Source organism: Heloderma suspectum, chromosome 17 (genome assembly GCF_057233095.1).
Source record: "Heloderma suspectum isolate Gila_16-S chromosome 17, 16-S_ref, whole genome shotgun sequence".
NCBI lineage: Eukaryota > Metazoa > Chordata > Lepidosauria > Squamata > Helodermatidae > Heloderma > Heloderma suspectum.
This window is the reverse complement of record NC_139474.1, coordinates 22,497,226-22,772,031: the sequence shown is the minus strand read 5'-3', so window position 1 is coordinate 22,772,031 and position 274,806 is coordinate 22,497,226. Positions and strand designations below refer to the sequence as shown.

The following is a 274,806-nucleotide window of genomic DNA, read 5'->3' as shown; positions in this document are numbered from 1 at the left end:
TGGGCTGGGTCCAGCACAGTCAGCAAAGCCAGGCCAAGGCTCCAGGGGGAGATGGGCTGGCTGGAGGCAAGTCCGCTCCGGAGCACGGGCAGCTGCATGGGGGGGGGGCCGGCCTCAGCACAGCTGCCCCACTGCAGCCACGTGGGTGCCTCAAGGCCAGCGTCTCTGCCTCCTGCTGGGACAAGTGGCAGCAAGGAGGCCGGCCTTTGCCCGCGGGGCCGGCGCCCAGGCTCGGCTCGGCGTGCTGAGCAGCCGTGTCCAACGTCCCCGTGTGGGCATCGCCGGCCCGCCTCTCGGCCCGGCCAAGGCCCTGAGGAGGACGCGGCTCCAGGCCGGCGCGGCCCTGCGCTGAACGGCACGGGAGGCCGTTTTAAACATGGAGGATCTGCCAAGATGGCTCCCCGCTGGGCCCTCCCCTGAGGGCCGGCAAGCCTCGCTCTGGCCACGGCTGTCCTGAAGCCACGGAGGAGCCCTTCCGGCTCAGATGGGCACCACGCAGCAGACTGGAGCCAGCCGGTGGCGGAGGGGCCAGTCTTTGGGTCCCTCTCCTCCACCATCTGCCAGCAAGATGGGCCGGCCAGGCCTGCTTCCAGTTTCCAGAGACATAAAAGCATTTAACGGCCGGCCATTTATATAACCTGGACTGTAAACCTTCAGGTTTAATTGGCTCCAAATCGAGGCCAGACACAAGAGCGCCCGCCGCGCCCCTGCAGCCTGACTGTCCCCTGCATGCCCCCGCCCTTGGGAAAGAGCCCCGCCCCGCCCCAGACGTTCTCCCTCGGCGGCTCAGCGAAGGCCTGCTTGTGAGCCAGCCAGGAGGGTTTTATGTTACACAAAGGAAGGCCCCGCGGCCCCGCACCTCGCCTCTCGCCCCTCCCGCGGATGGGGAAGGCCGCCCCCCATCGCCAGCCCCACGGGCCGCTCAGGCGCCCCCCCGCCCGGCATGGACCAAGGGAGGCCGCGGAAGAGGGGCGAAGCCGGCGGGGCGGGGGAGGAGGTCGGGGCTGAAGCGGGCCGGGCCGGCCGGGAGAGAGACCCCCGCGCACGGCTCGCCTGGCCCGCGCATGGGGAGCAGGAGGTCTGCCGCGCCGCGCCGCGCGCCCGGAGGAGCGGGGCCGTGCCGCGGCCACGGCAGCGGCTGGCCCGCGTTCTGCCTTGCGCAAGGCGGGGGGACGTTCCCTCCACGACGGCGGCCGGCTTCAGCCACGCCAGCGACCCGCGCCGCGGCGGGCGGGCCGTGCCCTCGACTCCTCCGGCGCCCGCCCCCCTGCTGCCCGCAGACGCCTCGCGCGCGCAGCGGCTCGGCCCAGGCCGCGGCCTCGGCAGGCACCCGGCGGCCCCGCAAAGCGATCCGACGGCCACGCCGAGGCGCGCCGGACCGGCTCTGCTCCTGGGCGAGGCCCTCGCCGTCGCCTCAGCGCGCCCCCGGGGCCGGGCTCCAGCCGCGCCCGGCTCGCAGGCCCCGCCGCCCTCTCCCGCGCCCTCCCTCTCGGCCGCCCGGGCCAGCGTCCCTCGCGCCTCTGGGGGAGGGCGGCCCCGGACCCGCGCTCCTCTGCCAGCCAGGCGGGCGGGGAAAGCCGAGGCCGGGAAGGGCCCGCGGGCGGAGCCGCGAGGCAGCCTCCCCGGCGCGCCGTCCGCGCTCTCCGGCGCCCGCGTCCCGGGCTTTCTGTTGCCGGCCTCGGCCACGTCGAGCGCGGCGAGGAGGCGGCGAAGACCCCCCGGAAACAAACGAAGTGCCGGGGGCTCCCAAAGCGCCGCCGGGCGCCCAGCTCGTCTCTGTCGGCACGGGCGCCCCGCCCCGCCCCGCCCCGCCCCGCCCCATTGCGGGGCCTCCGCAGCCTGGCCGAGGGGTCGAGCCGCGGCGCCTGTGTGGCCTTTCCCAGCCGGGAGGGAGGGCAAGTGCGGGCGGGCGGGCGGGCGGGCGGGCGCTGCATCTCCGCCGGCCCCGGCGGCGGGGCTTCGGGTGCGGAAGCGCCACAGCCGCCGGCCGAACTTCCGAGGAGTCGACTGCAAGGCGGTGCAGCGAGGCCAGCGTGCTGCTGCGGCCAAGGGCGCTCCCGGCCGCCCGGGGCCCCGCTCTTGCAGGGCGGCCCTCCTGCGAGGAGAGGACGGGCGTCTCCAGAGCCCTGCCGGCTGCCTACGGGCAGGCCCGCACTCTCCTCCCCAGACCCGCTCGCCGGGTGGCCTTTGGCCCTGGCAGCCGCCAGCGTTGCTGACGGGGGGCGGGGGGATGAAGCCAGGCCGACAGGCCCTTGGCCCCGCCGCCCCCCGAGTGGGGTCAGCAGCCGAGGGGCCTTTCGCCTCCGCGGCTGAAGAGTGCGGGACAAGCCACGGCAACCCTCAGGATGGTGACGGCAGGGCCGGGGCGTGGGCTGGCTCTGTGCGGCCCCAAAGCTCCACCCCGGGCGGTCCACAGTGGCCTGGAGGTTTCAGAGATCCCGGCCGGGCCCCTGCGCCATGGCCAACGCGGCCGTGCGGCGACAGGCCCCCGATGCCCACCTCGCCCTCCTGCACCGGGCCAGGGAAGACGGGCGGCAGCGCAGCCTTGTGGGCCGGGCCTGCCAGGGAGGCAGGAGGAGGCAGAGTGGCAGCCCGGCCCAGCCGGAGGAGGGTCCCAATGACGGGATCCGTTGCGCGCCTTGCTGCGGGGGGGGGGGTCGCCCGCACCCTGAGGGACTGGCTGAGATGGTCTCCAGGCGGGCTCGTCTGCTGCAGCAGAAACAGCGATGGGCCTCACGGAAAAGCGCAGGGCAGCGCATTCCTTTGGCGGCAGCTTTCGTGGACCGGAGTCCGCAGACACGTGTGCCGCAAGACGCTGCGTAGCGTCGACGCAAGACCAAAGACGAAGACGTTTGCTTGTCGTCAATGGACAGCCGGGTGCGGAATTGACGCGTCCAGCCCGGCGGGCAAGGGCCTCCCGGAGCTTTCAGAGGCTGCAGGTCCAAGTGCATGAAACTCTTGAAAGGCCTCCCCGATACGTTGACAACAACCCTGCAGGGTAGGTGGGTGTTGATGATCAGCCCCCTACTGCAGCTGAAGGCAAAGGGGGGCACCCCATGAGTGCAGGGCCAGCGGACAGCTGTCAACCGGGTAATTCCTGAGGCCACATTTTCAGCCACGAAGCCCCCCGAGATCCCACTCGCCCTCTCCTCCGAGAACCCGTGAGAGCCAGAGGGGCACAGTGGTCTGAGTGGGGAGCCCCAGGTTCTAGTCGCCACTGGGCCAGGAAGTGCACTTTGGGCCGTCACTGACTCTCAGCCTCTCCTCCCTCACAGGGTTGTTGCAATAATGAAATGGAGGGAGGAAGGATCATGTACACTGCCTGGGTCGCTTGGAGGAAAGAAGGCAGGATATAAATGTAACGAAGAGAGAAGCAAACCATAACCCCTGTGAGGTGGCTGCCCCCCCCCCCAGGCAAATCTGCCTCTGCCCCGTTTTCTTAACCCAGCGTTTGTGGTCTCCAAGGCTGGGGTTTTAAAGGCCAGGGCAGCCCCAGGCGATCCTCACCTCCTGGCGAAGACCCCCCCCCCCCCGCCAGCAGGATAGGCATTCTGCCCAGGGCTCCTGAGGGCGTCTGGCTGATAAGCAACCCCCTGACCGGCTCTGACCTGTGGCTGAGCCAGCCCAGGGAGGAACACGCACAGAAGAGATTGTGCTGGCTGACCTCGTTCTGGCTTGCTGAAGGCACTTGGGACAATTCCCAGGAGGTGGAGGAGCGCTACGTGGCCCAGGCCCAGGGCAAGCTTCTGCGTGCCAGGGGTGGAGCAACAGATGCCAGGGAAGGAAAGGACCCTTTGCCCAGATCATTCGGTGGACCCTCCGGGTTCAGAGTCAGTCTACCAGATGCAGGAGACCAAACATGGCAGAGGGCTGCTGCCTTCATGCTCTCCTTGCAGATTTCTTGACCGGCCATGGTCAGAGACAGGATGCAGGGGTGGATCTGGCCCAGTTCTGGGTAAAGGGGCCAGTCGGGGGCTGCCTCTGTCGGCAGATGAGCCCCCAGAAAGCTGATGGGTGGGAGAGTCAGGACAGATCACAGGAAAGCCTCCTCCAGACAGCGCAGCATTAACCCATGGGAAGATGTTGCCAAAGCACCGACCTGGCTGGCTTTGAAGGGGATTAGACAAATTCACAGAGGAGGAGGCCACCAATGGCCACCTGTCCTGAGGGCTCTTGCTCCCTCCAGGATCAGAGGCTGGATGCCTACGTGCACCCCTTGCTGGGAGCACAAGCGGGAGGGTGCTGTGGAATGGTTGCGGGAGCAGGGTATGTTTTGCCTGTAGATCAAGCGGGGATGTCAGAGTGGCCCCCGAATATCTGAAAGGCCGCCACACAGAAGGTGGCGCGGACTAGTCCTCGGTCGCTTCAGAGGGAGGGCGGGAGCCGCCTGCCGGAAACCGCGGGGAAGCCGGTGCAGCAAGCGTCGGGAGAGGCTTCCTGACAAGGAGGGCTGCTCGCAGTGGAACAGGCGGCCTCGGGAGGTGGCGGCTTCTCCTTCACTGGAGGGAGTAAGCAGAGGCTGCAGGGCCTCTGTCGGGGGTGCTGGAGCTGCGTTCCGCATTAAAGAGCCTGCACGGTGCAGGGGGTGGGCTAGATGATCTCCGAGACCCCCCAACTCTATGGTTCTCTGGTGTCCTTTTCTTGTTGCATTTGGCATAATTTTTGTATGTATGTAACTATCTGTGTTTCATATTTGGTAAGAAAAAAAATAAAGTGGGAGGACAAGGCCTTCCTGAGACTCAGGAGTGAAGAAGGAAGAGAGGAGTTAGGGCATCTTTGTCAAAGATCCCAGGCTGCTCCCTGCAGCCTCAGGTGCAGCCTCAGGTGCAGGCAGACAGGCAAGCACACATGCACACACAACGTCGGTGGGGCGTCTGGGCCCCGATGTCCCCACGGCAGCACTCAGCAGCAGAGCACCTGGGACATGGGTGGTTTCTGACTGCGTGAGACGCTATACAGCTTAAACAAAAGGACAGAGGTCCCTGCCCCTAGGAGCCTGCACTCTGCTCATCTTTGTCCACAGTCAGCCTCCCAGGTTGCATCAGAGCAGTCCCTTTGGCTTGCTCTGCAGCACTTTCTGCTCCCCACAAAATGGAGGGATGTGAGGAGTGCAGAGAGAGGGAGAGGGGTGATGGAGAGTGTCTGGATCACAGCAGCACATCTCCCTCTGAAATGGCATCTCCCCCCTCCTCCGCTTCGGCAAAAGATATATTTTGTGGATTTATTAGGTACCAGCGTTCAACAATGTCATCTCCTTTATTGGTTTGGAACAAATGAGGTGCTGCTGAGACGCGCTGAGTCAGCAAAGCGCCTTCCCCGCTCTGCCTTCGCAGGCCATTTTAAACACGCCTTTCCCTCCAACAAAAAGCGGAGGGCTGCACGTGCTCCCCAGCCAGGGCACGCGGAGCGGGGGAGGCTGACCTCGCAGCTGCCGGTGTTGCAGCGGAGGGCACGGCCTGCTCCGGCAGCTGGAGGCAGAGAGCCCACAGCCTGAGGAAACGAGAAAGCAAAATAATGGTGCCTCCTGAGGTCGATTAGAACGGTCAGGAGAAGAGGAAAGGGGCTACTCCCAGCTGGCTCGGTTGCAGACTTGGCGGCCTGCAGGACAGCCGCAGCCAGGCAGGCCACCTGGACTGTTTGGCCCTCTGGCCTCCTCAGCTGGAAGGGTCACACTCGGTGTTGCGGCGTCACAGCAGCAGTCCTGGCCCCACATTCCCCCCACGGCAGCCTCCACCTGAGCAGGGCGGGAAATCTGGCAGAGGCATGAGGGGCGCAGCCCAGCCCAGCCAGCATGTCACCAGAATTACGACAGGCCTGTGTGTCCAGCTTGCCTTATTCCCAAGACCGCCGGAGCACGGCGGACGGCCTAACCCTGGATTGCTCCGTTTGCACCGAGAGACTGGGAGCACAGAGCAAACCTGGAGGCCGAGCCCCCCCTGCTCCGAAGCTGCCGCCCGAAGCTGCCCTGGCTCAGGCGCTTTGGGGCGAGACCCAGGGCGGGGCCGTGTCCCGCAGACATGGGGAGATCAGTATATCCTGCACAGTGGTGGTCCAGATGGAATTGTGCAGGGCACAGCCCCGGCACCAGCATCCGGCGGCCTCCACGCGGATGTGATCTCTTCCTCGCAAGGCAGGAGACGGCGCAGGCCGCTCTGGGCAGGGTTAAGCCGTGCCTGGGTTTCCACAGGAGGCAGCGGCTTCGCGCCACGGATTGCGCAAGGGCTGTCAGTCACGAGGGCGATCGGGGAGCCCCGCCCACCTCCAAAGACCAGTTACTATTTCCAGGCAGGGGCCAAAGACTGGAGAGGCCAGTGGCCTTTGTGGCTGGCTTGGGGACTTTAGCAGAAGGTTGGCCTGGACGGGCCCACCTTGGTGCTCCAGAAAGACCCCTCTTCTGCTCTAACAGCCTGTAGGGTGTACGATTTTGGAACTGTGGAAGGAGCAAAGACGCCTCCTGGTTTGGGTCCACTGGTTTTCAGATCTCAGCGTCCACCAGTCACCCAAACCTCAGGCTCCTCGGCAATGCCGACAAATCAGGCCAGTCTCTGAAGCCACAGGGAGCTGCTCCAAGAGCTGCAGCGGTGCCGGCTCCGGCCCACAGCAGCAGTTCACGGGCAGGGGCGGAAGAGCGCAAAGCTTATTGCCTCCAATCAACAGATGCTGTCGGCCAACAACTGGAAGGCAAAGAGTGGTGCAAAAGCAAACCAAGGGAAGGGCTCTGTGTGGCTGTGACATTACAGACAGCTCAATGGGATAAACCCCAAGGTGGGACAGCCTGGACAAAGCCCTCCTCTGCCGCAAAAGAACATAAGGAGTCACTTTGGGCCCATTTCGGACTGAATCGGATGGCAGCATCACTTGCTAGGCTCTTCCGGTACAAATCAGAACATGGCCAGGTTGCGGACTTCTGGCATTTTCTTGTGACAAATAGGTGTTTTAAATGGGGCAGGGGGCACACAGCGCACTCTGGATTCAGCCCCCAGTGACAGACCATCCATTGCAAAGGCCTGCCACTCCAGTCCCCAGACAAAGGCAACACCTCATGCTCAAAAGGCTTTGGTCTGGCAGCCCGAGGGGCCTGCCTCGCTTTCCCCTCCCACCACCCCACAACAGGAAAAGCTTCTCCAAAGTCCACAGCGCCTCCAGGCACCCATAGGAAGCTATGCTCCCCTTGCACATTTCCAGGCTCCCCACAAAGGTGCTGCTGCATCGGGAGGGAGGGAGGCTCGCGCGCGCACAGCGCACATAGCCAGGGCCCGCACTTCTGCAGGGGAGGCAAGGGGCTTGGTGCACAAGGTGCACAAGGCACCGCCTCATCCTCCCAGGCAGCCCAGCTCTGTGCTCACACCGCCTCTCCCCGTTCCAGAGCGGCCCTCTGGGCGGGGGAGAGATGCTCCGGTGAGCGAGCCCCACTGGTTGGGCGCCGGGACAGCCGCCGGCAATCCAAACCCGGAGACACCAGTTCATCTGCACCAGGCCTGGGGTCAGGACCTCTTGGCCCACCGCCTCAAAGTGCAGGCTGCCAGAGGGAAGCAGAGGCAACACCGGCCTTGGTAGCCCAGCTCGGCCCACCAGCCCAGCCCCACCCAGCTTGCAGGGCTCCCCCCACACACATCTGAGCAGCCCAAGCCTCGTGCAGATGGGGCGGGGGGGCTTGCATTTGAAAAAAGGGACCCGGAGAGCAAAAGCCAAGAGCGCCAAAGGAAGCCCCCTTGGCCCAGGCTGGGCCCACGTCTCCCAGCGTGTCCCCACCTTTCAGTGGGACATGTGTTAGGCTGATTAAAGCTGACAACTCGGAAGCAGCAGCAGCAGAGAGCCCGTCTTTCAACAGCCGGGCAAACAGGCGTCACCGTGGCCGCCACTGTCTATGCGCTGCTGCCGCTGAGCTCCGCCGGGGGGTTGGGCTGGGGTGCCCTCATCACATGGAGGACCACCGCCCCCCCCCATTGTCCTCGCCAGCAGACTCGGCAGGAGCGCCGAAGGGGAGCCTGGGAGCGGCCCTGGGCTGGAGGGCCACCGCATCACGCTCGAGCCGAGGTGCCGGCAGAGGTGCTGCTGGCAGGGGTGTCCCCTGTCCAGGGGGAGGGGCTGCCCCGGGGAGGCACCGCCTGCAGAGGCCCCAGAGGCGCCGCCTCGCACGGAGGCCCAACGCCACTGTGGCAACGCGGGCTTCTCCTTTGCCTCGCTTTCACTGTGTTGCGTTCTGTTACTGTATTTGCTGTCCTGGGAACTCTTAGGAGCTGGAGGTGCAGAATACACACCAATTTCCTTGCAATCCGCAAAGAAGCATGTCGCTGGCACCCGGAGGACACCAGCATGGGGGCCAGGAGAGCGTCCCGCAGGCACCCCAGCTGCCCCCCCCCCCCGGCCTCCGAAGGCAGGGCCAGCTGCAGGGTGGCCGTCAGGCTCAAGCAGGCCGCAGCGGGGGAGAGGGGCCCTTTGGGTTGTGGTGCTGGGGGGAGCGGTCAGGCCAGCTGCTCACGGGGGGAGAATCACATCTTCTGTGGGGTCTCTTGCCTCAGCAAAAGCATCTCTTTGGATCCTGGCCACTGCCTTGCCCAGTGAGGTAAGCAGAGAAAAGAAATGCACCAGAGGCAGCCGATAAGTGAGATATTTTACTTTTTTAAAAAACAAACAATCCCCCGGACAGACGAGAGACAAAGCCGCTCATGGATACCAGTATTGTGACACACACAGGATAAGGCCAAGGCTTGTGGGAAGACCCACAGAACCTCCAGCGCCGGGTAAGAAATCTGTTTCCTGTGTGGCTGCAAATGTGGTTCTTATTACACTGCAGATTCAAGCTCTGGTTGCTTGTTTAAAAACAATGTCCGGTAGGGTTTGAGCATTTTTGCAAGGAGCCCATGCACCTGGGCTCATGGCCCTCCTTCGCCATCCCTCTGCTTCTCCACGAGGCGTCATTAAAATGGCAAAAACTGGAACTACAGAAAAGGAGGGACCGGAGGAGTCTGCCAGACCCCTCGCGGCTGGGGCCAGCGCTGCTCCAAGGCGCAATGCCAGAAAGTGAGGAACGGGCTGGGCGGGGGAGAGAGGAGCTGGCAAAGCTCCCCGTGAGATATTCCCTTGCAGAGCCACGGAACAAACGGTGTTAATGACACATCAGGGATGTTCACAGCTTGGCCTGCTCTCTTTGTGAGAACCTTGAGCTCCAGCTGCTATTTCAAACCTCCCTTTTTGCTCCCTGCTCTACCGAAGGGGCGCTCCCCTGCCCCACTTCCGCCTTATTTGCCAGCTGGCTAAGGCTCTCCTTCAGGCCAGGACCGCCACCGCCAACACGAGTGCCATTTGGAATTATCGCCTGGATTAAACACCCAAGGACGCAGAGTAAGGGGAGCCCCCAGGGTGCAGGAGACAAAAACGCGAGGGCGACGCCTTCTAGCTTCCTGACAGTCTGGCTGAATCAGCCCGCGGAAACCGCGCCAGAGGGAAAGAGGCAGCCGCGGGACTCACTTGTGCGTGCAAAGGCACTTAGAGAGCCATGGGGACTCACTGGGACAGGAGGAGTTGCAGTATTTGCACTATTATAATTTTTTTAATGGTGGCAACAGTGTGCTCCCAAAATGCTTCATCGATCTGCCTAATCTGGTCTGATCGTACGCTTGGGAGGGGGCAGAGTGCTATTCTTAAGGACAGAGAGGACGCCAACCACCGCTGGGGGCTGCGAGCTGGGCATCTCCGTCTCTCCAGGCCTCCCAGCTGTAGCAGAAGGCTACCACCCACTGGCCGGCCGGCCTCCCCGCCACAGCTCCTTCCCAGATGCCCCCACACTCTGCAATGCTCACCTCCCGCCCTTGCCCCACTCCTAGTCTGGAGCATCTCTCCTGCCCCACCCTCTGCTCTCGGGCCTCCGAGTCAAGAGAGGCATGGAGGCGGCTGGGGGCGGGGGAGCCCTCCTTGGGCGTGCCACATGCCCAGTCTCTTTGCTCAAGGCTTCCTAAGGCAACGCGGCGCCCCGCTCCTGTGCGGAGAGAAGGCTTTCAGGGATCAGACACGCTCCTGGAGGAGCAGACTGCCAATGGCTACTAGTCACAAGGGCCCCATGCCCCCCGGCGTCCGAGGCAGCCTGCCTTGGCACCCGGCTGCAGGAGCATGGGCGGGAGGCTGCCGTGGCGCTGGTGGGCCTCCCGCTGGGTCGCCCGGCTGGCTGCTCAGGAAGCAGAAGGCTGAAGTGGAAGCCGCCTGGGCCAGATCTGGCGGGGTTCTTTGGATGCTCACATGGGGAGCTCAGCCCACGAGTTCCGAACGCCCACACCTGCCCAAGACGCTGCTGGCCTGCAGCAGCCCCACCCAGGGAGTCTACCTGGCCACGCTGTCAGCCACGGCGGGTGTCCCGAGAGGCCCCCACCCCTTCCCCAGTGCTTCCGCAGGCCCAGCCTCAAACGACTGCAGTGCTGGCGAGGGGGATGTGTGGGGGCCCCAAGAGGGATGCGCAGCAGCCTCCCTCACAAGCCGCCTCCTCCTGGGCGTCCACATGTTCCTCCTCATGGCAAGCAGGGCGCCAGCCCCAGGCCAGGCGCCAGCCTTCCTCCCAACCATGCCTCTGTAGAGGACAGCCGGCCGGGAATGTTCAGGATCTGGGGCAATCTCCAGCCCAGCAACAGAGTGGGAACCCGCTCAGCCTCTGCACCGCTGGAGTGGCCAGAGGATCAAACAGCAAGCTCCCCACCTCCCCTTTCCGGGGGGGGGCGGGCTCCTGGGCCACAGTGAAGTTCCAAGGCCACGACAGGGAGGGGCAGGGTCCTGGAGACACCATTTTAGGACAAGACCTGCAGGCTGCTCCCCGCCCACCCCATGTCTCTGCCACAGAGTTCGCAATGGGCGTCCCGCAGGGCAGAGGAGGCCGCCAGCACCAGTCACACCCACCGCACCCGCCTGATCTGCGAGGGGCCCCCTGCAGGGAGCGCAGCTCCCTTCCCCCTTCTGCGCCAGGCTTCGCCCTGTTCCTGGTTGCTGCCCCTCCTGTGCAGCCTGGAGGGGCCGGCTTGCCAGGGAGGCTGCAGGGAGGCTCCCTGCAGGCCCACAGAGGCCCACGGTGGCCCTACTGCCAGAGGCCCCCAGCCCTCTGACCCCGCCCCCCAGGCAAGGGCAGCAGCCTCCCAAGCCAGCGAGGAGAGGGCCAGTGGGGACACGAAGCAGCAAAGAAGGCCCCGCGACCTCAGCCACGCTCCTGCTTGGACGGAGCCTGGCCCAGGGCCTGGCCTGAGGAACTGCGCAGCCCCCGTGCCCGGCCCCAGTGCTGATCTGGCAGGCATGAGAGGCCCAGTAAGTAATGCTCCCTGGAGAAGCCTGGCCTCCAGCCGCTCAGCGGGGCGGAAGACCCCTGCAGCCCATGGCCCCTTGAGCCAAAGAGCCCCCCTGCCCACCCACAGTGCCATCACGAGGGCCACGGGAGAGAGGGGGCAGGAGCCTGGGGTCCCCTGGCCATGGCAGAGGCCAGGCAGCAGGAGGAAGGAACCGGGTAAGGGAAGCAACAGCCATTTGGCTGAGGCAAAGGCAGAGTCCTCGGGCCACTTTGTTCTGGTCCCCCTGCCCCGTCCTGTGCCCCGCTCCCCCCACCTGAGAGAGGGCAGCTGATCCCAGAGCAGGATAGCAGAGGCTTCTGGGTGGGTGAGAGCATCATTGCCACCCCCCTGCCCCCCGGGCAGTGAAGCTTCCAGTCCGTCCTCCCTCAGCCCGGCCTTACACCAAGAGGGAAAGGGCAGCTCACCGCGAGACCCCCAGGAACACATCAGCACCAGCCTCCTCTGGAAACGATGTAATGGACTCCCCAAGGACCCCCCAGTTCCTTTACACACTCCTTCCTTCCCGTGCGCCTGCTGTCCAAAGCGCTGCAGGGGTGCTGGGGACCCTCGCTCCCACGGCCAGCTCACTCTGGGCCAAAGTCCATCCGGCACCCAGCATGGTCAGTCCTGGGTGGGGGAGGCAGCCAGGAGCCCCTCCCACTCGGCCTCGATCACCTTGTACAGCTCCATGGTGGCCCGGGCGTCTTCGACCGAGGAGTGGCCATGCTGGCCCACCTGCAGAGAGTGGGGAGACAGGCTAGGGTGGGATGCACCGGCTGTGCACAGAGCTCTCCTCGCCCCAGCCCCATGCCAAGGGGCGGCGGCCGCCGCAGGCACCTGGGGGGGGGCCGCCGCAGGCACCCGGGGGGACCTCCACACTCCCAGGGCAGGATGCAAAACCCTGCTGGACTGGCCAGCCCCACCTCTTCCAAGGCCTCCTTGCCCGGGGAAGCGCTGCCCCATGCCCAGCCCTCCCCAGGCCCATGATGCACGCCCCAGCCCAGGTGGGCCCCCAGCTGGCAGAAGGCAGCTCAACGGCACCCCTGGACGCCCTCGTGGCCTCCTTGCGAGGAGGCGCCGCTGCTCTCCCTGATGGGCGGGGGGACGGGGACGGGGGGCCTGGAAGATAGGGGGCGGGAGCCGGTCTCAACTCTCTGCCGCTCCAGACAGGGAAGCTGTGGCACGGTGTGGACTGCAGCCGACCCGGAGGGCCAGGGAAGGGGCTGGAAAGAAGCCAGGGCACTGCCGGGCTCTGCCCAGATCCACAGAGGGGGCCCTTCCAACGGCGGCCCTGCAAGGGTGGGCCATCTTCTCACTCCCAAGGGCCGCATGGGGCCCAGCAGCGGGCTGGGCTGGGCTGGGCCCCAGCAGGGGGCTGCCCCCGCCTGCCCCTAGCAGGACAGGGCACCCCCGATAATCAGGTGGCTGCAGCCGCCCTCCTTCCAGGAAAAGTGAAAGCATTCTGGACTTCACAATTCAGAAAAATAAGAAAACGGCAGTCAAGGCAAAAAGGCGTGATAAAACCTAAGCCACTTTTTATAACATTATGCCTGGTTGATGCATAAGCAGCAGAGCGAGCGAGCCGTGCCTCCCACTCTTGTGACCCTCAGAAGAGGGCAAGGGCAGCCAAGCACGGCCAGACGCCGCCCACTCCTTCGCGCAGCATGAAGTCAACACGGGGGCGGCTTCAGCAGCCTTCGCAGGGGGCGAGTTGTGTTCCCAGAGGAGGGCGGGGGGCGGCCCTCCCGCCCTGCTCGCTGGTGCCGCCTGGAGGCCTCTGGCCAGCTGCTGGGGAACAGCATGCCAGCGCGAGGCCCCTTGGCCAGAGCCCCAGCAGAGACGCCGCGCCCACCGCATTACCTGGATGTCCCTGTGGAGGAGCTGCTTGGTGAGGCGTTTCAGGGAGGCTGACTCGCTCTCGGGGAAGCCGGCCCTGCGGTTGAGCAGAGGGATCTTGGAAGTATCTCTGGTCAAGGCCTTGGGGTGGAAGTACTTGAGGGCCTTGAAGTCATTGTGGATGGCATGGCCAACGACTATCTTCCCACAGAGGAGCTTAAGGATCTAAAAGGCGGGGGGGGGGGGCAGAGACAGGGATCCTCAGCCAAGACCAAAAAGCTCAAGGGAATGTGGGCGGGGGGAGCTAGGAGAGAGAGAAGCCCAGCTTCACCCCAGTGGCCAGCCAAACCCACACACCCCTCCAGGAACATCCACAGAACGCCTCTCTCAAAGGCAGGCACGAGAAGGTCACAGGCGGCCTCCTGCCCATGGGGCTTATTCACGCCACAGCTGAGGTTTTGCTCAGAGCAACACACACACACCCCCCGCCCTTGCAGCACAAGAGGCCTGCGCAGGACTCTGTGCCTGGCAGGCTGCTTGGAAGGCAGGCCTGGCTCTCTGCGCGCCTCCCTCGCCCCCTGCAGCACCGCGCCAAGAGAGAGGCAACTGGGCCATTGCACAAGAGGAAGCCACGAGGCCCCTGCGGCCCATTGGAAAGCAGGGAAGGGGGTCGTCCCAGGCGCAGAGTTCCTACCAAGGAAGCCAGAGGCAGGCAGGCAACGTCGGCAGGGGAGGGGCAGCGTCGAGCAAAGACGCTCCAGAAACGTACCCGCCTTCGTTCTGTGTGTGCAGGAGAGGAGCGGTCTCTCGCTTCCATCCGGGGGGAGGGAGAGAATTGTGTCCCAGTATCAAATGTGTGGGGGGAACATCTCTGTAAAGGCCTCCCAGAGTTGCAGGCAGCAAAGGAGACCTACTGACCCCGCAAACATCCCTGCAGCCTCCAGCAGGGACAAGCCCACATGCAGAGTAGTCACCACTGCGTCAAGAGGATTTATCAGGAGCACGGCGCACGCTGTGGAATCGGGAGCCATTAGAGTGACGCCTGCCACTCTGGAAGGCCTCTGCTCATACCTTGCCTTCCAACCAACCCAATGCGGGAGGGGGGGGGGCCTAGAAGCAGCGGCCACCCACAGGGCCCCTCACCTCTTTTTGGGCTGCCGTGAAAGGGACCGCGTTCTTCATATGATGCCTCCGGATGCCGCTCCACCGGGTCCGGTAATTGGTGATGGGGCTGAGGGGCCGGATATACTTGTCGTAGATCACGTCGCCGTAATAGCCGACCACGCTGCAGCGAGCCAGGTCGCTGCTCCGCCCGCCGGGCCCCGTGCCCACCATCTCACAGTCGATGGCCACCACCTTGCCAGGCTTGAGGGGTGCCGGGGTGGAGGGAACGCCGCCCTCGCAGTCACGCAGCAAGCTGACCCTGGGAACGTCCCCCCTGCTGCTGCAGTTTGCCTGGGCCCCATTATGCACCACCGAGCCACTCCCCGCTTTGCTCGACGCTGCTGGGGGGGCCCCGCCAGGGGGGCTGGCCTGAGAACACGGGCCTCGGCAGCAGCTAGAGTTCTCCTTGGGAAGCGCTTTGGGCCGGCGAGCTGAGCCATCCTCCCTCAGAGGAACACCGCCGGCCCGGCTGCCGGGAGCCACGTGCCTGCCCACCTTCTGCCTCTTCTTGCCCTCCTCCATCCCTGGGCGCCCGCAAGAGGCATCCCGCTTGGGCAGGGGAGGCTTTGCTGGCAGCTGCTTCTGCTTCAAGAAGCCCTTCCTCTCCAGGAAATGGCGGCGCTGGACAAAACGCTGGTGCTTCTTGTTGCCCTCAGAGCCCTTTCTGGCGCAGGGCTGAAGGCCTGCCATCTCCAGGTTTATCAAGAGATCCGACATGGTGCCCTCTGGCCACGACCCTTACCGCGAGGGACCAGTGGCAAGCAGGCTGCTCTCTAAGGGGACCAGGCAGGGGCGCACGGTCCTGGACATGTTAAACTGGAAAAAGAAGGGGGGGGAGGGTTAATTCCCATAATTTCTTGGAAGATCCTGCATTTCTCCAAGCAAACACAATGTTAAAAACACACAGTTTCCAAGGAAGCTCTTTCTCATGTTGAGTTCTCTTCCAGATACTCACTCCTGAGGTTACTAGGGATCAAACTACTCAAGGAAAAAGGGCAGCTGCTCAGTGGGGGAGCCCCCTGCTTCACATGCCAAAGGTCCCAGGATCAGCTCCTGGGATCCACCAGGAGGGTGGGAAAGGATCCCCACCCCAAACCCTAGAGCTCCGCCACCATCAGTGCCAATAATTCGGAGCTAGATTAACCAACAGTCTGGTGCAGGATAAGGTGCTTCCTGGGAGCCTGGCCTGCTAGAAGTTGAACATCGGCCCCTCCTCCCACAAGCGCAGCCAGTTCTGTCCCAATGAACAATTAAATTAGCCATTACAGGAAAAACACTTCTCCACTTCCACATTAAAATGGGGGAGGTTCCCAGCTCACTTTCAGTGTGCTGGAGGAGGGACGAACAGTAATGCTGAGAGTGCATTACTCCCCGCTAACAGGCAACCCATGCAACTTTGACTCCAGGTAAAATGAGGAAGAGGCGGCAGCAACACCTGATGCCCAGGGCACCTGATGCCTAGCTGCTCTCCCAGTTTTCCCAGCTAAGTTTTCTTAGTTTTCCCAGCTAAGAAATGAGTGCTGAAGATTAGTGCGCACTGGCCCCACCACAAGAGCAGGGATGACGCAATGTTCCATCCTCTCCCTCTTCCCGGTTCGTTCCACAGACTTACTCTAGAGACCCGGTCCCAGCCTCCCCCTGGATACAACTCGCAGGCCTGGCAAGATGGGATTGTGACACACGCTGAGCTCATGTCGTATGTCATCCTAGCGAGAAGCCTAGCGACCGCAGGGGGACATGAGCTGAAGGGCAGTCCCCAGCCAACCCCCTCCTGCACAACACCCCCCCAAGGATAAAAAGCAGCGGGGTAAGCCAGAACAAGCCAGGGTTAACCCCACGTGCTCCAGACCTTTTTATTTCTAATGGGCCTTCTGCGGGGAAATTCAGAATCAAGAAGAGACACTCAAACCCGGAAACTTCTGTATTCTGAACTCCCCCGGTGAAGGGCCGCGCCAAGTAAAACAGCCCGAACTGCGTTGGTCCAAAGCACGCTCGCCCTTGCTTACGGCGCTGCTCGGCCAACATCCCCGGGGCGGGCCAAGCGAGCCGATGCGGGCAGCCTCCATGCTGCGCTCCCGGGGCGGGGCGGGGCGCGATCCCGAGGAAGGCGCGTCCGAGCGGGGCGAAAGGCGGCGCGCGCCTGGGCCGGGCGGAGGCCGCCCCCCTCAGGCAGCCGCCTCGCGGTCCTCCGGCATCTCTGCCGCCTGCGCGGCCCCTCAGAGCCCGCCAGCCTCCCCCGCGCCCGGCGCATCCGCGCCCGGCGCAACAGCCCGCGCGGACGGCGCTCCACCTGCGCGGCTGCCGCGCGCCCCCGCCGCCGGCCCGCCTCACCTGCGGCCCCGCAGCGCAGGGAGCCGCCGCCGCGCCGCCGCCCCGGAAGCGGAAGCGGGCCCGCCGCGCGCAGAGCCGGCCGGAGCGCCCCGCGCGGGCTTCCGGCCCGGGGCGGAAGCGGCCGGCTCGCCCCGCGGAACGCCCCCGCTCGGTCCTCGGCGCGCGCCTCACCGCGGGCGCGCCCGGCCGCTCCCGAGGGGCTCCCGGCGGCAGCCGGCGCCGAGCCGCGGGGCCGGACTCCGCGCGGGGCCGCCGGCCGCGCCCGTGACGTCGCAGAGCGGCCCTCGCGCCCCCGCCCGCCCCGCCATGGCGGCGTCTCCCCTGGAGGAGCAGAAGCGCGCCGCGGCGGACATCGCCCGCGTCCTCTCCCTGTACCGCTTCATCGCGGACTCCTGCATCATAGTGAGCCGGGCTCCGCCGCCAGCCGTGCGGCCCGGGGCCGGGGCCAGTAGCGGGGCCGCCGACTCGGACGGGCTTGCGCGGGGCTGGACCTGCGGGAGGCGGCCACGGGCAGCTAGTCCGGATGGCCGTATCGCTCTGTGTTCCTCCCGGCATCAGAGCCCGCGCCCCCCTGCCGGACAGCGGCTGGGGAACGCGCTCCTGGACCCGTGGCCTGTTTGTGGGCTTCCCCAGACAGCTGGCTGGCCAGCCTGGGAACAGAATGCTGGCCGAGATGCACCTTGGCCTGCTCCAGCTTCGGGGGTCTTCTGTCCTTCCAAGCGCCTGCCCCCTGATCACAGTGGGGGGGGGGGTATGGACGGTCTGCTTTCTGTACAGGGGCCCGGATCTCCCCACCCCCAACTAACTCCATTACCTCCTTGTCACCCTTCCTCCCTGCTAGGAGTTTTTCACAGATAATCTGTGGGGTAGCCTTCCCCTTTCCTGGCAAACAGCCTTAGCTGACCTCTCATCCCCAGAGCTGGCTATCCTCTTGCTGGAGAACGGAGGCGCCACAGAAGTCAGGTAGGGCGACACTGGCTTCTTGGAGCTGGGCCTTTGCAAGGGCGCAGCCTCCTCCTTCACGCTGCCCCCCCCCCCGGAAAAACATCTCTTTGAAAGGCAGTGCTGATGGCAAAGCCCCCAGCGAGGGCTCGTCCCCTGCCACCCTGTGGCACCGGCTGGGCTGGCTCTCAAGAGCCCCTGACCTGGCCACACGCAGCTTCCATAGCTGGGTGGTCTACAGCAGCCTTCCCAACCCGGTGTCCTCCAGGTGCTTCAGACCACAGCTGCAGGATCCCTGCTGCTAGTCGATGTCCAGAACACCTGGCCTGCTCCACCCGGCTGCTCCTGCAACAACCCTGCGCTGTCCCTGTAACTCTCAATCTCCCCCCCCCCAATCTTGTTCAGTTACAGCTCCGTCTGGCCGCTCTCCCTCCTGGCCTTCAAAGCCACCGCTCACTCCTTGGCCTTCCCTAGAAGACCCAGCGGTGGCCAGGCAGGGCCCTCAAGTGGCAGGAGGCCCGAGGAGTTCCAGGCGAACCCGTGGCAGAGCTCCAAACTGCACCCTGTCTTCCGGAAGCACGTGAAGCCCAAGAAGCAGCACGAAATCCAAAAGCTTGGGCAGGTGTGGCTCCCCTTGGGCAAGGGAGATGGGCTGGGGGGCTCAAGCCAGCTGAGACAAGCCATGGGAGGTAGAGGGAAGGCAGAAGCGACCCCACCACTCCTTCCTGGGTCACTAGCTGATTTTATGCGGAGTGGGGTGGGGGAATCATGGTGGAGGCGGACAAAACTACACCTAGTGTAGAGAAAGTGGGGAGACCCTCTTCTTCCTCTCTTACAATAGTAGACCTCAATGGGGTCCCCCCATCAGGCAGATCGGTGGGAGATTCAGGACAGATCAAAGGAAGGTCTCCCTCACACAGCGCAGACTTGAGCTGTGATTCACGTCTACAAGATGAAACAAGAGGCGCCAACTAGGCCAGCTTTAAAAGGGGATTGGACAGATTCATGGAGAAGTCTTATCGACGGCTACTAGTCCAGATGGCTATGTGCCACCTCCAGGATCAGAGGCAGTCTGCCTCTCTACCCCAGTTGCTGGGGAACCTGGGTAGGAGGGTGCTGTTGCCCTCGTGTCCTGCCTGTGGGCTTGCCCGTTGGGCAGCTGGTTGGCCCCATGTGGCTGCATGCTGGGCAAGATGGGCCTTGGTATGACCCCACCTCAGGGCTCTCCCTCCATTCCTCGCCCCAAGGCAGCGCTCAGAGCCCTTGCAGCAAAGGCCGCTGGCCCAGCCCTCCACCCCTCCCAGGGTTCTCCTCCTGCCTGGCCACCAGACTCAACCACCCCCGCCAAGCTCTTATTGTGGCCTTTCCCACACTGACGAAGGCTTGCCAAGCACTTCCTCGGTGCTCCTCCTCTCCTGGGGTGGGCTGGCCGAGGGAAGCCGCCAGCCTCTCTAGCTGCCAGCCCCCTCCGCTCCAGGCCGATGAGCTCCACTGGTCTTGCCTGACTTTGCATTTTCTACAGGTGGTGAAGGCGCTGAGTGACATTACTGGGTGCAGCCATGTCATTGACGTGGGGTCTGGCCAGGTGAGCCTGCAGGGTCCAGACACTGTGATGTGTGGCTGTAGCAGTGTTCTGTGGGCGCCCCCCCCCCCCATGGGGCCCTTGGGAAGGGACCGTGTCCACCCGATGTTCTCAGATGCGGAATGTCCCTGGCAGAGGCCCTCGTAGGAGGCTGCCTCCTGAGAAAGCCAGGCAGGCGAGAGCCCCCTCAGCCTCCCAGCTCTCTCCCCGCACAGGGTCACCTCTCTCGCTTCCTGGCCTTCGGCCTCCATTTGTCAGTCACTGCCGTCGAGGGAGACCCCCGCCTGGTCAGAGAGGCTGCCAGGTTCGACCAAGAACTGGTTCAGGTCCTGAAGAAAGAGCAAGCCAAGCACCCCCTGGTGAGATGACAGCATGCCCCCCCCCCCGGTGGGGGGACACGTTGGATGCTGGCGAGACTGAGAGCCAGCCGGGACAGGCAGGAGAGGGATGCCACAGAGCCTGGACGGGGGGCGGGGGGTCAGGTCAGAGGCAAGTTGATCAGAGCAGGAAAGGGTGGGTGGGAGAGAGGCTTTCCAGTTGGAGATCTCCCTTCACATGTTGTTAAAATATTGCAGGAATCCTGGGTTAGTGAGATCAGTAGCAATTGGCAGGCCCTTTCTCTGTCCTGAACAGCTTCCCTGCTTGTGAATCTGGCTGCAGTGTAATTTCTGCTTCCCCCCCGCCCGCCCAGGTTTGCTCCAGCCTAACGCTGCTGCTCAGCATCCTCTGCTCCACATAGCACTTGACCTCGCCTCCTTTTGCCTCCCTGTAGACCCCCCACGGCATCTCTCTCCAGGGGCCGAGCCACGTGGCAGGCTGGGTCGACCCTGCGGCCCCGTGGCAAGAGTTCTTGCACTTGCTGCAACGCGGGAGGAGCAAGGAGGGCGGTGGCGAGCCGGAGCCCCCTGGAGCAGCTGGAACCCCCCCTTCAAGGCCAGGTTTCCCTGGGGAGGACGAGGAGAGGGCCCTGCCTGGCCAACCCGCTGCGCCCTGTGAGGAAGGAAGAGTAATGGCTGGAGAGGAGGACGCTGGGGGAGAGGAGGCCCCGGCCTCCCTTGGGCACAGGCTGTTAGGAGGGGGGGGCAAGGGCTTGTTCTGGCCTCAGAACCCCCCTGTTGGGAGGCAGCGGGGGCAGCTGCTTCTCACGGGGCTGCATGCCTGTGGGGACCTGAGCGTGGCCCTCCTCCGGCACTTTGTGCGCTGCCCCCACGTGGTGGGCATCACTTCCGTGGCTTGCTGCTACATGAAACTGACCACAGCAGAGGCCCCCATGCCTTCCAACCTGGGCTCCCTCCCGCCGTGCCCGGCCTCCTGCCCTCGGGAGCATGGCTACCCCTTGAGCGCCTGGGTGTCTGGCCTGCCTGGCCACCGGCTCTCCTACAAGGCCCGGGAAGGGGCCTGCCACGCCCTTGAGGACTACGCCCTGCGGCTCCGGCGCGGGAGCGCCACCCTGAGAATGCACGGCTTCCGCGCAGTCCTGGAGATGGTGATACGAGCCGCCGACCCCACCAAGAAACGCCTTGGGGTGCAGGCCATCCGCAAGGCCCACAAGCTGACCTTTGCTGAGTGAGTGAGCGAGCGCCACCGCTGCACCCTGGCCCAGTGCCGCTGGCTGACCACGCTGGCGAGGGGGCGCAGTCCCCCCCAGCGAAGCCTTCCCCAGCCTGGGGCTCTCCAGAGGGGTTGGATTAGATGTCCCAGCACAGCTGCCTGCGGGAGGGCGGGAGTCCCAGTGTGTGGGCCCCTGTGCTGCACTCCCACAGGCACAATGGGCCGGGTCCCTCAGAAAGGGGCCTGGACAGCAAAGGAGCCCACCCATCCCAGTCTGGACACATCTGGCCCTCCAAGCCCAGTCCAAACCTGAGGCCCAGGGTGCCCTGGAGCCCAGCGTCGGCTCAAGGCCCAGCCGGTTCTGAGGCCCCCCGGCCTTCCCTCCCTGCCAGGTATGCCCGCCTGGGGCTGGGGCGCCTCGGGATGAGCCCAGACCTGCTCCTGGAGCCGGCGCGGCTGGCGGCCATGCTGGCCCAGCAGCAGCAGGTGGCAGCCTTCTTCAGCCTGGCCCTCCTGCTGGCTCCCCTGGCAGAGACCCTCATCCTGCTCGACCGGATGATCTACCTGCAGGAGCAAGGTGTGCCCCGGGCCGAGAGCGCGCCGTGTGGGGGGAGGAGCGCAGGGGCAGCCCCGTCCCTCACCTACTGGGGTCAGCCAGCCCTGTGGGGCTTTGGCACAGCTGCCCGCATCCGGATGGGTGTGGAGCGATGGCAACGGAAGAGCAGTGAGCCGCAGCCCAGGGCGGCCTCCCTCTGGGGTCTCCTCCCGCCTAAGAGGTAGCAGGCCCCCGATCACAGAGCCGTGAAGGCGGGCAGCTGTTAATGCAAGACCGAGGCCGTTACTCTACACGTGCTTGGAGGCACTCTTCTCGCTGCTTCACAGGCTCGGGGCCGTGCCTTGGCAAGAAGCTGCAGAGCAGATTCAGATGTGGTAGAGTCCTCCACTCCTGTGACTGTACTGAAAGCCGCGGGAGGGGGGAGTCTGAAACAAGCTTTTGACATGCGGGTCCCAACAACCAGCCCGTGGTGTACGTTCTGAGGTGGTACGGTCAGGGACTGCGCCCCATGTAAGCCCCGCATGTTTGGACTGTCTCTGGCTCTGTCCATGCAGGAGCTGCTTCTGAGTGCCTGGCGTTTTGTGGCTGCCGGCACCCCTGTAGGAGTTACTCCTCTGGTGCTGAGCCCTGCGCCAGGCTCTTCAGGGGCGGAACCCGGGGCCACCCACTCCCACCTGCTTCCTCCCGACAGGGTTCCAGTGCCAGCTCATCCCAGTGTTCGACCCCGCCTTCTCCCCCAGGAATCTTGTGCTGGTGGCGGCAAAGACGGAGCTGAGCTTCGCACTCTTGGGCCTGGCCACGAGAAACGAAGGGGGGGAGCTTTCCTGACGCCAGGGGAGTGCTGAGGCTGCCTGGGCGCCTCCGCAGCGTTTGGACCCAGGGAGGGGGCCGGAGGACAGCGGCGCACAGGGGCAAGGCGGTGGGAATTCGGACAGTTGGACTCTGTGGAGCGGCCGTTGCAGACATAACTGCTCCTCGAAAGGCCAGGGAGGCCGGGGGCAAGTCTGACCCTTGGGATGAACACTGTGTGTGGGTCTTGCAAAATCCTCCATAAATAAGCCCCACCCCTGCCAGTCTGGCTGCACCCCCAGCTTGGAGAAAGCGGCTGGAAGATGGGGTAGGGGAGAAACGTCACAGTGAGAAAGGTCCACTAACCACACGTGCTCCAGAGGGAGACTTGGGAGACCCTTTATAAAGCAGTTGCTCCAGCAGGAGCCCAGCTGAGGGCCGACTACGGAGCCTCGGAAGGGCAGAGTCTTCCATCAGCCGGGCAGCCAGACACGTGGACAGGTGAGAGCCGTTAATACCAGTAGGACTTCCTGAAGCGACGAGTCTCTACGATTCCCTTCAGCTCCATGATTTCCTCTTGGAACGTCTTCAAGGAGGGGACGTAGGTCTTCTCCAGGGCATCCTCCACTGATGTGTCCTTGGGGCCATCTTGGTTGGCATGGGGAGGGAGGCGAGGCAAATGGGGCAGGGGGGAGAACGAATTTGGTAAGCCAGAAGACAGTGTTTATGGTATGGAGCAGATTTTGGAAGCTTTCCCCCCATCGCTCTATTTTTAAGGTTCTAGTCCTCATGGTAGTAGAGGAGAGCTTGAAAACAGGGCACAGTCCAGGTGAAGCAACAGGCCCTCCCCCGCTGTCCATGATGCCCTTTCCCTGTCAGCAGCACGGCATGTGCTCCCTCCTTCCCCCACCAAAGAAAGAGCCGCTCACCTATCCACTGTTCTGGAATAATGCCATCCTCCCTCTGTTCAACTGGCTTAGGGATGATCCTGCCAGTCCTGAGGGAGACGCGCACTCGCTCGCCTTCTTCTGTGTAGCGCCACTCCACCTCTGTGGGCTGCCTAGGATGACACAAAGCAGGCAGCTAAAGGGCCGCGGCGTTTGATGCAGCCCCGGGGAAAGCCAAGAGGAAAGTTTTCCCAAGGGCTGCGAGGTTTAGTTAATCAGTTACAAAATCTTTTTATTGATTCAAGAGGTGTCCCTAATAACTTGGCCACACACACCCAGGGGGCAACAACAAAGAGAAATCCCAGAGGACAGAACCTACTCGAGACCAACGCGAAATGGAAGAGATCCACTTGCAACCCCTTGTGCTCCAGAAGTGAAAGATGCCACAATTATTTTTACTGTCGTCGTTCAATGTCTTGGGCATCTTTAGCGGTGGTCCCCAACAGAGCACATCCTGCTAGGAACATGCGGGGGTCTGGGCCACTTGGGTTCATTCCACCTGTCTCCTGTACCTATTTGGTCCTAGGGAAGAAGGCAAGATGGCTTCAGAAGCAAATGGGGCCCGTTTCCAAATCCTTGAGCCAGTCGCCCGATGGGTGGCACCCTCTCCTGTGGAGCACGTGGGGGGGGGGGCTGCCACCCGCTGCCGTGGGGCAGGGGAACCTTGTCCCCAACCAAGCAGAGGGCACTCCTCTCTTCTGCCGGACCTGTGTCTGTCGCATGCAAGTGCAGGCGGATCAATCGTCCAGCTTGGAGCCCGCTCAGCCGGTGCACAATGCCCCGTCTCTGAGCCGCGATGCCTGAGGGCTGCCCGCTTCCTCACCTGTCGGTCGGGTCAATCAGGGCCACCTGCCCCACCAGCAGTGGGGCTTCGCTGGCTACGTAGGTCCCATGGTAGTTGCTGGTTTTACCCACATAGCGGTAATGCTGCGGGAGAGAAGAGCACGGCTGAGCTGGGCCCCGCCGCAGTTCTCGCGTGCCCCAGGCGCCGGAGGGGCTTCCACAGGAAGCAAGGCCGCCCCAGCCAGCAGAAGCACGCCCAGGCCAACACTGCCCCCAGCGCCCCTCTACAACCTGGTGCCTGCCAGAGGTGTCTGACTACAACCCCCATCAGCCCCAACACAACTGGAGGGCACCAGGTTGGGGAAGGCTGCGAGGGAACACCTGCCTCCAACTGGGGCAGATTCAGCGTCAAATCTCCACTGGGCCATAAAGCCGCCTGGGCAACCCTGGCCTTCCCTTTCAGCCATGCGCCTGCCTCAGGCCTGCTCCGGAGGAAGGGCTGAGTCAAAAAATGCCAGCAGCAACTTTGTGAGCCAGGGCTCCGAGCATTTGCAGATTGCAGAGAAGCTGGGCTCTCTGAGGGTGGGGGAGGCTTTTCGCCAGGGGCCTCCCAGGCCTCCTTACGCACCCCTGGAGCCCTTGCTGCCTCCCATGGCCGTGCCCCTGCTCCGGCTGGCCCCAGGGCGAGAGCTGCAACCGTGGGCGCCGTTCTGACCTGGCAGGACCATCCTCCCACGCTCCAAGCAGGATGCTCCACACCCACAGACCCAGGGCAGCGCTTCCCCCGCCCCCTTACCATGTTCAGGCCCTCCAGGACGACCCAGTTCCGCTCCCTGATGACCTGAGCCACCAGCCCTTGTTTGCCAGTGTCTTTCCTCCCTGTTAGGATCTGGACCTGGAAGAAGAGACGGACGTCGTGCTAGCGACCCAGCCGGAGGGGGGACGGCCCTCCTCGTGCTTGCCAGCCCTGGCTGGTTGGACAAGCCACGGTCCCACGTTCCCACCTGCTGCTGCAAGGAGGTGCTTTGCTAGCTGCCTCTCCTGCACTCAAGGGGGTGGGCACCAATGAATGCAAGCAGAACAAAACATTCAACAAGCTAGCAGAAGCCCTGGAGAAAACAGTGCCATAAACGCTACCAGGTAGCGGCGCCTAAGCAGGCCTTCTCAGTGCCGGATTCCACCCTTTGGAACGCTCTCCCAGATGTGGTTCAAGAGGCAGAAGCAGTGGCCAGTCTTAAGCGCCTCTTCGAAATGCACCGATTCACATGGGCTCTCCCTGACCTACGACAAACTCTGCTACTGCCCTGTCTTATTGTTATGGCGCCATAATGATTTTAATGTTTTATTGTCTTGTCTTTATACTGTTGTATTTTAATGTGGGCTGCTTAGGGCTTTTAATATATCGAATGGTATGAAAGTATTGTAAATAAAAGTAAATGAAACTAGTCAGCTGACCCAACAGAAGAGATGCACCACCCTGGGAAGCCAAGAGAGAGGGGGAATTGCAGCTCAGAGCTGGGTGGAGCACTCCTTCCACTGCTGCGGGGCGACTGCAGTGAAGGCTCTGCTCTTCACCCACAGCTGGCGCTTGTAGCAGGACCTGAGAAGAGCGTGTGGGGAAGAGTGTGCTCCCTGAGCCCCGTGGTCTTCCTAAGCAAGGCCCAGCGCCTTGAATGGAATGCGGGAGGCTACTGGCAGCCAGTGCCAACACGACGGGAGGCCTGGATGTGTGTGCGCAGTCTCGCGTCATTCATAACGCGGGGGGCGTTCGGCCTTGGCAAAGCCTGCAGGTTGTCTTCAAGGGCAGCCCCACGTACGGCACGAGGCAGCAGCCAAGGCTTGGGGGTTGCGAAAGCGGGGGTAACCGTTGCTCCCTGTCCAAGGAGGCGGAGGCCAGCCTTCCCCACCTGGTGCCCTCCAGCGGTGTGGGGCTGCACGGCCGACGGAAGGCGCCCAGTTGGGGCAGCTGAAGGGCCAAGCCAGCACTACGTGCGCGGCTGACAGGCTGGGGCAGAGGGGCCTACCGTGTCGCCCTGGAAGACCTTCCAGTCCTCTGCGCGGATGGGCTCCACAGTCACCTTCTTGCGCCGGACGCCGGGCAAGTTCCTCATCTTGTCGGCCACGGAGCCGGGCCGGTTCATGCCGTGGCGGTAGCCCCGGGGCAGCGCGGCCTTCTCTGCCGCGGCGAGCAGGGCGGACAGCCGCATGGCTCCTGCGAGGGGCGGCCGGGAGCGGGTGGGCTCACTGCCGGGGCGCGCCGCCGCGGCAAAGCCCCGCCCCCGGGGCACTCCGGAGCGCGGCGCTCCGCGACGGCCGGCCTCGGGGCGCCGCGGCGGCTCCGGCGCAGGAGGCCCGCCGCCGGGCCGTCTCCCGCACACGGCCGCCTGCCTCGCGGGTCCGCCCTGCCGCCGGCGCGCGTGGGGCGGCAAGGCCCGTCCTCCCCGGGCTCCGCGGCCGGCGATCGGCGTCCTGCTCCGCTCCGCGCCGCTCCCCGCCGCGCCGCGCCGCTCCTCCCGCCGCCGAACGCTGCGCTCGCGGCCGGGCGTGACGCGAGCTGCGCGCGCCGGGCGCGCGGGGCGCGCCGGGATGCGTAGTGCCGGGGCGCCCGGCCGCGCTCGCGGCGGCGCGGGCCGTGGCCCGGGCGTCCGCCTCGCCGCCGGGGCTCTTGCTCTCCCGCGCGGGGGCGGGGAATCGGCGGGGAGCGCCCGGGCTCCCGCGAGGGGCGGGCGGCCCGGCGCCCGCCGGACTACAGCGCCCGTCAGCTCAGCGCAGCCCGCACGGCCGTGGGCGGCGCTGGGCTCGGCCACGCGTCGGCCCGCGCGCTCCTCCTCGCCGGGCGGGGGGAGGCGCGGCGGGCGCGAGGCGAGGCGAGCGAGGCGGGCAGGCGGGGGGGGCGCGCTGGCCGCTCCTGCCGCGGCCCCCGCGCTCCGCCGGGCAGCTCCGGCCGCCTCCCGGCGGAGGACGCGCGCGCCTTGGCGGAGCGCGGCCCGACACGAGCGGCTCCCCCGCGCCTGGGAGCAGGCCGGGCCCGCCGAGGGGTGCTTCGCGCCGGCGCCGGGCCCGCGCCCGTCCTCCCGCCCCGCAGCGCGGCACTGCCGCTGCTTTCCCCGCCTGGCCGCAGCCCCAGCCCGCCGCTGCCTCCCGCCGGGGCGCGGCCAGTCAGCCCCTCAGCCCGACGCCCTCGCCTGCGGCGCTCCGCCCGTCCCGCGCCCCGCTTGCTCGCGGGCCCCGGCGTGCTCGCGCCGCGTTTCGCTGCAGCGCGCGGCGTCGCCCCGCCGTGCCTTGCTCCTCGCGAGCGAGCTCCCCGTCCCCGGCGCGACCGCCCCGGGCTGCTCCCGAGCGGAGCGCCGCGGGGCTTCGCTTCTCGGCCGGGCCGGGCCGGGCCGGGGGAGCGGGCGAGGAGCGGCGCGAAAGAAGAGAGCCGCCGCCCGGCCTGTCGCGGCCTCCGCCGCAGGCCTTTATTTGCTCCGGCGCTTTCTGCCCTGCGGCTAGCGGGCGCCCTCCGCCGGGGCCGGCGCGCCGGGCCCCTCTTCCGGGGCTCCCGCGGCGGGCCCCGCCCTCTCGTCGTCCGGGTCCAGCTCCTGGGGAGGGGCGCGGAGGCCCAGCTTGGCCTCCACGCGCCAGAGCCTGCTCTTGACGGCCTGCAGGCGCTCGCTCATGGCCTGCAGGGATTGCAGGCACTCCTGGCAGCTGCGGACGTCCTTCTGGCCTGCAACAGAAGCCAGAATTCCACGGCAAGCGGCACTGGGCAGCCAGCAGCCGGGCCGGGGCGCGGCCAAGCAGCCAGCCGCCTGGGCGCAGAGGCCGCCGCGCGGGGTCATGGAATCGTAGACTAGTGGGGCCGGGAGGGGCCTCCGAGGCCCTCGAGTCCACCCCCCGCTCAGTGCGGGAATCCGAGTCACAGCATCCCGGGCGGGCGGAGAGGCGGCCATCCAGCCTCGTCTTGAGGCCTCCCGCGGGGGAGAGCCCCCGCCTCCCTAGGGTCATTCTGCATAATTCAGTCAGTGCTCCTTCCTCTTCTGCTTTTTGCTGCTTTGTGTGATTTTATTCTGGGTTTGTTAAACATGGGGCTGGTGGAGGGCGCCAAAGGCCCCAGCCCCAAGCAAACCTTATCCCCCATCCCCCTCTCTAGCTTCTGACTGAGGCTGGAGCAGGCTCTGTCCAAACCGCTTCCAAGCAGGGGTTTGCAGCCTTCCTAAGGGCTAGGAGCTCACTTCCATTTTAAAGGTGGGACCAGAGGCTCTTGCAAAGGGGAACTCCCTCCCAAAGGTTCTGTTCTGTGCCTTTCCTGTGCTCCTGAGCAGCCCCTCCAACATGACTAAGGTGTTGTCTAACGGGGGGGGGGGGGGAACGGGACACTTTCATACTTACGCTCCCGGCGGTGGTAAGACTGAAACTCCCTCACAGCCTCCAGCTCTTGAACAAGGGCTGTGATCTCTGGGCCAGGGACCAGCGGGGCAAGAGCAGGGAGGGCTTGTGGTTTGGCTGCCGGAGGGACGGCCTTGGAGGTGAGCAGGGCAGGGGGCACAAGAGCTGCGGCCAGGCTTCCTGGACTACCTGCAAGAGGGGAGCAGAAGTTGGACTTGGGAAACAGTGTTTGGTCCAGGGCCTGGCATCGCCCTCCTCTTTCTAGTTACCACTCTCAGCAGCTGTATCTGGCTGGGACTCAGCTGGAGACTGCGGCTGTGGTGGACACCCTGGGAAAAAACAAAACAGCAGGGAAAGGGACACGTCAGGCACACGGGCAGGGCCCCCAGCTTCTGCAAGCAGCACAGTGCCCGGCTCATTCTCTGCCAGGCATCTGGAAGGAGCCGCCCTCTACCCAGCCAAACCCTGGCTCATTCCCGACTGGCAGCCGCTCCCTGGCTCTGAGCTCCCTGACCCCAGAGACCCCTTTTTGGCAGGAGATGCCCAGGACCGACCCGGGAGCTTTGGGGCATGCAAAGCAGGCTGTCTGGCCTGCTGTCTCTGCCCCCTGCCCAGAACCGCCTTCTTCTTTGAGCTGGGGGGGGGGGCTGGTGGTCAGAGGGGGCCACATGGGTTCATTTGCAGTTCGGCTCCTGCAACAAGCCCTCCAGCCAGATGGAGGCACGCAGGCCTGCCTGGAAGCCACACCCAGAGCTGCTGATGGGAGCTGGGGCAGGCAGCTATGGCTCTCTGAGCCGGAGGCAACATCAGGCCACTGGAGGAGCCCCGGCCTCTGAGACAGCGGGCCAAAGCCGCCTGCCTGCTGCCACAGCCCATCTTGTCCCTGGATGGGCGCTCGATGGGCCCGTGGGATGATGGCCACGGGCTCCTCTCCTGGGAGCGCTGGCTGCATCACAGGCAGCATGGAGGGGGCCGGTGAGTCCTTCCTCCACTGGACGGACATGGGATGCCAAGGGAGTGCTGCCTTCTGCCCATCATCCACACGCCCCCCGCCCTTGACCAAGCCAGACATTTCCCCAGAGAGCAAAAGCCTGGGAATGGGGTTTAGTAGCCCTGAAAATCACACACCCTGCACCCCCACTCACCTTCTCCTACAGCTGCCTCTGCCTCCCCACCCTCCTCCTTCTCTGGTCCTCCTTGCTCTCCATTTTCTGATCGGCTGGAAGTAAGAGCACAAACATTTGTGGAATCAAATTGCCAGTGGCCAAAGACAGCTGTCAGACCTGTGGCTGTGGGTCAACTGGGAACATCACAGGGAGACTGGCTCAGTGCTTCTGCCTTGTACTCACACCCACACCAGCCTCCAGCCTTATCTGTCCAGCCTGCCTTCCCTCACTGTGTCTAAGATGTTCCACAGTTGGGGTTCCAGAGGGCCAAATAGTCACCTTGTGCCCTTCTCATAGCTGGTTCTGGAAAAGGAAAAGGAGGAGGGTCAGAGAAGCACTTTGAAAGCATGTTCGCTCTCACATAGGCTCCATGCTGCAAATCTCAAAGGGGGCATTCTGTTCGGGACATGAGGGACACAGAACCTCACTGCCAGCCAACCAGGGAGCCAAGCATCTGGCTGTGAAGTGGAGCAAGTCACATACACACTCGCACTCCCCCCACACACATACAGCACATAATGTTTGCCTCGATGCTACAGATCCCGGTCAAAGGCAGCATGTGCCCAGCGAGGTGCAAAGGGAACTACTTGCACACTGGCTGCATGGTGGGACAGACGCAAGCTGCTGATGTGAGAGGCTGTCTGGCTGGGAGTGAGCACGGTCGCTCTGCCCCAGGAGGTGCTGCAAGGAAGGGACATTAACCGAAGCTGCACTCAGGCTGCAGGAGGCCTCTGACGGCCATGGCTCTTCTCTCCCCCGGACAGACTTACCTGCGACAATGGCGACGGGTGCAAGACAACCAGCCCCTCATTGTGCAACTCAAGAGCCTCGGCCTCTGCTCACGACTGGAAGAATCCTCGCCAGTCTCCAGGGAACCAAGAGTGCTGGATTCCACCACCAGCTGTGAGGTCACCGTGGCCAGTCAGCGGCTAGCCATACAAGCTCCAGTGGGGATCCACACACGAAAGCGGGGAGGATGCCGCTGGAAAGAGGAGTACCCCAGGGCAGCAGATCCACACCTATTTCTTCCCCCGATACGCACACACCCAGCTCCCCCTCATTCCCTCTCCCCCCTCCTCTGCTTTCTGGGGGGATTCCAACTCGGACCTCGCACTGAAGCCCCTGATCTGGCTCTGTCGTGGGTTGTGGGGAGCCCTAATCCTCGAGAGCTACTGTGCCAGGGTTGGCTGACCCGCTCAGGGTGGGGTGTTACAAGTCGCAGTGCAACTGGGACTGCTAAGAGCTGCGCTCAGTCACTTTCTAAAGAGTCGCACGGGAAAGCGAGAGTGATCTATTCTAACCCTGCCTTCGCCAGGGAGGGTCAATCCCTATTAACGCGGGAGACGGCCTAGCCTATCGCAGAGCGAGCACGGGAGATCTCAAGGGAGCTTCGTCCCCTTCCTTGCCCCCCCCCCCCGCGCGAGTTTCAGATCCGCCGGCGAAGCCCCCCTTCGCCTTCTGTCTGCTGGAGACCCGGAAGGAGGAGGAGGAGCCGGTTCGCGGCCGCTGCCCGGGAGCGGCGGGGCGCGCGCGCTCCTGCTGCCGAGAGCGGCTTGCGCGGCGCGCGCTCGCGGCGTTCCAGGAGCCGCTCGTGCAGGGCAGGCAAGGGCGCCCGAGCGCTTCAGGGCAGGCGTGCAGCGGGCCGGACGCGTCGCGCCTGGCCCGCGTGACGGAAGGCCTGCCGCTGCGGACGTTCCCCACGACGCTGCACCGGGCCCGGAGCGCTCCGCCGCTTCTCAGCACGTCGCGATCTGCGGCGCGCAAACGTGAAGACGGGGTGTCTCCTAGGCCCAGGGAAACGCTGCCCCTGGTCATCAAGCCCCGTGAAGCCTGGGCGCGCGGCAGCCGGCCACCGCGCCTGGGCTTGCCTCTTCCCCCCACAGGGAGGAGCTGGCGTTTCACAGCAGCCGCAGCGGGGAGGCGGGCGCGCTCACCGTCCCACAAACGCTGCTTGTGCAGCTCGGCCCCAAGTATGTTTGCGCGGACGCCGCTCCCACTGACTTCTATGGCACTTGCTCCCAAGTAAGCCAAGAGAACAGCAGAAGGGCCCTGCTGGATCAGAGCAGGAGTCCAGCATTCCGTTCACACGGGGGCCAACCAGCTGTCGACCGGGAACCCGCGCGCAGGGCGTGAGCGCAACAGCACCCTCCCGCCCATGTTCCCCAGCAACTGGTGCACATAGGCTCACCGCCTCTGGTACTGGGGGTAGCACACAGCCATCAGGACTAGTAGCCATGGAGAGCCTCTTCCTCCAGGAATTTGTCCACCCCCCTTCTAAAGCCATCCAAATTGGCGGCCATCGCTGCATCCTGGGGTAGTGATAGGCACCAAATTGGCCCCACAGGATTTCAGCCTTAAAACCTATTCTATCTAGGGTGAAACCCTATGCATGTTTAGATAGAAAAAACTCTTACACCTCCCAGCTTTCCCCAGCCAACCATGCTGGGAATGCAGGGAGTTGTAGGATATTTCTTTCTGTCTAAACATGCTTAGGATTGCAGTCTTAAAAGTATTTTTATCCTACTCCTCAGCCAAAACGACTCCCAGGAGTGGCATACAAATAATCAAGTCCCTGCCTGCAGGCTTACAGTCTAAAAAGACACAACACGAAAGGAAAAACGGATGGGGAGGGAAGAGGAAAAAATGAAGTAGTCTTTCAGCAGGGCCCTGCTTCCCCCTCAGCTCAGCCTGCTGGAGTGGCTCTGTAATACTTTCACTTGGACAGAGACAAAGCCTGAAAAAGGCACCATCACAGGCAGAAGCTCAATAGGTGTAGCCCTGTCACAGCTTTTATTTCCATGATGGGGAGGCCCTATCTTCTTAATATCTTTTGTCATGAGGCTTTGAAGCCCTATACTATTTATTCTTTATATACTGCATTTCAAGTGGACCTCGCAAAGCGGGTTATATAAAATTATTAAAACAACTATCAACAAGTTATACAATAAAAGAATAAAAGACTGGCTGAGGGGATCAGGGCGGTGGTGAATGCCTCCCTTGAGGAGGAAGTGATGCCATCAGCCCTCAAGGAGGCAGTGATAAGGCTGCTCTTAAAGAAGCCCTCCTTGGATCAAGTTCTGAACAACTTTCGCCCAGTCTCAAATCTGCCATTTTGGGGCAAGGTGACTGAGCGGGTGGTGGCGATGCAGTTGAAGGCACACTTGGAAGAAACTGATTATCTAGACCCATTTCAGTCGGGCTTCAGGCTTGGGCATGGGACAGAAATGGCCTTGGTCGCCTTGGTAGATGATATGAGGAGGGCTCTGGATAGGGGTGAATGCTCCTTCCTTGTTCTCCTTGACCGCTCAGCTGCTTTGATACCGTTGACCACGGTATCCTCCCGGACTGCCTGGAGGGGTTGGGCATTGGCGACACTGTATTGCGGTGGTTCCGGTCCTTCTTCTCCGGCAGGTACCAGAGGGTAGCACTGGGAGAGGAGGTTTCGGACCCGTGGCCACTCGTGGGGTGCCACAGGGTTCCATCCTCTCCCTGATGCTATTTAACATCTATGTGAAGCTGCTGGGGGCTATCATCAGGAGGTTTGGGGTGCGGTGTCATCAATATGCAGATGACACACAGCTCTACCTCTCATTCAAATCTTCACCAAGGTTGGCCGTAGAATCCCTGTCCAAATGTCTGGAGACGGTGAGTGGCTGGATGGGGAGGAATAAGCTGAAGCTGAACCCTGACAAGACCGAGGTACTTTTGGTGGGAGACAAGAGGAGGCTGGGGGATGTTGACCTGGTGTTGAATGGGGTACGGCTACCCTTGAAAGGCCAGGTCCGCAGCCTGGGGGTCATTTTGGACTCCCAGCTGTCCATGGAGGCTCAGGTGTCAGCTGTGAGCCGGGCTGCGCTGTATCAACTCCATCTGATACAGCAGCTGCGCCCCTTCCTTCCGACCATCTGCTCCCATCAGTAGTACATGCCCTGGTCTCCTCTCGTCTAGACTACTGTAATGCGCTCTACGTGGGGTTACCCTTGAAGACGGTTCGGAAGCTGCAGCTGGTGCAGAATGCGGCAGCTCGCCTGATTACAGGCAGCCGCCGGCGAGATCACATCACTCCAGTGTGAAGGAGTTGCACTGGTTACCAGGTGTTTTCCAGGCCAAATTCAAAGTGTTGGTTTTGACCTTTAAAACCCTATATGGTTCCGGCCCAGCCTATCTTAAGGAGCGCCTCCAGCAACACCAGACAGGCCGCTCAACAAGATCAGCCTCGGATGGCCTTCTCTCTGTCCCATCAGCCAGGACAGCTAGACTGGTGGTGATGAGGGAGAGGGCCTTTTCTGTGGTGGCCCCCACTCTGTGGAACTCCCTCCCTAGGGAACTCCGCCATGCCCCCTCTTTAATGAGCTTCTGTCGTGCATTAAAAACGTGGCTGTTCAGGCAGGCATTTGGGGTGGGTTAGGGTATTTTAGAAAATGTTTTTACTGTAGAATTTTATTGTTTAAACTGTTTTATTGTACGCTGTACATCGCCCAGAGTGGCTGGGTGACCAGCCAGATAGGTGATTAATAAATTTAATAATAAATAAAATAAATAAATAAGCAAACACTCAACGTCCACAAAGGTAGCTGTGTAAGACTATTGTATCAAAAGTCTGCCAGCAATGCCCTTGTGCATTCTACCTGAGGCAAACAGGCCTGTCTTTATGGCAAAGGGTAAATGGACCCAAATCTGACCTCAGAAATGGCAGTATTCATAACCCAGAGAGAGAACTTTTCAGCCTGCCAGGATACTATGTCACTGACCTTAAAGTAGCCATTGTCAACCAAAGGAACTTCAAAGGGAGATTAGACTGAGAGACTGCAGAGTTAGAATTCAGCAACAGGTTCAATCCTATCAGTGGTTTGAATGGGGATAAAGGAATTTTATCACCCTCTGTGCATTAATTGGCTTACCTAGTGCCAGGTTGTTTGTGCTCTCAACAGAAACAGTTCGTGAATGGCTACTGTTAATAATGTGATTGTCACTGTTTGTACTTTCTGTATTTAATTTCCATCTGACCTCACGGTTTACAATCCCCCCCACCCCCACCAGTCATGTGTAGTGTATACATCTCTGAAACTCTCCATAACACTCCATGTATCTGATGGTGTGGGTCCACGAAAGCTTATGCCAAAACAAACAACTGTTTTTCCAGAAGAAGCTGCTCCTGTTTCATCTCCCTTCCTCTTATGGGGAAGTGGTTCTTCAGAAGCCCCTGTGGTGGCAGTTGGGGGAGAGAGGACCACCAGTACATCCTTCCCCATCATACCTGCCCCACCACCAAAAAAGTTGTTCTTAGCCCCATGGAGCTTGCTTTTGGGGGGAGAGGGCACGACACTTGCAAAGCACTACAACTAAAAGGAGCCTTTAAACTCTCTCTCTCTTTCTCTCTCTCTCTCTCTCTCTCTATATATATATATATAACCAAAATGGAACAGAAGGAGAGAGAGATGATAAATGGCAGATTAAAGGAATACATAAAACAGCATCTAAAAGCCCTTGCTGAATAAAAAGTCTTGGCCTGGCACTGAAAAAGACACAAAAAGGCTCAGGGCCAGGCAAGTGCCTCTCTCAGGGAATCATTGAGAGTCAGTGTGGTGTAGTGGTTAGAGTGTTGGACTGGGACTTGGGAGATCTGGGTTCTAGTCCCCACTTGGCCGTGAAGCTCACTGGGTGACTTTGGGCCAGTCACTGGCTCTCAGACTAACCTGCCTCACAGGGTTGCAGTGAGGATAAAATGGAGAGGAGGAGGATCATGTAAACCACCTTGCAAGAGAAAAAAGTGGGATATAACTATGATAATAAATTATTGCAGTCAGGGCACCACAGGTGGAAAGACCCTGTTGTGGGTCCTCAGCTGCCTAACCAGGGGAGGAGGAAATGTTCCCGAAGAAGGGCTTCTGAGAAGAACCTTCATAGTGCCAGGCAGGCTCACATGGGAGGAGGCAGACCTTAAGGGAGAGCAAGTTTGCATTGGGAATAGTTGGGCAGTATAATATGCTGATAATGGCAGCATCCTGTCAGGTGTAGAAGCCTTGCAAAAGATTGCAAAAGCCTTGCAAAAGATCTTCCTTATCACCCGGGGAAGAACTGTATCCCTTGCAAGTTAGAAACCGGTGGAGAACAAAGATTGGGCCAGATGCTTGTGCATTTCAGAGATTCTATCAGAGACAGAACTTCAAAGCTACTTTGCCCAGTTTTGATTTGTTAGACATTTCTAAAGAGCTCAGAACTCTGCAGAAAATAATGCAATTCGAAGTTATCTGCAGAGCCTGTTGGATGCCTCAGCAACTTGCAAGCAGCAAACCAATTTACTTTTAGGTGCGGTGGAGATACAACACATCAGCCATTATCATGATTATGATAATTATTGTAAGGCAGCTTGTGAACATTTGTTGCTTTTTTGAAAAATATCCAAAAATGTTGCAATTAAAAAAAAAAATACAATGCAAACATGGATTATGTCCACGTTTGTTCTGCCTGCTCAGTTGGCCCTCTTGAGTTAATTGTGCCCTAAGAGCCCGGAAGGGGAGTCTGCAGCACCACAACTCCCATCGGCCATTGTCATGGGCCATGCCAGCTGCGGCTGATGAGAGCTGGAGTCCAACAATGCCTGGAAGGCCACATCTTGCCCGCCCATCCCTTCCTCCCTCCCTGGCTACGACCGACGGGGCAGGGCAGGGCAGGGGAGATGGAGGCTCACGTTCCCACTGAGCCCCCGGGATTAACCTTGGGCCGCTCCGTCTCTCTCTCTCTCCCCCCCCCCTCTGCCTGGCCTACCTCGCAGGGTCGTTGTGAGAATAAAGGGGGAAAGTGGGGAGGAAGCATAATAAGCAATATATACATTGGAGTAAAACTTTAAGCAAAAACTTGCGGGGATTTGCCCTTAATGCCCAAAGTGAAGTGCTGCGTTTCACAACTAAATCATGAAAATGATCACTCGAGCAACAACAGTCTCGTTGCGAGCGCATGCCTGCGCCCTCCAACGGAAGGGTTAACGGGCGGACAGGGGCGAGAGGAGGAGAGCGCGCGGCTTCCTTCTTCCTTTCCTCTTCCGGTTTTTCCCGTCCTCGTCCGGAAGTGACGCCAAGCGTAGCGCGCCAGCCGAAGCTCGGCTTGCGCCTGCGCCGTCTCTATAGTGCGCGCGCGTCCGAGGCCTGGGGGCCTCGTTTCCCCTCCCGGAAGTGACGCAGCCCCCTCCCGTCTTCCCCCCCTCTCCTGGCCAGGCCGATACCGCTAGGCCGCTGGCGACGGACAGGCGGGGGAGGGGCAGACATTCTTCCGGAAGTGACGCGACTTCCGTGAGTCCCCGCGTGACTGAAATGCGCCCCTCCTCCTGCTTCTGCCGGAAGTGACGCGCGCGAGGGCCAGTGGGCGACCGACGAGGCGTTTCCGTTTCCGGTGGCTGGAGCGGGGGGTGGGCGAAGGGGCTGAGGGGAGGAAAGCGAGAGAGCGAAAGAGAGCGGGGAAGGCGCGGGGAAGGGACAGCCGCCGCCCGCGCCCAGCAGGCCGGAGGGACGGAGGGACGGACGGACCCCGCCAGCCGGCCAGCCAGCCGCTGCGGCTCAGGTGAGGTGAGGCGAGGCGAGGCCGAGGCCGGGGCCGGGGCGGCGGTGCGCGTCTGTCGGTCCGTTCCTGAGCGGGGGTCTGCTGGGCCAGGCCGCAGGCCTGCGGAGGAGGGGGGGCTGCGCGGGGCGAGCCACCAGGCGCCCCCGCCCCGCGCCTTCTGCCCACGGCAGCTCCAGCCCCCGTCATCTCCGGCCATTGGCCGCGATGGGCGTTGAAGCCCCGCAGCACCTGGAGGGCTCCGGGGTGGGGTGGGGTGGGGTGGGGTGGGGAAGGCTGTTAAGGGGAGCCAGGGCCTCCGTGGGAGGGCAGAGGATGAGGTCACGGGGCTCTGAAGTTACCAGAGCCCTCCGTGTGAGGGGCTGACATGGGAGGGAGCAGGGGCTTAGGCGACCTGGTGCCCTCCATCTGGGGCTGGACCCCAGCCCCCATCATCCCCAAGTATTGGCCACACTGGCTGAGGCTGGTGGAAGTTGGAGTCCCGCAACACCTGCAGGACACCAGGTTGCCCCTTGCCCAGGTATCCTGCGGGGGGGGGGGATGAAGGAGGGAGGGGTATTGCATGTTTGTGTGGAGAAGGCTCACCGTGGCTGCTGCCCTCAATGGCCACATGCCCCCTCCAGAGCAGGTCTGTCCATGCCTATTGTAGGAGAGCGCCATTGCCCTCATGCCCTCCTTGTGGCTTCCCAGTGGGGCATCTGGTTGGCCTCTCAGATCCTGACAGCTGGACTGGGTGGCCCCCTTTCGGCCTGATCTAGCCTCGGGGCTCTTTAGATGCCCATATGCTTCTGTCTGCATATCTTGTGTGTGTGGAAAATATTTATATCCTGCCTCCAAGGCAGCTGATGCCAAGTAAAAATTAACAATAAGCATAAAATTATTTTTTAAAGGCAGTGCTGGCTTACAAATGTCTGGGGGGGGGGAGGAAGATGGTGGGAGATGTCCGTTCCTCTGACCTTGGATGTTTGACTCTGTGTTGCTTAGCAAGCTGTAACCCTCCTCTCAATAATTCCCTAAGGTCAGTCAGTGTTATTATCCCTTGTATTGCAGGGGAGGACTGAGGCTGGGGTGGTGGTTGTTGCTACATGGAGGAGGAACATCATCAGCGCAGCATATTGCTTGCTTAGAGAATTACTTTTCATAAGTTCCTGGAGGAGGAGAGATCTGTCAGTGGCAAGCAGGGAGGGAGGAGCAGTTGCCCTCATGTTCTACTGGTGGGCTTCCCACTGGAGAATCTGGCCAGCAGCGGTGAGAAACAGGGTGTTGGATTAGATACACCTTTGACTTGATCTAGCAGGGCTCTTCTTAGGAGCTGGAAGGAGGCTAGCCTGCCATTGCACACACACCCCCCCCACACTTCTTGGCTTTTCTAGGCAGGAAGGGGTTGAGCAATATAACAGGAGTAGTTAATGATGGTCATAGATTGGACAGTTTGAGGTGCTGTCACAAAGCTCACTGGGCCACCTCAGTGAGCTGGTTACCAACTCTCTGCCTCTGTTTCTTCACGTGGTTGTTGGGAGGGTATGATATGGGGTAAATGAATCAGGGATGCCATCTTGAGTTCTCTTGAGGATAATTGGGTAAAAATATGATAAATTAATGGAAGGAAATGCCTGAGGTTGAGTCTGATTGCTGGGGAGAGGGAGGGATGTTTGCGTGAGAGAGAGAGACGGACACTGTTGGTGATAAACTGTTGACAACCATTCCTGGTGGTCAGTCTGAAGTCTCTCCCATGTAGATCCCCCTCATATGTCGTCCCCCCCACACACACACATTCTTCTTCCAAAGAGCTCTGGGTGTGGCATATGTGGATGTTTCTCCCCCACCCCCACGTTTTTATGAACCACCCTGTGCGGTAGGTTAGGCTGAGAAGCAGCAGCTAGCCTGAGGCTGCCCAGTCAACATCATGGGAGGGTGGAGATTTGAACCCAGGCCTGAATCTAGGGCTGCATTGCCTTTGAGGTGCTGGTTCTCATGAGCAAGCCCTGGAGAGGTTTGATCTTGATCTTTTGTGGTGGAGCTGCTCTTGGGGGTGCTCCCCTCACCCCGGGTAAGGGCTGGCTCTTGTTGTTAAGAACAAAGCTGCCTTCCTTTCAGTGCCGGCAGGCAAAGAGTGTGCTCAGCAGGGAGTTGGGCTGTCTCAAGAGGGAGTGTCTGGTGCTCTGCGGAAAGGCTGTGGAGCATTGTGAGTGCCGGGCCAGGTAATCCCTTTATTGCCCCCTTATCAATTGCCTTCGCAGCAGGGCAGAGGAGTGGTAGAGGAATCTGCAGATTGACTCCTGATTGTTGGGCTCTGGGGGTTTCTCTTGGCTTAAAATAGTCTCCTGGTGACTTCACTGTTTAAACACGGGTGTGGTGGAGGGGAAGGAAACCAGCAAGAAAACTCTCTCTGCCTTTCACACACTGGAGGACTGGCTCACAAATAGGAGGCATCGGGAACTCAGCTAGACAGCTGGCTTTCCAGAGACAGGTGGGCTGTCCCAGGCAGACAGGATCGCGTGTGCTGATAAGGGTTATGTCACAGCACGCCCTCAGACTCTTGCCGCTCCAGCAGTGCTGCTGGAAATGTTTTTCTTGATACCAGCTGCTCTGAGTCCAGCATGCTCTCCCCTTTCCCCTTGTTCTGTAGCAGCTTTGCCACTTCAGAGCAGAGCTGCACAGAGGAAGCTTTGGGGGCACGAATCTGGAAGTGGCTTTCCTTCCAGCCTCCTTTGAGCCGAGCTGAAGTGCCTCCGTCCCAGCTGTCCCCTTGGCTGCTGTGGAAACAGTCTGTGGCACTTCTGCAGCCGGGACTCCTGTTGGTTCCTCTGGTGTGGTTCATAGAAGATATGGTGACCAGGGATTAAACTTCCTCCTCCTGCCACATGTGGGCCAAATGACAAATGCTGGAGCACTTGGAAAAGTTTGCTTGCAGGCATGATGTCATTAGGAGGATCACGTGCATTTTACTCCTAGAAACTCCATCAGAACATGAAAGGCAATGCTTCTGTGTGCTGTGCACAATGTTGGTTCCATCACTATGAAATAATCATAATCAGATGTTCTTTCTTCTTCAAGGGGAAATTGGGGTTGATTCTCTGCCCTGCCCCTCAATTGCTGGGCTAGCAGGCAAGGCCAATCCCCTGTCACCTAAGGGAGCTCTCCCAACCCACAACCAGAAGGATCCTTCTCCCCTCCCTCACTCCCCCCCCCCTTTGGTCAGACCTGGCAATCTTCTTGGCATGGAGTTTGATAGTGTCGAAGATAAAAATGAATATGAAATGGCATGCTTACAATATGTGGTTACAGGCTGGGTGGTGCTTTTGATAAAGTGGTGAAGCCCTGGCTATGGACTTCAGGGGGAGTCACGGGAGATATGGCTTCTTTAGGTAAAGGAGGGTGAGCGACCGGAATACCATCTGCATTCATTGTATGTTGACGTGTAATTGTGGCTCCTCTTCTCTTATTTCCCCCCACTAACGGAACATCCAGCAGGAGCAGGAAAATGAAGGCAGGCTGCCCCATCGTGGAGAAACCTGAAGGAGGAGGAGGTAAGGGAGCGTCCTCTGCAGCCAGACCCTCCAGCTTGGCATTTGGGAAGCTAGAGGTCGTTTTCTTCCTTGTGTGAGAATAAGCCTTTACATGTGCATGGTCGACCCTCCTCTCGTTCCTTGTCGTTACCTTGGCAGATCTGTTTGCTCCAGCACTGATTCAGACAGTAGTCCTGTCCCTTGCTGAGAGTCCTTCTCCAGACAGGGCTGTCAACCAGTAAGGTTGGAAAAACATTTCAGAGTTGCCCTGACGGTGTAGTGGTAACCACACCGGTCCACCAGTCTTAAGATTCCTTGGAGCGATTCTTAATGTCAAGGAAGCCAAAATGCACAGGAGGCCAGAACTGGCAGATGCCTGGTTCCCACAGGGTCTCTAGAGCTGTGTGTGAGGCAGGGAAGATGGCCTCATGGGAGGAGAAGGGCGGTAAGAGAAGGGGGAGCTGCAAGCCTCCTAGCGAGGGGAGTGGGAGATTGGGGGAATGCGTTCCAAAGGCTCCTCTGATTTCTCTCCCTGTGGGAATGCACCCACGTGGGAATGCAGTCTGTCATTTTTCTTACTTTATCATCTTTTCATTTATCTTCGCCACACCCCTGTGGGGTGGTTTGGGCTTCTTGGCTAAGCAGTGGTTTTACATCCAGACACCCCACCTTCAAACCCAGCACCCAATTGACTCTGCAGCCATTGGCCTGGCACTCCGGGGTAATTTTCCATGGCTGAAGATGAATGGGTGCCAGGCCAGGTTATTTGCGTGGCTGTTGCTAAGAGGGATTCCACAAGTTCTTATTTATGAACTTGAATTGCTTTTCCATTAAAAGCAACTTAGAAAAGAGTTATCAGAGGAGGAGTGGGGCTGGGTGACCTGGGGCTTCTGCCACATGGAGACCAGCTGGCTTATCAGCGTGGAGGGCTCTGTTCAACAGAAGCGGGGTTCTAGGCTTGGGCTCTGCTCCTCATGGCTCCCTCTGTGGCCTTTGGCTCTTTAGGCTATCACTTCCCGGACTGGGCCTACAAGACCGAATCCAGCCCGGGCTCCCGCCAGATCCAGCTCTGGCACTTCATTCTGGAGCTGCTGCAGAAGGAGGAATTCCGGCACGTCATCGCCTGGCAGCAGGGCGAGTACGGGGAGTTCGTCATCAAGGACCCCGACGAGGTGGCTCGGCTGTGGGGCAGGAGGAAATGCAAGCCTCAGATGAACTACGACAAGCTGAGCCGGGCCCTCAGGTCAGGAGGGCTCGGGGGTTGGATGAACTGACTGACTTGCAGATTGGAAGTAACCTCCGGGATTAGGCAGATGCCCCACATCCAGAGGAGCCTGTGCCTTGTCCATTGGCAAAGCCATTGTTCCAGTAAGATCTTAATAGGCAGTGGAGAAAAGCCCCTCTCCCTGGATGGTGAGGCAGAAGCCAGCTGCCTGTACGTTGACCCAGCAGTTCTGTTTTCTGTGGCTTGCCAAATTCCACAGTCTGACCTACGTCGGCTGCAGTCCTGTGCAGAAATACCTGACAGTGAACCCCATGGAACACCCTGGGACTGATGTCTGAGTAATCATGCACAGAGGGTCGCACTGTCAGCCTTCTAGGAGGTCTCATTCTGCTCGCTCTCCCATAGCCCTCTTCTGAAAGAACAGTCAGTTTTGTTCACTTCTGGGTTGTAAGGCAGAAAATGCTAATGCTGATGAAAGGTGGTGGGACAGAATGAGGCCCAACAACCAACTGGCTTTCTGTCACTTAATTCTTTGATCATCAGAGCAGTGTTAAGAATAATAATGATAGCGCTGGTTAGCATTCACCGATATCTCGGTCTCCAAGCTGGAAGGCCATGAGGGTCTCAATCGTGGCTTATTCAGCCTTGTAAGCTCCTTGGAGGATGTTCATCCTCCCCATCCCCCAGCTAGACAGCCCTGCACCGCTAGCCATGGATTCTCTCTGGGTTTGAAAGGACTGACACAGCCAAGGCCATGCTGCAGTGGGGGTGGCTGGCTCAGACTCAGCCACATGCGCCCAGGCCACAATCCATCAAGGCGTGTGGCCCAAGGTCGGCCCAGGGCCCTGGCCAATTCATCTTGTGGCTGGGCTGGGCTGCCACTGCCAGGAACCAGCTGTTCTCCATGGCAGGGCCGCCAGCACCCCTGGCCTGTCTTCCTTGGGCCCCCTCGCCGTGGCTGCACTCGCCATTCTGACATAGCAGCTGGAACTCGGCCGGCGCCAACCTGAGTGAGGGCACAGGCGGCACGGTCCGGGACGCGATCCCTTGGCTTTTGTTCCTGGGAAGCTGTGGCTTGGTGAGCACGCCTGGCTGCCGTGTGCCCTCTGATCCCCTCTGGTAGCGCAGGCTAAAATAAACAAGGAAGCACAGGCAGCGTTTGCATAATGGAGCAGGAAGGCAGTCGCCCATTGAAGAATGCCAGCACCGTCATTGATTGACGGAGGGAGCCAAGTCCTTCCCTGGGATCCCTCCAGTATGCTGAAATGGCACAGAGGAGAGAAACCAGTAGAGCTGGCTTGGCTGGCTGACGGGGTGGAGGTGCAGGGAGGGAGCGGCTTCGGCCTTCCTCCCAGCTGCTCTCCCTCTCCTCTAGGCAGCTGCCCCAGGTCCTGCGCCCTCAGCCAGGTTGGCGTTTTATTTCTTGGAAGGGGGCGTGTTCACTTGCGTGTTTTTTTTTGGCAGGTATTACTATAACAAGCGCATCCTCCACAAGACGAAAGGGAAACGGTTCACCTACAAGTTCAACTTCAATAAGCTGGTGATGCCCAATTACCCCTTCATTAACATCCGGCCCACGGGTGAGCAGGAAACGTGTGCTTGTCTCTTCCGATTGCTGTGGTGGTGTGTTGGGGGAACTGGTTTGGTGTGAGCTGCTTTAGGTGCAGCCAAGGGGGCTGTGCATGCTCAGGGGGGTGCTGGTGGGTTGACTTCTTTTTGTTGGATAGCAGCAACATCCAAGTGCCATCGCACAGACATCCATAGAAATGACCCACTCTTCTGGAAATTATTTGCCCGCGTGGCACTGGTGCTGCTGGTCTTTGACGAGTGCTGGTCCAACACCCTCTTTGGATCCGAACTTGTGTTCAGATTTCAGCGCGCGAAATGTTGGTGGATCCTTCTCCTTAGAAACACTGGCAGCTCCTTCCCCTGAATCCGTCTCAGTATTGTTGACCCTGACTGCTTGTGGCTCTCCAGGGCAGCGGTGGCCAACTTGAAGCCTTCCAGATGTTTCGGCCAACAGTTTTTATCAGTCGTAGCCAGTGGTGAGGGATGATGGGAGTTGTAGACCAAAACATTTGGAGGGCCCCAGGTTGCCTACCCCTGCTGTAGGTTCCGGTGGTCTTTTCAGCCCTACCTGGAGATGCTCTGGATTGAAACTGGGAACTTTTGCATGGCAAGCAAGTGCTCTGCCTCTGAGCTTCACTCCTTCCTCTTCAGGTGGCTCCGTGCTCACCTGGGGTGACAGCTGGGATTCCTGTCTTGGCCACCTGCAGTCTTTGGCTTAAGTTGGATGTGTTGCCTCCTGTGATCGGAGGCCTTTACCGAGCTGGCAGAGCCCTGTGTGTACATGTTGCAGGCCCTTGGGTTTTCTGGCTTTCTGTAAATGTGGCCTTCCTTGTTTTAAGGGACCTGGAGGTTACTGGAATGGATCCACATTGCTTCCCTATTTATCAGGCTCTTCCCGGCTTAATGCAGCTTGAGAAAAGCTCAACCTCACAGTGAAGCTAGTTCTTCCGCGGTCAGCAGCTGCTTCTGCAGTGCCCACATATATCCCTGAGCAGCCCACAAAGCACTTGAAGGGAGCGCTTCCCAAAGATGACAGGCTTCTGTTCAGTCCTGAAGCTGAGCCCAGGTGCTTTGGAACTGAGCAGGCAATTCATTTGGCTTGAGCCTCAGGATGGGGTTCAGGTATGGATTAGTTGACAGAGATGTAGCATTTCCAGAAATCTTGAAGCCAAGGAGGGTAAAGTGTGTATTTCTTGGGGGGGGGGGATGAAATATAGGTAGTACTTAGCATATAAAAATGTAATTGGCATGTTTATAAAATTTGCAGAGCAATTGTATGTATATACATAAGACCTGCTCTGTTTACTGGAGTTTACTCCTGAGTAGGTGTGCACAGGATGACATGCTGAAGCATATAAATGCCTTTCATTGCAATCCTAGAGATGTCCATTCAGAAGTAAGCCCCTTGAGTTCAGTGGGACTTACTCCCAGGTAAGCATGTATCAGAGTGCATGCTGTGTTTTGTACAAGCCAAAGGACAGCAGGTGCAGGATACTTGCTTCTGGGATCACCAAACTAGATCAAAGATTGCCAGAAGAAGGCAAGCAGCTGTCCACGAGCAGTGAGGGCCCTGGGTGCTCCTCACCTGAAGTGCATTGTGGGCCTGAGGGTGGTGTGATGCAGGACTTCACCTTCTCTATATTGTGGAGCAGGGACAGACCCTGGACACCTTTCTTGGCACCCACCAAGGCAATCTCTCCCAGTTTCTTTTTTTAGATTAAATTTTTAAATTTTCTCACTGGCAGCTGGGATTGCTTTGGAAGAGGTTTCTGTTGGTGCTGAAAGCTCTGGGTTCAAAGGAGGCATCTAGGGTGTTGGGGCTCAGACCCCCCACTGCTGCCTTGTAGTGGTGTTTGGGGCAGGCTGCTCATCTTTTGCCACCACTCTCATGGGTGGTGGGCAGGACAGTTTCTTAAATTACCAGATGTGCCCACAGCCCAAAAAACGTTGCCTGCCCCTGCTGTAAATTTTCTCACATACAAATCTTCATACCCCACATTTTGAGTGGGCAAAGCCCTTGTCCAAAAGAAAAAGTATTTCATAGCAATTTTTTTCAGTGCTCCCCAAATTTTCAGTTCTTCCACTGGAAAAATTTAAAACCTTGGGAGCACCCATGTGCCCACACCATTTTAAGAACTTTTTATCTTCTCAACTCAAAGCAGCTTACTGGGTTTTTTGTTTAACCTCTATATCATATTGAAAAAACAGTAAAGAATCCAAAAACCAAACCTTAATGCAGCAGAGAATAAATAATAAACAGCAGCCTAAAAAGAGGAGTGCCTTTCAGTCTGGTCTCCCCTGAACGTGTGATGAGGTTGCCAGAAGGCAAGGAGGGCTTCCCAGGGGAGGGAGTCCCTCAGTGCTGGTGCAACAATGGAGAAGGCCCCTGCCAGACCTCAGCTGGCAAGGAAACCCAGAGCAGATCTCTGATGCTGAACCGAGCATGCCAGCCAGAGTGTGTGGAAGAAGGTGTCCCTCCAGGCCCCCTGGGGCCGCACCCGTTGGGCCTTGAAAGGTATGGGCCTACCTGTTGAGTTGAGCCTGCAACCAGCTCTCCTGGATTGGAATCATATGCTCCAGCTTTCCCCAACCAGGTTCCCTCCACATGTTTTGAACTACATCTCCAGCTTTCCTGAGCATTTGCCATGCTGGCTGGGGCTAATGGGAGTTGAAGTCCAAGACAACTGGGGGCACCTAGCTGGGGAAGGCTGCTCCCTTCGGTGGGATCATTCTGAGGTGAGCAGATGAAGGGAGGAGCCTTTGCCTGCTGCAGGGGCCTCCACCCAACTAACGGGATCATCCCACCCTGCTCAATTGAGACTCGGAGTGCAATCCTGTGGTCCCTGGGCAAATGTCCCAGGGACCATAGGTTGGCTCAGGAAACCCCTCCAAAGGTGGAGACCGCACTTCAACCTCGGAAGGGGGAGTTGGAGACCCAGCCCCAGACCCCTCCTCCTCCTCGCAGGCTGCACAAAAGGAACTGTGCCGGCTGCCTCTCTGAGCTCAGAAAGGCGACCTTGGAGGAGGGGGAAAGGGGATGTTCCAGTGGGCGGTGAGGGGAGAAGACTGGAGAGACCAGGATATGAGCTATCCTGAGCCTCTGCCTCAGGAAGCCTCCTTCCCTCCCCCTTTGAAGCGCCATTGCTAGACAAGCTGAAAAGCCCATCTGCCAAAAATGTAGGAGATTGGAGGGTGGGGAGGCAAAGGTCACCTGCCCTGCCGGCTTCAGCCTGCCAGGGCACAGGCATCTCAGAAGGGGCTCATGAGCGGTGAGGGCGCGCTTCATAGGATTGTGCCCTCAGTTGCTCAAGTCACATTTTGTTAACCGCTTCTCTTCGTTGCAGAATACTTTCAATACTTGGCCATTATTTGACCAAGGCATGATCTTAGCAGCTCCAAGTGCAGCAAAAAAATAGATCATCCAGCATCTTAAAAAGAAAAAGCTTCGCCCTGGAGTATGAACTGGTAGCCGCTCCAGGCCTGGATCTAGGGCAGAGGAGCGCTGGTCTTCTTGCGTCGTGCTTTGGGCTGTGCAGGGAGAGGTGGGGACGAACCTCCAGAATGTCATTGGAGCCCAGCCTGCCTGAGGCCAGGAATGACGAGGGACACACCCTCCGTTGCCCAGCAGTGTCAGCCTCGCGGCAGCTTCTTCCTTTATGCAAAGGCATTCCCGGGGAGAAGACCGTCCTGAGCTTCCAGGAGCCATCTTGCTGCTGCGGCTCCTGATCTGTGCGAAGCATTAATAAAAAACAAGATTCCAAATGCCTAACGCTCCCGGAGCACGACTGAAAATCTGGGCCGGTGTGCTGGGGAGGGTGGCCCTGTCAGCTGAGCTGTGTCCAGCCATCAGCTACTGAACAGCTTGGCTGCAGAGGAGTTAAGGACTGCGTGGTTCTGCTCTCCCCTTGAGGGAGTTGTGGGAGGCGCTGCTCTGAGTCCTGCCGCCCTCTGACCTATGGCTGGTGGGCCTGGATGACAGGGCCTTCTCTGCTGTGGTGCCCAGACAGGTGTTCGATCTCTCCCTTCCCTGCTCCTTTTTCAGAAAACTAAGCCCCTATTGTTCCCATGACTGAACTTGTTCCCCCTGATTTGAAGGGTTTGTTTGCTTTTTTTGCTCTGCCCTATAGTGTTGTTTGGGTTTGTTACTCAAATTATTAGTTGTGTATGCCGGTTCTTATTGTGCATGAATGGGGTGAGGGTGGCAGCTTATACGTTCAATCTAAATTGCAATGGGCCAGCTGCAGCATGCAGAAGCCCTGGGCTAAAGTCCAGGTGGCTGAATGCAGAGGAAAGCCAGGCTCCTGCAGTGCTGAGGACTCTGGCAACAAGTCTGGGCAACTGCTGCCTGACTTTGCTGGCCTGGGTTCCTTTCTTCCTCCTCTCTAGCACACCCTGCGCTCCCTCAGGCTGGCATCAAGCAGAAAGAAGGCTACCAGAGTCCCGGAATGCATCTTTGATTGCAGCTTGTTTTCTTTCTTCTCACCTGGGGAGGAAGGGGAGATTTGACGCGTCAAACCTGTTTGGGCGGAGGCCCCGCCGAGTGCCGGAGAGGCGCTTGCTCTTGTGGCGCGTGTGCTGGTGCCACGCAGGGGCCGATGGAGCTGGGCAGTGGAGCGCTGGGCCTGTGTGAGAAAAGAGGGCCCAGGCCAAGCATCGAGGCTGCTTCGCTGGGGGGGGGTGCTGGGGGGGGGAGAGGGGAGGGAGTGATCCAGCAAGAGTAGTGCTTAGGCAGGGCTCTGGGTCACCCTTGGTGTTCCTCAGAAGCTTAATGAGGCCTCCTCCAGATCAGTTGGGATGGAGAAGATTCCCAGAAAGATGGTGTGCCCATTCGCACTTCCCCTTGGCCTCAGGGGCCATGGAGAGTGTTGGGTGTGTTCATGTTGGTCCTGCTCTAGGCCCAGGTAGTCCATGTATCCCCAGGACATGAGCAACTTTTGCTCTGAGAACAAAAGCAGGTTTGCTGAATCCAGTGGGGGCTGAACTTGGCTTTCTTGTTCCAAGCGGGGGCCCCTAGTTCTTCAGTACTCCCAAAGAGGCCCTCTGTAAAGCCCACCAGCAGCATCTTGGCATGCTCCCAGCTTTCACTTGGATCAGGTCTTTATTTGCGGGGTGGGGTGCAGTGAAAGGCACCTCTGTGCGCTTGCCTCTTCAGAGCCTTTGGGAAAGGTTTACTGAGAAGATGGTTTCTGTTCAAGGATGGTTCTTGTCAAAAAGATTGGGCAAATTCCTGGAGGAGGAGATGGGCAGGTTCCGTCAGTGGCCATTTCACCTGGTGATTCAAATGGAGTCCTGGCTACCAGGGGGGCGAGGGCAGAGCTGTTGCCTTCATCCTCAGTTTGCGGGTTTCTGGGGGGCCACAGGAGGCGGGGCTGGATGGCCCCTCCTGGGGCATGCGAGTCTTTGCTGGCTCAGATGGTGCTTGGTTCTGAGCATCTCCTGTCTCCTCCTCAGGTGTCGTTCCCCAGAGTGCTCCTCCTGTCCCGACGGCTTCGTCCCGGTTCCACTTCCCTCCGCTGGACAGCCACTCTCCCACTGAAGACGCTCAGCCCAGCCACTTCTCGGCCCGGTCCCTGGCACCATCTGGCCAAGAGGTGCTGAACAACGGCAGCCTTGGGGAGAAGTCATCCCCTGGGCCGGAGCTGGAGGGTGGCTCTCCAGACTGGCGGCGCGGGGTCGACCTCCTGGCCCCCCGCAGCTCCACTGCTGCCCCCAGCGGGGCCGGCCCCCAGAAGCGCAAGCCGGACCTGGTGCTCCCTCTCTTTGGCAGGTCTGGGATGTACCCCGACCCACACAGTCCATTTGCCGTGTCCCCACTCCCCGCCCGTGGAGGGGTCCTGAATGTCCCCATCTCTCCAGCCCTGTCATTGACACCCACCCTCTTCTCGTACAGCCCCTCCCCGGGCATGAGCCCCTTTGCAGCAGGGGGGAGCAGCTGCTTCTCCTTCAACCCGGAGGAGATGAAGCACTACCTCCACTCACAGGCCTGCTCCGTCTTCAACTACCACCTCAGCCCCAGGACTTTCCCTCGCTACCCAGGCCTCATCATCCCCCACATCCCGTGCCAGGTGCCTCCCGAGGACCAGCCCCAGTTCCCCATTAAGCTGCAGCCCCCGCCTGTGGGACGCAAGAACCGGGAGCGGCTGGACAGTGGCGGAGGAGGGGGGGCCGTGGCTTCTCAGCTGCCTCCAGCGTCCCCCCAGATTAAGACAGAGCCCATCCTGAACCAGGAGCCCAACAGCAGAGATCCTCTGGCTAGAGACCCAGTGGGGCGGGCAGAAGGGGCGAGCGCAGCCGTGCCCCCCAAGAGCCAGGAGCGGGAGAAGCCTCTCTTTGCTAGGCCGGTGGCCCCGTCTTGGCCTGCAGCATCATCGGCACCCGCCCTGACCAACTTCCCAGCGGTCGAAAGGCCTAAGCAAGAGGACGGAGGAGGGGCTGGGGAGAGAGCTGTCCCGGAACCTGTGGGGGAGCCAGGGGCCCCGGAGAAGCGGGAGGATGCCGTGATGCCCCCCAAGCTACGCCTGAAGCGCCGCTGGAATGGTGACCGGCGGGCAGAGACTCCCGAGGAGGGGAGCCAGGGCCAGAAGCCATACTGGGCCAGCAGCCTGGACACCCCACACATTCTCCTGGCCCCGAAGGCTACAGTGGATACCTAGGCCAGGAGAGGCCTGCAGCGGCTGGATCCCTGGATTATAACGTAGCCAGGTTTTCCTGGCTGGGGTGTAGGGCAGGAGGAGGAGCGAGCTAGGATGGTGTGACTAATTCTAGAGGGGGGTTGGCAGGGGGGTTGCTTTGTGTGTGTGTGTGTGTGTGTGAATTGCAGGTGAAGCGCAATTTGTCATGTTTTAAGGGGTGGGTGGGTATTGGGGGGTGGTCACTGGGGCAATGCTTGGCTCGTCTGCGCGTAAAGCCACTTGGCTGTTTTTGCAGTGACTGCCGAAGCAAAAAGACTCATGAATTTCCCTTTTTTTCTATAGCATTTTATAGAAGCAAGAATCTATCTGAATGTATATAGTTCCTTTCTAGGGAGGTGAGTGGTGAAACAGAGGAGGACTTCCTTTCTGTTAAGAACTGGAATGTGTCTTGTGTCAAAATAGGAAGACACTTTACTTGGGATGGGGGTACTGGAACATTGCACTGTCTTTAAATTTTAAAAGCGTGAATTACAGGAAGATGAGACATAATAATGAAGCTGGCTGCAAGCCCGCAGTTGTCCAGGCCGGAAAAGCATGGAGGCTGCCTGACATGACGGCATTGCAACCTGAAGTGTTAGTTTTAGAAGTGGGGGGAGGTTACATTTAAGATAACCTTTTTAAAATATTGAAGAAGCCATGATGAGCAGTTGTAAAATCTTTTCAGGGATGGGAAAGGGATGTGGATGTAAAAAAACAAAAAACCCAAATGCCTTTAAAAAGACCCCTTCGTAGTGTCCCTTCTTGGGTGCTGTGGGTGAGGAGGTGTGTTTGGGAGAATCCAGACAGAGAGACTGGTGAGCTCCCAAAGAAGGACTGAATGTTGGCACATCTCCGTCTCTCTTTCTCGGGCTCCCCTGTCCTTTCTGTCTTGCCTTAACTCTACACATTTTCAAGACCAGCATTGGGGAGGCAGAGAGGCTTGCGCTTGGCTGAAGCAGGGTGGGTGGGTGTCTCCCCGTGACCTTGGTAGGTCTGCCTTTGTGTCTAGAAGTGCAGGACCGGGGGTAGCATGTGAAGAGGGGAAACACTGCTCAGGGTATCAAAGTCGTATCTGGGCCCTTGGGGTTGAAGTGTGTTGCAGCGCCGCCGCTGCTGCAGAACCAGGGAGGGAGGGAGGGAGGTGGATGGAAAGCCAGAGGGGCACAAGGTCAGTCATGCCAGGCTTCCTGTCCGCTGGCTGTTTCCTGGGAGAATGTGGGTTCCCTGGGGGGGAGCGGGGGCCTCCAAGAGTGTGTCTTGTCCCGCCACCTCAAGGCTGACGTTTCTGTGGCTTCCTTGCAAATTGACCTAATTGATGTCCAGGGGGATCGTAGCCTTGCTCGTTTACAGGAAGAGATTAAAGGTTTGGATTTCCCTCAGACGCTGTGGCCCTTCTTGTCTCCAGGAAAGGACAAGACTCCCAGGTCCACTGCAGTTTCATGTGTATGAACCGAAGGAGAGCCATAGCCCTGTAAACTCGCCTGCTGCGCCTCTGTGAATGTCTGTTTGTCTGCCCCCCCCTTCTCTTCCTCTTCCATTCAGCCTGGTTCATTCAGCTGAGCAGGGGGAATGGATCCCTCTTGGCCTCAGCCCTTGGTTGCCTGGAAAATGTTCCCCGAGCGAGCGACCGACCGCTGGCTGGTCTGCTCGGCCAGCCGCTTCTGGGCACGAAAGCGGAGGGGTCGCCTGCTGAAAGGCCAGGAAGCGGAAATCCCCCGGAGGCTTTGAACAAGTGAAATTCTTTATGCATTCTGTGGGGCCTTGGGTTTTGGTAACGTGCTGGGGTCGGGGGAAGAGTCAGACGGGGGTGCCATTTTCCCCAGGTGTGCTGTGTATTGGTTGGCTCTGCTGGGCCTCGCAAGAGCTCGGCATGTGCGCACACCGCCTGTCTTCAGCTTCAGCCGCCAACTTGCCCATTACAGCCTTGCACACCTCGCCCATTACAGCCTTGCACACCTCTTGCGCGGGCGGGCCTTTCCAGAAAAGGAAGAGGGCTGATGGAGGTGGGCTCATAACTCAGGAACTGAACTCCGCGGCCTTTTTCGATCAGGACATGCAAACGGTCAGTCCATTGAACCCAAGTGCCAGAATCAATGTGGGGCAGGGGTGGGGGGCTCATTTCATTTGGAGGAGAGGGAGGTGGGGGTGGGTTGAGAAATCTTAAGATGAACATTAGCATAGCCTTGTGTCTCTATCTAATCACTGCAATTGGCTTGTGGTGGCTTTTTCTCTGCTTCTGTCCTCCCACCCAGCCCCCTCCTCCCTACCTTGATAGCCATTGCATTGCAAAATGGCAACTCCTTGTTCAGGGATAACAGGGCTCAGGTTCTTGGGCGGTGGGCCAGGGAGCACAGCAGGCATCTGCACTGGATGATGTATTCTGCTCGGTGGCCAGGGGGGAGAGGGCGGTGGGGGGTACAGCTCCATTTTGACATGGCTCTCTCTTCCCTTCAGCTGGCTCAGGGAGCCACTGCTGCGACTTGGCAGGCAGGCAGGCAGGCAAGTCCTTCTTGGAGCCTGTTGCATTTGCAAGCGCTTCTTTTGTAGGAGAAACGGCAGCGCACTTAAACAGGAAAGGCTGTTCATTGTGCCAAATATTTAAGCTGGTGAAGTGTGGGTGGTTGAATTCCACCTGTGACTAATCAAGAATGCATTAACATTTTAAAACTCATTTTGATTTTCTAGCTGTAGAAAACACTGGGGGGGGGGACAAACCTTTGAAGCTGCCACCCGCCACTTTGCTTCCTCCCCTTGCCCTCTCCAGGAGGAGGGTGCTTTGCGGGTTGGGGTGGATGAGTATCGCTACTTCTCCTCCACCTAACTCTTGAAGGTTAACAAACGGGCCTGGCTCAGTCATGGTAATTAAGTTAATTTTCTGGTCTCCTCTAAAGGAGCAGGCAAGTAGAATCTTGCATATCTCGGTTAATATGGGGGGGACGTGCTGGGGGGAAGGTCACATGGCCACGGCCTGGGCCCACTGGTCTGATGTGCATCATGTTGGACGCACCTTGGAAGCGGGAGAGCAAGTGAGGTGAAACCTGCTTGGGCTGGGCCATGCTGTCTGAGTCTGTTCCAACTGGCATGCAGGGAAGGTGTCGCTTCCCCCATCCCCATTTGGCTGTCCTGGGATTGCAGTTTCCAGGACAACAACCCCCAGTGGTGGTTCCCCACCCTGGTGATGCAAACATCTATGCTCTTTTCACGAGGAGAAATGGCTAGTTTTTACCTTTGAGAGAGGTTTCTATCTGCTTGGTTACCCCTTTAATTCCATAATTGTTTTGCTTTTAAAAAATGGTAACTTTTTCCTTTGGGTCTTATGGATCCTGGTGGGTTTGAACAAGAGAGACCTTCTTTGGTTTGAAATACTCTTCAGTTAGTTTTTTTAAGTGTTAAAGTGACAAAGTATTTACTGATAACCCTTTTAAAAATCCTTTTCATGAGACATGGTCCTGTCTTTATGATGCTTTGACTCAGCAGGGACTAAACACATATGAGCAGGCAGCTCTTAGCTTGAGGTATTTGTCCATGTAAAGCAGGATTAAAATTGTGTGTTAAAAAAATGTAAGTAGTCCTCATGCTTCTTTTGTGCAGTGCCTTTAGACGTTCCACTTTCTATAAAGTCTTCAAAAAAAGTTTGCATATATATTATATATATGATGTAATGTTATAGAAATATATGTATAATATACATATTTTTTTCCAGGGGTATCTGATAGCTCTGTATTTTGTTATGGAAGTTGATATGAAAAGTATTTTACCTCAAATTTAAAAAGTTAAATAAACCTTTTAATGAAGCCTCCTGGAATTCCTTCTGCATCTTGCTTGTGCAAGCTTGCTGGTCTCCTGATGGGATGGTGGCAAGTTTCGGTGCTGTCCTTTGTGGGAGGATCTGAGGGGAACCAAGCAGTGTTCTGTGAGGGATCGGTGTGCGTGCGCTGATCAGGTTGCGTATCGACATGGGGAGGTGTGTTCATCGTTGCAGGGCAGAGGCCATACTCGGGGCCTGGGACTGTCCCTGCATCCAGGGAGTGAGCACAGGAGTGTATGTGCTGGGCTTCTGCTGCCGAAGCCCAGCACATACACTCCTGCTGCCATCACCTTCTCCATCCCCCAGTCATTCTCCTCCCCTCTCTCTGGCTTTAACTGTCATGTTCTTGGAGGGGGCCCTATCTGACGATGGAGGGAGTGAAGGAGAGAGAGAGGATGACACTATTGATCTGTTAGATTACTCAATTTCGCTTGTATTGATCAGGTAATTGCTTTATCTCGGTTCTCATTTGGACACTGCATTACTTTTTCTCTTCGTCTCTCCCCCGCCCCCTGCACACTGGGTGGCCCAGCTCCCTCTTCTGTGGGGAAAGTGTGGGGAAAGGCAGGTGGTGGAGGAGGATTGGCTGCTTCAAAGAGTGTGGCTGCATCCAAGAGATGGCGAAGAATTGCACCAGAGCATGCAAATGCCCAGGGAGGAGATTCCATTCCAGAGCCTGGCTTTGGGAAGCAGTTCTATGGGGCCATTATCCTATTGTATTAGACCATCCAGCCCTTCCAGAAACTTTCACATTCCACACACGCGCACATGTATATCTCTTCCATCTTGCTTCCTGGGGCCTCGACCAAAGTCAGAATACCTCTCTTCCATGCTACCTTCTCTTTCCGTGAAGGACAGAAGCTGCTCATCCAGGGAAGGAGAGGAGCTGGTCAGGCATAACCTTGAGATGCTGTGCTTATTGATCCAGGAGTGCCCAGTGCCCTGTTGCTTCACTCGTCAGCCAAGCCTGCCAGGTCTAGGGCAGTCTCCCTTCTCCTGGGCATGGACTCCTGTCTGACACCTCCCTGAGGTGGCTGAACCATGTGCATTCCAGGGGACTTGAGGTCACAGCAGAGCATGCCAGCATGAGATGGAAGATTCATTTCCTAAGGATTCTGTAATGAGTTTCAAGGCAAATGAGAGGGTGGAGGCCATCCTCTTGCTTGCAAGGCCTCATTGCATGAGTATACCTACATATCCCTCTGCACTGGGCCCCGGATAATAAAATGTGGCTGCCTCCACCTAGTTTCACAAAGGCCTTCCGGCTCTCACTCCGCCCTCTGAATCACGTCCCTGGAGGAGGCTGTGAGCTTTCCCTCTGGCCCCTATCTTCTGGGAGAGGCAGGTCCAGAGTAAGGCGACTGGCACGTCCACCCCGAAGCTGTGGCGAGGGAGGGCTGCTTCCATGTTCCTTCTGAGGCCAAGGGGTGCGAGGCCTCCAGATCCCATGCCTGGAATCTCACAAGTTAATTGCATCAGGTGGCAGGCAGAGGAATCCCTTTGGCCACAGCCCCAAGAGTGAAGCCAAGGGCAGGCAGATATGTGGTGGCTCCCAACCTGGCCATCCCTCTGTTGTCCTGGTGCATCATCTGCACCCCCATCTATGGAGCCCTAGCACTGGGGATTTACTGCATGAGTGCGGGAGTTCTAGGGCTGTCAACTGATTGGCTTAAGAGCCGCCTTTAATTGACGGTCACTTTAACTGACTACTTGGACGTGTGACGTCAGAGTTTCCATTGCATCCTCCAGGTAGATCTTTCCATTGCTGTCTCCCCACCGCCCTGCTCTGTGCTTCCTGCTATCCTTTCCAATTTCAGAAGACGCACCTCCTGCTGTGCTCTGAAGCATACGGGGGCAGAATTAAGTGCCACTGAAACCCATCCTGCCTAAGAGCAGCAGTCCTGCCTTGAGGCTGACTAATATTCCCATGCTTGTAAAAAAGTGTCTTACTAAGCCGAGGTTTGGTTCGCATAGAATCATAGAATAGTAGGGTTGGAAGGGGCCTACAAGGCCATCAAGTCCAACCCCTGCTCAATGCAGGAATCCAAGTCAGAGCATCCCCGACAGGTGACTGTCCAGCCTCGTCTTGAATGCCCACCACCTCCCTAGGTAATTGGTTCCATTGTCATATTGCTCTAAGAGTCAGGACGTTTTTCCTGATGTTCAGCTGGAATCTGGCTTCCTGTCACCTGAGCCCATGATTCCGTGTCCTGCACTCGGGATGATCAAGAAGAGACCCTGGCCTTTCTCTCTGGGACCACCTTTCAAGGACTTGAAGAGCGCTATCATGTCTCCCCTCCGTCTTCTCTTCTCCAGGCTAAACACGCCCAGTTCTTTCAGTCTCTCCTCAGAGGGCTTTGTTTCCAGTCCCCTGATCATCTTAGTTGCCCTCCTCTGAACCCTCTCCAGTTTGTCTGCATCCTTCTTAAAGTGTGGTGCCCAGAACTGGACACAGTACTCCAGATGAGGCCTAACCAGTGCTGAGTAGAGGGGAACTAGTACTTCTCGGGATTTATCCCATTGATAAGCACTCTTTGAGTCCGATTCTGTAGCCAGCTGTGGATCCACCGGATCGTTGTTTCATCTAGCCCACTTTGAGCTCGTTTGCTCATCAGGATATCATGGGGCACTTTGTCGAAAGCTTTGCTGAAGTTGAGGTATATGATGTCCACAGCATTCCCACAGTCCACAAGGGAGGTTACCCCAATTGGTTCCTTAAAAACATGAAATATGTTTGACTCCAACTTAAAAGCATAAGAAAAAGGATTGTTTTCATAGTACAGGGATCATATCTGGGGTAATGGCTCCCCAGCATTGATTCTTGTGTGGGTTTTGAGATCCCAGTACCTGACTGGGGCACATTTTCCTTGAACTGAAATCCTGCTGCAAGCAGGAAGCTTTATTTTTAAAAAAGCTTTTATCATGACTGCAGCGTCCACATGAAGCAGCAACTGTTAATGGAGTTACCACAGTGGAGTAATTTGGACCCCCTCCCCTCATCCTCCCCAGTTTTTTGGCTCCTGCACTTTTCATTTTTCTCCCAGTCCTTTCACTTTCAGTGGGTCTACCTGACCCCAATACCACTTCAGTGCTACGCTACGCCATGCACACTCGGAGGAACGTGGCTAAAACACCCCAGAACAACTGGCTTTGTAAATTGCAGGACCTGGATGTTGATCCTCAGGCCTGCAGGCCACGTCCAGCCCACCCAGGGGTCCCAGCCCAGCCCTCCAGGGATCCCCAGAGGGCCACGCCCCTGTCCCCTGACTGCCGGTAGTTTGGTGGCTATTGTGCAGTCGTCGTCCCCCATTCTAAAAGGTCAAAAAGCCTATCCTGAGGCTTAACTGCGGGCAGTAAGAGCTTTCAGTTGCAATATGCTTTTTTTGCCCATGCCCCTTTTGGCTTCAGCCCTGCCCAGTACTGGAGTGGCCGTGACTCGGCTTTGCATGCAGAACATCCTGGGTTCAATCCCCGGTCGCATCTCGAGGTAGAGTAGGAAAAAAACCCTTCCTGAAACCCCAGAGAGCCCTTGCAGCCAGTCAGAGTGGACAATCGTGGGCTAGGTGGAGGCAGCTTCCCATGTTCCAGCCCCGAAGAACTTCTCTGAACCTGGATCTGGCCCTGAGGTTGAAAAAGGTTCAACACCCCTGTTGCAGGGGAATACTGTGAAGTGGTTAGGGAGGGGCCTCATACATTTTAATGCATTCGGAACGTCTTAGGTTAAATTCCATGGATCTCCAGTGGGAAGGGTTGTCCTGGGAAAGACCTAGGAACTAGGAAGCTGCCTTGTACCCAGTCAGACCCTTTGGCCCATTTGGCCCAGTACTGCTGACACTGACTGGCAGCAATTTCTCTCCAGGGTTTCAGGCAGGCATTTTTCCTGCCTTACCTGGAGATACTGAGGATCGAACCTGGGACTTCTGCAGGCAAATGCTTCTTTTATTCATCTGTTTTGGAAATGCCCAATGGCTTCCTCCTTTTGGGAGGAAGTTATTATATGGATAATTTTTGTATTGGAAAGCTCTTTAATATTTACTGATATAAATGTTCTTTTAAATTACATACCTGCTTCTTGGAATGTAACACATGGTCAGCGTAAATGGATTTTTCACGCCCTTTTGGTTGCTAAAAGATTGATACTACGATATTGGAAAGATAAAAGCTCACCGCCTATAACGCAATGGACTGAAGACTGAACAACACTAGCAACATTTGAAAGAGTGGTATATAGGCGTAACTTGCAAATGGACTTACATGTGGATATTTGGTCTGCTTTTACTGAAGTTTATGTGTAACCTTCCCCCCGCCCCCGTTTTTTCCTCAAATATTGTAATGTTAGAAACTGAGGATTTTGAATATGTTGTTCTGTTTTTTTTAATTTATTTTTTTTAGGTTTTGTAATGTTTTCAGTTTGGTTTGTACAAATTCACAACAGAAGATTAAAAATTGGAAAAAAAAACATAAATAAACTTTTCAGGGTTCCTTTTTATTTTAAATTAGAGGTTGTAGTCTCCTGATTTGGCTTCTCTGTTTTACAAAATAAATAAATCCCAATTGGGGCTTTGTTTCCATGCGAATCCTATGCTTTCAGTGCCAGGGCCTCTCCCTACCTTCCTGGTGCTGCCTTGCAAGCTTCAGTTGCCAAAGGATCCAAATGAGATCTAAAGCCATCTTACTCTGCAGGCTACATGGCGGGCAGGGGCGGGGGACCACAAATCTTCAGTTGGAAATCAAAGCCTTTCGTATAACTCTTACACGAGGTAATTAAAAACACCTCCAGCCTGATTCTTGCTTCAAGGTTCCCTAATGCTTAGCTGGCATTTGCACTGCACTTCAGGTATAACCTACAGGTCTGGTCTGAACAGCCAGTTCCTCCTGCTTGGTAGGAACAGCAACTGGATGATCAAGGTTTTTTAAAGACTCTCAGCTTGGAATATTGGAAATCCAGGAACACCCGTTTTTCTCCCTCCCTCCCGCTGCACTATGGACTTGAGCACGCTCCGGGAGAGAGCGCAGGACAGGAAGGCCTGGCGTGCTACGGTCCATGGGGCCACAAAGAGTCGGACACGACTGAACAACAACCTGCTGCACTTTCTTAAGTGGTGTCTTCGGACCAGATGTTGGTGATGATTCGAAGAAATGTATAAATCCGTGCGCAGGGACAGGGGCTTTGGAGGACTTGTATTTGGGGTGGGGGGTGCTGCTGCTGGTTATTCAGCTCTATTTGAAGAGCAAGGCTGAAGCCCTTGCTTTGGCTCCAAGCCACAGTGAGTGTGGAATGGTTCCCGGGGCTTCTTAGGAAGACCAGAAAAGCATAGAAGGTTCATTGCGATGAAAGCTGCCGTTACAAAGCCGTGTGCAGACCGGCATTTCTCAGAGGGCGCCTCTAGATGGACGGGTCCTGGCACCACCACTCAGAAGACATGGTTCTGCCTTCTCTCCTTACAGGATTTTCTGCAGTGGCGAAAAAGACAGCAGTGGTGTGAAAACACGGGAGGCTAACCGGTGGAAGATTGTGATGTCTGGAGACTCTGTAAAATTCTGTGAATGAAACCAGGAGAAGGTGTGATAAAAGCCTCATCTGAAAGGCTATTGTAAAATAATTCCTTGGAGGAATCTCGTATATCAAGAGCACCTGTCTCTTGCTCACCCATCATAATTATCATAATTTGTTGATACATGCTTTAATCAGTGGGCATGGTGGTGCTTTGCAAAGTACAAGAGGATAGGTCTCTGCCTGAGAGCTTGCAGTCTAAACAGCCAGCACTGGCGAAAGAAATGGAGGCAGTAGTGCACAGCGGAAGAAGAGGCACTTATTCCAGCTACCTGTACTTTGCCTTGGTTACAAGAGGGTGTAAGTTATGTTGAGTTGGCTTCTGAGAATATTTGAAGGAAGTCAGACCAACAGAACAGCCATGCTGGATCAGACCAAAGCATATCTACTCGGGCCTTCTGTTCCCGCAGTGGCAACCAGCTGCCCATGGAAGCCCACAAACAGGGCACGAGTGCAATAGCACCCTCCTGCCCATGTTCCCCAGCAACTGCTATACAAAAGCATACTGCCTCTGATTCTGGAGGGAGTATCTATAGCCGCCATGACTAACGCCTGATGCAGATGATGGCCTCAGGCCCACCTTGGGGCATGTGGTGAGCTGTAGCAAGTGGGTGCCACCTCAGCCCCAGGAGAGGCAGAGCTGGAGCCAGTGTGGGACAGGGGGCTGAGCAGGACCGGCCCTACCATTAGGCACAGCGAGGTGCCTGCTGCTGCCTCAGATAGGAGATTTGGGGCACCATGAAAGGGGCAGCAAAGTGTTAGTGACTTAATTTGTTGTGTTTTCACTGCCAGGGATGGGAGAGGCCCTTGTGGACTGTTCTGCCTCGTGTGCCAAAATAACCTGCTTGGCTGTGGGTGCTTTGCACCCTGACGTGGGTACGTGTAGAGGGATGGCATTTGCCTCTCTTCCTCAGGAGCAGAATGTCTTGAGCCGCCCTGCGGCTTTGGGGATGTGTGGAGGTGGGTGGGTGGGGGTCAGGAGACACAGAAATGTGAGTGAAATGGGTTTATTACTCAAGGTCTGTTTGCCACGATTGGTATCGACCAGCTCCCGTCACTTTTCATTGCTGCTAATGGGACGTGAGGTGGACTCTGTAACCAGAGTGAGTCCTCCTCCTCCTCTGGCCCTCTCCACACACCCGTCCTCTTCCTCCCCCAGGGCTGTTGTCTCTTCCTTCACTTTCAGCCCCCTTCAGGTTTATTTTTCTCATTTCAGAGCCTGTTTTTCATTCGTTTCCTTCTGGCTGCCTTTCTTTTGTACAATACTCGGAATCTATTCCTCAACCAGGTTACTGTCTTTGGCAAACCATGCCTGAAATTCGGAAGGCTTAAACACTCGTATATATGCATAACTCTGCTTTGCCGTGGTGGGGTAACCCCCTTTGTTGAGGGGGTCACTGTGGCACCCCTAAGGTGCTTTGAGGTGGGGGGGTTCCTGGCGCTATCAGTCCTCATGTGCCTATTCCATCTTTCTCTCCTGAACGGATGTTTTGAGGGAAGAAGCAGCTACCAGTGGAAGATGATGCCATCTGGATCCCCTGCAAAATTCTGTGTATAACTGTTACTCCTCTCCCACAAGGAGCTCAAGCCATTTTCCTCCTGTATGGATATCGAGATATTGATGTGGATATGGAGAGTTGGATCCAGACTTGGAGTCTAAGAATGACCAAGTCTGGATCAAACCCATTTATGTTATTTTGGAGAATCAGATAAATATAAATTTCACCAGAGTGTCTCAAAAAAGTCTCAGTTGTGAAGAGGTCTCGGTTCCTATGAGGAGGTTCCCTCTGAGCTCTCTCCCTCCACAGATCTCCCTCAGCTATAAGTTCTCTAACATCCTATCCCTCTTCTTTCAGTAGAATTCAACACACATTTCACTTTTTCCTTAATTTTCTACAAATACAATCAAAAGTAAAAAAAGGATACAAGCAAGCACAGCAACACCCACCCACCCCAATACACCAAGAAAGAAGCAATAAAACAGTCATAAAAAAGGCCCTTTTTGGGATATAACATAATAAACAAACATTAAAGTAAGTCTAACCAGGCTGTATGTTGGGCTGCTACCTCAAAATAATTCATTATATAAGCTGTCACTGGACTCATTTTAAAACCTTTTAATTTGTATTGTCGCCCTGCTTATTTAACTTCTATGCAGAGTACATCATGAGAAACGCCAGGTTGGATGAATCACAGGTCGGAATTAAGATTGCTGGGAGAATTATCAACAACCTCAGATATGCAGATGATACCACCCTAATGGCAGAAAGCGAAGAGGATCTAAAGAGCCTCTTGTTGAGGGTGAAAGAGGAGAGTGCAAAAGCTGGTTTGAAACTCCACATTAAAAAAACAAAGATCATGGCATCTGGCCCCATCACTTCCTGGCATATAGAAGGGGAAGAAATGGAAGCAGTGACAGATTTTACTTTCTTGGGCTCCAAGATCACCGCAGACGGTGACTGTAGCCATGAAATTAAAAGACGCTTGCTCCTTGGGAGGAAAGCTATGGCAAACCTAGACAGCATAGTAAGAAGCAGAGACATCACCTTGCCGACAAAGGTCCGTCTAATCAAAGCTATGGTTTTCCCAGCAGCAACGTATGGCTGTGAGAGCTGGACTATAAGGAAGGCTGAGCGCCGAAGAATTGATGCTTTCGAACTGTGGTGCTGGAGAAGACTCTTACGAGTCCCCTGGACTGCAAGGAGGTCAAATCAGTCCATCCTAAAGGAAATCAACCCTGAGTGCTCATTGGAAGGACAGATACTGAAGCTGAAGCTCCAGTATTTTGGCCACCTAATGCGAAGAGAAAACTCCCTGGGAAAGACCCTGATGCTGGGAAAGACTGAAGGCAAAAGGAGAAGGGGACGGCAGAGGATGAGATAGCTAGATAGCATCACCGATGCAATGAAGATGGACTTGGGCACGCTCCGGGAGAGAGCGCAGGACAGGAAGGCCTGGCGTGCTATGGTCCATGGGGCCACGAAGAGTCGGACACGACTGAACAACAACAACAAAGATGTCCCTGAATGGTTAAAAACCCTTTTTCTTAGATGAGGACTACTAGGAGAAAGGGTTCCTTAAAGAAGAAGACAGATGATTCTGAGGTGATTGCATCACTTAATATGTGATTTACATAATACCTTGCAGATCTCCTTCTCCTAACCTGTATTTGCCTCATATCCCCGCTTTCGTCCCTTTATGCTCCAGGCACTCAGCTGAAGCTCTGGTTTAGTAGGGCTATTCAAAGCTTGAGAACAGCTCCTCTTCTTGCCGGATATTATACTGCTTGCTTGCAACACTTTAACCGGATCTGATCTCTGCACCAAGATAGGGCAGGACTTGTGCACAGAGGCACATATTTTGTGTGTGCCCCCCCCCGCCCCCGCGCCGTCCTCCTTCCCACAGCAATGGAGAGGGACCCCGACGTCTAAGCAAATCTGCCTTGTGCTATATTTCTGTGTTTTAGAAAGCACAAACTTCTGACAGACATTTTTAACCCTACAGAAATTTAAGCAGAGTGCCACAATAAGCAAGAGGGAGGCCGCCAGTCCCTGTCAGCCACCAGGAACTTGCCATCCCTCAGTTTTGAGAGAGAAGGGAGGCAGAGGCAGAGTCTGCAGGAACGAGGAAGGCGGTGGATTGACTGGGGCCGAGGGTTCAAGGCCTAGTCTAGCCGGGTTCCCACCAGATGCAATTGCCATTGTTCCCATGGCCATGCAGGCTGGGGATGCTGGGAGTGGTAGTCCAACACCTCTGGAGGCTTGGCTAGGCCGAAAATCTGAAGGAAGAGGGAGGGATTTGAAGGGAGCTGGAGGGGGACGTGCACCACGCAGGGGCCCGAGGCGCAAGGGGGCAGCAAGGGCGAAAGGACCAGGTTGAGCAGGAGCCCTTTGGCCTGCTGAGGGGTGGAAGCGGGGCAGCGGGTACAAAGGTCACAGGCAGGGGTCACAGCCAAGGGGTAACCCTTCCAGCCAGATGTGACGATCTGCCCCGGCCTGCTGATGTTTAGCGGACTCCTCTGGGCCAGCTGACGCTCTTTCCCTTGTGCCGCAGCCGCGCCTGCCTCCAGCGCATGGAGTGTGTTCGGCTTTCCAGCGGAGCAGGTGATTTCCCTCATAGACATCTGTCAGTGGAGCTCTCCCCGCTCAGCCTGGACGGTGGAGAGCGGCACCGTTGCTCCCCCTTGTTTATTCTGCCCCCTCCCCAACCGTATCTTATTATTGTTTTAATTTAGGATCTTGCCCAGCAACTGGCGGGGAAATTAACCCATGAGAAATGACATATTGATCCTGGGAGCTGCAGCAGGTGGCGGTGGAGTCCCTCCAGGCCTGGAATGTCTTTGGCACCAAGTGGCTGAGAAATGGGGTGTGTGTGTGGTGAATATGTGCAAAGGCTTTGGGGGGCTCCCCCCCCCCCCGCAACACACCTTACTGACTTTGGGGCTGCAGCTAGTTCCTTTTCTCGTAGCTGCCTACAGAAGTCAGCTTGTCCTACACACGACTGCGGGGATGTTCAGCCGCAGAATTCTGGCCCAAGTGGGACCCCAAGGGCTTAGTTCTCAGTCCCTGATTCTTACCGAGAGCACTTCCAAGTGCTGGAAGGGCTTAATGCGTCTGTCCGAGTCATCTAAGGCATCTAGTCCTGCTGGTGGTCTGAGGCAGCCTCCCCAACCCTGATGCCCACCAGGGCTGTTCTGCTCCAGCCCCAGTGGGGGCTCTGGCGCAGCACATCTGGAGGGCACCGGGCTTAGGGGACAATGATGAATCTTCAAACGTAACTATTGGATATAGGTCCGGTCAAGGTGATGAAAGTTGCGCTTTGCAGATTACGGTCAAGAAAAGGAGCTCTTTCCTCCAGGGGCAAAGGTGCTTCAGCTGAGAATCTCCCGAGGGGCACATGGGGCACCAGAGGGGAGCAGCTGCATCACACCGTACCACCACAACCCCCCAATTTGCATCATAGGCACTTGGGTGTGGTGGTCCTGGGAAACAGATGGTGATCACAAGGAATGTCTGGAGGAGCCGAGCAAAAGGGGCCCTGCAGAAACCTAAACCTTGTGATGGTCCTGTCGACCTGTTCGTTTTTGTGCCAGATTTGAAGTATGGAGTCAGGAACCCGGAATCAGTGTTCTCGCTCTTGTCCAAGTAACATGCCATCTCTCCAGCAGGTGAAGCTCCGTTGCTGACAGAGGAAACTGCCTTACAGCAGGCCAGCCTCTTCGTCTGTCTAGTTCTGAATAGCAGCAGGTCTCTGGAGCTTCCAGCAGAAAGAAGCGGGGCAGTCCTTCCCCTCACCTCCTACCCAACATCCTTTTTTAACTGGAGACACCTGGGATTGAACCTAGGACCTTTTGCATTCAGAGCAGGAGCTGCACCACTGAGCTGGCGAGCATCTCCCTCTAACTATATGAAACACTCATCTATGACCTTGGTCTAAGGGAGGGGCAGGCCTCCTGGTGCCTTCCAGATGTTTTGGACTTCAACTCTCATCAGGCCAAGCCAGCAGGGACAGCTGTCAGGGATTATTGCTTCTTTTATTGTTGTGTTTTTAATGTATTTATTTTTTATAGTACATTTTAATTATGATTTTATTTTTAATCTGTATTTTATTGTTAAACACCTTGAGTGCCATTCTTTTTAACAGAAAGGCAGGATAAAATCTAAATAATTAAAATTCAAAAATGGGAGTTGTAGTCCAAAACATCTGGAGGGCATCCCTGGTTTATGGGGTGGATTAACAATGGGGCCTGCCCCTCCAGACCACTGGTGCTCTACTTAGTCCTCAAAGCACTCCTCAGTTTATATCTGGGGACAGGAAGAGGGGCTCTTTAATGCAAAAACAACAAAGAATCTTGTGGCACCTGGACTGCGAACACATGTATCATGGCCTACGCTTTCGTGGATTACAGGCCGCTTCATCATGTTGCTGAAAAGCAATAATAATTAGGTCAGTAATCTTTTGGTAACCTTTTTGCAATGTAAGAAATGTAGATTTATGGAATCTAAATGGTAGTGTTCCACACGCGTTCATGTGGGGTTGATTTACAATGCAAGCCACCTGTACTACTGTCCTTACATCTAGGGTGTGTGTGTGTGTGTGTGTGTGTGTGAGTGAGAGAGAGAGAGAGACTCTCTCTCTCTCTCTCTCTGTCTCACACACACACACAGCAGCATTCTTTGAGAATTGCGAGCCCACGCCTGGTTAGGCCAACCGGGTGCTTCTGACCCCTTTGGGAATGGTATTTTGAGTGGCGAGAGAATCTCCCCTCTTCTGTACAATGCCCAGATGTGCAGCACTTGGCTCCACATCTGCACCGGGTTGTCCTGCCCCTGCCTATGAGGTGCTGACTGCCTCGCCCCTCCCCAAAACAGCAACTATTCTCAGAAGGGGGTACAGTTGTAGTGCCACCAGCTACAGCTGGTTACCCCCCCCTCCTGAATAGACAGGAGACCCCTAAGCTCCTGTCTCTGACCAGGATGGGAGGGCTGTCTGAGGGGGAGCGGGGCAGCCCCAAGCCATCTTCAGCCTGTCTGGCAAAGGAAAGTTTTATCTGCAAAAGGACAGGGATGAGGGCTGGCAGCCCAGAGACCAGCAAGAGTTAATACGATTGCCTTTATAACCACTGCAGCTCTCCTGGGAATGCAGAGCACTGGGTTTTCATTTTAAGTAACCCCAACACGGCACATGATGGAAAGCACGGTCCTGGTCTGACAGATGGCAAGTGAGAGAGGAAGAGAGACGACTGAGGATGATCCAGGTACCTCTGAAAGGTAAGAAACCAAACAACATGCTTCAGCTTGGTAAACTCTTGCAGGCTTGTTTACTCAGAAATAAGTCCCACTGGGTTCAGTGGGACTTACTCCAAGTAAGTGTGCAAAGGGTTGCATCTTGGGACAAGTAGATAAGAGGATCTTCCAGCCTCCTCCTACTCTTGGGTTTTCCCCTTTGACTGACTTGTTCCTGTATCCTTGATATCTCATGGAAGTCGACTCTGACCAAAAGCTTTAATAAGATGTCCAGGTTCTCCATCTATACAGCCCAAGGACATAATCTTTTATGTGCATTTGGCTGCTTTCAGAACATCGATTCCAAGTTGGTTTCTGCTTTGTAGCTATGCTGTTTTTCTGATAGGTTTCTCTCACCCCGGATCTTGTTAAATTTTAAGACAGAAGGACTGGAGAGGATATGGGCCTTCCAACAATTCTGCAGTGGTGCAGAGACAACATTTTTCTTGTGACGAAACAGTGCCAGGTGTAGCTGTGTGCAGTAGGGCTGAATGGGTTGATTTGCTTGTCCTCCTAAAACTGCGTCCAACCAAAGTTGGAAGCAGCAGGTCTTCTGGGTGAACTAATTTCTGTTAAGTTCTAGGAAGGCAGAAAGGCGATGGAGCCTTCAGGTTTTAACTTTTTCACAATGGCATTCCCTTTCAAAATAAACAGCTGTCTCCCTTGGATGCAGTAAGTTTAGAACCCCTTCCTGAAAATATGTTGGAACAGTGGGGCAGGGAGGTAGATGGAAAGGGGCTGGGGGAAAGGGGCTGTCTTCTCCCCACCACTTCCCCCCGCTCCCACAATCAGAGTTATCTGAATGGCCAATGGAGCATCCAACCCATTTAAATAGCCAGGTAGCTGAAGTGGGTTCTGCAGGACTGCATTGATACTGGAATTCAGGCAGGGATGGGAGGAGAACCACGGCTCCGTTGCAGAGCCCCCGCTTTACATGCAGAAGGTCCCTGAATCAATCCTGGCAGCATCTCCAGGTAGGGCAGGAAAAACTGCCTGAAATGCTGGAGAGCCCTTGCTGCCAGTCAGTGTCGACAGTGCTGGGCTAGATGGAGCAAAGGTCTGACTCAGGTCGAGGCAGCTTCACGCGTTCCTATGAGAAGTGCTTGTCCCTTGGGGTAGAAACCAGCGCGCCCTACAGGTGTGCAGAGGATGAGCCCAGCTGGAGGGATGGTACTCCAGCCTAGCCAGTCCTCCCCTGATGAGAGTCTCCTGGGGACAGGAGGTATGTGGCAATACCCACCCAAAGGCACCTGGTGGCAGCAATGGTTCCTCCTTTCTGGTTTCTCTGCGCGAGTGCTGGCCTGGGGTTGTAAGGAGTTTGCCGAGCCTCCGCCCAGCCGGTTGCCTCTCCCTCGTTCTACGCTTTCATGTTGCCAGCTGTTGCTTCTAGGCAAGATGATTTGACATGGGAATTAATGGTGGATGCTTCTTCACCTTTTGAAGCAGCAAACTCTCCAGGAGCTCACGTGGGTGTTTGCCTGGATCCTGGAGCTCACGTGGGTGTTTGCCTGGATCAGGGCAGAGCTGCCCACTTGGCCCCTTCTTTATTTTCTCCCTGTTCTTATTCCTTGGTGGGCTGCAGAAACCATGATGCAAATAGTGCTGTGGGGAAAGCCCCAGCTTAGCAACTGTTCTAATTTTAGTAGGAAAAACTACCCTTTGCAGCATGGATGCTGGAAAAATGGGGTGGGGATGGGGGAGAGAGACAGTGGTGGAGACAAAGGAGTCCATTGAACACCCCGTGGTGTGCAGTCTCTGTATCCAGTTCTCCTTTACTCCAGGCAGGAAACATATTTTAATTAGACAAACTTCAATCCATAGGAAGCTGCCTTGGTCCATCTAGCTGACTGTCAGGCTTCTGGATGGGGATCTTTCCCAGTCCTGCCTCAAGATGTCCGGGGTTAATCCTGGGACCTTCTGCTTGTACAGCAGGCACTCTCCCACTGTGGGCCTTCCTCTAAAAATAAAGCAAGGTTCAACTCCTCATGCTTCTGAATAAAGGGCTCATGTAAATAGGAATCAGAAGCTGCTGTATACTGAGGCAGGTCCTTGATCCATGTAGCCCAGCGTTGTGGACGCTGACCGGCAGCAAGGGCTCTCCTGAGTTTCAGGCAGGGCTCTCTCTCTCCGGAGATGCCGGGGACTGAAGCTGGGCCCTGCAGCGTGCACAGCAGGTGCTCTCCCACTGAGCTCAGCCATCTCCCACCTCTATCCTCAACAACAGTAGGGCGATGGGGGCGCCTTGGTTTTTCAAGGCCAGCCCTGACCCAGCCAAAGGCATTTGTCCTGGGCCAAAGTGCTGCCCTGCTCTGGTGAAGCCCTTGCTTCCTGCAGTGACAATGCGTGCTTATGCCACATGAGGGTGTTCAGGAGGGTGCAGAGCCTCTTTTATCCCGAGGGCCACATTCTGTTTTGCAGAAGTTCTTGGGGGCCGCACTGTAGTGGTGGGCAGGGCCAAAGGCAAGGGGCGGGACCAGATGACCAAAATTACCAGCACACCTCAGCTTAAGGCTCTCATTGCAAGTAATGAAGCCCCAGGAGAGGCATTTCAGCCTTCTAGAATGGGGGGTGGGGGATGCAACAGCCAGGAAACCAACAAATGACTGGGAGCTGGGGGGAAAGGTTGGGGCCTTCTGGGGAACCCTGGAGGGCCAGACTGGGACCTCAGGTGGGCCAGAGGTCCAGCGCCCTGGGGCACCAGGCGCTTCCCTTACATCGTGTCTGGCAGCCTTGCTGTTGCCCTGTCGGAGAGGCCTGCGTTGCTACCCCCACGGTATAGCTGAGCCAATGAGATGGGGCCGGGATGGCCTTAAGCCGCTTGGCGTGAGTTCATGGAGCGGGCAAGACCCGAACGGGAGACTCTTGGCTCCTGCTCCTAGTCGCTGACCAATGCCAGCGCCCTCCACGGAGCCTCCGGGTCACAGATGCTGGCTGCGGTGGATGGCTGAATCCTCAGGAGCCTGGAGTGGGCAAAGATGAGGCGGAACCATAGCTCAGTGGTGGAGCACGTGCTTTGCATGCGGAAGGTTCCAGGTTCAATCGCTGGTATCTCCATGTAGGGCTGGAAAAGGTCCTGCCTGAATCTCAGGGGAGCCGCTGCCAGTCAGTGTCGACAATACTGGGCTGGATGGACAAAGAGTCCAACACAGTATGGCAGCTTCTTATGTTCCTGTGGGGCTGAGCCAGATGGATGGGAAGCCTCCTGCCCTCTGGCTTGCTGGAAGGGTGGAAGCCTCTGGGGGAGATGCACACCACTGCCCCACTGCGCTGCCATTCCTTGGAAGCATCTCTGGTCCCGTCTGTGTAGCAGCTGTCGGAATCTGTTGACGTTCATCTAGGGAGCCCAGCTGCAGACTCAAGGAACCCACAGAGCGCGCTGAAGGGTGGAGGCTTCCGGATCACTCACCTCATGTGGCAGCTACTTTGCAAATTACACCAACTAGTTCTGTTGGTCTAACAATTTTTAAGAGGTGCATGCGCGCGCGCGCCCACGCGCCCACACAGCACGCACACAGAGGCAGTGCGTTAAGTATTCTCCAGTGCCACCTGCTGGACAAGGACAATTCCTGCATCCTCCTGGGTAAGAGGCTGTTGGTGACCAGCTGGCCTCTTCACAGTAGACCAAAGTGCCAGAAGGAGTGAGGATAATTCAACCCTCGTCAAGCATTTTCGGCAGAGAAATTGGTTTGGGAGTGGAGGCAGAGGAATTCTTGGGCGACGTTCTGCTTTGTGTGGAAAAGCCCACCCCCACCCAAAATGCTGTGCCAAAATAAACTCAAGAAAAGCTCAGCCATCTATATTAGTGTAATACCTTTATTAAGCACATTCAAGTTCACAAAAAATGCGCAAGCTTCTGAGATTTCCAGATCTCATCATGAGGCAAGATGTAACAAAAAGCAGAAGGAGTAGGGAGAGAAGAAGAGGGGGGAAAGGGGTGACCATGAGGTCTGCATGCCTCTACCAAGTGCTGGAATGTTTTCAGGTTGTACCTAGGACTGTCCCTAAGACTGCTGGGCAAAGAAACAAAAACAAAACAAAAAAAATGGGGGGGGGGAATATAAGACCCAACAGCTACTCGGAGCTATCTCCATCCTTCGGTGAAACGCACATCATAGGTAGGAAAGAGAATTAGAGAATAGTTCAACAGTTTTTGAATTAACAAAGATGGAGATAATCTCAGATGGTGTACTAGGTTAAAAAAAAAAGACAATAGAAGCTAAATTGGGTAACTTTACCTAGTAGCTGGAGAGGATGAACCCACAGAGAATGAAGGCCCAGCTTCAGGTGGTATAAATTCTTCCAGTGTAGGAGCCCCATGTAGAAAAACAAAATTTGGTATTCTTCAATTCACGCAAAAAGCAACGGTAGCTATGTTGGCCAAAAGAAAAAGAAAATCCATATAAGGACCATACCTTTATTAAGCCAACTAAAAAACTGTGCAAGCTTTTGAGATCTCCAGATCTCTTCATGAGGCAAGATGTTGAGGGAAGGAGGGGGAAGGAAAAAAGGAGAAAAGAAAGCTAAATTCTATATATGGCATAAATTATGTCAATTAAACATTTGCATGCGTTTCCTAGTTTGCATTATGTATTCTGCTTCCGTGGACATGTGGAGAGTGGTCATGCATCCTACACACACACTGGAAACCCTCCTGGTCCCTAATCTGGTTTAGGGTACTTCAACAGGTGTCAGCATCACACACATAATTTAAGGCTGACCTTTGCAATCCGAGGGCAAGAAACTTGTCTTTAAAAAAGCCATCCAAACCCAACACTGGTATTCACAAGATGCTGAACTTCCCCCCTTGATCAGAATTGCAGAATACACCCAACCCTGATTAACATTCTGCTTAGGTCATGAAAAACTGCGCTTGATTGCGCCTCCAGTGTCTCGGTGGCTTTCTGCCCTGCATGTGCCCTGTAACATCCGCACTGCATGCTGTTGGAATCAGGTCCTGGATCTCTTGCCCCGAGCACTCCCTTGCCCCAGATGGGCCAGTTGAATCCCTGCACTTTCTGACCTTCCAGTGTAACCTTCATTATTTTATTCTCCCCGCAGCACATGCACACTCAAGAGTCGTTTAGGGTTTCTGTTTGCCAGTATTACAGGAGCCTTTTAAATACCACATTCCCTAGAGGCCCAAAGAAGGGAACTGGAGGATTTTGTGGAGGGAAGGGAAGAGAGGAGAAAAAATGAGGATTCAGAGCAGAGAGAAATATTTCCAGCCCAGCGCTCTCCATTTTGCAAGGAACTGCCCGCTTTGCTGTTGGTTTGTGCTTCTCACTTCCTAAAGCAGACATTCTAGGATACAGAGAGCTCTTGCAAGGGGAGTTCGTCTGAAGGGAGAAAGTACTGGTGTTTTTGCGGGATCTTTTCCCTCGACAAAGGCGCAGGTGGAAAGAAAGCAGGCGCATTGGCAAGGCACTACTAACCCCAGTGCAGCATCAGTCCCCCCCACCCACACAAAGTAGCAGCCCGCCAACCTAAAACATATGCTCTTTCCCTCCACTTTTCTGCCCAATTTCACAAGCGTGTCTATTTTCCACCCTCACCTCGTGTTTAATTCACCCCCCCTCCCACAGACACAGACACACGGAGGCAGAAGGCTGGATTCAGGTGGGTGTGGCCTGCATTCCTAGCTGGACTGTTCATTAACTGGTATTCTCTAATTGATCAGGTCAAGCCAAATAGACAGTCTAAATAGCTGGATAGCAGGGCATGTAGCAATATATAGGAAAACTGCCAGCCTTCTGCCTCTGTGTGTCTGTGTCTGTGGGAGGGGGGGTGAATTAAACACGAGGTGAGGGTGGAAAATAGACACGCTTGTGAAATTGGGCAGAAAAGTGGAGGGAAAGCGCATATGTTTTGGGTTAGCTGTTGTTTCTAATCATGCCTTTGGAGGGGACCCTCCGTGCCTGGCCCATTCTTCAATGTCCTGCTTTCATCCCATGCAGGATCGGTGCCTTCGCCCTGCCCTCCCTTGATCGCCTCCTCACCCACCCAAGCCTGCTGACTGTTCCGATGTCCTGTAATCCGCTTGCTGTAATAGCATTAAGGGGTTTTTAAACAAACAGGCCCTTGACCTCTTTGGCCAGTCGATGCTAAGCAGGAGAGCTGCTGAAATGGCCCATCCCAGCTCAGTGGGGCACGGAGGAGCTAAGCAGATTGCTACCAAGGACTTGGCAGAGATAAAGGAGCAGCGAGCCCCCCAGGGGGTTACTCCCCAGCCTCTTGCAAAGGCAAGGCTGGCTCCGCAAAGCCCTCCCACCTTGCCAGCCAAATCAGAATTTCATGTGCAGGTGGAGGGACTGACAGAGAAAGAGAAAGAGAGAGAGGATGCATGCAGAGGCCCCCTTTCAGAGCTGTGGTGTCCAAAGTGAGAGATCTGGAGAAAGTGTGAAATCAGCATTTTGTTCCCATCCTCTAGGACTTCCAGAACTAGTATAAGTCATCCATGTAATCCATTCCTGCAAGCGGTAACCTTTCCGAGTTTGTGAAACTAAATGCTTGCCTTAATCCAGCCTTCCTCAATCTAGCGGTCTCCAGATGTGTTGTACTGCACTATCCTTCTGGGGATGATGGGAATTGTAGTACAATGCACCTGGAGGGCGCCATGTTGGGGAAGGCTGCAAAACCAACTCTGTGTACAATGGAGCACACAGTGGCGCTGATGGGCTTTCTTCCTTCATCAGAGGTTAGGGCTGGTGGGGGGCTTCCCCCTGCCCTCATTTGTTAGTTGCTCTCCATCGGCCACAAATATATGAGGCGCACAAACCACCTTTCCAAAGTTACAGTGCCAGCAACAACCAAGGAGGGTGGGGAAGGGGGCCTTTCTCCATCTGGAAGGGGGCTGTAGTGCAACTCTTGCCTTCCCTCCACTCCTTCCTCCTGTTAATGCCTTAAATTCTTGAAAGCAGGTCCTGGTTGGGGGTGTTTTTGCCTTGACTGATGGGGAATTTACACCACTGGCCAATCTGGCCCTTTCTCTCATTAGTTTTGCAAGTTAGCAGGCTTTTAAAAAACTTGTTGGTTTGCTAAGAAGGACATGAAATGGCAGATTCACTCTTTAGCTGTCAGAATCTTCTCTCCCCCTCCCCAGCCCCCAGCCCTCGTCACCTGGAGGTGAATTTCCCCTTTTTAATAAGAAGGCAAGAAAACCTATTTAAAGCCTAACTGTGACCTTGCTCCTTGCCCATTTATTTATTAGGTCCTTTAAAGCCAAGCTAATTGATTTTTCCCCCCTGAAAGCGATCCCCCCCAGAAGGAAAATCTCCCGCCTGTGAGCCCTTCTCCAACGTAGGCTGGCTTTTTCTCTCCCTGTTTTTCCTCTTCTCACAGGGAGAGGGGTAAGAAGATTTAAAATTAACCCTTTTCCTTTCCTTTATATACTGAGATGGGTCATCCTAAAACCCTCAAATGAGGAGGAGCCCCTGTTCTCTGTTTTTCTCTCTCTCCCTCTCTCTCCCGCTTGTTGGGGTCTGCAGAGGTTTCTGCCTGGAAAGAACTTCCAGGATCTCACAACTTCAGCAGCACGGTAAGTGAGCAGGATCCCAGCTGTGCCAATCTGGATGGTGCCTTTCCATACTTGCAGTCGGGTGCCAGAGCACTTTGGAGCCTTGTTTTTAAGGACGGTTCTTTGCTTCCACTGTGAAAAGTCACCTGTGCAGGCCGGCCAGGACTGCTTTGAGCTGAAGAACCCCATGGCAATGAGGAAGTGCTAAAGCCACTGTCTGGAAGAACCTAGAGAGAGACAGACTGATATTTCTTGCTGTGTTGTTCTCTCTGCCCACCCACGTGTGTCTGTCTGTCCCTCCCTCCCTATGTGCATGTTTCTCTTCGTTCTAAATCAAAGAATCATAGAATCATAGAAGAGTAGGGCTGGAAGGGGCCTACAAGACCATCAAGACCAACCCCCTGCTCAGTGCAGGGATCCAGGTCAGAGCATCCCTGACAGATGGTTGTCCAGCCTCGTCTGGAACGCCTCCAGTATGGGAGAGCCCACCACCTCCCTAGGGAATGGGTTCCACTGTCGTATTGGTCTAACAGTCGGGAGGTTTTCCCTGATGTCCAGCCGGAATCTGGCTTCCTGTCACTTGAGCCCATGATTCCGTGTCCTGCACTCTGGGATGATCAAGAAGAGATCCTGGCCTTCCTCTCTGCGACAACCTTTCAAATGTTCATTCTTTCCAAAGGAAACCGGAGTGGAGCAAGAGTCAGCGTTTGCTCCACTTCTTGGGCACAGAATATTCATGGCTCCGCTCTCTAACTTAGGCTGCGATCCTGTTGGCTCAAGCCACTGGGGTGGGGTAGCCCTGATGTGGAGCTGCTCCACGCAGTCTGCCCAGTGGGGCCATTGTCATCCTGCATGACAGGGCCTGCTTGAGCCACGAGGAAGCTAAGCTTGTCATCCGGAGTGGGAATGCTTTAGGGCACCAGCAAAGCCACCTGCGAGAGGCACACCACAGGATTCCCTAGGCTGGCCCAGAAGGTGCTGGGCTGTTGCTATTGGCCCGTGCAGCGAAGCTGTTGAAGCCGGCACGATGTCATTTGGCCAGCCCACCCCTGCGGGGAGCAGCACTTGCAGTACCCCTGCGGTGTGGGACCAGCACATTGCGCAGCTCGCCCGCACCCCACAGTGCTTCTTCCTCTCCCTGCCATACAAGGCTTGGGGGTGCCAGTGGCACAAGGGGGAGACTTTGAAAGAGATGAGCCCTTTACCCATCTCTGAATCACGGTGATGGGTTTTCACAGCTCCCTACTTCATTTCAGGCATTGATTTGGTGGCAGTTGACCCCCCGCCCCTCCTGCTCACCCTTCCCCAAATCAGCATTTGGACCTTAAAACTTCATAAAGTGTTCACACTGACCTTCCAAAGAAGATCCCCACTTCCTTGCAAAATCTTGTCTGATTTTACCAACAATTCAAATGTTGACAGTAGAAGAACTCCATGTCAGGCATAATTAGAAAAGGGCCTGAGAATAAAACTGCCAACATCATACCGCCCCTATACAAATCTGTGGTGCGACCTCATTTGGAATACTGTGTCGAGTTCTGGTCACCACACCTAAAAAAAAGATATTGTTGACCTGGAAAAGGTGCAGAAAAAGGCAACTAAAATGATCAAGGGACTGGAACATCTCCACTAAGAGGGAAGATTACAGCAGCTGGGATTGTTTAGCTTGGAATAAAGGAGGGTAAGGGGAGACATGATAGAGGTCTACAAAATTATGCATGGTGTGGAGAATGCGGATAGGGAGACATTTTTCTCCCTCTCTCAAAATACTAGAGCCTGGGGTCATCCTATGAAGCTGACTGGTGACAGACCTTTGTCAGGACAGATCAAAGGAAGGGCTTCTTCACACAGCGCAGAGTTAAACTATGGGATTCTCTATCACAGGAAGTAGTGATGGCCACCAGTTTGGATGCCTTTAAAAGAGGGTTGGACAAATTCCTGGAGGAAGAGGCTATCAGTGGCTACTATTCTTGATGGCTATGTGCTACCTTCAGTACCTGAGGCAGTGAGCCTATGTACACCAGTTGCTGGGGAACATGGGTGGGAGGGTGCTGTTGCGCTCATGCCCTGCTTGTGGGTTCCTGGTTGACAGCTGGCTGGCTGCTGTGTGAACAGAATGCTGGACTAGATGGACCCTTTGTGTGATCCAGCATGGCTCTTTTTATGTTCTTAAGAATTTTTTTCCATCAACATCTATAATTCGAAACCATCACAGTTCAGGATTTTAAATTTAGTTGATCCTCCCTCCCTCCAATTAACTGTTCTCTCTCTCTCTCTCTCTCTCACACACACACACACACACACACTCATTCCACTATGGCCTATGGCAGTGTTTCATCCATTTATCACCCTGTCCTCCTGTTTAATTTTCTGTATTTATCATGTTTCCTCTTATATGTGGCGCAACTCACAATGAAAGGGATTAATAATATTTAAAATTTGTTTGTCCCACTTCAAGAACAAACATGGGCCCCTGAAGTGGCTTAAAATGCATATACAATATGCTGTATATTAAATGTTAAGGAATGCACACGAGGCACCTACAGCAGAAGGGAGGGGGAGGATCATGTACTCTGCCATGGGCTCCTTGGAGGAAAGATCGGATATAAATGGACAAAATACATAAAATAAGTAGGGTGCCCCTGTGTCCTATTTTATACCAGACACTCCCTTCTGTTTGAAGGGATGTCCGTTACAAGTCCACTTTATTAAATGAAACAACCCTAAGAAGAGATGGCCTCGTTAGGAAAGTTAAGCAAAGAGCTAAGGGCCATGCGCAACAATGCACTCTACAATTACTTCTACACATGCTAGTGACCAGGGATCTCTTTTGTCAACCAGCACGAGGGCGGGCGAGGGCGGCAGTGGCGGCTTGAAACCTCCTCAATCCCATGTAAGTATTTGGAAAGATAGCTACTTAGTACTTCCTAGTGTGGACCCTTGGGAGTGGGGTTAGCCCTACAGTCTTAAATGTCTATACTGCTGCACACTGGTTATTGTCGAAATGTTATTTCCTGTTACATTTTTATGTTGAATTGTTTGTTAATGCAAATAACAATAACAAAGAACCCCAAGGAGGGAGAGGAGGCTGGCGCTCAGCTGCCGGAGCAGGCAGGCACCCAGGTCACCTGGTCACAGCCTTCAGTGAGAAGTATTGTATTTCTCTTTAAATGATAAGAATTATCTCTACATTTGCATCTGTACATATAAATTAGCATATACAAGGACATGCTAGCAGGAAGATATAAAAACTGCAGTGGAAGAATGAGTCAGCATAAGCCCTAATGGAAAGGGAGGCCTTGCTCAGCCTCCTCGAGACAGGGCTTGCCAGTAAATCCCTCTTCTCTGTCACCACCATCTCCGCCAACCAGGGCCAAATTTTCCCGCTCCAAATGTTGCAATCAGAATAAAGCCTACAAATTAATGTTTTAATTTGTTAAAATTAAAAGCAAAAGTGTAATAGTGAAAGTTAAAAACAAAACCTTGTTTTGTTCTGATGCTGGGTAATGTCGTGCACCTTGGCAGGTCTGTAAGATGCACTGCAGCTGCATCCCTGAAGGGATGCCTTCTTTCCCAAGCTCCTACTGGATATCAGGTGAGGAGGCATGGAGCATGGGATAAACTTTCCTTGCTAGCCCTTAAGGGGCAGGCTTGGGGATCCGAGGCCCCATGGGCCAGCAAAAGTGGCCAGCGGGCCGGAGGGTCCCTATACCTGGGCTAAAGCAACAGGAAGGCTCATTTCTGGGAAGAGGGGGAAGCAGAGCAAGAGGAAACATTGGAAGTGCTGGATATGAGAACTGCCTCTCTCTCCCTCCTTGACATGCAGGCCTGGCCTTCCCGGACTGGGCCTACAAGGCCGAATCCAGCCCGGGCTCCCGCCAGATCCAGCTCTGGCACTTCATTCTGGAGCTGCTGCAGAAGGAGGAGTTCCGGCACGTCATCGCCTGGCAGCAGGGCGAGTACGGGGAGTTCGTCATCAAGGACCCCGACGAGGTGGCTCGGCTGTGGGGCAGGAGGAAATGCAAGCCTCAGATGAACTACGACAAGCTGAGCCGGGCCCTCAGGTCAGGAGGGCTGCGGGCATGGAGCTTGCTTGTGCCCTAAGAACATCTCTGCTGCTCTTGAGTGCTTTATTTTATTTCAAGTATTTGTATGCTGCCCTCTAACCACATTCTCAGGGCAGCTTCCAACAACATAAAAACAAATTAAAAGTACATGCAATAGGGCAGCAAAACTTACAAAAACCGTAGCCCAGGTAAAACAGATTTAAAGCAGGGACAGACTCAGAGACCTGGAAAGATGGAAAGATCCTCACCTGGTTCTGAAATGACCTCAAAGTAGGTGCCAGGTAAGCTCCTCTGGGGCAGGCATTCCATCACCAGGGTGTCACCACTGGAAAGACGCTTTCTCTGGCAGCCACTCTCACACCTGATCCAGCCAGGGCCTTGCAAGAGGCTCTCAAGGGCTGGCAGCTACATGTGGAGATGCCATCCTTCAGGCACTCTGGTCCCAAGTCATGAAAGATTTTAAAGGTTAAAACCAGCACCCTGAATTGTGTCCAGTAACAACAGACTGGGAGCCAGTGGAGATGGTGAAGCACTGGGGTGATGTGCCCATAATGCCTGGTCCCAGTTCGTCATCTTGCACCTCTGTTCTGAACCCATGGTGGTTCTGGACCATCCTCAAAGGCAGCCCTACATGCACCACAGTGTACTAACCCAAATGGGATGCTGCCAGGACATGAGTCACTGAAGCCAGCCATGCACCAGGGAGCAGGCTATGCATTTCGTGCACCCTCCCCACATAGCAAGGTGGTGAAGCCAAGAGAGCGCCATCTGGGAAGAGCACCCTCTGGCTTGTTGCAGGGGGTTCCAAGTTGCGTCTCTGCTGCTTGGAGGGGCAGTGTGTCCTTGGCCAGCTGGCCCTGACAATGGCCCCTCCCAGCACCCACTGGCTGCCTCTCCCTGCCTCCATCTGTGCTACTCGTCTGTCCATCCAGGATTTCTCCCTGTCCTTCTTATGGAGATTGCCTGCCCTTTGGATGGGGCTGCAGCCCTTCTGTGCTCTGTCCAGTCCCCAGCATGCAACTGGGACCTCCCCTGCGCCCACCCTCTTTCCCCCACCATCCACCATGGGGTGGTTTTCTGACTCTTGTACCTCCTCCCCCCCCTTCTGAAAGGCCAAAGTGCCTCTCCTGGGCCTTAGTTCCTGGTAGGAAGAGCTTTTGCCTGAAACATGCTGGCATTTTGACCCCATGCCTTCCATCTTCTGCCCCACCTACCACTGGAATGTGGCCCCTGGGAGCTTCTGTGAAATGGAATTTAGCGTCTAACATCCCTGATATAAATGCTGTGAGAGCTGGACGTACTTTGATGGACCTTTGGGAGCTTCCGCCTTGGATTTTGTTGTGCACAGGTATGGCTGTTGCCAGAAGGTGATGAATCCAAGATGGTGGTGTCCCTTGGTCTACAGCCCCAGCAAGCTGCTTGCTCAGTTGGGAGGGGTTTCAAAGAGTTGTGGGGCGTTCCAAGATCATCAGGTGCAAACTTTTGTTCTGGATTGGTCTCCAGCTCTCTTCTCAGGTTGTTTGTTTTTTCCATGTTCCCTTCTGCCTTGCAGGTACTATTATAACAAACGCATCCTACATAAGACCAAGGGCAAAAGGTTCACCTACAAGTTCAACTTCAGCAAACTGATCTTCATCAACTACCCACTGTGGGGCATCCAGTCCCCTCCCAGGCCACTGCTGATGGGGGCAGCTGGGATGTACCGGCCACACGGAGGGGCTGCCAATGCGCAGACAGAGGTAATCGTAGGAGTGGGGAGTGGCCGCTGGCAGCAGTAGAATCATAGAATCATGGAATAGTAGGGTTGGATGCTTGTGATCTACAACAGTTTCAATATCCTTCTCGCTTGTAATGTGGTTGAGTCACGTATCCCCCATCTTGTAACTGTGCATTTGGTTTCTTTTTCCTAGGTGCAGAACTTGGCATTGATCCCTATTAATTTTCATTCTGTTGTTTTCTGCCCAGAGCTCCAGCCTATCAAGATCACTTTGAATCCTATTTCTGTCTTCCTGGGTATTAGCTGTCCCACCAAATTTTGTGTCATCTGCAAATTTGATCATCTGCACCTCCTCCTCCAAGTCATTAATAAAAATGTGGAAGAGCACTGGGCCCAGGACTGAGCTCTACAGTACCCCACTCGTTACCTCTCCCCAGTTGGAGAAGGTCCCATTGATAAGCACTCTTTGAGTCCGATTCTGTAGCCAACTGTGGATCCACCGGATTGTTGTTTTACCTAGCCCACTTTGAGGTAGTTTGCTCATCAGGATATCGTGGGGCACTTTGTCGAAAGCTTTGCTGAAGTCAAGGTATACTATCTCCAGAGCATTCCCGCAGTCTGCAAGGGGGGTTACCTGATCAAAAACTGAGTTCAGATTCGTCTGGCAGGATTTGTTCTTGGCTTCGCACAATCACTGCATTGTTTTCAAGGTGCTTACAGATGGATTGCTTTATCATCTGCTCCAGAATTTTCCCAGGGATTGATGTCAGACTGACTGGTCTGCAGTTCCCAGGTTCCTCCTTTTTGCCCCTTTTGAAGATAGGGACAACATTAGCCCTCCTTCAGTCATCTGGCACTTCACCCATCCTCCATGTTTTCTCAATGGTGGTTCTGAGAGTTCTTCTGCCAGTTCCTTTATTACTCTAGGATGCAGTTCATCTGGCCCTGGAGATTTAAACTCATTCAAAGTAATTAGGTGTTCCTTGACCATATGCCTATCGATCTCAAGCTGCAATCCTGCCCCTTCAGCCTGTACTTTGCCTTTGCCAGGGGGCTCATAGACCCTCTTTTGGGAGAAGACTGAGCCAAAGTAGGAATGGAGCACTTCTGCCTTTTCCTTGTCATCTGTTATCATTTTGCCATCCTTATTTAATAGTTAAACCACCATTTCTTTCCTCTGTCTTTTACTATGCACATATCTGAAGAAAGCGTTTTTGTTGCTTTTAGCATCCCTCGCTAACCTCAGCTCGTTCTCAGCTTTAGCCTTCCTGACACCATCCCTGCAATTCTGTGCTACCTCTTCCTTTGTTGCTTGGCCTTCTTTCCACTTCCTTTATGTGTCCTTTTTTGTTTTCAGGTCATTTCTAAGCTTTTTCTGAAGACACATTGGCTTCTTCTGTTGTCTTTCACCTTTTTTTCTTGTTGTAATTGTTTGTAATTGTGCCTTTAGAATTTCCTTTTTGAAAAACTCCCACCCATCTTGGACTCCTTTTCTCATTAGAGTCACTTGCCATGGAACCTTACTTATCATTGTTCTGAGTTTATTAAAATTGGCTTTCCTAAAATCCTGGGTATGTGTTTGGCTACACTCAACTTTTGTTTCCTTTAACATGGTCACTTTCTCCCAGAGTTCCCATAACTGCTACTTTATCCATGAAGTCATCTCTGTTGGTTAGATCAAGTCAAGGATAGCTGATCCTCTAGTTCCTTCTACTTTCTGTAGGAGGAAATTATCAAAAACACAAGTCAGGAATCTCATGGAGGGGCCATGTTTTGCAGAATTTGTCTCCCAACAAATATTGGGGAAACTGAAGTCCCCCATTACTATGACATCATGCTTCCTTGAAACATTGGCTATTTGCTTTTCAAAAGTTTCATCCTCGTCTTCTCCTTGATCGGGTGGCCGGTAGTAGACTCTGACCACCATGCTCCTTTTATTCTTTGCTCCATTTATTTTAACCCAGATGATATCGATGGGGCTACCAAGCTCATCCTCCTGTATTTCTGTGCAAAGATATGTATTTTTCACATATACTGCAACTCCACCTCCCTTTCTGTTCCTCCTGTTCTTTTTGAATTAGTTATATCCTTCAATTGCTGTATTCCAGTCATGGGAGTCATCCCACCAAGTTTCACTTGCACCTACCAAGTCATAATTTCCCTCCTGTATTAAGATTTCAAGTTCATTCTGTTTGTTTCCCATACTCTGGGCATTGGTATATAGACATCAAAGACCATGTGCTTTATAGTCTAGCTTTCTTTCTACATGTTTCTGAAGACTATTCTTGGGCGCTATTAGAGCTGTTCTCTCCGTTGCAGTGCATGGGCCTTCATCCATTGTTACCCCCAACTTTACGTCTCCCTTCACCATAGGATTCAGTTTAAAGCCGTCCTGATGAAGTTCTTCATGCTGTGGCCAAACACATTCTTCCCAGCCTATGTGAGGTGCAACCCATTCCTTGCCAACATTCCATCTTCCAGAATGTATAGCCCATGGTCCCAGAATCCAAATCTCTCACGCCGGCACCACTTTCGTAGCTGGTCATTCACCCGGAGTATTTTTCGTTCCCTTTCTATCCCTCTTCTAACTACTGGAAGGATGGATGAGAAAACTATCTGGGCCCCAAAGTTCTTGAGTTTCCTTCCCAAAGCTTCAAAGTCTGACGTGATTTCTTCATAGCTCTGCTTGGCGGTATCATTTGTTCCCACATGGAAAAGGATACCTGTCAGTATGCTTTATGAGTGTAGGCAACCGTTCAGTCACGTCTCTAATCCATCCTCCTGGGAGACAGCATACCTGACGAGTCCACGGGTCTTCGCGACATAGTTGGGTTTCAATCCCATACAGCAAGGAGTCTCCCAGTACTACCACTCTTCTTGTTGTTGTAGGCCTTGGTTTCATCACCTCTGCTTGACTGACCTTCAGCCTCTTGCTCACTCACAAATGTAGGTTCCCCTGTACTTCTTCCTCTGCAGGCTGTCCTCCAGTCTCATCCTCAAGTACCTGGAATCGGTTCCACAGCTTCACTGCTTCCACTGGTGCAGAGTGGCGTCTAGTTTGTCTGCTCCTGTCACCCTTTTCGAAGGAGTATGCTCTACTGCATTTTTCCTCACCTCAGCATTTCCCACTTCTGCCTCAGCTTGCTGTTGCTCTTCAAGCTTCTGTTCTTCACTTTGCTGCTGTAGTTCCACCGTTCTGTCCTCTTCGTGTTCTCTTCTTCCCTGGAGGGTCGACACTCGCCGCTCCAATCCTCTTACTTTTTCTTCCAACAGCATGATCAACTTGCACTTGTTGCATTTGTAGGCCATGTTGATCTCAGGCAAGAAAACAAACATAGCACAGACCGTGCAGGTCACCACCATTGGAGAGTCTTTTCCTTCCATAGCCTCTATTCCCTCCCAGGAATGGGGCAGAGCTCTGAGGAGGGGCAACTGAGAGAGCCACTGTCCCCTCCCACTGCTGGGCAGACCCCTCTGGCGCCCAGCTCCCCTTGTGCTCCACTCCAAAAAGGCACCTGTGCCATAGAAGCAGTTTGATGGACAGAGGGGAGATCGTTTTTGCATCTGGAGCTGAGATTGCCTAAGACCACATCTAAACCTTGCTGGCAGTTTCACTGGTGAAAGAGGAAGCTTGTCTGCCCAAGCGAAAGCCACTTTGAAACCTGGCTGGCCTCTTCTGCACGCTCTCAAGCCTGCATATATCAGACCAGAAGCACTTACGGGAAGATTATGGGAAGATGCCATGAGATGCGGCAATAGCAGCCACGGGCCTAGATGGCTTTAAAAGGGGATTAGACCCATTCATGGAGGGCGGGAGGAAGAGGGGGAGGAAGCGGCCCGTCAATGGTGCTTAGCAGGATGCCAGTCTAACATTTATATACAGCACACAAGCTCTTTCAAAACCACATACATCAGACTAAGAAAGCAGAGCTGAACCTATACAGTGCCAGAGAAATAATATATTTATAATTAACAACCCCCTTCTAAACCTAACCATAGTCTCAGTCGAATGTTTTCAGCAGCTACAGCAAATAGCGCCACCCTGTGCATGATAAATTAGTTGCTGTTGGCAAGCAGGCTGTGAATGATTTCTTCCAGTGGCCCACCACCTCCTGACAGAAGGGGGGACTCCAGGAATGAATCACACTTGATTAAATGCAACCTGCAGGCTCAGGGGGCCGTCTGCCTCTGAGTGCCAGTTGCTGGGGCAGCTGCAGGAGGGCACGTGGCCTTCCCACGGGGGTGGTGGGGGTGTCTGGTTGGTCACTGGGAAACAGGGCGCTGGAGGACAAGATGGTCCTCTAGGACCAGGGCTGCTCTTACATGTTTATGGAGGGGAAATCAATCTCTATTAACCAGGATAGCTTATCTCCAGGTTCAGAAGCCATCTACCTCTGAAAGACACTTACCGGGAAGAGCAAATGTTGAGGCCCTTTGAAAGGCTGTTGCCTTCCAACGCCATCTCGTGGGCTTCCCAGAGGCGGGAAACAGGATGCTAGACTAGTTGGGCCCTCCATAGTCTGATCCGGCAGGGCTTCTCTTGAGCCATTTGGGACATGGGTCACCCAGGGTACAAACTTTCTTTTATCCAGTTTGGGATGGGGCAGGACAGGACCAATTCTACTTAGCAACCCTTCAAACTGTTCCAGGGCCATGTCTCCCCTCCCTCTCCAGCTTTTACAGAGCACGGTGTTTGTCAGAAGGGCGTGTCCTGAGCACCTTGCCTTCCCCAGGGACAACCAGGGCCTGATCAACACAGAGGACCCTTGGGACAAGACAGGGGCAAGCATCAGCAGCTGTAAGTGTGGTGTGCTGGCAAGAAGAGTCTTTGGGTCGGGAGGTTTGTGTGGGGACCTCCCTCAGGTTGGGTGTTTAAATGAAAAAGATAATTGGTCAGTTGGCCTGCAGTTTTAAAAGTATTTATTTAGGAGAACAAAGGCAGAGATGTTCATTCTTCAACAGGGTCAGATTGAACAATTGCTGATTTAAGTATTTAAAAAGTATGGATTTGGGACCAATTAAAGATTAATTTGAAAACGCTGTGGCAAAGTATGACATATTTCAGCAATGTTCATTGGTGTGAATTATACTTTGAAGACGGTACAAGTGGGCTCCTCCTTCACTTTTCTGCGGGACACCCAGGCTCTGCAAAATGGTGATTAACCACTTGGTCAACTGCTTGAAGAAGGTGACCCCCGAGGCTGTTTCTGTCTGCCATCAGCAAAAAGGCCACATCTTGTACTTGTGAGGACAGGTCTGTGGCTCTCCCTCACTGTCTCCTTGCGGCCTCTGGGACGGATGCCAGCCCAACCCCTCCTGCCCACAGGGTTCAAATTCTGGCTCAGCTTACACTTGACCTATAACTAGGCCCATTTCCATGGAATGGAGAGCATTTAAGTTTCTGTTATAGGAGGACTAGGGCTGCTTCCAGACCAATGGCTCCTGGGGCTAATAAATCGTTGCTCTTCTGTTTTAAGCTACAGGCGGAATGGCAGTTGATTTTCCACACTGGGGGGGACATCGCCCTTTTGCTGAGCACATGTCCACTGCATTCCATCCGCACCCGTGCCATTTGTGCTGCTCTTGTACCCCTTTTCAGAGGAACATGGTCTTGCTGTGGGCAACGCCTGATCAGGCCCCTAAACCTACCACAGATCAGCACATCTCGCTTTATCTGTTGCCGTGGGCGCCATTGTTGTCTCCTGTTTATTTTTTTATTGTTCTTTTAAGAAGCAGTAAATACTTTTCCAGTTATATTTTTAAAAGACATTAAAATAATAGTGCCATGCCTCTATAATGCTAATATACTTTCTCTCTAAAGTAGCATTATAGCATTGTTGGGATACAGCACAATAACATCTTAATGCAATAATGCTAATTAAAAAAAAGCCCACATTAATCAAAGATCTTTCCAGTCACTGTCATTAACCACCTTACTAAACTAGCAGTGAATGGAAAGGGCTTCCCCTCCTAGATATGTACCTATCTATCAGTCAAAGTTTATTATACAGTCACTCACCCGTTCATGGAACAAAGACAGACCAAAGACAATCAAGTTTAACATAAGATAAATTACACTGTGTGGACTGAAATAAATAACAAAGTACTTTAAAATCACCAAGATAAAAACATAATATGCTAAATTAAAGTATAGAGACTATGCTATATGTCACAATAGATTAAGATATGTGAACTAAATATATAGGATAGTTAATTAGAATTTAAAAATTAAAACATATGGTATATATATAAGCTAGGGAAAAGACAAGTTGAATTTAAGCAGAGAGAATATATCTAACTATTTTATATCTATCTTGAGTGCCATTTTTTTCTTTTGGTGGAAAGGCGGGCTCTAAATCAAGACACTTTCATTTTAGTAGTATTTTTCTCTTTTAATTTTAATTCCCCACCTCCACCCCATTATAGCCAGAAAATCGTTTCAGCACTAAAAGTTTGATTAAAAATAAGCAAAAAAGAGATAAAGTGGTGCCCACCACAAAGGTTACACTGAGCGTGTGCTGAGCTATGATAGGTTCAGCTGCCCCAGAGGGCACTGCCCATCTCAAAACATGTCTCTTAAACAAAAAAGATTAAAAGATGGGGGAATAGCTCTAAGGGCATGTCCGCCTGTGCCAGATTGCATTACTCTTCTGCCCTCAACAGGGGAGATTTACAAATGGATGTTATTGTGTGGATCTCCTGTAAAATGTGAGTGAAGGAGCTGTTTATACGATGAATGCCTTTGCTGGAAGACAACCAGGTGAAGCAGGATTGCAATTCTGTCTTCAGTCACTGATGTGCTAAGTGGTCTCTGTCATGTCGCTTCCCCCTCACCCCTAAAGTTTGTGGTTCATTTTCTTGCTGCATCAAAAAGTTTTACCCATTGTCGCTCAGAAATATTATTGTAAAATTGTGTGACTTGGAATTTGGTCCTGTGCTTGTAGTTTGTCATGTGCCACTTTGGGAATCTTTTAGACTGGAGAAGCAGAGCAGTGACAGGGCTGCTGCCTGACTTAAAGTTGCAACCCTATGGACATTTAACAGGAGTAAGTCCCAATGGCACTTGCTACTTAGTAAACAAGCTTTATTAATTGATTAATCATTTACATTTGTATATGAAGCAAGAAGCATATGTACATCATCTTGGAAGTGGCATTACCTCCTATGTGAGAGAAAGGGAATATCGTTTAAGACTGTGCTTGCCACCTACAGGTTTCATAAACTGTATGTACTTGTATTAATTTATAAGCAAACCTCCCTGCTTGATTGACTGGGGACACCTTTTTAGTTAATCAGATAGATTAATTGATTAACAAACTTGTATTCATTTTAATGTTACTGTCCTGACAATAATGTTTAAAAACATTCTGGAATCTGTATTTGCTTCTTTTTCTCTCCAGGTCTGGGGTCCATCCCACCTTCCTGCCTCCTCAACTCCTGCTGCTGTTTAAGAGCCCAAGATAGGTTTCACCCTCTGGCTGCTTTCCCATCAGCTCTCCCCCACCCAGGTTTTGCCCCCCATTCTGGCCAGCAGCTCTGCTCACTGCCCCAGTACCCCCTCTCCAATTCGCCCTGCTTCTCTGGCCATGTTTTCCACCGAGGCCAAGCTGTTATGTCCCTGGAAGAAAGCGCGGTGCTACAGAGCCAGTTGGCTATCCCCAAATCTGAACACCTTCTGATGGGCATGAACTCTCCCAATGGGAAGCAAGGAGGGACCTTTCTTGGGCACCCATTGGAGGCACAAGGCCACGTGAGTACACCAAGAAGACTGGAGTTCCTTTCTGACCCACCCCTGTCACCTTGGGAAGAAGATGAGCTTAAGGAGGTTCGACAGGGTGCTAGTCCCTTTGGTGAGGCTTGTCTTGGGGTGAAACCTGAGCCGGTACTGCAGGCCAAGTCCCGCAACAAGGGCAAACTGTTGCTGGGCCCCCATGTGGCAGGAGAAGGTCTGCACTGCTCCCCACAGCTGAGCAGGCTCCAGCCAGCTGCCTCCAACCGTGTCCCCAGTTTTAGGCCAATGGCTGGCTTGAAACCCAATTGGGCCATGCATCCTACCTAAGCTGTACAAAAGCCTTCTTTCTCTCTCAATGGAGCTCCCTTCCTGCCGTGCCAGTTCACCAAAGCAGCTGAACCCCTGCTTAGCAGCCCCCCACCCTGCTCAAAAGCCATCACAGTTATGGATCCGCTCGTGTAATGCCATTGCCCAGTCAATCCCTGTTTAGCTCAGGGGATCCCAACCCCGTCAAAGAGAGGGCATCCGAGTAGATTCTTATGGACAATCCTATTGCATAAAATGGAACACTCCTTTTGAGGGGTGAGAACTGATAGAGCCCAGCCAGCCTCCAAAGGTTGTAATCCCAAAACATGGATGCTGCGTGTTCTACATAGCCCTCAAAGTGCATACCCTTTGCTACGTTGCTTGTATATGTGCATGCATATTAATAAAATACTCTTCTTACCAAGTTGCCAGCTTGATCCTGAGATAATGATATGGCTTCCATTCACTTTGATTGCCATAAGGCACTTTCTGTGTGCTAAACCTACCAATAGCTTTTGAACATGGCTACTTGTGTGTATGACATAGACTATTAAGAAGCCACATGAGCTTAGGTGTATTGAGGGATGCCTCACTGTGTATGTTGCACAATTTCCTGCATTTAGGTATATCTCCTTGTACCAAAGGGTAATGTGTGCTATTGAGGAAGATGGAAGACAATTTTTTAAAACTTAAACCAGCCTTAAGCCTATCTCTGTTTGTTCATTCGCTTATTTAAATAAGTATATTTATACATTTAAATACATTTTATTCTATGCGAGAGAAAGAGAGCTATTTCTGTGTATGGAACTTTGCAGAATTCCAGCAGGAAGGCAGATAGATCACTGCCTCCAGGAACCTGCAGTGTAAAACCTGACAGACCGTAGAAAGAGGAGGCGAGGAGGGTAAATGGGGAAAACGTGTGTTCAGCTTAGTTACACATACTTAGGCCAGCCTTCCCCAGCCTGGCTGGGGATGATGAGAATGGTAGTCTAACACATCTGGAGGGCACCAGCTTGGCAAGGCTGACAGGCCTAGGTGCTCCCAGATGAGGCTTTTATGGCACCCTCACCCTGCCTGATTCAGGGGATTTTATGGGCAGTCCTCCCGTGTTTTCCCACCACTTCTGTTTTTTTTTTTTTTCTTACTGCAGAAAATCCATTAAGAAAGAGAAAAACAATAGTTGCACAATGTCTTCTGACTATTAGTGCTAGGAACCTTCCATCTGGAAGCACCCTTAGTTTCAGTAGCGGGATGCAACATTGCAATGACATAACACTACTAGCAATAAAAAACACTCATTTTCCTCAAATGGTGAAAGTAACCATGTTGGCAAAAGAAACATGCCAAAATTCATGGCTTTAACATCAGCCACTCTCCTCCCCTGCCTTTTTTTGTTGCTTTGTTTATTTATATTTGTTTATTACATTTCTATACCACCCAGTCGCTGAAGCTCTCTTGTTTACCATCTTGCCTGATGAAGAGTTCTGAAGAACACAAAATTTTGTGACCTTTGTGTTGGCTTAATAAAAGTATTGTGCTAATATGAATTTTAGCATTTTTCTTTTGGAGTTTTCCCAAAGGATTTCCCTCCTCCCTTTTGGAACTCTTTGCTAAAGTTCTGCAATACTCTGAGCTGTTTGGGTTTTTCAAGTTAATGATACTGTAAAACCAAGGACTTTATTTTGCTGATCAGTCCCTCCTTGGGGACTGATCTCCCAAAGTTTTAAGTGTGAGGTACTGAGGTGGTTCTGGTTAACCATATTGCAACAACAACAACATTCACACCTGAGATTTTGGTGGAAGGAGATGCTGTAGGACATCAGCATCCCCTGGTGACCATCTGGGATCACTGCAAACATTGTTGCCATGCGGCTTGCAGAGATGACGTCTGCTTGTGGAGAAGCTGTGCACAGCAGACCTGAGGAGCACCCTCTTCTCTTCTCATGATGTAAACTGCCTGCAACCCTAGTCTGATCCATCCCCAACATGCAACCCAGGGCTGATTCAAAGGAGCTTCTTGCACCGATGGCATCTCCAACAATTAATTATTTTATACATGAATGTGGGCTATCAACTCTCGCTGTTCCATGCATGCTATGAAATAATAGGCTGGATAGTAATGCCAATGTAGTGTGCGGTGTATAACTGGTGGACTAGCACAGGCTATTACAACGACTGATTACATAGTATAGCTGAGCAGATACCAATGGTGAAAATTTAATACCATCAACTATTGAATAGTCTTTGAGGGTGAGCACCAGATGGTATATCAAATATTGCCAAACAGCATATACTGGGATGCTGGTATAAATAGATCACACACACACACACACACACACACACACCGGATGTCAAATATTTTGGCTTATCATTGGTATCAAAATCTCACAGACCTGCCTCCTCAAGTGGCTACGGTTTATCACTTCATTAACTTCAGCAGTAAAGTACTTCACTTCTATACTGTTCATACTGGCAGTTCAAGGGGTGTGGGGAGAGACCCACTGAGGTTCCATCTCAGTTATGATAACTTTCCTCTTCCCTCCTACCTACAAAAGCAATCTGTTCCATCCTTCCTTGGGGTCTGCTTATTGTCTAGGGAACTGTGAGGAAAAAAAAACCAGGAACATGCATGTAATTGCTGCCCAAGCCCCTTCCTCACCCACCACTCCCAGTTGCACCTTGCAGAAGAGGGAAAGAGAAGTCAGCAAAATAAGATTCCATTACCGACAGCTCAAAATAAGCCTCGCCAGCATGTGAAATGTCTGGAGGTGCACCACAGAGTACCTTAATGATCATGCACATGCTTTCACATGCATGTACATTAGAGGCAAGGTGTGTCCACACACCCACCTACCCAGAGACTAACTTGCTTGAGATTGTGGCGGGGTTGGAAGAGAGGTGGAGTTGTACCCTGAAAAATTACACCCCTCGCAACTCATGCTAACAAGGTGTAAACCAGGCGTGGGCAACTTTCCCTCCAGATGTTTTGGCCTACAACTCCCATAATCCCTCACCACCGGCTATGCTGGCTAGGGCTGATGGAGAATGGTAGGCCAAAACACCTGGAGGCCCACAACTGGCTCACCCCTGAAAACACTTATGTTTTCCTCAAGGTAAAACATTGGGCGAAGAGAGTGACTGGGGTTTCCCGGGGATAAGTTGGAGCCTACCATAGACCTCCCTCAAGACAGCTCTGAGGAGACGGGGTAACAACCACAATGGGTCTTTTTATAAAGGCCATGGGGCAGTTGTGCTCTGAGTGGGATGTGAGGAATCTCCTTGCAACAACCTGAGAGTATTTTTGAGGGGAAAGTGGGCAACTTTTTCGATAAAACCGCAGTGAGGCAGTCGTGGGGTGAAGGCCGCCCTCCCTTCCTGGAATTCAGCCCTCTCGATACTCATTTTTTGAGGCATGTGTGTGGGAAATAAATTCGTTCTGTTCTTACATTTGTGACAATGTTTACAGCCTGAAGTCTGGATTCTGGCTAGAATCATTATTATGTGTCAATAATGGAGTGTGAAGAAGAAGAGGGAGGGGAATGGTGAGGTGATTTTAATGTCTCATTTCTTAAAAGATTGCTTTACAAGATCCAGAGCTGAGTCCCGACTTTCAAAAGAGATTCCCAGACTGAGTCCCTGAAGGATCAGACTAGAATAAAGGCAGCCACCACTATCCTCCGGGGGACAAGAAGAAGAAGGCCCGAGGGAAAAGGTCCCAAATTTAGATGAAAGCCCCTCTGAGCAGGGGCTATTTTGTTTTGTCTGTGAGGTGCCATTGGTGGTGGCAGCACTGCATACATACCTAAATAAGAATATTTCTCCCCTCATAGATCCCTCAGGGCCGGCCCTGCCCTTAGGCAGAGTGAGGCGCCCACCTCTCAGGCAGCTGATCTGGGGCATCATGAAAGGGTAGCACATGGTTGATTGATGGTTGTTGCATTTTGACTCCCATGGAGAGGTACTTGAGGGGTTTTCTGCCTTGGGCGCCAAAATAATTTTGGGCAATATGCACCTTAACATGGTTAATAACTTTGGGCACTTAACACCTTAACTATTTGCCGCTCTACCTCAGACGGGAAAACGCCTCGAGCCGGCACCAGTCTCCTCACTGGCAAATGTTAAGCTGCAAGCGCTTTAAGGCAGGGACCCTTTTTTCTCTTTTGGCTCACGTAACTCTGTCAAGGAGCTGTGTGCATGGTGCCGTATGTCTACTTCTGCTATAATACATCATGAACATGATGAAGGGGCAGGCATTCCCAGTAGTACCCCACCTCCATTACAGAGTGCTCTCCTCAGAGAGGTCTGCCTGCTGCCTCCTTTGTTATCGTTTTGGTGCCTGGCAAAGACCTTTTTATTCTCTCAGGCCTTTTGATCCTGTTTTCTGCATAGTTTTATCCTTATCTTTTTACAGGGGTTGGAGGTGCTGCTTCTCCATGACCCTGATGCCTATTTTAGCCTTCATTACTTTAAATTGGTTGCTGCTTTAAGTCAACCATTTGATTGGTCTCTTTCTTTTTAATGTGGATTTTATTTATGCTTTTATTGTATGTCACCAGGAGAGCGTTGCACTATAGGGTGACTAATACATTTTTGAAAAATACATAAAGCTCCCTGAATGTACATGGATGCTTCACAGAATAACATGAGCAGAGGACAGTCTCTCCTCTGAGGAGATGCCTGTGATCAAGTGTCCACAGGGTTCCATGTATGTGTGAATAAATTATATTCTTAATGATGACGACAATGGGGAATCTCTCCCTCTCGTGTGTGTGTGTGATATATATATATATATATATGAACAGACAATTTTTAAAGCATCTTCAGACAAATTTGTTCTAGATGCCAGAAGGAACAGAGTGACTAACATAACAGAAAAATGAAAATCTTAAAACATTTCCGCTTTCGCTGTCTTTAGTTGCTCTGTTATGAATCAGTGTCCTTTAGCCAAGGTGGCCAAGGGCAGGTGTATAATTTTGTCCTTCGGCCACCTTGGCTACAGGACACTTTGACTCATTTATTTATTTATTTATTTATTTAATTTCTATACCGCCCAATAGCCGAAGCTCTCTCATAACAGAGCAGCTGAAAAAGGTGGAAGATAAAGCATTTTGCTTTAAGATTTTTTTTTCTTTTTTCTGTTTTGTTAGTCACTCAATATACGAATGTTGTTGTTCAGTCGCTCAGTCGTGTCCGACTGTTCGTGACCCCTGGACCAGAGCACGCCAGGCCTTCCTGTCCTGCGCTCTCTCCCGGAGCGCGCTCAAGTTCATCTATATATGAGTATCGGTGTCTTAATGATGGGGGATCTGTTCCTCCTACCCCTATGCGTGTGCACGCGCGCGCGCGCGCGTGTGTGTGTATATATATATATATATATACACACACACACACATATATATGGAATAGATGATGATAATAACGACGGAGGATGCCCGCCTCCTGTATCTGTCCATGAATTAATAATAGCCCTGAAGATGATGGTGGGGGATCCCCCCGTTCCCCCCCGCTCCTCCCCCCTGCTGCAGAGGGAAGCCTCCCGCGGGAAGGAGCAAGGGGCGGGACTAGATGGGAAGGAGAAGAGCAGAAGGGGAAGGAGCGGGAGAGGCCGCGCCGCTTCCAGCCTCCTGCTGCAGCCCGAGCTGGACCGGCCAGAGCAGGAGGAGGAAAAGAGGGGCAGGCAGGGAGGAGAGAAAGAGCCAGCCGCGCTCCCGCCGCCGCCTGGCCCGGCCCGGCCCGGCCCGGCCCCGCTCTCCTCCTCTCTCCCCTTCCCGCGCCCCGCCCCCTGCGTAGGGCAGGGCCGGCCCGGAGAGGAGGGAGAGAAGGTGGGGGAGTGGGCTGGGAAAGGCTGGGGCTCGAGGGCTCCGACTAGGCCGCTCGGTCTGCGGGAAAACCCTGCCGCCGCCGCCGGCAGCAGAGGGGCGGCGCAGCGGGCGAGCAGCCTGTCCCCGCCGGGCAGCCGGCGGGGCTCGACGCCGTGGGAAGGCGGCCTGGCCGAAAAGCCGCCCCGCAGGGCGAGGAAAAGCAGGGGCTGCTCGCAGCCTCCCGCCGGGGACGGGATGCAGCCGCCGGAGGGAGCCGCCGCCGCGCGCCGGGGCTGCAGGGCTCGCGCCCGCCGTTAGGCTGCTTCGCGCTGGGCGAAGACCCGGCGGGCCGCGAGGGCCGGGAGGAAAAGCCGCGGGGGGAGGGGGGCGAGGAGGCCCCCGCCCTCCATGGGAAGTCGCTTCCCTGATTCATTGCCCCGGCTGCAGCCAGCTCCGGGGGGAGGCTGCGCCCCTTCCCGGGGAAGCTGGAGGGGCGGCGGGGAAGCCCACGGCGCCGGGGGGCGTCTTTCGCGAGAGGCGCGGCGCTGCGGCGGCGGCGCGGGCGGGCTCCGCGGTCTGGGCTGCTGCCCCGAGCCGGGCGGCGGCGGCGCGGCGCTTGAGAGGCGCTTGCCTTGCCTCGCTCGCGCTCTGCGTCCCCCTGCAAAACAACGTTGTGCTGTGGGTATTTCCCCCTCCCCTTGGCTGGCTCGGTGTTTACAAGAAATGGGTTCGAGCCCCTTTTTATTGAACGATTGAACTGGATGTGGCCTCTGTGCATTTGGTGGGTAATTTTTTTTTATTTATTAATGATCCCGAGGGGGGGAACTCGCCACAGAAAGACGCAAAACGGCTAAGCAGGAGAAGAAGTTGGGTATCTCTCTCTCAAGCTACTCTCACACACACACACACTCGTTAAAGGCCAGATATTTTATCTAGTTTGCTGTCTCCTCTTTTCTCTGTGTCCTTTGCCAACAGAAGAACAGCTGGTAAAACTGGATTATAAGGATGTTTTGATCTGTGTTTTGCAGTTAAGACTTAAATATTGGGATGGAAATCTGTCTTCATTCCACTTGGCTCTTCCGATAGCATTTATAACCTTGAACAACATTTATTTTTTTTGGGGGGGGGAGAGTTATTTAAAAAAAAGGAATCGTAAAAAACCGCGAAGAAAACAAGATCTCCAGAGGCTGGGGAAAATGTCTGGATCTAAACTCAGGATGGACTTAAAGATTCCAGACTCTTGACTGCAGGAGAAAATCAATTTGTCATCTTCTCTTTGTGAGAAAATAACTTGTAAGATTTGCAACTAAAATTATATTTAAAAACACACTGCGCACAGGTGAAGACCCGGGGCAACCACCCTGGTGTTCTGGACTTGACAACAAACCATGAACATGAGACCACCCCAGACTGCACTGGACAGGTAATGATGGCGTTTCTTCTCTCTCTCTTTTTTGTTGGCTTTCATTGGGGCCCAGCTTTTGTGGCCACTAGTTAATTTATGAATGGGTGAGCGTAAGTGTGTGAGAGGGAGAAATTGGCTGAGTCCAGGTTTCTAGTGGGTTGGCATTTACTCAAGGCATTGGTAATGGTCATGCGACTTGGCCCTGTGTGTTTGGGAATGCCCTGAGTTTTCTCTGTCTCTGTATGGGAGATACTTTCGGGTGTGATGCCATGTTTTTTTAAAAATGCCTTTAAGTAACTGAACTCTGTGCAGCTTGTCATTTTTCCTTTGCGTTCCAGTTTCCTTGGTTCAGCCTGTAGAGACAGCAGAGGACTCTGTCTAGGCCATTGGGTTTCAAACGGTGTCCTGAGGAATCCTGAGGTTCCTCTATGGGAAATGGGCCGTGGCGGATGAAGGGTAGCCTTTCCGCTGCCAGTGGTCCTCCCTTGTCAAGCATTGTGTGTAGGGTTCTATGAAACCACTTACCTGTTCCATAAGTGGCATCCGCGGTGGGGGGGGAGGCGCTCCGCCCCCCCCCCAGTCCTCCCCGGCCAGATCCGCTCCGTGGCAACTCCACGGAGCCGCCGGCCGGGTGCATCCGCAGCAGGACATCCTTTACGCCATTTGCGTCCCTGCCTTTTGCCATGATAGGCTACGTAAGTACTTACGTAGCCGATCATGGCCTACGCAGGGACGCATGTGGCATCCCTGTGTTAGCCGTGATAGGGTACGTAAATACTTATGAAGCCTATCACGCCATTCGAAGGAAGGCGAATGGCCACCATTCGCGGAGCACTGGATGGCCGACGCCAGGTAGGCTCCGTTCCGGGCCCATTTCGCGGGGTGGCGGGAGGGGTTTCTTTGTTCTGCCATGGATTCTGGGGGGCTGAATTCACTGGAATTTGGCCTCCCTGGAATCCATGGTGGAATTCTCTAACATCCCTAGTTGTATGGCCCTGCCAAATGTTGGGTGTATTCTAGGGTGCCCTGCCAGTTTACATGGGACCGTGTAAAGGGCCTGCTTGTCAATGCGTGCCCTGTGTGAACCAATTGTGTCCTGATAGAGCGTTCCCCAGAATCCTTTACAGTGTGCATGGATTCCATAGCAGATAGTCCAGATGGGGAAAGCATTCCTCTGAAGGTAGATATGCCGAAAGCTATTGGCCTCTGTCTTGAGTCATTCTTTGTCAGGTGCCTCCTGCTGGATAGAGCCTATCCCATGAAAAACCCACAGTGGTTGAAGCTGCCAGGACTCCTGGGTCTGAGCTCTGGTGGACATGGGGAAAACTAAGACTACCAGCTACCACTGTAAACGATAGAGTATTGCCAGTGGTGTGGATGTGTCCAGACCTGACTAAGCATCATGGGAGCTATTACCAGTAGCCAGAACTGATTCTGGCCAAAACAAATAAGGCAGATTCATGAAGGAATGGATTTATGGCTTGAACATGGCTCTGTGGAGCCTCATGCTCAGAAGCAGTAAACCTCTGAATCCCTTGTGCGGGAGAGTGACGCTGGAAGAGGGCTGTTGCCTTCATCTCCTGCTTGTGTGCTTCCTGGAGGCATCTAATTGGCCACTGTAGGGAGGAAGGAAGGAAGGAAGGAAGGAGGATGCTGGCTGTGATGGACCCCTTTTGGTCTGACCCAGTTGCAGGGCTCCTCTTATGCTCTGTGGCCCCCAGGGCAAGTTTTTTCATGACCAAAAATGCTGCCACAAATATACCACTGGTGGTGAAGGAGCACTGCGAACTTTTAGCTATGGGGTGACTAATGCATTTTAGAAATAGTGTATAATAATAAAAGAGGATGTGTGTCTGTCCGTCAGCACCATAAGCACCAAGACCATGCAACCTTGACACCTGAAACTTGGCACACATACTGAAGGGGCCCTAGGGGTGTACACCTTGGGGTTATTTAGTTTGTTACATGCATTAATTAATTTTAATTAATTTTAATGTGTGTTGCGGAAGCCTGCAGTAACCTCTTCAGTCACTGGGGGTAGGCTTCTCTGAGCATAGCTTTGCAGTTGATACGGTTTGAAGCCAGGAAATATTAGTAGGATGAGGGACAGAATTATATGCCTACCTCCTCTGCCCTGCTGTGGAGCACCCTCCCCTCAGGAGAATGGAATGGACAGACACCCCCCCCCCCCCGTGGGCTGCTGGGCACATCATTGTGCGGGCCGTGCCTAGGGCTGCCAGTGGGCATGGCTTCCTTCAGATGGGGCTGGCATAACGTGTGCAACTCTGACGAGGGTGTAGGTTTGCTTGAAGGCTTTGCTGTATTAGATTAAGGGGTTTTCCAACCTGTGAAGCTGGATCTGTTTGCTAGCAATAAATAAATAGGTGCCTAGTATTGCATTAAGTGATGATCTGATGATGGTAACATTACTGAGGCATGTCTGACAGAACATAGCGTGCTTGCCTGTTTCCTTGTGACAGTGTAATGACTTCAGGTAAGCTAGTGGGGAAGACTTTGTAATGGGTGTGAGAATGTTCTGGTTTTGTTTTCTCCTCTTCCTGTTAGTTATATGCCCCCAAATCACTTGATGTTGGTAAGCGTTGGAAAATGGGTGAACAAAGTGTTTGTAGATTCAGAGCTTGTATTTCAAATGTTCATACTCTGCACTTCCATCCGCATGATTTGCTAGGCGGTTTAGGAAATAAAACAATGAAGAGTCTTGTGGCTTCTTAAAGACCAACACATCTGGCATAAGCTTTCGTGGACAGTGTGAACTTCTTCAGATGAAGTGTGTCCATGGAAGCTTATGCCAGATGTGCTGGTCTTTAAGGTGCCACAAGACTCTTCGTTCTTTCTGCTGCAGCAGATTAACACGGCTACCCCTCTAGAAAGACACTTTAAAAGGACAGTGACATCCTCACAGAGAGAGCAACAAGACAACGCAATAAAGGAATGGACTATTTGCAGTCCCAGATAACACCCTGAAATGTCCATCTTGTCTGAACCCCACTCATGCTGGGTTTCCTTTGAGAAGGAGTTCCATGTAGTTGGCACCACCACTGAAAAGGTGCTGTATAATTCCTTTGGAACTCCTTAGTGACGTCTTTGCCTGTACAATTCATTCTGCCCCATTTCCAGCCCATGCAGTCCTCTGTGCAGCCTAGCTCACACAGTTGGCAAGCAGGGTCTTGGATGGTGGTCTGGAAGAACAGGAACCCCCAATGGTGCATCTGACTTCAGCAGTGTGGTTAGCTGGTGCTGTGGGATTAAGGTAGAGCAGCGATGTTGATGCCGGCAACTCATTTTATGTGTGTGTGTGTGTGTGTGTGTGTGTGTGTGTGTAGGATTCAGGTAGTGATGCAAGCAGAAATATGTGCAAACAAGGCTCAGTTGGGGCAAGTCCCTGTTGCACCCTGCTTCTCAAGAGGCTTTTGTTTTTCTCCCCCCATCTTAAACCTCCTCTAGGGTGGACGGGTGCAAGATAAAATACCTCTTTGTATGTTCTCCTTTCTGTTCCTCTCCCCACCCCTCCACTTTCAACCTTCTTAGCTTCACTCAAGGAATTTTGCCATTAGTGTTGCTAGATTTTTGAATTCTACCTAGCTAGAAGCTGATCTGGGCAGCTTAATGTGCTGAGCCATGTTTGCGATGGGCAGGGGAGGCAAATTCGAAACGATGCTGTGTTGTCATTCTGTGGAGGGACTTTGGAGGTCATGTAGTCCAACCTCCTCTCCCATTGGTTCTTAGGTTCTTCAGCATAGCACTTCCTGACTTCAGTGAGTACTCTGACAAGGTGATGAGCTTAGCTCTTCCTTGGTAATCCTAGTGGGTTTGGAATGGTATATTGATACTCAGGAGCACAGGAAGTGGCCTTTATATCAGGGCTCAGTGCTGCTTTTTCTGACTGGCAGAGGATCTCTTCAGGATCTCAGGCAGAAAAGAGGGTGCCTGACATCCAGGGATTGAACCTGGAACCTCCTTTCTGTGTGCAAAACATGTGTTTTACTACTGAGCTCCAGCTCCTTCTCCAATATAAGCTTATGATATGTTAGGGGGTAGAGGTAGGTGACTAAAAAGTTCAGACAGCACAGACTGAAACCATCAGTCCATCTAACCCAGTAAAATCAAAAAGCTGGATGGGGTCTTAAAGATCATCGGTCCATCCCTGTGCAATGCAGGATGCAGCCACAGCACCGCTGCTTAGATGTCTATCCAGACTGCTTAAATACCTCCACTAAAGGACAACCTGCCTCCTCCCAAGGCAGCCTGCTAAACCAAGAATTGTCAGTTTTATGAGTCTCCTCATTTTTAGCCAAAATCTGCTTCCCTGCCATTCCTACCCCTTGGTTTGAGTTCTGCCCTCTGGAGCAACCAAGAGCAACTGTGGCCCACCTCGTGCATGAGAGCCCTTCGGCTCTTTGAAGACTGCTGTCCTGTCCCTGCTCGGTGTTCTCTTCTCCAGGCTGCAGACACCCAGCCCTTCCAAGCGTTCCTCACGGAACTGGGTTTCCAGACCCCTCACCACCCTGGCTGCTTCTCTCTGGACGCTCCCCAACTTGTCAGTGTCCTCCTTAAAATGGGGTGTCCAGAACTGGACGCATTCTCCGGTGCGGCCTGGCCAGCCTAGAACAGAGAGGAACTATTATTTCCTGTGATCTGGACATCTTCTGTTCATGCACCCAAGATCACAATAGCATTTTTAGCAGTTGTATCAGACTGCTGGCTCATGTTCAGCTTGTGATCCACTAAGACACCTAGGTTCTTTTCACATGTATGGCTGCCAAGCCTGATCTCCCCCATCTTATACTCGTGCCTTGCGGGGCGGGGGTTGGTACCTAATGCAGGAGTTTTACATATATCTTTGCTGAATTCCATCTTCCTGGCTTTGGCCTAGTATTCCAGCCTGTCAAGGTTGGTTTGAATCTTGCTTCTGTTTTCTGTGGTGTTGGCTGTCCCTCCCAGCTTCGTGTCACCTGCAGATTTGATAAGCCTCCTGTCTATGCCCCCATCCAAGTCATTTATGAAAAAGTTGAAAGCACAGGGCCTGGGACAGGGCACTGTGCGCTCTGCTCAAGGTCTCCCTCCAGGATGCCACAGAGCCATTAAGGAGCACTCCTGAGTACAGTTGTTGTTGTTGTTGTTAATTACATTTCTATAACACCCAATAGCCGGAGCTCTCTGGGCGGTTTACAAAGACTAAAAACATTAAAAATACAATATGCAGTGATTATACAGTTGTTCAACCAGCCATGGATACCCCTAGCAGTAGTATCTTTGTCCAGCCCACATTTTACCATCAAAGTATCCTGCGATATCTGCAAGGATATCGCAGGATACTTTGTCAAACACTTCGCTGAAATTAAGATTCACTACACTATAATCTCATCTGTCCTGGTTGGCAGCAGCTCTGCAAGTGGTTTTTCTCAGCCCGGTGACCCCAAACCTTTCAACTGCAGATGCTGGGGACACTGGGAAATAGGAATAAGGAACTGGTGCCACCAGCCTTTTGCCAGAGAGTGAACCTGGGTCCTTCCGCATGCGAGGCAGGAGCTTTGCCATCCAGCTATGGCTCTTGCCTCTTGTGCAGAATGGATAGCGGGGGCCGTTCCTGTTACTTAATACTGGGGTGATGGAGGTGGCCAGCGTCACAGCAGGACCCGAAAGCTTTGGTGTGAGTAGCTGGGAACCCCGAGCCCAGGTCCCTCTTGACTTGGACCTGTCGAGCGTCAGGGTGCCAGAGGGTTTGTCACCCAGCCTCCTCCTGCCTTGACTTAGGAAACGTTAATACTGAGGCCATTGAGTTCTCCACGCATCCTCAAGAAAATGGGATCTTTAGAAACACAATTTTAAAAGAAAAAGAAAAAACGGGGGATTGTTATTAATCCTTTACAGACATGGAGAAAAACATGGTCTTGTGGATTGTGTCTGGCTAAAGGTGTGTGTGTGTGTGTGTGAGAGAGAGAGAGAGAATGAGCAGGAGTTCTGCTTGCGGGTGGTGGTGGTGGAGAGTTCAGTCCTTGCTGTCCTGTGCTGCTCCTGGTCTCCTTTCTGTAACATCTTCTGTTGGGACCGATGCTCTGCAACATCTGTACTTGGCGCTCTTTCCTTGCTCCCAAGTATTCAATTCTTTTAAAACCATGTTCTTGGAAGCAGAGCAAATAAGACCAAACAAGCAATTTAGTTGCAGTATTTGCATTTCCGTGAAGCAGACACTGGATTTCTTGGGCACAGGTTTCTCTCTTTCTCTCTTAATGAATGTAAAAATATATAACATTTAGAAACAATAAATGATAGCAGTGGAATGGGCCCAATGTTTGACTGTTACAGTATTGCAACAGATATTTCTCTACTTCAAAATATAATGAAGTTAATTTTTTAAAAACAGTGATGCGTCTCCAAAGATTTTTCTGATAAAAGAAGAAAGCTGCCACAGTGAAGATTACCTACAGCACATTTGGAGGGTGCTGTTTTTCTTCAATGCAGGGACAGGCAACCTGACTATTGGCCATGGGAGTTGTAGTCCAAAGTATCTAGAAGGCATCAGGTTGCACCCCCCTGTTCTAATGTAGAACAAGTGAGTTACTTAATCACTGTAGTTTGGCTTTTTCAAAAGAGGTAAGCACTATTTGGAATGCACATGTTTTTTTAAAAAACAGATACCAACACGGGCATGCTGCGTGACTTGCAGTCTAATCCTTTCCATCAGGGTTTACTTGAATGTATGTCCCCCAGCAGTGAGTTAGGCAGGACTTGCTCCCAAACCATTCTGCCCCAAACCGTTTTGCTTGGGTTTGTAACCATTGAAGCACGTCCTTGCAGAATTTGGGCTATCTTCATAGCCGTTCCTATTGGCCCTGCTGGGGAGTGGCTGATGCTGTGGGCTAGCCTCTCACTGCCTCATGGGCCCAAGTGAACCTAGCTTGACCTATCGATAGTCCGTAGGGAGGCAGCCTCCGAGTTTAGTTCTGTACTCTGTGCCAGCCTTTCCCAACTTGGTGCCCTCCAGAGGTGTTGGACTGCAACTCCCATCATTCCCAGCCAGCACTGCCACACCTCTGGAAGGCACCAAGTTGGGGAAAGCTGCTGCTTTGTGCAGACAGGAAATGGTGTCCCTACGCAGGAGGAATATAAGAGGAGCCCTGCGGCTGGGTCACACCAAGGTCCATCGTGCCCAGCATCCTGTTCACACAGGTGCCAGCCAGATGCCCCCATGAGAAGTCCACGAGGAGGACCTGAGTGCAACAGCATCCTTCCATTCATGTTAGAGAGGAGCCATAGCTCAGTGTGATAGAGCGTATGCTTTGCATGCACAAAGTCCCAGGTTCGATCCCCAGCATCTCATGTTAGGGCTGGGAAAACTCCCACCTGAAACGCTGGTGAGCCGCAGCTGCCAGTCAATGTTGACAGTGCTCAGCTAGATGGACCAAGTGGTGTCTGAGTCAGTATAAGGCAGCTTCTGATGTTCCCTAGCGACTTGTGTACATAGGCATACTGCCTGTGATACTGGAGGTAGCATATAGCCGTGATGATTAGTAGCCATTGATCGCTTCAACTTCCATGAATTTGTCTAACCCCCTTTTAAGCCATCCAAACTGGTGGCCTTCACTAATGGTGACCATCACTCTTCTAACAGTTGCAGTGACTTGGCACAGAATAGGGCGATGCTCTCATTCAGGGGTAGTGAAACATCTTTTTATTTTTATTTACTATATTCTTATACCACCCCATAGCCGAAGTTCTCTGGGTGGTTTACAAAAGTTAAAACAGTAAAATACAATATACGAAGTTTAAAAACCATACTGTAATGCGCTCTATGTGGGGTTACCCTCGAAGACAGTTCAGAAGTCGCAGTTGGTGCAGAACGCAGCGGCCTGCCTGATTAAAGGCAGCTGTTGGCGAGACCACATCACTCCAGTGCTGAAGGAGTTACACTGGTTGCCAGTTGTTTTTTGGGCCCAATTCAAGGCGTTGGCATTGACCTTTAAAACTCTATATGGTTCCGGCCCAGCCTATCTCAAGGAGCACCTCCAGCAACACCAGGGACGACGCTCAATGAGATCGGCCTCGGAGGGCCTTCTGTCTGTCCCATCAGCCAGGACAGCTAGGCTGGTGAGGATTAGGGAGAGGGCCTTTTCTGTAGTGGCCCCCACTCTGTGGAATTCCCTCCCTAGTGACCTCTGCCATGCCCCCTCTTTGATGAGCTTCCACCGGGCTTTGAAAACCTGACTGTTCAGGTGGGCATTTGGGGTGGGTTAGGGTTTTTTAGCGCAGTGTTGTTTTGTTATTTTGTTATATTTTTGTTGTTGTTCAGTTGATTATGTAAATTAGTTATTCGTATTGTACACCGCCTAGAATGGCCAGGTAGCCGACCAGATGGGCGGCTAATAAATCAAATAAATATATACAAACAACATAAACTAAAAACAACTTTGAACTAAAAATGATTTTTAAAAACTCTAAAGATAAAACACAGCTTAAAACAACACTTCCTAAAACAGCATACAAAAGTCGGCAAGAGGAACAAGAGTTCTCAAAAGGGAAGGCCTGCCGGAATAATAGCGCCGTTAATGCCTGCATAAAACCTTCCAGGAGGTCAGCAGGTGCATGTCAACTGGCAGGTCATTCCACAACTGAGGGGCGGCAAAGGAAAAGGTCCTCTTGCGCGTGGCTGCCAATCTCACACTAGGCAGTCCTAGGCAGGGAGCCCTCTGAGTACCTGAGGTGGTGGACTGGGATGTCGGGGAGAGGGCGCTCCCTAAGATACCTTGGACCTAGACCATAGGGCTCTAAAGGTAAGAACCAGCACTTTATATTTTGCTCGGAAACAAATTGGCAGCTGGTGTAAAGATTTTAAAACTGGTGTAATATGGTCTCCACGGGATGTCCCGGAGACCAACCTGGCTGCCATATTCTGTACCAGTTGAAGTTTCCGAACTAAATATAAAGGCGGCCCCAAGTGATATAAAGGCAGCCCCAAGTGCAGCGCAGTGCAGAAATCAAGCCTAGAGGTTACCAGCGCGTGCATCATCGTTACCAGGTCCACGTATTCCAGGAATGGGCGTAGCTGGCGTATCAGCCGAAGTTGATAACAGGGACTTCTCACCGTGGCCTCCACCTGGGGTGCCAGGAACAGGGTTGGGTCAAGAAGCACCCCCAGGCTACGAACTTGCTCCTTCAGGGGGAGTGCAACCCCATCCAGAACTGGTTGACATACCTCAGCACCTGAATTAGGACCCTTCACGATGAGCACCTCTGTCTTGCCGGGATTCAACTTCAGCTTGTTCTCCCTCACCCAGCCCATTACCGACTTCAGGCAGTCATTCAGAGGAGTCATACCTCCCCTGGATAAAGTTGTTAAGGAGAAATGGATTTGGGTGTCATCAGCATACTGATAACCCCGAGCCCCAACCCTCCTGATGATCTCTCCCAGCGATTTCATGCAGATAGTGAACAGCAACAGGGATAGAATGGAGCCCTGAGGGACTCCACATAATAGTTCCTTTTTCGAGGAACAACTATCCCTGAGCGACACCATCTGGAACCATCCTGTGAGGAAGGAGCAGAACCACTGCAGAGCAGTTCCCCCAACCCCCAACTCCCTCAGGTGACCCAGAAGGATACCATGATCGATGGTATCGAATGCCACTGAGAGATCCGAAAGAATCAACAGGGATGCCCTCCCGCTATCAACAATTCTATGAAATGTGTGTGCTGATGGGCACTTGATATTGACAGAATGCAACCGCCCCTTGTCTGTGCACTCTGCCTTTGTGTTAGTTAAGCCTCTCCAGAAAGCAGCAGCAGCAGCCCCCGTCCATCCTGCACAGGAAATCAGATTAAATGGACAAGGCCAGCACTGGAGGGGCAGTTTTGTCTTTCTGGATGTCAACTAGCGTGGATGGAGGCTGGCCGGTTGGTCTGCTTACAGGCCTGGCTGGCTGGAAGAAGCCCCTTGGCTGCCCCACGCCTCCCCGTTCATAACCAAGGCCTTCTGTGGAAAGTGAAAACATTTCTCCCTCCAACCCCGGCCTTGAATCATTGTCTCCAAGCAGGCTCCGAGGACCCATATCTGAGGTATTTTAAGAACCATCGTGGTCACGCAAGCTTCTCTCTAGCAAATTATTAGACTTTGGTTGGGTGAGCTGGAACATCTGAGCCCAGGAGGTCTTCCCCAGCTGTCGCTTTCCCCACTGCTGTCTTGCCTTTATGGAAATGGATATAGTATTCGAGATTGGATGGACCCCCAGTGGCACAGAGTGTGCATGTGCAAGCACATACATAGTTGATTGTGCATTGACCCAGCTGCGAAGGTATCAAGGGTCTGTGTGTGTGTGCTGGCGGAGGAGGGATTCCCCCCATTTAGTGCATGAGCAGAGAGATGGCTGATTTGAAAATTACATTCAGTGTATGCTGTGTGTGTGTGTGTGTGTGTGTGTGTAGGGGGGTAAGTTGTGGTAGCTTCAGACAGGAACATCAGGGGTTCCGCTGGCCACAGTTCTTGCTGCTCTCGGACTTCTTTGTTGCCATTGTGCCAACTGGACGGTATCCTTGCTTCTGTGGCTGGCACTTGGCCTGGCTGCTCATAGAGGTGCATCACAATTGTCTCTGGTCGCACTTCTCTCAAGTCCTGTCTTTTCCTTGTAGCCTTTGGCACAGACCCGTTACCCCTCTGTTAAGCCTGAATAAGTGTTAACTGAAATAACTGCATATTATTCTCCTTCCCCGTGGGCCCTCCCAAAGGTCTGCTGTGGGTGTGGACAGGACCTGAGAGCTGACCGGGTGTAGGGAGGGTGGCAAGGGAGTGAGGGCGGCCCGCTCCACCTCTCACAGTTTTACTAGCCATGGGGCTGCCCTCCCTCACCCAGTGACCTTATCCTTCCCTCTTCACTCACCCAGTGGGAGACATTACAGTTCCTGGCTTGGGGGGCTGGGCTGGGCTGGGCTGGGCACACGCAAGTATGGCCGATTTTACAGTCAGCAGTCCTGGTGGTCTTGGATCTCTCTCAGCCATGGTCCCTGCATTTGTTTACAAGATTAGAATATTAGAAGCTCACAGGTGTGTGTGTGTGTGTGTGTGTGTGTAAAAGCCCTATTAATAGCATTGAAAGACACACCCCTAACCTGGAAGATTGACAGGCCAGCCTATTTCTGCTGGCGAGGCAGCCCCGGTTGGTTGGTTAGTTGGTGCCACTCTCTCCCTGCCTTGTTTTCAGCATGAGGAGTGAGTTCCATGTGGTGAGCCGGAAGCTTACTCTGAGCCACTGGCAAAGCTCTTGCTGCTGAGTGACCCACTTTGAGGACTTGATCTTGTTTTCCCCCACTCTTAATCTTATAATTGCAGCATTCTGTTCCACTTCGGCCCCTGAGGTGGCAGTGTTTTATTATTAGCCTTGTCTAATTTTTTGTCTTTTCTTTTTTTATATATCACTTGCGGTGGACAGATGGCTGCACCTTCGTTTCATCCTAGCTGCAAAGCAGGAGGGGTTTTCTCTGTCCTTCATGTGTCTCCCCCACCCACATCTTGTACAAGCCTAGAGAGGAAATGCAGGAAAATTGGGGGTCGGGTGGGTGAGGCCAGATGTGACAGAGATGTCCATCTGGGTGCATTAGGGCTGGCTTTAAGCTGCCAAGGTTCCTGCTCCCTCCAAGGTGGCTAATTCTCATTGAACTTGGCATCTTCCAGAAGAACAGATGCAGGTGTAATTGGAAGTAAAGACTGGGCTGCCAATTTGGGCTGTGCTCTGCAGGAGCAAGCCAGAAGTTATGGTAATGGAAAAAGGGCAACTACTTGGCATTAACAAACCCTTAACTCACTTTAACATCTGCATGGTTCAAACTGAGGCTTGTAATTCCAGCTTGTTAGGAGAGCAGCAAGCCAGAGGTTCAAGTATGGATGTAATACTAAACAACCATAGATAGAGGTTTCCTGGTTTGTTTAGCTGTTCTTTCAGGCAGGAGGAACTAGGTGGGAATGATCTGGCAGCGTGCACCAGCACACACAACTTGTTTGTGCTAAGACAGAATTCTGGATTATGGTTACATCTGAACTGGCCAGAGACATGTGTGCAGTTTAAGCCTGAGTGAATGGCGTGTAATTGAGGAGCTTGCAGGATCCAGGATCAATTGAGTGAAATCCACCCTTTTTGGCTTTCCATAGCTGTGGCTATCTTAATTGAGTAGCTAGCTAGCCAGCCAGCATGGCTTCAAAACTCCATCTGTGTCTGGGGTGGCTATGGATTGCTGATTGCCTGGAATGACGGCACCCTATGGATCTCACCCGAGTCTGGGTCCCTTAAACTTCAGTGCTTTGCTTGGCCAGGCAGTGGGCTCTGTCTTGGTTGATCCCTTGCTCTCGGTGACAGCAGAGTGGGTGATACCCTGAGGTGACAGATTAGCTCTCCAAGGATGCTTCTCTAGGGCAGCCTTCCCCAGCCTGGTGCCATCCAGGTGTGTGTGACTGCAGCTCCCATCATGCCTAGCCAACATGGGCACATCGTTAAAGTATTGAATTTGCCATCACAAGATGCCAAGAACTTGGACTGCTTTAAAAGACAGACCATTTCATGGCTACTATATCAAAGAATCATAGAATAGTGGGGTTGGAAGGGGCCTACAAGGCCATCGAGACCAACCCCCTGCTCAATGCAGGAATCCCAAGTTGGAGCATCCCTGACAGATGGCTGTCCAGCCTCGTCTTGAACGCCACCAGTCTGGGAGAGCCCACCACCTCCCCAGGTAATTGGCTCCATTGTCGTATTGCTCTAACAGTCAGGAAGTTTTTCCTGATGTACAGCCAGAATCTGGCTTCCTGTCACTTGAGCCCATTATTCCGTGCCCTGCACTCTGGGATGATGGAGAAGAGATCCTGGCCTTCTGCTCTGGGACAGCCTTTCAAGTATTGAACAGTGCTATCATATCTCCCCTCAGTCTTCTGTTCTCCAGGCTAAACATGCCCAGTACTTTCAGTCTCTCCTCATAGGGCTTTGTTTCCAGTCCCCTGATCATCTTGGTTGCCCTCCTCTGGACCCTCTCCAGTTTGTCTGCATCCTTCTTAAAATGTGGCGCCCAGAACTGGACACAGTACTCCAGATGAGGCCTAACCAGTGCTGAGTAGAGGGGAACTAGTACTTCCCGGGATTTGGAAGATATGCTTCTATGAATGCAGCCCAAAAGAGCATTGGCCTTTTTTGCAGCCACATCACATTGTTGGCTCATATTCAGCTTGTGATCGACAACAATTCCAAGATCCTTCTCGCTTGTAGTGTGGTTGAGCCACGTATCCCCCATCTTGTAACTGTGCTTTTGGTTTCTTTTTCCTAGGTGCAGAACTTGGCATTGATCCCTGTTCAATGTCATTCTGTTGTTTTCTGCCCAGAGCTCCAGCCGATAAAGATCACTTTGAATTTTGTTTCTGTCTTCCAAAGTCTTAGCTATCCCACCCAATTTTGTGTCATCTGCAAATTTGATCAGCATTCCCTGCACCTCCTCCTCCAAGTCATTAATACAAATGTTGAAGAGCACTGGGCCCAGGCCTGAGCCCTGCGGTACCCTGCTCGTTCCCTCTCCCCAGTTGGAGAAGGTCCCATTGATAAGCACTCTTTGAGTCCGATTCTGTAGCCAGCTGTGGATCCACCGGATTGTTGTTTCATCTAGCCCACTTTGAGCCAGCTTGCTCATCAGGATATCATGGGGCACTTTGTCGAAAGTTTTGCTGAAGTCGAGGTATATTATTTCCAAAGCATTCCCACAGTCCACAAGGGAGGTTACTTGATTCAAAAATGAGATCACATTCATCTGGCAGGGCTTGTTCTTGACAAATCTATGTTGGCTTCGAGTAATCACTGCATTGTTTTCAAGGTGCTTACAGACTGATTGCTTTATCATCTGCTCCAGAATTTTCCCAGGGATTGATGTCAGACTGACTGGTCTGTAGTTCCCAGGTTCCTCCTTTTTGCCCCTTTTGAAGATGGGGACAACATTATCCCTCCTTCTGTCATCGGGCACTTCCCCCGTCCTCCATGATTTCTCAAAGATAATAGACTGTGGTTCTGAGAGTTCTGCCAGTTCCTTTATTACTCTAGGGCGCACTTCATCTGGCCCTGGAGATTTGAACTCATTCAAAGTAATTAGGTGTTCCTTGACCATATGCCTATCTATCTCAAGCTGCAATCCTGCCCCTTCAGCCTGTACTTTGCCTTTCCCAGGGGGCTCATAGACCCTCTTTTGGGAGAATCATAGAATAGTAGGATTGGAAGGGGCCTACAAGGCCATCGAGTCCAGCCCCCTGCCCAATGCAGGAATCCAAGTCAGAGCATCCCCGACAGATGGCTGTCCAGCCTCGCCTTGAACGCCTCCGGTGTGGGAGAGCCCACCACCTCCCTAGGTAACTGGTTCCATTGTCGTATTGCTCTAACAGTCAGGACATTTTTCCTGATGTTCAGCCGGAATCTGGCTTTCTGGAGACAAAGGAGACAGAGGCAAAGAGGTAAGTGGGCTGCAGGAGGCCCAGGGAGCTGTCCTTTTTCCTTCTGAGTGGCTGTGAGCTCACCAGGTGCTCCTGAGAGCTCCACCTGAATTGGGTGTGTGTGGCCTGAGTACTCCCAGCAGCTGTGTGGGCAGGAAGCTTCAGTCTGTTTCCCATCTCCCAGCTGAGCAGAGCAGAGGAAGCTGTTCCAGCTGGTCCAGGGACTACAGAAGCAAGCAAGCTCCCAGAGAGCGAGCGACCAGAGCGAGCAAACAGGGGGAGCAAGCAGGAGCTGGCCAGGGGAGGCCCAGCGGGAGGCCCCTAATAATTTCTTTTTTTTTTTTCTTGTAACACACACTTCCATACCAGCGGAACTCTGCTTTTAACCTCCAGTGAGTAGAGGACCAGGCACAAGCTAGTCTAGAACAACCAGGAAGCTAGACAAAAAAAGGGAAAAGAGGCAATGGAAGGACAGGACTCTCCAGTGGTGGTGACCTGCAAGGTGTGTGCCATGTTTGTTTTCTTGCCTGAGAACAACATGGCCTACACCTGCAACAAGTGCAAGTTGATGACACTGCTGGAAGAAAAAGTAAGAGGACTGGAGCGGTGACTGTCGACCCTCTGGGGAGTTAGAGAACACGAAGAGTTCTTGGACAGAACCGGGGAACTACAGCAGCAAAGTGAAGACCAGAAGCTTGAAAAGCAACAGCAAGCTGAGGCAGAAGCGGGAAATGCTGAGGTGAGGAAAAATGCAGTAGATCATACTCCTTGGAAAAGGGTGACAGTTAGGAGAAGAAGAAACTAGACGCCTCTCTTCACCAGTGGAAGCAGTGGACCTGTGGAACTGATTCCAGGTACTTGAGGATGAGACTGGAGGACAACCTGCAGAGGAAGAAGTACAGGGGAACCTGCATGAGAGTGAACAAGAGGCTGAAGGTCAGTCAAGCAGAGGTAATGAAACCCAGGCCTACAACAATGAGAAGAGAAGAGTAGTAGTACTGGAAGACTCCTTGCTGCGTGGGATCAAAACCCAAGTATGTTGCGAAGACCCGTGGACTCGCCAGGTATGCTGTCTCTCTGAAGGACAGATTAGAGACGTGACTGAAAGGCTGCCTAAACTCATCAAGCCCACTGACAGGTATCCCTTCCTTATCCATGTGGGAACAAATTATACTGCCAAGCGGAGCTACGAAAACATCATGTCTGACTTCAAAGCTTTGGGAAGGAAACTCAAGAACTTTGGGGCCCAGATAGTTTTCTCATCCATCCTTCCAGTAGTTAGAAGAGGGATAGAAAGGGAAAGAAAAATACTCCGGGTGAATGACCAGCTACGAAGGTGGTTCTGGCGTGAGAGATTTGGATTCTGGGACCATGGGCTATACATTCCAGAAGATGGACTGTTGGCAAGGGATGGGTTGCATCTTACATAGGCTGGGAAGAATGTGTTTGGCCACAGCACGAAGAACTTCATCAGGAGGGCTTTAAACTGAATCCTACGGGGAAGGGAGATGTAAAGTTGGGGGTAACAATGGACGAAGGCTTATGCACCGCAACGGAGAGCACAGCTCTGATAGCGCCCAATAATAGTCTTCAGACACATGTAGGAAGAAAGCCAGACTATGAAGCACAATTATTTTATCAAAATAAATGGAGCAATGAATAAAAGGAACCTGGTGGTCGTAGTCTACTACCAGCCACCCAACCAAGGAGGAGACGAGGATGAAACTTTTGAAAAGCAAATAGCCAATGTTTCAAGGAAGCATGATGTAGTAATGGGGGACTTCAATTTCCCCGATATTTGTTGGGAGACAAATTCTGCAAAACATGGCCCCTCCAGGAAATTCCTGACTTGTGTGGCGGATAACTTCCTCCTACAGAAAGTAGAAGAGGGAACTAGATGATTGGCGATCCTTGACTTGATCCTAACCGACAGAGATGACTTAGTGGATAAAGTAGCAGTTATAGGAACTCTGGGAAAGCGACCGTGTTGTACTTGAGTTCTTCTAAGGGAAGCAAAAGCCGAGTGTAGCCAAATGTGTCCCTTGGATTTTAGGAAAGCTGATTTTAATAAACTCAGAACAATGATCAGTAAGGTCCCATGGCAAACGACTCTTAACGAGAAAAGGAGTCCAAGATGGGTGGGAGTTTTTCAAAAAAGAAATTCTAAAGGCACAATTACAAACAATTCCAACAAGAAGAAAAGATGAAAGACAACGTGCATAGTAACAGACAGAGGAAAGAAATGGTGGTTCAGCTATTATATAAGGATGGCAAAATGATAACCGATGACAAAGAAAGGCAGAAGTGCTCAATTCCTACTTTGGCTCAGTCTCCTCCCCAAAGAAGGTCTATGAGCCCCCTGGCAAAGGCGAAGTACAGGCTGAAGGGGCAGGATTGCAGCTTGAGAGTGATAGGCAGATGGTCAAGGAACACCTAATTACTTTGAATGAGTTCAAATCTCCAGGGCCAGATGAAGTGCGCCCTAGAGTAATAAAGGAACTGGCAGAGGAACTCTCAGAACCGTTGTCTATTATCTTTGAGAAATCATGGAGTACGGGGGAAGTTCCCAATGACAGAAGGAGGGCTAATGTTGTCCCTATCTTCAAAAAAGGTAGAAAGGAGGAACCTGGGAACTACAGACCAGTCAGTCCGACATCAGTCCCAGGGAAAATTCTGGAGCAGATGATAAAGCAATCCATCTGTAAGCACCTTGAAAACAATGCAGTGATTACTCGAAGCCAACATAGATATGTCAAGAACAAATCCTGCCAGATGAATGTGATCTCATTTTTGAATCAAGTAACCTCCCTTGTGGACTGTGGGAATGCTGTGGACATCATATACCTCGACTTCAGCAAAGCTTTCGACAAAGTGCCCCACGGTATCCTGATGAGCAAGCTGGCTCAAAGTGGGCTAGATGAAACAACGAACTGGTGGATCCATAGCTGGCTACAGAATCGGACTCAAAGAGTGCTTATCAATGGGATCTTCTCAAACTGGGGAGAGGGAACGAGTGGGGTACCGCAGGGCTCAGTCCTGGGCCCAGTGCTCTTCCACATTTGTATTAATGACTTGGAGGAGGAGGTGCAGGGAATGCTGATCAGATTTGCAGATGACACAAAATTGGGCGGGATAGCTAAGACTTTGGAAGACAGAAACAAAATTCAAAGTGATCTTGATAGCCTGGAGCGCTGAGCAGAAAACAACAGAATGACATTGAATAGGGATCAATGCCAAGTTGTGCACCTAGGAAAAAGAAACCAAATGCACAGTTACAAGATGGGGGATACGTGGCTCAACCACACTACAAGCGAGAAGGATCTTGGAATTGTTGTCGATCACAAGCTGAATATGAGCCAACAATGTGATGTGGCTGCAAAAAAGGCCAATGCTCTTTTGGGCTGCATTCATAGAAGCATATCTTCCAAATCCCGGGAAGTACTAGTTCCCCTCTACTCAGCACTGGTTAGGTCTCATCTGGAGTACTGTGTCCAGTTCTGGGCACCACATTTTAAGAAGGATGCAGACAAACTGGAGAGGATTCAGAGGAGGGCAACAAAGATGACCAGGGGACTGGAAACGAAGCCCCATGAGGAAAGACTGGAAGAACTGGGCATGTTTATCCTGGAGAAGAGAAGACTGAGGGGAGATAGGATAGCGCTCTTCAAGTCCTTGAAAGGTTGTCACAGAGAGGAAGGCCAGGATCTCTTCTTGATCATGCCAGAGTGCAGACCATGGAATCATGGGCTCATGTGACAGGAAGCCAGATTCCGGCTGAACATCAGGAAAAACTTTTTGACTGTTAGAGCAATACGACAACGTAACAAATTACCTAGGGAGGTGGTGGGCTCTCCCACATGGGAGGCATTCAAGACAAGGCTGGACAGCCATCTGTGAGGGATGCTCTGACTTGGCTTCCTGCATTGAGCAGGGGGTTGGACTTGATGGTCTTATAGGCCCCTTCCAACTCTACTATTCTATGATTCTATGAGAACACGGTGGCTTGCCTGATTAAAGGCAGCTGCTGGCATGATCACATTTTCCGGTGTTGAAAGAGTTGCACTGGCTACCGGTTGTTTTCCGGACCACATTGAAGGTGTTGGTTTTGACCTTTAAAACCTTATACAGTTCCGGCCCAGCCTATCTTAAGGAGCGCCTCCAGCAACACCAGACAGGCCGCTCAACAAGATCAGCCTTGGATGGCCTTCTCTCTGTCCCATCAGCCAGGACAGCTAGGCTGGTGGGGACGAGGGAGAGGGACTTCTCTGTGATGGCCCCCACTCTGTGGAACTCCCTTCCTAGGGAACTCCGCCATGCCCCCTTTTTAATGAGCTTCCGCCATGCATTGAAAACTTGGTTGTTCAGGCAGGCATTTTGGGTGTGTTAGGGTAATTTAGACAATGTTTTAATGTGTTATTTTACTGTTTTAAATTGTATTGTAGTACATCGCCCTGAGCGGCCGGGTGACCGGCCAGATGGGCAATTAAGAAATTTAATAAATTAAAAAAATATATTTGCATGCCAAAATACCCACGGGCCCAATGTGCCTTTGGGGTGTGGGACATGGTTGAGGACTTGCAGGCCCTCTTGGGATAGTTCTGTGCATCAGTACTCTTTGGAGGTGGGATGGACAGGATTGGTAGCCAGAAAGTTGATGGAAATTTCAGTTACTTGTGCCTGGCGCTCTCTGGCTTGGCAAAGGAAGATTAACAAAAAAGCATAGCTGGGGAGGTGGGGGCAAAGGGAACGCTGATCAGATGGAAGGAGGATGTAATTACCTTCTTTGCCTCCTTCATGCCTGTAATTGTGGTTTCAGGGAGACATTCCGTCGTGGAAATCTTGCTTGCTGCAGCAAAGTGCTGGGTCTGTGCTGTGGCGGGCTCTGCTTTCCTTTGCATGGAAAGGGAGTGTTTCTCTGAAATCCCCCATTATTATTATTATTATTATTATTATTATTATTAATTTTGCTTTGATTCTGTTCTCTGTCCTTGGTTGGTTCTGGGGAGATTCCCAGTCTCTACTAACTCATTTTTTGGGTACGAAGATTGTATAAGACGTGTTGCTGCTTGTGGTGGTGTATGCTGATTTAGCATTTGTCAGTGTTCCATGGTCCTTCCTTGCCAAGTGTTTTGTAAATTAATTCATATTTGCACTCATTTACATATCATCATTCTGGGGGGTGGGTTGGGGGAGGCGAGCGGAAATCTTGAAAGATCCAGACAGCGTTTATACCAAGAGTTACTTCTCAACTGGACATTTCGGTAGATTTGTCCAGATGGTAATTGTTTCCTTGTGAGGTCAGGGAATAATGCACTTTTTTATCTTCATTTTTAAGTAGGGGAAGGGGTGCTTGGGGTGGGGGGATGACAGAGTTATGAGAAGGGTTGTGTTTTTTTCTCTCTGAAGGCCACACAACAAGTTGGGGTTGGGCCCGATTAAAAAAAAGTCTGGGATTTCTGGCCTCCAGGCTCAAACCACAGTTCGCTGGAAGGTTTAATCTGCCGCTGTTGATCCTCCGGCCTTCCCACTTAGTTGAGGCTCCTTCTGTCCAGAGCCAACCCATGCTGGTGACCGCTTGAGCTTCCCTGTGCAGCACTCCCTTCCTGTGCTGTCAGCGAGCCCGAACATCCTGACAAGGGCCTTCACAGTTTATTCAGACAGCAGAGCAGCCCTCCTTAACCTGGTGACCTCCATATGGGTTGGACTATAACTCCCATCATCCCTGACCAGCACCAGCCCTGCTGGATGGGGACGGTGGGACTTGTAATCCAACGCATCTGAAGGGCACCACCTTGGGTAGTGCTGCTGTAGACGCCACAGTGTCGAGCTTCAAACATGCTTTACTTTCTCCCCCACCACGCCAAGTCGATGAGTGTTTCGGAACTGTGTGGCCTGGTGTAGCTCAGTGGGAGCACCACATAGTTATGGCCGTGTATCAGCCTTTGGGTTTGGGCCGGTGGGAGATGGGGAGAAAGAGGCACATGGATTCCGATACCTCTGGCCTTAAGTGTGCTTTGGATTCAGCCATATCTTATCAGAGCTCAAGAACCGGGAGGATGCATCTAATCCGTGTGCTATGAGCTGTTTGGGTCTCCCCTTGTAGAAAAAGGAGCTGGGAAAGGTGCAGAAAGGGGAAAGTGAAATGATGTAGGGGTTAGAGCTCCTTCCTTACGAAAAAGGAGGTACGGCCTTTGAGGCTTTTTAGCTGGGAAGAAAAGATGACTGCGGTGTGTGTATGTGGAGTCCCCCTCATGATGGAAGTTCATTAGAGTACGCCCAGTGCAGAGAAAGTGGCAGGAGAGAAATGTTTCCTCTGTCTCTCATAAACCAGAACTCAGGGTCATCCAAGGAAGTTGGTGGTAGATTCAGGACAAGCGTGGGAGACTCCTCCTTCACATAGCGCACACATTATTGGAGGCGCTGCGGCAAGGTGTTGTGATGGCAGCCACTGGTGTGGACAGCTTTAAAAGGAGATGAGACAGGTCCTTGGAGGTCTATGGGAAGCCTACATGCTTAGAGGCAGTCTACCTCTGAATATCACAGTGTAGGAGGCCTGTTGTCTCCGGGGGTTTCCCAGACAAATCCTGCTGGTGCTATGAGTGGCTGGGTGCTTGGCTGGATGGAGCCACGTTGATCTGACCCAGCAAAGCTCTGCTTGGCTGCATCTGCATGTAATGCTGAGTTGTGGTTTATGTTAGCTATGGTCTGCTGCTTTAGCCATGAATTGTCTTGCAGATGAGCAAACAAATGGTGGCTTGTTTCCCCTATTTCTGGTTTGTTTCTTTCCAGCCCACTTTGCCAGCCTTCAGTGCAGTTTTGTTTTCAGGCTGCTCTTGCCAGATGCCTCTGGTTCAGCTCAAACAGCAGCGCAAACAAGCCAGGGTTAAGCTGTGGTTCTGGGTCCAGACATCACAACCAGCCATGGTTTAAATTAGCCAGACTTTGTAAGCCAAAACAAAATTTCTATTTGTGGTTTGTTGCTGGTTAACAAACCATGGTTTGCTTGTGGGGATGGGTGAGGACACAAAAACAAGCCAGATCTCAGCAAACCGCACCATGGCTTAGCGTCACATGTGAACCAGGCCCTTGCATCCTAGCACTGTCTCATCCCGCTCCTGCCTCTGACAGGAAGTTGGGGCACTTGCTGCTTCTACCATGCCCAGAAGTGGCACTGCCCGCATCTCTGTTTAATCTCTGCAGTGCAGGAGAATGCAGAGTCAGCGGGGCTTCCTGCAGCAATTTATGCCTGGCCTAGAGCTGCCCAGTGGACAGAAATAGTAGTAAAAGAAATGATGTGCCGAGCTGCTTTTAGAATAAAATCTGTAGGCATGTATGAATCTTGATCATATAGGTTAGTCATAAGTCAGAATACGACTTACTCATTCATTCATTCATTCATTCATTTGAAAGATTTGTGACCTGCCTTTCAGGGTATACTGTCCTCACAAGGTGGCTTACAATATTATGAAAACATGAACAATTAAATTACAGCTAGACAGATACACAGCAGCAGCTAATGATTTTTAAGCCCCAAATGCAGACTGTATAAGATGTGTCTTCTGGCTTTTTTTCTTTTCCAAAGCCGCTCGTGATGAGGCCGCAGGGGTCTCCCTGGGAGTCTCTCCCTTGTCTGGAAGGCCCAGCATTGGCGCAGTCCCAACGTGTAGTGCCGGCATGGGTTTGCTCGAGGGCTGTCTTCCTCTTCTGAGAGAATTGGACTTGAGGTTTCCAGCTGAGCATTCCGCATGTACTCAGAGGCACAGTGGCCCTTGGGCCCTCCATCGTGACTGGATACAACTCCAGCTGAGAGCTCCCCTCCCTCTTGCTATCAGCTGTCTGGTGCTGTTGAGGCTATCAAAGGGAGAGGAAGCAGAAGCAGCAGCCCTTCCAGGGTGCCCATGACCTGCCGAACTTTGCAACTAGGAATCTAGTGTCTGAATTTGCTTTTTTCTTCCTCCCTCCCAATCCCCTTTCCTTTTGTGTCATGTCTTTTCGATTGTAAGCCTGCAGGCAAGGACTGCCTTATTTTTTGTCTTTGTAAGCCACCTTGGGTGCCTTTTTGACTAAAGGGCGGGATAAAAACGCTGTACGTAAATAAATAACAGAAGCTGGTTGAAGGAAAAGGAACTTGTATATGCTTAGGGGTACTTTGGCCATAGGTCTGTTTTTTTTATAAACAGATGATTTTCCTTTGTAAAGGAAAAAGCAACTTGTGCATGCTCAGAGGCATTTTGCCCCTTAGCTCCTCAAAGAAGCCTCCAAGGTGTTACCCTTAGAGAACAGGAAGCCGGCCTTTGGTCTGATGACCCAGGAGCTGTGTTCTTCCCGTCCTCCATGCCTGCCTTTTCATGTACATGTCTCCTTTCTCTCTCTCTCTCCCTCCACGCTCTCCTGTGCCCTGGCACGGTCTCTGCCAACGCCATCCTTGTCTTTGATGTCAATTTCTGTCTTTCCCTTCTTTACAACAGACCAGCCAGTAAAAAGCACACTCATCTGCCCAGGTAAGATGGGAGTGGGATGAAGGATTTATGGCCTCAGGTTCCCATGCTGAAATGGTTGATGTTCTTTAAAATATCATCTGTGGGTGGCTTGATATTACTATTGGCCTTTTGCTGTGCCTTCTGGGAAGATCTGGCTTGGCTTTACTTGAGAGGTGAGGTCCCCCCCCCCTTCATCTTGAGCTAGGTACTGTTTTCAGGGTGGGCCCCTCAATGTCAGCTGGACCTCTGACCTCTTGGAGCATGCAAATCACAGCATTTGCATAACTGAATACTGTTTCTGCGTTCAACAGATCTTGGAAGCTTCACTGGGGGAGCTGGAGATGGAAGAGGGTGTAAAAATGTAGGCCATGAGGAGCAGTGTGGCAAGAAAACGGCCCGGGTTGTGGGGCTTGTGAGAACTGGAACCATTTTGTGTTAGAGTTTTGAGCATAACTGTTGGTTTTTGGAGATGACTGAAGCTGATGTTCCCAAACTCCCAATCCACTGGTGGTTTCCTTCCGTCATGATTTTAAGTCCACTGGCATGTTGATGTTGGCAGAGTCCAGGCAATCTGTGTGGCTCTCCCAAAATCTCAGTACGGCCAAAATCTCAGTACGGTTGAATCTTTCCGTAAGGCACCAGCGTCTCCAGAATAGGTGGCATTTTCCTTGAGCTCTGTGTTTCTTTGCCCGAGGAAAAGGACTTCTTGGCGCTCAAGTGGGGTCGCTTCTGCACAGCCAGGGACTGTCCCAGTTAGCTTGAGCTCTGCCAGTTAACACGCTTTTGCATTACTTAAGAATCTGGAATCATGACGGGTTTTGTTATGGGGATGGGTGGGGAGAGACAGATACAGCAGCCATGCTGATGAGCGACGGTTGCCTGTGGGAATCCTGCTGTCTCCTAATTTGTGTTGGGGGCCTGTGAATGGTGCCCCCCACCCCCCTTGCTGCTTTGTGATCAGTTGCCACACGCTGCAGTCTTTTTCTCAGGTGGCGGATGAATCCCTGCTCTGCGTGGCTGGCGCTTTTCTCATTTTGACTGCTGACGCAAGTCCCTGGCATGAGATTCCCCAATTAAGTTTACAGAGTTGTCCTCAGTGGCTTGCACATGCTGTAAACGCCACCCCTGCCGCCCCATTTCAGTGTGTGCTTGTCCTGACCCAAAGTGCTGCATTTACTCAGCTGAATGGACACAGGGAAGGCTCGCGCTGGTGCTGCTCTGCGGTGCAGGGTCCCTTCAGTGGATCACGTGGGGACGGCAGGAGAGGCCCTCTTGCTTGGCCTCCTTGCTTTTGATGGTGGTCCAGCTTAAGCAAGGAGGGGGGTATTTTAGAAGCATCTGCTTCTAGAATAATCCGAGTCTGCAGAATACAAATTGACAGTAATGTATTCTGCGACTTGGATGACAAGTGTGGTTGCATAAAGTTGGTTTGTTTCATAATTCCCCTGGCAGATGGCTGGCTATTAGGAACCTATGACACTGCCTTGATACCTGGTCAGGCCGTTTGTCCAACCTGCCCAGGATGGTGGTCATTCTCTAACGTTGGGACTCTGGGGTCTTTCTGAGCTACACTAGTTGAGATCCGTTCTAATGGAGGTGCCAGAGATGGAACCTGGGACATTTTGCAGGCACAGCGAGTGCTCTCCCATTTCCTCAGGGCTCTAGGTCTACAGTAGGGTAAGAGTTTGGGGGTCAGGCCATTTCCATTTATTTAGCAGGAGAGAGCGTGCTCCGAGGTTTAATTCATCCTCTTGCAAACCAGCCAGCTGACATGTCCAGAGATCTGATTTAGCAATTTATTTATTTATTTATTTATTTGATTTATTAGCCGCCCATCTGGCCATAGGCAGTGTACAATACTAACAACAAATTTACATAATTAACTGAACAACAACAAAAACATAACAAAACAACACTGCTCTAAAAAACCCTAACCCACCCCAAATGCCCGCCTGAACAGCCAGGTTTTCAAAGCCTGGTGGAAGCTCATCAAAGAGGGGGCATGGCAGAGGTCACTAGGGAGGGAATTCCACAGAGTGGGGGCCACTGCAGAAAAGGCCTTCTCCCTAGTCCTCACCAGCCTAGCTGTCCCAGCTGATGGGACAGACAGAAGGCCTTCCAAGGCCGATCTCGTTGAGCAGCGTCCCTGGTGGTGTTGGAGGCACTCCTTAAAATAGACTGGGCTGGAACCCTATAAGGTTTTAAAGGTCAATGCCAATACATCGAATTAGGCCCAAAAAACAACTGGTAACCAGTGCAACTCCTTCAGAACTGGAGTGATGTGGTCTCGCTGACGGCTGCCTTTAATCAGGTGGGCCGCCACATTCTGCACCGGCTGCAACTTCTCAGCCATCTTCAAAGGGTAACCCCACGTAGAGCACATTGTTGTTGTTGTTCAGTCATTCAGTCGTGTCCGACTCTTCGTGACCCCATGGACCATAGCACGCCAGGTCTTCCTGTCCTGCGCACTCTCCCGGAGCGTGCTCAAGTTCATATTCATTGCATCGGTGATGCTATCTAGCCATCTCATCCTCTGCCGTCCCCTTCTCCTTTTGCCTTCAGTCTTTCCCAGCATCAGGGTCTTTTCCAGAGAGTTTTCTCTTCGCATTAGGTGGCCAAAATATTGGAGCTTCAGCTTCAGTATCTGTCCTTCCAATGAGCACTCAGGGTTGATTTCCTTTAGGATTGCCTGATTGGACCTCCTTGCAGTCCAGGGGACTCGTAAGAGTCTTCTCCAGCACCACAGTTCAAAAGCATCAATTCTTCGGCGCTCAGCCTTCCTTATAGTCCAGCTCTCACAGCCATACGTTACTACTGGGAAAACCATAGCTTTGATTAGACGGACCTTTGTTGGCAAGGTGATGTCTCTGCTTCTTACTATGCTGTCTAGGTTTGCCATAGCTTTCCTCCCAAGAAGCAAGTGTCTTTTAACTTCATGGCTACAGTCACCGTCTGCGGTGATCTTGGAGCCCAAGAAAGTAAAATCTGTCACTGCTTCCATTTCTTCCCCTTCTATATGCCAGGAAGTGATGGGGCCAGATGCCATGATCTTAGTTTTTTTAATGTTAAGTTTCAAACCAGCACATTACAGTAGTCTAAACGAGAGGAGACCAGGGCGTGTACTACTGATGGGAGCAGATGGTCGGGAAGGTAGGGCCGCCGCCGCTGTATCAGATGGAGTTGGTACAGTGCCGCCCGGCTCATGGCTGACACCTGAGCCTCCATGGACAGCTGGAAGTCTAAAATGACCCCCAGGCCGCGTACCTGGTCTTTCAAGGGTAGCTGTACCCCATTCAACACCAGGTCAACATCCCCCAACCTACCCTTGTCTCCCACAAAAAGTACTTAGGTTTTGTCGGGGTTCAGTTTCGGCTTAGTCCTTTCCATCCAGCCACTCACTGACTCCAGCCACTTGGACAGGGTTTCTACAGCCAACCTTGGTGAAGGTTTAAAATTTGAGGTAGAGTGATGAAAGCCTTTACAACCTGCTTTCCCACTGAAAGTGCTCCAGGTGGCTTAACAGCTACAATTAAAATACTAAACATTAAGCCAAATAAAAAAGCAGTTAAGAAGAGGCATAGACAGCAGATTAAAACAAAACTGAAAATTCAACAACTTGGGGAGTATTTGTAAAAGAATCGATGATCTGAGCAGCCAAACATGCCTGCCGAAATGAAAAATGATATTTCCGAGATGGCAGAAATCCCTGCTTCCAGCTAGGGTGGTTGAGTGAAGGGGAGCCGTGGCCCCAGTGGGTGAACAGCTTCTTCTTGGACTCCCCAGCGGCATCCAGAGGCTGCTGGCAGTGCAAGCACAGGACATAACCTTCCGTTGTTGTTTGTCTTTCCATCCATTGCCACCTTGTGTTGTGCTCTTCCACCAGCCCCGTTGCAGCCTGGTAAGATGGGACATAGCTCCGCTTTCTCTGTTTGTGTTTGTGTGCCTGGCTGCTCTCTCGGTCCCCCTTTCCCTCCCTCTAATCGTGCTCTGCAGTGGTCACAGCTCCCTTCATCCCTCCAGTGCTGTGTGACGGCAGGCCCAGGGCGTCCTTAGCAAGTGGCTGGACCGGCACATGCGTGGCTGCCCCTTCTGCTTTCTGCTGGAGCTTGGAGCCCGGCAGCTGCACCCCCTCCCCGGGATTGGGCTTTGAACACTGGGGTGGTCTTGGCGACTGGGGTCAGGCCTGGCTTCTGCCAAAAGAAAGCAAGGTCTGGGGAGAGCGTGGACGAGAGCGTGGGCGACTGGATGAGAGCGTGGAGCCAGGGGCTTCTCCCTCTTGCACCCACCCCACACACACACTTGCACACACCCCAGTCAAGGCACATGGGGCTGGTCAGGGATGGCCCGCTGTGAATCCACAGTCAGATGTGGCCTGTTCCTTCCGGGCTGACCTCTCTCCTTCTCTTTCTCTCTATCTCTCGTGTGCAGGTTAAGCAGCCTGTCATCCTTGGGCGACTCGGCTCCAGAGCGGCGATCCCCTGGGCACCACCGCCAGCCGTCCGACTCCAGCGAAACAACAGGTGACTCCTTTGCTTCTGACGGGCTTCCCAGCAAATGGCCTTGCCACCCTCAGCTGGTTCCCCGCGCTGTGGAGAATGATTTCTGACAGCATGTGCCACTCCTGTTGACAAGCAGCCTGGCTATTGCTGGTGCCAGCTTGATGCTTGCAGTCTGGCGACGCCTCCCTTGATGCTTGCAGTCTGGCGACGCCTCCCTTGTTCTGTCCCACGCCCTGCCTTCTTCGGCGTTGTTTCCTTCTAAAGGGCAGTAACCAGCTCGTATTTGCCCCCTGCCCCTAGTGGGGTGGGGTGGGGAATGCACATTCCCTTTCGATTGGCGTTACCAGGTGGTAGACCTGCTATGCCAGTCCACACAGGGGTTGTGGTCTGGCAGAGAGCTAGCCTTGGGTCGCCAGCCCTCTGGCTTCCTATCATGAGATCAAGAGCGCCAGCACTGCCTCTGCCCTGGGACAGTCCCCAGAATTCCAGCTGTGTCCTGACACATTCAGAGCAGTTGGGATCCTGATTTCCTCCCTCAGCCAATGTAGACTGAGGCTACATTTGGGGCAGTTGGTGAAGATCAGCACAGGCTCATCTGATGGCTTTTCAGAAGCAGCTGACTGGGACGGGGCTATTCGTCGTGCTTGGGATGTTGGACTGGGACCCGGGAGACCCAGGTTCAGATTCCCGCTTGGCCATGAAGCTTGCCTGTTGACCTTGGCCCAGGCACTCTTCTTCAGCCAAACCCACCTTGTGAGGTTGTTGTGGGGATGAAAGGGCTGGTGGGAGTGGGGAGGTGGAAAACCACGTCCACTGCTCCTTGGAGGAAGAGTTGGGATAAACATGTAACTACTCTTGTTTTGTTTTCCGTTCTTCGAAGGTTTGGTTCAGCGTTGCGTCATCATCCAGAAAGACCAACATGGCTTCGGCTTCACCGTCAGTGGGGACAGGATTGTCTTGGTGCAATCTATCCGGCCAGGTGAGCAGAGGGCAGTGCCAGGGGCCTTTTGGGAGCAATCCCAGCAAGGGAGCTGGAGGCAGGAGAATTCCCACCAAGTATTTATTTATTGATAGAGCCTTTGAGTGTTTTCCTTAAGTTGCCAGGATTGCCCCCCAAATAGAAATGTTTCCTGGTAGAATATTTTCCTGGTAGAACATTGACACTTGACTCCCCCCCCCCCCCCCCCGCTGTTTGTGCTTTTGCTGCTGGTTCTGCAGGAGGAGCCGCCATGAAGGCTGGCGTGCAGGAGGGCGATCGGATTGTCAAAGTGAGTATCGTGTCAAGCCCACTAAACTCAAAACAGCCATTGCCTCTTCACCCTTCCTCCCCTTTCATAAAGTACCCTTCCTAAAAAATAAAGCATTGCCCAAGGCTGTTTGCATCCCATCTTTCCTCCAAGGAGCAGAGGGTGGTGTTTGCCATGTTCATCCTGTTTCTTCCCCTCACAACATCCCTGCAAGGTAGGTTAGGCTGAGTGTGCTGAATGGGGATCGGAAAGCAGGTCTCCTCAGGGCCAGGTCAAACACTCTCTCCACAGCACCACACGTGCTCTGGGACTGAGTGGCCTTGAGGACCAACAGGATGCTGCTTGTCTCCTGAAGATCTTTGCCTCCCTGGGCCTCTCATTCCAGGAGCTTTCTTAAAACTGTTCTTCTGTTGGCAAGGGTTGTGCCTCGACAATAAAGAAGGAGAAAAGCAAGGCCTTCCGAAAGAGGGAGGTTGCAGAGTGAATATTCCCATCAGCTCCATGCCTGCATCTTCAGAAACCGCAGCGGAGGGCCATCCCAAACGATTTCTTTCTTTATCACTAACGGAGTGATACAAGAAGTGCTAAAGGAGAAGCGCCTCCTTTTTCACTTTCACTTGGAGGGGTCAGCGCTTTGCTTTCGGAACCTATAAACAGGGAGCGTCTGTCCCACTCCCGTTGATGTTTCTGGTCCTCTCCTTCCCAAGCACAGGAGGAGAGCCGTCTGGCGAGCAGCGATGGGCTCCAGGCTGCCTTCTTAGTTGGCTCCACTGCTGTGGATTGTCTTTTGCCCACCTCTGAGGATGTGCTTCGTCCTCGTCTCTGGGGTGGGCGAGGGGTGAGGGGGCCTTGTGTCGAATGGTTTCCCAAAAGAATCAGACATGGGAAATGTGCCTGCTTAGGAAGAGAGCCTTGTTGTGGGCCAGGGGGAGGATGCCCCTGCTGCAGGTGCTTTCCACACATAGGGGGCAAAGAGGATTGGGTGCCTTTTACCTCTCGGGGGGCAGCGCCCCAACTTCAGTGCAACCTCTGAGGGCTGCTCCCAGCCTCCCTCCCTCCGTGAGGTGGATGTCTTGTGAGGCGCGCAGATGATGCCAAAGGGTGGGCATTGGGATACCCCTTAAGACCGTCCCTCTGCAGAGGAATGCCACAAGTAACTGGACCCGAGGTCCATGGGGTGTGGCAATGAAGGTTGCCATGTCTGAGACGTCCTGAAGCTCAGCGCCTTTGACTCTGTTTGGCGTTCCCTGGTGCTACTCTCCATTTCTCTCCACCCCCACCCATCTCGTCCCATCCCGCTTCCAGTCTTCCCAGTGGGGTCTGAGCTCTCTCTCCTTGTGGCAGGTGAATGGGACAATGGTGACCAACAGCTCCCACCTCGAAGTTGTGAAGCTGATCAAATGTGAGTGGGCTGTGGCAGAGCTGGGGGGCTCGGGAGGTGTGGCCCACACCCCACTTTAAGTGTTGGTTTTCAAACCTTCCTGGGGATGCCCTGGGGGCTGTGTGGGGAGGAGGAGAAGACCAGAGATGGGAGGGCAGCGTCTCTGAGAGATGGCTGCTGCCCTCTTCCCCTGCAGTGCCCCATCTCAGGGACACGTTGGGCGTGTCCTCCCTCCCTGATCATGGCTCATGTTTTAATGCAGCCTGTGCATCTCTCTCTCTCTTTCTCTCTCTCTCTCTCTCTCTCCACCCTGAAGCTGGTGCTTACGTTGCTCTCACCCTCCTGGGCTCCCCCCCTGCATCGGTGGGCTTCTTGGGATCTCAGCAGGATGGACACCAGGCCGGGGCTACTCAGATCACACCGGCATGCCCCCCACCGCTGCCCCCACCCCCGCCGCTGCCCCCACCACAGCGCATCACTGGGCCAAAGCCGCTGCAGGTACAGGGGTGCTGGGGGGGGGGGGGCGCCTTGTGTCCTGCGGAGCTGGGCGTGTGGAATTGGGAGCAAGGTGGAAGCCACTTGCAGCCTTCACCAAGCTGAAACCCATTCTCCTTTTCAACGTCTAGGATCCCGAGGTTCAGAAGCACGCGACACAGATTCTCCGAAACATGCTGAGGCAGGAGGAGGCAGAGCTGCAGGTGGGAACCATGCTGGGTGGTGATGATGGGAGTTGTAGTCCAGCATATCTGGGGGGCTGATCTAGACCCTCTTGTCCTTGAACTGTATTTCTCTGTACTGGAGCAGCTTGTGCTTCGTGAGTGCCGGCCAGAGCTTGGATGCTGGTGGGCCGGGGCAGGGAGGGAGGCAGCGTCGCCCCCTGGAGGAGGGGAAATGCAACAGGAGGGGGTGGAAATATTGGGGGTAAGACTCTTGAAGCCTCCCATTCTGTAAGTGTGCAGCAAGAAGCTTATCCTGTCTGTCAGTGTCTCTTACTTGCTCCTTTGGATTAAGGGCTTTTCTGCCTTGGTGCAAATACCATTGTTTGTTTATTTGTTCAGATGGTTGTTTCTACGCCACCTTTTTTTTAGGACATCGTCCTCCTGACGCAGCTCCCACATTGTAAAAATGTTAAATATAAGCTACAGTATAAAAACACAAAGTCCAACAAAGAAATTCATCAACAAAGCAAAATTAATTTAACATTCAGATTTCTTAGCAGCAGACAATTTTTTTTAAAAAAAGCCAATTTAAATAAGATAAGATGAGAACGTAGTACAGCACCAAAAATTAAAAACACCGCAGACTCAAGAAACCCGAAAAAGGTGGGTCTTAGGAACATCCATAAAAGTTTGTTTTGGTGAGGCTAGCAGAGAGTTCCAGAGTCTGGGGCCACAGTTGAAAAGGCCCTGTCTCATGCCCACCAGCTGAGAACTGATCGTCCAGGCAGCCTTGAAGCAGGGCCTCCAAGGCAAATCTCAGTGTAGGTGCCAGCGGTCCTTCGTGTAACCTGGTCCCACACAGTTTAGGGCTTTCCAGATGAAGACCGGCACTTGGAATTGGGCCCAGAAGCAAATAGGCAGCCAGTGCAGCTGATGCAGAACTCGTGTGCTGTTTCTGTTCTGATGCTTCTTGCCCTCTCTGTGGTGAGGCCAACAAGAAGTCATTATAAAATAACAACTGGAATGGAAACTTGGGCGCTACAGCCGCTGCCGCGATTTATGGTATTTGTAGGTGCTTAAATTTTTCGGAGCACGTTTAACTGATTTTATAACTGTGAGAAGGTGGCTTCCATAAAGATGTTGCTTTTAATCCGTATTTTTTTATTGGCCGCCTTAAGTGCCAGTTTTGGCGGAAGGGTGGGATATGCAGTAGTGGAGCGTATCGATAAATAAGGAGAAGGCCTTAGAACCGTCTTAGGACCACAAGAGCCAGAGGGGCCCCAGTGGTGGCCGCCAGGTGGGAGCTCTGTAGCCAGCTAGCCTGTAATGCTCGGTGCCCGTTCCTTCCCCCGGAGCAGCGCTGTTACGAGGTCTACAGCCGCAACCCGGCTTCCCTGATTGAGGAGCAAATCGAAGGTGCTCGCCGGAGAGTTGGCCAGCTGCAGCTCAAGATCCTGCAGGAGACGGGTGGACTGGTGGTGAGTGTAGGCTGGGATGGGCCTGGCCAGAGCGGGCCAGGTGGTGTGGGGGAGCAGGGAGCCTCTGCTGCCGCCACCGCCTTTGTTCTGAGCTTCAGGTGCGAGTCCAGGGTGGGCAAATTGCATGTACTTCTCTGCCGGGCTTTGTCATGCTGGTGGACGGCGGCAGCTGGTCCTGTAACTCTGAACATTTTGGAAGGCTGGATGCACGTGTTTTAAGCCAGTCCGTCTGGGAGGTTGGTCAGGGTCCCCCGTGGAGCGCCCCAGCAAGGATCCAGCGGGACCTGCGACAAAGGTGGCACTGTGGAAGCTCTGCCTAGGGAGCCTCCTCATCCTGGGTCAGACCCTGGGCCCGTCTATCCCGGTATTGCCTGCGCGGACTGGCAGATGCAGCGCTCCGGGGCTTCAGGCAGGACCCTTTCCTACCCCTCCCTGGGGATGCTGCTGGGGTTTGAACCAGGGACCTTCTGCATGCAGAGCAGGGCTCTGCCACGGAGCCACGGCTCTTCCTCCATGTGACGGTTACTCGGCAAGGGTCTGGTTGCCTTGGACTTTTGAAGAGCCTTTCACAGTTGTGTAGCTCCATGCCATTTTTTGAAAGCTGCCTTGTGACCGTTTTGCAGAGAAAGGCGGGGTGCACATGTTTATAAGAAATGAATACGTATGAATACGCTGGGCAGGAAAAGATGGAGATGCTTTAAGCTCCCGCTGAAAGACTTCCCCTTGAAGGCTCCTCCTCCCTCATCTGTAGCCACCAGCAGCCATTCCAGCAGGCTGTACAGAGGGTGATGAGAAGGGCAGTGGGGCCCTTCCGCTGGCCCTGCTGAGAAGAATTCATTTCCCTCCTCTTCCCTCCCCATCCCGTTGTCCTTGTGTGTTGCGTTTTTTTAGATTGTAAGCCTGTGGGGCAGGGACTGCCTTGTTTGACTGACTGGGTGCAAGCTGTGCTGAGAGCCCTTTTGCCTGAGGAGCAGGATGAGAATACTTCAAATAAATTGCAATAAAAGGAGCTCTTTGGTCCTCGCTCTGTCATCCACAGCAGACTGACCTCAATCTCCCCACCCCCCAACGCCCTGTCTTGCCAGCGTTCTTAGCAGGAGGGTCAAGATGGTCCTGAACTCTCGGTCTCTTTCCCTTTCAGGATTCCACCCGGCCATCCAGCGACTCCAGCTCTGTCAATTCCCGGGTGACGGATGGTGAGTTGTGCTTCCATTTGGCTTTCCTGCCTGTGAGGGGGTGTCATGTGTAGCCCAGACCACCATGACACCCCCACTGCCTCTCAAGCAGCCAAGAAGATCTGTGCTGGCTGGCGGAGGCATGAGGAATGCCTTCTCAGGCTTGGTTCCCATCGAAGGCAGCCGAGGAGGAAGATCTCCTCTTCGGGTTGTCCCATGTCAGGCTGCAGCTGGGGCCCATGTGATGGAATTAAGCCTGTGCAGGCTGTGCTGAGCAAACTGGAGACATCCTCCAGTGAAAGCTGTCTGATGGAGGATGACTTGGTACATACCTCTTCCTCCTCTGGCAATTAATTCCCCCTGTATCGGAGGGAAGTAGGAGGCATCTATTTCGGATCCCGGTGGAGGACTGCTGGCCAATGTCCCCGTTTAGCTCTTCTCGGCTCTAGAAGTGGAGTTGCCCCCAGAGTGTTTGCATGCTCTGTTCTGGTCCTTGGATGCACAGGACCTTTCTCTTCCCCAGAGCTCTCCGGGAGCGGGAGAGGGGCCCCCAGTGATTCAGAGCCCCATCCCCCACAATGTGAAGAGAAGGGGGAGAGCTCTGTGGCAGAACCTGCCTCTCTCTAAGGCCAGGCAGTCTCCTCCCTAGAGCGGGGGTGGGGGGTGGGGATTCGCATCCCTGCCTTCTTGAAGTCAGACACCACTGATGGGTGGTTTGGAGAGAGAGGCAGAGCAAGGCCTTCCCGCCTTCCTTTCAGACTCTTGCCCACCTCCGTTAGCTCCGGCCCTGCTGTCGGTCCCAGCTCCTTCAGCGAGCATCTGTCGGATCCAGCGGCAGAATTCGAATGAAGCGCAGAGCCTTCAGCAGCTGGTGTGGAGCAGGGGATTTTGAGGAAGGGTCCTTCACATACCCCAGCTGCCATGCAGTCCCACATCTCCTGATGGGAGAATTACGTGCCCGCCCAGTGTCCCTGCCCCATTACGTGGGACCTCTAGCTCTTCAGGGCAGCCTCCGTGGGGCTCGAGTGGCCCCAGGGGAATCGGAGCGATGGTCACCACGACGGGTGGGCTTTACTCTGTGGGGGCCACACGCCTGAGGAATCCCCCCCCCCGCGTTTGTGCTTGTCCCAATCCTCTGACAAATCCTCGGGGGCCTCCAAGGGCAGGGCCAGACTGCTCGCGCCTTCGCTGGGGGAACAGTCTGCTCGCAAAGCGCTCCAGGAGACGGACAGGCAAGTAAGGATAGGTCAGTTTTCTGTACGCAGGGAAAGAACGTTTTCTGGGTGGAGAGGACGCGCGTGTGAGGGAGAAGGCTTGGCTCAGCCGGTTCCCTGACATGCCAGCTCTCTGTGTGCAGGCGTTGTTGCTTGTGGCTTGGAGGAGCCTCCAGTCCCAGGAGCCCCAGCTGTTGCCTGGAGTGGCGCAGGCCACGGCCCCCCGCTGCCTGGTTTGCTCCCGCAGGAGCTTCGTCTCCGCCAGGCCCGTTGTCTGCTTCCTGGGCCCGATGGGCCAGTGGCTGCGGGGGCCTGACGGCGCTTCCTCTGCTCACAGGGCGCCTCTCCTTGGACTCCCAGGATGGCGACAGCGGCCTGGACTCTGGCACGGAGCGCTTCCCTTCCGTGAGCGAGGTGAGGGCTCTCTGCCGGGCGCCTGCCTCCTTGGGATGACGGGGGGGACATGATGGGGCTCCCTTCGGGCTGACTTAAGCACCTCGCTTTCCTTTGGAGCAGGTCTCCCTGAACCGGAACTCTGTTCTGTCTGACCCCGGCCTGGGCAGCCCCCGCACCTCGCCGGTCATTGCGTCCAGGCTGTTCCAGCACCATCGGCGCCACGGCTCAGACACGCCCTTCTCCCCCCCCATGGAGCAGGTGAGTGCGGAAGCGCCCCCCCCCCCCAAGCAGCCTCGTGGAGCTGGGTGCTGCCTCTTCTTTGCTCTTTGGATCCTGCGCCCTGGAAATGCACCCTGTAGGGGGGTCTTTGATCCCCCCCCCGACAACCACCAGGGTTAAGAGCATCATTTAGATGCCTTTGTGTCCAGGCAGCCCCTTCCTGGGCCGTTGCTTCTCTGCATCTCTTCCCGCACCTGGGCCTCTGCTTCTCTCCCTGATGCCTTGGATTCCCTCCTGCAGGGCTTGGACCGGATGACAAGGCCGCTCATCATTGGTCCGGAGGAAGATTATGATCCTGGCTACTTCAACAGTGAGGTAGGCTGCCCCGGCCCCCAGCAACGCCGAAGATGCTCCTGTGGTCCCGGTGGTGCTGAGGGCCTTCAGGCCCCAGAGCCCCGGTGGGCGAAGCGGTGGCTCCTCCTCGGGCTCTCCTGACTGTTGGGTGTGTGTTTCTCACCCTAGGGCGACTCCCTCTTCCAGGACCTGGGGAAGCTGAAGACGCGGCCAGCACACCTGGGGGTTTTCCTGCGCTACATCTTCTCCCAGGCAGACCCGAGTCCGCTGGTAAGGTCCCTGTGGGGTCCCTGTCCTCCTGTCGCAAGACAGGGGTGGGCGCTGAGTCGAGGGAGACCACATTCTGCGGGCAGGTTGAACTAGGTCAGCGAGGGGCAGCGTCTTGCACGGGCTCCCTTTTGATTCCGCTTCTGAGCGCCGGGCCCTAGGCGAAGGGCTGTCGGCAAGGACAGGGCCGGGAGGGAGGGACAGGTGCAGAGGTGTACAGCTGGGCAGCTGCCGCAGGGAAGAGCAAAGGCCCGTGGGGGTGCTAAAGCCCCGGATGGCAAAGGTGCTGGCAGAGCTGACCTGCCAGCATCTCCTCAGGCACTGACCAGCTTTTCTTAACAGAGCGGAGGATCAGAAGCCTCTTGCAGAGGCCGGGCAAGAGGGCTACAGGGCGCTGGCTCCAGTCTGCCCAGCTGCAAATGCCACGTGGCAGACAGACGTGGGCGTGGAATGCGCAGAGCCCCCTGTGGGTCTGAGGGGAGGAGCTGCCCTGCAGAGGAAGGCGGGGAGCAGGGCTGAGTCTGCAAGTTGCCTGTGGACGGGCTGGTGCTTTCCAGCTGGCCAAGTCTCTGGCGGTGTGCACGCGTGTCTTCACGGCACGTGTGCGGTTCTGAGGCATCTCCTGCCCCCCTGTTGCCTGGGTCCTGGGGAGACCACTGCCCCATTGGGGAGTGCCACTGCCCCATTGGGGAGTGCCACTGCCCCATTGGGGAGTGCCACTGCCCCATTGGGGAGTGCCACTGTTCCGTGGTGATGCATTGCAAGCAGCGGTCCCAGGCTCCGTCCCTGGTATCTCCCGTTGAAAAAGCATCAGGTCAGCTGGTGACATGAGGAAGTCTTTGTCTCTCTACGTGAGAGCCTGGGTCAGTGCTGCAATCAGTCAGAGGAGAACCCTGGGCTGGATGAGAACATGGGAACAGCTGTGCTGGAGCAGACCACGTCCAGCCTCCTGCTCCCCCTTGGCCAGCCAGATGCCCCCATGGGAAGCCCACAAGCGGGACACAAGCGCAAGAGCCCCCTCCCTCCGCCTGTGCTCCACTGCAGCTGGCGTGGGGAGCCCCTGATCCTGGAGGCAGTGCACGGTCGCCATGCCCCTTTGCCACAGATATCCCTCTCAGTCACGGCCAGACAGAAGGGCTGGATGTGATGCCCCTTCATACATCCATAACATGTACCGTGATGGGCTGCCGTGGGGTGCTTCTGAAATCAGACAAAGCTGTGTCAGAGTCACGGCCCCGCCCCCCCGCTCAGCCGGGCGAGCTCCACAGCTATGCCAGACTTGCCCTTGCCCCCGGAACCCCGGCCTCCCTGTCAGAGAAGCTCTCCTGGCCGACATCCTCTTTCTCCTTGCGTGAGCTCTCTTGTGGGCATCTCGTAATCTCCGCCATCGTCTTTCCTTGCTGAGCGCCAGCTCCTGCTCTGACTCTCCCTTCTCTCTCTCTCTGCAGCTGCTGTACTTGTGCACAGATGTTTACCAACAGATGAACCCCAAAGAAGCCCGGGGCCTCGGGAAGGACATATGGCACATCTTCCTGGAAAAATCGGCGGTGAGCCCTTGTGGTGATCGAAGGGGTGGAGGTGGCAGCAGGTTGTGGTTTTTTCCCACCACATACCCGCCTGGACAGCCGTTTTGTTTCTGTCATGTGGGCGGGAGTCAAATGGCAGCAAAACGCACACAGGAATCCTCTGAATGGGGCGTGCCGAGGAAGAGAGAGGCAGCCTGAGTGGTTCGGAGGCTGTTGCTGATGATGGGTCAACACTGTCTTTTTGTTTCTCCCTCCCTCCCTCAGCCTCTGAGAGTCAAGGTCTCTGATCACTTATTGGCTGAAATAGGTGAGTTGATCTCTGTGCATGTGAATGCGTGAGCTCCCATTCAAACGTAGAAATAAATCCACCTCGGAAGCCAAAGCGGCGGCAGGATGGCCCACAGGGTTTGAGAGATGTCCTCTCCCGTCCTGTAAGGTCCTTCTGCAGGTTTCACCTTGGCCCAGGGATCTGGACTGGGAGTCCTTCTCCCCTCTGCTATGGTATAGAGAAGGATTTTGCCACACGATGTGACGATAACCACAAGCTTAGTTAAAAGGAGATTAGAGGCATGCAAAGAGGTCTGTCAACTGCTTTAATTACTAAATGGAAGCTCCAGTAAAATTGTTATTATTTAAAATTATTCTTAGGCCGTCTGTAAGGGTGGAACCCGCTCAAAGCACTGTACAAGATAAGAAATATATAAAGTGGATACAATAAAAATCCATAAGTACATACTCAGTAAAAATCCATAAAAACATAGTTTTCCAATAAAACTCATAAAAACAGGAATTGCCAGTAAAGCCAGCAGCCCAAGACACTGCGGGAAGGCCAGCAAAAGCCGGGGGGTGGGCGTGGGCGGCGGGTCTTCAGAGTTCTCCTGAAGACCTGCCTAGAAGAAGCCTGCCTGGCGAACCTCCCTACCCAGAGGCAGTCTACCCAGGGCACCAGCTGCACAGGGGGTGGGGATGGGGAAGTGAGCCTGCTTTGCGTCCTGCCTGTGGGCTTCCTGGAGGCATCCAACTGGCCACTGCGGGAAGGAAGGGTGCAGGAGGCTGGACACCATGGCCCCCCTCAGTCTCATCCAGCAGAAAGAAAGCACCTGCCGCCCAACACAAAACCCTCCCGAGGCCACGCGGAGAGCCCCTTGTGCTCCTGGAAGGGTCTCACTCTGGGGCGGAGAGGGTCCCGTTGCCTCTCATGGCCTTCCCAGAACTTGAACGTTGAACTCCCAGCCTGTGTGGGGTGATGCCTTCCGAGCCACATCTGGAGTGTTCCCAGGGCAGATATTCTCTGTTCAGTTCCAAAAGCTGCTGCATTTCTTTGCCCTGTTGTGGTGTTGGGACTGTGTTCCGGAGAAGAGGGTCTGGTGAGCCCTGGGATAGCGGAGCTGGGGGCCTTGCCTCGGGGACTCCCGTGTCCCGACTCTTGGGAGAATTTGCTGACCAGCCAGGCTCCATAGCTCTGTGGAAATGGGTGTCTGAGACAAGCGCCTAAAAGCTTCCTATTAGACATGTGTCAGTGACAATGGCACAGCCCTTCGGTCTGAGAATGATCTGAAGGCCCTGCTGTGGTTGCTGAGCAGGTCTTGGCCCAGCCCCAGGCGGGACAAGTCGCAGAGCGGGCGGGGGGCAGCAGGCAGGGGCCGCCAGGCATGCCCAGAAGGGCCTTTCGGAGCAAGCGGGACGTCCAGGTGCTTCCTGGGCAGCTGCGGGGTCTTCCTCTTGCTGTTGCGGCTGCTGCTGCTGCCGTCATAGAAGCCGCCCGGCTCCCTCTGGGCCACCCCATAATCCTTCCTCCTCCCCGTCAACGGCTCCTTCAGACTCTTGCCTGCGGAACGGGGAGGATGTCAGAAGCGCTTTCGTGGAGGCTCAAGAGGCCGTCATGCCCGAAATCCAGGAGCAGATCCAGGACTACAGGTGAGCTTGGGTGGCTGCCCAGGTGTGCTGTGGGCCTTTGGGTTCCCCTTCCGGGGCTCAGGGTTAAGCCAGCACAGCGTTTCCTCCTGACCTGGGTCCTCCAGATGTTTTGCACCAGAGCTGCCCCCACCTGACCATTGGCCATGCTGGCTGGAGCTGATGGGAGCTGTAGTCCAAAAACATCTGGAAGGCAGCCGGTCGGGAGAGGCGGGATTGCCTCGACTCGGCCTTCCCCAGCTTGAAGCCCCCCAGTGCAGGCTAGGCAGGAGCATCCTTGAAAGAAGGGTTTTAAGGCTCAGTTGAAGGAGTGAGTCATGGAGGAGAGGCGCAGCTCCATCGGGCAGCCATTCCAAAGCTGAGGAGACACCATAGAGAAGGCCCTGTTCTGTGTGCTTGAAGGCCTAGCTGATCTTCCAGGGGGGTGCACAAGCAAGGCCTATGAAGGTCCATGCGGGTGAAAGTGGTCTCAGTATCACCTGGCCCCACACCATTTCAGGCTTTGAGCTCAGAAGTGTATAGGCACTCAATGTTGTCGACACAAAGTTCGGCACATCTCCTGGGCCCCAGCAGCATCCGGGTGGCCGTGGTTTGCACCTGTGGACGCTTCGGGTCTGTTTTCAGAGCCAGACGTGTGGAACACACTGCCCTTGTCTGGCTTGGGGGTGGCGAGTGTGTGGGTAGTTGAGGCTGGGGGTGGGTGCGTGATGCAAAAGCAAAAGAGTGCATTCTTTGCTTCAGAACTATTGTGAAGCCCGCTTGCATGCAACTCATCGTGTGAAGAGGCCTGTCGGGTTGGACCAAAGGCCTGTCTGGTTCAGCCCTGGTCTCTCTGGGTTATTTTATTTTTATTTTGTTCTAATAAATATTCTAAGCTACCTTGAGCTCTGGGGACATAGATGGGGCGGAACACATCCCAGGGGACATGACTCTCTGTGAAACTGGGGCCCACCACGGACCCATCCCTGTGCTTGCAGGACAAAGCGCACAATGGGCCTTGGGAGCTTGTATGGGGAGAACGACTTGATAGACCTGGACGGAGACGCCCAGCGGGAGCGCGAAGTGGCCGAGAAACAGATCGCTCAGCTCGGGGACATCCTGTGAGTGGGGGGAGTGGGCAGGACACAGGCATACAGGGTGGGACCAGGGAGGGCGCTCATGGCGCCGAGATTCCTTTTGGGCCACTTTACATGGGATGCTTTGCCACGGAGGGAAGGAGGGTTCCAAGTGGCAGCCAGGAGCCTCCTGCCACGCGCAGGGTGGGCGCTTGCCTGCTGCTTTGCCCCTGGCCGGCTCCGGAGGTTGAGTGGGCGGCTTCTGCTTTGCTTTAAGGCCCTGTTGTTATCAAGTTAATGCCAGCAGATTGGGGAGAAGCAGGAGCGAATCATCAGCTCTGACCAGATCTTGTGGCTGTGAGCCAGGAGGGCTCTGCCAGATGCAGAATCTTGTTTGTTTTGTGGCTGGTCTTGGGAGTCCTGCCCCTGCAGAGAGAGAGACAGAGCGCAAGCGTGCCACTGGATATGGGCACCTCCCTGGCACGCAGCTGAGCCCTCCCTCTGATTGGAGGACGAGGGGGTGGGGGTGGATACGAAGGGGGCCCTTTAATGAAGCCCAGGGTTGTCCAGGCGGGGTGCCCAGGCGGGGTGCCCGTTTGGGTCACCCCAGTAGCCAACCAGGATGGGGAGTCAGTGCTAACCCTGCCTGAAGGACAGGTCTTGCCCTGTGGTGCCTTGCTGAGGTTTGGAGGGAGGCCCCTTGTAACGGCAGGGACACGTCCTCCCTCCTCGCCAAGCCCTCTCCCAGCTCCGTGTGTGTGTGTTGGCCTTGTGAGCCTGGGCCCTGGAGACATCTCGGTGCTGCGCACGCCCCTCTCCAGCTTGGTGTAGTTCGGAGAGATCTGCCCCCTGCCTGCCCGCCCGCCCTTCTCTTGCTCACGGAATTTCCCAGGCCTCCGGCTGAGCTACAGCCGGGCCTGCAAGCCAGAGGGAGGTTTCTCTGGTGTGCGCCGCAGCTATCAGCTCTTGCGGGTTCTCGCCAGAATAAAGAGAAAGGGTTCGCCAGTGGTGAGCACAATTGTTGACCCGTGATGATTTGCACTCCAGGCTAAATGGGCAAGAGCAGGAAATGGGAGACCTCTTGTCTGTGCCCGCTGGCATCTGCGAGGCATTGCGTGGGGCATGCTTGGGTGGGAAGGTGCCTGACCCTCTCCTTCTCCTTCTCACTCCAGGTCCAAATACGAAGAAGAGAGGAGGTGAGTGAGGCTCCCTTGAACTCGGCACCCAGGGCCATCCTCAGCCCGGGATGCTTTGGGGAGGTCTCCGCTGGGCAGCCTGTTGTGCTCCTCTTGCATTGTGTCTGCTGCTGTGATGTATTTATGTGGACTGTTTTGTTCCTGGACTTCTGATCTTACATTTTTTATTGCGCAAACCGCTTTGAAGGCCTTTTTGGCAGAGAAGCGGCCTGGAACATTAACGTTTGCAACTGGGGTTCCAGCGGATGGGTGAACCGCAGCTGCCAGAAGAGCGCGTAGGAGCAGGGCCTCCCTTGGTGCTCCTGCTCAGTTGCCCCTGGGTTCGCGGCCCCCCTTCAGGCGTCCATCCCAGCTCATGGGCCTCGTGGCTGAGAATTCTCCTTTCCTCCCAGAATGCCTTTGGCCTCCCCTTGGGGACCGCTGGAGGGCGCCGTGTGTGTGGATGCCTTTTTCTTCCGTGGGTGGGCGATCAGTCACAAGCAGGGTCAGGCCAGATTCATTCAGGGCCACGGACAGCTCCACAGCAGCGCCAGCATTGCTCCAGCGAGGTCCCATGGGCCAGCCGAGCCCCCTCCGAGGCCTGGGGCGGGCAGAAGAGTCCGCCAAGCGCCTCCCCCTCAGCCCAGGACCAAGGGGGCCGCGCTCCGGCTTGGCGTTCTGCACAGTGGCACCACCACGGCCTCTGGCTTGTGCGCCCTGCTTTTCCCCATAAGGGAGCGAGTGGCCTCCACGGGTGGGCCGTGTGCTGCAGCTCAGCTTTTGTTCTCCCCAAGGGCTGGCTGCAGCCTCCGGGGTCCTCCTGGGGCGCATTCTCTGGGGGCACAGAGGCAGGCCAATGAGGGCAGCCTGTTGGTCAGTGCCCGGGCGCGGAGGCCTTTTGGCCTGGATCGTGTGGCAGAAGAGACTGCTGCTCCGTGTGTCTGAGGTGGGCGGGCACCAGCTGTGCCGCCAGAAGGCCCTGGGCGCCACCCCTGGAACAGCGTCTCCAGTTGAAGAGGAGCCCCGAGTCCCAGCTGCTGGGAAAGGCCCCGTTTTGTCCGAGGGCCTGGAGGTCCCACTGCCTGTCCCTTTGCCCCGGGCACTAGCGTTGTGTGCCCAGTGGGTGGGTGAGGTGTAGAGCAGTTGAGCCCTGAGGCTGGCTGCGTCTCTTCCCAGCCCTCACGGTTATGCCGCCTCCTTCTCTCTCGCCTGTGTCCCCCTGCCTCACCCCCCGCAGCTCCCCCATGAGCTTTGCCTTGAACACCTTCATGAGCCACGCGGGGATCCGCCCACGGGAGGCGCGCCTGGCCAGCGTCACCGAGAAGGCGCAGGAGAAGGACAAGTGGCTGCCATTCTTCCCCAAGACCAAGAAGGTGTGTGGGTGGGGGGCGGGGAGTGAAGGGGGGCTGCTGGGGCCCTGGAGACACATCCAGCCCCCTGGGAGTGCGGCCCACCATCTCCGTGCCTCTCCTAACGCCCCCCCCCCCCCCCCGGTCAACAGAGCAGCACCACCAAGAAAGACAAAGATGCGATGGCGGAGGACAAGAAGCGGAACCCCATCCTCAAGTACATTGGGAAGCCCAAAAGCTCGTCCCAGAGCAGTGAGTCATGGGGGGGCGGGAGGGGGGGACGGAGGCTGCGCTGTGTGCAGGTTGATGGCATTGACCCTCCACCCCCCAGGAGGGCCTGGGTCTTCTGCTCCCCAGGCTAGCTGGCTGGCTGGCTGGGTCCAGCAGGCTCCCTCCACCGGCTGCTTCTTCTGCTCCTCTCATTTTTGGCATTGCTTGTTTGTCTTTCATCAGTGCTGTGCACGCTTAATTTTGACATTTCCATTTTTGTTTTTCTTTTCAGCATTTCATGTCCCCTTGTCCCCTGTGGAAGGTAAAAACAAAACCTCCCCCCCTTCCAACTGCTTCCTGTTCCGAGCCCCCTCCCCCACGGCTTCTTTTCAGATTTGGGGGGGCCCTTCTTCAAGAGAAGGTGCTCAGTTCTGTCGTGGCTCTTATTGCAGGCTCTCTCATGACGAGCCCGGCTAGCCACACAGGCTCCCTCTGTGCATGGGGCTGGCCTGGCCGGAGCGGGGTGCGCGCCTTGTTCCTCTAAGAGCTGGCTTGCAGGCATCTCCAGGCGTGATTAGGTCCCTCTGCGGTCACCTGATGGCCTGGCAGGCAGGGCGAACACCCCTTCTGGTCTAGCTGCTGCCGGTCCCCACCTCGGGCCCTCGGAGCGCCTTCCGTTCCTTCGTGACGTGCAGCGTAGAGCACAGGAGATGGCCTGGGAGGAGGCGGGCAGCCTGCCCCTCGCCTTCGCCCCAGAAGCTCCCTGCAGTCCCCCATCCCAGTGAATCCTCAGCACCCCAGAGTGGCATGGAAGAGGGACACTCTCCCAGCCGCTGCTCTATTCCGCAGAACTGGCCTTCCTTCCTTCCTTCCTTCGGATGCCCCCTTCCAGTTTCATTTCACCTGCAGTGGCTAATGGGGGCACTGGAATTGGGCAAGGCTGGAGGCAGCTGTGGGGTCCGGTAAAAGCACCCTGGACCTCGGAACCACTCTTGGATCTCCCTCCTCAGCAAAGAGCCACCTTGAGCAGGGCTTGGGTGGGGTGGGGGCAGAGGTGGGCGTGCAGGCAGGGCCCCTCTGCCTGGGATAGCCATGTGGTAGGAGGGATTTCTGCTGCTTCAGCTTTTTTCACCCCTGCATCACAAGCTGCAGGAGCTCTTAAAGCTACAGGAGTGCCTCTGGCTGGCTGCCTCAGGCCCTCTGCTGGGTCAGGTCCTGGTGCTCCCATGTGGCCCTGGGGGGGTCGAGCCCGCAGCTGAGAGAGTGGGGGTCTTCTGATGGCCTGGCTTTCCTCCCCCCCATTTGATCAGTTAAGCCTGGCAATGTGAGGAACATCATCCAGCACTTTGAGAACAACCAGCACCATGACGCCCAGGAGCCTGCCGGCATGCAGCGCCTCTCCACGGGGAGCTTCCCCGAAGACCTTCTGGGTTTGGACAGGTAGGAGGCCAGAGGGGCAGGGGGGGCACCGGTGTGCTCTTCGTTCCTGAGGCCCCCTTGAGGACGAAGCTGCATAGAGATCTGCTTTTCCTTGTTCACCTGTTCTGCTGGAAGAGGCTCTAGGATGCCTTGAAAGAGCAGGCAAGCTCTAGCAGAGGGTCTGCAGCAGGCCCTGAGAGCTCGTCTCTTCCCTCCCCCCGCCCCCGGCTCATGGCTTCAGTTCCAGGTCTGAAGTCAAGCTTGGCCGCTCAGAGAGCCTGAAGGGCCGGGAGGAGCTCAAGAGGCTGCGGAAAGTGGAGAACGTTCCCCGCTCCCGGAGCGACGTAGACATGGATGCCGCTGCTGAAGCCACCCGGCTCCACCAGTCGGCGTCGTCTTCCGCGTCCAGCCTCTCTGCCAGGTAAGACTCCATCACAGCTGGGGGGGGGGGTGGCTCTGCCCTCTGGAAGCTGCCGCCAGCGTGTGCGCTGATGCGAGGGTGCTCACGTTTGCTGAAGGTCTGTCACTTGTTCCAGTTGCAGTTTTATGGCCATGTGGCTTTCGGAGAGAGGGAATGTATGAAATCCAGTAATTTACATGAAAGCTATAAGACTTCCTTGAAGCATTGTGAAAGAATAATCAGTAATAGGACAAGACCAGAAAATATCCAACAAATAGAGAAGACATAAATAGCATGTTAGAAAACTACCTTAAGAAAGTCAGAGACATAGTAGTTCTAAGGGGAAAAAGGGAAGGTTCCTCCTGTGCAAGCACCGAGTCATTGCTGACTCCTAGAGGGACGCCGCTTTTGCTGGCGTTTTCATGGCAGACTATAGCGGGGTGATTTGCAGTTGCCTTCCCCATTCATGACTACCTTTCCCCCAGCAAGCTGGGTACTCATTTTACCGACCTCGGAAGGATGGAAGGCTGAGTCAACCTGAGCCAGCTACCCAGGACCTGGCTTCTGCTGGGATCGACCTCAGGTCATGGGAAAAGTTTCGGTTGCAATACTGCCGCCTACCACTCTGCGCCACACAAGACTTTCTTTAGTAGTTCTAAAGAAAGCCTTTACAATTAGCATCTGCCCAAGAAAGAAATCTGAAAAGTACTTCATCGACTTTTTCATTCTATTTGGTGGAGGTGCATCAAAAACATCGTCAAAAGTCACCATGTTAACTACTAAACAGTTGTCGAACTGGTGAAAATATCTGTGAGGACTAATGCCATGGTTATGTTGATCATTCCAGTACATTGGAAGCATTTCCCAGTTCCGGAGGGATTTTTTTTTCTGCATTGTGCATTCCTGTCTAACCTGCTTAGAATGCGTAATCTTAGTCAAGATTATGTATTCTAATGCCCATTCCATTCTCGAAACAGCCTATTCCATTCTCGATAAGACAATTCTGAAATAGGGAGCAGAAAAGCCATTTTAGGGGTTGTTTACAAAATGCACAGCTTCTTGTTTCCGTATGGTTCCCCTCTCCCTGCCTTGCTCTGTTTTTAAATTCTGGGTGCAGGGGGTGGAGGGGCAGCGTAGCGGTTCCTGGTTGAGTGTTTGCCGGATTGACCTCCTTCTGCAGCCGTGGGGAAACGCAGTGCAGAGGTGGCTGTTGACCTCCTGATTTCTTCTTATGTCTCCAGATCCCTGGAAAACCCCACCCCACCCTACACTCCCAAAATGGGGCGCAGGTGAGCTATCCGTGGTTTCAGAATGAGGAGCAATGGGCCCCCTTTCAGGGGGGGCGGGGAGCACAAGGTTTTCTTAGTTGAAGTGCTGGGGACTCAAAATATGAAGCTACAACTATCCTGTTCTTAGCTATGGTTTGTGTGTGTGTGTGTGTGTGTGTGTGTGAGTGAGAGAGAGAGAGAGAGAGAGAGAGCACCTTCCTGACCCCACTGGGCTATGGGAGAGACTCCAGCATGTGCTTGTGACATCATTTGTTGGAGCTCTTTTGCCCCCTGTGGGGCACCTGGATATGAGGAAGAGGCTTTGGAGTCATGGGAGGATACAAAACCTACTTTGTGCTTCTCCTGCCAAATGCAGAGGACAGAAACAGGATATGACAGTATGTGTGTGTCACTTTTTTTTTAGCAACAGGTTGATTAAAGATTAGCACAGCATTATTTTCAAGGTCCAGATATGTGTAAATGGCTTTTTGTTCTGAATACCTTCAATAAAACCATTCATTTTGGGCGGCTGTCTTGAGACTGGTCTGGAAGCTGCACCTAGTGTGGAACGTGGCAGCGGCTTGGCCGTGGTGGGGAGCTGCCCCCTTTCAACACATCGCTCCTTTCCCGGGGGCTGCGCTGGTTGACTGCCTGCTGCCAGGCCACCTGCGTGGTTCTGCTGCTGGCGTATGAAGGCCTCAGCAACTCGGGGTGTTTGAGGGAGCGCCTTCTCCCTGCCCAGTCTCTGAGTTCCTAGCTGAGGCGCTCCTGGTGGCTCCGTGTGGGCCTGAGGTCCCCCTGGAGCCCTCTGGGGGTGGGCCATTCAGTGCCCTGGCTCCCTCTCTGTGGAATTCCTGCCTGTTGATGTCCGGCAGGCTCCAGCGTTGCTTTGTCTTCAGCGGCCACTAAAGACATTTTTCTTTAGATGAGCTTTTCCTGAATGATAAGCCACAGCTTTAGCAGTATAACTTGATTTTACGTGTTTTTGTTCTTCTGCATTTTTATTGTTTTTTCTTTACTGTTCACCACTCGAGATACAGAGGGGTTTATACATTTTGTAAATATAATATATTCCTTCAAATGCTTGTTTGCATTTGAAGTGTTTCCCTCGGGTTTTTCCTCCTCCCCATCCACAATGGCCACGGCCTATAAACAGCCCCAGTGGGGCTCCAAGACCCATGTGTGGAAAGGCTCTTCGAGTCTGTGGATTTCTGTGGGGTTGGGGGACCTGGGCAGATGCGCGCTTGACACGTGCGTGCACTCCCCCTGCCTGCCCCCCCACAGGAGCATCGAGTCCCCAAACCTCGGCTTCAGCGCAGACGCCTTCCTCCCCCACCTCCTGGAGGATGAGCTGGGGCAGCTTTCGGACCTGGAGCAGGAGCTGGACTCCCAGAACTGGCAGCACACCGCTGGCCGCGATGTCGTGGCTAGTCTGCCACAGCGGGAGATCGACCGCCAGGAAGTCATCAACGGTGAGGGGTGTTTCTGCAGCGGCTGTGGGGGGCCGCCAAGGACAAGACTTGTTCTTGGAGGCTCTGGAGCGGTCAGGGGGGAGGAGGGAGGAGATCTCAAACCAAAGCGGGAAATGGTGCCCAGTTAGAGGTTTCTAGGGAATGGTTCTCGGCTGTCCAGGTGCAGGCTAGAACTAGAGTCCTCCAGACTGTCCTTAGCGAATTTCCCTGAACATAAGACCCAGAACAGGCTTGCCGAATAGGGCTTCTCTCTAACCTTTGGACATGGAGCCCGGAGGATCTGTGGGGAAGATGAGAGAGATGGCGGGGGGCTGCGTGGACCTCTGGTGAGCTTTAATGAGCCCAAGGAAGGAGGAGGAGGAAAGCCCTCGGCCAGCGAGGGGGATTGCACCCTGGTCCCCGCTGCCAGTGGAGTCCCTGGCAGCATCTCCAGGTAGGCTGGGGGAAAGCCCTGTGCTGCCTGGGGCCCTGGAGGCCCGTGGGTGCCAGCCAGGGAAAGCTCGGCTGGAGAGCGGGCAGCCTGGCTGGCCGGAAGGCGTCTCCCCCGCCCCATCCTGCGCGACGGCTGCAGCGCTTGCTCTGGCTCAGGGGGAGGGAGCCTGACCCTCCCCGCCTCATCAGCCCGCGGCACAGACACGGAGGAAGGCAGCCCCGGGTTTGCATCAGGACCTGCATTTGGAGCTCTGCTGCTGCATCATTTCCAGCTGCTGCTGGGATCTGGGCTCTTGCTAATCCCCCCCCCCCGCTGCCCCATCCTTGCGTAGAGCTTTTTGTGACGGAGGCCTCTCACCTGCGGATCCTGCGTGTCCTGGATGTCCTGTTCTACCAGCGCATGAGGAAGGACAGCCTGCTGTCTCGGGAGGAGCTGGCCCTGCTGTTCCCCAACCTCCCGGAGCTGATCGAGACCCATAGTAAGGCTGCCTCTCTTTCTCTCTGGGGCACTGACCCAGGTCCCCATTTCCTCCTTGGTGGGTCAGAAGCAGAGGGGGCGGCCGCCAAAAGACCCTCACTCAGGGGCTAGTGGGAGCAGAGTCTCTGTGGATGAAGCGCTAGGCAGGTTTTTAGGATACCCAGCAAGGAGCCCTCTGCTCTGCAAATTGCCTCTTGCTCCCTGTGGCTGTCTGCGGCAGCAGAATCTTCATTCGGTCTTCCCAGTGTTATACCCTTCCCTTCCTGAGCATCTCACAGGAATGCACAGTGGTGTCAAAACAGAGCATCAAAACCAATCGCAGAATCAGGGATTAGGTGCACAAGGATGGCAGTGTTGCTGCGCAAATCTGAGTAGCCCCCGCCAGGGGCTCGGCCTCTTGACGCTCCCCCGGTCGTCGTTCACCAGCTTCAGCAGCCTCTGTGGCATGGCGTGGGGGCAGAGAGGTTGGCTGCTCGTGTCTTTCTCTCACAGCCGGGTCTGTTTAACCTTTCATGGTCCTCTGGATTGTACTTTAAATGGGTTATATGGAAACTAACAGAAAGCGAGAGTGTCCACCAGTTGTGCTAAAAGCCAAAGGATCCCACCTGTAGGAAGTTTGAGGGGTGTAGACAAGAATTTCTAGGAGGTCTCTGAAGTTTCTCCCTGTAGAAGCGGGAAAAACGGGGACCCCAGCATAGTCCCCGAATACCAGTCTCCAGTGTCTGTTATGGGCCGTGCCCTGAATCCATTTGTCCTGCTGGCTGGAAGTGAAAGCACTGTCTTTAGGAGAGATGGTCTTGCTACTGCTGAGAGCGTGTGGCTCAAGGAGGGCAAGAGGCCGTGTGGGTTCGAGCGCGCACAGCCCTTGTTGGGATGACACCCCCTCTTCCTCCCCCCTCTTTCCTGCCTCCCTTGTCCAGATTCCCTGTCAGAATCAATGAAGAAGCTCCGAGAAGAAGGGCCTGTCGTCACGGAGATTGGGGACCTCATGCTTTCACGGGTAACGCACCGGGAGCAGGTGGGGCTGGGGGCTGGCCTGTTCTAGGCCCCTTGATTTCCAGGGCGGTCCGAGACTAACCCGATGGCTCTCCCTGCCCCGCTCCTTCCCCTTCTCCCCAGTTTGATGGGGCCGGGCGCGAGGAGATCCAGCAGGTGGCTGCTGACTTCTGTGCCTGCCAGTCCACGGCCCTCGAGCTGATCAAGACAAAGAAGCGGAAGGAGACCCGCTTCCAGCTCTTCATGCAGGTGATGACTGCAATGGCCCCCAGCCATGCCCTTCCAGCGTGCGCGCGCGTGTGTGCGTGTGTGAAATGGGGATGGATGGACGGCGACTTCTCAGCTGTGTATGGATTTGGGCGTGATGTAAGGGGGAGTCCTTGGAAGCTCTCTTTGCATTTATGCACAAACTACTCCATCTCCTCCTCCTGGGAGTTCTGGGGGGCCTGTTCTCCCCACCCGCACACCCACCCAAGTAAGCAGGCAGTCTGGGGGGGGGAATGTGGGATCAACCAAGAGAGCATTGCCAACCCCCTAAGTCCCCCACGTGCTTCATCCTGCTTCTTTTCCTTCCTCCCCTCCTCGCTGTTTATACGGCTAAAAGTGCTGCTGCACACCACAATTGCCCCAGCTTTCCTTCCTTTCTTGGGGAGTGCTGTCTTCTTGGTCCCCCACCCCCCAGCCCCTAAATCGCAAAACCCCCAAGCTACCAAGACCTCGTCCACTGAGGACAACGTTATTTAAACCGTCCCCTGGATGTATGTCTTTGCCAGTGTCTCCCTGCTCTCCTTTTGCTCATTTGTACCTTGCCCAAACTGCCTGCCTGTCTTCTCTCTCTCTCTCTCTCTCTCCCCCTCTCTCTCCCCCTCTTCCCTCTCCTTCCTAGGAGGCCGAGAGCAACCCCCAGTGCCGCCGCCTGCAGCTGAAAGATCTCATCGTCTCGGAGATGCAGCGTCTGACCAAGTACCCCCTGCTGCTGGAGAACATCATCAAGCACACCCACGGTACGTGGGAGGGGTTTCTCAAGATGGCTGCATCTCTCTGTCACCTCTATCATCCCCCCCCCGCCCGCTTGGCATGAGGCGGGCACCTTATCCTCACTTGATCTGACTAGTTTGCTTCTCCTGCTTGAACGGGCATAGCTGAGGTTCCCCTGATCCAGAGAGAATGTAGCGGCTTTAAGGACAGACCCCACTCAGTGACAGATGTTCAAAGCCTCCTTGAGCTTTTAGGGCTTCAAGAATTGACAAAGGCAGTGGTCTCTGAAGCTTCTCTCAAACACACCGTTGGTATTAAGGAATATATATATTTATTGCTCAAACAGTCCAAGAGAATAGCATGGTTTCACTGTGATAAGGCAGGTCACAAACATCTCTAAACACACGCAAGTTATAATCACTAGAAGTACAATGGAAATGATAGCAAGCATATTGGTAAAACAGTAAAGCCCAAGTCCCTCTCAGTCTGACAGCTAATATCAAAACTTCGCATCTGCCTAAGCGGAAGACCTGGCGGACAGAGCTGGCACGAGCGCGTGTGGCCGGTTTCTGTTCCTCCAGGATCTCTCTTCCAAACAGATCAGAACTTGCCTTTTACAAGTTGATGGCCTCTCCCTAAGTTCTGGACTTGGTCCGGCACTGCTCCCAGTTCTGCCGTCTGACCCTCACGGGGCTGGCTCTCCGTGCAGCCAGTCTCACCATTGGTGCCAGAAGCACCTGACGAAGGCCTCCCTCCGAAGCCCAGCAGCTTGCTGCTTCCAGTGCTTGACCAGCCCGCGTGATGCAACCTTCCTTGCCCTGTTCCCAAGAATACTTTCCAGCACTCACTGTTGGCTTGCAACACACACAGCGCTAATGGCTTCTGCAGAGGACCATCCATTCTTGCCAGTTCCGCTTGCTATGCTGCCTGCTCCGCGGCAGCATGAGTGGGCGCTGGGGCTGTTTCTGCAGGGCGGGAGTTCGGGATTAGACACACGTTTGCCAGCCCAAGCTCTGAGCAGCCTCCCCTCCCTCTGCACCTTCAATTAGGGGAGACCTTGGAACACACGAAGCTGTGTCGGGCCCGGGATCAGTGCCGCGAGATCCTCAGGTATGTGAACGAGGCGGTGAAGCGGGCAGAAAACCAGCACCGCCTGGAGGCCTATCAGAAGCGCCTGGACACGACCTCTCTGGAGCGGACCAGCAACCCCCTGGCAGCAGAGTTCAAGGTACGGCCAGGGCTTGGCAGGCCCCCCCTTACGGGAGACAGGCCCCCGCTCACCGCCTTCTTCCACGCGCTGCCTTTTCTGCCTCCCTTGCCCAGAACCTGGACCTTCGGAGCCGGCACATGATCCACGAGGGACTCCTGAGCTGGCGGATCAGCAAGGACAAGACCGTGGGTGAGTAGCCGACCCCCGCAGCCCTTGGGACGGGAAGGGCTTCCTTCTCCGGGTCCCTTCGTGGTTCATGTCTTGCTCTTCTATTCAAATAATTACCAAGACAGCTCTGAAAAACAAAATAATTAAGCACCAGCAGGTGGAACGTCAACGAGTACAGCACTATTTAAGATTATAAAACAGATCACAGATTGTGTTTACTCATTTGTTTATTTACAGTATTTTTATGCCACTCCTCAGCCCAAAAGGCTCCCAGAGCGGCTTGCGTGCATCCAGTAAAAATAAGACTGGCCCTGCCTGCAGGGTTGCCATCTACAAAGACATGACACGCAAGGAAAAGGGGATAAGGAAGAGAGGGGAGAATTCAGAAGGCTTTCAGCAGGGCTGCTGGAATGGCCCCACTTCCCCTCCCATCTCCCTCTGTTTCAGCCTACTGGTGGCTTTTAAAAGTCAGCTAGAATAAAAAGGTCTTGACTGAGTGTTTGCAGACAGGCAGATCTGAGTGGTACTCTTTAGACTAAAGGGGTTTGATTTGACTGGCACGCCTCCTACCCCCGTCTCCGTGAGCCCAGTGGGGTTAGAACATGCAGCCCTCTGCCTCAGTGACACTCATGAGGAGATGGGGGGCAGGCATGGGGCTGGGCACTCAGGTGCTTGCGCACTCTCTTTCTCAGATCTGCACGTCCTGCTGCTTGAAGATCTCCTGGTACTTCTCCAGCGGCAGGATGAGAAGCTGGTTCTGAAGTGCCACAGCAAGATGGCGCTGGGCTCCTCGGACATCAAGCAGACCTTCAGTCCTGTCCTCAAGCTCAATGCTGTCCTCATCCGCTCTGTAGCCACAGGTGAGCCTGGGAAGGTGGCTGGCTGCTTCCGCTCGCCATCCGGGTCCCAGCTCCCCACGCAGGCTGGTGCCATGTGCCCGGCAGATTTGCCCAAATCCTGGTAGCCCCAAGGAGCTTCTGTCCCCAGGGAGCAGCAAGGAAAGATGTGATTTTACTCCCTGTGCTGGGTGGGAAGAAGATGCCATTTTCATGGTGCAATCTTTTTTTGGGAGCCGTCTTTATGGAGGTTTTTTCCCATATAAGTAAGAACGCATCAGTACAGTGGTAAAAAGGTCAAAAACCAATAATGCAACAGTGAAACGAAAGGACACGAGGGACGGATGGAAGGCATTGGGCAAACGAGACAATCTGTCAAGGTGGCTCAGAGTCCAAGAACAGACCAGCGGGGAGGGAGGAACAGCCTCCTGCTTGCAGGGCGAGCACTGCTGTGTACCCAGGAGGCCCTGGCTTCAACCCCCAAGGGCCAGGTGATGGGGAAGGTTCTTCCGTGCTCTGCTCAGACCCCTGGAGAGCTGCCGTCGCTCAGAGGAGGCAGGCACAGTCTGGGCTAGGGGGACAAAGAAGCTGCCCTGAAAGCAGGCAGCCCGCTAGTCATGAAACTCTAAATGCGCTTCCCTGGGAGTCCCTGCCATTGACCGGCGCACTGTGGATCGGGCTGGCTTGGAAGGCGACTCCTGCTGCTTGAGGTGGCCCCAAATGCGCCCAGCAGCCCACCCCACTCTGTCGCGGAGATCTTGCCCACCCCAGAAAGCAAGCAAACTGAATCTGGGATCATAGAGTAGAAGGGGACTCTGCAGGTCATCTGGTCCAGCAGGCTCTGCAGTGCTGCTCCAGCACTCCTGAGAGATGGACGTGCAGCCTGTGCTTAACTCCTTCCTGTGAAGGGGACCCCCAGCCCACCCCAAGGCAGTGTCCGCTCCATTGCCTGACAGCCCCTCCCTGTTAGGGACCTGCTCGTCAGAGACATGGGCCACAGAGCTGCTTCCACTCCAGGCCAGCCTTGAGCTGCGAGCGGGAGTGGGCAGGCCAGCCTCGTGTCGGCCCCTTGCCCGGGGGAGCCGCCGCCGCTTTGCCACGCGCTCCTGTCTGGAAAGGAAGAGGCACAATTTGCAGAAGGGGAAGCCAAGCAACCCCCATGCCCTTACCCGGCTCAGCCCAGAGGTTCTCCCGCCTCTGAATGGGCACTTTCTAGATACCGTGGGACCAAGAGTGGCGGAGGCTGTGGGGCCCAGGCCAGCCTCCCCCTACCTGGCTCTCCCTGGATGTTTTGGACTACAGCTCCTAGCATTCCTGATCACTGGCCCTGCTGGCTGGGGAAGGCGGGTCTAGGCCGGTGCGGCTGAATCCCTGAGGCAAAACTCAGGAATGTTCTTAAGCCAGAAGAGAGCTGTGTAGGAAAACACCAAATGCCGCCCAGGATACAAACCCCTGTGTGGGAGAAGCGCAGCCTACTTTGCTGTGTGTGGCTGCGGCATGAATGTTGGAAGCTAAGCAGGCTGGCCGGGGCGTGCTGTCCTGGGCCACCCCGCCTCTGTTCCCCACTCAGATAAGCGAGCCCTCTTCATCATCTGCACATCTGAACTGGGACCCCAGATCTATGAGCTGGTTGCCTCGACGTCTTCAGAGAAGAACGTGTAAGGTTTTTTCCCTTTGCCTTGGTGGGGAAGAGCAGGAGACGAAGAATGTAAGCAGCATGGCGCTGGGAGGAGAGGGAGAGAGACAGTCAGTGGTGTGAAGATGAATGCCAGTGGTGTGCTGCTCCTGAAGGGAATGGTGGGGGCAGGGGTCGTGGGAGAACAGCCAGCAGGGTGGTGTGCCTGCAAAGAGGGCAAATACGGTTCCTGAGTGTATTAGGTGAGGTCATTCCAGCAGGGAGAGAGGAGTGTTGGAACCGTTGGGCAAGGCACAGCTTGAATGCTATGTCCCAGTTTGGTCCCTGAAATGAGGCTAAAAGAAACCCCCCGGATTCTCTTTTGGGCCATTGAGAGTGTCTCCCCTTCTTTGCCTGGCAGGTGGATGGAACTTCTGGAAGAGGCAGTGAAGAGCGCCACCCGAAACGCTGCTTTTCCCCCCAAGTACCACTCCCAGGAGCTGCCTCTGTCCCGGCCAGCACCAGCCAGGTGAGGAAGCCCTGTGGCTCACCTGCGTGGGCAAGGGGCGAAGGGGGGCAGGCCTCTGGTGAAGGGCGACTTGAGGAGATGCCCTTTGGCCCTGGGCCCCACTGAGGGATAAAGTGGGGAAGAGCCCAGGAGGGGATGTTTATCGTTGAGTATTAACTGTATATACCACCTTATTTCTAAAAAGCCATCAAGGCCCTGTACAGCAATTAAAGAGAGTTAAATCTAGAACATTAAACAGTAAGACGCATAAACAGTTCCATAATCTAAAAGGCCAAAATGAAAAGAGGCCTCTTCGCACCCTTTGCAGAGGCCCAGAGAGCAGGGGCCAGTCATAGTTCTTGTGGGAGCACATCCTGCTCTTTGGGGCCAATGCAGGAGAACGGCCTGTCCCTTTCTGGTTAAGAGCCCCCCGCAACTCAGGCTGCCCCCTCACGCGCTTCGCGCCCCTTGCCTGGCAGGGGAATGCTGGACCCCCTCCAGCCTGAGGTTGGGGTGTGTGTGTCCATTTTCCCTCCCATTTTTGGACATCTCCCTCCCTAGCTTGGCGCTGCAGGAGGGCAGCCTCTCTTCAAGCCTGGCCCGAGGGAACTGTGCTTCCAGCCAAGGTGGGGAGCAGGAGGAGCGGGCTTCGGGTGAGTGCCCAGCCGCAGACCTGGAGGGTAGTGGTGGCCGCTGCTGAGGGCTGGCAAGGCTGCAAGGCATTCCGGGAATATCCTGCCAAGCAGTTGGCATTGGGATGTGGTGTGAACGGGGCCCTGCCTTCATAAGCAGCGCCACCGTGAGAGGGTCCTGGGGCAGAGGGAAGGCCCCTCTCCCTTGGCCTCTCCGAGAAAGCCCCCGTGCCCCTCCCGGCTTTGGACATTGCGGTGGCTCCGGCCCTCACACACTCTTTGTGCCCCCCCCATTTTCCCCCAACAGATGAGACCCCAACTGAAGCCCTGGCTGAGGAGAGGCAGCCAGTACTGGTGGAAGGACCGGAGGTTGGAGGCAGCGAGGGAGAGGAGGAGGAAGAAGGGCTGCCCCCTGCCGCGTTGCTGCTGCCCCCCCTGGAGGCAGAGGTGTTTCCCCCTCCAGAGGAGGAGGAGAGGCCGGGGCCCGGGGCCCTGCCAGAGCCTGCATCGTTTCTGGCTGAGCTGGCCCTGACGGATGGTGAGGGCCGCTGTGTCCCGCTTGCCCTGGACTTCCCCTGCGGTTCCCCCCGGCGTCCCCCCACCCCATCCCGGCCCTTCCACTTCCTCTACTCCTGGCCCCATTCTGAGTACGCGCATCTCTGTCACGGTGTTACAGGGCTGGGGAGGGAGGTGGCGTGGCTGTCCTCCGTGGAGGGCTTTGTGGGTATGGCAGCACGACCTCCTCACCTGTTCTCCCGGTGGTCCATCTCACGCCTCGGCCGCACTGCATGAGAACGCGGGAAGCGATCGGGTTTGCCCACTGGTGCGTCTCGCCTGGCACTGTCTGCTGGCAGCAACAGCTCCCCAGGGTTCCAGGCAGGGGTCTGGGGCTGCTGCCGGGGATTGAACCTGGGACCTTCTGCCCATCAAGTCTGAGATGCACTGCTGACCTTTGGCCCTTTCCCCGCTCCTCCTCGAGAGGCCGACTTGGGCATGGAACGTGGCCTTGGGCAGGGCGAAGAGACAACAGCAGGGCGAGGACGCTGTCCGGCCTCAGCAGGACCCCGCTTGGCCCAGGCGGGTGGCGTTAATTTCCATCTTCTTCTTCTGTGCAGTGGAAACCCTGCGCCATCTCCTCCTGCACAGCTTCCTTCCCTGCCGAGAGCTGGACCCCGAGGAGGACCTGACCCCCACCCTGTCTGTGGTCGGCACCCACCTGCACTGGGGCTCTGCGCCGGCTGGCCAGGAGTCAGGCAGCCGGGAAGAGCTGCCCTCAGAGGGCTGCAGGCCTGCGGAGCCCCCTGGGCATTTGGAGGGCAGCACGAGTGGGCCTGAGGAAAGAGGCGCCCAGAGCACGGGGGTAGCGGAGGGCCCCCCTGTGGCCCTGGAAGGGGGCGCCCCGGAGGCCGAGGGGCAGGGCGGCTACAAGGTGGTGAGGAAAGGTAGGGATGGCTCTGCTGGCCAGGGAGGTCTGGGTCATAGAATCACGGGGGGGGAAGGGGCCTGCAAGACCATCGAGTCTGACCCCCTGCTCTGTGCAGGAAGCCCGATTCCCAGGAGGCCCCCCATCCAAGCACTAACCAGGGCTGACCCTGCTTAGCTTCCGAGATCAGATGAGATCGGGCGCATCCATCCATTCTATCCTCCTCCCTAAGTGGATTGCCCTCGTGGGAAAGGGCCCGCAGGGGAGGGCAGCAGATTCGTGCTGGGCAACGGGCAGAGGGTGGCCGAATGCCGCCAGAGGCCCTTGAGGGCTTATTTGGGCAGCTGGCTTGTCCCAAGGGCTAGGGAGTGTTTAGACATTGTGCAGTTTACACCCCCCAAAAGGAAGACGTCGTCCTTGGCGACAACTTGCAGTCTGCGATCAGTGACTAATAATCCTGTGACATCTTGAAGATGTCTAACCCTTTGATGTGTGGCATGTGTGGAGGCTGCAGACTAACATGCTTCTCCCCCCACCCCCCCCAAGCAAGGCAGTGCACATGGATGCGGAAGGCAAAGGGCTCAGCTGGGATTTGAACCCAGGTCTGCAGAGCATAGCCCCCTCTTTCTCTCCTTCCTGTCTTTGCTGGGCCTGGGTGTTCTGATAAGTCTGAGCGGTTTTTACTGCATGCACCTGGTCCCCGTCTCCCTCCCTCCCGCTGTCTGGATGCTCTCTGGGTGCTGGGCACTAACAGGCTCCTGTGATTTGGGGTTTTGATCACGGTTCTTTCTCTCTCTTCCTGCCCCCTCCGGCAACGCACTCTCTTTTCTTTCCTGGTGACTCTTGCGCAGCCGAGGTGGAGGGGTCTAACGCTGCTCTTCCCTTGCCAGACGGCAGCCAGGCAGGAACTGATGCTGGAGGTGCAGACGATGCGGAGGGTAAAGAACAAGTAGCAACCTTCATTTCCTACCGAATTATGGAATGGGCTTCTGAAGCAGGGGAGCCTCCGAGCCCCCGGGTTGAGCATGAGGCCCCCTTCCTCCCTGGTGGTGGCGCCCAAGGACGGAGGAGCAGCTGGGGGGGCATGTGGGGGGGCAAGTTTGCCATCCCCTGCACAGTTGGCTTTGAGCTCTTCTCAGTCTTCAGGGGGCCTGCCGAGGGTGTTCAAATCCCTTGCCTTCTCCTGTCTGTGAATCCAGTCCTTGTAGCAAACCCCACACGTTCCTCAGCACTCCTGTCCTCTTTTCTCCTCCACTGGCCTGTACCTCCCCCCCACCATGTGGGTCCCTTGAAAGTGACCTGACGTGACTGGTGCTGAGGGAGCCTTGGGGCGGGGGGCACCCTCCAGACACTCCTTGCTGGTCACTTCCCCTTTGTTTCGCTACTTGGCATAGGTGGTAGCAGTGCACTGCTGCCCCCCCGCCCCCGGTCCAGCCCAGTGCTGATGGCCTTTCCGAGTCTCAGCCACCCTGGCTGAGGGCCATTGCTGTTGCCGCCACCTTGTTCATCTGTTTCTGCATGTTTGTAGAGAAACAGTAACAGTTGTTTTACATAACTACCATTAACATCAAGATATAAACATTTAGGATGAAAAGAAAATGCTTAAAAGTTTTAATGCTGCAGATGTGCATGAAAGTTTATGCAAGCCACAGAATAAGAGTTTTTCAGGCAAAAAGCAGTCCGAAGCAGCAAGTAGTCCTAAAAGAGACCAGTCTAAACCAAGAAGAAACATTCCCAGTGCATAACTACATGGAATGCAGCGACAGCTAGGATTGGCTGCTGTGGTGGCGTTGCCTGTTTGATGGCAAAATGCTTAGTGAAGTATATTTTAAATGCAGCTATCAAGATTATGATTCGTATTATTTTTAGTGTGAAGTGTTTTAGGACTACTGATTGTCTTTACTGTTTGATTTAAGACCTCCTTTATCATTCTGTGACTGGACTCTAGAAATAGATTTGCAACGTTAAAAACATCCGAGGCTTCCCTCCCACTCCTCCTAATTTCTCCGGAGTCACAGCTGCAAGGCAGCAGCTCCCTTCTCCTCTGCTGGGCATCTGGGAAGCAGATGGCTCTGTGGAGGAAGCCTGAGCCCACATGTGCGCGCATGCACACAGCTCAGAGGATGCGCTCTGATGATCGGGAGAAAAGCTGAGCTGGGACGCTGCAGCAGTAGTTTGGGGACATTTCCCCTCTTCCGCCTCCCCAAATGTAGATGTTGAATCCCCAAAGCTTCTTTCACAGGATGATCACATCTGCCCCCCTCCCCAGGCAACTACTTCTACGTCAGCCTCCCGGCCGGCTCCGGAAAAGCCCGCACGGATGCCAGGAGCCCCAGCCCTATCGAGCCAGCCAAGCTCTCGAGTCAGCCAAGGAGCCCGCCTCCTGCCAGGCCCCCGCACAGCTCCCAGGGGCACCCGAAGGAGAGCCCTGCCGGCTGCCCCAGCACCCTCGGAGGCCCAGCCTCTCCAGAGCTCCCCCGCTCCAGCCATGTGATTCCGGATGTGGACGTGATCTTCCGGACGATAGACCAGCTGACACTGAAGCTGACTAGGCTAAAGGTGAGGGCGGGAGGCGTGGGCGTGCTCCCCCTGCTACCGCTAGCCTTTGCGCCCCGTCTCCTGTTGCTCTTCCGAAAGCATCGCTCATTGGCTTGCGGCCCCTGTTGTGGCAGGGAAATGGCAGGATGGACGGCGGGTGGGAACGCAGAGCCAGGAGACCGAGCACGGGGCGGCTGTGGGGTGCCAGGGTGCCCAAATGAGGATGTGCAGAGGGGTGGACTCCAGCCTTGCAGGTACATCCACAGGCACTGTTCTTGCCCCGTGTCATCAGTGTCAACCCTGTACAAGCTTGGAAAACCAAACCAGTTCGTGCCGATTTGCATTGTTCAGCTGTTACGAGAGCCAGGAAGCACACCCAAATTCTGCTTTTCAAAACACCTCTCACTGCTTTCCCAGAGCCTCAGGTGGGTGAGAGGCTGGTTGCAAGCCTGAGATAGCTGGGTCCGTTTTAAAGCAAGAACCATCTTGGGGAGAGAAGCAACCTGGGGCTGGTAGCAAAGGGAAGAAAGGCAGTGGAAATTGAGCCTTGGCTGGTGACGTCTTTGAATGAACCTGTGTCTCTGGGACCCCCTCGGTATGGAGCATCCTCCCTGGCTGCCCTCCCGGTGGGTGGGCAGGCGTTCATTAATTCACAGGCTTTCCACTGGGCCCGAGAAGAGTCCGTGGTCTCCAGCTGCCCCCTCCTTACAAGACGGAGCATGGAGCATAATGGTCCCCTCCCTCCTCCTCGGCTCCTTCTGATGCAGGACATTGAAGCGGCCCATCTGCAGCTACTGCGGGCGCTGCACGGAGGTTCCACTGCGGATGTCACACCTGTGGGAGACGTGGCGCCAGAGCCAAGGTGGATGGTGCCTGCCAGTCCTCAAGCATACCATGCCAGCCACAACCCTTCACCCTCCTCGCAGTCCCTGGCAGTAGCCGAGTCTGGTAAGAAGACCCCGTTTGCCGCTGGAGCTCTATCCGGTTTCCGCCGCCATGCCCGCCCACGGGTCTCTGGAAGGGCTTTCTTTGCGGTTGCAATGTGCTTTCTTTTCCCCTCCCTTCCAGGTCCAATCTCCCTCTCTGAAGACAGGCTTCGAGAAGTGACCCTTTAGGGAAGGGTGTTTTCACGAAGGAAGGAAAACTTGCCAGCGGATTGTGGCTGCCTTTTTTCCCAGCGTACCTGGGCTGTCTCCTGCAGTGCTTGGGCCGGCCGGCTGCTTTGAACCTGGAAGGGGTTAACCTGCAACGGGAGCCACCTGTGCCAGGGATGGTGAAGCCCAGGAGGAGGAGGAACTGGAACTCTCTTTGGGGGAAGCACGTTGGATTAATTTAAACTGTCTTATCTGTAATATCTGGAGTTCTTCCCATCAGAGGCTTTCCAAGACAAGTCCACCAAGCCCCAGTCACTATTTTGTGCATTAAGTGTAGAGAGACCCACTCTCTGCCCGCACGTCTGTTCCACTTTGGGGGTTAGGGTCTCCTTGCATATCCCTGGGCTGAATCAATCACACATGTGCACGGGTGTATATGCATCCCCCCCCCCCCCCGCAGACTTGCTTTCCCACCGTACATGAAAGCTGGAATATATTCTGTATAATTGCACTTTTTTTTGTTTTGTTCTCTCCGTGCTGAGGAAAACCTCACTCAGAGAGGCCCTGGCTGCTTCCACAACTCCTTATTTGATATAAATATGTATGTACGTATGTGCATTGAGTTCTTGTAAATATGATAGGCAGTTGTTGTTGTTGTTGTTGCTTTATTTGCCTTCATACCCTGACAACTAGAAAATCAAAACGGCCACAACCACTGTAGCCCTGGCCTGGGGGAAGTTTGGGCCGTGGAATGGGAGGCTGGCTTTGAGCAAGCCGCAGCAGAAGGGACCGGGGAGGCATCGGCCGGGGCCCCCGCTCTCTCAGGATAGAACAGCTCGGCACCTCCTCTCCCAGCACTTGCTTGGCAGGACCGCCCCGGAGAGGGTGCGTTCACTGGGCCATAGTGGTGTTGAAACGGCTGCTGGGCGAGGCTCTCGAGCGTGCCTTGGGAACAGGGCTCTTGCTGTTCAGCAAGAGCGCTGCCCGCCTGCCCCGCGCTGACAACCTGCCTCTCAAAGCATCTGGCAGACAGCTCATGTAGCTCCCGCCTTGGCTGTTGCAACTGAGGGCATCCCGCCATTGCCTGTCCCCAAGCAAGGGTGCCAGCGTCTCCTGGCAAGGGAGCGGGAGACGCTCAGGCAGCTGGGAGGGCCGGCCCACCGGAGGCTGCGCAAACCCATCGTTCCCAGGCCGCTGCCCACCGGATTCTGGTGGGGGCGCAGAACTGAAGTGGGCCACGCTGGCTCAAGCTGCGCGTCCAACCACAGGATTCATGCCCCCCCGCTGCGCCAGGCGTATGATGCATATAAGGTTATAGAGAAAGAGAGAGAGATAAAAAGGACACCAGACTCTTCGCTGTTCAATTTGCTGAAAGCCAATTTTATTTCCTTCCTTTCAGTGGTAAAGATTTTTTTAAAGAAAAAAGTAAAAGCAAAAGCTCCTTCCACCTCCTGTCTGCGTGTGGCTGTTCCTTTCTCTTTAGGTGAATGGCTGCGCTTGACCAGGCCTGCCTGAGAAGCACAGCTGTTGCAACGGGGCAGCTCCTGCCCCAGCAGGCGCCTCCTTGCAGGAGGCTGGATGGGAGCAGGCTGTTTGCCTTCAGGTCTACTAAGGAGGAGCGCGTTCTGGCCCCATCGAGACAGCACGGTGGGTGCCTGCCTTGCCCTGTGCTGGGAGAAAGCCGTGAGCGGCGCTCTCCTCCCCACATGAGAGGCAAACGGGGCCACAGGGCCCTGTCCGTTCCCGGTTGCGGCACAAGAGCAGCGCAACCCAGTGGGGCGGCCAGGCTATCCGCTGCCCAAGCAGGAGCCTGTCCTGGCTGGAATCATCGGCCCCTCCGTGGATTTCGTCACCTCTAGCTGAAGTGAGCAGCTGGTGTTTGTGGCGGAGAGCTCAGGAGTGGTGCTCTCCAGATATATTTTGGAACACAGCTCCCACCACCCTGGCCGTTGGCCATGCTGGCTGGGACTAATGGGAGTTGAGGTCCAAAACATCTGGAGCAGGCCCAGCAGGTTGTGGACTGCTCTGGAGCCATCGTGGTGGCCTCACGCGTTTTCCTGCCTGAGGCCTGGTCCAGATCTGCACTGCCATGAAGCACGTCTGAGGTGTTGCTCCTGCTATGGCTGACCTCTGCGCCCACTTGGCTTCCTGGCCTGGCCTGGCCTGGCATGCAGCTGCAAGCTTGGGCAGGCAGGCACAGAACAGCTTCAGAGCAAATGCTTTCATTTCGGGAAGGAAAAGAGGCTCCCCCCACCCCTCGCATTGATCCTGCACCAACTGTTTGTGTGCCGAGCGGGGCGGGGGACAACACACGCAGCCCCAAGGGGGGATTTCCAGGGTGCCGCGGGCCGCATGAGGCGCACCAACCTCCCAGGAGGTGATCATCCTGGCACGGGAACACGAGTTTGGCTGGGCCAGGGCAGCTCCCAGATACTGCCAAGTCCAGCTATGCTCTATGGGGTGCACGCACGCATGTGCCTTCCCCACAGCATGAGGCGTAGGTCACGCAAATATCAGCCAGAGAGGCATGTGAGATTTCTACTTTCATGATTCGTGGGAGACGGCCAGAGTGTTGTGTCTGTGCCCTGGCTTGGGGGTGGGGCGGGTGGTCCAGGCGGTCCCAGCGTCTGGCACAACCAGCTCTATACATCTGCCTGCTCCTCTGCCCCGTGTCTGCACAGCAGCCCCCACAGAAGACCCCGTCCCCCCGCCTCTCTGGGAAGGTTCCATTTCCCCTGCAGTCATGTGCCCCAGATACGAGCGTGGGGGGGATCCTGCATTTCGGGAGGACGGCTGCCTCTGTGACGCCTACGGTGCAGCTGCAAGCTCCTCGTCAGCTGCCCTGGCTGCTGCCCCCACCTTGGGAAGAGGGTCCCGCGCCACCATCAGCTCTTGGATCCTGGCAAAGGTCTTGCTCTCTGCAGGGTAGTCATTTTTCTGAAAGGGTCGACATCAAGGGTGAAGGAGAAGGCAAGCCCTCAGCCCAGGACGGGGAATGTGTGGCCCCCCAACTCCCCTCAGCCCCAGCTAGCCTGGCCCATGGGGAAGGACAATGGGAAGTGTGGCCCAGCTACGTCTGGCAGGGGACAAATTGCCCTGCCCTGCCGCGGTGCTGTTCTCCGGTCAAGGGTGGTGCTGGGGCGCTACGTGTCAGGCTCAGGGTGGAAGGGCACACCTGGAGACGTGCACGCCAGGGGGCTGAACACGAGTCCCCCACACGCTGGCAGGAGTCTGCTCCTGGCAGCGCTGGGGCCTGGAATCCCCTCGGCCCACCCTCCTGCTTCCTTTCCTCTCCGACCCAATCCTGCCGCCTCGCCCGAGGTGCGAGGGTAATCCTGCCCCCCTGCTCAGCTTCCCCGCCCTCCTGAGCTCACCGCCAGCGCCAGCCGCAGGAGGCCCATCGGCCCTTTGCCTCCAGGAGCCAGCCGACTGGCCTGCTGCTCCACGGTTGCCAGGAAGGCCTTCAAGCCGGTCTCTGTGATCTGGTTGCCTGCGAGGGGAGGAGAGGCCAAGGCCCCGGGCTTCCGTCTGAGCCAGCCAGCCCGCTCTGAGAGCGGCCACGCCCACCCCGGCCCCTCCTCAACAGCCCGCCTTGACAGCCCGCCTCTGGCGTTAAAAGCACCAGCACAAGACGGGCGGCCACTCGGAAGCGTGGCGCCATGTGCAGCAGGAAAGGATGGTGGCCGAGTCCCAGAGCCCAGGGCAAGGGAGCCTCCACCAGCGGCCATGGCCTCTGGGGCCCCAGCTGCTCTTCCCCACCGTCCCCAGACGTACGCATGAGGTTGAGATAGATGAGGACACGGTTGCCTGGGAGAAAGACTCTCCCGTCACGATGCTCGGCTTGCTCTAGGAGTGGGTTCACCATCTCAGTGGGCTCCGTCACCTGCCATTTGAGATGCCTAGGCTGTCGAGATGGCTCGGGGGGGGGGGGAATGGGCTGGGGCGTGTGTGGCATTAGCAGCAGGTGGTTGCCAGCTGGGTCATCTGGACTAGGAAACAGCCAGGCAAAGACAGGGACTTTCTTCATGGGATCCCAAAGGGGCCCCAGCAGTCACCAAGGGACTTTTGGGGACGGTGTGCGGGGTTTGTCCTATTCTTTGTTTTTAAAGGGGGGGGGCTTTCCGCAAGATGGACAAGCAGGACAATGCCCCTTGACAGGGGTTTAGATTGGCGCGGTGCTGGCGCTGCCCACCCAAAGCCCTTGGAATGGGGCGGGGGCTGGATGTCAGAGCGATACATCTAGGCGAGAGGGCACGTTGCTCTCGGCATGGAGGAAAATGGCGGCTGCTCACGGGCGTCCAGAGGGCCAGACCTCCGAATGGACAGGGATCCACCCAGGGAAGGAGGGCTGCCTCAGGCCACGCAGCCCTTTGCTGGCTGGCAAACCCATGCCTGTGTTCACAGGCCGGCCTGGCCTGGGGGGGATCTTCGCTTCAGCTGCTCAAAAAGCCAAGTGCCGGACGCCAGGGGGACGGAGGTCGGTCGCTGCCTGAGCCCGACTCTGGGCGGCTCCCTCGCTGGCGGCCAGGCCTGACAGCGAGCCGAGCCGGCAGTGGGGGGCGGGCCGAGGCGGCATGGGGCAGCCTCACCTCCACTTCCAGGACTTGGGTCCGTTTGTCTTTGCTGCCGGACTTGGTTCCTTTGCTGCGAACTGGTTTCTGGTCGGTGGTGGGAACAGCTGTGGGAGAGAAGGCCGCCAGTGCGTCACGCAGGCCCTCTTGTCCTCGCCCTGTTCCAGGCGGGGGGGGGGGGCAGCAGAGGTGCTTCTGTGGGAACCTTTCTTGGCTTGCTTGGCGTCCTCCTTCTTGGCCTGGGCAGCCACCGCCGCCTGCACCGCCGCCCCTCCGCCCGCCTGGCCCTTCTCCTCCTTCTTCGCAGGCTCCTGAAAGGAGAAGAACAGCTCTTTCTTCCTGAACGCCTGCGTGCGGGGGGTGGTAGTCCCCCCTTTCCATCTGAAATCTTGCAGGGGACTGACAGTCCAAAACACGGAACAGTGCCTCGGAAGGTGCCATGTCCCGAGTCAGACCTGGGCAAACGTAGCTCAGCACTGCCTGCACCAGCCTCCCCAACCCTGGCGTCCTCCGGCTGTGCTGAGCCGCTGCTCCCGCCACCCCCAGCCAGTGCCGGATCCTGGTCTCGGAGGCCCTCGGGCAAGGCGCCCTCCGGGCCGCCCCGTCGGCCTTCTCTCCACCGCTGCTGCCAGCTGCTCTTGCTCCTCGCCCGTTCCTCGCCGCGGCCCCCACTTGCTCGCTTGAGCGCGCCAGGGGCGGGCGGGTGGTCCTCCTGCTCCCCACCACCGCTGTCCGGCCCAGCGTGAGAGGTGGGCAAACAAGCAGGGGCTGAGGTGGAGAGGAGGGGCTGCTCTTGGTTCTTGCCAGTGGGCCCCGCTGGGGGTGGGCCCCGCTGGGGGTGGGCCCCGCTGGGGGTGGGCCCTCCGCCAGCCCCTGCTGGCGGCACTGCCCCCAGCCAGCAGGGGACACCAGGGGGCACAGGCTGGGCACGGGCTGGCAGCCAGGGCTCTCCAGGGCACCAGCCAGGGGCCTTCCCAGCCCTGCTGGGGACCCAGGGGATGCACCTGGGATCTTCTGCCCACAAAGCAGCGGGGCTCTCAGGGCTGTGGGCGCCCTCCCCGCCCAGGGCTCGCCTGCCGCCTCTCACAGGCACCTGGGCTCCAAGCCCTTTGCTCGGCCTTCCTGCACATGCCCGGGGGGGGGGGGGGAGTTGCTGGGAAGCACTGCAGCCGTCTCCCTGCCCCTCGCACTGCTGGCCCAGGCCCGCCTGCCCCCCATTCTCTCACCTTCTTCTTGTTTGTGGCTTTGGTGGCCTTGGCTGCTTGCAGCTTGTCGATGGCCGTGTTGCTCATGTGGCTGGAGGGACGCTCGCTCTTGGCCTCCAAGTGTCTTGGGGGCTGGACAGAAGGGAAGGCAAGGCCTGCCCTCAGGGTGGCAGAGCTGGGTCAGGGTGGGGGACTCAGCAGGCAACAGCATCTTATGGGATCAACAGCTGAGAAGCGGCGCAAAGCAGAGCGCAGAAAGCCCTGTGCGTGTTGCGGGGGGGGGGGGGGGGCTGGATTTGCTGGCCTCTGGTCACCCCCATCATGCCTGGGATTTCTCAGGACTCTTGAGTTCATCGAGGGGCTGCGTTGGGCAACGGCTCCAGAGCAGCCTGCAGAGGAGGCACCCAGGGCAGGAGACTCGGGGGGGGGGGGCACAGCATTGCCTGCAGCGTCGGGCTCTGCCTGCCCTGGGGCTGAAATGGCCAGCGGGCTTCCCAGCGAAGGACCCCGGCTCCGCCGTCCACCTGGCCTCTCCCCCTACGCTTCAGGGAGGCTTCGCGGCTTTGTCACTGAAACGCGCCCCATGGACAATCGTGGCTGACCCACCTCTCGTTGCAACTGGGGCGGGGAGAGGGGGAGCGCGCTTTGAAAGAAGGAAAACGGCTCTGCGACTGGAAGCTGGGGGGAGGCTCCTCGAGGACATCACAGGGAGGCGAGCCAATCAGCAGAGGGCACAGCCAGCCTCTGCTGCGCATGGGCAGCGCCATCCTTCCCCTGCAGCCAAGCCCCAGAAGGGAAGGGGCTCCGGCGAGGGAGGGGCCGCCCCTGCCGCCACTCTCCCCACGGCATCTGTCTCCTCCCTCACCAGGCGGCACCGCTCCTGACACTCCTTCTCCAGCAGCAGCCGCCGCCGCTCCACCACCTCCGTGTGGGTGAGGGCAAATGGGCCCAGGACCTGCAGGCAAGCGGGCACTCTCAGCGGGGCCAGGGCTCCCGCCCACGCAAGCCCAGGCACGCACGACGCAGCCACCGCCAGCCCGCCCGGTCCTGCCCCATGCCCGCTGGCAGAGCCTTCCCCAGCCCCCCGAGAAGGGCTGAGCCGCCACGTGGAGGCCCAGCCCCCCCCCCACGGCAGAGCCCCCTGGAGCCTCCAGGGCTCCATGGGGTGCAGCCCCCACCCCCGGAAATGGGGCTCAGCCAGGCTGACCTCTGCCAGCTTCATGGCTCCCTCGTCTCCAATCTGATTGTGCGCCAACGACAAGGAGAGCAGCGAACGGTTGAGCCGCAAGCCCTGTGCCGGAGGAGGCCAAAGAACGGGGGTGGGGTCAGCATGAGTTGCTGGGAGCTGGGCCAACCCCGGGGCAGCAGGGCCCCATCTGGGCAGGGAATGCCTGCCCCCTGAGCTGCCCCCTCGCTCTGCCCAGCCCAACCCACCACCCCAGCAGGAGGAAGCAGCCCCGAGCTCCCCAAGGCCCCTGCCGGTGCACCAAGAGCACAGTGGGGAGCCGAGGTGCTCCCCGGCACCGTCTGAGGCCTTCCCCTGTCCACAGGGGCTTGGGAGGGGGGGTGCCGACGCTCGTGGAGGCCTCAACCCCTTGCTGAGAAGTGCTTTGCTCCTGTCACATTTGCGAGTCTCTATCGGCTGCTCTGCCCCTCTGCTTTGCCCCCAGCCAGGGAGGAAGGCACCACGAGCCCCTGCAATGCCTAAGGGGTCACTCCAGCGCACTGTTTCTTCTGCCCAGGACCCAAACTGCCCTACTGAATCGCTCACCCGCCACAGGAACGGGCAGACAACCGCCGGGCAGTGCAAACCCAACACCACTGGGACATGTCCGGCGGTAAGTCTGTGGTAAACAGCCAGTAATTTGCACTCGCAGACCAGCAATGGCACCCCTGCGCCCCTAGAAAGCCAGTTCCACGCTCCAGCCACCGAGTCCAGGAGCACCGTTTGTTAACATGCCAGATTCCTCCGACCGGCACCACCCTTGCCAAAAGGGTTTCCTGTGAACCGCTGAGGGATTTTATTGCACTCAGCGGTACACACGTGCCACAAATGAGTAGGTAAAAACGTCCCGCTCCTGCAGAATCAGGGTCCTGGGCTCTGGGCTCCTCCCCCAGCCTGGCCATGCTGGCAGGGGCTACTGGGAGCTGCAGTCCACCTCATCTGGCAGGCCCCCAGCGGGGGATGGCTCTTCCCTGAGGGCAGGGGACCCCCCGCCCCGAGCCTCACGTTGGCAATGTGGGTGGCCCCCACGTCCGTGATGTGGTTGTAGCTGAGGTTGATGGAGGCGAGGGTCTTGTTGGTGCTCTTGAGCGAGGAGAGTGCCTGGCCCATCAGGAGGGCCGCCTCGTCGTCAATGCTGTTGTTCCGCAGGGAGAGGTGAGCCAAGCTGGAGGGCAGAGAGAGGCGGGGGGGCCTCTCTCAGCAGGGGGCACGTGAGACGCCTCTGGCAGGGGCCTCACCCTCGTTCCCTCCTGGCCCCCAGTCCCTGCTGCCAATGCGCCAAAACACCGGGAGCCCTGGCCGGGAGCTTCATGGGCAGCCTCCTCTGGCCAGGCTGCTCTTGCTGCACAGCCAGGTCTGTCCCTGTTGGGCCAGCGAAAGGGTGGGTGGAGAAGCGGAGAAAGACAGCGGCCAGCCTGGGATGGTGCTGGCAGCCTGAAGGGTGGGGCGTGGGCAAGCAGCCCCAGCGGGCCTGAGGGCCACCACCAAAGGCCTGGAGACGGCAGGTGGAGACGTTGTCCTTGAGGCAACGTCCCCCCCACATCCCCCCAGCTCTTCCTTTCCTCCCCAGCACGCCCCCCGTCCTCACGTGGTCTCTTCGGCAATCAGCTTGTAGAAGGAGCGCATGGGCAGCGGGTTGCCTTCCAGGGCCAGCGTTCTGCAGGGGACGGAGAAGCCGTCAGCAAGGGATACGGAAGCCCCCCGCCCCCCCGCATCACCCAGGGCCTGCTGTCAGGGACAGGCCTCTTCCCATGATTTCAGGCGGGGTGCAGGGTGGGGGCTTCTCGCAAAACCAGGGTGCAGCTCATTGGGCTGGGTGACCCAGGTGTCAGGAGTTTGCGCAAGCCCCTCCGGGCAGGGGGAGCCTCGGGCAGGGCATCCAGCAGGAGCCAGGACCCTGCAACCCCTGGAGCGTGGCCTCTCCTGCCACCCGGGCGGGCCAGGTGCTTCAGGACAAGGGCCGTACGCTCCCTCTCTGCCTCCCCCTCTGCCCCCGGCTGGCCTGGCCTCTCCAAGCAAGCTGGCCTCAGAGCCGCACGGATGTCGGAGTGCCGTGTCCTTGCTACGGGCAGTTCCTGGAACCTCGCCCAGAGCGAGGAGGGTGCCCGGGGGCCAGCCCTCACGAGGCCCCCTTGCCAGGCTTGCCCCAGCCTCTGCACTGCCTCTTTCGGCCAGCCCTTGTCTCGGCACCTGGCCGCCAGGTGGAGGCCCCTGCAGAGGCCTCGCAAGCCGCCAGCTCACTTGAGGGGGGTGCAGCTGGGCAAGATGGAGAGCAGCGCGGCGAAGGTGTCGTCCGTCAGCCCGACCTTCCAGAGGCTGAAAGAAGAGAGCTGTGAGAAGGGCCCTCCCCCCGCCGCACGTGAGCCAGGCGCTCCCCCGCCCCAGTGCCACAGTCCCGGCAACATGGAGCCAAAGAGGGCGCCTTGCTCTTCTCCGAGGATCCAGGCTGGCTGGAGCAAGGAAGGCGCCCGAGGAACGCTGCTGTGCCCGGCCATCCCACGGAGCAGCGCCAGTGACCCAGACACACATGCGTGCCCTGCAGCAAGGCCCTGTGAGGCCCACTTTGGTGGTGCCAAAGCAGCAGCTGGACAGGACCCCTTTGCTCACGGACCCATTTCACCTCAGGAACAGCTCCCATGAGCAGGGCCAGAGACCTGCTCCTCAGGGGCATGTCTGCTGCTGCCCCTCAGGGGGAAGGAACGTGGTGCCCGCAGGAGGCCAGATACGGAGGCGGGGAGAGAGTGGAAGCAGCCGTGGTGGGCAGGCCACGGGGTGGGGCTGAGCTCCTAGACACGCGCACGAGAGGGAGGGAGTGGGCAGCCTTGCAACATGGGAGCAGAGGACTCAAGGGCAACAAGTGCATTCAGAAGCGCACGTGGCACAGCCCTCTCAGGAATGCAGGGGTGCAGGTGGGAACTGCTGGCCTGGACGCAACACTCCCTGCAGCTGGAACTCTAGCCCATGAGGGAGGAGACTCCCGGGCTCCTCCCTGCTTTTCCCACAGGTGCTGCTTGACTCGCTCAGCAGGTTCCAGCCCAGCATCCAGGCCCCCTTCCCTCACTCACCGGACTGCCTGAAGGTGGGTCAGGGCCGGCAGGCACTTGGCAAAGACCGCCAGCATCTTCTCCTCGATTCTCCAGCCTGCTAGGATAGAAGACGCGGGGTCGGCTTTGCTTCGGCCTTGAGGCCTCGTGCTCATGCTCGCAGAGGGGGCGGGGCGGGGCGGGGCGGGCCTGGGTGTCTGGGTCCGTGGAGATCCATGCACTCCGTGGGGCAGCCGCCTGCCTGCCTGCCTGCCTGCCTCCCTCCCTCACTCACTCCGGATGAAGATCTCCCGCGTGGTCTTGGGGTCTTCGTGCTCCTGTTCCACCTGGATGGCGGGGCGGAAGTAGGCATACTTCCACTGGATCTGCAGGAGGGTGTTCTGCCCCTCCCTCTCGGCTTGTGGGTCGGGCTCCTCTGTGGACACAGCTGGACACACTCACCAGCGCCACCCCGTGCCCTGGGCAGGCCTGGCGCTTCTGTGGCGGGGAGCTGGCCAGGAGCGATCCTGAGCGGGGAGCTGGCCCCGCTGGGCAGTCGCCCCGCCTGGATGCCTTGGCCAGACCTCGGCCCGCCACAGGGATCCCCACAACCATCTGCCCCGGCTTTTCCCGCCACTCTGCCTGCTGCCACGGGAGACCACCTGCTTGGTGCTTCCCTTTGAGACCCAAGAGAATCGCCGTCCCAGTCACCAGGAAAGCTCCGCCTCAGCTGCCAATCAGATGGCTGGCGCCCTGCCTGCCCCCCCCCCCCCCGAGCAGGCGCCATTCTGCTCTCCTGTCTGCCCCAAGCGTCGGGGGACTTGCCTGGCCAGGGCGCGCCAGCGTGGGAGGGCAGCACACGCCTCGCCCCCTGGGAGGCGACACCCCCCCTGCCAGGGAGAAGCCACGGCAAGCAGGGGGCAGCTGGCCCCACCCATTGGCCAGGGAGGCAGCGCCTGCAGCAGGGGCCTTGCTTTCCCCATCACAAGAGGGGCCCTCGCCCTGGGACTCCAGCCCGGGAAGGCCCGCACCCCTGCGCCAGGGACTCAGGGCAGCTGGGTTTTGCTTGGGGATTTCTGTGTTCGCAATCTATTGAAAGCCACACGGACGATCATCTGGTTGAAAAGTGAGGGAGAAATCTTCAAAATAAACAAAGAAGCAAGATTTTTCAGGAGATGGGGGTCTCCACTCGTCAGCAGGGACTTGCTTCTCCTAATTTATGAGATGGATCACGCAGCTACTGAGGCATGAAAGAGGCAAGAGAGAAACGCTGCCTGAAGCCCCCTGCCCCTGCCCTGAGCTCATCCCATGGCTAGACAGCCCACTCCCTCCCGGCCTCAGTTGGCCCACCTGTAAAATGGGAACAGGCCTGTGCCTCGCAGGATGGGTTGTGGGGAGCACTGTGGGGACTGCGCGCCAGCGCGCCCACTCAAAGGACAACAGCGCAGAGCCCCCGCCGCCCCGTGCCACTCACCTACGACTGTGAGAGCGTGGGGGTGTGGCCTTATCATGACCTTTGGGATCTCCTGGAATCCAGCTCGGGTGCAGAGCTCGGTGAAGTCCTGCTCCAGGATCCCCGTGCACTGGTACTCCTCTGTGAACAGAGTGGCGCCCCGAAGAGGCCTCTGAGAAACAAGGGCCACCGCAGCGTCCAGGCTCCGGCCTCGCGGGGCTGAGGGCAGCAGCTACAGCCGGTTTGGGGGATCTGTGGCCCTCTGGATCTTGGGGGACTACCATTCCCATCAGCTCTAGCCAGCATGGCCAATGGCGGGGGTGATGGGAGTTGCAGTCCAACAGTGTCCACATTCCGCAACCCTGGACCTGGGATGTGGGAGACCCAAGTTTAAATCCACCCCCAACAGCGGAACTCCCCACAGCAAGACGCCCTCTCTTGCCCTCGCAGGATCGGTGTGAGGCTGAAAACGCCTCTGCTGAGTTCAGGGGACGAGGAGCCGGGCGCAAAGCGAGACACGGCGGCGACGGCCCTACCTTCCCCGTGTTCCGCCTTCTTGGCGGCATTCCTCGCCTCTTCCTCCAAGGCAGCTGCAGTCTTGTCTTTGGCTCCCCGTTCGCCCTTCTTCCCCATGACGCCGTTCCTGCGAGGACAAAGAGGGATGCACACAAGGGGTGGCTGGAAAGTGGAGGTGGGGGGAGATGCTGGGGGCCCTGGAAGGGTGGGGGGCCTGAACGCTGTGGGGGGGGTCCTGGGGGGAAGAAGGAGATCTGGGAGGAGCAGCGCTGGGGTGCGGGGTGACGATTCCTGAGGCGAGGGCTCCTTGAGGGGTGGCCGGGAGAGGGATGTTGGGGCCGCCCGGCAGGGCCGCCAGAGGCAAGGCTCCCCCGGAAGGGTCTCCCCTTGGCTGCACCGTCTGCACCAAGGAAACCCCCGCGAGCCCCTCCGTCTCCCTGGCCAGGACAAGCCCCCTTCCTCTTACTGAGGGGAGAGCGGCGGTTTCGGGGTCCCCAGGGAGAGGGGCTGTATGGGCGCGAGAGGACTGCTGGGGAGGGGCTCCCAACGAGGACGGCCAGGGGGCTCCTTTGGCAGGCAGTGTGCGTGCGGGGGGCCCTGGCTCCTGGGGGAATGGGCCGCTGTGGGGCGGCGGGAGCTGGGGGCGGCCTGCCAACGTGCGACTGGATTGGGACGGGGCGGGGGCTTTGTCCGGAGCCGGGCAACGGCGGGATCGGAACGGGCGCGGGGAGAGGCGCGGGTCCTGCTGGGGAGGGGGCGCAACGTGGGGAGGGCCGGAGGCGGCAGGGAGGGGTCCCCCGGCGGAGGGGTCAGCGGAAGCGGGGCTGGACTCTCGCGGGGCCGCGCCCAGTTTCCGGGCACGGCGGACGAGTGGTCCGGCTGCCACGGCCGCCTGGCGCACCCCGAACCCCGGCTCAGCAGCGGCAGGGACGGGCCCCCGGACCACGCTCAGGCCTCGCTCGCCTGTGTAGGCCGCGGTCGCCTCGGCAACCGGAGGGAAAGGGGCGGGGCCAAGGAGGCCCTCCCGGCTGCACCGAGGCCCGGTGGCCGCTAGAGGGCGCCGGAGCTCCGCCGAGGTGTTATTACACAATACTAGACTCACAGATCCTAAAGGAAATCAACCCTGAGTGCTCCTTGGAAGGACAGATAATGAAGCTGAAGCTCCAATATTTTGGCCACCTAATGCGAAGAGAAAACTCCCTGGAAAAGACCCTGATGCTGGGAAAGACTGAAGGCCAAAGGAGAAGGGGACGGCAGAGGATGAGATGGCTAGATAGCATCACGGATGCAATGAATATGGACTTGAGCACGCTCCGGGAGAGAGCGCAGGACAGGAAGGCCTGGCGTGCTATGGTCCATGGGGTCACGAAGAGTCGGACACGACTGAACGACTGAACAACAACAACAAAGACTCACAGAACAGTAGGGCTGGGAGGGGCCCACAAGGCCATCGAGTCCAGCCCCCCGCTCAGCGCAGGAATCCAGGCCGGAGCATCCCCGACAGGTGGCTGTCCAGCCTCGTCTCGACGGCCTCCGGCGTGGGAGAGCCCACCGCCTCCCGAGGGAATGGGTTCCATTGTCGTCTTGCTCTAACCGTCAGGAGGTTTTTCCTGATGTTCAGCGGAATCTGGCTGCCTGGAACTTGAGCCCATTATTCCGTGTCTTGCACTCCGGGATGATCGAGAAGAGATCCTGGCCTTCCTCCCTGGGACCTTTCATGGACTTGAAGAGCACTATCGTATCTCCCCTCAGTCTTCTCTTCTCAAGGCTAAACATGCCCAGTTCCTTCAGTCTCTCCTCATAGGGCTTTGTTTCCAGTCCCCTGATCATCTTCGTTGCCCTCCGCTGAACCCTCTCCAGCTTGTCTGCATCCTTCTTAAAGTGTGGTGCCCAGAACTGGACACAGGACTCCAGATGAGGCCTAACCAGTGCTGAGTAGAGGGGAACTAGCACTTCCCGGGATTTGGAAGCGATGCTTCTATGAATGCAGCCCAAAAGAGCACTGGCCTTTTTTGCAGCCACATCCCATTGTTGGCTCATATTCAGCTTGTGATCGACGACAATTCCAAGATCCTTCTCGCTTGTAGTGTGGTTGAGCCACGTATCCCGCATCTTGTAACTGTGCATTTGGTCTCTTTTTCCTAGGTGCAGAACTTGGCATTGATCCCTATCCAATGTCATTCTGTTGTTTTCTGCCCAGCGCTCCAGTCTATCAGGATCACCTTGAATTCTGCTTCTGTCTTCCAGGGTATTCGCCACCCCGCCCAATTTGGTGTCATCTGCAGATGTGATCAGCGTTCCCTGCACCTCTCCCCCGAGTCATTCATACCGGGCCCCGGCCTGAGCCCTGCGGCACCCCGCTCGTTCCTCTCCCGCTGGAGACGGTCCCATTGATCAGCACCCTTGAGTCCGATTCCGCAGCCAGCTGCGGATCCACCGGATCGTTGTTTCATCTGGCCCACTTCGAGCCAGCTCGCTCATCAGGGCACCGCGGGCCGCTCTGTCGACAGCCTTCGCGGAGGCGAGGCCTGCGCTGTCCCCACCCGCGAGGGAGGCGGGACACATCCCCGCCTCTCGGCCCCGAACTGGCTTCCTCCAGGGTCCCGCCGGGCAGCCCGGCGGGCACGCGGGCCGGGCACGCGCGGGCCGGCCGGGCGAGAGCCGCGCGCGCGGGCGGCGGCTCGGAGGCGGCTCGCCGTTGCTGCCGCGAGGGCGGCTCCTCGCGCCCGGCCCGGCCCGGCCCGGCCCTCCTCGGGAGCCGGCCGGCCTCGCTCCCGCCTCTCGGCCGGGAGGCGGGGAGGGAGGCCCCGCCCGCCGCCCGCCGGGAGAGGAGGGCCGCCCGCCCGCCTGCCCGCCCCGCCCTCGCCTGCCCCGAAATGGCGGCGGGCGCCGCGCGGCAGCTGCCGCCGCAGGAGGACGCCGAGCTGGAGGCGCTGCTGGACAGTGAGCAAGCCGAGGGCGCGCCCCGAGCCGGGCGGCGCCGGGCGCGGCAGGGGCAGCCGCGGGCCCTCGGGGCCGGGCCGGGCCGGGCCGCGGGCCTGGCGCGCGGAGGAGGCCGCCGCTCCCGCGTGGCCCGCCGCGGGCGGGGGCCGGGCCGCCCCGGCGCTTCCCGTGGCCGCGGCGCGCGCGCGCCCGGCCCGAGCGCGGCCCAGGGCCGGAGCGCCGGCGAGGCCGGCAGGGCTGCTGGGCTCGGCGGCGCGGCCCGAGCGCCTCCCCGCCCGCGGCAGCGCCGCTCGGGAAAGGGCGGGGCGCGGCGGCCCGGAGCCGGCCCGGGAGCGAGCGGCGGAGGCGGGCGGCGCTGGGGCCTGTGGAAGCCCCCGGGCCAGCCTTCCCCGAGCGGGCGCCCGCAGGCGCGTTCCCTTCACCCCCGGCGTGGGCGCGCCGGCTGGGCCGCCGGGGGCCGAAGCCGGGCGTCTGGAGGGCGCCCGGGTGGGGAGGCGGCGCCCGCCTTGCGGAGCGGCGCGGGGAGGCTGGCGGGGGGCGCAGCACCGCGCTCCCGGTGGCGGAGTTCACGCCCGCGCCCGGACAAGGCTGCATGGGGGGGCGGAGCGGCTCCGCGAGCAGCGCGGGGCCGGGGGCTGAACCCCGGCTCGTCCTTCCGCCACCCTGCGGGCGGCGCGCTGCTGCCCCTCGCGACGGGCCTCTCCCAGCTGCACATCGGCCCTGCCCGAGGAACGCGCGGGAGCCTCGGAAGAGCCCTGAGGCCGGATCGGTCCCCCGGGCCCAGCCCTCTGTTCACCCAGCGGCCGACCAGCTGCCCGCGGGACGCCCACAAGCAGGACACGAGTGCCGCAGCGCCCGCCCGCCCAGGTGGACTTGGCTTGGCGGGCCGAGTCAGAGTCGGGAGCTTGGTGGAGCTCAGTTGGGAGGAGGCCTTGCAAGGTCACCTTCCCCCTGCTGCGGCAGAGAGGTTGCATTCGGGGAGGGGGGACGGGCAGGAGCTGCGGCCAAGCCAGGTGGGGAGAAATTTGGCTCCTCTGAGCCTGCAGGTGGCCTACAGAGGGCCCCTGCGGTTCTGCCCACTTCGTGGCCTGGGGTTCCCCAGGGGAGCACCTGCCCTCAGGGAATCATAGAATAGTAGGGCTGGAAGGGGCCTACGAGGCCATCGAGTCCAGCCCCCTGCTCAATGCGGGAATCCAAGTCAGAGCATCAAAGAACGGCCTGGCCCTGCCACCGTGTTCGATTTGCCTTCCGGATTTGGGGGAGATGCACACACCCGCTGCTGCGTTCGAATGTTCTCGTGTTATTTATTTGATGTTTCTGTGTCACCAAAGTTCTCTGCCCTACGTAGCTTAAACAAACGTAGGTGCACAATAACAGTGCAGTTGGAGCATAAAACATATGTAGCAGAGCGACAAGACTAAAGCGCATCTTAGCACTTTAAAAAGCCCCCCAGCGTTGCTCCTGCTCTGGAGGCTAACAAACAGGAGCTGGAGTTTTTGCGCCTTTGCTCCGTGCGTTGGCGGAATTGCCCGTGCTTCTCGAATGGCGGCGCCCCCCGCCCTTCAGGCCTCTGTGCAATTCTCACTCCTCTTTCTCTCCATGTCTCGTCAAGGTGCTCTCGATGACTTCGATAAGACCAAGCCAGCCCCTGTGCCCACCCCGCCCCCTCCCACTGATGCTGTTGGGGACAGTAGCAGCTCTGAGAAGTCGCCGGGAGACGCAGCCAAAGTAGGGAAGATGAGATGAGCACCCACCTTAGAGTGGGCGTCAGTCCCCTTTGCCACGTGGCACACGTGGGAAGTGGGGGCAGGGAGGAGAGGGTTCCGAGAACACAGATGCCGGCCTTGCGTGCCTTTGCGCTGGCTCAGTGTGGGCGGGTGGGAGTCGTGTGGGGCTTTGCACACCGGTCTCTACTCCAGAAGGATCTTCCGCTGGGTGTGTTGCTGTCTCCACTCTGTAAGATGGGCATATTAGTGTGGGTAGATGATGGATTATTGTGTGGATGATGGAGGTCGCCACATGGGAACACATCCCTGGCTGGTGAATAACCCCGTTGCCTGCTCTCTTCTGGCGAGCGAGTGGTATTGCCAGGTGAATAGGTAGGGCCATACTCGCGAATTGGGGTGTGTTCTTTTTTGAAAAATAATAGTAGTCTATTTCAACATTTTCCTGTTGTTTTATATAGTATTATTCCCCAGACGTTCCCCTTCGTCTTTCTCCGTTTCCTTCCCTACTCCTGTCTCCCAACAACAACTGATATTAAACAATGCACAGAAAGTAAATAAGTAAATGGCATTTAAATAAGTAAAAAAAAAAGAATGGCAGCAGCTCTTACTTTTTGCTGGGGCTGTTGATGCCCCACCAATGGGCAGGTTGGCTAGACAAAGGTTTTCTGGGCCAGCCCTCCTGTGGTCTCTCAAAGGGAGGCCCATGGTGGCTGTCAGCCGAAAATGAAAGCCAGGGCTGGGCCGAAGCACTCCGCCACCTGCTGACCCACCTCCTCTCCTTCCAGGACTCCCTCTTTGCGTCGCAGGAGAAGTTCTTCCAGGACCTCTTCGACGGTGAGCTGGCCTCGCAGGCCACCGCGGAGTTCGAGAAGGCCATGAAGGAGCTGGCCGAGGAAGAGCCGCACCTGGTGGAGCAGTTCCAGAAGCTCTCGGAGGCGGCAGGCCGAGTCGGTGAGGGGTGATGGGGGCGGGAGCGGGGGCCAGGGCTCTGTCCTTCGCTCGGCTTCTGCCCTGTGGGGAGACTAGTTGACATCTGGACGGCCCCAGCTGGGGAGGTCAGGCGTCGTTATCCGGCGACCAGCTTCTTGCGTTCAGCGGAACCTTCCGGCCCCCCTTCTGGCTCAGTTGTGGCTGAATTCCTAGCCTGCTTTCTTTGCAGAGCGAAGATTTCTCTATATCTGTTAACCACTTTAGGAACTGTTGGCATTTAATTTTAGAATAAATAAACACACGTGAATTGCTGCCACGCGGGGAGGTGAGGGCCGCTGGGTTAGATGGATGTCAAGGCAGGGGTGGGGGGATTAGGCAAATCCATGCAGGGGGAGGGGGTCTGTTAGGGTCTATTAGCCATGATGGTTCCATGGGACCTCTCTGTTCAGTGGCAACCTGTCTCTGTCTACCCACGTGCTGGGGACAAGCAACAAAGAAGGGCTTTTGCTGGGGTGGGAGGCTAAATGGCCCCACCTTGGCCTGATCCAGGAGCGCAGGATGTGGTTCTGGGCTTCTCTCTTGTAGCTGATTTGATTCTTTGCAGGATCAGGTTGTCTTCTGACATACATAAAGTTGCAATCAAAATTATTCAACCCCCATTGCAAACCAGGTTTCTTGACAAAATTTACAGACTTTCAGCTGTTTGCAGTGAACAAATCAAGCAAAAGCAATTGAAGTAGCTCAACACAAGGAATGCTTCAAGTGGTTTCCCCAAATTCAACTGAAAATGCAACTTATAATGACTTCTCCAGTCTCAAAATTATTCAACCCCTTCATGGAAAGCATCTTTAGTAGAGCACCCTTTTGCTGTTATGACCTGCTGCAAATGAGATGCATAGCCAGACATCAGCTCCTGGCAGCGTTCCTGAGGAATCTTAGCCCATTCCTTCTGAGCAATGGCCTCCAGTTCAGTAATATTCTTGGGTTTGCGTGCTGCAACCGCCTTCTTCAAATCCCACCAGTGATTTTCTATGGGGTTCAAGTCAGGTGACTGTGATGGCCACTGTAGAATCTTCCAGGACTTCTTCAGCAACCAAGGCTTGGTGGAGTTTGAGGTATGCTTAGGATCATTGTCCACTGACGCCCAAGCTTCAGCTTCCTCACAGACGGCATGACATTTTCTCCTAGGATTTCCTGATACGTCAGTGAATCCATCTTGCCTTCCACACGCTGCAGGTTTCCAGTGCCAGAGGGTGCAAAGCAGCCCCAGAGCATCACCGAGCCACCACCCTGCTCAACTGTGGGCAGCGTGTTCTTTTCAGCGTGTGCTTCATTCTTCCTCCTCCAGACATACCGCTGATCCATCCGGCCGAAAAGTTCCAGTTTTGTTTCATTTGCTCCACAGAACAGAATCCCAAAACTTCTGTGGCTTATTTATATGATTTTGAGCCGACATTTTGGAGCCGACATTTCTTGTGCTTTTGGGTCAGTAGTGGTGTACGTCTTGGAGTTCTGGCATGGAAACCTTCTGCGTTTAGTACGCGCCTTACTGTACTCACTGAAACCTCAGTGCCTGTTGCCACCAAGTCTTGTGCAGGTCTTTTGCAGTCACTTGAGGGTTTTTCTTAGCCTGCCTTCTCAGAAATCTGGTTGCAGCCGTTGATAGCTTCCTTTTTCTGCCCCGTCCAGGTAGTGTAACCACTGTTCCTTGAGCGCTGAACTTGCGATCTTTGCTTCCTACGGTGTCTCTAGGAACATTCAGTGCCTTTGCTATCTTTTTGTATCCTATCCCTTGTTTGTGAAGGGCGATGATCTCTTCTCTTAACTTTTTGGACCATTCTTTTGACATAGCCATATTTCTAACATGCAGTCACACGTGACACTCAGCAAACCCCTCGCCAGTTCAGGTATGTCATGTGTTCCAGCTCAAGCACACCTGGGGCAACTAATGAAGCCCTTGATTCCTTGCATCAGGTGTGCTTGAGACAACACCTGTTTTGCATATTTCTGCTGTTGTGAGGGATTCTGTTCAGGGGGTTGAATACTTTTGAGACTGGAGAAGTCATTAGAAGTTGCATTTTCAGTTGAATTTGGGGAAACCTCTTGAAGCATTTGTTGTGTTGAGCTATTTCAATTGCTTTTGTTTGATTTGTTCATTGCAAACAGCTGAAAGTCTGTAAATTTTGACAAGAAACCTGATTTGCAATGGGGGTTGAATAATTTTGATTGCAACTGTATACATACATACATATATTTACACACACACATACATATATATATATATATACACACACACACACACACACACATATATATATATATATATATATATATATATAAGCAGAGTAACTTCCTTCAGCAAAATTAATTTTGCCTGGAGTTGAATTGTTGCAGAAATCAGAGTCAGAGAGACCACGGAGTGAAGGAAAAAGAGTTTTTCTTTATTAACGCGCAGGCTTTATGGCTGGAATCACTTCCAAAGAGCCAAAAGCCCCGATTTACATCAGCAAATTGTTTTTATAGATATTGTGACACATAGGAAACGGCTCCTCCTCTCCCTCCTGTGTGGGGTTGCAGTCCCAACATTTCTTCTCCTAGCACCATTGTTTATATCCCAGGAAATGGGTTATAGGGCATGATAAGCAGAGAACAGCAGAGAACGTGATATACAACTCTATGACCTTAGCCTTTGTTGACAAGATAAGAAATTCCTGTGTCTCGTCAGCTTACAAACATATATTTCAGAGAGCAAGAGCTCAGCAAGAACATGAGGCATGAGGCTATTTAGTCTGACCCTCTACATTGCTACTACATTTCCCCCCTTAAATGCATAATTTTATTACAATTATAGCATTTCTGATAAGCGAATGCTCATAATAGTCTGCAAAGCACAATACAAAACTTTTTATAACAGACATATTACTTCATTTCTTGTTGGGCTATTAGAGTGTAGAGGGCGGCAGTTTTACTAGCTGAGACATAAAACAGATTGGTTAAACCGTGTAAAACAAGGCATGCAAAGGCATAACAGTACCCCTATGAACAACACTGGTAGAATTAGGATGAACAATGCTTTAAGCCAGCTAAAATTTGGGAGCCAAGAGGTTAACTAATTTAGCCAATTGTTTTGTCCCATTGTTATGTCAGCTACTATATTATGCAGGTTATTGATTTGAACATCTACAGCATTACTATTATCAGTCAAATTTAAACAACAAAGCGTTTGGTGTACTTCACAGCTTAAATGATGGAGGAGAAAGAGATTAAAAAAAGCCTGTTTGTAGATATATCTCTTGGCAAACAAAAATGTTCTACTTCCGTGATGTTAGCCAGGTGAAGCCAGTAATTATCAGCAAGTCGTTGGGACAGACTTCCCCCTCCAGGGGCAGACCCCCCTTTAGTACACGTTATTAAAAAAAACACAACACTACTACTACAACCTGCATGTTTTGTTTTCTTTGGGATCTGACCGTACGCTGGGCAGCTATCACCTGGCTAGCTGCAGTAGGGTCTAGTCCCCTTCTTCAATTCTCTCCAGTTGCAGGTCTGACCGTATGCTAGGTGGGCGGTCTCCAGGTGTGCCCACAGTAGGGTCTAGCCTGAGTTTTCTTACTGTTTCTTTAGAATGACTTTTAAAGGATTTTCAGCTACAGTCCACTTTCCCCTTTGCTTTCTTGACTCGTGTCCAATGTATCCAGGGTTTAATTTCAGCTACCTTCACGGCTGTGGGGGTGGAAAGTATGACAGTTTTTGGTCCTCTCCACTTGGGAGTTAAAGGGCTATTTTTCACTTTTTAACCCATACTTCATCTCTTGGTTGGAAAGGATGAACTTCTGTGATGGGAATTGGGGCCTATTTTCTAAGACAAAACGATGCTGGGCTTGAAGAACTTCACCCAGTGTTTGGACTTCTTGTTTAAGGCTAACGTTTGCTTGCTCTTGATGCCGCTCTAGTGTCAATCATGAAGTCAATGTCACGGCCCCTCACAGTGGCGGTGACTAGGGGTTCCCCGGGGCTGAGATTAAGGGGGCCCGGTTTGTCTTATTTTAGACTTTTGGCTTTAGCCACTTTAATGAAGGGGGCTTCTTTATACATTTTTATAGACCCCTGCTTTTGCCAGTTTGGTTGCCAACCAAGCTGTTTCCTCCCTCGCCCATTCTGGCCCCTTTGGTTCTCTTCTTTGTGTATTTGATTCATTTTATTTGGGCATTCATGCCACCAATGTCTGTCTTGTCCACACTGGGCACGCTGGTTCTTTCTTAAGAATCCTCTGCTTCTTCTGGGTCGTCTTCTATTTTTTCGTCTACGTCTTCTTGGGCCTCTGGGTCGAGGGGGGTATACTGGCGATAGGCATTTAAAAGACGCTCTAAGTACGCGCTGGGGCCTCGGTGGCACCTTGCAGCACTTTAGACACCTTGGTCATATTAACTGACTTATTCATACCTGCCCTCATGGCTTTTAACAGCAGGGTTTTATACTGGGTGAGGCGTTCTAGCCCCGCTTGTGTGTTGGGAAAGAGAAATCTCTCTCTCCCTCTCTTGCTTTTTTTCTCTTGCTTTCTTTCTCTTGCTGATCTGCCTGTATTGCAGATCATGTTTTAAACTTTTTATATAAAACTCTCCGCTCCATGCACCAGCCTTGTCTCTTTATTTGTCTTTTTTGCAAGTTAAACTCACTTACTTAAACCTTTCTGCCCTACACTAGTCCCAATGACGCACATTTGGGATAGGCTCTTCTTCTTCTAGTTACATTTTCTCATCTTAAAGAACTATTACATTATTGTGGCTACTTTACCACCAGGTAATAAGCTCTAGGCATAATCAGCTGCTTCCAGTTCACCCTGGGGGCAACTATGGCCACGCTTTTTCTCTACAAATGTTCTTTCTCTTTGCCTCTTGCCTGCTCTTTCTTCTTTTTTTTCCTCTTCTCTATCTGTCTGCCACTTTCTCTATTTCTCTGTCTTTCTCTACTTGTTTCTGTCTTTCTCTACTTGTCTTTGTGTTTTCTCTTGTCAACCATTGGGAACCACACTCAGTATCATTTGGAGTTGCAACTAACACTAATCTGCAAATATCACATATATTTTATGATAGCTAAGAAATCATAAAATACAACAAACTTTTTTTGCAATTTAACACAATGAATGGAAACACTTCTTGCATGGTAGGGCATGATGGAGCAGATCCAGCAATTAGGGGGGGAAAGCTCTCGGGGCTATCTATCACTAGACAAGCTAGCCAGGGATTTACAATATTACACACACACACACACCTCTTTTCTTCTCTTCTCCCTCAACCTGGTACACGAAAGCAAAGTGCCGAAACGCAGGACGCTGGGGGGTGATGGGCATCGCCTTATACTTGCATTTTTCAGGCAGCCATTAATCTTCTTCGGGGAGGCGGTGGGGTGATTTGCAGGACTTCAAAGGCAAGCTTTCCAGTTTGTTTGTATTTGTAAATCCCAGGCTTAAAACAGGACACGATGAGGTACAGGGCAGCCAAATCTTTGCTTTGGCACGGGCAACAAATAACTCAGGTCAGCTTTCTTCGCTGGGGTCTCAAACAGGAAAACAGTCTTAATTTAAAGTTGTAACATTACTGACAGCGTCAGCTAGCCAGCTACACAGATCTCACTGTTTTTTTTTTAAGACAGTTACTCCAATATCTTCTTTTCTTCTCAATCAGGTTGGGTCTCCCAGCTTACACAGTTTATTGCAGCTTCCAGGAGCATGGTAGTAGCGTGATTTTGGCTTGGCTAGGAACATGCTGTTTGGTTTCTTGGTCTCTTCAGCACACACACTCAGGCAGTCTAACACTGGACACTCGAATCAGTGAGATTTCTTTATTGCAGGGAATCCCACGGCAAAAGCTTAATGGTTACGCTCTTCATAAATCATGTAGCTGATGGTCAGTATCTACAGGCTCTATGAAATTCCAGGACAGTTCAAAGCTAAACATGGTTACCTTGACAGAGATCTTCAACATGGTCTTTCCTCTCCATTCTGCCTTGGGACTGTCCTGTGGCACACTTTCCACTTGAAGAGGGGTCTAGCCTGTGCCCTGGGGGCTGATTCTTCATTTTTACTCTATTTTGCGCCTTTATCTTTTGGGTCTTCATTTTCAGTTTCTATTTCTTAGGGATTTCATCCCAGTTAGGCGAGGTGATGATGTTGCACAACTCAGAACGTTGTGGGCAATTCTCCTGCCTTCCTTCCAGGCGCACTAGGCTAACAGCTACTTCTTCGGCCTCACACTCCCACACTTCGTTAAAAGCCAGGCTGTCCTGCAACATTTCTCTAATTAACAGCCTCAGATCTTATTGTTTTTTTTTCCTCTCAGCTCGGCCTTGAGCTTTTTTGCTGTTTCCTCTCTCTATTCTGAATCCTTAATTTTTTTTTTTAACATACATCTCAAGGGGGTGCAAGTCTTGCTTCCCCCACCTCCCATAGCCTCCCACTTAAGATGAAGACGGACACAAAGAGGGAAGGGGATTGGTCAGTGAGTAGGGGGTCTCACTGGCCGACACAAGAGGACTTTTCACACCACGCACTTTGCTACTGGCCTGGGCACCCGGACGGTCGACGGTATGCGACAGGAACCGCAGTAGCCACTCACACAATTTTTCATCACTTCATTTATACGTTCCTGCCGCCCGCTATCCCACTGTTCCACTAGAGCGAAGCAGTTTCCTCAGCGCCTTGCTGAGTACTAGTGCCTGCTCGGGGAGTGATCAAGTCCCCCTTCCACCCCAACTGGGTGGGTTCCCCTTGTATACGTATACTTACACTGGCCTTTCTCCTAAAGGCGGGGCCCTCTTTTAACTCCATATACTTGCTTTTCTCCTAAAGGCTTCAATGTGGGTTTCAACTCAATTGCAGCTGCATTATGGGCAGGGCTCAAGTTCCTTCCTCCACTTCCCAAGGGTCTCTTGACGCGCACAGCCGTTCGGGCAGTCCCGGCGCAGGCTTTCTCCCGTTCACCCGACAAAAAGGTCGGTGGCGCCAAGAAAGAGAGGCGTGCGCCAAGCTCTCCCTCCCGGTGCGGCGATTAAGAGCAGGCAACTGCCACCTCTCTGTCTCAGTGCCTGCCACAATCTGAGTCACGGCACCATTTATGTTGCAGAAATCAGAGTCAGAGAGACCACGGAGTGAAGGAAAAAGAGTTTTTCTTTATTAACGCGCGGGCTTTATGGATGGAATCACTTCCAAAGAGCCAAAAGCCCCGATTTACATCAGCAGATTGTTTTTATAGATATAATGACACATAGGAAACGGCTCCTCCTCTCCCTCCCGTGTGAGGTTGCAGTCCTCAACATTTCTTCTCCTAGCACCATTGTTTATATCCCAGGAAATGGGTTATAGGGCATGATAAGCAGAGAACAGCAGAGAACTTGATATACAACTCTGTGACCTTAGCCTTTGTTGACAAGATAAGAAATTCCTGTGTCTCGTCAGCTTACAAACATATATTTCAGAGAGCAAGAGCTCAGCAAGAACATGAGGCTACTTAGTCTGACCCTCTACATTGCTACTACAGAATAAAGCTGGCTGAGGTTGCTGTTAGAAAAATGCATTAATTCACAATTAAGGTATTTTGGATATGCGGTGGGAGTAGGTGCGTGTCTTTGTATGTTTCTTTAGAAAGAGGCTCCTTCAAAGTGACAATGAAAAATGACAATGCATGTCAGCTGTGATATATACTCTTTCTTAACACACAGTGGATAGATCAGTCTCCCAACCAGACAGTGATAAGGCAGTGTGGAAACTGCTGGTGTTAAGAATGTTTATCTCATATGACTAAACTCAGCTTTACAGCATTTTCTGATGTTTAAAAATGTCTCAGTTTGTGATGTTTAAACATCACTTTGTGATGTCTAAAGAGCCTCTTCTATTTAGTTAATTTTAAAATTTTGATTTAGGTATTTTTAGACTTCTTTCCAGGCCCGGGGCCCTCCCAAGGCAATTCACAATGAAAGGCATAAGAACAATATAAATCATAAAACTGTACCCACCTAGCATAATACAGAGATAGAACCATGGCAGGGAAAATTATACACTGGCAGCTTTATGCAGGTAAAAGCAGATTGGAATAGCCAAATTGTTAAGACCCATTTAAAAACTGCCGGGGCGGGGGGAACCAAACCCTGAACCCACGGTGACTCTCAGTAATAAAAATATTCAATGGGTATAATTTCCGACAACGCATCGTGAAACACAGGCAGGACCAAAAATGCTGTATAGAAGTTGGATACCCTGTTTGTGTAAAGGGAGGGAGCTCTTGCAAGTCCAGCTAGCCTCCCTCACTTGGCCTGCCGGTTCTTTGCCTCTATTTTATGTACTTGCTACGTTTTCATCCTACTTTGCAGACAGTGATTGTCTCCCAGTGGGGCTCCCATCTGTCAGAAAGAGAGGTAGGCCCTGCCCTCAGGCGTACAGCTAAAATGACGGGACACACAAGGGGAGGGGAGGGAGAACTGGGAGCCTTTGAATGCCCTTTGGGCCAGGCTGATTCTCCCTTGCTGGAGCTCTTGCTTCACTGAGGCTCTTTCTCGTCAAACCCAGGTGAGGCAGTGGCTGTTCTGAATCAGGGCCTGGGCACAGTAATGGACTGGATGAGGGCCAATAAACTGAAACTCAGTCCAGACAAGATGGAGGTGCTGTTAGTGGGTGGTTTGTCTGCCTGGTTAGGTGACATTCCACCTGTTCTGGAGGGGGTTGCAGTCCCCCTAAAAGATCTCGTTCGTAGTTTGGGGGTGCTCTTGGACCCAGAACTGTCACTTGAGGCACAGGTGAACTCAGTGACACGGAGCACTTTTTATCAGCTTAGGCTGGTATACCAACTACACCCTTATCTGGACAGAGAGAGCCTAGCTACAGTTATCCATGCTCTGATAACTTCTAGTCTGGATCGCTGCAATGCGTTATATGTGGGGCTGCCTTTGAAAACGGTCCGGAAACTTCAGCTGCTCCAAAATAGGGCAGCAAGACTGTTAACAGGGACTGGCCAACGAGCTCATATTACGCCGGTACTTTTTCAGCTGCACTGGCTGCTAGTCCATTTCCAGGCCCAATTCAAAGTGCTGGTATTAACATTCAAAGCCCTTAACGGCTTGGGGCCAGGTTATCTGAAGGGTCGCCTCCTCCCATATGTGCCTGCCCGGACCTTAAGATCATCCTCAGCGGCCCTTCTCCGAGAGACCCTGCCAAAGGAAGTGAGGCGAGTGGCCACTAGGAGGAGGGCCTTTTCTGCTGCGGCACCCGGCTGTGGAATGAGCTCCCTAGTGAGGTTCGCCTGGCACCTACGTTGTATTCTTCCCGGTGCCAGGTGAAGACCTTTTTATTTTCCCAGGCATTTTAGCCTTTTAGACTTTTAGCTTTGCTATTTTAAATCTGGATTTTAAATCCCTGCATTGCAGCTAGGTTTTATTCTGGTTGTATTGTTTACTGCGGTTTTAATGTTCTATATACTTTGTATTGTTTTGTTGTGTGCGCTTTGGTTTTAATTTTTGTGAACCACTCAGAGCTTTGGCTGTTGGGCAGTATAGAAATGAAATAAATAAAATAAATTGTTCCCGTAGCCAGCAGCAGCCATGCCCTTTCCCCTTCCCTCTGCAGTTCTGGCACAGCGACTATCAGCCGGAGACTCTTGAGTGTCGTTTCTGGCAGGGCGGGGGAAGCGAGCTCCCGGCAACGGCGCCTTCTCTGGCCGGGCCAGCCTCTCTTGCTTGCCTGGGCTTTGGGGGCAGTGACAAGAACAGCACTGCTCTGGAGAAGCCGCTCGCTTCAGTGTGCCAGATTCTTGGGCTCCGTGGCCTGCCTGTAGCCACTTCTGTGGGCCCTTTGCAGCATTCCCCATGTGGTTCTTGAAGGGTGGCCTCTTCCATAACGGCGTCTCCCTCCCCTTTGCAGGAAGTGACCCCGGCTCCCAGCAGGAGTTTACCTCCTGCCTGAAAGAGACGCTCAGCGGCTTGGCCAAGAACGCCAACGACCTGCAGGTGAGCGCCCGCCAGGGCAGAGGAGTGGAGTGCTGCCTGGTTCCTGGCCCTGGCAGCAGAGGTGTTGAGCCCGGCCCGCTGGGGCCCCAGTCCAGCCCTCGCGTGTTTCCCCAGGTGCCCCCAACTCCTTTCCCCCAGCCACCGACCGTCGTGTGGCTTCCTGGCTTTGCGCCATTTTGAATGGTGGAGATGCTGCTCCTCAGGCTCTGCTACTGTGACATACTGGTCTTTGGGCCTTGCTCCCTTCGCCTTTGTCCGGCCCACATGGGAACGTGGGCCCGAGAGCTCCTCCGGAACAGAATTTGGCCCATGGGCGGAAAGAGGTTTGCCACCTCAGGACTCAGGGGCTGGCTGTGGGGGCCTGGAGCCCTCTCCTGCCTCCCCGAGCCCTCCCTCCCTCCGGATCGCAAGCGGCCACCGGCCTCCCCTTCCCCTCTGTCCTGGGTTTGTGGACAGAGACGGAGCTCCATGCTCCACAGGGACTAACAACCTCCGGATCAGGGGCGGGGGGGCTGTAGCCCTCCAGGGGTGGTTGGACTGTGACTCCCATCAGCCCCAGCGAGCATGGCCAAGGGGGAGGGGTGATGGGAGTTTCCGTTCAACCATCTTTGGAGGACCGCATACTGCCCAGCCCTGCGGCAGACGTATCCAGAGCAGAAGCAGGTCCAGACAGCGCAAGTCCTGGTTCCAGCCGCAGTGGCCCCTGAATGCTGGGCGGCGCTTCCCCAGGACCGGCCCAGGGGCATCTCGTGGCAGGGAAGGGCTGCTGGGGAGCGGGCCTAGGAGCAGGCTGTGAGGCCCGGGGCGCCCCAGGCCTCCCTTGGGCCGGCTTCCGTGACTGGTGTGCCCTGATCTCTCCCTCTGCAGAACTCCAGTGTGTCAGAGGCGGAGCTGGCAAACACCATGGAGGGCCTGGGCCTGGAGGAGGGCAGTGGCGAAGGGAGCCTCCTGCCCGTCATGCAGAGCATCATGCAGAACCTGCTTTCGAAGGACGTGCTCTACCCCTCCCTCAAGGAGATCACGGAGAAGGTGTGGCGGCAGGATTGCCCGCGGCCGGCCCAGGCGGGCGGGGGGCGTCTATTCCAGCATCCTCTTCCTCACAGTGCCCAGCCAGAGGGCTGCAGGCCACTCCCCCTGTTGTTCCCCAGCCTCTGATCCTGCGGGTAGCATGTAGCCCTCATGCCTAGTAGCCATTGAAAGCCTGGTCCTTTGCGCAGCGGTCGAATCCTCTTTCAAGGCATACCAGACCTTGCGGCAGGGACTTCTGTAGGTTGGCTTTGTGTTGCAGGAAGGACTTGTTTTGTCTGTCCTGAATCTCCTGCCATTCAGCTTCATGGCATGACCCGCATTGGGTTCTAGTGAGAGAGGAAAGAAACCGTCTCTCTGTAAGGTTCTCCACACCAGGCACCATTTTAGACACTTCTGTCATGTCCTCCTTTATTCACCTTTTTTTATAAAGGTGAACAGGCCCAAATGTTGTAACTTTTCCTTGTAAACGAGTTGTTCCAATGCCTTGATCATTTTAGTTGCCTTTTCTTTTATGTTTAAGAACATAAGAACCATGCTGGATTAGACCCAGGGTCCATCTAGTCCAGCATTCTGTTCGTACATTGGCCCACCAGCTGCCACAGGAAACCCGTAAGCAGGACACAAGTGCAACAGCACCCTCCCATCCATGTTCCCCAGCAACTGATGTACATAGGCTCGCTGCCTCTGATCCTGGAGGGAACACAGCCTTCAGGACTAGTAGCCATGGACAGCCTTCTCCTCCTGGAATTTGTCTAATACCCTTTTAAAGCCATCCAAATTGGTGGCCATCTCTACATCCTGTGGTAGCGAATTCCACAGTTTATGTGCTGTGTGAAGAAGTCCTTCCTTTGATCTGTCCTGACTCTCCCACCAACCAGCTTCATGGGATGACTCCATCAGATTCTAGCATTATGAGAGAGGGAATGTCTCCCTCTGCACATTCTCTACACCATGCCTAATTCTTCACACCTGTATCATGTTCCTGCTTGCCCTCTTTTTTTCCAAGCTAAGCAATCCCAGCTGTTGTAACCTCTCATATGGGAGATGCTCCAGCCCCTTGATCATTTTTGTTGCCCTTTTCTGCACTTTTTCCACCTCTGCAATATCCTTTTTCAGGTGTGGTGACCAGAACTGTATGCAGTATTCCAAGTGTGATTGCACCATAGATTTATGTAGGGGCAGTATGATATTTATTTCTGGCCTCTGATTCCATAACTGCTAAGTTTGCTCAGGAGTCTTTGGTGAGGGACTTTGTCAAAAGCCTTTTGGAAGTCCAGGTAAACAATATCTACTGGATCACCCCTGTCTACATGTCTATTGACACTCTCAAAGAACTCGAAAAGGTTGGTGGGGCTGGAGCTACCTTTTTTAATTTTTTCCCCAATTTTCTATTGTGGATTTTAATAAAACAGACCGAAAACATAACAAAACCAATAAATAAATATTATACAACATCGTGTTCTAAAATCCTCAGATTCAAATATTACAATATTCAAGAAAGAAAGAAAAGGAAAAAATAGTTCACACATAAACTTCAGTAAAAGCAGACCAAATGTCCACATATAAGTCCATCTGCAAGTTACACCTATATACCACTCTTTCAAATGTTGCTAGTGTTGTTCAGTCTTCAGTCCATTGCGTTATAGGTGGTGAGCTTTTATCATTCCAATAACATAGTATCGGTCTTTGGCAAACAAAAGGGCACGAAAAATCCATTTATGCTGACCATTTGTTACATTCCAAGAAGCAGGTACGTGATTTAAAAGAACATTTACATCAGTAAATATTAAGGAGCTTTCCAATACAACATTTATCTGTATAGTAACTTCCTCCCAAAAGGAGGCAACCATTGGGCATTTCCGAGGCAGGAGTCACCTTTGCGGAAGCCGTGCTGATACTTTTTTAGCAGGGCTTGTCCTTCTATATGCTCGCTAATTTTATCTTCAATAATACTTTCGACCAATTTACCCGGAATGGATGTTAAGCTAACCGGCCTGTAATTTCCTGGATCCCCCCTGGATCCCGTTTTGGAAATTTGAACAGATGCAGAAAAGGGCAACCAAAATGGTCAGGGAGTTGGAGCAACTGCCCTACAAGGGAAGCAGGCAAGTGGTCTCACGGGTGGCTCTGGGGCACCTTGGCCCCCTTCTCCCACCATTGCAGCAGCTCACCATGTCGCTTTTCTGCTTCTCCCTCCCTCCTTCCCTCTCACCAGTATCCAGAGTGGCTGCAGAGCCACCGAGACTCCTTGCCCAAGGAGCAGTATGAGAAGTACCAGGAGCAACACAGCATCATGGGTAAAATCTGTGAGCAGTTTGAGGCGGAGCAGCCCACGGATGGCGACACCGAGCACAAAGCCCGCTTCGAAACAGTCTTGGACCTGATGCAGCAGGTGAGGATGTCAGGAGGCCACGGGGTAGGCAAGTCGAGCTCGTGTGTATGTTACTGTATTTACTTAAAAGGGTTCTGTCCCGCCTGTCCTATGCAACACACCCAGGTGGTGTACAACAGTAAAGCTACAAAATAAATGGCCTTTGTTTTAACTGGAATGTATAAATGAGCAGGCTGAAAACTAAGTTGACTGTGGGCCTATGCTGATGCGGCTCTTGTCTGACTGCCCCCCAGCTGCAGGACCTGGGACACCCTCCTAAGGAACTGGCCGGAGAAACGGTAAGTCAGGCAATGGGCTCCTCCCGCCTTCTGCTCTGTGATGCAGGGTCGATGGTTCGGAGTTCTTTAGAAATTGGAGCGACATTCTTGCTGGCAGGAGAGCGAGGCTGGGCATTTCAGAAAGGTCCCCTGAGATGCAGCCGCTGAGTGGGCGGACCTTTGCGGGCAGATGTGCCTACCCCACCCCACTGCTCCTGCCTGGGCTTTTTCTGCATCCCGAGAAGGCAGGTCCCACTGGGTGGGGCTGTGTGTGGTGTGCCAGGCTCTCTCTGTCCGGCTAGCTCATGTCCCCTCCCTCTCCCTCCTTCCTCATCCAGCCACCCGGCCTGAACTTTGACCTGGAAGGACTGAATCTGCCAGAGGCTGCCAGCACGGGAGACCAGTGCCGGATCATGTGACCCCTCCACCCACGCCGACTGAACAGAGGAACACGCGGGCGGCGGACGCCAGGAGGGGAGTTGCTGCAGGGTGGCTTTTTTGTTTTGGTTTTCTGAAATCGCCAGGTGCCTAAAGGGGCCAGGCTGACGCTGTGCGCGTATGATGTGCGGTTTTATATGCATCCGGGCAAGGGGCTGAAACGGGCCTGAGGGGCTCTGTGGCTGCTGCCCTGCAGGCTCCGCCCCGCTGCTGTCCCCCAGCACCTCGAAAGGCGTCCCTGGGCTCGATGCATCTGGAGGCCAGGCTGGACTCATGGACGGACCAGGCTCAGCTGGGGGGTTGCTGGTGTCCAGCTGGCTCTTGATGGAGCAAGCCAGATGGGGGGCTGCTGTCTGGCAGGCAAAGGGAGGGGAGGAGAAGGCGCCTGCAGAGCAAATGCCCCATTGGCCGTGGCAGTGGCGATGGGTCTGCAATTGTGGTAGGGGTGGGGCTCTGGGGGTGTTGGGTGGGTGTGGCGCTGCTGCCACGGGCAGCAGGTGCCGCTGGCTGCATCTGCTATTTCTGGGGACCCAACTCAGTAGGCGCTGGACCAAAATCTCCTCCTGACAGGGCCTTGAACCAGCAGGAGGGAATAGGGTCCCAGTGGCACACACGGCTCGCCCACCCTGCCCGCCTGGGGCTGAGGCGACGGCCACCCCAGCTGACGGGCTACACGGCCCTGCCCTTGGCCATTCCTGCTCAGTGCAGAACCAGCTGCCTTTGGGACCCAGCTTTTCCTCGCTGCTGCTGCTTTTACATCTCCCCCCGCCCTGTCACGTCAACACTACACCTTTCTTGGCCGTGCCTGCACTGAGAGGCTACTGGGGTGGAATCTGCTGCTGCTCGTTAGGCTTAGTGGAGTGCCTTGGAAAGTGGGCTTCACGCGGGCGGGGGGGAGGCAGCGCGTGAGGGCAGCTGGATGGGTGTCTTCTCTCTGCCAGAGCTGCGGGACTGGGGAGCTAAGTCCAGTGCTGGATTTCTCGCTCCTTCCCTGGCTGGGACCGGCAGAACTTTGTGGGATTTTTGGTGAGGCTAATTATTCAAATAAAGATGGACGGTTATCCTTTGATCTCTTTTGCTTCTCTGCCTTTTCCTTGACTGAAATGGGGGAATTGTGTGTGGGTGTGTAAGTAGTCTTTGTGCCAGGGGTGAAGTCCATACCTCTGGTATCAATCATAAGCACGTATGGGGGTAAGCAAGCAAATCAGTAGGCCCCAGTGGACTCAGAGCTTGCTTCCGAGTAAACAGACGAAGGAATACACTCTTGGTCTGTCATCCTCCTCCTAACCACTGTCCATTGGGTGAATCGTTGGCGCATATATTTTCAAGGGTTGCCAAGTGCCCGGAAGTCAAAACCCACAATGGTGCAGCCTGCTCCTGTGTGTCTGACAGAAGTTTAACCTGGAGCCACAAGAGAGGAAGCTCCTCCCAATCCTGCAGTTGTGAGCCTGGTTTCCTGCTGCAGATGGCAAGAGTGGGCAGCTCCTGTTCCTGATCTGGTCACTTTTAAATGCCTTACCAAGAAGTGGAGTTTATTTGCTCACTGACTGGGTACTTAATAAGGTGTTGATACTGGTGTATGCAATGTATTAATTAGTTATGGGGCATGACTCCCAACAGTATTTTTTTTTTCATAACAAAAGGTTTAAAAATAAATGAGCAGGGAGGAGAGAGACGTTCTGCACATCCTCAGAAGCTCTTTTTCTCATGGATGATGGGGTGGGTGAGGGAGGGCTTTCGGGGTAGGGCTGACCCTCTGGCTAGCGTCCTAGAGACAAAGATGTGGCACACCCAGAGACGTTGCTTCTGGCTCTCACTCGACAGGCAGCTGCAGGGAGGGGGCTTCCAAGAAGGGGTCTGCTGGCTTGTGACCCATTTCCAGTGGGGCGGTTGCAGCCCCTTGGCCTGTTGTGGTGAAAACAGCACCTTTGTGGCACCTTACGGACAAACGGCAGAAGCTTCCGTGGACGTGATCTTGTCTTCCGGGTGCCACAAGGCTCTTCGTTATTTACTCGCTGCACTTTTAAACTGCCCAGTAACCGCATTTTTCTGGGCAGCGTACCGTACATTAAAAACACGAGATGCACCCAAGGAAACAACGAAACAGCACGTGATACAGTTAGGAGATAAGGTCACAGAACAGCAGGGCTGGAAGGGGCCCGCAAGGCCCTCGAGCCCGACCCCCTGCTCATGCAGGAATCCGAGTCAGAGCAGCCCTGGCAGGTGGCTGCCCAGCTCGTCTTGAGATGACGAGTTAACACGAATGATGATTAGTCTCTCTCCTCATACCGATGCGCGTAGATCCCGAGGGCGATACGACACAGCACGCGCACGCCGGGGCTGCGACGACTCCGGGAGCTTCCTGGCGGTCTGGGGAGGGCGCCGCTCTGCGCGCGCGTCTCTCTGCCGCAGCCTTCCCCGGGCCGGAAGTGGCTGTTTTCCTTGGGCGGAAGTGCCGTAAAGCGGCGCTGGCGGCGGAGAGCCCCGTGAAGCGCGGCGGGGCCGTGAAGCGCGGCGGCGGCGGCCGCAGGAGGCGACGGGCGGTTCGTTGGGCGATAAAATGGCAGCGCCGGGCCGGCCTGCAGGAGGCGACGCCGCCGCTGGAAGAAGCGGCGGGGCGGCGGCTGGAGCGGCCTCCGGAGGTAGCAGCGCCTGCGGCGAGGCCTGCGGGCGCCCGCTCCGCGGGGGCGGAGCAGGCGGGGCCCGGCCGCGTCCCCGGGCGGGGCCAGGCTGGCCTCCGGGGGGACAGGCCGCCGCCGCCTCTTCGGGCCGCCCCCGGCCCTCCAGAGGGCTCGGCCTGCAGCTCCCATCAGCCCCAGCCAGCGTAGCCCGCGGGCCGGGGGGGCGGGAGTCGCGGGCCGAGACCCCCTCGAGCTGCCCGCCCGGCCGCCCCTCGCAGGCCGCCTCGCCTGCCCGCCTTCCGACCGGGCGGCCCCGGCGGATGTGTTTGGACTCCAGCGCCCACTGTCCCCGGCCATGGGCCCTGGTGGATGGGCTGACGGGGCGCCAGGCCAGAGCATCGGGGGCTGGGCTGGGCTGCAGCCCTGGAAACAAGCCCGGCGAGGCGCCAGGGCGGGCCGCGGTGAAGGAATGAGGCCGACACGGCAGCCCGGGCGAGGAAGGGGCGGAGGAGGGGGCGGAAGATGCACCTCTTTCTCCGCCCCCCTCCCGGCAAAGTTGGGTCCCCCCCCCCTCCCGTGTCCGTGTATTTGCAGGCAGGCAAATGTGGGAGGTAGATCTATCTGGAGGGCGGATTGGTCTGCACATCACATCCACGTATAGAGGAGAGAGCGTGTGTGTATATGTCACACACGAACACACACACTCAGTGAGTGCTTGAGGCAATGTAGAAATTATGTGTGTGTGTGTGTGTGTGTGTGTCTGTTTTATTGTACGTCACCTCACGTGTTCGTTGGGTGGAGGGGAAATCCAAAACTATTCTAAACAGAGAGGGAGCATGCCCTGCACTTTTTTCTTCTGTTGTAAAAGATATCGAGAGAGAGATCAGTTTGTTCTGGATTCCAGAAGGATGCAATTAATCACTTTAACAATATTTTATCAGAGTGACTAACAAAGCAGAAACACTGAACTCCTAAAGCAAAACATTTTGGCTTCTGTGTTGTTCAGTTGCTCTGTTATGAATGTATCGGAGCAGCTGAAAAAGGCGGAAGCCAGAATGTTTTAAGATTTCAGTTTTTCTCTTTTGTTAGTCACTATGTGTGTGGGTGACTGAAGGCAAAAGGAGAAGGGGACGGCAAAGGATGAGATGGCTAGATAGCATCACTGATGCAATGAATATGGACTTGTCCGGGAGAGAGCGCAGGACAGTAAGTCCATGGGGTCACGAAGAGTCGGACACGACTGAATGACTGAACAACAAATGTGTGTGGGTGAATGTGTATTCATGTGCAAGATCCACATTGTGTGTGTAAAATCAAGGGAGCTGTACATTTGATACTGCCATAATAGTATTTCATTTTGGTATTTATACGATGTTCTTTATGCAGATAAACTCAAAATGGCTTGCATAATGAAGCCTGTAATTCTGTACACCCTTATCAGGGAGCAAGCGCCACTGAAAACAGTGGCACTTACTTCTGAGTAGACCTGGATAAGATTGTAGTGTAAAACAATTAAACATCACATAGCATACACAGATGTCTGATATTAAATCCTAAATAATCTATATGGCTATTTCAGTCCTGTCGCTTCTGTTGACTTATTTGCAAATTTACCATCGTTTTGGACTGGTGTGGCAACCATGCTAATGTAAATCCATTTGTGGGCCATCATCAGCTTGACAATAGAAAAAAACCTTCAACTATGAGGCGGCCCTTCTCCAGTTAGTTGCCTGGAGGCTATTTTTGCTCACTAGTGACAAATAGATGAGCAGACAAAGGGGACTGGGAGCTGGGAGATCTGGGTTCTAGTCCCCACTCGGCCATGGAAGCTCACTGGGTGACTTTGGGCCAGTCACAGACTCTCAGCCCAACCCACCTCACAGGGTTGTTGTTGTGAGGATAAAATGGAGAAGAGGAGGATAATGTAAGCCGCCTTGGGTTCCTTGCAAGAGGAAAAAAGGCGGGATATAAATGCAATAAATAAATAAATAAAACTGTTTTCCAGCCTGATCCATTTTCCCCAATACTGGAACTAAACAGATCTTTGGTGCAAGTCTGGAGAGTGTTGGAGGAAGAGAACTGAATGTCCACAGTGATTCATCCAACTTAAATTCTGTCTTTTGTTTTCCCACTCAGTCTGATAGCAGTTCTGCAGCGCCAATTCCTAGATACTCCTGGATCTACTCTGACAAAAGACAGGGACGGGAAAGGTGAGTGCCTTAAACATTCTTCGTATCTGCTTAAGAAAGTGGAGCAGTAAATAACCTTTGAGTGGATTGAATAAGCTCCTTGGTTGGGGAAGAATCCTCTGAGGGTTAGGGTGGGAAGGCCCACCTAATTGGTAAAATTTCTTTTAAGAGAAAGAAGCACTTCACAGATTTGGAGTTTTAGTCCCGGGACTAGATGTTTTGGTCCTGTGTTCACATCTTCTCTTGGAATGTAGGTAATGCCCTAATAGATGGTGTGGCTTTGATCCAGCAGGGACCAAGCCATGAATATTTGTGTGTGTGTGTGTGTGTGTGGAGGGGGAGCACTGGGGGCTGCAGAGGGTCTTGCTCATTGCTGCTGTTTCGCAGTTTGCTGGTTATTCTGCTGTGATAAAATCTTGCATGGGTGGTGATGACATTGTGTCAATAGTGAAGTGAAGCCTCCAGAAACAAATGGTTTTTGGTATCAGTCCTGTACTGAGCTTTATACACACACACACACACACACACACACACACACCAGATTTCTAGGTAATGCTGGACCTTCTGGCTGCATCTGTATTCCCATGCTGGATAAGATCACAGAATGGTTGTGGGGAAAAGGTGAACATGGGTGTTAAAGGATGGTCATCTTAGCGGCTGCTTGTCTACATCATGTAATCAAACATCTTTGGCCTGCGTGTATCTGTGTTTTCTGTGCCCAGGGTTACATTTACTGAGGATGGCATTCTGTTCTATATTGCTGCGGATTTTCTGTCTCTGTTACAGGCCCTCGGCTTTCAGTAAAGAGTGGCCTATAAATTGAACATGTGCCTCTTGATTCTGGTGTTGAGCATCTCTCCCCCTGCCCACCCCTCATGGCTCAGGCCAGGGCATGATGCTGATTCTGCCTGGGGCCTTATCACTGGAGTCAAACAGAGCTGTATCCCTGTTGCTGCAGGAGCTTCTGTTGCTCTCACTCTTGTGTAATACTTCTCCCTTTCCTCTTGTGAGCTGTGTCACTCAGCTCTCCTCTTGCTCCCGGAGTGCTTTTGTCTCTGGCTCTTTCAGCAGCCAAAAGCTGTTGGTGTACTGGTGACCTTGCACGACCCCCTCCTCCTCCTTCCCTCCCTCATCTGCTTCTGACCAGATCTGGGGCAGGGGCAGGATGCTTTATCACCATGGCTCGGTTGCCACAGAGTCCTCTAATCACTTCCTGGATGAGCTGTTGCTGGTCTCTTTATCTCTCTGTTTCTCCCCCCCCCCACCCCGTTCCTTCCAGGTTTTCTGCATGTCTGCCCTTCCTGACCCATCCCTTAAATGCTGCCCCCCTCCAGGGCTCGGGCTGCTTTCTAATCCCATCACCTCACAAACAAAAGAGGGAGGGGCAAAAGGTTGCTGCCACTTAAACTCATTTTTTCTTGTCATGTCTGCAAGATTCTAACTCCATCTTCTGATACTGTGACTTAGGGTTAGTTTGGCCAGAATGGATGGCTCTGTTGAATCTGCTGCTGAGTGGATGCCAAGCATGTGCTGCCTGGCTGCCAGACCGACAGGTTCAGGTTGGGGATGTGAGTCTCCTTGGAACCCAGTTAAAGGTGGGCTGGAATCTGTGAAGCCATCCACTGTAGAGCCTGCGCGCTTTCTGGAATAGTTTCTGCTTCTGGGGGTGAAAACTGGCTGCCGTGTTGTTTCCAGGTCCGATTCAAAGAGCAGGCGTCGGCCTCCAGAGCCCCAACTGGCTGAGGCCCCTGGTCTCTAAAGGGCCTCCAGTGCAGCTGTGGTCAACCGTGGCAGAGTCCCTGCTCTTGGCGCTCTTGCCTTTGGAAGCTGGGGAGGGGCGTGACTGGGGAGCGGGCCTTCTCTATGGTGGGGCCTGGAGGGCAGGTGCCTCCCCTTGTAGCACTTTGGCACCTGGGGAACGCGGGCAGGTGGAGCCGCCCGTTCTGCTGAAGCTGCTCCTCACCAGTGTGGGAGGCTTGAAGCGCCGTTTGTTTTTAATTCCAGGAGTTGTAAGCCATCTTGGGGACCATATGGCTGAACGTGGAGTACAGATATCCTAGATAACTGGAATGCTCAAGCAGAAAAATACAATGCAGAGCTCAGCCGTGCAGGCTTTGACGTAGGGGGCTGCCTTCCATGGAGCCAGACAGTTGGCCCAGCTGGCTCTGACGGAAGTCTCCATGTCTTCTGTCACCCACTGCCTGGCCCTTTCGCTGGAGGTGCTGCTGGAGGTTGGGCCAGGGGCGTTCTGCATGCAAAGCCCTGAGCAAGGGCCCTTCTCTAAAGGGGAAAGCGGCTTGTCAGGAGCAGCTTGCCTCCAGCAAGCAGGGAAGCTTTGGTAAAGTTAGCTTTCTTTTCTTGGGCCACATGTGGCTGACCTAGAGTTCTGTGTGGGCCGGCAGCCCATGTCAGACCTTGTCGTGGCCTGGTAACTCTTACAGATTTATTATTTGCAAGGCTGCAAAACCAAGGGAAGATGCTGGCGACTGGAAACACCCAAGCATAAGTGAATTCCCAGTGAGTGCAATGAATTGCACTTTAGGAACGAGGGCTGGGAAAACCAGGCCTTCATAGGGCACCATGGCACCACAACCCCCCCCCCCCCCCAAACACACTTAATTCCCTGTAGTCAGTGAGACGAGAAAGATGCTGGCAGCCAGGTGGCCCCATCCTATGCCTGCAGATCTTATTTTATCCAGTCCTGAAGTGCCATAGAGTGTGCCCCTGAAGTCCATGGAAATCTGCATCTGGGGAGGGGGACAGAATTAGGGGGGAGACCCAGCAAGCCCCTTCAGAATCCATTTTGAATGACTTCTTGTCCTTGCCAGTTGTCAGTTTTCCATATTACAGCTCCATGCCTGGCTCAGGAGGGCATCTTTACCTGGGAAATTCCTGTCTGCTCCTTTCTCAGCTGTATCTGGTTTATTTCCAGGCGGCTATTTGGGGAAGGGGGCTGATCACATGGGAGGGCATGAATCGCTGGAGGGGAGGAATTGGGAGCCCAGTGACCATGCCTGATTTGAGTTGTGCAAGCTGTCAGGCGTGCTTCCGAGCCCTGGCCTCTCCGCTTCCCCAATGCTGTGCTTTGCTGTACCCACAGAGCTCCCTTCTTGCACCCAAGGTTATGTCATTTGGACCCCCACGCCTTCCTCTGAACTGCCTCCTGCATTTCATCTACTCACCTAGTCTCTGCCCCAAGCAGCTCACATCTGAAGTGCATCTTAATCTCATTTCCACATTAAAACTCTTCACAACGGGGATGAATCAGTGAATTAATAGCCAATTTCTTTTGGCAATGAGACATGCAAGAGCCCTGCAGGAGCAGCAAATCCAGTTGCTGCTGCCTGTTCCTTATATTCTCTTCAGATCCAAATTGGTTTATTCAGTCCTTGCTTGGAACTATCCCGGCATGAGCAAAGTGGCTAATGGCTAAGCTGTTTTTCTCGCCTCCAGGGTGTCTAAGTTAATGGTGCCAGAGGAGGCGAGATCGATGGCCAGGCGAGCGGGGAGGCGAGCTGCTGGGGTCGGCTCTTGACAGCCAGCAGGCCTCTTTTTTTGGAAAAGAACCAGAAATATTTATTTGCTTATTTTAATGGTTCTCTTACTTAGTTTGCGAGTTTATGAGCTGCTCTTGGCATGGTTAGAAGGCGACAACGGTAAAGTAAAATTCAGCTGTAAAGCAATATAAGGCACAGAGCCAGCAGCGTCACCGTTGCATAAAGCAGGTAGAATCATAGAATAGTAGGGTTGAAAGGAGCCTACAGGACCATCGAGTCCAACCCTCTGCTCAATGCAGGAATCCAAGTCAGAGCATCCCTGACAGGTGGCTATCCAGCCTCATCTTGAAAGCCTCCAGTGTGGGAGAGCCCACCACCTCCCCAGGTAATTGGTTCCATTGTCATATTGCTCTCACAGACAGGAAGTTTTCCCTGATGTTCAGCCGGAATCTGGCTGCCTGGAACTTGAGCCCATGATTCTGTGTCCTGCACTCTGGGGTGATGGAGAAGAGATCCTGGCCTTCCTCTCTGGGACAGCCTTTCAAGTACTTGAAGAGCGCTATCATATCTCCCCTCAGTCTTCTCTTCTCAAGGCTGCCCAGTTTTTTCAGTCTCTCCTCATAGGGTTTCGTTTCCAGTCCCCTGATCATCTTGGTTGCCCTCCTCTGAACCCTCTCCAGTTTGTCTGCATCCTTCTTAAAGTGTGGCGCACAGAACTGGACACAGTACTCCAGATGAGGCCGAACCAGTGCTGAGTAGAGGGGAACTAGTATTTCCCAGGATTTGGAAGCTATGCTTCTGTTAATGCTGCCCAAAATCGTATTTGCCTTTTTTGCAGCTGCATCCCATTGTTGGCTCATATTCAGCTTGTGATCGACAACAATTCCAAGGTCCTTGTATTGTTGAGCCACATATCCCCCATCTTGTAGCTATGCGTTTGGTTTCTTTTTCCTAGGTGTAGAACTTGGCATTTATCCCTGTTAAATTTCATTCTGGTGTCTGCCCAGCGTTCAGCCCATCAAGAGGACTTTGAATTTTGTTTCTCTCTTCAAGGGTATTAGCTATCCCGCCCAATTTTGTGTCACCTGCAGATTTGATCAGCATTCCCTGCGCCTCCTCCTCCAAGTCATTAATAAAAATGTGGAAGAGCACTGGGCCCAGGACTGAGCCCTGCACTACTCCGCTCGTTACCTCTCCCTAATTTGAGAAGATCCCATTGATAAGCACTCTTTGAGTCCGATTCTGTAGCCAACTGTGGATCCACCGGATCGTTGTTTCATCTAGCCCACTTTGAGGTAGTTTGCTCATCAGGATTTCATGGGGCACTTTGTTGAAAGCTTTGCTGAAGTCGAGGTATATGATGTCCACAGCATTCCCATAGTCCACAAGGGAGGTTACTTGATCCAAAAATGAGATCAGATTCATCTGGCAGGACTTGTTCTTGACAAATCCATGTTGGCTTCGAGTAATCACGGCATTGTTTTCAAGGTGCTTCCAGATGGATTGCTTTACCATCTGCTCCAGAATTTCCCAGGGATTGATGTCAGACTGGTCTGTAGTTCCCAGGTTCCTCCTTTTTGAAGATAGGGGCAATATTAGCCCTCCTCCAGTCATCTGGCACTTCCGCCATCCTCCATGATTTCTCAAAGAGAATAGACAGCGGTTCTGAGAGTTCTTCTGCCAGTTCCTTTATGACTCTAGGATGCAGTTCATCTGGCCCTGGAGATTTGAACTCATCAAAGTCATTAGGTGTTCCTTGACCATATGCCTATCTATCTCAAGCTGCAGTCCTGCCCCTTCAGCCTGCACTTCACCTTTGCCAGGGGTGTCATAGACCCTCTTTTGGGAGAAGACTGAGCCAAAGTAGGCGTTGCGCACCTCTGCCTTTTCCTTGTCATCTGTAGGTAGGCAATAGGTCAGTCAGAATCGGCACGTATGGGCAGGGGAGCCAAGTCTTCCCCTGGCCTTAGACATCAGAGGTGGTGCCAAGTGAGCTTCCTTGGGGAGGGTACTGCAAGGCACCGCTGCGGAGAAGCGCCCCCCCCCCCCCGCTCTCCAGACAGCCTAACCTCAGGTGACGGTGGGTCTCGGGCGGGGCCTGTGTGTGTGTCTCCTTGTGCTGCCCCGGCCGTGGGCGTTGGACTCTTAGGTTAGAGGTGCCAAGACAGTGATACCTCAGACTCAAAGGTTTGCTTACAAGGAGCACTTTATTGGGTAACTTACAGCACACAGGCGTACCCAGTGGTTGGATCAGACAGCTGTTCTGAGCCCCGAGCCCCTGGGCACAACGGGTCTTCTCCACTACAGGGTAGCAGTAAGCAGCGTAACAGCAGCAGGCGCCCCCAGCATTCAAGCTGGTTCTCAGCACAGCCACCTGCAGCTTTAAGGTAAACGAACTCTGCTTCTCAGGCACATCAGTGATAAGACGTTCTCCTCGTGTCCGGCTTGCGGGCATCCCGTGGGGGCAGCTGGTTGGCCACTGTGCGAACAGAAGGCTGGACTAGAGAGGTGCCCTCAGGTCCGATCCAGCCTCAGTGCTCCTCTTGTGTTCTTAGAATGTTTCATGTTAATATTTTGAATGTTTTCACCTCTGTCTGAATCAAGTGAGAAGTCTGGGGTGGGGGAGGGGAGGGTCTGTTTCTGCTTTCCAAATCGGTGCTCACCTTATCTGCAGAGGCCCCCGAGAAGAAGGGAGTGGCCTGTCCATTTGTGAAAGGGTGCCGGTGGGCATGGTGGAGGGAGAGAGGGCTGTGGGACTGGCAGTAGGAAAAAAAGGCAAGAGCAGCAGGCCTGAGTTTCTGCTGTGGAAAGCAGCCGCTCTGCACCACTCTCCAAACAGGTGGCAACCGGTGCTCTCTGTGGGGCCGGCGCATACTTTGCAGGGGGGTCCTTGGGGGGCGGGGGAGAGCTGAGCTGTTGCGACTCATCTGATCTGCTGCTGTTTGGGAAGTGCTGGTTGTGGGGCAGCACAGCCCGGCGGGGCAGCACGCGTCCTCCCTGGCTGTGCTTGCCCACAAGTGCTGTCCAGGCACGGTGGCTCTTGCCTGTCATCCTGGCTCCTTGGGAGGCCGAGGCTGGAGGGTCCCTTGAGCTCGGGAGCTCTGGGCTGTGCTGAGCAGGGGCCTGCTGAGGCCAGCGTCAGTAGGGGCTCCTGGGAACTGGGCCCCCAGGCTGCATGAGGAGGGGTGACGGCAGCGCGGGCCAAAGCTCCTGTGCCAGGGCTTGTGAGGGCGGCTCTCGTGCTGATGCAGCGGCAGCATGAGAGGCGCAGGATGCAACTCGGGGAGCTGGGGCATCTCTGGGCTGCCCTCCCAGGACCCCCTCCCAGGACCCCCTCCCAGGACCCCCTCCCAGGACCCCCTCCCAGGACCCCCTCCCAGGACCCCCTCCCAGGACCCCCTCCCAGGACCCCCTCCCAGGCCCTTTCTGCGCAGTCCTCTCGGCCAGGTTGTGAGCCAGGTCACAGAATTTCAGGTTGCGACCCTGCAGGCACTCGCTGGGGAGCAGGCCCTGTGGAACATAGCCAGGCTTCCTTGTCACGGAGCAGGCTGTGTGCTGATGGAGCTGCCAGCTGATGCGATTTCAGTGTGCAATCAGAGCTGGGTGTGAATGCCGCTGGGATTGGAAGTCATAGAATCATAGAATAGTAGGGTTGGAAGGGGCCTACAAGGCCATCGAGTCCAACCCCCTGCTCAATGCAGGAATCCAAGTCAGAGCATCCCTGACAAATGGCTGTCCAGCCTCGTCTTGAAGGCCTCCAGTGTGGGAGAGCCCACCACCTCCCCAGGTAATTGGTTCCATTGTCGTATTGCTCTTACAGTCAGGAAGTTTTTCCTGATGTTCAGCTGGAATCTGGCTTCCTGTCACTTGAGCCCATTATTCCGTGTCCTGCACTCTGGGATGATCAAGAAGAGATCCTGGCCTTCTTCTCTGTGACAACCTTTCAAGTACTTGAAGAGCGCTATCATATCTCCCCTCAGTCTTCTCTTCTCAAGGCTAAACATGCCCAGTTCTTTCAGTCCCTCTTCATAGGGCTTTGTTTCCAGTCCCCTGATCATCTTGGTTGCCCTCGTCTGAACCCTCTCCAGTTTGTCTGCATCCTTCTTAAAGGGCGGTGCCCAGAACTGGACACAGTACTCCAGATGAGGCCTAACCAGTGCTGAGTAGAGGGAAACTAGTACTTCCCGGAATTTGGAAGCAATGCTTCTATGAATGCAGCCCCAAAGTCAAGAGACATTTGGAAGAGCCGTGCCACAAATGCTGCCGGTCTGCGAAAGCACGTGTGCCCACCCCCACCCCTCTGCATTCTTACTCTCTTGTTCTTAGGTGGGGCGCATGTTTGTGTTGCTGCCGTGAGACATTCCTCTCCCATGTGAGAGGAAAGGGTTAGGACGGAGTGCCTCTTCTAAGTTAGCACCTGCCTCCTGCGGCTTTTGTAATTACTAGCATTGGAAGCAACACCACTGTCTAGATAGGGCAACTTCCTCATTTATTAAAGGGTTTGGAATGGATGGATTGCAATGTTGCTGCCCTATCTGAATAGCTGCTATGCTGAGAGAGCAACCCTTCTCCAGAGCAGGGAGGAATAGATCCCTGTGTTCCAGCTGTGCACTCTCACTGGTCCTTGCTGCCTTGCTACACCAAGCTCCAGGGCACTCTGCTTCCTGCCCATCTGTGCCTGGCAGAGAGAATTGTCCTGCTGTTGTGTGTTGGTCTGGGGGCAGCCCAGCTGGGATGAAGGCTGTGAGCAAAAGGTGCCCTGACTTTGCGCATGGGAGCCTGTCCCCTTTCAGCTCCCCTCAGCCGCTGATCCACTTGTTCACTCAACCGGCGTTTGACCTGAATTTGAGATCTGCTGTTCCAGCCGACCTGGTGGTGTGACCAGGCCTTCGAGCCCAGCTCGGCACGCATCTGGGAAGGAGCCCCAGGGGCTGCTGGCACACATCTGCTTTTGGCAACAGCCTTGCCGGTTAAATCCACGGAGGTCCTGGCCTGTGGATGTTTGTAAGCACGCACACATGGCTGCCCATTTTGGCTTGAACGTGTGACCTTGATTGTGTGACCTAAGTTGGCGCATTCTCAATGGTGTTGGACTGCTGTGGAGCATTGAGACTCCGGGGGGGATGGTGAGAAAAGCTCTCTCTTTTTTTCCTTTCTCGCTTTTTCTCCTCATTTTCGCTTTCCACATGTGGGATGCAGCAGGGCCCATAGCTGGGGGCATCTCAGCCACTGTGTCTCAGAGGAAGCAGCCCTTCCTGAGGCAGCTGCAGGGCGGATGCGTGTCGTGCTGCAGCAAAGCAGGAAGGCGGCATTGCTCATTTGGGGCTGTCCCGTGTGAAGGGCGGCCGAGATGCATGCTGGCCTGGCAGCGCGAGTGGCGCCTGGGAGCAGGCGGGGTGCGGGTGGCAGCAGCATCGTCACAGACAGGGGCTTCGCAGTGGCCAGAGCTGCGGGTGCTGTGAGGCTGCCGCTGTTCTGAGACGGCTGTGGGTCAGCGGGTGAGGCCAGCCCGGTCCTTGGTGCAGGGCTTGCCCACGGGCCCAGGACTGGCCTCTGTGGGTGTGGCTGCTCTGCAGACTTCTGCCATGTCTGGGAGGGAGTTGATACATATGGACCCTGGCAGAGGAAGAGGCCCTGGAGCGGGTCTCCTGCCTGCCTGCCCCTAAGCTTAAAAGCCCCAAACCCTTTTGTGGGAAGTAGAAGCTATCTGTTGACTCCTGCCTTCTGCTTCCTCTTCATTAACCCATTAATAAGAGGCCTGCTCTGTCATCCCATGATGCTTAAGTTTTTTCAGCCCCCTCGGGGCGTCTGTGGAACAGACTTGGGCTTCCCTCTGTGGAAGCCCAAGTGTATAATGTCTCCAAGATTACCCCAGTCGTAAGTTGATGTTCAACAGATTCTAAAAGGTTGGTGAGGCAGGACTTCCCTTTGCAGAAGCCACGCAGATTCTTCTTCTCAGCCAGGCTTGTTCTGCTATAGTAGGGGTGGGAGCTTGTGGCCCTCCAAGCATGGCCAGTGGTCAGGGATCGTGGGAGTTGTAGTCTTAACGGCGCGAGGGCACCAGGTTCCCCAACCCTATTCTATACCTTTAAAGCCAGAATTACTAAGGATCCCACCAATTTACTTGTGGCAGAAGTCAGACTAAGAGATGTGTTGCTTCCTGGGTCCCTTCTTTAGAAAACGATGTTAACTTGTATACCCACCAATCCTGTGGCAAGAGGTCTGGTTTTAATGAGCCTCTTTTTTTTTTGTTAAACCATCAGTGGTTCTTTTAGGAATTCTCAGGCTAATATTATCTGCCCCTAGTGGCTTGTTAATGTGTGATTTGTCAGAAGCTCTGGAACTTCCATCTGTTGGCAGGGTGAGGGCCTCTGGGTGACCAGCACCCTGTCTGCGAGCAGCACTTATTCCAGTTAGAGTTCTTTAGCGGACTCTGCTCTCTCCATTTGGGAGAGCCTGCTACAGGTTCTTTGTGAACGTGAAGGCTTCCTTCTGCCCAGGGCTCAGGTAGCAGAAACAGCCCCTGCCTGGGAATCTTACTGGATAGGAAGGCATGGGCAATGCTGTGCAAAGGAAGGCTTTTGAGGGAGGCACAAGAAGGGAATTGCTTATTTTTTCTTTAAAAAAATAATAATAAAGAACATTGATTGAGCTGCTAGGAAGGGATTTCTCCGTTGGTTCACTGCATTTTCTCCCCGCCCCGCCTTGTCTGCTTCTGCTTGCCGCCTCCTCCCTTGGCGCACTGTGGGCGCCTTTTCTCCGCACAACGGGTCATGGCTTTACAGGTTGTTCCTCAGGGGCTTATGTTCATTCAGTCTTTTTAGAAAGTCACGGCCTTTATTTCACAGGGTAGAAAGCTGCAAGCGGTAGAGAACATTCCACTTCTGAAGCATCCAGGGCAGGAGAGCCACGTGCCCATAGAAACCTGAAATGGATTTGCTCAGCTGCTGTTGACTGGCTTCTTTTTTTCTCTTTAAAAAATCTCTCAGGGTGAATTCACGGGAAAACAAGATGTCAGACACGGGGAGTAGCACAGATGGGAAAACAGATATACCTAATGGTAAGAGGAGTAAAAGCAATTCAACCCTCTCTCTGAGATGTGCTGCGGCTGTTGTTGTCTGGTCTTCGGATGTTTGGATGCCCTGAATCGGAGCGGGGCCCTTTGGAGTGGGTTCTGAACCGGGAGGCTTTCTGGGGCAGCTTCGCAGGAAATGGGTTTTGCTGTTCTGGGGCTTGGCTAGGTCCGAATGGCAGCATGAGCTCCATGCTCACAAGCAGGTGGGGTTCAGCCCTTCTCCTGCACAAGCACTCCTCAGCCCTGTGCCATGCAAGAGGGCTTGGGCAGGAGAAGGCCTCCCAGGGGTTTGTGGCAGCTCATGTTGTTCAGGGAGCTCTCGACTGTGACAGCTTGCCCGGAGAGGCTTGGCCTTGTGTCTCCTGTTGTTCAGGACACAGTGCTGCAGAGAGAAATAGGAGCTGCAGAGCCAGGCCAGAGAGCTCATCTGGACTCTGTGCACCCCTCCACCCCGCACAACGGCCAGGCCTGGCTTCAGCTGCCTTGGGGCAGGTGCGGGTGCTCGAAACCACAGGACCGCGCCGGTCCGAAGCCTGAGTCTGCGGAGGAGTCCTCTTGACCTCTCCCTGCAGCCGCACAGCCTGGGCACTGCAGCAGGGCAGTGGAATGGAGCCAGGTGCGGCCCCGTGGTCTTTGTGCACAGTCAGTGAGTCTCCGTTGCTTGCAAGCCCCGCAACGGATCTGGAGAACAGTGGGGCTGGCATAGTCCACTTGGCGGCCAAGGCCAAGCCCACAGTCCCACATGCTGTGGGTCCTCCCCTGTGCACCTGGCGGGGGGCCGACAGTCTCTGTGCGGTGGCGGTGGCTGTGCTGCCCTGTCATGGCGGGGTTTGCTCTTCAGCATGACAGGTCCAGCCCCTGGCCTGCCAGGCCTCAGACGGGGCAGTTTGCCCCCAGATCCCAGCTCGACGGCAGAGGGTCCCATCCTGCACCCCTGCGCAGAGTGCCAGCTGGCGCTACCTCATGCACCCTTTGCTGCCTTCCCCGGATGTCATGGAGCTCCAGCAGATCCGTGGGCTGCTCTTTTTCTTGTACTGTTGCGCATCAGCCCGCACGGAACTCTCCTGGTCACACTTTTGTGCCGGACAGATTGAACCTGGTGCTGTGACACAGGCCTGAGGGCAGGGTTTGTTCGGTGGGGAAATGGCATGGGCAGCAGCTCGGTGAGTCCAGTGGGGGAGGAGGACCAGGCAAGGCCAGTCTAGCTGGCTTAGACAGGTGCCTGAGTGCAGCGGAATCCTGGTCGGCACCCTTGACTTTCCCACTCCATGGTTTTGTGTGCGCTGGTCCTGGCCCCTCAGGCAGCCAGGATGCGAGCAGCTGAGGCCTGCCCGTGCACACTGCCTGTGTCCCCAACTCCTCTTCTGTGTTTTGGGGTACCAAAGCGAAGCAAGCAGGAGGAGCGTGCTCGATGCTGAGCTTTGTGTCGGATTCCTAGCCCGCTGTTCCTCGCAAGGGGCCAGGGCAACGAAAGAGCTGGCAAGGGCAGGCGGCTGGCGACAGATGCGCTCCGCTGGCGCTTGAGGGAGCCTGGGCGGATACCCTTCTGGGCCTTGAGCGGCCCCTGGCTCTGGGCTCACAGGCTGGTGTGTCTGGAGAAGGCGGGTCGGCGAGGAACGGGCTCCTCGGCCGCCCACCGGGGTCCCACCAGGTGTTGCTTGCCTTGCGCAGGAAGCTTGTCAAGCAGCCCGGAGGAGATGTCTGGCACCACAGAGGGGCGGGAGACGTCTTCCGGGGTGGAGGTGGAAGCGTCGGACCTGAGCCTGAGCCTCACTGGGGACGAGGTGGGGCCCAACCGGACCTACACCGAGAGCTCTGCAGAAGAGAAGGACTCGGACAGCATGGACGATACGGGCCACTACTCCATCAATGAGCTGAACCGGACCTACGACCGCTCCCACTCGGAGGAGGAGGAGGAGGAGCAGCTGGAAGCCGAGGCCCAGCGCTCCCGCCGGCGGGCCCAGCGCAAGCGCCCCAACCGGGACCGGGACTCCTCGGACGACGAGCGGGCGCTGGAGGACTGGGTGGCCTCGGAGACGACGGCGCTGCCGCGACCCCGCTGGCGCGCCCTCCAGGCACTGCGGGAGAGGGCACTGGGCTGCAGTGCCCGCTTCGCCTACGAGGCCTGCGGCGCCCGTGTCTTCGTGCAGCGCTTCTGCCTCCAGTATGGCCTGGAGGGCCACAGCGGCTGCGTCAACACCTTGCACTTTAACCAGCGTGGCACGTGGCTGGCCAGTGGCAGCGACGACCTGAAGGTGGTGGTGTGGGACTGGGTGCGCCAGCAGCCTGTGCTGGAGTTCGAGAGCGGCCACAAGAGCAACGTCTTCCAGGTGAGGGGGGCTGCGGGCCTCCTATCTCCCTTTGGCTGGCAGGGGGGTGGGGGCTCTTTGGCCAGCACCAAGCCCTTCGGTTGTGCCAGGAGACATCATGGGGGGCCGCCTCGCCACCTCTCCTGTCTCCTCTTTGGGCCAGGGGCTGGGGCCACGGAGCATTGCATGGGTGTGGGCCGGCCTTGTCCTCACCCTGCGGTGGGAGGGTGGGTGGAGGCACTCGTCCCCACCCTCATCCCCACCCTGGGCCAGGTGGCTGAACCACTCTTGGCTGCCTTTCTCCTGTCCCGCAGGCCAAGTTCCTCCCAAACAGCGGCGACTCAACCCTCGCTATGTGTGCGCGGGATGGCCAGGTCCGGGTAGCGGAGCTCTCCGCCACCCAGTGCTGCAAGACCACCAAGCGTGTGGCCCAGCACAAGGGCGCCTCGCACAAGGTGAGGGGGCTGTGCATGGGGGGAGGTGGGGGCTGCAGAGAGCAAGAGAAACCCTGAGCCTGGGCGTGTTGTGGGGAGGGGGGGACCCAAAGCAGTCACTAGGCGCTCGTGATCCACCTGGGTGCAGACAGCCGTTCTTGAACTGGACAGCAGCATATGGCACGTCATTCTTTTTTTAACGATGGCCTGAACTTGGAGATGAGCCCCAGTGGCACCAGTAGGGCTTCCTTCTGAGTAAATGTGATTTCCCATGGAATTCGATCTGGAGGCTGCCCAGTCAGAAAGCTTGGGAGTGAGTCTGCATCCCCCAACGCAGCCACTGGGTCACATCTGTGTTCTGGACTTTGGAGAACCCAGCACAGCTCACCCTGCCAGCGTTCAGTCATCGCCCCCAAATCCCCCCTTCCCTGGGAGAGGCCTCAGGGCTGAGGCGCTTTGGGCAGGGGCATGCTCCCCCATCACGTGAAGTCTCCTGGAGGGAAGTCAGGCTGTGGCTTTGTGTCAGGGCCAGATCCCTGCCTGCACCTCTGGGCTGGGTGAGGGAAGGATCCCGCTTGGGGAGCCGGGGCTGCCTGTTTCTGCTAACCGCCATGAAGTGAGGTGGACCCAGCGGGCTCTGAGGCTTCAGCAGAGCTCTCTGGACTGTCTGCCAGAAGGCGGTTTCTGCCAGCCCCAGGCAAAGGGGCCTCTGCCCTTGCCCTGTCAGCCTGCTTTTGGCTGGAAGTGGCTAGAGGCTTCCTGGCTTCTGGTTTGGGGGGACAGGCTGGGCAGGGGCTGCGGGGCTCCCTCCAGCAACACGTGGAGTTTCTGCCAAGGCGTGCCCTTGCGAGGCGGGAAGCCTCCCCCGTGACTCCGCACGATTCTCTCTTCCAGCTGGCCCTCGAGCCAGACTCTCCCTGCACTTTCCTCTCAGCTGGCGAGGATGCCGTGGTCTTCACCATCGACTTGCGACAAGACCGGCCGGCTTCGTAAGTGTGGCTGTTGTAGTTGCTGAGGATTCGTATTCTCTCTGTCTCATTGCTCCACGGCTGCTCTGTCCCCTGGGCTGGTCCCGGCCTTGGGCCTCCCAGGCAGGCTGCTGCAGTCACTGCCATGCCTGGTTCTCAGCTTGCTCGGTGTTGTGACCTCTTCGGTCCTCTCCAAAACAAGCTGACTACAGGAGGAGGAAGAGGAGGCCACAGCTTTCAGATCTCTTCCCGGTCAGTTTTCTGGAACAAGGCAGGAACCGTGGTGTTTGCCCCTCTCTAGTAAAGATGGGAACTTGGCTGGTTTCTTTCCACAAATGGTCTCCCGGATGGGTCTCTTCTCTTCCCTTTTTCTGGCCATCCCGGAGTAGCTCAGGTGTGACTCCTCCAGTGAGAAACCGAAGCCAAATCCTCCTGGCCAAATTTCTCTTACGTTTCCAGAGCTCACGAAGACTGAGGTGCCTGAAGGGCTGCTCTTCCCGGGGTGGCTTTGGGCTCAGCTGCTAGGCTCCTGGAGCCCTGGGGCAAGTGGGGCTTCCTTGCAGATGCCGCTTGAGGCTCCTCCATAGCTGAGGAAAGTGATGCAGCTCCTTGAAGTGCTGCTTGCAGAATCTGCGCCCTCAAAGGCTGTGCCTGAGGCTATGGCTTCTGCCACGGAGCAGTGGGGTGGCTGGAGGCAGGGCCCCAGGAGTTTGGGACTGGAGTCTGATGGGGCTGGCTGTATTTCTCCAGCCATGCGGAGTGATCTCCAGGGGGAGGTTAGTCAGGGGAGGCACTTTCTGCTTGGCTGCTGTTGCGAATTCACTCTCTCCTCGGCACACTCTTCTCTCTCCTTCTCCTTGCTTTTCATTTCTAGGAAGCTGGTTGTGACAAAAGAGAAGGAGAAGAAAGTTGGCCTCTACACAATCTACGTGAACCCGGCCAACACCCACCAGTTTGCTGTGGGGGGCAGAGATGAGTATGTCAGGTGAGCTGCAGAAGCACGTGGCCGGGAAGGCTCTGGAAGAGCCCTGCCTACCGGGGGCGGGCAGGTTGGCACCCCCCCAGAGCGCCTGTGGGTTACTGAGCCTCCTCAGATCTTTCACCCAGGATGTGCTGTGTGAGTGAAGGATGACGAGGGGCTGGCTGGGGAATTGGCACCCTCTGGCCACAGCGTCTCGCTGGTTGAGACCTGGGGCGGGGGGAGCAGGGGAGGGAGGGAAGTGCTTCATGGCCAACAGGAGCTGCCTGCAGCATGCCAGAGGCAGCGGCTGCTGGATCCAGCGAAAGACTCTCCCCGTGGCTGGGTGGCTCTCAGATGGGAGCGAAGCACTCGGCCTGGGCTGTTTCCAGCTTGCTGGCCTGTCCTGGCCATCTGGTGGGGCGCTGCCTCGGCCCGCTTGCCACATGCTCTGCGCAAGTCGAGCAAGGCTTTGGTCCTTCTTGAGCAGCCCGGTGGAGAGGGCAGGCCAGAGGTCTGCTGGAGCACGTGCCCTGCAGCTGAGGGCGGGCTTTCCCGTTCTCCTTTGGCCTGCGTAGTTGTTGTTGCTGCCTGGTGCTGCTGAAGCCTTGGCCGCAAATGCAGGCCTGGGAACCCAGAAGAGTAGGCAAGTGAGACTCCTGTGCTCACGTGTCTTCTTCAACATGGCTGCCCTGCCTTTTCAGACTCATGGATGGGGACGGAGCAAAGAGCCTGGCAGGGCTCAGAGGCACTCCTTCTCTTTTCTCCCCCCCCCTTTTCTGATTTCACCACGCATCAACCAGTGAACCCGTCTCTGCAGCCTGAAGGGCTAGAAACTTGCCGTCCATGAGAACGCGTGTGCGCGTGCACTGTGCTTCTTGGGCAACAGCGTTGGGGAGATAGGAGCCACTTGCCCCGTGCTGTCTGCCCTCAAGGTCTCCGTGGCAAGCGCAGCTGATCGGCCTTCAAGCAGGAGACACAGAGGGGTTCTCGTGTGTGTCCATGCCCCCCCACCCCGCTTCTTGTTGGCTGAAGTGGCTTCCTTGGTTTCCAGCTGCCCGAGGCTGGGGCTGCACCTTGCCCTGCTCCTCTGGCCGAAAGCCTCTGTCCAAAGGGCGGACTGGAGAGCCTCTCTCTTCAAGGAGCTCCGCTGGCTTCCAGTTTGTTTTCTGCCCTCAGTTCCAAAGTGCTCGTGATGCTCTTGGCCGGCCACCAAGGCCTGGGACCTGGTGGCTGGAAGGAGCATCTCCTCCTGAGTTCCCTCCCACAGCTGGCCCTGTGGTCTGGTCTTGAGAGACCTGTGTGGTGGGGGTGAAGTCCAGAGCTTTCCAGGCTGTGGCACACGGTCCGGAAGCCCCTCCTCCCCAAGAAAGCCTGCCTGTGGCTTCCGGCGAACTGGCCCAGCCCCGCCTGTTTGGGAGACCTCTGGCCTTCTGCTGGTGCATTTCATTCTGCAGTCTGTGTGGCAGCTGTTAAGATGTTTCATGTGACTTGACTGGGCTTTATGGGGCGTTTCTTACTTATCTTGTTAAAAGCTGAAGCTGCACCTTCCTCCCAATGAAGATTTCTTACATTCTAGGTGGGGAACCATCAGGCTGCTAGCCAGAAGCGGCCCACTGAATCTCCCCGTCTGGCCTGTGGACTCTCCTCCCCCTTCCCCCCACACTGCAGCTAGGCCTGGAAAAAGCCTCCCCTTGGCCTCACTGGAAATCTTTTTCCTGGCCTAGCTGCAACTTAACCCTTTCCTCCACCCCCAATTCTTCAGTTAGGCTTGGGAAAAGTATCATGTGGGAGTGTGCGTGTGTGTGTGTGGGGGGGTCTCGGTGGAGGTGGTGGGCTCCACCCACATCTTGCAGGAGGCCTTGCCAACTTGTGGCACATGGTCCCCAGAAGGCTACCTGGAAGGCAATGTGGCCCTTGGGCTGAAATGGTTCTCCCCTGATACCTCCCACTGTGACCCACCTTGGGAAGGAAGCGTTACAGAGAAATGAGGCTGCCTTTTGCATAGTTTGACCAGCTTCCTGGAGCACCAAACATCCCGCCCTTTCTTGGTCTCTGCCCAGGATCTATGATCAGCGGAAGATTGATGAGAACGAGAACAACGGGGTGCTGAAGAAGTTCTGCCCCCACCACCTGGTAAGGAGCTGTTTCTGTTCTGCCTGGGACTTGGTCCTCCCCCACCCCTCCCAGTGCTGGGGATAAATCCTGGTTGCACAGAGGGCCTGGATATTCCATGTGGCCCCCCGGGGGCTGGCTCACACCTTGTCACAGAAGGTCCCTGAAATTCTTTCCCCCACCCCTCCCGGTCAGAGAGCACGTGCAGCATCCTTCATTGGCGTAGGGTGGGCTGTGAAATCTCCCTTGCTTCAAAAGGGTCTTCAGGGGGCTGTGTGAGGGTGTGGAACTGGCCTGTGCCCAAGCAGGAGGGGCAGAAAAGTGCTGTCACCGTCCTCCCCCCAGTGAGCCTGTGGCTCAGGGCTGGTCACCCCCTTTGCACACCAAAGGGTCCAGGCAGCTCAAGAGGAGAACGGAGGTCTCTGAAACAGCCAGGCCGAGAGGGACTCTTCTTTGCCTGGAGAAGGCCCCGTTGCCAGTCGGCCCAGGGCTGGGGACAAGACGGTGTTCGGGGCTCCCAGTTCTCCAGCATTTGTCCTCCTGCGCTAGTCCCGTGGCAAGTTTCTAGGGTTGCCTTGGCTTCTCAGAACAGTTGAGAGGAGAAGGGCGATGGTAACGGATGGTTGCTGGCTGGGAAGAGCAGGGCCTCTGGCAAATTCACTCTGGTTCTTTTGGAGCCTGGGAGTCCTGCAATCCTGGCTGTTGGCCTTCCCTATTGGGCAAAGCCCCCATGGGTGCCAGGAGGCAAGGAAGGTTCTCCCCGAGGGTGCAGTGGGTGGGAGGGGCCGTGCAGGGCCCTCTTGCAGGGTGGCGAAGCAGGGACCCCCATGTGCTGCTATGGAAACCCTCCTTGCGGTCGCTGCCCGTGTCCTGCGTGCGTCCAGCCTCTCTGCGGTGCCCTCGCTGCTTGTCTGCCCGGTGGGCCCGAGGACCTTTTGAGAGACGCTGGCTGGACCTGAGCCCTGCCCCTGGTTGCTCCTAGGTGAACAGTGAGTCGAAAGCCAACATCACTTGCCTGGTCTACAGCCACAACGGGTCAGGTACGTGGCTTGGCGCTCTGAGTGGGGCTGGCTCCCAAGCCTGGGCCCCTCCTCCACCCGCCGCCCTGGCTGCATGCCAGGGCGGCCAAGAGCTGCCTTGCCTTGCGCCGCCTCCACGTGTGGACAGCACAGGGTCGTCGGTGTGGTGGGCCGCTCTCTCCAGACTTGCAGGCTTGAGCTGGCCCAGGGTGCTCTTCGGTTCTGTCTGCCGCACTTTTCCAGCATTCTCTACCCCTTGCCAAAAATAATGCATCCTGCAGAGGTTAGTGGGAATAAGCAAAGAATTCTGTAAAGCTCTTCCAGATGGGCTTGGTTTCCATTTACTCCAGATGCAAAGCTGTTGGGACCACAAGGAATCTGGGCCTGCCTCTCCGCTCCCCCCCAACTTGAGGCCCTGTGTGTGTGCTGTGGACACTGGCCTTCTCCAAGCTGGTGCCCTCCAGACTTCAACTCCCATCAGCCCCAGCCAGCATGGCCAACAGCTGGGAGTTGTAGTCCCTAGACCTCTGGAGGGCCCAGGTTGGGGAAGGCCAAACCAGCTCTGCCTCTTCAGCTCCTTCTGCCTGTCGGCATTCCTGGATGGATTGAGCCTTCCTCCTGAAGAGCAAGGGACCCCTGGGGAGTCTCCTCGGGGGGCCCTGAGTGCCAGTTTATGCGAGGCGGGGGGCTGGCCGGCCGTGTCCTGGGCTGCACTAATGCTCTTGGGTGTGTGTTGCAGAACTCCTGGCCAGCTACAATGATGAGGATATCTATCTCTTTAACGCATCCCACAGCGATGGCGCAGAATACATCAAGAGATACAAGGGGCACCGCAACAACGCCACAGGTGTCTGTCCCCCTCCCCTTCCCTGCAGCATGGGGCTTGCCCTGGCCCACAGGAGGAGGGGGCTGGCCCAGTGCCGGTCCCCGCGCCCTGCTCTTCCCCCCACCTCCGGGCAGCAGCGCGTGCCCTTCTGGAGGTTTCGGCACCAGGGCGGGCGCCTGGCCAGGCTCCAGGAGCTGCTCTTTGGCTGAAGCAGTTTCTGGGACGGTGCTGTCGGAATCGCCCCTGGGCCAGCATTCCCTGGAGCTGCTTGTTGAGGGCCCCTCCCAGACTTCGGGCTGTGGGCATGTCCGCATCACGTGTTGCCGTGCAGATGGGTGCCCCGTGGTCTCCCGGGCGGTGTTCAGGAGTGGGCAGCTCACCCGTCCCATCAGACTTGCTCAGGGCGGGGGGCAGCACTGGTCTGTCCCCTTAAATTTGATAGATGCTTCTCCACGAGCCTTCAGTGGTTACAATTTTTTAAAAGGGCGTGATAAAAGGCAGCGGATCGAAAAAGTAACGTACAATGGCGGTTAAAAGATTAGGACTAATTTTCCCTCCCCAGATCCTTGCCTCGATGAAGTTGATTTTCCCAGACTCCCAAAAGATAAAGCGGGTGCAGTGCAAAGATCTTTGGGGGCAATTCCTGGGCTGGGGCCACCCTGAGGCAGTCCTAGCTCCCCCCCCCGCCTCTTCCTTAAGCGGAGGCTCCAGGCAGACCCCGGTGCATGTCGCAACGAGGCCGGGTGTCCCAGCTCCAAGGGCTGGCTGTGTGCAGAGGGGCGGGAAGGGAAGCAAGGCCTGCCCCCAGTCGCCACTCGCTGATGCAGAGGGAGGTCCTCTGTGCCCGTTTGTGATGCTCCACACCACTTTTTCAGTGCGCAGAATATTAGGCGATCTTGAGGTAGGCTGAGCACAACAGAGGACTGCAAAGCAGAGTGGCACTTCCATGCCGGCTCTTGGCACCCCGCCCCAGTTGTGTGTGTGCGTGCATGCATGCATGCCCGCCTGCCCGCCCCTTCACCTGCCCGCCCCTTCACCTGCCCCGGTGCCCCTTCAGCCTCTTGAGCTGTGGCCCTCTGAGGGCCCTCTGGAACTGGCCCTTGGCAGGGGGTGCCTGGCTAGGCTGGTGCAAGGGCTCAAGCGCTGTCCTGGCCCGACCTGAACAGACTTCGTTTGCTTCCAGTGAAGGGAGTCAACTTTTACGGGCCCAAGAGTGAGTTTGTGGTGAGTGGCAGCGACTGCGGACACATCTTCCTGTGGGAGAAATCGTCCTGCCAAGTTGTGCAGTTCATGGACGGTGACAAAGGCGGCGTGGTGAGCAGGCTTTCGGGGTTGGGGGGGCTCCTTGGCAAACTGCGGCGGGGGGGCCCTGTCTAGAGCAGATTGGCAGGTGCCATTCGAACTTTTCCCATGGGGGGGAGGTGAGCTGACTTGCCATGGCTGTTGTGCTCCCGGAGGGGGGTCCGGCATCCCCCTCCCTCCCCGTCTGGTAGCCCCTGACCAAATCTGCCCCTCCTCGTGGTCCCCAGAGAGCCGTTCCCCTCGGGCATGTGTGGCCTTGGCAACAGCTGAGGCACGGTTGGCCCCCTCTGTGGGGAGCCCTTGCTCTGCCCTGCTGCCTTCCTGCCTTGGCTGTAGCTGAGTGGGGGGGCAGTGGGCTTCTCCCCTGCAAGTGCCCTGAGAGCCTCTCTCGCTGCTGCAGGTGAACTGCTTGGAGCCACACCCTCATCTCCCTCTCCTGGCCACCAGCGGCCTGGACCATGACGTCAAGATCTGGGCCCCCACTGCAGAGACCCCCACTCAGCTTGCGGGCTTGAAGGAGGTGAGGAGCAGGATTCAGGGCATGGGGACATGGGGGCCCGACGGGCCAAGCCCTCCCCCCGCCCGCAGTCCCGTGTTGCGCGCACGCCCCCCCGGGCTGTGTGAACCGTCCCGCGGTGGCTGCTGTCCTGACTTCTGGCAGCAGAGCACGGGCGCCTCCTGTGGCAGGGCTGGGCTTGACCCGCTCGCTGCTCTCTTCCGCTGCTGCCGCCTCCTCCAGGTGATCAAGAAGAACAAGCGGGAGCGGGACGAGGACAGCCTGCACCACACCGACATGTACGAGAGCCACCTGCTCTGGATCCTGATGCACCACTTCCGGCAGAGGCGGCACCGCCGGGTACGCCGTTTCGGGCAGGTCCCTCTGCAGGGAGCAGCTCGCCGGGCCTGGCCGGAGGGGCTGTCCGCGGGGCGGGACGGTGGTGTCTGAGAGCGTGTTTTGGCAGCACAGGAACCGGAGGCTCCCTGGGCCGGTTGAGCGGGCCCTCTGGAGGTGGTCTGATGAAGGCTCCCAGGATCCCTGACCGCTGGCCATCCTGGTTGGGGCTGACAGGAGCTGAAGTCCAGCAGCCTCTGGAGGGCCACCGATCCCCCCACCCCTGGTGTAGGAGTAGCCCAGTTCCCCCGGGAAGAAGATCCCTGCTGGCTCACTGGGCCGCGCACAGGCCGGGCGCCTCTCTGTCCCAAGGGAGGCGGCACTTGGGTCCCCGGGCCCCCCGCTCCCCCTCTGCCCTTCTTCCAGCACCAGCCCCGCATCCTGTGGCGCTGCTCCCTAGAGGAATCCATCTCTCTTCCCTCCCATCCACTCCTGGAGGTTGTTTTTTTTTTTTTTTAATTCTGGCTGACAGGAAATGCAGCGACTGCTTCTGCAGTCTCCTCTCCCCATCTTGCATCTGATCCCTGTGGTTGCTGCTCTTTTTCCGCAGCGCCGAAGAGATCCAGGCACAGGAGCGACAGACAGCGACTCGGACGACTCCCCCAGCTCCTCTGACACATCGGACGAAGATGAGGAGGGCCCGGATCGGGTGCAGTGCATGCCTTCTTGAGAGCCCCGGGAGGTCCAGGGAAAGGTGGGGGGCAGGGCGGGGGGGTGCAGACTTGAAGCCACAAAGCCTGCCACTTTTAACTAACACCCATTTTTTCTGCTTTTTATTGAACCACCAAGGACCCCCCTCGCCTCTCCCCAGCCCTTGCTAGCCGTCGCTTGCCTGGGCGACCGGCTTGGCCTAATTGCACTTGGACTTTCCTGCTAGCAGCCGGCAGCGGAAGGGGGAGCCAGGGCATGGGGGGAGCGCCCGGCTGCGTCGATCTGCAGGGCCTCCGCCTGCTCTCCTGGGGGCGGGGTGGGGCACCTTCCCCCCTCCCCACCAGGGCTTCCCAGAGGCTCAGGCGGCTGGGGTGCCGCGGCTGCACGTCCCCTGTGAAGCTTCTTTTGAGTGGGTTGAGTTAGTTTTTTTCTCCCTTTCCTTGAGATGTTGGTGTGAGCCCCAGAGGGCATCTTGGAGGTTTTGTGCTTTCCTCCCCCGCTCCCCCAAGGAGCACTGCTGCATGCTGCTTCCGGGATGAGCGAACTTGGACTCTGCTTTTTTAATTAGATTTGGGGGGTGGTTTCGTTCCCCTGCTGTTTGTTTTTTTGTGTTTTTTTTCTTCAGCAGTTCTAGGCACAAAGAACCTCCCTTTGCCATCTAGAATGCCCCTTTGCTGAGCTTCTTGGAGCGAAAAGTTTAAAGAGTTTAAATGCGGAGGAACTGATGGCCCCTTCCGACCTTTAACTAAAGTGGGGGCTTGATGGCACCCCGAGGAAGGGGCTTTAGGATCCCATCCTTTGCCAGAAGGTTCTTCATTCTTTCCTTTCTCTTAAGAATAATCTATTGTTTTTGAAGATAACTTTTCCCCTTATTGCTGTTTAGAGGCCTAATTTTATATGTATTAAACAAGACAAGAACCAAATTAAACTTGGATGTTATCAAGTTAAAATTATTGTAAAAGTTTAAATATATATATTATATAAATGCAATAAAAGAATTGAGAGACAGAGAGGCCCAATGGTATGTGAAACGGTCACACAGGACACGTTTCATCTGCGTAACTTGGGAACTGTGTTACTGTGAATGAGGGATCCCTCTTCTCAGGGCAGGAGGGGGGACTCTCTGTCAGCCTTCTGCAAATGTACCAATAGCCAGATCAGGTCTAGATTGCTCTCTTGCAGGAGAGTGGCTGGTGTGTGTGAGTGTGACTTAGCCAGTTTCCTGCTGCGTTTTTCTCTTGCCTTTGTCCTGTCCATCTGACTTCTGTTGTTGATCAGTCATTCAGTCGTGTCCGACTCTTCGTGGCCCCATGGACCCCGTAGCACGCCTTCTCTCCCGGAGCGTGCTCAAGTCCATATTCATTGCATCCATCTGACTATGTGTTGCTTTTTTAGCCGTTCTTAACCCTCCCGACACGTGTGTGTGTGCGCGCGCATGTGTGCCTGTGTGTCCAGGTGCTTGCTCATGTTCATGTGTGCACATGTGCAGTTCTTGATCCAGCAAAAAGGCTGAAGCGTTTCTCAGAAGAAGCCTTTCAGAAGAGCCTCCTGTGCCAGCCATTGCAGGACCACATAGGAGTCTGAGCCTTCTTGCCGAGGCAGGCAGCCATAGCTGGCTGGAGGGCTGAGCACGAGCCCAGGGCCTGGCCCTGGAAGGCGGCTTGGAATAGCTGCGGCAGGTGGAGCAGCAGCAGCGAGGTGTCGCCTGCGAGTGGTGGGAGGGCACCGCATGGTCACGGCCCCCCTGCCAGCAACTGTGGTTATGGTCAAACAGCCTAGTCCCGGATGTAAATGGGTCTGAATCTGGCGTCTTGACGAGCAAGTAAGTATATATTGGAGCAGAAAGTCTGAAGCTTTGCTGCATCCAGAAGCTATTTGCAAATGGGGGTGTGGGGGTGGGCAGCTTCTTGGTCTGCCACCTCAGTCCCTTTGGAAGGGCACCACGGCCTCTCGACCCAAACTGGAGTAGCAAACCACAGGGGGGAGCATCTTCTCTTCCTCCAGGCTGTTGTGGAGGCTACAAGTTTCTTCTGCTCCCAACTCCTTTGAGAGCAGGGGGAAAGCACAGCTTGGGCATTAGAATGGAAAGGCCTTTGCCACCACATGCAGCAAGCAAAATGCCCCTTGGCCCCCACCCTTTTTCACAACCCCCAGCCCAAAGCAATTACATTTTAAAAAACACAGTCACTCATATATACACAATACCTTCAATTTTTATTTCCATTATTAGCACAATGACTTTTATCTTTTGGAGAGAAAGGGGGGGGGGAGTAAGCAAAGCAGGAGCTAACTTCAATTTTTTACTCTAAAAAAAGAACCCAGATTTTTTTCCAGCTATGACAAGTTTTGATTAAAGAAATATTTTTTTTAAAAAACCGTGTAGGAAATTCACTGCTTGAAGAGATATGGTAGGAATGTACGAGTCAGAGGAGTTTCTCACATTCTGTGGGGAGGAAGGTCAGCCAGTTGCAACTTCCATATTACTCTTGTGATTCAAGAGCTTGGAGCCGTCACTGCCAAATGCCAGGTTCTGGCTGTTGATCTGTGTTCTACCCAAGAGGTACTATGGGCAGTGGCTTATCCCAGACAAAGTGATAATGGCCATGACTGTCATGTGATTCTTCAATGCATTGTCTTGGGAATAACTGACATTCACTGGGGTTTGGACACACTTAATAGCCACAATCCAATATAGTTGGACCATTCTGGGCTTTCCCCCTATTGCAAATGTATGCAGGATTAGTGTCACCAGTGGCTATGGCAGTGGGTGCAGTTGTTGCTCAGTGCAGGTAGGCTGACTGCAGCCAAGAAGGGCAGGGTGAGCAGCCCAGCCTGCCCAGCAGTAGAGCGTGGGAACCCTTCTCTCCCGATGCCACTGGACCATCCTTGTTCTCGGCTGCTGCGTCTAGACCTCGGGGACTTGCCCAGGAACTAATTGCCCTCCAACAAAATACTAGCTTTGTAACAAACTTGTTCCATTTGCATGTGGGAAGCAGGGAGCAGCAAATATTTCCCTAGAAACGCTGTGCTGAGGAAGGTGTACAAGAGAGGGTGCTTTTTCATTGAGACATCACACAGAACACTTTAGAGAGCGCAGTTTCCCATATAGCCTCACAACAACCTTGCGAAGTAGGCTCCGATCACTCTGTGCCTGTGGGTGGAAGGGGCTGGCCTTTCTAGCAGGCGTAGCCAAACTGCGTATAACTAGCCAGTCCAGCAATCCTGCCCAGCCAAGCCACTGTCTGTTGTAGGGTGAAGTATACTATTTTTCTTTAAATACTTCTTTAATCAAAAATTGTGTTCAGTTAGAAACAAATACTGTTACAGTTCCTGTTTGCCTTTTTTTTGGTCCACTTAACAAAACAAAAGAGAATAAGTTAACACTAAACACTTTATATTTAATATACATATATTTATAATATATATGTACACACAGTTAGCACGGTCTGAGCGTCAGGTCAGGAAAGCTGGGAGAGGAGAGGGAGAAAGTGGAGAGCTGGCAGAAAATGGCAGGTTTTGTGCCTTGGTTTCCCCTTGCCTGGCTCCTCTGCAGGCCTTGACATCCTGTCCAGCTGCAATGGGCTGATGCTATGCATTGAGCTTCACCGAGATGCTGGAAACCCAGACGAAGGAAATTGTCCAGGATCTTGTCTGAAATCCTTGCTAGGCTTCAGGGCCTCCCTGCTCTGTTCATTGTAAGGCACAGGAGCCAAGTATTTAACACACCTCTCTTGTTAGCAGGGGGATGACAAAGCAAGCTGGGCTGACCATGAGCAATTTTTAAACCGTAAATCAGCAGGGATCACACACTGGCTGTTGGCAGTATTGATACCAGTTAAGAGCTTGTCTCCTTACACTGATCTTGGGGTGTATCATAATTTGCCACAGTCTTAAAGGTGCCACAAGTCTGCCTTGCTGTATCAAACGTAAGGTGGTTCCCCCTTGGGGAATGAATTAAGCATATGTGCAAAGTGGCTTTAAATGGGCCTCATGGACGGGGCTTGTGTTCAAGCATTATGGAGTTCTGGCATTCTCATGCAAAGAGTGCCTCAGCAGCCTACGCTTGTCTAGCAGTGGGTGGGCGGGCGGGCGGGCCTTGGGCAACAGCTCCCACGTCCAGCCTGGGTGGAACTCTGGCAGTTGCAGCATGGGCACAGCCATTTATTGTGGGGCTCAGCACAGACCAGCCCACCAGCGCCTGCTGCAGTGTGCGTGTGTTTATGCGGGGGCATCAATGTAGCCAACAGGTGCTTCAAGAGGTGCACCTTTCTAATGGCGAGGAGGGTGCAGGGGTGCCCCTCCAGCATGCAGCTTGCCAAAGAACATGCATGTCACACAGCCCTCCCTCAGTGTCCGCGACCCATGTTGTGTGTGTGGAGTGGTCGTTGCTGGACATGGCTTCAGACATGAGGCACTTCCACATATTCAGCTAAGAACTAAGGGGGCTTCCAGGGTGCTACAAATCAAGCAGCCATGGCTATTCCACCCTTTCTTCTTTAATGATTTTTCTTCTGGTTAGAAAAAAAGGATAGTCGAAGCCATGGGAAAGCACAGGAAGGCTACAAATGGAAGATGACAGCTGGGGTCCCTGCACAATTCTGTGCAGCACAATAAAAGCCTCCTCTGGAAGTACCCAAAAAGCTGCAGTTAGTGATGATGGGGTAGGTCAGCTCAAAGCAAGCATTTTAAACGTACGTTGATTCTAAGCTGCTCTGAACCAGCTGCATTGTTCTTCATTTAGGTTCGAGCTGTTTGCTCACTTTGAATTCTAGCCGTTTTTTCCCCCTAGTGACACTATTTTTACCCAGTGCTAATTTGCAGTGACATCAGCACCAACTGTTCTGCTGTAAACATCAGAAGAGAAAAATACTCCAGGCTAGTTAAAACTATGATAAACTTTCTGCCCCTGCTCTGGGCAAATGAAAACCTCCTGACCTGCGGGGATTTCGGGTGGCTTTGGCACCTGCAGTATTTAGTGATGCACCTGGCCACAGAAGAAGGACCCTCTAAACTGTACCAGTTCAGAGCATTTGCTCGTGGCTAGTGCAAGCTGGGTGGAAGTGCTGCCCTGTGGCCCAGATCCTTTCGCTGATCTTGCCAGCTGGGAGAGAGTGAGAGGCTATGGCAAGGGGCCCTGCGTTGTCTTCCTTGGAGCAAGGCCCTCAGCCTGCACTTTGTTGCCAGAGAAGTGGGGGCTTCATCCGTCACTAGTTTGACTTGCATTTTCCAAAGGGGGGAGCAGCTCTTTTATGCACTTGTTCCAACAGGCCCAGGTGTAACCTGCAACCTCCACGACGCCCACTAGAGCCTATTCCATGAATGGCTGCACTTCCTTCTCCACGCCATCTTAAGACGCTGCCACGCAGACTGCACATGACCCCCCCCTCCAAGCCCCCTTCTTTGTAACGTCTTGCTTGATGAAGAGACCTGGAGAGCTCCAGTTTCCCCACACGTTTGTGCCTATTGGCTGTTCCTAGGTACCATAAAGGTACCGGCTGCCTGTGAATTTTGGAATCTAACTTTTTGTGTACCTTGACTTGAAATCAATTTGCTACCCTTTCATGATGCCCCAAATCAATTGCCTCTCTACCTAATGGGGACAGAACCTGGCTGGCAAGAAGACCGCTTTACTGCAGTTCTGTTCGTTTACTCAGCAGGAGGTCCCCCTGTGTTCAGTGGGCCTACTCCCAGGGAGGTGGGCAGAGGACTGCAGCCAAACCATCCTGGTTCTTCCCCCACTTGTGCTGCTCCGCCTGAGGCACCCCAGCCTTTTCTGTTGGCTCTCGGAACTTCTGCACGGTCATGGCACACCAACGCACACCGAGGGAGTTTGCATCCAGACGTGCCGCCAGGGCATCGCTGCATGGCAACTGATGCACTGAAGCACCCCCACAGCCAAGTGGCCTGGTCCTATTTCGTCTTCTCACCCAGTATGGATCCAGTGCAATGGAATCAGTGCGAGGCAAGTATGCCCAGGTCAGGCCCTTTGCTCATGCTGTGCTTGAGATGTGGCGAAATGGCGGCAGGGCGGTGGCAAAGGCGGGCATTGAGGGGAGGACCTTGACAAAGATGCCTGGTCAGAAACACAGATCTAGCCCAGCTGTTGATATGTAACACAAAGAACACAACACTACTGCGAGGTGAAGGTCACAACGTGTTTTAAGGGGGTGAGGTGAGGGAGGGATACCTGGCTAACAAACCAAGATGCACAGCACAGATTTCAGCGTTAATTAAATAAAAATATATTAAACAGACATTCCTTTGCAGTCCTATGCAACAGAAATGAGTTCCAATGTTTGTTTGTTTTTAACTAGAAGTTCTCTCTCCCCAGCACTCCCTCCCCGCTCAAATAAAACAGGTACAGTTAGTCTAAGGGCCATGTGTAATGGAAGCTGTGTCAGAGACAAGCCTGGCAGCCGGAATCACAGCTTCAGGAGCCCCCAAAGAGCCACAGGCCTCTCCTCCCCCCACCCTCCCAATCTGTTTGGGGCAGCAAATGCAATGACTCCATCTGTACTAATTAGCATCAAAGTACTTAACCAGGCTGGAGGACAAATTGCACCTTCCTCCTCGCTGGCTTGTTTTTATTTAAATAATATCTACCTCACACATACTCAGGGTGTCTCTTCAGCACCACTGGGCTGCAGGGAGGGCAACAGGTATCCCTCCAGATGTGTAAAGAGGGCAGGGGCACCAGGCCCATGCAGCAGTCCCCTGGCATCTTAAAGCACATCATCTTCTGTGGCTACATTTTTAGCCTATTAGAGCAGGTGCGCGTGAACAACGTTAACGTGCGACGCGGCCATGCTTTGCATAGGCACACGCTGCAGCAGTCTCCAGGGCCAGGGAGTGGGCCAACAGCCGTGGTCGCCAGGTTAGCAACATGCCATTTCCCAGCCTCCAATGCTGAAATCTGGGGCTGCAAGAATGAGCAGGGTGGGCCTGTCCACAGGCTGTCCCGCCGGAGAGGGCCCAGTCCATCACCATGGAGGGGGCTCATGCCGATGGGCAGCTCAAGAAGGGCAGCCAGGACAGCCGAGGCAGGACAGACGGGGGCTACCCGCCCCCGCCTTGCCCATCCACATCATGGAACTGAGTGACAATGGGGCATATCAAGGCAGTCTGCCAGCAGAGCTCAGAGAATTGCTTTCCCCCAGCAAAAGGATATGGCAGTTTGAGAGCTGGGCAAATGCCCCCTCCCCAAAAGACAGAAGGCAGCCCACCTTGCAAGTCCACCATGCCGCCTGCCCCTCCTCACAACGCTCCAGCTTGGCCCACAGGTGGGTGTCAAGGGGCAGAAGTGGTGCCTGGTTTATCTCCGAGCAAGAGGAGAGGGAAAGGAGGGTCCATGCCTGAAGGGAACAGAAAAAGAGGCCCCAACGGAGCGAGTTGGAGGAGAGGCACAAAGGGCGATCGACACGGAGGAGAGGCACAAAGCTGACTGCGGATGGGTGGGGGGTGGGGATCAGCTGGCACACATGCATGCTTGCTTGCGCCTTGCTGCCACCCTGCTCCTTCTTCCTGGTGTTAAGGGACACAAGCACAAGTCGAGTGGGAAGGAGGAGACCCCCAAATCCAATGGCCGCTTTTGCAATTTTTTGTTCCCAGCCCATCTCTCTGAACTGCGTATGCCCGATTTTCGTCCTCTGCTTGAACCTCTCCAGCCTGAATTACTGTCCCCCCAAACCCTGCTGCAACGCTGCTCCCCCAGCCCTCCATCTGCTCAAAACACCCTTGGGAAAAACTAAATGCCACTCTTGTTGCACTGCTTCCTGTTGGAAAACCAGCTCTGTCTCACCCCAGCCTGTTCAAACTGGCTGGTTCGGCTGAAATTGGGAACTGCAATTTGGAGATGCCAGTTGAAGGGGAGTGTTGACTCCCATTGTGTGAACACACAAATCCCCAAGTCCCCTTGTTCTGAGAGATCCGCAAAATCTTAGCTAAGAAGCAGCATTAACAAGGAAATCACTGTCCACGGGCAGGGGAGTGAGCAATGGCAGCTGAGGTCTCTCAGGCAGCTACAGAAAGCCCCGGGAGGGGCTTCCAGGCTGCCACAGTGACCTTTGGGGCGGGGCAGACAGTGCAAAGCAGGGGCTGGAGGGAGGCAGGGAGGGCGCTGCTACGAGTGTGGCCGAGGGGCGGCAGCGTCTTAGGAAGCCCCCTCCTGTCCCACTCCTAGCAAGGGCATTCTGCAGCCTGCACCCCACTGCGACCCCTCCCCACCCCAACCCTGCAGTGGCCCAGGAGCCGGGACCCTGCTCCGTCCAGCACCCGGGCTGCAGACAGCAACGCTCCTCTAGCTCCCTTTGCCTCCCTGCAGCGCCCTTGCTTGCAGCAGGGGAGCGGGTGGGGCTGAGCCCTCCCGCAGACATCCAGTCCCCCAAGTGCACGACTGCTCCACATCGCCTCCCGCAAAGCCCGAATGCTGGCTGCCAGAACTGGCTCCATCCCATGCGGAGTGTGGGATGCCCCACTGGCATTTTCTACCCATCCACCTGCTCTCATCTCCCTCTTTCCCACCTCCACTGCCCGCCCTCATCTCTTGCTTAACAGGTCATGGCTCCCGATCCTGGGATGTTCTATTTGGGGATCTTCCCCTTCCCTGTGGGGATAGGCGGGAGCGGCAGTTGAGGAGGCAAGATCCACGCTTGCATAGCAGCAGTCCTCCAGCTTGCTCGCAGGCAGACACCCCGCCTGCCTCTCAAGGCTTGTGTATCCGTACCAGTCAGTGACTAAGGTGGGAAAACACAGGGGGAGGGGGAGGCCGGGGTCCAGGATTAAGACTTTGTTAGTGGCCAAGGGCTTCCCTAGCCCGCCCCCCACCCCCCCACCCCCAAGACAGAGAAAAGGAAGAGTGTAGCCAGAGGAGGAGAGGAGGTGCAGCTGCCCACACAGGAGCAGGGAGGTGGTGATGGAGTTGGTGGTGGTGGTCCTCAGATCTGTGCCTGTCCTCCTCCTCCTCGTTCCTCCTCCCTACTTTAAGCTTTTTTGGGTGGTGGTGCCAGTTTGATGATCTCTTCTTCAGAGGGCTGCCGGATTATGTCTGAGGGGAGAAAGAGAAGGGAGAGACGGTCACCTTGCTCGATCAGGCCGAGGAAGACCCGTCCTATCCAGCACCCTGCTTCCCGAAGTGGCCGCCCCCCAAATGCCCCAGGGGGAGATCCACAAAACACCAGTCCTCTCTGGCTGTTGCTCTCTGGAAAGTGGTATTCTGCGGTAGACAACCTGGAAAACAGAGGCTCCATTGACCTATCATGGCTAAGAGCCATGGACAGTCTTCCTCCATTAATTCCTTTAGTCCCCCTTTCAAGTCACCTGAGCCAGGGGGCCATTGGTGCCACTCACAACTGGGAACCCCAGATGTTGGTTTTGTGATGTGTGAAGAGGCCCTCCTTCCCTCCCTCTCAATCCCCCCCCCCCGTGCCCTTCCTGGCCTGAATCTACTGTCCAAGTTCAGTTCAAGGGGGGGGGGGGAGTCCTTTCTACCCCACTTTTTCCACACAGTGCAAAACATCATAAACCTCTACTGCTCTGTGGCTGCTTGATCAGGAAAGCAAAGCAAATGGTTTTGTCACCTGCCCTCTCCTCGCTGCTTTCTTCCACCTCATGGCAGCAAAGAAGATTACACCTACAAGGGGGTTCTCACACCACAAGCAACTGATACCTTCCCTTCCCTCTGTTTGCCAATTGTGTCAGTTGGAGAGGTTTGGGATGGAGTTGCCCTCGATGGATGGATGGAAGGAGTTGCCCTCGAACGCTGAATGGATAAAATGGATTGCTCTCCCCATCTCCCCAGCCTGTTTGCCAGATAAGGCTACGTCCAGGGCCTGTGGACCCAGTCAGGTTGACAGGCTGAATTTTCTGGTTATCCAGAATAACCGTCCCACCAAAAAGAGGGACCAAATCCACCTACAAGGACGGATGCGAAAGGGGGTGGGGGGACCTTCCCGCTGCTTCAAACACGTTCTCACAGAGTCTCTTTAGCAGCTGCACCTGCTGCAGAGAAGGGGGAAATGGGCCTCACCCACCAGCCAAGGGAAGCAGGACTTGCTCGCTGCCAGTTGTCCCCCCTGCTCTGGGCTTCCAAACAGGTGAAGGGAGGGCAAGGTGGCCGGGTGGCACAGCTGTGGGACAAAGGGGATGCCACAGGGCACGTGGACCCTGAGCAGGACAGGCCTCTTACCTTTGTATTTCTTGGCACTGGGGATCCGGGTCAGCTTAGTATCCACTTCGTCTTCCTCGGAGATCTTCAGCACTTGGGTACGGTACTCGACCACCATGGTGAGCAAGTCAGGGCGACGTGAGATCTCAAAGATGTGTTCGATGTATGAGAGGTTGTCTGCACAGGAATAGCACAAGGCGGGAGGTTAGAAGGTGTCACGTGCACACAGACAGAGAAGCAGGAAAGCAGAGACGGCGCCTCGCCTCATCGAATCAGCTGAACTCCCGCTGCCTTGCCCTGTCCCTCGAGACAGAAGACGATTCCTCCGCCTCTTCCTCCTGCACCTTTCCACTGTTTAAAAGCAGACGGTGACCGCAGGGGGCTGCCCCTCTCTGCTTAGGATGGCCCTGTGTCAAAAACAACTCAAAGTTAAAAGGGTTCCCCGTTTCAGGCTAATAATCAGCTGAATGCTGGCCCACTTCACGCTGTACGTGTGAGATTAACCAACCACTGGTGCTTCTGTGCATGTCTGTAACAGACCAACTCTGTGCGTGTGCATGCAAGTGATTCTGCTGCATACCTCAAGGTGTGACTGATGGCTGTGAACCTCTCTGGAGGCATGTGACTGTCTTGTGTGGGTGTAGCGTGCCGATGTGAGTCTGTTCATGATGATGCCAGCGCGTGGGTGGCTGAGCCAGTGCAGAGGTGTGTGTGTGTGCAGGAGATGAAGAGAATCAACCAACAGCAGGTTGCATTGCCCTGAGAAAACAACTTTCCCTTCAAAAAACAAATTACATCATCCGACTCCACAGTACCATCTGCAGACTTCTCTTAATCTCCACAAGAAGATAGAAGCAAGAGAAGCCCAGGGAGGGGCTCAGCTGTCTTGAGCTGTGTGTGTGCGTGTCACAGTTGGAGAACCTGGGATGCTACGATGGGGGCTCAGCAGAGAGCTGGGATAAGGGGCACTGCCACTGGATCTGGGGCCAAGAGGGTCTAGGGGTGGCTGTGGAATGACATGTAGGGGCTTCATCTACTGTTGGCCTTCCCCAGCCATGCCTGGAGCAGCCTCCTCCTCCTCCTCCCTGATGGTCAAGTCTTCTACCCCCTTCCAGGCTTGGTAGTGCCTCTTCTGAGCCCCCTTCTCTACTTACCTCTTCCAACTAGCCCCTACCCATTTGCCACCCTCAGCCCCTCTCGCAGCCCCAGTGTCGCTCCTGTGACTTCAGCGCCCTCAGCAACACCTTGCACTCCCGCAGGGCTAAGTCGCCATAACTGTAACCAGCTGGAACAATGGGGTGCCCACCCACAGGGGCACCTGGGCTGAGTGTCGCCACCAGCGCCAGCCTCCACAGAAGTCCTGCCACATCATGGGTAGCCTCCACAACCTCCACCTCTTCTGCCGCAGGCGCCTCGCCCCGTTAAAGAAATCCTTATCAATGAATTGTGTGAGCTAACTGACCGGAAAGGGCGCGTTTTTCTGGGGATGCACACTTCTTGCCTTCGCCTCTCAAAAGAGGCGTTCACTCTTGGAGCCACAAAGGCACACCACCTCCCGAACGCGCTTTCACAATGAGCACCACAGTTGAGAGAGACCCCCCCAAAGAGATGTGGCCAGAGACGCAGAGGTGGCAGCGGCTCCTGATTCTGTTGCAAAACTTATTTGTGAAACACGATGCCTGCACTTGCTCACCTCAGGATCCCCATCTGCTTGCACCCCACAAACTCTTTCCATCTGGCAGATATTAATCCTGCCCCCTACACGCCCCCTTGAGCACCAGAAGGCGCTGGGGGAGCTGTTGATCTGGAAGTGCCAAGCGCTGGAGGATGGAATCCGAGTCCTGAGCAACGCTGCCTTGTCAGCATCTGTTTGCTGAGTTGCTGGCTCTCCCAGGAGCCCGTCTGCCTGTTCCCCTTGCCTGGAGCTGCCACGGCCAGGCGGGCTGACTGGTCTCCCGCCAGTCCCTGGCCTGCCAGCTCTGAGTCACTCAACTGCTCTCACCTTCCTTCCTTGGGAAGGAAAAGAGGGTGAGGTGGGGCAACATGTCTGGCTGTGTGCTTATTTGTGGGCGTGCCTAGGTGTATAGATCCCCTGCACCACGCCAGCTTGGCAAGGGCTTCTTTTGTCCTACTGAATTTTGGAAGGATGCCTTGGAGCAAAGAATGTCGGGCAATACACTCAGTTTAGTGCCAACCATTCTACTTTCACACCTCCACACACAAACAGCAGGAGCTGACCCCAGCAGTACCTCCAGCAGTAAACTAATTTGCTTTGTTATACAGCTGGTAATGCAGCCAAGATGGAAGTAACGGAGTTTACTCCAGTCGCCCCTTCCACTGTAAAGCAGAGGAATAAAATCTTGGCCCCTCCCTCCCTGCCATGCAACCCTTCAAAGTGCAGGAGGAGTTTGGAGAGGGGGCAGGCTGGTTTGGAAGGACACGGGGGGGGGGCAGGCACAACCTCTCCACTCGTCCCACCTTTGTCCAGTTTCTTGTGCTTCTCGAGAAAGCAGAACCAGTCTTTGCTGGTGGTGATTTCCTCGTGCTTCTCACTGGGAATGTCCTCCTTGCAGGCTGACTTCAGCTGGTCCAGGTCGTCATTGGTAATGTTCTCAGCAAGTTCCTCCAGTAGGCTGCTGTACTCTGCCATCTCTGTGCGGGAGGGAGACAGGGTCAGTTAGGGACGCAGACCCAGGGGCATTGAGGAAGTGGGGCTCCTGGGATGGTCAGTGATGGAATAATGCCCTACAGAAGCCTTGCCCTGCCACATGTGCTGGACTGCAACTCTCATCATTCCCAAGAGCCATGCTGGCTGAGAATGATGGGAGTTGCAGTCCAACATATCTGGAGGACACTAGGTTGGACAATGCTGCCCCACAGCAGCAGCTGGGAACTGGCCTTCTGAGATGAAACTACTGCATTGGCTCCAGCACTTCCATGCCCTCCCTCCAACTACACTGGCAAACCACGCGCGGTGCGTCTTCATTACACTGCGTACCAGCTGGTGCCGTGGGCTTCGTATCTTGTTAAAACAACAAACGAGTCTTGTGGCATCCTAGAGACTAACACATTTATTATGGCACAAACTTATGTGGACTACAAGCTGGAATGTGTCTCTCTCCCTAGGGATCTGATGTGGGGTAGTGGATCACCTGTCTTGTAGGAATGCCTGCTGTTTGCCTCTGTTTAGCTGTTTGCCTCTGTTTACCCTCTACTTGTATATTTATAAATAAATCAAACATTACAAAGACATCTTAAGTTTCCAGGGTGCATTGTCTTTCTCTCTCTCTCTCTCTGTCACCCAAAGAAACCAAACCCAGGTTGCACTGCTGCTCCTGAAACCTCTGCCCACTTGAGGAAGTAGGAAGGATGCAAGAACATGTTTACTAAACTGATGCTTATCCCACCTACACCCTGCCCGGTGCAACTGTATGGTCAGGTAAAATATTGGTCAGCTTTAAAAAAAACACAAAAAACAACGTCTTTGCTGTTATATCTTAAGTGTAGCAATTCTGAAAGTTCTACCAGTTATGAACTAGATTCATGAGGCATCTGGAGAAGTCTGCTACCTAAATTTCTACATGTGGTGTGGAGGAGAAAGACCCCTTTGGGGGCAATAGCCTCTAGAGCTCTTTAGAGAGACATATAAGTCACCAGACCCTGCACAGAACTGGCTCTAACTTGTCTCTTGGGGCGCTCCCTGATGGAGGGCTCCTAGCACCAACCATCAAAAGGCATTCATCTTTTCCTCCTTAAACAGATTTTTCAGGTAAGAGAAAATATGGAAGAAGTGGTGGGAAAACATAGGAGGGTTACAGGTGGAAGGCGACAATGCCTGTGAATGAAGCAGGGCAATATACTTCTCATCTGGAAGCACCCTTATTCTCTTCCACAATATTAAAACCAGAATATCTACTTTCCTCTGACAAATGTTGGAAAGTGGTGCAAACTTAACATAATAGGAACAAAAAAATGACAATCCCAAAACTCAATAGCTGGAATCCTAAAAATTCGTAAAGGAACACACGAACATGCAGTTGTTTTATATATAGATTGTAACCAGGGTCGGTGCAAGACATTTTGCTACATGAAGCAAAGGACAGGATTGTACCCCCACCCCCAATATACCATGTATCGAAACTGACTGGTCTGGCAGATGAATCTTACTTCAGCACTGATTATAGGATAGCATCCTCCACCTCGTTAGCTTAGGGGATGCACCCTTTCCTATTCCCAGTATCTGCCACTTCACCTAATGGCAGGGCTGGCCTTGGGGGACTTGCCTTTTACATTTTATTTCAGTGTACAGTGTCTGATGTGCCTTTGAGCATTTTACATTTAATAAAATTACAACAACAACAACAACAAGTGTGCAGAGCTTAAATGTGTGTTGTAGCATCAAGGCCTTTGACTTCCTGCTCCCCACTACAGAAAAACTCTTCTGCATTCATATAAAATACAGACACACACACACACACACATACCCTTGTAGCTTGTTCACACAGATGGCTTGGTAGTGGAGATTAGAGTTTTCCCACTGAAAAATGAAGGCACTGGAAAATATAATTTCCAGACAGAGACATCACCCAGCTTTGTAGGGCTTTCTAGAATCTCTGACATTACTGGGACAATGTGCAATTTGGCTTTGGATTGGAGAGGAAGGTTCATCTGTGGATAATGAGAACTTATTACAAAAAGAGGCAGGGGGGTAATACTATATTGACAGCTGGGTCTCTGCTTGTCTTCAGCAGGCAAAGCAGGTGGGCGGGGAGAGATTAACTTCTAGTGAGTGCCACACTAGACCAGGTGTGCAGACAACCCTTCAAAAGCTTTGTGCACCACAAATATGTTGAACATGTCATCAACAGGTATCGTGAAATGAATGACCCTGCATTTGGGAAGGGAGGTGAACTCTTCCAAGCATCCCCCTTCCTCTTTGGTGTGTGAGTTCCTAGTTTGGTCCGTGCTGCCTCAAACAGGCCCCAAAGGGAGCTGATAAATGCTGAAGGCAAAACTACACCACCCTCCCCAAACTGTTGCTGATGTGGGTTTGCCATTCTCCAAGCACCCCTTTCCCTGGTCAGCCCACACACACCAGTAGGCATGGTGAATGGCTAGATGTCAAGCAGCAGTTGGATGGACGCACAGTGCAGAAAGGGCATAAGTTTGCTGTGTGTGTGTGTTTCCAAGAGAAAGAAAAAAGACAGAATCTTAGCATTTTGTGATCTCATGTTTTGCCATCCAAAGGAGAACTTATACTTATAAAGTGAAAGACTGGGTTTCAGTGCATCACTGGTGCATGAGTCCCTCAGAGGAGCTGATGAGGAGAATACACAAGTGTATTTATTTTTCTAAGAGGACAAACAGAAAGACTCGGGATACAACACACACACCGCCACCAAATTTGTTGCTTCCTTTCTTGTTGTTGTTGCTACTGCCAGTTAATTCTGCTCAAATCCAGATTACTTATGCAGGGATTGGGAAATATGACAGCTGGATTTTCAGACAGTGTTTGTCAGATTAAAGCAGAAGCTCTCAATCCACTGACCTCAATGCTTCTTTGCTGGTTATTAACAAATATTTGAGGGTTCTTGTTGTTTTTAAACACTTACTTAGATATGCTCTTCAGCAGGTGAAGGAAGATCTGAAGTGGGTGAGAAAATTGGATTCTCACCCCTTAAGGGTATATTGCTCCTAGATGTATGTCACATCACAGGGAACAAACGCAGCTCTATGAGCTCTCGTCCCCTCACGGACAACCTCACTCTCACACGACAAGGGAATAAAGGCATGTTACAAGTTATCACCTCCTAAAATGTCACCCCCATCACACATGTGTGCACAACAAAACGTAGCATGATATCATCACCCCTTTAAAAAACACAATCATGCGTGCACATGCATGCTCAGTTGTGTCCTTGAGCATTTACTGCACACTCTGGACCACGGGGAGACAGGTACACAGTACATAGCTTGGATATCAAGAAGTATCCCAAATCCAAAGCAGTCGTATGAGATAGGCTGACAGCCTGAAGGCCCCCAGTATCAAGTCTTTGCACAGCAACCCAACATACGCCATTAATCTCCTATATGTCTTCAGAGCCCTTCCCGACCAGAACATATTCATTAATTAATTCTCTCCTGTGCAATTACACTCATGCCGTGGTCATAGCTAATCCTTCTAAATGCACACAACTCCAAAACAAATACAGCATCTACGTTGTTTCCTCAGTCCCCCCACCCTCCAGTGAAAATTGTTCAGAATCCTACCAAAATGGCACATTCCCCACTCAACATTCCAGAGCCACTACACACCCTCTCACAAGTTGTCCCAGCACATGAGCCATGCTCTTTCTCTGCCATTCCAGCACACATGCGATTCTGCACACATGCACCCACAGGCATGCAAAGAGCAGCAGCCAAAGCTAAGATAGACTCTGGAACCGACCACAATTCAGCTCCATTTCACTGCATACTCCCTCCCACCCACCACCACCACCACCACCACCACCTGTTCAAAAGCAGGCACAGAATATGTATTTGGTCTTCGTGTGCATATCTCCCCATGTATGCTTATTTATTTGTATTGATGTTCTTCCAAAGACAGGGGTGAATGTGCCAGAGTTGGCTGACTAAACATGCTTGGCAACTTCTTTTTCATCTTACATCATGTCTATTGGATTGTAAACCACCATTACATGGCTTGGGACCACAATACCTGACGGAACACCTGTCCTGACACGAACCTACCCATTCACTACGCTCAACATCTAAGGTCCTCCTCCAGCTGCTTACTTCAAGGGAACCTCAGAAGACAGCAACAAGGGACAGGGCCTTCTCGGTGGTGGCCTCCAATTCTGGTGCCAACATTGTTCTCTTTTTGGCACAAGGTCAAGACCTTTCTCTTCTCCCAGGCATTTGGCAGCATATGATAAGTTTTAATCGATCCTGGTTATGTATCCATGTCTTATGGTTATGGTTTTTTGCTTGAGATTGCTTGTTTGAAGTTGTTTTAGATATACGTTCTCTTGTGTATATTGTCTGTTCATGTGTTTTTATGTAAATGGATTTTAATCTCTATCTAGTGTATTTTTAAACGTTTTTAACCCTTGTAAACTGCCCAGAGAGCTTTGGCTATTGGGCGGTATAGAAATGTAATAAATAACAACAAAAACAACTCTAAATTGTAAACTGCCCTGAGCACACTGGCAGAAAGACAGAAAGAGATTGTACCCACCTGGAATGGGAAAAGACTCCTAAATGAACCCTAACTCTGTGCTCATATACATCCCATTAGCGTTGCCTCGCCTCTATTTCTGCTGTCGGAAATTGGATTAGATGTGCCTCTGAGGCAGGTACCATGACTCTCTTTATGCTCAATTTAAATGTACAAAATGCCATGGACACTGATGCCACAATAATAATACATGATCATTGCACACTATGTGCGCGCGCACGCACGTTGCAGATCGAACCTTGGAGGCTACAAGCATATCGTAAGTCTTAGCCATTGGGACAAGGGATTTACAAGATGAAGGCAGATAAAAGGTTTGTTAAGTTGGTGCAACTTGGCCTTCAAGACGAGGCTGGACAGCCATTTGTCAGGGATGCTCTGACTTGGATTCCTGCATTGAGCAGGGGGTTGGACTGGATGGCCTTGTAGGCCCCTTCCAACCCTACTATTCTATGATTCTATGCTCACCTCTTGTTTCCCTTTCCCTCTGCAACGTCTCCATATCCCAACCTCCATTGCTGGGTGTCTACACCTGTTCCTTGCCCTCCTTGGCCATTACTCTTTCCTCCCTCCTTCTGCCTGCCAAAAAAGGTGCACTGTCATTGCCTAGGAAACAGGCAACTTTCACCATGATGGTAATGGCAGCTACCACAGCCCTCCTTTTATGCTCTGGCCTCAACTCCATACTTACACATCCTCCTCTCCATGTTGAGAGTGCTGACTCTGTGCAAATAAGGGGCTAAGCCTGACATGCGGGAAGGAAGGGAGGCTTGAGGCAGAGGGTGATGGTCCCATGACGCTAGAGAAGAGCCCTTGGTTGTGGATACTGAGGGTCGAGAGGTGTGGGTACTGGTGAAGGATTTGCCTCTTCAGATTTCTCTCCTAGGCTTCTCTTGGGACTCAGGATGGGTTATACCCTGGACTGTCACCCAATTAAAGAAAATCTTAATCCATTTTAGTTAATTCCTTGTCAATGAAATCAGTATAAATTTGCCTATGATAAAAATAGTTATCAAGCAAAAGAAGCATGCTTTCTTTGTCTTTAAATGATGCTCAGTTGTGCTGCTGGCGGAGTGGCATTCCCAGTTCTCTCACACACAGGAGCAAATCCCTCTTTTTGAGACGGCTTTTGCCATCTGCACTTTCAATAGGCACTTGTATTTAAAATAATATTTAAATTTGGCTGACAATTAATTGGTTTGCAATCAATGAATCTAACAGATTGAACACTGAAGCCATCATTACACTTTTTAAAATGTTAAACCAACAAAACTACATGGAGGTAATCTCTTTCCCAATCCTATCAGCTTGGCCACTAAAACAACAGGACCTTCCTCTCATTCTGAGGAAACTCTACCAGAGAGAGAGCAGTGTTGCAAAAAAGATGGAAAATGATGATTTGGCCCACCTGTTCTAGTTTTGGCATTGCCTCAGGGCAATGCAATTTAATACTATTTATAACAGGTGGAAGTGGGGGAAGTCATAGAAAAGATTGCTCTGAAGTTTCACAGTTGATTTTGGGTGGAAGTTGGAGGTGTCTGTATTATTTCAACTGCGCCATATATGTTAGGCCCTCCGATCCCTTGATGTGCTTGGGAACTGACAGAGCCACGCAACACTGTCCAATCCCAGCAGTTCTGATACCTGTGCCTGGTGGCACCCTTTTGTTTCTAGAACAACACTTGCTCTGTCTGTCCTCCAGGTAGCATGTGCCTCTGCAAAAGTTACCTGTCCCTCTCTTCTTTGATACCAGTAATGCCTCCACCAACTCCTTTGCTTTTGCCTTCATCCTCCTACCAATGTCCACAGCTCTTTCCACCATCTTCTCCCTCATAGCTGAATTTTAAGATGGTGGTTTTTTGCCCCCTGGGTCTGTAATGGGTAGCATTGCCAACTGACCATAGAAAAACAGGCTGGCCTTTCTGTGTCTTGAAATCACAGGTAGTGCTTCACACAGCAGAGGGGGATGCAAACATGTCTGTCTGCTAATTTCCTGCAAATTCAGCTGCTATTAATGGCACAGAGAAGAAGGAGCAGGCAAAAACATTGGTGACTAGCAGCACCTCCAGCAGTTCTCTTTAGCCTCCTGTTGCTCTCCTGCAATCTTTCTCTCCCCTCCCCCCCCCCCATTTTGGTATTCTCGTTGCTTCCCTGGGAAGAGGAAATTCCTGTTCTTTTCATTTAAGGCAAACCCCTTCCCAGATGGCTGCCCTTCCTGAAACAATGAATCACTGGTGGGGAGAGAAATGCTGGTTCCAGCCAGTTCAAATTATTTTTCCACTATTCCTGCCTCACTTGATGTTGCTTATTTATTTCTTCCCCTTATTACACTCAATATTCTGGGCAGTGCCCAGCAAGCACCATAGTGTGAATCCCCCCCCCCACTCATTCCTTTCTCTGCCTGTCTGTCCCATTCATTCACTCATTCCCTTTTGGAACCTATTCACCCTTTCCAAGGGTGTTGGGGTGTGTGTGTATCTGTTCTTGCTCATTCATGCTTTTCACTCCAACTCCCCCCTATTTTGTTTACCCTCTTTTCTCTTGCTTTCTGTGCCGTGGGCATTCAGCAAACTGCCTGCACTGGGCTTATTGCCCATTTCCCAGGCCTGCTGGGTGGCATGATAAGGAAGAGGAACAAGCAGCAGAAAACGGCGGAAGGGAATAAGGCCTGGTATTGCCAACTTACGAGAAAACAAATTGATGTGGACAGCTCTTGTGCCTTTAACTGGCTTCCAAAATCAGCAGGCAAATCCTTTCATGGCAGAGATGAACATCACCTGCTAATGTCTTGGTATCAAGCCACAGTTAAAGGCATGGGAGCAGGGCCCAGTAAACAAATATGGAAACCTCAGTCTGGTTCCCAAAGTCATGAGGTTCCCATCATGTCCAAAAGAAGCAATTGTTAGACGGGTTCGGAAGACAGCTTCCCTTGACCTCCTAGACTTCAATAATGATAGGTCAGTAAGTAATCTACCATTTTGGGGCAAGGGAACTGAGAAGGCAGTGTCCATTCAACTCCAAGCAATCTTGGATGAAACTGATTATCTGGACCCATTTCAAACCAGCTTCAGAGCGGGATATGGAGCTGAGACTACCATGGTCGCCTTGGTGGATGATCTTCGCCTGGGAATTGATAGGAGGAGTGCATCTCTGTTGATTCTTTTGGATCTCTCCCTGACATTCGATACCATCAACCATGGTATCCTTCTGGATCACCTGAGGAGTTTGGGGGCACTGCTCTGCAGTGGTTCCACTCCTTCCTCGCAGGATGGTTTCAGATGGTGTTGCTCAGGAATAGTTGTTCCTCGAAAAAGGAACTATTATGTGGAGTCCCTCAGGGCTCCATTCTATCCCTGTTGCTGTTCACTATCTGCATGAAATCGCTGGGAGAGATCATCAGGAGGGTTGGGGCTCGGGGTTATCAGTATGCTGATGACACCCAAATCCATTTCTCCTTAACAACTTTATCCAGGGGAGGTATGACTCCTCTGAATGACTGCCTGAAGTCGGTAATGGGCTGGGTGAGGGAGAACAAGCTGAAGTTGAATCCCGGCAAGACAGAGGTGCTCATCGTGAAGGGTCCTAATTCAGGTGCTGAGGTATGTCAACCAGTTCTGGATGGGGTTGCACTCCCCCTGAAGGAGCAAGTTCGTAGCCTGGGGGTGCTTCTTGACCCAACCCTGTTCCTGGCACCCCAGGTGGAGGCCACGGTGAGAAGTCCCTGTTATCAACTTCGGCTGATACGCCAGCTACGCCCATTCCTGGAATACGTGGACCTGGTAACGATGATGCACGCGCTGGTAACCTCTAGGCTTGATTTCTGCACTGCGCTGCACTTGGGGCTGCCTTTATATCACTTGGGGCTGCCTTTATATTTAGTTCGGAAACTTCAACTGGTACAAAATATGGCAGCCAGGTTGGTCTCCGGGACATCCCGTGGAGACCATATTACACCAGTTTTAAAATCTTTACACCAGCTGCCAATTTGTTTCCGAGCAAAATATAAAGTGCTGGTTCTTACCTTTAGAGCCCTATGGTCTAGGTCCAAGGTATCTTAGGGAGCGCCCTCTCCCCGACATCCCAGTCCACCACCTCAGGTACTCAGAGGGCTCCCTGCTGCAGCTGCCTAGCGTGAGATTGGCAGCCACGCGCAAGAGGACCTTTTCCTTTGCCGCCCCTCAGTTGTGGAATGACCTGCCAGTTGACATGCGCCTGCTGACCTCCTGGAAGGTTTTATGCAGGCATTAACGGTGCTATTATTCCGGCAGGCCTTCCCTTTTGAGAACTCTTGTTCCTCTTGCCGACTTTTGTATGCTGTTTTAGGAAGTGTTGTTTTAAGCTGTTTTTTATCGCTGGATTTTAAAAGAAATGTTTTTAGTTCTAAGTTGTTTTTAGTTACATGTTGTTTGTATATACTGTCAGTATGCTTTTATGTAAATGGTTTTTAAACTTTGTATATTCTATTTTAATGTTTTAACTTCTGTAAACCACCCAGACAGTTTTGGTTATGGGGTAGTATAGAAATATAATAAATAAATAAAATAAATGAGGAAAGAGAATGGGAGGTTTCTCTCATCTCCAACAATACAGACTCTCAACATCTGTTTATTTGGTAGGTGCAAGTGCTCTCCATAGACACAACTAAACCATACAGGATGTTTAAGAGAACAGCTTCTTCCAGCTGCAGTAATGCTGCTCAAATGTGGTGTGCTGGTAGCTTGAGTGTGTTGTCCTGAAGACTGGGAAGAATAGGGTGAGCTTGAGCTCATTACACACCTACAGCCTAACCTACTTCACAGGGTTGTTGTAAGGACAAAAGGGGAGGAGACAGGCCATGCATATATAATTACAATGAATTATAATTCATTGTCCAACTGGCCAAACAGGGGGTGTTGGGACACTACCAAGGGGCATTTGTTCGGCGGGGGGGCAGCGTGCTGGATTGGGTGCTCTGATCCAGAGAAGCAAACCTATTGGGGTTAATTATGTCTGATATTTGAGAATTGTATCTCAGAGGGTATTTCCAAGTAGCGCCAGAAAAAGTGAAGCGGCTGGGCCAAAGCCGAAAGGACACTCAGCTGTGGATGTGTCTGGTGGTGTAAAGAAAATCCGATGCTGTGAAGAACAGTATTGTTTAGGAACCTGGAATGTAAAGTCAATGAATCAAGGTAAGCTGGAGGTGGTCAAACATGAGATGGCAAGATTGAACAGCAACATCTTGGGAATCGGTGAACTAAAATGGACAGGCATGGGCGAATTTAATTCAGGTGACCATCATATCTACTACTGTGGGCAAGAATCCCTGAGAAGAAATGGAGTAGCACTCATAGTCAACCAAAGGGTGGGAAAAGCAGTACTGGGGTACAATCTCAAAAACGATAGAATGATCTCAGTACGAATCCAAGGCAAACCATTCAACATCACAGTAATTCAAGTCTATGCCCCAACCACTGAGGCCCAAGAAGCTGAGGTTGATCAGTTCTATGAAGACCTACAACACCTTCTAGAACTAACACCAAAAAAAGATGTCCTCTTCATCATAGGGGATTAGAATGCTAAAGTAGGAAGTCAAGAAATCACCAGGATAACAGGCAAGCATGGCCTTGGTGCACAAAATGAAGCAGGACAAAGGCTAATAGAGTTTTACCAAGAGAACACGCTGATCATAGCAAACGCTCTTTTCCAACAGCACAAGAGGCAACTCTACACATGGACATCACCAGATGGTCAATATCGAAATCAGATTGATTATGTCCTTTGCAGCCAATGATGGAGAAGCTGTATACAGTCAGTAAAAACAAGACCTGGAGCTGACTCTGGCTCAGATCATGAGCTGCTTCTTGCAAAATTTCGGCTTAAATTGAAGAACATAGGGAAAACCACTAAACCATTCAGGTATGACCTAAATCATATCCCTTATGAATATACAGTGGAGGTGAGGAATAAATTTAAGGGATTAGACCTGATAGACAAGAGTGCCTGAGGAACTATGGATGGAGGTCCGTAACATTGTTCAGGAGGCAGCAGCTAAATCCATCCCAAAGAAAAAGAAATGCAAGAAAGCCAAGTGGCTGTCTGATGAGGCTTTACAAGTAGCTGAGGAAAGAAGGGAAGCGAAAAGCAAGGGAGAAAGGGGAAGATATATCCAACTGAATGCAGAGTTCCAGAGAATAGCAAGGAGAGCCAAGAAGGCCTTCTTAAAGGAACAATGCAAAGAAATCGAGGAAAACAACAGAATGGGAAAGACTACAGATCTCTTCAAGAAAATCGGAGATCTCAAGGGAACGTTTTGTGCAAAGACGGGCATGATAAAGGACAAAGAAGGCAGGGACCTAACAGAAGCAGATGAGATTAAGAAGAGGTGGAAAAAATACACAGAAGAACTATACGGGAAAGATCTTAATGTCTCTGATAGCCATGTGTGGTGTAGTAGCAAGAGTGTTGGACTGGGAGCTGGGAGATCCAGGTTCTAGTCCCCACTCAGCCATGGAAGCTCACTAGGTGACTTTGGGCCAGTCACACACTCTCAGCCCAACTACCTCACAGGGTTGTTGCTGTGAGGATAAAATGGAGAGGAGGAGGATAATGTAAGCCGCCTTGGGTTCCTTGCAAGAGGAAAAAAGGCGGGATAGAAATGCAATAATAAATAAATAAATAAATAAATAAATGATGGTGTGGTCACTGAACTTGAGCCAGACATCCTAGAGAATGAAGTCAAGTGGGCCTTAGGAAGCATTACTAACAACAAAGCTAGCCGAGATGACAGTATTCCAGCTGAGCTATTGAAAAACCCAAATGATGATGCTGTTAAAGTGCTGTACTCAATATGCCAACAAATTTGGAACACTCAAAAGTGGCCACAAGACTGGAAAAGGTCAGTTTACATTCCAATTCCAAAGAAGGGCAACGCCAAAGAGTGTTCAAACTACTGTACAATTGCGCTCATTTCACATGGCAGCAAGGTTATGCTCAAAATCCTACAAGCTAGGCTTCAGCAGTATGTGAACCGAGAACTACGGGAAGTACAAGCTGGGTTTCGAAGAGGCAGAGGAACTGGAGATCAAGTCGCCAACATTCACTGGATCATGGAGAAAGCAAGAGAATTCCAGAAAAACGTCACATTCTGCTTCATTGACTATGCTAAAGCCTTTGATTGTGAGGATCACAACAAACTCTGGCAAATTCTTAAAGAGATGAGAGTACCAGACCACCTTACCTGTCTCCTGAGGAACCTGTACGAGGGTCAAGAAGCAACAGTAAGAACCAGACATGGAACAACCGATTGGTTCAAAATTGGGAAAGGAGTACAACAAGGCTGCATATTGTCGCCCTGCTTATTTAACTTATATGCAGAGTACATCATGAGAAAAGCCGGGTTGGATGAATCGGGATTAAGATTGCCGGGAGAATTATCAACAACCTCAGATACGCAGACGATACCACCCTAAGACGATACCACCCTAATGGCAGAAAGCGAAGAAGATATAAAGAGCCTCTTGTTGAGGGTGAAAGTGGAGAGTGCAAAAGCAGGTCTGAAACTCAACATTAAAAAAACGAAGATCATGGCATCTGGCCCCATCACTTCCTGGCATATAGAAGGGGAAGAAATGGAAGCAGTGACAGATTTTACTTTCTTGGGCTCCAAGATCACTGCAGACGGTGACTGTAGCCATGAAATTAAAAGACGCTTGCTCCTTGGGAGGAAAGCTATGGCAAACCTAGACAGCATAGTAAGAAGCAGAGACATCACCTTGCCGACAAAGGTCCGTCTAATCAAAGCTATGGTTTTCCCAGTAGTAACGTATGGCTGTGAGAGCTGGACTATAAGGAAGGCTGAGCGCCGAAGAATCGATGCTTTCGAACTGTGGTGCTGGAGAAGACTCTTACGAGTCCCCTGGACTGCAAGAAGGTCAAATCAGTCCATCCTAAAGGAAATCAACCCTGACTGCTCATTGGAAGGACAGATACTGAAGCTGAAGCTCCAATATTTTGGCCACCAAATGCGAAGAGAAAACTCACTGGAAAAGACCTTGATGCTGGGAAAGATTGAAGGCAAAAGGAGAAGGGGATGGCAGAGGATGGGATGGCTAGATAACATCACCGATGCAATGAATATGAACCTGAGCACACTCCGGGAGAGAGCGGAGGACAGGAAGGCCTGGCGTGCTCTGGTCCATGGGGACACGAAGAGTCAGACACGACTTAATGACTGAACAACAATCTCTGCCCTAAGGCACCCAAGGCAATGTGCAACAATTAAAATTCTCAGTCTCACCACACAATGTTCTTGGACCAGTTGCTGATGCATGCCGGATCTGTACTTAATACTCACCCCAGTATTCTTGCCATGAAAACTAAATGGATCAATACAACCAGAGATATGTCGGTATACCATTGGAAGATGGGACTCCCGGGTCGGAAGATGGTCAAAATGCTACTGGGGAGGAACAGAGGATAGGTTCAACTAGCCCCAGATGTGATGACGCAGCTAGCTCAAAGCCGAAAGGATGGCTAGCAGCCGATGGTGCCGGTGGTGAACGACGAATCCAATGTTCTAAAGATCAACACACCATAGGAACCTGGAATGGAAGATCTATGAGCCAGGGCAAATTGGATGTGCTTATTGGGGAGATGTCAAGATTAAATATAGACATTTTGGGTGTCAGTGAACTGAAATGGACTGGAATGGGCCACTTCACATCAAATGACCACCAGATCTACTACTGTGGACAAGAGGACCACAGAAGAAATGGAGTAGCCTTCATAATTAATAATAAAGTGGCTAAAGCAGTGCTTGGATACAATCCAAAAATTGACAGAATGAATTATCCTGAATTCGAATTCAGGATAAGCCATTTAACATCACAGTGATCCAAATATACACCCCAACCACAGATGCTGAAGAAGCAAAAGTAGATCAGTTCTATGAGGATCTGCAGCACCTACTGGATAATACCCCAAAAAAAGATGTTATTTTCATTACAGGAGACTGGAATGCTAAGGTGGGTAGTCAAACGACACCTGGAATTACAGGCAAGCATGGTCTGGGAGAACAAAATGAAGCAGGACATAGGCTGACATAACAAACACTCTCTTCCAACAACCTAAGAGACGACTTTATACATGGACTTCACCAGATGGTCGACACCGAAATCAGATTGACTACATCCTTTGTAGCCAAAGGTGGCGGACATCTATACAGTCAGTAAAAACAAGACCTGGAGCTGACTGTAGTTCAGATCACGAATTTCTTATTGCACAATTTAGAATCAGACTAAAGAGAATAGGGAAGACCCACAGATCAGTTAGATATGAGCTCACTAATATTCCTCATGAATATGCAGTGCAGGTGAAGAATAGATTTAAGGGACTAGATTTAGTAGATAGGGTCCCGGAAGAACTATGGACAGAAGTTCGCAATATTGTTCAGGAGGCGGCAACAAAACATGTCCCAAAGAAAAAGAAAACCAAGAAGGCAAGATGGCTGTCTGCTGAGATGCTGGAAGCAGCCCAAGAAAGAAGGAAAGCAAAAGGCAACAGTGATAGGGGGAGATATGCCCAATTAAATGCAAAATTCCAGAGGTTAACCAGAAGAGATAAGGAATTATTTTTAAACAAGCAATGCGCGGAAGTGGAAGAAGATAATAGAATAGGAAGAACTAGAGACCTCTTCCAGAAAATTAGAAACATCAGAGGTAAATTCCAGGCAAAAATGGGTATGATCAAAAACAAAGATGGCAAGGACCTAACAGAAGCAGAAAAGATCAAGAAAAGGTGGCAAGAATATACGGAAGATCTGTTTAGGAAGGATAATAATATCGGGGATAGATTTGATGGTGTGGTCAGTGAGCTAGAGCCAGACATTCTGAAGAGTGAGATTGAATGGGCCTTAAGAAGCATTGCTAATAACAAGGCAGCAGGAGATGACATTATCCCAGCTGAAATGTTTAAAATCTTGCAAGATGATGCTGTCAAGGTGATGCATGCCATATGCCAGCAAATTTGGAAAACACAAGAATGGCCAACAGATTGGAAAAAATCAATCTATATCCCCATACCAAAAAAGGGAAGCACCAAAGAATGTTCAAACTATCGAACAGTGGCACTTATTTCACATGCCAGTAAGGTAATGCTCAAGATCTTGCAAGGTAGACTCCAGCAATTCATGGTACGAGAATTGCCAGATGTACAAGCTGGGTTTAGAAAAGGCAGAGGAACTAGAGACCAAATTGCCAGTATCCGCTGGATAATGGAGAAAGCCAGGGAGTTTCAGAAAAACATCTATTTCTGTTTTATCGACTATTCTAAAGCCTTTGACTGTGTGGATCATAACAAATTGTGGCAAGTTCTTGGTGTTATGGGGATACCAAGTCATCTTGTCTGCCTCCTGAGGAATCTGTATAACGACCAAGTAGCAACGGTAAGAACAGACCATGGAACAACGGACTGGTTTAAGATTGGGAAAGGAGTACGGCAGGGTTGTATACTCTCACCCTACCTATTCAACCTGTACGCAGAACACATCATGCGATGTGCTGGGCTTGATGAAGCCAAGGCTGGAGTTAAAATCGCTGGAAGAAACATTAACAATCTCAGATATGCAGATGATACCACTTTGATGGCTGAAAGCGAGGAGGAGCTGAGGAACCTCATGACGAAGGTGAAAGAAGAAAGTGCAAAAGCTGGGTTGCAGTTAAACCTCAAAAAAACCAACATTATGGCAACCAGCTTGATTGATAACTGGCAAATAGAGGGAGAAAACGTGGAGGCAGTGACAGACTTTGTCTTTCTAGGCGCAAAGATTACTGCAGCCGCTGACTGCAGCCAGGAAATCAGAAGACGTTTACTTCTGGGGAGGAGAGCAATGACAAATCTTGATAAAATAGTGAAGAGCAGAAACATCACACTGACAACAAAGGTCCGCATAGTTAAAGCAATGGTATTCCCCGTAGTAACCTATGGCTGCGAGAGCTGGAGCATAAGGAAGGCTGAGCGAAGGAACATGCTTTTGAACTGTGGTGCTGGAGGAAAATTCTGAGAGTGCCTTGGACTGCAAGACGATCAAACCAGTCCATAGTCCAGGAAATAAAGCCAGACTGCTCACTTGAGGGAATGATATTAAAGGCAAAACTGAAGTATTTTGGCCATATAATGAGAAGACAGGACACCCTGGAGAAGATGCTGATGCTAGGGAAAGTGGAAGGCAAAAGGAAGAGAGGCCAACCAAGGGCAAGGTGGATGGATGATATTCTGGAGGTGATGGGCTCGACCTTGGGGGAGCTGGGGGTAGTGACGGCCGACAGGAAGCTCTGGCGTGGGCTGGTCCATGAAGTCACGAAGAGTCAGAAGCGACTGACCGAATAAACAACAAAAAGTCTCCAAATCTGTTTGGCTCTCAAAATTCTCACTGACATAATTTGCTAGTCTATGAGTTCTGAAATACTGAAGGATTTGTGGCCTAGATTGGTATGGCATTGGGGGGGGGGGGGAGAGAGAGAGAGAGAGAGATTTGTGATATTTCTGTGCTTTTAAATAATTATTTTTCTAGGTCAGTAGGTCTTCAACCACAGCCCACTTTTTAATGCCAACCTGCAACATGGGGAGGGCGGGGATGGGGACAGTTTTCATTATTTGGTGCACACATCCACCTTTTTGCTTTTTACTGTAGGGACCGGATTCAGAGGAAGGGAAAGCTCTGGCAAATTTTGGGAAGAAGAGGGAAATTCTCAGCAGAACGTCAGGATGAGAATAAAAGTTGCATCTGCTGAAATCAGTCCTACTACACAACTATTAGAATAGGAAAAAACAGGCTATGCTGGCTAGAGCTCATGGGAATTGCAGCCCAGTAAAATCTGAAGGGCCACACGTTCTCCATCCCTGTTCTAGTTAATATAAACCAGAGAGCCAGTGTGGCATAGTGGCTGGCATGCCAGACTAGGATCATGGAGATTGGGGTTCAAATCCTCACTCAGCTATGACGCTAGCTGGCCAGCCTTGGGCCAGTCACTATTTGATAGAATCATGGAATAGTAGGGTTGGAAGGGACCTACAAGGCCATCGAGTCCAACCCCCTGCTCAATGCAGGAATCCAAGTCAGAGCATCCCTGACAGATGGTTCTCCAGCCTCGTCTTGAACGCCTCCAGTGTGGGAGAGCCCACCACCTCCCTAGGGAATGACTTCCATTGTCATATTGCTCTAACAGTCAGGAAGTTTTTCCTGATGTTCAGCCGGACTCTGGCTTCCTGTAACTTCCTGTAACTTGAGCCCATTATTCCTGCACTCTGGCATTATCGAGAAGAGATCCTGGCCTTCCTCTCTGGGACAACCTTTCAAATACTTGAAGAGCGCTATCATATCTCCCCTCAGTCTCCTCTTCTCAAGGCTAAACATGCCCAGTTCTTTCAGTCTCTTCATAGGGCTTTGCTTCCAGTCCCCTGATCACATTCGTTGCCCTCCTCTGAACCCTCTCCAGCTTGTCTGCATCCTTCTTAATGTGTGGTGCCCAGAACTGGACACAGTACTCCAGATGAGGCCGAACCAGTGCTGAGTCGAGGGGAACTAGTACTTCCCGGAATTTGGAAGCTATGCTTCTAATAATGCAGTCCAAAATGGCATTGGCCTTTTTTGCAGCCATATCACATTGTTGGCTATTATTCAGCTTGTGATCGACAACAATTCCAAGATCCTTCTCGCTTGTCGTGTTGTTGAGCCACGTATCCCCCATCTTGTAACTGTGCATTTGGTTTCTTTTTCCTAGGTGCAGAACTTGGCATTGATCCCTATTAAATGTCATTCTGTTGTTTTCTGCCCAGCGCTCCAGTCTATCAGGATCACTTTGAATTTTGTTTCTGTCTTCCAAAGTATTCGCTATCCCGCCCAATTTTGTGTCATCTGCAAATTTTATCAGTGTTCCCTGCATCTCCTCCTCGAAGTCATCTCTTCAACTGTATCCATCCCAGTAAGTTGCTGTAAGAACTGCTATGTAACTTTAACAACTGGTGCCCGAGTTTGCTTTTTTCCTTCTCCCACTCCGTTCCTTTTTCCTTTTGTGTCATGTCTTTAAAATTGTTCCCCTGAAGGCAGTGACTGTCTCTGATTATTTTTATTGATCTGTAAGCCACTCTGCAAGCCTTTTTGGCTGAGGGGTGGGATATAAACAAGGAAGGAAGGAAGGAAGGAAGGGACACTGCAGATGCATGCCTACAAGAGCAAGAATGGCTGAATATGGATTAACTGCTGTCAATCAGCTATAGAGGCTTGAAGAAGAGGGGAGCGAGAAGGCATTTATGGAGAGGGACACTGTCAGAGGGGGAATTATTTTTAAAAGATTTCAGTTTCATAGGAAACAAGCAGAAGCAGCAACTTAGCCTTGCTTCATGTCTCTGTAACTACATGGTGTCCCCAACGTGGATTCTGAGGGGGAAGCTAATTTTCAGTCACAAGGTGTCACTTGTCACTATCCAAATTTCTCCCTTACCAGGCTATTTGCAAGATGGCTATATGGTTCCTGCTCCGTACCTAAGATACTGGTTCCAAAGGCCAGTAAGTCTCTGGCCGCAATGCATTCTCCCTGACCCACACACTCCTGCCTTGAGGAAAGGCCATTTTACTTCCCTCAACTTGGGGAAATAGGAGGGGAATAAATGTATTTATCAGCAAACAACAAGCAGGCAGCAGAAGCCGAGTCTGGCCTACTTCAAAGTCTTGCTTCATGTCCCTGTATCTACAATAGTGGATTCTGAGGGGGCTCAGGAGGCTAATTTCCAGTCACAAAGCATCACTATTCAAATTTCTCCTCCCCCCCCCCACACCCATACACATCCAAATGAGGGAGTTGAGGGATATTTTGTTAGAATAAGGAGAAAAGGGGTTTTCCTTTTTTTAAATGGAACAATTTCTCAAGAAATAAGCAAGGAGCTCCTGATTTTCAAGATGGCTCCTGTTTAGAGATCCAAAATGCCTCCTGAGAGAAGGCCAGTTGGTCTCTAGTTGCAATGCATTTAATTTTTTCCCTATTCACTCCCTCTAACCCAAACCCTCTTGCTTTGGAGGCCATTTTACTTTCCTCAACGCAGGGGAATAGCGAGAAGGAAGAGAATGAGGAAATTCCTCAGGAACAAGTAGGCAGTAGAGGCGGGCATCCTTCGGCCTGTTTCCAAGAAAGCTTTGCTTCGTGTTCTTTATTCAACAAAATGGGACAAATATTTTCCAGTCACAGAGCATTAGGCTTTGCTATTCAGCCTCTCTTGCACAGTCATGCCTTGAGAGGCAATTTTACTTGAAGGATGAGGGGAAACTGCCTCCCATCTACAAAGAACGGTTTTCCTCAGTGTTCTGGATTTTCTTCGGCAAGTTTCTCTCCATACGCATAAGAACGATTCTTCCTGGGACGGTTTCCCTCAGTTTGAGAAAGCTTTATAAGAAGCAGAAGAGGATGTTTTATTTTTAGAAAGATGGCAATTCCTCACAAAATGGGAAGTGTGGGGGAGACAGCTTTTCTTCGTGTTTCTGTATTTACAGAGTAGTGCCAACCTGGATTCTGAGGGGAGGCTAATTTTCAGTCTCAAGGCGTCAGGCCTTGTTATCCCACCTCTCTCACACAGAGAGAAAAAGATGAGAGGCAGCCAAGGGAAATGTTTACTAGAATGAGGGGAAGAAAGGCGGGGGGGTCTATATTTCTTTTTAAGAGAGCAGTTCCTCAGGAAACAAGAACCAGGGAGCAGCCGCAGCCGAGCCTTGGCAGTTTCCAAGATGGCTTTGCTTCATGCTCTTCAGTCTAAAGAATAACAACTCCAAAAGGAGAAGAAGATTTTTCTTTTAAAAGAAGTATTGCCATTTCTTAGGAAGCAAGTGACTGCAGCTGCCTAGCTGACCCAAATATGGACTAATGGCTAGAAGGAATCAGCTGGGAGTGGAGGGTGGAGTGAAGGGGTGGACCTTTGCAGAGGCGAGAAAAGGGCTTTTTTTTTTCTTTTTAAAGTATCGCTGTTTTCTTGGGAAACCAGATGCAGCAGCAGCAATAGCGTTGTTGCCTTGCTTCGCGTCCCTGTATCAACAGAATCGCTCTAAAACGTATTCTAAGGGAAGGCCGTTTTGCAGTCACGAGGCATGACGCGTCACTACTCACTTCTCTCTCCCTGGGGAGAGGGAGCTGAGGGAAATGTTCTTAGTAGGAGGGGAAGTAAACGGGGGATTTTCTTCCTACCAAGTGGGGAATGTTTCAGAAACCAAGAAACGGGGAGCAACCTAGTTTCAGCTGGCAACACAGATAACCAAGCTGTCTACAGAGCAGCTCCAAAATGCGCTCTGAGGGAAGGGGCTGGTTTCCAGTCAGAGTTTCCTGTTCAGTTTCTCTCTCACTTCATGACTTGTGGAGAGGCTCTTCTTGCTAGAAGGGTGACAGAAATGTCTTATGCTGTTGCGGGGAAATAATAATAATAGCCTAAAATTTTCTAGGTACTGTATAAAGATAATTATAAACAACATCATAAGCCTTCTCCTCTGTAAACACTGAGGAAAAGCTACTCTTTGTAGGTGGGGGACAATTTCCCTCGGTTTAGGCTGCAATTGTACACCTAGTTGCCTGGGAGTAAGCCTCACTGAACTCAATGATGTTTACTTCTGAACAGACATGTACAGAATTGCACTGCTGGAGACATTTTGCAAAGAGAGAGGACTGAGGAAAACTTCTCAGAAAAACATTTTGACTGTGGCTGCTGTTAGATCTCTCCAGTGGCTAAAAAACAAAGCCTTCTGAGAGAATTGTGTAGTGTGAGGGCACATTCCCTATTCATCAATCTCCCTCTCTCCCCATGCCTTGAGTAGATCGCTTATAGGAGGGTGAGAATTGGCATTTTTGTTTTTGTTGCCTTTTTCTTGCATTTCCGGTACAAAGTTCCTCCAAAAACCTCATTGCACATCTGGATGGGAATAATGTTCTGGAAAAGGAAGTATTTTTTAATTCATTCATTCATTCGCTCATTCGTTCTAATGCATGTAGTTGTGGCCTATGACCAATATGAAAATAAAAGCAAATTGAACTGCACATGGAGGGAAGGCTTTGCTGAAGAAATATCTCTGAATGCTGGAAGAGGCTGTTTTGTAGAAGCCCCCCCTGTGTCACTGAGGAGTGGGGGACATAGCCAAAGGGACCTGAAGGTGCCGTAGTCCAGCAGCCCAAACTGTCCCCCTCATTATGGCTGCTGCTTCTTATGTTCTTGGACACAGAGATGTATATATTAGTGCAGCCTATACACACAGACACAAAGCAAAGCTTGCAAATGCAGTGGACTACACAAAGCTGGCCTTTTTTCCTATTGTCAAGCAGGAAATCTTGTGTGGAAGGCAGGACCTTCTTGTAGAAATAAAATGCAGGATTAGGTGTCCATGCTTGCAGAAATGGTTATGATCTGGTTAACACATGTTTGCCTATTGTGTTCACCATGGAGCCAATTACCACATGTGTGTTTAAACATGTGTTTTTAGCAGTTCTGATATCCATTAACACAACAGAGCTGAGGCATGCACAGAATAAGCGGCAACATCTGGGGCTTGGCAAGAAGTTCGGCTCTTCGTATGTGGGTGATGCCAAACAATGTGTTTTCCTTGCTGCTGTTTTGCATGCCTTTTGGGGAACAGCTTTACTCCTACTAAGCCCATCCACAGGCAGATAGTGGAAATGCTTCACCTTCTTCAAAATAGGTGAGAATGGAGACCAGAGGTGCTCTTAGTCAAGGCATTTATAGTGTTGTTACCCTGTGTCATTCATGGAACTTTCCAGAGAGTCCACACATACTTGTCTTCCATTTGTAACCCTCCTGTGTTTTCCACTGCTGCTTCCGTCTTTCCAGAAAACCCATTAAAGAAAAAAGATGGACTTGTTGCGCAAAGTCTTCTGAATGGTTGCCCTGGGAGCCCTCTGTTTGGGCATAACCAGCCAAAAAGAGCCATCATGGGCCAACAGTGTCAGCTCCAGAAGGCCAGGGAAGAGTTGATGCGGTGGCCCTGCCCATCTTACACCTTTTCAAAAATAAATTCACCATCACCCTGTGAACATGGCAAGTCCAGACAATCATAAAGAAACCTGCTGCCATCCTTGCCTTGTGGGTTGATCCTGGAGGCTAAGGGAGGTTCACCCACCACCAAGAAAAGGTGGAGAGGAACTTTGTAAAGTAGCAGGTGGACAGTATGTATGCTCAGAAGTCCCAAGACCCAAGTTGGCTCTGGATGTTGGTGGCTCTCCTTCCACTGAATTCGGCCTATGTGGTCAAGAGACAGATTCTGATACTGGGCAAGCCTCAAGTCTCCATCTCAGTGCCCAGGCTATGCTATCAGGGCACCGTTTTAAAAACGAATAGGAACGCTGCGAGCCCATCCTTCTTTGAAGATGGGCCACTGCCAGAAATAACGTGTAGGTTGTGATTATGGACATGGTACATAAAGGCTGTTCCTTGTGAAATGAATCTGTGTGCCGGCAACCATGTTTGACATAACATATGGCAAACCACAACCCTATCTAGGCTTTCTGTTGTGGTGATAAAAATTCAGCTCATTATCAAAGCAAATGACAGAACTGTTGCCCATTATCATCTGACTGAAGTTCTTTTTATGATGAAGGAACATATGAAGCTGCCTCATACTGTGTTGGACTCTTTGTCCATCTAGCCCAGTATTGCTGACACTGACTGGCAGTGGGGACTCTCCAGAGTTCCATACAGGAGTTTTTCTTGCCCTATCTGGAGATGCTGGGGATCGAACCTGGGCCCTTCTTGTATGCAAAGCAGGGGCTCTACCGCTGAGCTATGCCTCCCCTAGTCATTTGGGGCATCTGCCAAATTTCTTTCCAGACACTCCTTTAAGTTCCCTCTTTCCAGTTACCTGTTATGTTTTTATCCTAGCAGCACATGACCCAATAAAATAAATTCCAAACCACACCTCAACAAAAGAGAATTGATGATTCATTTAGTAAGGTGAATTGTTTGTCTATAGGTTCATGTTTTTGGATACTGCTACCAAATATGGTTAAGATAGCAATGAAAGGTTAATGTAAAAGTATTTACAGAGTATGGTTAGATCGAAGATGGGATTGAGCTCAAGGTTACTACAGCAAATGGGAAAGCCTTTGAATATGAATATTCCACAGCATGAGTCTGGTCTTACATACCTATAAAGTTAATTCTTGTTGATCTGAACTTTTCTTTACAAACAATAAAATACAATGTCCAAAACCTGAATTAAAAATAAAGCTGTAAAAATCCAGAAATAGGCATTTTAAAATAGCAAACTTTTTACATTAAAAATTAATCCAGCCTTCCCCAACCTGGTGCTCTCCAGATGCGCTAGACTACAACTCCCAGCATCCCTCAGCCAGCACAGGCTCTCAACAGCTTCTGTTCCTGCTCCAGACCTTCTAGTTGGTGCTGTACGTTGTACTTAAATTACAGCAGCCCCACAGGAAGCCTGCCCCCTTTACCTTTTGCAATCCCTCTCCATCTACCCTATTTAGAAGGCTACAGAGGAGCCATAATTTGACTAAATCAGGATAGCCAGTCAGTCAGGGTGGGGAGGAATTGAGGATTCTCTTAAGCGTGCCTCTACTTTTCCTGTATAATTTGTGCACTGATTTTTGGGCCTCTGTTATTCCATTCATGCCCTGCACCTCCTCTTCATGGGCACCGCATTCTGGGTGGCAACACAATGCCCATTCGTACTCAACAAAATGGCCAAGGTCTGGAGACATTGGTGGCAGTCACGGGAGGGAGATGGCAACTGATTCAGCTCCTCTGTAAGGGGGGGGAGGGCAGGCAGGCACATTTTAGTCCTCCTTGGGGAAGGGGGACTCATTCTCATTGGCTGCTTTTTTAATACTGCAGCCCTATTAATAATGATTGCTTCCAGACCCCTTTTGTCTTCGTCTTCTGTTCCTCAGCTTCCCTGCCTGAATTTTACACCTCCCCTTTCCCCACCCCACTCCTTCACCCCATCATGTTCCTACGGAACTTTAAAGACACAATTTTGAATGGGAGAGTTTCTAAGTGAATTTGCGCTGGCCTCCTTCAACTCCAGCACACTGGAAGGCATTAATAAATGCCAATGCCATCCGTCCCCCATGGGAAGGAAAGCCAGTGGAGGAGACACCAGCAAAAAGCATAAACAGACATCACAGCTCACACTGGGGACGGTCTGTAATTGCTCTCCGGGGCCCAAAGCGAGTCACAGATCGAAAGTGGAATGGTACGCGCCGATGCAACTCTCTTAATTCCAGTGACATTAATGTTTCGTAGTCATAAAGGGCTCTGTATATCCCCCTCTGGATTTGGAACAAATTCTTTCATTCCACCACACATTCTCAGTTACTTACATCCATTTAGTTAACTTGGCCTATAGCCAGACACTTTGTGGGTGGAGGAGCATCATAAGTCCATGGAAAACAGCAAACACAAAATAGTCTAAATGATTGTATAACACCGTTATAGTTGTAAATAACCTTATTTAATTTATTTGAGAAATGCAGTAATTTGCTGGTGGATTTTACAGCGGTTCAGGCTCAGAGTAAAACAATAATTTCAGTAGGAAAATGAACAACTCCCCAAGGATGAATCTTTTATCATTTCCCACACTCTTGCTGATGAATGGACTTACAAGGTTTTTTTTTAAGTTGTTAACCTCTGGTAGAGAGCTTGCTAGTAAGATGAAAGATCATATGGTGTCCCAAGTTCTGTAGACAAATTTGTAGCCAGAATAAATCCAGAAGTTTAATTTTTGCAAGGAATGGCGACTAGTTTGGGCGTGGCTCCCTATGACGACCCATTTGCAGATATTTGAGATGAATAACACCAAGGCACATTCCAAAGAGATGCAGAACAGACAGTCAAATCCTGCTTCCCCACATTGCCTAATAGGGCCATTCAGCCTATTCAATTACAAAATAAGTGTCAGTTGGCTTCCTAGTTTGGAGTTCTCTCATAAATTTTCATTGTAAAGTAGATTAGCCAATGAGGATTGGGAATGGCTTGTGATCACAATCTTTCTTTGTGCTAGCCTATAGCCAAAGGAGTGACCTGGAAAAAAAGGGGGGGGGACGGGGAGTGCTTTCATTTAATTTCCCAACAATTGGGAGTTCTTCAGAAAGGATGCAAAAGCAGTCTACAAGGTTTTGGTGACAAATCTGGTGTTTCACAATTGCATCCTGCAAAATTGGACTTTAGTTGATGAAAGATTCTGGTAAAATAAACCTATTTAAGGTGCCCCAGGGCATTTTCTGTCAAATAAATAAGTAAGTAAGTAAGTAAGTAAGTATTTTGGTGAGCTTCTAAACTTGGAATTCTATAACGAAGGATGATGATGATGATGCATTCAATCCCCCCCCCCCCCACTTTGGGAAAATAACAGCTGTTTGCATGACTTGCAGTACGAATGAGTGAAACCTTATTGAAACCACAAGCCATTGGATCCCTAAAGTTCTCTCTGTGTGAAGCTTTTGTGGCCAACTGCTGTGCATTCTACAGCTGTCACCACTTACAAGTCCATCCACATCACTGGCTATGCCTCTACGTGACAAAGGAAATGCGCTAACCACTAACCAGGATGTATACAGCTGGTTGAAACGTGAATGTTTAAAAGCGTGGCAACTCAAGAAACAACCCTTGCTTCTTTGCGTCATCAGACAGGATGCTCACGTGTGCCCTGACCTCATACCCATTTTTTTTATTACACTTTTAAGTTTCCAAAATGCTTCACAGCTGTGTGCGTGTGTGTTTTGCTTGTCCTCACAACACTCCTGTAAGGCAGATCACAATTATAACCATTTGCCGTTCATAAAAGAACTGTGCAGTGAAGATTTAGGTGGTATGAAAACACAAGGTTCCAACAACGTACCAGGCCAAAACCAGAGGTGGCTGTACCTCACACCGACTGTGTGAGCCCTGTATTTATTATGGGGTGGGGGGAGGCAGCAACCCCTGCTGCCTCAATTCCAGGACAATAGTAGCATCATTGCCAGCCAGCAAACTGAGGATTCTGCCAGGCGAAAGATTTTTTTTTCCTCCATTCATGGTGCATATGCAAAGTGGCTCATCAATATGCATGAGGGGGTTCATTCATGAAAATAAGTAGTTTTCCATACACAGCAGCTGGGTGATGCAGTGGGGGGGGGGGAGGGAAACATGGGGAGAAAAAAGAATTGTGATGAGAGCAATTATTTTTCCCTGTATCCTGCCAAGAATATTTTCTCACAGCCTTATGGGGAAAAAATTAAGCAGGAGTAGGGGTGAAAAAAGAGGAGGGTTATGATAAAATCTCCCTTCCTTCCTCAGATAATCACCAACACTACCATTAAGATCTTATGACAGTAGCCAAGTGTTAAAAAAAACTGCCACTCAGTGAACTGGATGTCTTTAGCTGGAGTTGAGTTTTGAGGGTATTTTTGTCCTTGTGATTAGAGCAGGCAAATGGGTAGGAACTGAGACATCTGTCCCCAAATCACATGGTGTGTGTGTGTGTGTGTGTGTAGTGGAGTAGAACTACTGGGAACTCTTGAGACATTAGCAGTGTGCCCTAGCAGCGGGGCGGGGGTGGTGGTGGTGGTCCAAAAAGGGAGTCCTTATTTTCTTCCATGGAGGCTCCATTGTCAGAGCCTGCCTACCTCAGAATATCAGTTGCTGGGGAACCCAAGCAGGAGGGTGAGATTGCATTCATGTCCTGCTCACTGGCTTCCCAGAGACATTTGGCTAGCCACTCTGCTGGAAACAGGATGTTGGACTGGTTGTCAGATGGACCCACCCTGGACTGATTGATTTTAGCTGATCCAGCAAGGCAGTTCACGCATTCTTCTGTGCTCATCTGTTCTTTGCTGCTGGTTCACAGTGAGCTAAAACAGTGGCTGCTGCAAGGGCCCCAAGGATGGGGTAGAAGCACCACCAAGTAAGAGACCAGCAGGAGTAATGCGTGTTCCCAACTGTGCAAAGGAAGTGTAGCCCAGTGCAGGTGACTGGTCAACTTTGGGGGAGATGGAGCCAGGGGACTCTCTGTTAGCGTTTACATTTACCACGGTGTGCTTCATTTCCTTTACAGCTTGAATCATCAATACATCTATGGCTCCTGCTGACCTCCAGTTTGTGAGCATCTTCCAGTGTTAGAACTTGGTCCTTTAAAAAGGTCTTGGGGGCTGAGGATCAAGGCTATGCCCATTTTACAGGCAGGAATTCAAGACTGTGCCCTACAAAAAACCATGCAGGAGACCAGTGGCAAAAGGAAGGGAAGGAAGTTTGGAGACCAAGCACAAAGCAGATTTGTCTGTGGGCATGTGAGCAGATGTGTAACTCAGAGGGGAAGAGAGAGAGAGATGGGGATTTTGCAAATGCAAGAGAAGATAATAGACGATGATGAAATGAGACTGAGGATTAAACTGGTGCATGAATACTGATGGGGGGACAAAGGAGAAGAAAGAGAGGGAGGGCATTATATGGGTACTGAGTGGAGCCAATTGGTGGCTTTGGAACAGGAGGCAGACAGACATCTGTGGAAAGGAGGCAGGTCCCTCTCTCACTTGCACAAATGCACAGGCGTGTGTCTGTGTGTGCACATACTCTGACCGTGCCTTAGTCCACTTTCCCTCTTCTGGTCTCAGGGAATGGCAGTTAAAGAGGTTGGATTAAAATTGGCTGTCCCAAATTGCACATAGAAAGGATGGAGCATGCCCAGAAATTAGGAATGTGTGTAACTTGGGGGCGGTGAGGCGGTGTACTCTTGGGAGTGGGGAGGAGGAAACGAAAGCAATACAGCTTGAGTTTATAGGAGCAAGAGAAATCACCATGGCAACTGTTAACTCTCTCACTTCGCTTCTCACCCCCCCCCCGCTCTCTTTCTTTCTCTCATCAAACACATTTCCTTTCAAATTTAATCTGAAACCTGGGGGGGGGGGGTGTCACGCCAGCAAAATATTTCACCCAGCAGGTGTTTGCCTTTAGCCTGTGTGATACCAGCCTATACTGGTAAAAGCTATATCCCCACACAATCTGAACCCAGCCCATGTGTGCGCCAGTTTCTGTAGCGCAAGGGAGATTTCTCCCTCTGGTTGCATGGCAGGGGCAGCTGCAGTTTAAGAGCCACAGAGTCAAGACTGCAGATGCAGCGAGGCTATAGACTTAGCTGCAGAAAGAACTAAATGACCTGCTTGTCGTGGCTGGGGACCATCCACCACCCTGCACTACCTGTCTGCTGAGGAGGGTATATGTAGTAACTCCCCAAGCCAAGAGACAAATTTCAGCTGGATTCTCTATGCAAGTGCACCTAAAGGAAAGCCAGCCTGTGTTGTATTTCTAAAACATCTGAAGCCACAGAGGTGCTGAGGAGATTGGACTTGAGGTAGCAGGCAAGTAAAAAAAACAAACACCTGATCTTGCCAGAGTGTTGACATTCAATCCACTTCAACCTCTGATTTATTCCTTGAGTACAGAAGCAAACCGGGTGTTTGTATAAGTTTCAGGCACTCGTGGAGGTTATTTTCAGAAGAATTAATTGAATGGAGGCTACCTCCCCAGGTTTTCTACCTTCTCTCCCATCGCCACCTGGATGATCCAGTTTCAATACAATCACATCATTTTAGAAAGTGGGTGCTGTTTGATTCTGTATCAAAGCAATGCCCCTTTCTCTCTTACTGGCCCACCCGTGTGGCTGAGTCCTTGGCCACTGTCCCTGGGGCAGGGGTCTCTCCTCAGCCTTATCTCAAAGGCTGCAACCCCTGACCCTTTGTTGCAAAGCAGTAATTTAATTTGAGGCACAATATGTTTGTTAAACAAGCTGGCCTTTAACCCCAGCAATCTCCCTCCAGGCCTTTCCAAACAGTGGCCTATCTCTCTAAATGTGGTGGGTGGGTAATGTTTAATCTGTTGGCTGTCTCAGGTTTGCCAGCGCTTTGGGTTGATGGTGCTGGTGGCTAAAAGAATTGACTGCCTTTCTAAAAAGAAAACAATGAAAATCACAATCCATGTTAAGAACAAGAGATGCGGTTTGAAGAGCAAAGAGTCTTGCACTACCTCAAGGACTAACAAATGGATTTCACCATGAGCTTTCCTTGACTTGATCTGAAGCAAGAGCATTTAAACTTGGTGCACCACCTTCCGAGGAATGGTGGCAGTAAAGACGCAGGTGGGATGGGGGGGGGGATTAAGGCTTTTAACGTGTGTGATGATGGGAAGTTCCAATAAAATGGGGCAACGGGCTCCAGCATGGTTGAAAAGCCAGAACTGACCAGCCCCCTCTCACTCAATCTTCTGCCCCAATCTAGACTGCAAATATTAGGGGAGGGAGTCAGGTTTGCTGCTCTTCAAACTTGGAGAGGGAGTCTGCCTCTCCAGGTGCATTCTGAAGGTTTGGTTCTACTCTTGTAAGACTCAGCCTGCTCCCTGCCCCTTCGGCCATCGTCCATAGTGGGAGCTGCCTGGAATCAAGAGCCAACTCTCCAACCGATACCCATGCACTCTGGTATGTTTGCAGAAGGGCTGCAGCCCCATGGCAGAGAGCACACGTGCCGCATGCAAACTGCCCCAGGTTCAGTTCCTGGTTCCTCTCCAGCTAGAGCTGGGAAAGACAGGTGTCTGAAACCTGGAGAGCTGCTGCCAGCCAACACAGGCCATACTGGGCTAGATGGAGTGATCCAAGGCTGCTTCTTCTGCCCTGTACTCCTCAAAGATGCTGACTAGCCCACAGACAAGACCTTCCTTTCATGCTACACATGTGGCCATCTGCCAGCCCCAGAAGCAGAATCCATCCGTTCCTTCCCTCACCATTCCTTCCCTCACCAGTCATCCCTCACTCGAGTCAATCTCCTTAGTGCCAATCACGAGTGTTGCCAATCGCTTCATAAAATGACGAGCCAATTTTGGCCAGACTGACTGCCTTTTATCTTATCTTGGTGGGTGCTGTAATGGGGTGGCTGGATAGGAGAAACAGTGCAATGAGAGGACGATGCTTCCTTCACAGACTGGTGGGTGGTGCAGCCCTCCCAATTTACCTCAGGATGTCAGTGCAGGAGCCGGGACTCAGGAAACTGTCTCGGAGCATGAGGAAAGCTAATCCAAGGCTTTGGTCTTGTTCCCTCCCCAGCTTCCTTCCTCCCTCCCTCATCCTGTCTTTGTCCGGCTCTCTTGCTCTCTCTCTCCATCACTGAGTCCGCAGGTGTCAGGTGGGACAATAACTAGAGAGGCTAGTGCAAGAAGACGGAGGTGAGGACCCCTCTCCTAAAAAATAACAAGAGGACCCCTCAGCGCAGAAGACAAGCAAAAGAGGGGCCCACTTTGTTTTTAATCTCGTTGTTCTAAACGAATCTAATGAATTTTCAAGGGCTCGTTTTATGACATTTTTTAACAGCTTGGGATTAGCTATGCTCATTTGTGTCCTGCCTTTGAGGAATCTGGGGCGGGAGGCATGCTGTAGTGATGGTGACATGCTGCCCAAAGGGTTTGTCTCTCGTTCACATGTCATTTTCACAACTGCACCCAATTCTGCTCCATGTCCTATTTGGCACTATGTCAAACTGGTTGGCACAGTCTGGCTTCCAGTCTGGTGCTCTCCCTTTGTCAATCTGCATGTTTCCATTTTTAGTACATTTTCCATCTTGTCTTTGCTCCAAGGAGCTCTCATTTAACTGTTCACAATGACCCTGTGAGGTATGCCAGGTCATAAGAGACGGGCCACCCCTGGAGCCTTGTAGCTGGATTCCCCACATCCAGATCGCACTGTAGTTCCTGAAAACCACCCTGAACTCAACTCAGCTAAGCTAAAGAAGGCATTCCTCAAGTTTGACCAGCAGGACTGCTGGAGTTTGGGATTTGGAATACAGAAAGACCCCCGTGCAAGTAAACAGGGCTCTGGAATCCCCCACCATGGCCACCATCTTAAGCCTAGGATCAGAATGTGCACTGCGAAGTGTGCTTTCTCTTTGAAGACAACATTTGCTTTCTTTAGCCTCACCACATTCGCAGCTAACCCATTATTTTCCTTAATAAATGCCAACCTTCCTTTTTATTATTGAAATTAGAGCTTGGGAAATGCTGTGTGCTTTAAAAGACACTGAACTACAGTGGATCTAACAGCTGTAGTCCCCTCAAAGTAGTGGACATTTATGGAACTGGGTACTGGGTGGCTCTGGGATGGGGGCAGGATGTCTTCCTCCCCTTGCCAGGTGGAGGGAGCAGGAAACGTAAAACAATGTTGTGTTCCCGTGCAGCTTCTTCCAGGCCCACTCTCTCTTCCCTGGTTCCACATTCATGCGTGCATCAAGCTCCACGTTTCTGTCAAAAGAAGAGAACTGCATTCCTCCTGGCCTATCCTATACTGAGGTACAGCTCTAAGCCCTCCTCCCGGTGCCCTGTGCTGTAATCACAGCTGGGCAAAGAGATCTAATGAGAAGCTGTGCCCACTGAGCGCCACATTTCCTTGTTGGGGCTGGTGCAGTGCCAGACAGTGTTTTTTAGCTTCATACAGCTGGGCTGTTGAGAGATGAGCTCCTTCCAAAACAGAAAGCGCTTCTCTCTCTCTCCACTCAGAATTCCTCTCCTAACAGATGTGGAATGTTTTAACCACAGTGTGGGATTCCAGCATTCTGCGGAGACAAAAAACGACTGGCGAGTTCAGGTTCCTTCTCACAGATGGGAATTGCATCAGGGCTTAAACAAGGCAACTGAGTCGGTTCTGCCTGGTTTTCTTTCTCCAGCATTCTTTTTATTAGTCCTACTTATATTTAATGTTAAGTTCACTTCTGAATTCGCATACTTCTCATTTTTAAACAGCAGGTCTATTTCTCGCATCCTATACATGAACCGAACAGATTGATGCAGACACTCTATGTCTTCTTCTGTCCTCTCACAACCCCCTCTCCCCACCCCCACCCTCCGGAAATGGAATGGAATGTCCGGTTGGCAGCTGTAGCCATGGGGCGGGTGGGGGAGACGAATATTCAGGGAAACAATACAAAGGCAAAGCAGGACAGGGGGATACCAGTGTAAATGCCCAAACAATAGCTCTTTTGTTCATTTCACTCACGCGCCCAAATCTGAGACAATGCAAGCGACTGGCTGATCTGCACTAACAGAATGAGTGGTGCTGACACCCAGAGACAGATGCAATTCAGATTTGCTGAATGGTCCAGCTGTTTTCCACAGTGGCTGCTGGGGCATCTGGGAGGGGAGAGTGTGCATGGTCAGGCTGGCTTAGGAACAAGAAGTGCAACGCAAGTCAAATAATGACCCAGGATTCTTGGGTACAGTGAGTTATAAGGGGCACGGTGGTTGCCTTGAAAGCAGATCACAACCTGAAGAATTTTAGATTCTTGCATTAAATAGGGAAACTTGCACTCTTCTTCGTTGTTGTCCCTTATGCTAGGAGCTGCCCCACAGAATGCCTGTGTGATGCCACCTCTCTTACTTCCTTCAAATCTCTCTCAGACTTCCTTTTCCACAAAGCCTTTGGCACAACCTCCTGGACCTCGTGGCCTACTGCAACTAAGCTCAAGCATGTATAACTGAAATAAATGCATATTGTCTATTTTGAGGTTAATTCTAGACTGTAAGCCCCTTGGGGGCAGGGATCTTTTTCCTTGTCCTTTGTGAAGTGCTATGCACTCTGGTGGCACCATATAAAACAGGGGTGTTGAACACAGGGCTGTGGGCCAAATCTGGCACAACAGGAGTCTCAATCCAGCCCTCTGGGATTTGATACCCGGGCCCCCTCCCATGACCCCACCACTTTCCCCTCATTGTCTGGTGGTTTCCCAGCTTTTACATGGTTTTCCCCATCCTAAAATGTTGAAATGCCTCTCCTAAGGCTTCGATACAGGCAGTAAGAACTTTAAGCTAAAATGTGCTGGTATTTCCCCCACCCCCAAATGTGGCCCCTGCTAGCTTCTCTGAAATTGAATTTGGATCTTGAGTGGGAAGAGGCTCCACACCTCTGATATAAAACAGCAATCATAGTATACCTATGTGGTAAGAAGCACAATATAGACAAAAGTACACAAGGCCCCAGAGAACGGGCTAATCGTGGAATGAACAGTGTGGCAAGATGAGGGCTCCAAACTTCTCGCCCTGATTCAACACTTCTGTAACAGCCTTGGTCTGCTGGTCCCTAAAAGTTTCCTGCAACGCCACTTGGACCACGGAGCAAATTGCCAGAGGAAATGGCCCTGCTGCTCTGCCTTTTTCCAAAGAAGTGTCAGGACGAAGCGATCTCCCTCCCACACCACATAGCCTTGTACCGTTCCACTGCATCTCACAGAAGAACTCTAGCGTAAATGTCTTCGGCTGACATTTTAAGTTCAGTGCAAGAACAGGAGGAGCCATTTTCAACATTGGGCTGTCGCTCGAGAAGCTTCACCTGATGACAATCCAGAGGAGGCGAGGAAGAGAATGCAGCAAAATCTGTTCTTTTGCAAAGATATTTCCTTCCTTGTTTAGCACAACAAGCAATAAACATATCATCCAGGACACAGTGTGGCGACACGGATTGAGCTTTCGTTTCAGATTAGGAAGACCAGAGTTCAGATACCTGCTCCCGAGCCATGAAGTTCATAGGGTAGCCAAGCGCTACTCTTTCTCTCTCAGCCTAACCTGCCTCAGAGGATTGTTGTGCGAGGCCAAAATCAGAGGGGGCGGGGAATCCATGTGCACCACCTGAGCTCTTTGCAGGAAAGGGTGGAAATGGAGCAAAAGTGTAATATTGCAGGGATGGTAATGTATCCAAGAAAAGTAAGGCAGAAAGACAGATTCTATAAAAACATGGCCTATTTGGGGGTGGATTAAAAACCATTAGTGTGTGCATTAAATGAAAAGATAGTTGCAAGCAGCAGGGGCTGGGATGGCAAACAGCCAAGCCCTTGCAACCACTGTCCAAGCAGTCAGTCACTGTTTGCAGATGACAGACAGCCCTGCTAAGGCCCCGGGGCAGCCAGATCTCCTAGCTGGGGAGGTGAGTAATCAGATGTGGAAGGAGAGAGCTGGGCTAAGGGAAGTAGGAGGGGACTTGTGCAGTCAGCAAAAGGACACCTGGAAGCCAAGAGTCGCTGGAAGCCAAGAGTCGCTGACGGGGGATGACACTGGCTGCAAGCAAAGACAGAGGAGCTGAGGAAGGGCGCGTACAGGTGGGGCAGGGGACAGCAGGCCCTGCTGCTGCTCCTTTCCTTGAAAGGGTGGTCTTCAATCAAAGCCCACCCAACGACTTCAGAAGAAGGGCACTTTACAAGAGGCAGGTCTGCGAAGCAGGCAGAGGAGCTGGCAACCCCCTGCCCCAACCCACACACAGATTCTGCAACTATGAAAAAATGTTGTATGGCTTTGCTTCTTTTGTACAACTCCTGCTTATGTTTTCAAGATCAAGGAAGGGGGGGAGAGAGACAGACAGACAGACAGAACCGTGAGAGAGAAAGGATGCAGGAAACAGATCTAGAATGAGGGGGAGAAGGCAAGTAATTCAGACTACCCTGTGGCTACCTCAGCCTCTCAACATTTCTTCAGAGACTGTCAGGCTAGTAGTAATCTCTATGGCCATAACAGCTAGAAGCTTGCACAGGCCATTTATTTAAAAGAAGAAACAACAGAAACTCCTCTCATGATGCTGGATACAACTTATCCATGGAATTCACACAAGCCTTGGATACCAGGTATGTGAGTGGTAATTGGAGTAGTGGAGTGGTTAAGAGCAGGAGCCTGAAGCAAAAAAAAAGTCCTGGATTCAAACTTCAGCTCAGTTCTGAACTCCTGGGGTGGTCTTGGACAAACCTCAGCCCCACCCTCCACCTGCAATGCAGGGCGTGCTTTGGATCTTCATAATGTGTATGTAGGTCAAGGACTTCTGAGCTCATCTAAAGACTCGGCATTATTAACTGGAGTTCGATAAACAGCTGCCTTTTAAATGGAAGAACTAAATTTAGCCAATGCTACACATTTCCAATTTTTGTTTTTAAAAAAGTTCTTATATGATGCTTGTGCACCAAGAAGCAGCATAGGAAGGATGCATTGGCCCAGGACAGGTCAACCACGACCCTCTCAGCCATCTTAAGCTGCACAGCAAAATCAGGCTTTGGTAGCTGAAGTCTCATTCTTCCCAGCACCAAACAGGCTCACCAGACCCCATGAAAATATGACCACCTAACCTTTAAACTCCTAAAGCCACCCCCAAAGAAAAAAGTGGAATAATTTAGTCCCACTTTTACCCAGAATTGCATGGTCACCTTACAAATGACAAAAACAATAAAAAATAAAATAAATTCTGTGCCCTGTATATATCCCACAAATGTGCACAATTTCTCTCAGTTTGCCTGAGTTATTCTGGTTTTGTTAGGCCTGGGAAGCTGCAAGGACGATGAAGCCCCTTCCACAACTGCTGACAATTGTATGCATCAACACTATGGCTTCTGAGAGCTCAGCAGGCCACACGCTCCTGAGCATACCTTGCAATCTTAACTTTTAAAAATGAAAACTGGGGTTCACAGGAAGATGAACGTTTTGCAAACTTAAAGTATTTTTTTTAATGAATGCTGAGATTCTCAGGATGCTGAGTACTATTCCCACTGCTATGGTCTGTGCTTTTTCTCTGGTCCTGTAGAATCATGGGATACAAGCTGGCGTACGTTTACCCTGCTGCAGTTTCTCCTGGGTTCTTGACTCCCGGCTGCAATGGTGGAGCAAGCAGGAGAAGAATGACAATCTCATAACCTGTCAGAAAACTTGAGGGTGCACAGCAAGGAGAGAGAAGTGGTCACATTCTCCCCACTGTCAGGACAATGTCAGCAACCAGCTTACAGAGACACCTAGGATCAACACACATTTTCTAAAGGGAAACTGTGCCTTGTGAAATGTACTGGAATCTTTTTGCAGGTTTCTCCAATGAAAACAATTAACTGTGATCCATGCCTTTTTGATTGTGCCCAATGCAGAGTCAGTTGCGCACAGATGTACATGCGCTTCCCAGCTTTTTCCCTTTAAATTGAAGCTGGTCTGTCCTGCATTGTAAACCAGGATCTAAATCTTGAGTTTTGAACAGGCGAGAGGACTCTAGCGGGCTTGCGCACCTACGCACAAGGAGAGGGAGCCATAAGGGGCATGGAATTAGCTGGGCTGGCCCCTTCCCAATGCACACGGGGTACCTTTGAAAGCCAAGCAGTCACAGCGCAAGGGGGAAACCTTTTGCCTCTACTGTCAGCTCAAAAGACAGAAGGTGATACCTTCTATTGGGCCAAGCTCTCTTTGTGTAGGAGCCCTGGATACTGTCAAATTAGCAGAGAACTGTTCACTAGGCCAAAGAACAAAGAAGGGAGAAAGGAAGAGCAGACAAATGTGAAGGGTCAGCTGTGTTCTCACTCCAGAGGGAGGTTCAGCGGCCATGTCCCACACCACAGCCACCTCCTTCTCTCAGCATATTCACTGACGATCTCAAGGAGGGAAGGTGACCGACATGCCATAGAAAGCCCTGCCACGAGATGAAAAATTGCGCAAGTCTAAAGCAGAGTGCTGAGAGTTTCAGAAGTATCATAATGAGGATGTGGGTAAAATTCAAGAGGGGGATAATTGCCAAGTGACGCACATGCGGGGGGATAAGCCATTCTTTATTTATACTCATATCTGTTGCATTCGGACTTGGCCACCGTCAATCAAGTCAAGAGATCTCAGTTGTTTTTCTGAACAATTTCCTGAAAGCAACAACTCAAGATGCTAGAAATGTTAAGCAAGACAAACCTTGCGAAGAAGGAGGTAGGAAATACCCATCATCCTTTACAAGTCAAATGTGTGCCTGTGTGTCCATCCATGCCTTGAGTAGGGACAATTTTGGTTGCCCCAAGGAGGAAGAGATCTAAAATACTAATTCCAAAATTGTCAGGGGTGCAGGAAAGACTGAACAACTTGGCTTAGGACTTGGGAAGAATTATAATAACAAGCTTTAAAAACAAGAAATCATTTGGGAAAGGGCAGTTAAAAGCAGAGTGCTGAGCTGGGGCATTCATAGTTCAAATCTCAGTTCAGCCACTTGGGTGGTCTTCAGTAAACCTCCCTCTTTCATCCTGCCCCCTTACCTGTAATATAGGGACAATCATCTTGCCCTATCCTATGAGGTTGTTGCAAAAGTTAATTGGTCTATTTTTGAGGGATATCACTCGGAAGAAATGTTGTGTATGTGAAGAGCTTTAAACAAACCATAAATGTGCTTTAAGGACATGAGCCCTACAGTAGCCTTCCTCAAACTGGTACACTCCAGTTGTGTTTAACTACAAGTCCCAGCATCCCCCAGCCAGGACACATCTGGAGAGCACAAGGTTGGGGAAGGCTGACCTACAGGATCAGATCAAAGGTCCATCTGGCCCAGCATCCTGCTTCCAACAGGGACAGTCAGATACCTGAATTGGGAAATGGCAGCAGGGCATGAAGGCAACAGCCTGCCCTCCCCACCCCCACCTGATTTTTAGCGGACTCTTGCCTGTCAACCTACACAAGTACCCAGTGTTATGACAATAAAGCCAAATCTGTATTCTACAAGCAGAAGGCAGGAGACAAAAAGGTCTGAGAGACCTACAGTGTTAACTCAGAGTCAATTTATTAAGATGATCCCAGACGGCAATTGGGACAAACCGTGCCACTCTCTGGAGGATCTAGTTGTCTGCGGATCATAGCCCACCCGACTCTTGGCAATGGCTCTGCAGAGCAGATTCCTCGTGGGACTGGATTGTCTGAAGGGGCTCATTGTCTACCCGACTCCAACGCCCCTGTCCAAAGCGTGATGGTATCTGAACCCAGCACACAATGGGCTCCTTCACTCAGGCAGCCCAGTTTAACATGGATCTTACAGCACTGCCAGTGCAAAAGTCACCAGAGGGCAGAGAGGCAAGACCAGCCCAACTCAAGGAACCACCCATGTCAGGAGACAGTACTTGGAGGGATGCAATCCAAACGAGATCCCTTGCAATGCCCCAGGACCACAGCTCTCCATCTGCCCTTCTGTCCATTCTGTTGTCTAGCCATGAAGGCTAAATTGAACCTCCATGCAGAGAGGCAGTCTACCACCAGATATCAGATACCATGAGGCTCTCGCTGGCATCCGTACCACCCCTGCCTGTGAGCTGCTTGGAAACACCGGGCCGGCTGGTCAGCCTTGGGTACAGGGTGCTGGGTTAGATTAACCTTTTGGTCTGACCCTGGATGGTTCTGACCTCTGACTGACCATTAGAGGAGCACATTTCAGCCAGCGTGGGCCTCTGTTTATTCATCTGCGGTTGTTGTTTGTTTATGTAGAGGGTGACTTATTCTGCCTTGCCACCATCAGTGTCCCAAAGTGGCTCACAGATTAACAACAAAACACCAGTAAAACAATAGCAGCAGCATCAGTCAATCAACAGGAGATGGCAAATCAGCAAAATACAAAAACAGCAGTAAAACGAAAACAGGGGGGGGGGGCATGAACAACTCAAACAAGAGCAAAGATTAGAACAGCAAAGAAACGGATGATAAACTCGGAGCTAGTAGGAAAGGAAAAGACCCATCTTTGCGCCACGATGGCCCTGGCAAGGTCCGAGACAACCATACCTCCCCGGCGGGCCGGTGATTCTTCCGCAAACTGGATGCCACACCGGGAAATATGCGCCCGTCTCCGCCAGCTGTGCCTCGGAAGGCGGCGAGAGCCGAGGGGCAGCTTCGCGGAGGGCGAGGCAGTCCACGGGATAAGCTGTTTAGGGCTCTAAAGGCGATAACCAGCACCTTGACTCGCAGCCTTTCGCTTTACAGACGGTCTCGGGTCAACTTTGGGGAAAGATCGAAAGCGGCGGGGGGGGGGGGGGGCTGTGTGCCGCAAGAGGAAAGCTCCGCGTGAGTGAACGACGTGGGCCGGGCGGGCCGGGGCCGGGCTGAAGCAGCGGGTTTGGTCCCCGAGAGGGCCTCGTGATCAGGGATATCGACCCCGAACGACCACCGCGGGCAGGGAGCCTGGTGCGCGCGCGCGCTTCCCGGCGGGCGGGCGGGCGGCGAGCGCTGCCAGCCGGGCCCTGACCCGGAACGGTGCTGCTGGCGACCTTTCCAAGCGGGCGCGGAGAGCCCAGCGGCGCCCTCCCGCCCAGCGCGGACCGCGGGAGGCCACGTCTTCGCACGGTCGCTTTCCTTCCAGGGATAGCAGCAGGGCGCCGCTCCTCGAGGCCAGCCGGGCGACCTGTGGGGAAGCGCCCCACCCGGCCCCGACTCTGCCCCCGGAGGTTTGGGCGGCACTGGGAGCCTCGCGGGGGCGGTCGGGAGGAAGGCCGGCTGGTCAGGGCGGAGATGCGGGGGGTGGGGGAGAAGCGGCGGGCAATGCTGAGCCGAGAAGGCGCCGCCGGGCGGGGGGCCGGGGTTGGGGAGGGGCTGCCCGTCCCGGGCAAGTTTTGCGCGCAAGGCGCCCGGGTGAATTCCCTCGGGGGGCGTTGGTGGGCAGGAGGCGAGAGGGGCTGGCAGGCAGGCAGGCAGGGTGGCTGGCTGCGGGCGTTAGAAAAGGGAGGGGCTGCAGCGGGGGGGGCGACTCTCCAGTCGTCTGCCAGGGCGGGTGTCCAAACAGGAAGCAGCGGCCGGAGCAATGATTCAGCTCGGGCTCCGCGTTTGAACCACCGCCACCAGCAGCCCCAGCCGAAGAGCGAGCCGGGGGCGCCGCCGGTCGTGTCCGTCCCCGGGCGGGGCGCGAACGGGCGAAAATCGCCCGGTGCGACGGGATGGGAGAAGGCTCGGGCAAAGTGGAACAGCGGTCGCAGCCCAGCCCTCCAGAAACCGGACACCCCGAGCCCGCAGAAAGCTCTCCGTCCCCACCTCTCCTTGACCCTTTGGATCCCGAGCGCCTTCCCCCGCGCTAGGTGGCCTTGAATCGTCGAGCGTGCTCCTGCCCATGTGCAGATCTCACTCTCTGGGGCGAAGGAAACCTAGTCTCTCCCCTGGCGGGGCGGGGCGGGGGCGCCATCTCTTCCCCTCCCTGCCACCGAAGGAAAAAAGCAAGGAAGGAGAGAGAGAGAAAGGAGGGCGGCAGACGGGGCGGCGGCGGCGCTGCCTCCTCGCGCTTGGCTGCGCGCTGGCGCCGGACTTACCCGCGGCGGCGGCGGGGAGGGATGACAAGCGCACGGGCAGCAGGATCGGCCTCCGGGCGCGCGGCCGGCGTGGCGAGCGGCGTCCTCTCCTCGACGGGACGCGCCCCTCTGCTCGGGCGTCGCGGCGGGAGGGCAGGCGGGCGTCTGAGCGCGGCGGCGGCGGCGGCTTTTGCGCTCGCAGCCTCTGCGTGTGCGCGCGTGTCGCCCCACCCTCCTCCTCCTCCTGTGCCCTCGTCTCGTCTCCTCCGCGCCGAGTGATGTCAGCGGGAGGGGGTGGAGGCGGGAGAGCCCGAGCTGGAGAGAGGAGGCTGCCTGGCTTTTTGTGCTGATGGGCACGGCTTGAATCGCCTCTGAAGAGCAGGAACCCGAAACAGGGAGGGAAAGAAGGAGAGGGCCGGGCGAAGGAGGGAGGGTGTCGCGTTCACACGTGACGCTGCTCCGGAAAGAAGACGGAGAGCACGCCTCTCTGGGCCCGCGAGCCAAAACTCTTGCGCGCGCGCGGGGACCGAAAGTGCCCCCTGGCGAGGCGCGTCCGGCCCGGCCGAGGTGCGCTCCCTTCCGGCAGCACCACCTCCCCCAGAGAGACACCGACTGGGAGACGACGGCGAGGCTACCCGGCCCACCCCTCTGTGGGGTGCCACCAAGGGAGGACAGTTCCACACAGGCTCGCCACCGGACGTGGCTGCACGCGCTGGCCCTCTTGCCCGAGGCGGCGCTCCTGCTAGTCTGCATGGCTGGGCAAGGCATGTGTGTGCATGGCAAAATGTGTCAGAAAGCCAACCGTGAGCCTGATGATGGCGCTTGCACATGGTCAGCACCTAACAGGCAAGAAACCAAGGCATGGTGCATGTCTCAAATAGATTCCCGGCCTCCTGACATCTGTGGTTGTTAGACCCTTGTTGTGAGACGGACACCACATCACCATTCCCAGGGACCTGGGCTTGCCTCCCTTTGGGGGTGGGGGGAATGTATAGTACTATAATAAACTAAATCAACTAAGCCTGGTGCTATCAAAATAATGTATCGCATCCACACATCTAACAGTGAGGTAGGCTACCACCAGTCCCACAGACAGGATATCTGAAGAATTGCCTGTTTCCATATGAGCCTGCCCATAACTTACAATCATTGTTGAAGGCTGTGCTCTATACCATGCCCCCAAATGAGGTTAGAGTGGTGGCAACGCAGGACAGGGCCTTTTATGTGATGGCACCCCATCTGTGGAACTCCCCAGGGGGATTCGTTATTTTGTTCTTTGTTTATTTTAAGTTATTTGGCATAAAAGAGTCAGAAAATCCCATAAGTATCTCTCTTTAGGAGTAAAAATACAACAACAAATTAGCAAAGAATTTGCTGCCCTTTCGTGACACCTAACGTCAGCTGCTGAACTCCACCTAATGGTAGGCGACTTATATATGTGGGGAAAGACAGGTCCTCATTGCTAAGGTGCTAATTCAGGTGCAGAGGTATGTCAACCAGTTCTGGATGGGCTTGTACTCCCCTGTAGCCTGGGGGTGCTTCTTGACCCAACCCTGTTCCTGGCACCCCAGGTGGAGGCCACGGTGAGAAGTGCCTGTTATCAACTTCGGCTGATACGCCAGCTACGCCCATTCCTGGAATACGTGGACCTGGTAACGATGATGCACGCGCTGGTAACCTCTAGGCTTGATTTCTGCAATGCGCTGCACTTGGGGCTGCCTTTATATTTAGTTCGGAAACTTCAACTGGTACAAAATATGGCAGCCAGTTTGGTCTCCGGGACATCCCATGGAGACCATATTACACCAGTTTTAAAATCTTTACACCAGCTGCCAATTTGTTTCCGAGCAAAATATAAAGTGCTGGTTCTTACCTTTAGAGCCCTATGGTCTAGGTCCAAGGTATCTTAGGGAGCGCCCTCTCCCCGACATCCCAGTCCACCACCTCAGGTACTCAGAGGGCTCCCTGCCTAGGACTGCCTAGTGTGAGATTGGCAGCCACGCGCAAGAGGACCTTTTCCTTTGCCCGCCCCTCAGTTGTGGAATGACCTACCGGTTGACATGCGCCTGCTGACCTGGAAGGTTTTATGCAGGCATTAACGGCGCTATTATTCCGGCAGGCCTTCTCTTTTGAGAACTCTTGTTCCTCTTGCCAACTTTTGTATGCTGTTTTAAGAAGTGTTGTTTTAAGCTGTGTTTTATTGCTGGATTTTTTAAAAAAAAGTTTTTCAAAGTTGTTTTTAGTTATATCTTGTTTGTATATTTTTATTTATTTATTATTAAATTTATTAATTGCCCATCTGGCTGGTCACCCAGCCACTCTGGGCGATGTACAACATACAATAAAAACAGTTTAAAACAATAAAATTCTACAATAAAAACATTTTCTAAAATACCCTAACCCACCCCAAATATATACTGTCTGTATGCTTTTATGTAAATGGTTTTTAAACTTTGTATATTCTGTTTTAATGTTTTAACTTTTGTAAACCTCCCAGACAGCTTTGGCTATGGGGCGGTATAGAGATGTAATTAACAACAACAACAACATAAGATGCGCTGTGCTGGATCAGACCAAAGGCCTTTCAAGTCTAGCCTCCTGTTCCCCCACTGGCTAACCAGATGCCCCATGGGAAGCCCACAAGCAAGACATGAGGGCAATAGCACCCTCCTGCTCATGTTCCCTGCAACTGACCTGATCCTGGAGGTAGCATATAGCCATCAGGACTTGTGACCATTGACAGCCTTCTCCTCCATGAATTCATCTAATCGCCTTTTAAAGCCATCCAAACCGGTGGCTGTCACTATCTTGTGGTAGTGAGTTCCACAGTTTAACTGCACTGTGTGAAGAAGTCCTTCCTTTGAACTGTCCTGCATCGGGTTCTAGTATTCGGAGAAAGGAAGAAAAGTCTCCCTGTAAGTTTTCTCCACACCATGCATAACTTTGTACACCTCTGTCCTGCCCTCCCTTGCTTTCTTTTTTAAATAACCTTTCCTCTAAGGGGAATTTCTCCTGCCCCTTGGTCATATGGATTGCTGTTTCCCAGTTCTAAAAGAGACCAAGAACAAGGGACCTGCTCAAGATTGGCTGAGCAGACCATGGCAGATGTAGGGCTCTTGCGGCCTCTGCAGGAAACGCCCTCCTGATTCTCAAAATGGTCCCGGTCCCCTGGGCAGGTGCTAGATCCAAAAACAACTCTTGTAGAATTTTGGCCACAATATGTCAAAATCCGAACATGAAACTTGACCTTGTTGTTGGAGAGTATTCAGCCTGTTGGAATCTCCTTGACCTTCTGCAAGTTGGGCAGATGTCAAACATGATGCCTGATAAGCTGGTACCTGCCAAGTATTGTCTGGCTTTATTTGACAGCTGGTATTTGACAGCTGAAGACTGATTCATGTCGAATATCACAAAACCACTGCATGGCCATCCTCTATCCAATACTGATAGATATTGCACTAAAATGTCACTGGGTGTCAGGTACAGACATTGCCTGAATGTCCAACAAAAGTATTTATTCACAGTTCTTATACCCTGCCCTTCCTCTAACGCAGGAGCACAGGGAAGCTTGCACATATCGATAATACAGTTGTGAATAGACCGGCAATAAAATCCCATGCTTAAAATAAAGCAGTTAAATCATGATCATAATAATCTGTCAGAAAGACATAGAAACAAGCAAGTCGGGAGCCAAATCTGTGTCTATGCAAAAAAGGGTCTTTAACGCACGTTTAAGAATATTCACGCTGAGGCTGATCTCGCCTCTCGGGGTGGGGGGGGGGAGTTCCACAAACAAGGGTGTGGCGCCATTGAGAATGCCCTGTTTTGTGTCCTCACCTCCCTCACCTAATTTATTGGGGTGGGGGGACAATGACATTAAACGTGTACTGTTGAGGGCTGTTGCTGCTTGCAAAGGGTCACCCGTCTGAGCTCTGGGAACCTTGGAGGAAACCATGACAAAATGAAATCAGACTGAGGCTGTAGTGTGGACAGATCTCAGATTCACCCTTCCCAGCCTGGGCTGCCAGATTATCATGGCTGAAACTGCTTCTAATTTGGTCTCCTAGTCCAAAGAGAAGCTGGTTCAGGCATGGTTTGTTTTGTTTTGTTTGCTTGTTTTCTAGAATTTGTATCCCACGGCTTCATCCCAAAGGGATCCTAGAGTAGATTCTAAATAGGCTCAAACGATAAAATGTAAGCATCGATATAAAACACAACAAAGCAAGAGCAGCGAAACAATGTTAAGAACTAGAAATAAGGATTGAAAAAGACCGCTCCCTTTTTGTTTGGTCTTGAGTCTGTGAGTAAAGGAGAGCTACTTCCTTCTCTCTCATCAGCTGATGCTGCTACACGCAACTATGGCAGGGGGACTTTGCATAGTTCCCATATTACGCTGCTCCTGCTTTGCCAGAAATGGAGCAGGAAACCGTCTTTGTCTACACCAAGAATAAAAGGGGGAACTGAAAAAGTCCCGAGTAAGCCTTTGCATCTCCCCCACCCCCACAGTGTGGCTGAACATGAAATTAAGGTGGCTCAGTCCTTCTGACTGCAAAGCGCAACAGAGGAAGCGGGGGCGGAGGATTCCAGGGGGCTGCCACTATTTTGCCCTGTGGTGAGATGGGACACTTTGGGGAATGTGGAAGAGAACCCTGAGGAACCCCTGTCCTGTGACAGTGGCTGGGCTCGTGCCTGCGGCAGCTCTGGAAACAGGAGCCTCCTTGGTGGGTGCTGGGTACATCTCCGCCCGCTATTTCTAATCCCTGTGATCTTGAGAGTGGCCTGGAGTCACCCAGGTAGCTTCATGGCTGAGGGGTGGGGATTTGAACCGGGGAGATCTGCTGGGCGGCCTCACTGTCTTTTAGATGCCAGGTAGATACCTAACTCTTTAAACAGGCATTTAATCTTTAATCTGTTGCTGGATTATTAATTTTACTGCTGGCTCCTGAATATTTTCAATGGTTTCCATATTTTTAGAATGTTTTTAATGTTTTCTATTGTATTATTGTTCGTGACTTTGTTGTTTGGTTTTCTGATTGTAAACTGCTCTGAAGACATCTGCCAGTTGGGTGGTATACAAATACAATAAACAAACCAGGTCTGGCACGTTGCACCCCACTGGCTGTTTTGGGTTGGGGCTTCCTGTGTCCCTGAACCTACCGGGAATCATTCCTTACAGAATCATAGAAACATAGGGTTGGACGGGGCCTACAAGACCACTGAGTCCACCCCCCTGCTCAGTGCAGGAAGCCTGATTCCCAGGCAGTCTCCCATCCAAGTACTAACCAGGGCTGACTGCTTAGCTTCCGAGATCAGGCACATCCAGTACATTAAAGTAATTGACCCCTCGATATTGGGTTTCAGTAGCTGGTTAAAAAGACTCTGCTCTTTCAGAAAAGATTTGAGATAATGACCCATTAATTTCCAAACCCCCATCCATTGTTAGCTCCCAGCTTTCTGAATGAGAAGGTTAGGTTGATGCCTCTTAAAACCGGCACCAATTTTGCTCGAATGGCCCTGCTGACAAGCGCCCCAGCCATTCTCCTGCCACTGCTCCCGCCCAAACCTCCCAGTTCTTCTTTCAAACCAATTCTCCTAGCAGTCCCATGGGGCACTCAGCTGCCCCGATGATGACCGTGGTGCTGAGACCCTTCCTTTCCCCGTCTGCCCACCCCAGGGGACATCTGTGTTAAATGCTGCTGCTCAGATGGGCACCTCCATTTGGGAGGAGGGGGTAGAAAAGAAAGCATGCCCTGACCTAGGGAGGCAGTGGGCTCTCCCACACTGGAGGCATTCAAGATGAGGCTGGACAGCCATCTGCTCTGACTTGGATTCCTGCACTGAGCAAGGGGTTGGACTCGATGGCCTTGTAGGCCCCTTCCAACCCTATTATTCTATGATTCTATGATAAGTTTGAAGGGGGTGGGGTGAGCTTCCTCCAACAGAACCTGCTTGCGCAGAGGCTGGTGCTGTTCGGGAACAGGAGGTGGGGCAGGTTGTGTGCTTAGCTGCGTCCCTCTGTCCATGGCTCAGGCAGGCAGCAAGCAAACGAGTGTGCAATGCGGGGTGCCACTGTTGGAATAAGGCCGGCAATGCCCATTGGCGGCTGGGAGGGATTGTACCTTGTGCGGTGGTAAGCTGGCAGTGGGGAGGCTGTTCCATCCTCCTGACTTGGTTCCTCCCTTTCTCCTTGTTTTGGACCAAGGCCTCCCACATGTGGCCAGGTCTGATCTGGTTGCACAGGGGGCGATGAGATCCACAAAAATGCAACCTCCTGGATCTAGCATCAGCAGTGCCCCTCTCTTGTCTCTCCCCCGGTGTTGACATTTTTAGTGTAAACGCCTTAGGGGGGTGGGCTGGCAGGCACACCTGCCTTGTTTTTCTTATGACAGGTTATGTAGTATTTGATGTATATTTGTCCTTCTGCACAAAGACATAAATCAGTATTCTTATAAAGAGGGTGGAGGGGAACCAATGCTTTGGTTGTGGGCTCAGCCAACCACTGTCTCACACAAAGCATTACACACACACACACACACACACCGTTTTTCTATCCCCTCCCCCAAACTGACAGTCTGCATTCTGCAGTCTACTAGACATACTCAGTCTGGCCTATTTGGGGGGCGGGGGTGCTGTCTTTGTTTTTGTTTTTAATTGTCCTTCTGCAAACTCCAGGGTTCCCCTAAGGATGTTGATCTTTCTGTTTCTCAAGTGTCCCCAGTTTTACTCCTGTTGGCACTCACCACCTGAGTTCACTATTGGAAGGAATGATAACACTGCTCTTTTTTATTTTCTTTTTAATGCTGGTGACCCTGTGGACCAAATAATAGAGCAATAGATCCAAGAGCAGTAATCATATGACTCTGCCCAGACACTTAGCACTTAGCACCAGACACTTAGACACTTAGGCTCTGCTCCATGTCTCCTCCCACCCTGGGTTGGAAGTGTGGGGTGTGTGAGACAGAGTAGGTCCTCTTTAGTGGTGGTGCTGAGATTATGGAAGTTGTTACTAGGGAGGTGCCTCTGGATCCTTCTCTGTAAATCAGACTTCACATGAAGGTGGCTTCATTATTTCAGAGGTCATTTGGGATCAGGCAAGAGTGAAATTGTGTTAAATTGCTGGGGGTTCTGTCGGAGGTTCTTTATTCTTGTTTTGGTTTAGTATATTAGATTGTTAGGTTTGTCTTTTTTGCAAGCCACTTTGACACTGGGTGTGGGGCCTAGAGAGAGCACTTCCAAGCCATTAAAAGAAGTAGCTTGAAGCAATGTGAATTAATTTGTGGAATAATCCTCTGGTGTGGCAGTGTTGTTTTGTCATTCAAAGAGAAACAAAAGGCTTTTGCTTTGGGCCTTTTTGTGACCTTAAGGGGAGCCAGTGGCGGTACTCATGGGCAATCGCCCGGAGCAAGAAACACTGTGTTCCAACTCCCTGAAAGACATACCTTGAGTCACCCTTCACCTGCCGCGCAACCTCTGCATCATGCCAGCTTCGCCAAGGGACCGTTCTTTCTGCCTCACAGCACACAGCAAGCTTAGCTTAAGGACCCTGTTCAGAGCCTCAGTCAGCAAAGCCACCCTCTATGCATCTCTCCTAGTGCGGGAACAGATCCCGGGCATCTTTTGGCTACTTGTGCCTTGCCGGCACCCACAAGAAGAGTGTGTAAAAAGCTTTTACAAGGCCTGATATTAATAGAGTCAAAATGCCTGTCATACATTTTTAATGCAAAGCGGCGGGTGCAGGGGGGGAGGAAGAGGAGTCCTGTGACATATAAATGGCTCCTCTTAAAAGCGCAGGCTCTGCTTTGTACCTCTGTGCCTGGGGGCGGGTGGTGCCACACTTTAGCTGGAACAAGAATTTAGACTTGCCTTCCCCAAGCTGGCATCCTCCTAGTGTGTTGGGCTACAAGTCCCATCATGCTGTCTGGGAATGATAGGAATTGCAGCCCAACCCATCTGGGAGGCACCAGGTTGGGGAAGGGTGATCTAGACCTCAGTATCGATGCGGCCCAACCGCATTTATAGCCACAGTGGGCACAGAGAAGTTCCCCCCACAAGAGCAAAAGTGGTCCTGCCCGCTGGGTAGGGGTGTGTGTTCTGCCTTGTGGTTCTGCCATTCAGTAGCAGAACGTGTGATCTAAAGCAAGGACGCGGCACCTCCTTGGGCTGCGGAGCCTGCATGTGAGCCTGGGACCATGAGGAGCAAAGCTGTGCTAGTTCAAAAGATCACGGGCTGCTCTTGTGTGGACCTTCATGATCGAGCAAAGGGGCTGCCCACATTTAGCTGGGCATCCTGATGCCAACGTGGGCTGGCTGGATTCCCCCAGGATTCCCCCAGGATGCTCACAAGGCACAAAGCAATGCCCCTCCCCCAACATTTGCTTCCAGCATAACTGGTGCTCAGAGATAGACTGCCTTTGATCGTGGAGGTTCTACTTAGCTGCCATTGATAGCAGTGGTGTAGCGGAGGCTGGGCTCACAGGGACACAGCACTGGGACTTTCTTCTTAGCAAGGACGCTGATGTCATCTGCCACCCCCCTCAGACTTCCCTGTTCCCTTTGAGCTTAGCTGCAATCCTCAGAGTATATTTTTCCAGCAACAATATATTGTTCTCTGTTGTAATGTGAAGTATTTGGAGGTGGCCTTGTCTTGAATGGGCAATTAAGACCCATTGGCTTGACAAAAGGCCTGTTCCTGGTGCAGATGAAAACTGTTAGAAACCATTATTGATGGGGAT

General features: G+C 53.8%; 10 protein-coding genes across 35 annotated transcripts; 6 read left to right on the top strand and 4 right to left on the bottom strand.

Moving 5' to 3' along the window:
• Nucleotides 1-8,601: 8,601 nt before the first annotated feature.
• On the bottom strand, nt 8,602-16,725 carry ISG20L2 (interferon stimulated exonuclease gene 20 like 2). 3 transcript variants are annotated; one of them, XM_084823745.1, is made up of 4 exons: nt 16,635-16,725; nt 14,283-15,119; nt 13,164-13,364; nt 8,602-12,038 (listed from the first exon to the last, which is right to left on the bottom strand). In XM_084823745.1, exons 2-4 carry the CDS (start codon nt 15,018-15,020, stop codon nt 11,925-11,927), a joined length of 1,053 nt encoding a protein of 350 aa, XP_084679871.1. In that variant the 5' UTR covers nt 15,021-15,119; nt 16,635-16,725; the 3' UTR covers nt 8,602-11,924. The 3 variants fall into 3 exon arrangements, with proteins under 3 accessions (XP_084679871.1, XP_084679873.1, XP_084679872.1); XM_084823747.1 differs by having other exon boundaries at nt 15,916-16,636; XM_084823746.1 differs by lacking the exon at nt 16,635-16,725 and adding an exon at nt 16,310-16,627.
• On the top strand, nt 16,696-25,236 carry METTL25B (methyltransferase like 25B). Of its 2 annotated transcripts, XM_084823736.1 has the most exons (9): nt 16,738-17,036; nt 17,476-17,597; nt 17,982-18,198; nt 19,099-19,161; nt 19,374-19,517; nt 19,931-20,724; nt 21,102-21,286; nt 21,957-22,555; nt 24,671-25,236. In XM_084823736.1, the coding sequence occupies exons 1-8, from the start codon at nt 16,941-16,943 to the stop codon at nt 22,091-22,093; spliced, it is 1,758 nt and encodes a 585-aa protein (XP_084679862.1). In that variant the 5' UTR covers nt 16,738-16,940; the 3' UTR covers nt 22,094-22,555; nt 24,671-25,236. The 2 variants fall into 2 exon arrangements, with proteins under 2 accessions (XP_084679863.1, XP_084679862.1); XM_084823737.1 differs by lacking the exons at nt 21,957-22,555; nt 24,671-25,236 and having other exon boundaries at nt 16,696-17,036; nt 21,102-21,585.
• Nucleotides 22,438-31,199, bottom strand: MRPL24 (mitochondrial ribosomal protein L24). Of its 4 annotated transcripts, XM_084823742.1 has the most exons (10): nt 30,089-31,199; nt 29,598-29,621; nt 29,298-29,371; nt 28,422-28,481; nt 28,156-28,341; nt 25,809-25,996; nt 24,581-24,679; nt 23,825-23,928; nt 22,984-23,114; nt 22,438-22,702 (listed from the first exon to the last, which is right to left on the bottom strand). In XM_084823742.1, exons 1-10 carry the CDS (start codon nt 30,127-30,129, stop codon nt 22,566-22,568), a joined length of 1,044 nt encoding a protein of 347 aa, XP_084679868.1. In that variant the 5' UTR covers nt 30,130-31,199; the 3' UTR covers nt 22,438-22,565. The 4 variants fall into 4 exon arrangements, 2 of the variants coding, with proteins under 2 accessions (XP_084679868.1, XP_084679870.1); XM_084823744.1 differs by lacking the exon at nt 29,598-29,621 and having other exon boundaries at nt 30,089-30,804; XR_014786246.1 differs by lacking the exons at nt 28,156-28,341; nt 28,422-28,481; nt 29,298-29,371; nt 29,598-29,621; nt 30,089-31,199 and adding an exon at nt 23,321-23,523 and having other exon boundaries at nt 23,825-24,679; nt 25,809-26,017.
• On the top strand, nt 30,752-50,581 carry LOC146334739 (ETS translocation variant 3-like). 4 transcript variants are annotated; one of them, XM_084823738.1, is made up of 5 exons: nt 30,752-31,340; nt 40,344-40,402; nt 41,387-41,624; nt 43,071-43,186; nt 48,627-50,575. In XM_084823738.1, the coding sequence occupies exons 1-5, from the start codon at nt 31,291-31,293 to the stop codon at nt 49,826-49,828; spliced, it is 1,665 nt and encodes a 554-aa protein (XP_084679864.1). In that variant the 5' UTR covers nt 30,752-31,290; the 3' UTR covers nt 49,829-50,575. The 4 variants fall into 4 exon arrangements, with proteins under 4 accessions (XP_084679864.1, XP_084679866.1, XP_084679867.1 ...); XM_084823740.1 differs by lacking the exon at nt 30,752-31,340 and adding an exon at nt 36,678-36,875 and having other exon boundaries at nt 48,627-50,581; XM_084823741.1 differs by lacking the exon at nt 30,752-31,340 and adding an exon at nt 36,747-36,880.
• An 11,161-nt stretch (nt 50,582-61,742) lies between these two features.
• LOC146334738 (uncharacterized) lies at nt 61,743-87,744 on the top strand. Its single transcript, XM_084823633.1, has 8 exons — nt 61,743-62,312; nt 64,373-65,154; nt 65,837-65,978; nt 77,032-77,101; nt 77,333-77,570; nt 79,126-79,347; nt 83,823-84,088; nt 86,691-87,744. Exons 4-8 carry the CDS (start codon nt 77,041-77,043, stop codon nt 87,347-87,349), a joined length of 1,446 nt encoding a protein of 481 aa, XP_084679759.1. The 5' UTR covers nt 61,743-62,312; nt 64,373-65,154; nt 65,837-65,978; nt 77,032-77,040; the 3' UTR covers nt 87,350-87,744.
• A 5,341-nt stretch (nt 87,745-93,085) lies between these two features.
• Nucleotides 93,086-156,516, top strand: ARHGEF11 (Rho guanine nucleotide exchange factor 11). 4 transcript variants are annotated; one of them, XM_084823532.1, is made up of 43 exons: nt 93,086-93,150; nt 94,469-94,552; nt 121,362-121,376; nt 121,907-121,998; nt 122,858-122,956; nt 123,196-123,245; nt 124,569-124,626; nt 124,922-125,103; nt 125,232-125,303; nt 126,623-126,742; nt 127,884-127,938; nt 129,469-129,545; nt 129,648-129,785; nt 130,047-130,121; nt 130,269-130,370; nt 131,816-131,914; nt 132,158-132,200; nt 133,714-133,810; nt 134,785-134,907; nt 136,035-136,058; nt 137,275-137,410; nt 137,539-137,638; nt 137,889-137,918; nt 138,907-139,036; nt 139,257-139,436; nt 140,657-140,704; nt 141,968-142,155; nt 142,920-143,066; nt 143,986-144,065; nt 144,185-144,310; nt 144,948-145,065; nt 146,089-146,267; nt 146,363-146,438; nt 147,110-147,277; nt 148,824-148,911; nt 149,290-149,397; nt 149,938-150,029; nt 150,316-150,546; nt 151,124-151,450; nt 152,283-152,369; nt 153,701-153,990; nt 154,737-154,917; nt 155,038-156,516. In XM_084823532.1, exons 2-43 carry the CDS (start codon nt 94,518-94,520, stop codon nt 155,082-155,084), a joined length of 4,713 nt encoding a protein of 1,570 aa, XP_084679658.1. In that variant the 5' UTR covers nt 93,086-93,150; nt 94,469-94,517; the 3' UTR covers nt 155,085-156,516. The 4 variants fall into 4 exon arrangements, with proteins under 4 accessions (XP_084679658.1, XP_084679657.1, XP_084679659.1 ...); XM_084823531.1 differs by lacking the exon at nt 93,086-93,150 and adding an exon at nt 93,826-93,910; XM_084823534.1 differs by lacking the exon at nt 93,086-93,150 and having other exon boundaries at nt 94,428-94,552; nt 152,322-152,369.
• On the bottom strand, nt 156,419-168,729 carry LRRC71 (leucine rich repeat containing 71). 12 transcript variants are annotated; one of them, XM_084823543.1, is made up of 16 exons: nt 168,473-168,729; nt 167,077-167,183; nt 166,562-166,681; nt 165,383-165,523; nt 165,130-165,208; nt 164,306-164,380; nt 163,653-163,721; nt 163,070-163,229; nt 162,047-162,130; nt 161,705-161,794; nt 160,861-160,971; nt 159,840-159,945; nt 159,653-159,741; nt 158,838-158,946; nt 158,438-158,553; nt 156,419-158,000 (listed from the first exon to the last, which is right to left on the bottom strand). In XM_084823543.1, exons 1-16 carry the CDS (start codon nt 168,631-168,633, stop codon nt 157,872-157,874), a joined length of 1,746 nt encoding a protein of 581 aa, XP_084679669.1. In that variant the 5' UTR covers nt 168,634-168,729; the 3' UTR covers nt 156,419-157,871. The 12 variants fall into 12 exon arrangements, with proteins under 12 accessions (XP_084679669.1, XP_084679670.1, XP_084679674.1 ...); XM_084823544.1 differs by having other exon boundaries at nt 165,130-165,205; XM_084823548.1 differs by lacking the exon at nt 168,473-168,729 and adding an exon at nt 167,958-168,048.
• Nucleotides 168,730-169,914: 1,185 nt separating this feature from the next.
• Nucleotides 169,915-187,839, top strand: PEX19 (peroxisomal biogenesis factor 19). Its single transcript, XM_084823552.1, has 8 exons — nt 169,915-169,999; nt 171,612-171,727; nt 172,512-172,677; nt 182,564-182,649; nt 183,517-183,678; nt 185,894-186,070; nt 186,304-186,348; nt 186,666-187,839. The coding sequence occupies exons 1-8, from the start codon at nt 169,933-169,935 to the stop codon at nt 186,744-186,746; spliced, it is 900 nt and encodes a 299-aa protein (XP_084679678.1). The 5' UTR covers nt 169,915-169,932; the 3' UTR covers nt 186,747-187,839.
• A 1,370-nt stretch (nt 187,840-189,209) lies between these two features.
• Nucleotides 189,210-214,629, top strand: DCAF8 (DDB1 and CUL4 associated factor 8). 3 transcript variants are annotated; one of them, XM_084823536.1, is made up of 14 exons: nt 189,210-189,407; nt 191,523-191,596; nt 202,062-202,132; nt 203,819-204,477; nt 204,771-204,911; nt 205,785-205,879; nt 206,733-206,843; nt 208,880-208,952; nt 209,914-209,971; nt 210,690-210,797; nt 211,960-212,090; nt 212,479-212,598; nt 212,818-212,934; nt 213,521-214,629. In XM_084823536.1, the coding sequence occupies exons 3-14, from the start codon at nt 202,084-202,086 to the stop codon at nt 213,638-213,640; spliced, it is 1,782 nt and encodes a 593-aa protein (XP_084679662.1). In that variant the 5' UTR covers nt 189,210-189,407; nt 191,523-191,596; nt 202,062-202,083; the 3' UTR covers nt 213,641-214,629. The 3 variants fall into 3 exon arrangements, with proteins under 3 accessions (XP_084679662.1, XP_084679661.1, XP_084679663.1); XM_084823535.1 differs by having other exon boundaries at nt 189,210-189,410; XM_084823537.1 differs by lacking the exon at nt 189,210-189,407 and adding an exon at nt 189,868-190,093.
• A 5,125-nt stretch (nt 214,630-219,754) lies between these two features.
• Nucleotides 219,755-266,287, bottom strand: PEA15 (proliferation and apoptosis adaptor protein 15). The gene is made up of 4 exons (XM_084823553.1): nt 266,096-266,287; nt 226,262-226,435; nt 223,805-223,960; nt 219,755-222,664 (listed from the first exon to the last, which is right to left on the bottom strand). The coding sequence occupies exons 2-4, from the start codon at nt 226,431-226,433 to the stop codon at nt 222,600-222,602; spliced, it is 393 nt and encodes a 130-aa protein (XP_084679679.1). The 5' UTR covers nt 226,434-226,435; nt 266,096-266,287; the 3' UTR covers nt 219,755-222,599.
• Nucleotides 266,288-274,806: the final 8,519 nt, after the last annotated feature.

Coding starts and splice junctions, on each gene's coding strand:
- LOC146334739 (XM_084823738.1), top strand. CDS start 31,291: ATGTTTGCGCGGACGCCGCTCCCACTGACTTCTATGGCACTTGCTCCC. Junction 40,403..41,386: donor GAAACCTGAAGGAGGAGGAG/GTAAGGGAGCGT, acceptor TTGGCTCTTTAG/GCTATCACTTCCCGGACTGG. Junction 41,625..43,070: donor AAGCTGAGCCGGGCCCTCAG/GTCAGGAGGGCT, acceptor TTTTTTTGGCAG/GTATTACTATAACAAGCGCA.
- ARHGEF11 (XM_084823532.1), top strand. CDS start 94,518: ATGAACATGAGACCACCCCAGACTGCACTGGACAG. Junction 127,939..129,468: donor CAATTCCCGGGTGACGGATG/GTGAGTTGTGCT, acceptor CTCTGCTCACAG/GGCGCCTCTCCTTGGACTCC. Junction 136,059..137,274: donor AAATACGAAGAAGAGAGGAG/GTGAGTGAGGCT, acceptor CACCCCCCGCAG/CTCCCCCATGAGCTTTGCCT.
- MRPL24 (XM_084823742.1), bottom strand. CDS start 30,129: ATGAGGGGCTGGTTGTCTTGCACCCGTCGCCATTGTCGCAG. Junction 29,622..30,088: donor ACCCGTCGCCATTGTCGCAG/GTAAGTCTGTCC, acceptor TTCCTTTTCCAG/AACCAGCTATGAGAAGGGCA. Junction 23,929..24,580: donor TCCTGGAGGGCCTGAACATG/GTAAGGGGGCGG, acceptor TCTCTCCCGCAG/CATTACCGCTATGTGGGTAA.
- LOC146334738 (XM_084823633.1), top strand. CDS start 77,041: ATGCACTGCAGCTGCATCCCTGAAGGGATGCCTTCTTTCCCAAGCTCC. Junction 77,571..79,125: donor AAGCTGAGCCGGGCCCTCAG/GTCAGGAGGGCT, acceptor TCTGCCTTGCAG/GTACTATTATAACAAACGCA. Junction 84,089..86,690: donor AGGGGCAAGCATCAGCAGCT/GTAAGTGTGGTG, acceptor TTTTCTCTCCAG/GTCTGGGGTCCATCCCACCT.
- ISG20L2 (XM_084823745.1), bottom strand. CDS start 15,020: ATGTCGGATCTCTTGATAAACCTGGAGATGGCAGGCCTTCAGCCCTGC. Junction 13,365..14,282: donor TCACGGCAGCCCAAAAAGAG/GTGAGGGGCCCT, acceptor CCCGCCTTTTAG/ATCCTTAAGCTCCTCTGTGG. Junction 12,039..13,163: donor TCCTCCACAGGGACATCCAG/GTAATGCGGTGG, acceptor CACTCTCTGCAG/GTGGGCCAGCATGGCCACTC.
- METTL25B (XM_084823737.1), top strand. CDS start 16,941: ATGGCGGCGTCTCCCCTGGAGGAGCAGAAGCGCGCCGCGGCGGACATC. Junction 18,199..19,098: donor AAATCCAAAAGCTTGGGCAG/GTGTGGCTCCCC, acceptor CATTTTCTACAG/GTGGTGAAGGCGCTGAGTGA. Junction 20,725..21,101: donor CACAAGCTGACCTTTGCTGA/GTGAGTGAGCGA, acceptor CCTCCCTGCCAG/GTATGCCCGCCTGGGGCTGG.
- LRRC71 (XM_084823538.1), bottom strand. CDS start 168,633: ATGGAACCCATTCCCTCGGGAGGCGGTGGGCTCTCCCACGCCGGAGGC. Junction 166,682..167,076: donor GAAGGCGGAACACGGGGAAG/GTAGGGCCGTCG, acceptor CTCTGTTCACAG/AGGAGTACCAGTGCACGGGG. Junction 160,972..161,704: donor GTCAGGAGCGGTGCCGCCTG/GTGAGGGAGGAG, acceptor CCTTCTGTCCAG/CCCCCAAGACACTTGGAGGC.
- PEA15 (XM_084823553.1), bottom strand. CDS start 226,433: ATGGCAGAGTACAGCAGCCTACTGGAGGAACTTGCTGAGAACATTACC. Junction 223,961..226,261: donor GCACAAGAAACTGGACAAAG/GTGGGACGAGTG, acceptor ATTCCTGTGCAG/ACAACCTCTCATACATCGAA. Junction 222,665..223,804: donor CAGTGCCAAGAAATACAAAG/GTAAGAGGCCTG, acceptor TTCTCCCCTCAG/ACATAATCCGGCAGCCCTCT.
- DCAF8 (XM_084823537.1), top strand. CDS start 189,989: ATGTGGGAGGTAGATCTATCTGGAGGGCGGATTGGTCTGCACATCACA. Junction 190,094..191,522: donor CACACGAACACACACACTCA/GTGAGTGCTTGA, acceptor TTTCCCACTCAG/TCTGATAGCAGTTCTGCAGC. Junction 204,912..205,784: donor ACAAGGGCGCCTCGCACAAG/GTGAGGGGGCTG, acceptor TCTCTCTTCCAG/CTGGCCCTCGAGCCAGACTC.
- PEX19 (XM_084823552.1), top strand. CDS start 169,933: ATGGCGGCGGGCGCCGCGCGGCAGCTGCCGCCGCAGGAGGACGCCGAG. Junction 182,650..183,516: donor AGAACGCCAACGACCTGCAG/GTGAGCGCCCGC, acceptor CTCCCTCTGCAG/AACTCCAGTGTGTCAGAGGC. Junction 186,071..186,303: donor TCTTGGACCTGATGCAGCAG/GTGAGGATGTCA, acceptor ACTGCCCCCCAG/CTGCAGGACCTGGGACACCC.